Source organism: Zingiber officinale, chromosome 3A, assembly GCF_018446385.1.
Source record: "Zingiber officinale cultivar Zhangliang chromosome 3A, Zo_v1.1, whole genome shotgun sequence".
NCBI lineage: Eukaryota > Viridiplantae > Streptophyta > Magnoliopsida > Zingiberales > Zingiberaceae > Zingiber > Zingiber officinale.
In genome coordinates, this window is record NC_055990.1 from 157,986,953 (window position 1) to 158,271,992 (window position 285,040).

General features: G+C 40.9%; 20 protein-coding genes and 1 pseudogene across 38 annotated transcripts in view; 9 read left to right on the forward strand and 12 right to left on the reverse strand.

Annotated features, from left to right (window-relative positions):
• The first annotated feature begins 11,647 nt into the window (after positions 1-11,647).
• LOC122050818 lies at positions 11,648-12,413 on the forward strand. The gene is made up of 3 exons (XM_042611691.1): positions 11,648-11,831; positions 11,994-12,067; positions 12,135-12,413. Exons 1-3 carry the CDS (start codon positions 11,648-11,650, stop codon positions 12,411-12,413), a joined length of 537 nt encoding a protein of 178 aa, XP_042467625.1.
• A 54,061-nt stretch (positions 12,414-66,474) lies between these two features.
• Positions 66,475-67,990, forward strand: LOC122053006 (basic leucine zipper 23-like). Of its 6 annotated transcripts, none has more exons than XM_042614817.1 (4): positions 66,475-66,575; positions 66,675-66,731; positions 66,823-67,669; positions 67,756-67,990. In XM_042614817.1, exon 3 carries the CDS (start codon positions 67,017-67,019, stop codon positions 67,644-67,646), a length of 630 nt encoding a protein of 209 aa, XP_042470751.1. In that variant the 5' UTR covers positions 66,475-66,575; positions 66,675-66,731; positions 66,823-67,016; the 3' UTR covers positions 67,647-67,669; positions 67,756-67,990. The 6 variants fall into 6 exon arrangements, with proteins under 6 accessions (XP_042470751.1, XP_042470755.1, XP_042470753.1 ...); XM_042614821.1 differs by having other exon boundaries at positions 66,492-66,575; positions 66,972-67,669; XM_042614819.1 differs by having other exon boundaries at positions 66,506-66,603.
• LOC122053004 (protein ABA AND ROS SENSITIVE 1-like) lies at positions 67,887-73,974 on the reverse strand. 2 transcript variants are annotated; one of them, XR_006132140.1, is made up of 9 exons: positions 73,638-73,974; positions 72,714-72,813; positions 72,410-72,560; positions 71,277-71,835; positions 68,898-68,973; positions 68,737-68,783; positions 68,351-68,646; positions 68,137-68,229; positions 67,887-68,067 (listed from the first exon to the last, which is right to left on the reverse strand). XR_006132140.1 is itself a non-coding variant. In XM_042614807.1 (7 exons), exons 1-7 carry the CDS (start codon positions 73,718-73,720, stop codon positions 68,460-68,462), a joined length of 1,203 nt encoding a protein of 400 aa, XP_042470741.1. In that variant the 5' UTR covers positions 73,721-73,974; the 3' UTR covers positions 68,315-68,459. The 2 variants fall into 2 exon arrangements, 1 of the variants encoding a protein (XP_042470741.1); XM_042614807.1 differs by lacking the exons at positions 67,887-68,067; positions 68,137-68,229 and having other exon boundaries at positions 68,315-68,646.
• A 3,370-nt stretch (positions 73,975-77,344) lies between these two features.
• On the reverse strand, positions 77,345-82,393 carry LOC122053005 (KHG/KDPG aldolase-like). Of its 8 annotated transcripts, none has more exons than XM_042614810.1 (8): positions 82,159-82,393; positions 81,726-81,780; positions 81,601-81,636; positions 81,467-81,511; positions 78,824-78,907; positions 78,158-78,223; positions 77,894-77,932; positions 77,345-77,706 (listed from the first exon to the last, which is right to left on the reverse strand). In XM_042614810.1, exons 1-8 carry the CDS (start codon positions 82,317-82,319, stop codon positions 77,350-77,352), a joined length of 843 nt encoding a protein of 280 aa, XP_042470744.1. In that variant the 5' UTR covers positions 82,320-82,393; the 3' UTR covers positions 77,345-77,349. The 8 variants fall into 8 exon arrangements, with proteins under 8 accessions (XP_042470744.1, XP_042470742.1, XP_042470745.1 ...); XM_042614808.1 differs by having other exon boundaries at positions 81,580-81,636; XM_042614811.1 differs by having other exon boundaries at positions 77,345-77,728; positions 81,580-81,636.
• A 352-nt stretch (positions 82,394-82,745) lies between these two features.
• On the reverse strand, positions 82,746-86,479 carry LOC122053008 (proteasome subunit alpha type-4-like). Of its 2 annotated transcripts, none has more exons than XM_042614823.1 (2): positions 86,345-86,479; positions 82,746-83,696 (listed from the first exon to the last, which is right to left on the reverse strand). In XM_042614823.1, the coding sequence occupies exon 2, from the start codon at positions 83,685-83,687 to the stop codon at positions 82,935-82,937; it is 753 nt and encodes a 250-aa protein (XP_042470757.1). In that variant the 5' UTR covers positions 83,688-83,696; positions 86,345-86,479; the 3' UTR covers positions 82,746-82,934. The 2 variants fall into 2 exon arrangements, with proteins under 2 accessions (XP_042470757.1, XP_042470758.1); XM_042614824.1 differs by having other exon boundaries at positions 82,746-83,688; positions 86,345-86,462.
• Positions 86,480-86,839: 360 nt separating this feature from the next.
• On the reverse strand, positions 86,840-89,921 carry LOC122053009 (G2/mitotic-specific cyclin S13-7-like). The gene is made up of 10 exons (XM_042614825.1): positions 89,637-89,921; positions 89,030-89,141; positions 88,915-88,950; positions 88,767-88,821; positions 88,448-88,672; positions 88,241-88,366; positions 87,911-88,159; positions 87,680-87,838; positions 87,429-87,607; positions 86,840-87,350 (listed from the first exon to the last, which is right to left on the reverse strand). The coding sequence occupies exons 1-10, from the start codon at positions 89,677-89,679 to the stop codon at positions 87,185-87,187; spliced, it is 1,350 nt and encodes a 449-aa protein (XP_042470759.1). The 5' UTR covers positions 89,680-89,921; the 3' UTR covers positions 86,840-87,184.
• An 18,424-nt stretch (positions 89,922-108,345) lies between these two features.
• Positions 108,346-108,488, reverse strand: LOC122054283 (annotated as a pseudogene).
• A 1,212-nt stretch (positions 108,489-109,700) lies between these two features.
• On the forward strand, positions 109,701-114,516 carry LOC122053011 (dual specificity protein phosphatase 12-like). The gene is made up of 6 exons (XM_042614829.1): positions 109,701-110,213; positions 111,626-111,678; positions 111,835-111,899; positions 111,977-112,055; positions 113,595-113,888; positions 114,081-114,516. Exons 1-6 carry the CDS (start codon positions 109,807-109,809, stop codon positions 114,233-114,235), a joined length of 1,053 nt encoding a protein of 350 aa, XP_042470763.1. The 5' UTR covers positions 109,701-109,806; the 3' UTR covers positions 114,236-114,516.
• Positions 114,517-114,735: 219 nt separating this feature from the next.
• Positions 114,736-127,564, forward strand: LOC122053010 (dihydropyrimidinase-like). Of its 2 annotated transcripts, none has more exons than XM_042614826.1 (13): positions 114,736-114,897; positions 114,996-115,145; positions 120,076-120,127; positions 120,239-120,508; positions 120,644-120,855; positions 123,533-123,653; positions 125,378-125,465; positions 125,555-125,633; positions 126,378-126,465; positions 126,570-126,610; positions 126,696-126,748; positions 126,903-127,059; positions 127,210-127,564. In XM_042614826.1, the coding sequence occupies exons 1-13, from the start codon at positions 114,787-114,789 to the stop codon at positions 127,399-127,401; spliced, it is 1,614 nt and encodes a 537-aa protein (XP_042470760.1). In that variant the 5' UTR covers positions 114,736-114,786; the 3' UTR covers positions 127,402-127,564. The 2 variants fall into 2 exon arrangements, with proteins under 2 accessions (XP_042470760.1, XP_042470761.1); XM_042614827.1 differs by having other exon boundaries at positions 114,741-114,901.
• Positions 127,565-128,281: 717 nt separating this feature from the next.
• On the forward strand, positions 128,282-134,945 carry LOC122053012 (calmodulin-3-like). The gene is made up of 2 exons (XM_042614830.1): positions 128,282-128,489; positions 134,380-134,945. Exons 1-2 carry the CDS (start codon positions 128,414-128,416, stop codon positions 134,751-134,753), a joined length of 450 nt encoding a protein of 149 aa, XP_042470764.1. The 5' UTR covers positions 128,282-128,413; the 3' UTR covers positions 134,754-134,945.
• Positions 134,946-140,801: 5,856 nt separating this feature from the next.
• On the reverse strand, positions 140,802-146,163 carry LOC122053013 (protein FATTY ACID EXPORT 3, chloroplastic-like). The gene is made up of 3 exons (XM_042614831.1): positions 145,779-146,163; positions 144,884-145,274; positions 140,802-144,709 (listed from the first exon to the last, which is right to left on the reverse strand). The coding sequence occupies exons 1-3, from the start codon at positions 146,019-146,021 to the stop codon at positions 144,492-144,494; spliced, it is 852 nt and encodes a 283-aa protein (XP_042470765.1). The 5' UTR covers positions 146,022-146,163; the 3' UTR covers positions 140,802-144,491.
• Positions 146,164-147,291: 1,128 nt separating this feature from the next.
• Positions 147,292-149,385, reverse strand: LOC122053014 (RING-H2 finger protein ATL74-like). 2 transcript variants are annotated; one of them, XM_042614833.1, is made up of 2 exons: positions 148,284-149,385; positions 147,292-148,199 (listed from the first exon to the last, which is right to left on the reverse strand). In XM_042614833.1, the coding sequence occupies exon 2, from the start codon at positions 148,028-148,030 to the stop codon at positions 147,458-147,460; it is 573 nt and encodes a 190-aa protein (XP_042470767.1). In that variant the 5' UTR covers positions 148,031-148,199; positions 148,284-149,385; the 3' UTR covers positions 147,292-147,457. The 2 variants fall into 2 exon arrangements, with proteins under 2 accessions (XP_042470767.1, XP_042470766.1); XM_042614832.1 differs by having other exon boundaries at positions 147,292-148,230; positions 148,323-148,571.
• A 1,581-nt stretch (positions 149,386-150,966) lies between these two features.
• Positions 150,967-153,478, reverse strand: LOC122053015 (U-box domain-containing protein 16-like). Its single transcript, XM_042614834.1, has one exon. The coding sequence runs from the start codon at positions 153,330-153,332 to the stop codon at positions 151,218-151,220; it is 2,115 nt and encodes a 704-aa protein (XP_042470768.1). The 5' UTR covers positions 153,333-153,478; the 3' UTR covers positions 150,967-151,217.
• Positions 153,479-159,760: 6,282 nt separating this feature from the next.
• LOC122053016 (peroxidase 4-like) lies at positions 159,761-162,454 on the reverse strand. Its single transcript, XM_042614835.1, has 5 exons — positions 162,151-162,454; positions 161,880-162,071; positions 161,634-161,799; positions 160,214-161,361; positions 159,761-160,136 (listed from the first exon to the last, which is right to left on the reverse strand). Exons 1-4 carry the CDS (start codon positions 162,355-162,357, stop codon positions 160,970-160,972), a joined length of 957 nt encoding a protein of 318 aa, XP_042470769.1. The 5' UTR covers positions 162,358-162,454; the 3' UTR covers positions 159,761-160,136; positions 160,214-160,969.
• Positions 162,455-184,490: 22,036 nt separating this feature from the next.
• Positions 184,491-190,851, forward strand: LOC122053017 (RNA-directed DNA methylation 4-like). 2 transcript variants are annotated; one of them, XM_042614837.1, is made up of 10 exons: positions 184,491-184,673; positions 184,786-184,869; positions 186,036-186,124; positions 187,224-187,301; positions 188,536-188,577; positions 189,413-189,561; positions 189,638-189,747; positions 190,176-190,248; positions 190,328-190,398; positions 190,479-190,851. In XM_042614837.1, the coding sequence occupies exons 1-10, from the start codon at positions 184,502-184,504 to the stop codon at positions 190,640-190,642; spliced, it is 1,032 nt and encodes a 343-aa protein (XP_042470771.1). In that variant the 5' UTR covers positions 184,491-184,501; the 3' UTR covers positions 190,643-190,851. The 2 variants fall into 2 exon arrangements, with proteins under 2 accessions (XP_042470771.1, XP_042470772.1); XM_042614838.1 differs by having other exon boundaries at positions 187,227-187,301.
• A 26,693-nt stretch (positions 190,852-217,544) lies between these two features.
• On the forward strand, positions 217,545-218,267 carry LOC122054189 (heavy metal-associated isoprenylated plant protein 32). Its single transcript, XM_042615999.1, has 3 exons — positions 217,545-217,714; positions 217,795-217,870; positions 217,965-218,267. Exons 1-3 carry the CDS (start codon positions 217,709-217,711, stop codon positions 218,090-218,092), a joined length of 210 nt encoding a protein of 69 aa, XP_042471933.1. The 5' UTR covers positions 217,545-217,708; the 3' UTR covers positions 218,093-218,267.
• Positions 218,268-220,018: 1,751 nt separating this feature from the next.
• Positions 220,019-224,725, forward strand: LOC122053018 (F-box/LRR-repeat protein 3-like). Of its 2 annotated transcripts, XM_042614840.1 has the most exons (9): positions 220,019-220,918; positions 221,221-221,346; positions 221,616-221,720; positions 221,802-222,195; positions 222,271-222,400; positions 222,885-223,179; positions 223,263-223,514; positions 223,749-223,809; positions 224,341-224,725. In XM_042614840.1, the coding sequence occupies exons 1-8, from the start codon at positions 220,133-220,135 to the stop codon at positions 223,803-223,805; spliced, it is 2,145 nt and encodes a 714-aa protein (XP_042470774.1). In that variant the 5' UTR covers positions 220,019-220,132; the 3' UTR covers positions 223,806-223,809; positions 224,341-224,725. The 2 variants fall into 2 exon arrangements, with proteins under 2 accessions (XP_042470774.1, XP_042470773.1); XM_042614839.1 differs by lacking the exon at positions 224,341-224,725 and having other exon boundaries at positions 223,749-223,984.
• A 432-nt stretch (positions 224,726-225,157) lies between these two features.
• LOC122053019 (exocyst complex component EXO70B1-like) lies at positions 225,158-227,160 on the forward strand. Its single transcript, XM_042614841.1, has one exon. The coding sequence runs from the start codon at positions 225,158-225,160 to the stop codon at positions 227,084-227,086; it is 1,929 nt and encodes a 642-aa protein (XP_042470775.1). The 3' UTR covers positions 227,087-227,160.
• A 2,472-nt stretch (positions 227,161-229,632) lies between these two features.
• Positions 229,633-231,900, reverse strand: LOC122050819 (zinc finger MYM-type protein 1-like). Its single transcript, XM_042611693.1, has one exon. The coding sequence runs from the start codon at positions 231,898-231,900 to the stop codon at positions 229,633-229,635; it is 2,268 nt and encodes a 755-aa protein (XP_042467627.1).
• A 7,073-nt stretch (positions 231,901-238,973) lies between these two features.
• LOC122050820 lies at positions 238,974-246,163 on the reverse strand. The gene is made up of 6 exons (XM_042611694.1): positions 245,812-246,163; positions 240,850-240,986; positions 240,190-240,487; positions 239,570-239,896; positions 239,306-239,494; positions 238,974-239,230 (listed from the first exon to the last, which is right to left on the reverse strand). The coding sequence occupies exons 1-6, from the start codon at positions 246,161-246,163 to the stop codon at positions 238,974-238,976; spliced, it is 1,560 nt and encodes a 519-aa protein (XP_042467628.1).
• Positions 246,164-284,661: 38,498 nt separating this feature from the next.
• The window catches only part of LOC122054190 (protein G1-like7), a 1,797-nt gene continuing 1,418 nt past the window's right edge, over positions 284,662-285,040 (reverse strand). Inside the window, exon 2 of the mRNA XM_042616000.1 lies at positions 284,662-284,788. The gene's annotated coding sequence lies outside the window, so the exon portion shown is untranslated. The remainder of the gene's footprint in view (positions 284,789-285,040) is intronic.

Here is a 285,040-nt window from a genome sequence, read left to right on the forward strand (position 1 = left end):
GAAAGTTTGAAAGCTGGTCTTTACAGTTGATGAATCGGTACATGTCTTCTGGAAATTCACTGCATCTCTAATAAAATTGAAAATCAACCTCACTTATTTTGCTTGATATACCATTGAAAATATGATCTTAACAATGTTGATAACTGTTTGATAATTAGAATACAGAATCATTGGCGGCCACGAACATGACAGACTGATTGCTTCTTAGTCTGCAATCTTCATGTGTTGATTTATCTTGCAAATTATTTTAGATAAATACATTCTAATTGAATCATCAGAAATTTATTTGGTACTACAGTCAGTCATATGTTTTTGTAATTTGGATAATAGTGTGTTGATATTCATCTTGGAATGGCAACAAGGCAACACTTGTTGTGAAACGGCGCAATTATGAATTAGCTTATTATACACTTTTCAATCAATAGGATTATTGAAATGTAAGATTTAGAGGAACAAGCATGCAAGAATAGTATAGAAAAACTCATATGCCTAGGATTATGAATTAACTTATTTTAAACATCAATTTAAAAAAATAGAAAGTCATAAATACTCAAATAAGAACATCTGTAATTAAAAAACCAATCTCTCTAGTTATCTGGTGATGGGGAGGATCTACACCTATCTTCTTCCGCATGCGATGGAACTTGTTGTTGCATAATATTTGCAAACATAGATTTCCATCCGAAACACATTTTTTGAAATGTCACTGCATATTTTCAGACGTCTTGGATGACAATAATAACCATTGCAATCTTGGTTTTAACGGAAAATACCAAAAGACTTTGGCTAGAATTTTTACCTCGAGACGTTTTTTTTCCACCTTTATATGACCTCCTTGATGATTTCTGCAAATTTTTCCGTCTTGAAAGGTTACACACTTTGCAAACCTATTCATTCTCACTTCCCCCCCAATAAATCATGCAATCATTTGGACAAGCGTGTATTTTTTCATAATGAAGTCCTAAACTAGAAATTAATTTCTTTGCTTCAGAAAATGACTTAGACACTTGAGCTTCAGATGGAAGTACTCGACGAAGGAAATCCAACAATGCTGTAAATGACTTATCTCTCCATTTTCCATTCACTTTCAATTGAAATAACTCAACAAGGAACGACAGTTTAGAAAACTCTGTGCATCAGGTATATAGCTGTTGTTTCCCTTCCTCTATTAGTCGATAGAAAATTTTCATATTAGACTCCATTGGTGTATGACTCGTTGATGCTCCAATGTAATTTTCATTACTTGTAGATCCGTCATGCATTCCAAATGCATCATGCAACATTTCTTGTACCATGGGTTCATGGCTAGTTACTTCAGGAACTTGTTGCACCGAATCATGAAGTTCTTTGTTATCATGATCTTGTACAATTAGCTTTTTTTCTATGAAAATTCCAGATGCGATAATCTTGTAAGATAGCATTTATCATCAGATGTTCGTGTACTATCTCACGATCATAACTCAATGAGTTTATGCATTTGCAACAAGGACACGGTCTTGTGACATCTGGAGCCGCATCACCAAATGCATAACGTAAAAAATATAGGATTCCCACCCGATACTCAAGACTGCCATGTGGCATAGCCATCCATTGCTTCTGCATAATTTGATGATGTTCAATAATTTATAAAAGTTAACACATTGAAGATTTATCAAAATTAAAGAAACTTCGTAGATAAAATTTCAAAAATTCAACAAACATATATATAAATACAATTCCTAAATATAAAATTTTAAATATATAAACAGAAGGATTTCAAAAGAAAAAAAAACATATTTATATGCTAATGGTCTTATGAGAAATCTGTGATACTATTCAACTTAGAGAACAAAAATATGAAAATGAAGCTTAGCATCATAGACACGCTGTAAGCAAACTACAATAATAAACTTGAAAAATAATACGGATAACTTGTAGAAAAAAGACCAATTAAATTAAGGGATTCATTGGAAAATTTTACAAATCTATCGGCCAACACAAATTAAACCCTAATCGATTATAATTTTTATCACCATTAACATATAAAAATATTGTCATCATATGAAAACTAAACCAAGAAATTACCTTGAGAAACAAAATCAAAGGCGATTTATGATGTGGATGTCGAAGGATGATGCTAGGGTGCAATTAATCTGATGGGTCGCTAGAATAAAGAGGATCGCAGGAACATAGATGGTCGATAGAAAAGAGAAGGTCGCTGGAACAAAGAGGGTCGCCGAAATATAAAGGTTTGCTGGAATTGTGAAAATAATATGAGATGCGAGCATGTTTTTTTTATTAATCTCGTATATACCCTTTAGAAGCGGTCGTATGTAACCTTTAGAAGCGGTCCTCAAACCGCTTCTAAAAGACACTTATAGGAATGGTTCTTATAACCGGTTCTATATGTGTCCAATAGCAACGGTTTGCCAACCGCTTCAAAAAAACTCAATTGAAGCGGTTTTAAGAGCGGTTACACTTGACCAATTCTATTGGATCTATTTTTACAACCGCTTCATCAACCACTGCTAATTCTTCGGTCCTAATGTCTTATTTTTTATAGTGAAAGAAGGTTTCATGGCTAACAATACTTTTCTTGTTTGCTTGTTGCTAGTGTTCTTAGTGGCCACCACTCCAAGTGAGTCACTCTCTTAGTCCTGGTTTGTTGTTAATAAACACAAACATACTGATATTCATAGTAATATTTGATTTGTTGTTGAAGGTACTGTGAACTGCAAGGCTGATGATGCAGGTGGTGACCAAGTTTAGCAATTTGCAAGGGGAATTCAGATTGCAGGGTCAGCTATCCAAGATTGTGCAACGCCCCTTGTATCGGCGGGACTTGTTTTTTATCTACTAACTGCAGTTTATACGACCATCTGAAGTCTTGAAATAAAGTCTCTTTTCAGACATATATATATATATAGAGAGAGAGAGAGAGAAAGCAACCATGGGACAATAAATTCATGTCGATCGACACCTAAATTATGTTTAGTGTGTCTGTCTCTGAATGATATGGTTTTAGAACGTTGAGTGTTTCTCTAAAGTTAGTGTGGCACTATTAGGGGTGTAAATAAACCGAATCGAGTCGAATATGTAGAAAAATTTAAGGCTCGAATTTAATTCGAAATAGGTATATTCGAGTTCGAGCTCGATTCAAAGCTCGAAAAACACAAAAATTTGTTCAAGTTTGGTTCGAATTAGGGCTCGGGTTCGAGTTCGGCTCGAAAGATTCGAACATGTTCGCGAACTATTCGAATTATTGCTCGAAAATAGCTACTCGAAAGACTCAAAATTTATTTATTTAATATATATTTAACTGATATTATTAAAATATTAAGGCTCACGAGCGGCTCGTGAACATCCGAACAATATGATTTGGGCTCGAGTTCGGCTCGAAAAAATATTCGAGCATGTTCAAGTTCGGCTCGAATTCAATAAATCCGAATACGAATCAGATATTTTTTGATCCGGCTCAAAAAGCTAGCGAGCTGGCTCGATTCGTTTGTACCCCTAGGCACTACCATCGACTCTAACTCCCTTAATCTTGGACGAAGATGTCCATCGACTCTAACTCCCTTAGTCTTGGATACAAACACGTCCATCAACTCTAACTCCCTTAGTCTCGAACCAGGAAGTCCATCGACTCTAATTCTCTTGGTATCGGGCCAACGTGTCCATCAGCATTAATTTTAACTCTTTTGGTTTCGGACCACAACTTTCAACGGCCAATTGTTAGAAAATTGGTTTTGGTAACTCGAGTGAATGAGAAATTAATGTCAATGAAGGGTTGCTCTGATATGATCGGACGAAAATTTGATTCACATATGAGTTGGATTTATAGATGAACACTAACTCGAATATGTGGAACAATTGAAGGGTATGAAATTATAATTAATTTGGTTGATTAATTGATTGATTGATTGATTACAAGATTAATTATGATATTAATTAATTAATTAATTAATATTTATCATAGATTAAGTAAATAGTTAATAAAATTATTCAATTAAATTAATTGATCATAATGAAAAGGTTTAAATGAAAATGTTTAAGGGAAAAGATACATCTCATATCCTTTCACCTCTTGGAAGAAACCTTTCACCTCTTGTGAGTAACTCTTCATCCCTATAAAACAAACTTCATTCCTTTCACTCAACTCACTCAATTCTCAAGTTATGAATTCTTCTCTTGGATTCTCTTCTCTCTCTTGTCTCTTAAGAGTTTCAAGGCTTTGAAAGTTCGATAGGGCACTCCAATCAGACGATTGCAACTTTGGCTTGATAAGATTAGAAGACTAAGGGATGTATATTTCTTGAGTCAAATGTCTCTCACAGAGTAATACAATCCTGGTCAGCACTCCAATCAGACGACCAGAGTTTTGGCTCAATAAAATTAGAAGATTAAAGGATGTATACTTCTTGAGTCAAATGTCTCTCAAAGAGTAATACAATCTTGGTTATCACTCCAATCAGATGACCATAGCTTTGGCTCAATAATATTGGAAGACCAAAGGATGTATACTTCTTGAGTCGAGTGTCTCTCGAAAAGTAAATACAATTTTGGTCAACACTCCGATCAGATGACCACAAGTTTGGTTCGATGAGATTGGAAGACCAAAGGATGTATACCTCTTGAGTCAATCCTGGTCAACACTCTAATTAGACGATCATAGCCCTAGTTCAGTGAAATTGGAAGACCAAGTGATGCATACTTTCTAGATTGAGCACTTTTTGACAACAAATGTAATCGTGATCATCATCCTGATTAGACAACCGTAGTTTTAACTCAGTGAAATAAGAAGATTGGAGTTATGAAGACTTGCTTTTAAGAAAGATTGAGGCCCTTGAAGTATTTTATAAAACACTATAAATGTAGTTAGAAAATTCAACTAAGCAAGATCATCCATGATGATTGAGGGAGAGAATGTAGGACATTACTCAAGGAATGTTTCTTAAGGAAGAGCAACATTCAATAATCGACTATATCACATCCACCTCAGTTCGACAATGGTGGCTTAAATATTGAGAAGATGATAAAGCTATGTTGATAAGATTTGGATTTATCCTGAACATTGTGGGAGAAATTATCCTCTCGATAAACCACAAGCCTCAGTGAAATAGAAATGAAAAATCTCTATAAAGCATTGCAAGATCACGAGCCTTCTAATGAAGCCTATAAATGTAGTGGTTAACCAATGTGCCAATATATATGATACATTATGGTATCTAAGAAATTATGAGAAGAGTAATAGTGTAAAATGGTAAGTTTTGAAATGACTTAATATCATTAAAAGCAGTAGATCTCTAGTGGTAAAATCTCCATTGAATATAGAGAATTGTGCAAATCCGCTAGGCTTACTAAGAAATCAATTATACTACATGTCTAAAGAAATGAGTCTAAAACTCAACATTCAAATCGAGTAGTGGTAACCCAACCATGTTGACTGGAGATCCCAAGATCATGATTCAAAAGGGATAACTAAGCTACTAGATTCAAGGCACCTATGAGTAATCACTCCAGCTCATTCCTGAAGATAAAAGGTGCAACCTGTAAAATGAGTAAAGGATGAATAAAAGCTCTTAATGATTCCTGTATTATACCGTAAAGGGTATAATAGGGTATTGCAGGATACACTTAATAGGAGATCATCTAAATAAGTGTGAAGATGGACCGCTTCAATGAAATACTTATGGTTTTGGCCAAAATGGTCAAAACCAATGATTGAACAATTCAAGACATAGTTCATTGGGTATCTAAGTAAATCTGATCGTATTCCACTATGGAAGGTTCAAAGCCACAAGCTACCTCTCCTGATGCAATAGACTTCTGATGAAACTCTTATTTAAGACTTGAAACTTATTCATAATTTCCATTCATGTGGGAGATTGTTAGAAGATTAATTTTGGTGACCATTAGGGATAAGACAACTATTTCTTGAGTAGACCATCGTTAACCAATTTCTCGAGTGAATGAAAAATTAATGTCAATGAAGGGTTAGTCTGATATGATCGGACGAAAGTTTGACTCGCATACAAGTTGGATTCATGAATGAACGTTAACTCGAATATGTGAAACCATTGAGGGGTATGAAATTATAATTAATTTCGTTGATTAATTGATTGATTGATTAAAAGACTAATCACTGTGATATTAATTAATTAATATTTATAATAGATTAAGTAAATAGTTAATCAAATTAATCAATTAAATTAATTAATCATAATAAAAATATTCTTTAGGATATTTTTCCTCAAAGAAAATCTGGGTATGTTGACCTTCGGTGTCGAGATCCAACAGTTGGGTCTGGTTAGTCATCTCAACGATGAGTCAATGACTCTAACCAGTGGATCTCAGTATGACGGCGTGGACCTTGTCCCATTTATACTCTTAACATCCCCTTTCGATTATCGAAGTACCCCTTCGAGTAAGAGACATACCTTTCTTAGTATCGTCACTACCGACCTAATCTCGTCGGTCATCGAGTTATCCCTTCAAATATCGACACAACCCCTTTGGGTAAACTTATGTCTAAGGATAAGAGTATTAAGGTCGAAGTGAAGGTTAGACCTTTTTTCCTTTAGACAATATTGCCCCACCCAGGTGCTTACGGTTTATTGGCAATCCGTCTCCCAAAATACAACGACTTGTGTCTCGAAATAGGAGCACTCCAAATTTCGAGCCCTGCCAAACTTTCGAAGCTTTGAAACTCTTAAGAGAGGAGAGAGAGAATAGAACCCAAGAAAAGAATTCACAACTTCAGAATTGAGTGTGAATTGAGTGGTTTGAGTGGAAGGAATGAGGTTTATTTTATAGGAATGAAGGGTTACTCCCAAAAGGTGAAAGGTTTATTCCAAGAGGTGAAGGGATATGGGTTGTGTCGTTTTCCAACCATTTCACTTAAACCTTTTATTATGATTAATTTAATTGATTAATATGATTAACTATTTACTTAATCTATTGTAAATATTAATTAATCAATTAATTAATAGCACAATGATTAATCTTTTAATTAATCAATAAATTAATTAATAAAATTAATTATAATTTCATACCCCTAAATAGTTCCACATACTCGAGTTAGCGTTCATCCATGAATCCAACTCGTATGTGAATCAAATTTTCATCCGATCATACCGGAGCAACCCTTCATTAAGCATTAATTTATCATTCACTCAAGAAATTGGTTTACGACAATCTACTCGTGAAATAACTGTCTTATCCCTAATGATCACCAAACTAATTTTCCAATAATCCCCCCACATGAATGGAAATTATAGATAAGTTTTAAATCTCAAACAAGAGTTTCAAGGAAGACTATTGTATTAGGAAAGGTAGCTTGTGGCTTTGAACCTTCCGTAGTGAAATACGATCGAATTTACTTGGCTGCCCAATGAACTATGTCTTGAATTGTTAGGTCGTTGGTGTAAACCAAGATAATCATATCCACACAATAGCCCCTTAGGCTTTCTGTCCGTTTTAGCTATGGACAAAGCTTAGATGATCTCCTATTAATAGTATCTTGCAATACCCTATTATACCCTTTACGGTATAATATAGGAATCATTAAGAACTTTTGTTTATCCTTTACTCATTTCACAAGTTGCACCTTTTATCTCCAGGAATGAGTTGGAGTAATTACTCCTAGGTGCCTCAAATCTTGTAGCTTAGTTGTCCCTTTTGAACCATGATCTTGGGATCTCTAGTCAACATGGTTGGGTTACCACTATTTGATTTAAATGTTGAGTTTTAGACTCATTCCCCTAGACATGCAGTATAATTGATCTCTTGGTAGGCCAGCGGATCCACACAATTCTCTATATTCAATGGAGATTTTACCACTAGAGATCTACTGCTTTAATGGTATTAAGTTATTTCAAAACTTACCATTTTATACTAGTGCTCTTCTCATAATTTCTTAGATACCATAATGTATCATATATATTGGCATAGTGGTTAACCCCCACATTAGAAGGTTCGTGACCTTTCAATGCCTTATAGAGATTTTTCATTTCTATCTCACTAGGGTTTGTGGTTTACCAAGAGGACAATTTCTCCCATAATTTTATGATAAATCCAAAACTTATCAACATAGCTTTTATCATCTTCTCAATGTTTAAGCCACCATTATTAAATTGAGGTGAATGTGATATAGTCAATTATTGGAATGTTGCTATTCCTTGAGAAACATTCGTTGAGCAATATCCTACATTCTCTCCCTCAATCACCATGGATGATCTTGCTTAGTTGATTTTTCCAACCACATTTCTAGTGTTTATAAAACATTTCAAGGGCCTCAATCTTGCTTAAAAGCAAGTCTCCATAACTCCAATCTTCTGATTTCACCGAGTTAAAACTGTGGTTGTCTAATCAGGATGATGATTCACGATTACACTTGTTGTCAAAAAAGTGCTCAATCTAGAAAATATGCATCACTTGGCCTTCCAATTTCACTCAGTTAGAGCTATGATCATCTAATTGAAGTGTTGACCAGAATTATCCTACTCTTTGAGAGATACTCTACTCAAGAAATATACATCCCTTGGTCTTCCAATCTCATCGAGCCAAAGCTACGGTCGTCTGATTGGAGTGCTGGCCAGAATTGTACTACTCTTCGAGAGATACTTGACTCAAGAAGTATACATCCTTTGGTCTTCCAATCTCATAGAGCCAAAGTTGCAGTCTTCTGATTGGAGTGCTAACCAGGATTGTATTACTCTTTGAGAGATACTCGACTTAAGAAGTATACATCCCTTAGTTTTCCAATCTCATTGAGTCAAAGCTACAATAGTTTGATTGAAGTGTTGACCAAGATTGTATTACTTTTCGAGAGATACTCGACTCAAGAAGTACATATCCCTTGGTCTTCCAATCTTATCGAGTCAAAGCTGTGGTTGTCTGATTGGAGTGCTGACAAAGATTGTATTACTCTTCGAAAGATACTGACTGTAGAAGTATACATCCCTTGATCTTTCAATCTTATCGAGTCATAGCTGTAGTCGTTTAATTGGAGTGTTGACCATGATTGTATTTATTCTTTGTGAGACACTTGACTCAATTCTTAGTCATTTGCAACACATGTAATGCAATCCTTCTAACTCATCTATTTTAACCTCGACTTAGGTCTTATTGATTTAGACTCAAGTCTAGATTTTTACTAAGTGGGCTTGATCTTCTATCTAAAGACCTTCATTAGCTCTGTTTTTGGATAGTTTAAACACATTATCCTTAACTTTATGACTTTAGTCAAATGGCCCATACAAAGCCTTGACCATCATTATACCCATGGTATAATTTTGTTGTCCTTCCTTTTAAGGCATGGTTCTCACATAGGAAAATTCTATTCTTTCTTGCAAGTAATTCTCCCATCGCTTGAGGTTTACTTTTAGATGTGCTAGGACATCTTTTGATAGTAACTTTAAAAGATACATTTTCTTCAAGTAATACAGTGCCTTTTACTGTCATCGCTTGAAGACAATTATGGAGAATTTCTCTAATTTTTCTCTAGTAGGAGTAGGACCCACAGTCGCCATAATCGTCAATATCATCTTAAGATTGTAGGATATTTTTTCTCAAAGAAAATTTGGGTATGTTGACCTTCGGTGTTGAGATCTAACAGTTGGGCCCGGTTAGTTAGTCATCTCGATGATAAGTTAATGACTCTAACCGGTGGAGCTCGGTATGGTGATGTGGGCATTGTCCCATTTATACTCTCGACATCCCCTTTCGGTTATCGAAGTACCCCTTCGGGTAAGAGACATACCTTTCTTGGTATCGTCGCTACCGACCTAATCTTGTCGGTCGTCGAGTTATCCCTTCAGATATCAACACAACCCCTTTGGGTAAACTTATCCCTAAGGATAAGAGTATTAAGGTTGAGGTGAAGGCTAGGCCTTTTTTTCTTAAGACGATATTGTCCCGCCCAGGTGCTTACGGTTTATTGGCAATCGTCTCCCAAGATACAATGACTTGTGTCTCGAAATAGGAGCACTCCAAATTTCGAGCCCTATCAAACTTTCAAAGCCTTGAAACTCTTAAGAGAGGAGAGAGAGAATATAACCCAAGAGGAGAATTCACAACTTGAAAATTGAGTGTGAATTGAGTGATTTGAGTGGAAGGAATGAGGTTTGTTTTATAGGAATGAAGGGTTACTCCCAAGAGGTGAAAGGTTTCTTCCAAGAGGTGAAAAGATATGAGATGTGTCTTTTCCCTTAAACCTTTATACTTAAATATTTTTATTAAACCTTTTCATTATGATTAATTTAATTGATTAATATAATTAACTATTTACTTAATCTATTGTAAATATTAATTAATTAATATCACAATGATTAATCTTTTAATCAATTAATAAATTAATTAATGAAATTAATTATAATTTCATACCCCTCAATAGTTTCACATACTCGAGTTAGCGTTCATCCATGAATTCTCCTCTTAGATTCTCTTCTCTCTCCCCTCTCTTAAGAGTTTCAACGCTTCGAAAGTTCGGCAAGGCTCGAAATTTGGAGTGCTCCTATTTCAAGACGTAAGTCGTTGGATCTTGGGAGACAATTGCCAATAAACCGTAAACACCTAGGCGGGCTAATATCGTCTTAAGAAAAGAAGGCATAGCCTTCACTTCAACCTTAATACTCTTATCCTTAAGGATAAGTTTACCCAAAGGGGTTGCATTGATATCCGAAGGGATAACTCGACGACCGACGAGATTAGGTCAATAACGACGATACCAAGAAGGATATTCTCTTACCCGAAAGGGTACATCAATAATCGAAAGAGGATGTCGAGAGTATAAATGGGACAAGATCCATATGGCCATACCAAGCTCCATTAATCCATATACCCATACTTAAAAATATCTAAGAGCATCCACAATGGGAGCTCTTTTAGAGCTCCCACTGTGACGTGGCAGCAGCGAAAAACCTCCCTCGCATAATGGGAGCGAGGTTTTTCGCTTTACATGAAAAAGCGGCTCCATGGCTATGGAACCGCTTTTTTCATGTTTTTTATTTTTTTTTATATTATTTTATTTTAATAGTTATAAAAAAATGTTAACGGTTAAAATTTTTTATATATATTATGTCGTTGAACAACGACTATATTAGTCGTTGTTCAACGGTTAAATTTATTTTTTTAATTTATTTTTTTTATAAATACATGATCGATTTCATATTTTTTTCATCCATCTCGTTGTTATCTTCGCTTCCGATTTCTTTCCTCAACTCTCTATATTTTTCAACCATAAAAATATCTTGATTTATTTCAAATGACTCAAAATCCAGATTGATCTGTGCTCCATGAATTCTGGAGAAATGAATTGACGGAAGATGCGGAGGATATAGATGAACGAAGAATGCTCCAACTATATGGGCAGCGACAAACGGTCAAAGAACTCAAAGTTCTTCCAGTAGAACACAGAGGAGAAGGTATTTGAATCAGGATCGTGAAGTTGGGCATGCTCGTCTTTTCAATGATTACTTTTCTGATGATCCGGTATAACCTGATGACATATTTCGACGTCGATTTCGAATGCAAAAAGAGTTATTCCTTCATATAGTTGATGCCGTGAAAAATCATTCCGAATATTTTCAATGGAAGGTCGATGCAACGGGGAAAAAAGCTTTGTCACCACTTCAGAAATGCACAACGGCTATTCGTCAATTAGCGTATGGAGTCCCTGATGATCATTATGATGAGTATCTACGGATTGCTGAAACAACTGTCATCCAATGTTTATATCAACTTTTGTCGATGTGTAATTGAAGTGTTCGGGGCCCAATATTTAAGAAGACCTAATGCTGCTGATATCCAACACTTACTTGAAATGCATGAGCAGAGACATGGTTTCCCTGGTATGTTGGGCAGTCTTGATTGTATGCATTGGCAATGGAAAATTTGCCCCGTCACTTGGAAAGGCTAGTTTACTCAAGGAGATCATGGCGTCCCAACAATTGTGCTCGAAGTCGTTGCATCTTCGGACTTATGGATATGGCATGCCTTTTTTGGAATTGCAGGATCACGTAATGATATCAATGTGCTTAACGAATCGCCATTATTCAACGACGTCTTACAAGGGAATGCACCCAAGGTTAATTTTACGATTAATAATACACAATATACAAAAGGATATTATCTGACCGATGGGATCTATCCAGAATGGGCTACTTTCGTCAAGAGCTCTGCCCCAGGATCCCAAGAGAAAAATATTTAAGGAACGACAGGAGGTCGCGAGAAAGGATGTTGAGAGGGTATTTGGGGTGCTCCAATCACGATGGGCAATGATAAGAGGTCCAGGACGATTTTGGTACAAGGATAATTTGAAGGACATCATGTATACCTGTATTATTTTGCACAACATGATTATTGAGAATGAGGGAGATGCAGTAGTCAATTGGTCGGACGATGAAGGAGATCCTCAATCACAAATATTTTAAGGCTCCACTCAAGAATTCCAAGCATACATCCGCAGAAATTACGAGTTAAGTGGTAATCAACTTCGAGCAGAATTAGTTGAGTATATTTGGGCACTCTATAATTGTAATCAGTGAAAAAATAATTTATTAATTGCGATATATGTATTGTGATATTTATGTAATTTTTTAATTATGAAAGTTATTTTATGTTAGTAATTTATGAATTTAAATTTTATTAAAATGTAATTATATAAAATGTAAATATGAAGAAAGATAATAAAATATATATAATGAAAGGTGTGGGACCCATGAAGAAGTTGTTGAGAGATTTTTTGATAATGGAGAGGGGTATGAGGTTTTTAACTTTTGATGTGGCGTAGATGTGACAACGAAAGAGCTCTCAATGGGCTCTAACCACTGTGGATGCCCTAAAGAGAGGGGGAGTATAGGTTAACAGGGAGGATCGCATTATTATAGGAACACTGCAAAAAAAAAGTATATTGTGTGATTTGGGCACGCCGTTAAAAATTTATTATAGGGAGACCAAAAATATTTTAAGAGTGTGATTTGGAGCACAGTTAAAAATTTATTTTAAAAGATATATTTTTAATAGTGTACTTTTACGCGCCATTAATATTTAATTTTAACAGCACGCATTGTGTGCTGTCAAAAGTATATTTAACTGCATATTATTTTTGCACGCTGTTATTTGTAAAAATATAATATTATCTGCAGCACACTTAATTGGGTGTGCTGTAAAAACTATTATTAATGGCACGCCCTAATCATGCACTGTTAATGACGCGTTGCGGAAAGGCGTATTTGTTGTAGTGGTCACACACACTAAAAAAATTCTAAAAGACGTAAAATAAGTTAAAGAATAAGATTCTTAGATCAAGAGATAAATGTTTGGTTGAACCATACATAAGTCAAATATGGAAATATTTGTCGTAATGGAAGCACGAATGAGTTACATCTCTTATGGAAGAGTTGGACCAAATTTGGTTTAATCATGAATTAGTCATGAACCAACTTAGTTTAGTTGTAAACCAAACAAAGAGGTTAATGAGCTAATTTTTTGTTAAGGGATAATGGGTTAGATTTGGGCTTTCTAATCCAACTCATTAATGAGGGTTATATATTGATCTGGTTGAAAGAAGATTATATACATGAGATCATTAATTGGCTTGTAAGGTTTTTGAAAAATCTTAACCCAATTTATCTTCTCCTTTCCCTCTCCCCTCTCTCTTTGCCACCGCCAACAAGGGGAAGCCCTTCCCCTTGTTGCCATAACGACCACAAGGAAGAAATCTCTTCCTTGTGTACTTCTCTTCCTCTTCCTCTTAATCCCTCTTCTCCGCTCATCGCTAGTAACTTTCGAAGAAGAGACATGTACTCAAGGAGTTATTTTTTAGGAACTCTGCGTGGATACGAATAGAGGCAAGGTTCGACAATGTCGCTACTGTTGATGCCCTTTTCGTTACAGGTCATCCGTAAGGTACACCTAGTGTAAATTTACTTTCCGTAAAAAATTAATTATGCGATCATGTTTGGCATGTTGTATTCTTGTATGCGTGTGGTGCGTGTGATGTAATAATTTAAGAATTATTATTATTTTATTTTTTGCTGTGCATGTTTACGAAATATGTTTTAGCACACACCGCATCGAGCATATCCCAATAGATAGGACCCACTGTAGTTGACTTTTACTTAACCAAACTTGAATATTTAGGGTGAGTATACTAAGCAAGTTCAATCAAAACTGAGTCTCATCTAAACAGTGTTGGTGCAACCTTAGGTCAAGGTTGACCTAGTTGACCAGACTTGAGTTGACTTGACTCGAGTTGTGTTTTTGATGTTTGACGAGTTATGTTTGACAATGTTTGACGTGAACAGAAAAGTTGTATCTTGATGTTTTACAAGGATACAAGCTTGGGAGATTGTGGGTGCAACCCGTGGTCAAGGTTGACCTGGTTGACCCGAGGTGAGTTGACCTGACTCGGAAAAGTCCAAGCAGGGAGCTTGGCATGGGAAAAGTCCAAGCAGGGAGTTTGGCATGGTGAAAAGTCCAAGCAGGGAGCTTGGCACGGGAAAAGTCCAAGTATGGAGACTTGGCACGGAGAAGTCCAAGTATGGAAGCTTGGCACATGGGAAGTCGGAGAGGGCTCGGTAGCCTGCTCTCCTGACCGTATTGAGAGGGCTCGGAGCTCGCTCTGGACCGGATGGAAGTCGAGAGGGCTCTGAGCTCGCCCCGAACTGTGGTCGAGAGGGCTCTGAGCTCGCTCCTCGAACCGTGGTCGAGAGGGCTCGAGCTGCTCTCCGACCGGATGTTGAAAGTCCCGTGAGTGAAGCCAGGCGGTGGGAAAGTCCCGTGAGTGAAGCCAGGCCAGGAAAATCCTAGTGAGTGAAGCTAGGTGAAAGTCCCGTGAGTGAAGCTGGGAAAGTCCTAGTGAGTGAAGCCAGGCGGTGGGAAAGTCCCGGTGAGTGAAGCCATGTGAAAGTCTAGGTGGTTGAAATCCTGGTGAGTGAAGTAGGCGGTGAAAATCCTAGTGAGTGAAGCTAGGTGAAAGTCCCGTGAGTGAAGCCGAGAGGTGAAAGTCCCGTGAGTGAAGCCAAGCAGTGAAAAAAGTGAGGCGGTGAAAATCCTAGTGAGTGAAGCTATGTGAAAGTCCCGGTGAATGAACCAGGCAAGGAAAATCCAGATGGATCAAGGGTGATCGGACATCCGGTGTTGAGAAGGTCAAGTAGGTCAAGGGAGTGACCGGATACTTGACACGAAGAGAAAAGTCCAAGTGGGTCAAAGGGATTGACCGGACACTTGGTAGGGAGTCTTAGCAGTCAGGGAGTGACCGGATGCTAAGCATGAGATACCAATAGGTCAAGGTTGACCGGATATTGGTTTGAAGGCGTGGGACTTGGTTTGGGCAAAATAAGAGCCGGATCGATCGCTGGATCGATCCGGATACATCGGTTATCTGATCGGTCCGGTGACCGATCAAGAACCAAACAAGATGCTATCAGATAGTTATCCGATCGGCCCGCACCGATCGTAAGCGAACGAAGGCAAAGAGAAAGGAGGGATCGGCGTGGACCGATCCACACGCACCTAATCGGTCCACGCACCGATCGTGAGACGATCGAGAGTTGGGCGAGTTCTCTGTGAAGAGTGCTGTCGGGCTGGGGACCGATCAGCATAGGTCCCGATCGGTCCCCAAGACCGATCGAGGTTCTCTGGACCGATCGGTGGAGCCTGATCGGTCCAGATATAGCCGTTATGAGTGACAACGGCTATCTCCGGCTTTTATTTGTCTTCTTCTTCGCAAGTTATAAAAGGAGATCGAGGGCTTCTACAAGAACGTATCTTCTTCTTCCTCCTCTGAACCGAGCTGCTGTTCTGCTTGAGCTTTGCTGAGCTCCGAAGCTTCGTGTGAGCTTCTTCGACTGAGTTGCTTGTTGGCATTAGTCCGTGAAGTTGGTGCTTCATCCGGGACTTCAGTCGACGAGAAGGCAAGCGAGTATTTGTACATTCATTGTGTATTTTGTTCTTGCTCTTCTTTGTAATTTCCATATTGCTGTTGCAAACTATTGTGGCGAGGTTTCTCCACCCACAAGGAGTATTTATTAGCCGGTTCTCCGGGGACTCATCCACCGACGGATTGATAGGCTTCGTCCACCTTACGGACACGCCGAGGAGTAGGAGTTTATCTCCGAACCTCGTTACATCGCTGCGTGTTGAGGTTTGATCTTCTTGTCTTTGTTTCTTTGTTTTATTTTCCGCTGCACTAACGTCAACTTGTAGAAAGAAACGAAGATTTGGGGTCGGCTATTCACACCCCCCCTCTCTAGCCGCGACCATCGATCCTAACAAACAGAGTCTAATTTCATATGGGTTATATTTGACCCATTTTAACTTTGACTGACATATCAACTTGACTTTTGACTCCATGGGACATTTGGGGGTTGCAAAAAACTATCACATCACAAGCATCCCCTTCAAGTCTAGTCAAAAGAGGTGTAGTTTAACTGACTAACTATATTGAGTTGTCCTTTTGCCCCCAATGCTAATCTGTCATAAACGATGAGTATGAGTTGTCAGCATTCCTATGGGACCATTAGCCGAGTCTTGGTCACTGAAGAGTTAAAGCATCATATTTAATGAGCATGGTATGCGAGATCACATATCATGCTTATGATTGGTGCACTATACCACTGCATTAATGGGCGACATGAGGTATCCACCTCGAGCTACAGGAGCACCATACCGCCTTAACTACAAAGGCGTGCGGTGACATGTCTTCTCATGTAACCTAATCCAACAGTAATGGTGTGTTGGTGCCTATTTAACTTCTGCATATAATAGTTGCGCATTTGAATTACCTTGGAGATTGATGTGTTACTCCGTAACTTATCACTACCACGCTTTAATCGAGAGAGGTTTCCATTATTATGACCACCCGGTTGAGCAGTTGGACGATTGTGATGAGATCTCGCAACTACCTTTAACCATCCAACGACTAGGCGAGTTAATGTGACAACCCTATTGTGCTCCCACTGAGGTATATTAGGTCATCCGAAAGCGACATCGTCTTTATTCCATTTTGTTGCTTCTTGCCTTCATCTTCCTCCATTCTTCATCTGTCTCCACAGTAAGTTCGTCATCCTTCTCTCTTCATTTTCGATCCCTTCCTTCTACATTGTGCTTTTGTTTCTGGACCTCATGACCATTGCAAACTCTATTATGCATTGGTATGAGTCCCATAGGAATGTATATACGAGGGGTGTAGAGATGCATCTCCGGATATCTTATGGTATTCCCTTTGGTGACAAGATCCAATCTCGATGCCAGAGCACCAACCCCATGAGTCGCCCATAGGTTACATCGTCTGCTTTCAGGTTAGCTATCAAGCGGCTTAAGGTTTCGAATTCATCCCTTCATTGAAAATATTTCCACCTACTTCCGAATCCCTCTTCCTCATCTTGCCCCTAACTTTTACCGTTTAATTTGTGCAATTATCATCATTTTTCAGCTGTATCAAATCCCACTTAACTCTACCAACTTTCACTATCTCTTTTATCCCCAATAGGCAAGCCCAAAGTATTTTATTTCACGACTCAGTCGTGTAGTTTTCTTACAGAGGTGTCTTAGACATGGCGGAGGCGCCCTCACGCGAATAAACTTCAAGAATAGAAGTTCACTGAGGGAAGGTGCCTCAGAGACGATTGGTAGTGCCTCGGAGCGCATTAGAGCCGCCTCGGAGCTAATGGAGGTGCCTCGGAGTAGATAAGAGCCGAAGACTTCAGATCGGATAAGTGCTATTGGAGGCGCCCTGAACCATTAGTGGTCCCTCCAATGGTGTATAAAAAGAGGTCTTCGGCCAGCATTAAAGAATTACTTCTCTATGCTTATTCTTGACCATACAACTTCTAGAAGAACTATTCCAAAGAATTACTTCTCTATGCTTATTCTTGACCATACAACTTCTAGAAGAACTATTCCAATCGTTTTGCCACCTTATTAAACAAAACACCTTATTAAACTATTGTTGCAACTCTACTACGCCTGACTGCTACCGGCAAATTGACACCAACACACGAGCTCGATCAAATTCCATTCTTCTAAGTGTTGGTTAGATTTCATTTATTGTGTATTTTTTATACTTGCAAAATAAAAGTGTAGTGTGTTACACTTTCCTCATTTCTATACTTGACTGCTCCACCGAGAGTTTATCGACAAAGAGATTTAGTGATTACTCATCGGAAAGGTCCAAGGGACCCGAGTCTTAGAGTAGAAGTCGTTGAAGACTCCGAACTAAGTAAAAACTCTTACATTTTTTTATTTGTGTTTTTTGTTCGTTTATTCTGCTACGCACTTTGTTTTAAAAAGCCCAAAAAGATAAGTTTTAAAATACATGTGCATAGATCCTATAGTTCAATTGCTTAAATGATTTCCTATTTTCTACACAGGATAATATTGATTTGCAACAATCATTCTCTCTAGATTCGATCTTATCTTCATTGTGAAAGATGTTAGAATATATGAGTAAGATAAGGTACATATTAATTTAAATTTTGTGCTTGAATTATTTGTAGTTTTTCATATTGCACTTAAATTTAGGTCTCATATAGAAAATTACAAGTCATATTATTAAAGTTTATGCGAGTAGTACAACTTTAGACATATTCCCAATAACAGACGAATCATAATCACAAGGAAATCAAGAATTGGACAACGCAAGATCAATTCCATTTTCAACTTCCCTACAAGTACTCTGTGTTCATTGTTCAATAAGAGATTTAAAAACTTTATCGAGGGGGCTTCATTTTCTTATTATCCTCACTCAATATTATTTTGTAAAGAATTTAATAAATATTTATAAATTCATTGAAATAATTTATATTTAAAAAAAAAAAAAGAGAGAGAGAGAGAATTATAGGTAGTAATAGGATGATGGATAGGGTATGGATACTTAATTCTCCAATAAGTATGGGGATGAGGATGAAAGTTAAAATCTGATGGATTTGGGGATGAGTATGAGATGACTATAATAAATGGGGATTGATAAGGAGAATATGAAATGCAATACATTGTCATACCTAGTGTCGAGGTGGGTTTGGCTCCTGTCTAGGAATTGAGTTGACTTAGCATTGGCTCGTTTAGCCTCCTGCATCGTCGAGTCGAGTGTATCTGATGGGTGTGTGTTTGATAGAAGTAGGAGAAGTTATTTTGCTTTAGAGTCATTCATTTATGATCTAACTAACTTATTGAGCTAATTGTTGACACTCATCAGTGTCATGAGAATGCAATTGGTGGTAAGTGGAAAAACGAACTATTCCTTCTTGGATCGGCTGCTTGGCCCTGCTACAAATGTGGGGGTAGTGTTGATGACTTGTACTGCTCTCTCCTCTATTCAAAAGGTGTAGTTGAGGAGTTGGTAAAGAATTTTGTTCTTGGGCAGAGGTTAAAGGGGATTCTTATCCATCTGAGGGACTAGGATGGCTTTACCTTTCCGTGCCAGTTGAGCCATCGAGGGGTTTTTTGTCCTTTTGCTCGCTTTATTAGTTTCTTGTAGTTTAGTGAAGACTTTTCACCATAGATCTGAAAAAATCTTCATCTATTAAACCTTAGGAGAAGACGCTAGTTAGGATTTCTAAAGAAGTCAAGGGGGCATCCCAAACAACTCGGTTGAAATATTGAAGGTACTCTCAGAGTGATTCCCAAGACTTTTACTTCATGGTAAACAGATTAAGAGGTGTCTCATGATACCTTTCGTTACTAGCAAATTGATGTAAAAAAAAACAGCCTTAGAGCCTTCAAAATAGTTAATGGAGGAGACTTTAAGTATCCCGAGATAGTTTGATGTTGTCAATCGAGTTAAATTAGGTCATGTGTGTATTTGATCATTGTATCTAAATGTGCAGGAACTTAAGAATACAAGAAGTTGAGCGGAAGACATAGCTAGCGAAAAAGATGGCACTGGAAGGAAGTCGATTGGCTCGGTGCATCCAAAGGATGAGGTGATGGAAAGAGTACACCGGCGGATGAGAATGACGCACGCGATGATATGAGGGACGAGAAGTTGGGGAGGAAGGCTACTCGAAGAGAAGGTCAGAGTTGGGTTCGGGTGAGCTCAATTTCGGACGGCCGGAGCATCACCCAAGCGAGTGAAGTGAAAAATGGTCAACAAGGGAAGTTAACTATTTTCGGATAAACAGTGTCGAAGGCACCTTCAAAACATTTGAAGGCGCCTTTAATGAATAATACCGAAGGTGCCTTTCATGAACAGTATGGATCCGCCTTCAATGGCTTGTAAGGCGCTTTCAATGAACAATATCAGCCTCAAATGACTGTTTGTTGTCGTTGAGTTGTGGATAAAATTTTATCCACTTGAAAGCTCCTTGAACCCTTTTGAAGGCGCCTTCCACCCACGGATAGGATCTCCTAGGGGTTATAAAAAGACCCCTAGAGTTAGGAAATATTCAGCAACTAAACTACAACTTGTGTATTCACTTCCTAGCCGGGCTTTCAAAGAGTGTAAGAGGCTTCTCCGCCTTCAATGAAGGAGAATTTTAGTGCGCTTCTATTTGCTTTGGATTAACAACCACCTAGGTTGTAACTAAATAATTCCTGAGCCTCTTTTTCATTAATTGTTCAGTTTTATTATTCTATTTATTTTAGTTGTACTAGTCTAATCAAATCAAAAGAACGAGAAGGGGTTATTTTAATTTTTTAGGAAATTCACCTCCTCTTGTCGGCCCCCGCTATGCCAACAAGTGGTATCAGAGTCAAAACACCTCAAAAAGACTAACCACCGACTGAAGCACTGAAATGATGACCCAGTGAGCATTTATCCACCGAAGTTCAAGGGAGATTTCGCAACATGAAAAGAATACGTGCAGGTATTTTTTTAAAACAGATTTTGAATTACTCTTAATAATTAAATATGATTTTGTAGTCTCCAAAAACCAACAAGGAGTCGAAAAAGAAGAGTACCAATGGACCAAAAAAGATCAAGCCAACTTCGTAGCGAATGGATGAGCCGAGTTCCACCTATTAACTGTACTTCCACCCCAGGAAGTTAATCAGATCTGAGATTACGAATCAACCAAGGAACTCTGGAAGAAGTTCCTAGAGCTACATGAAGGAACGTCTGAAGCAAAGCTCGCAAGATGGGACTTGCTCCAGAACCAATTGACGAACCTCTAAATGGAAGAAGGCAAAACATTCGCACATCTACACTCGATGATTCAAGAACTAATCACCAGACTCACGAATCTCGAAGAAAAGGTAACAAATCGAGACTCATTAAGATACACAGTGAATGCATTTCTGAGAACTGCCGAATGGACGTTAATTATAGATGCCTTCTATATATCCAAGGACCTAGAGGTAAGTAGTTTATAAAATTTGTTTTCTACCTTTGAACTACATGAATCTAAATATGCAGAAATTAGAAAGAACAAGGAACCAAATAGCAATGTCGCACTGAACATGAAAAGGATCGAATCAGATACTGATACTTCTTTTGACGAAGACGAAAAGGCTTATGTGGTAAGAAAATTCTCAAAAAAAATTAAAACTAATAAATTCAATAAATCTTAGGCTAAGAAGTCTACACAAAATAAAAGACAAGTTCGATGCTATAACTACAATGAAGAAGGGCACATCAAGGATGATTGCCCAAAGCTGAAGGCAAAGGAGAAGAAAGAGCCAACCAAATCAAGGCACAACAACTTAAAGGCAACATAGGATGAGTCATCTTCGGAGTCTGAAGTTGAAGAGTATGTCGAACTAGCACTGATGACCAGTCACCAAGAGGAGAGCATCAATGAAAGAGAAGCCACATTAGAAGAAAGCACCAATGAATAGGGAGAGTCAAACTTCGAAGCTGACATAGTAAGTGAGGTATGCTTACTTCCTCCAAATCAACTTTATGAAAATATTAAATCCATGTCTAAATCACTATGCAAATTAAAATAAAAAATAATAATTTGAAAAAGAAAATTTTAGATTTCAAAGTAATTTTAGCACACTCATTTTCATTAGAAATGTATGAAAAATTAAATCATGAAAATAAAAAATTGAAGCACCAAATTAAAAAAATTTCTGCATGTGCTAATCCAAATAATTCAAGAAATTATGAAAGCCAAAATTGATACTTTAAATTTCATAAGGATCAAATTAAAAAAATATCTTAAAAATATATACCCAAAAAATTTCTTGTTAACTCCGTAGGTAAACAATTATTTTGGATCCTCAAACCTTACATAGTAAAAATAAATGATTATGCATGTATTTTAATTTTGCTTACAAAATTAATTTCGTATACTTAATTTTCATAATTTTTGCAAAAAAAAAATTTTGTATTGAAACAATACATAATCTGCTCATATAAATTTTTTCCCCAAATTTTTCATCAATTAAATAATTTCCTTTTAATTTTTGATTGAAAAATCATGATTTAAAATTTAAAATTTAAAATTTAAAATTTAAAACTTAAAATTTAAAACTTAAAATTTAAAATTTTTTCAGAGACCTATATTGAAAAACCTAATTTTTCGTATACTTAACATTACATTTTGAACATATAGAAACATTAGCCAGAATTTTAGGATAGAATTGAATATTTATTTTATAAATGTTATCTGTTTAAAATATTTTTCTACAAATTTACCTTAGAATTTTTTTATTCAAATTTTTTTAGTAATAAAACGTTGGTTCTCTGCCTAAAAAAAATATTCTTGAAATTTACTGATAAATAATAAAAAAAATGGATTATTTACAGATAAAATTATTTTTAATACAAAAATTTCTGGAAAACTTATTTTTTGAAAATTTAATTTTTCTTTAGTTATGCATTGTGTTGTCAATTCTTAAGAAAATTTGGGAGATTTATTCACACAAAGTTCTATTTTTAAAATTTATTTTACAAAAATAATGTTTCTGTATAAAATATTTTATTTCTGCTAAATTCCTTAAAATATTTTTTATGGAAATTTTTTTGCCTATTCATATACTACTTCAGAATTTTTAAGAAAACATTTTCAAAATTTTTTGAAGTAGTAAACTTATTTTTAAATTAAATTTGAACAAATATGATTATTAAATCATAAAAATCTTAACTTTTGAAAAAAAAAATGTTTTTTAAAAATACTTTTACTCTGAATTCTATTTCCTTAGCCCTTAGAAATACTTTCAAATTTTTATCTAACTATTAAGTTTTCTTTCCCCGACTTTATTTTGATGTGGTCAAAGACGGAGAATTTAGAGCTAAAGTTCAGGGGATGGATGCTTTTGTAATTAACTTTAAAATCTTAATTATTTTCAAATTTTGTTCAAAATCTTAATTATTTTTAAATTTTAATAAATTTTAAAATCATAATTAATTTTCAAATTTTAAATTTCAAAATCTTAAATATTTTTAAATTTTAAGTAATTTTTAAATTTTAAGTAATTTTCAAATTTTATTTATTTTTAAATATTAATTAATTTTCAAATCATAATTAATTTTCAAATTTCAGCCGCTTAATTAATTTTAAATGTTAATTAATTTTTAAAATTTTAAACTTCAAAATCTTAGTCATTTTTCAAATCTTAATTTTTAAATCTTAATTAATTTTAAAATTTTAACTTTTTCAAATCTTAATTAAAAGTTTTAAAATTTAAAACTTAAATATTTTTAAAATTTAAACTTCAATATTTTTCAATATTTAAACTTAAATACTTTTGAAATTCAAAATTAAATATTTTTCGATATTCAAATCAAATATTTTTAAATTAAAATTAAAGTTAAAATATTTTTCAAAGTCAAAGATGATATTCTCAACTTCAAAATTAACTTAACTTCATCTTATACAAACTCATATTTGATAACATAAAATGGGTGAGCTAGAAAATTAGAAAAATAAATATTGATTTCCATAATTTTAAATTTAAGTTTTTTTCATTCTTAGTGGCAAAAAGGCGAATACGCTCGCCCCCAGCGCCCCCGCCAACCCATCCCAGGGTCAATACGGAGGAGGTAAATCACGGGCGGCTACTAACCTTTGGAATAGTGGCTAACACATAAGGGAGGCATTTACCTCGACTTTGTCGAGATTCGAATCCCAGACCTCATGGTGGCAACACCTCATGCGCTAGCCACTAGACTCATCTGAGGGGACAAGTTTTTTTCATTCTTGGACTCTAGAGTCATAGTCATTAATCAAGACAATAATTATTTAAGCTCACTATCCCCTACAAATTACTTAAATTTTTTAAGAGAGAGAAAGAAATAGGATGTTAATTTTTTTTTAAAAGTTAAGTTTTCTTTTAGGGTGATATTCCAAAAGATTTATAAGTTAAGCTTTTTCAAAATCAATTACTTCAAATTTTTCAAAAAAATCATTTTCAAAAGCTAAGTATTTAGCTAATTTTTTTAAGAAAATCTTTTCAAACCTAAGCATTTAGCTAAATATTTTTCAAAGAAATCATTTTCAAAAGCTAAGTATTTAGATAAATTTTTTTTAAGAAAATCTTTTCAAAGCTAATTATTTTTCAAGACATCCTTTTTAAAGTTAGGTATTTAGCTAAGTTTTTTTTTCAAAAAAAATTTTGAAAGCTAAATACATTTTTCGAAAAGAAAGTTAAATGCTTAAAAGAAAAAAATTAAAAAGTTAACTTTTCAAATTTAAAGTTTTTTTATAACTTTTCTCTCTACTTAATAGTTTTTTATATACGTCAAATGGGGATAAAGGTATTAAGGTAAAGTAAAAAGTCTTATTTTGAAAAAAAAGTAATACTTAAGGGGGAGTAAGTGACATTTTTTTTTTTTTGCTTTGAAAAATATTTACTAGAAAATTTATTTGTTTTTCATGTCTTACTATGTTGTATGTTTTTTCCTTAACTTTTGAATTAGGTTGTCATAATAAAAAAGGAGGAGATTATTGATACAAAAAGTACCAGACTATCGAACTTTTGTTTTGATAATGACAAAGGGGTTCAAAGTTAAGCTATCTTGTTATCTAACAAGTTGAACTAAGTGTGCAGGAAAGTCCAAAGTGATCTTAGGCAAAGGAAAGTCCTAGGTACGATTAAGAAGGTGGAAAGTCCTAGCTGCAGTTAGACAAGTGGAAAGTCCTAGCTACGGTTAGGCAACGAAGTCCTGGTCCGGGAAAATGGGCGAAGTCTTGGCGGGTCGAGGACTTTGGACAAAATCCTAAAGTCAATAACTCTAGGTGAAAATCTTGCGGTTCATGGAGCGGACGTCCAATATAAAGTCCTGAAGTCTCGGATGCTAAGCAAAAGTCCAGACGGTTTGGTCTGGCAAAAGGTAATTTCTCCTGAGAGGAGTAGGTGAGGACGTGTTCCCCGAAGAGGAAACTGTAGGCGACTGTCTGACCTAGAGTTTTTGGAAAACTCAAAGTTAGAACCGGAGACAGTCTGAAGGCTGTCAAATCTTGTCATTCTTTACATATTATTTGCCTACACTAACCTTGTTTTGCAGAAAACCAACTTAGCAAAAATGGTGATCTGGGCATCCAGAGCTGGTCTAAGCGCCTGGACTAGCTTGAATGGCAAATAGCCCAAGCGAGGCACCTGGCCAGGCGCCCTGGCGGTCTGAGCGCCCGGAGCTATTCCAAGCGCCTAAACTAGAGCTGTCAGAAGGGCTAACCCGTGGCGAGGCGGGTCGGCCCGTGGCAGGCTAACCATTTGGCGGGGTGGGGCGGGCCAAGCCGCCAACTTGGCGGGTTGGGAAATTTCCAACCCAACCCATTCTAAGGCGGGTTGCGAGTTTGGCGGGCCAACCCGTGAGCCCATCAAAAATTTTTAAAAAAATTAAAAAATATTTCATATCTTCAACATTATACTTTGAAAAAATTTTCTACAATTAAATGTATACATAAACATGTATTTTAAATATAAATGAGCACAAACGAGTACTTATGTTGGATGAAAAGTACTATTTTTATTTCAAAATTATAACAAAGAAAGAAAATAAATTGGTCTAAAACGTAGCTTACATGTGTTTTTCAACCCGCGGGCCGACCCGCGCGGGTCGCGGGCCTAGGCGGGTCGGCCCACGGCGGACTTGGGTTGATAAAATTCCAACCCAACCCGCTTAAATTGTTTAGCGGGGTGGGCTAACCCAACAGGCCCAACCCAAATTGACGGCTCTAGCCTAAACGGAGTTGTTCCAGGTGCTTGGATGGCCAAATGTGATCTGTTTGTTGATCTAGAGCATGAGGGTTAATCAAACCTACGTCGCAGTCCGCCCGGAGGTGGATAACCTTTGTCGATCAACTTTCGATGAGAGCATGCCACGTCAACACGTTCCAAGCGCCCGGGATAGGATCTAGGCTCCCGAAATGGATTATGATCCTGTCCGAACCAGGAGTCAACGGACGCTGGGGATGTGGCGCTTCCTGCTGGATCCTCGAGTGCTCCGGCGAACCTGCAACAAAACCGAGCCGGGAGGGGTGTCCCGGCGACGGCCCTCTGACGCTCAAGTCAGGCGAGGAATAACAAAGAGGTGGCTTCAGAGATCCAGACCAGCGTACCTCCGGTGAAGAAATGGAGACCTTATATAGACCTCTCGAAGGAGCCTAGGCGTGCCAATCAAAGCAATCACCTGCTTTCGACCATGCCCAGGTATGGGTCTGTCAGAAGGGCATCCATAAGGCCATACCGCTACTGTATCAACCTCTCCATGATGTGACGGCAAGACCCTCTATCGTGAAATCTTGTGTACGGCATAATCATCAGACATGCCTTTACTGACATCCCATATCCTGAGCCGAACGAATAGGCCGCTCGGCTAACCTTTGTATCCTCGCCCTTATCCTGGCCGAACGGACCACCCGCTCAGCCCTTCGGTTCCAGCCGGGCAGACACCCGCCCATTCAGTCCTCCCGCCTTGGCAAACCCAAGCCCGGCCGGGTTATCTCGGCCCGCCGACCTTCTCAATCGCTGACGCGCCATTACCCGCTTAGTCGCCCTCCATCCGCTCTCGCCGACCTTCGTGAAGTGGGTCCCCATTCTACCGGATCACTTGCCTCCCTTCAAGTCTAGTCGAAGGAGGCGTGAGTCCGACTGACCAGACTAGGTGTCCGAGCGGGCGGTCGTCGCCTTACCGCCGCTTATAATATCCCTTGAGCCGCTCGGCCCTTATGCCGCTCGGCTCTTCGTTTTGGAGGTCTTGGCGCTCAACGTTGATGTTTGCTTGTCTAAATCTTCTCGAAAATCACACAAATCCTTTTCATTAAGTCGAAGCAGGCGCGGTATGGGCGCATTAATTGCGCCTGGTGACAGAGCGTCACGTGGCTCTTCTCGCGTGGCGGTGATGATCCGTACGATGGGACGCCGATTGTTTTGAAATGGACGGTTGATGACCTCGTCTCTCGTGACCTGCATCCGACGGACGAGGCCGACCAGCCTCGTTCGCATAAAGCCTTCGTCTTCGCCCTTACGCCGCATTCTCTGTCTCATTGCGCGTCCTCCGTCGAAGGTGCCCGCGGCTGCATCGTTCCGGCTGTCCTAGTTCTTGCCTCTTGGTGGTTTTCGGCTTTCTGGTGATCCTCTCCGTTCATCTTCCCTCAGTAAGCTTCTCCCTTCCTTTCGTTCGGCCTTTCCCTTTTGCGGGGAACTCCTTTCGTCCCCTTGCTTGCGAACTTTTATCTGTCCTCCGTTTCCGAGTTTCTTTCGGCTTCCTTCTTTCTTTTTCTTGGTACTTTAGTCATGGCGAGCACTTCCGTACCCGCTGTTGATGTTCATGGTCCCTGGTATATGACCATGGAGAGTAAATTTGACGAGGAGGGCGCTCGGCGTCTTGTTCGGACGTACGGGATCCCGGATGACTATGAAATAGTTGTAGCCGACCCGACCGACCGGCCCCATAACCCGCCGATCGGTACTATTTGTTTTTTTCTGGACCAATTTCAGGGCGGCCTTAGATTTCCTACCCATCCATTTATTTTGAAAGTTTGTAATTATTTCCGCATCCCGCTCGGCCAACTTGTGCCGAATTCCTTTAGGCTGCTGAGCGGGGTGGTCGTCCTCTTTAAGCTGCACAGTATCCCACTCGACCCCAAAATATTCCATTACTTCTTCTACCCCAAACAATCCGAGTTGGGTACTTTTATTTTCCAAAGTAGAATAGGCTTCAAATTTTTTGAGAATATGCCGACCTCCAACAAGCACTGGAAAGAGTTCTTCTTCTATATACGACTTCCGAGCGCCAAGATTCGTAACCAAATGGCATCACTGCCGACCCAAATGTGAGCTCGACAAATTCGTACAATCCAATTTACCTTCATGCGCAAACCTGTTGTCCGGCAGTACAAAATCGACCATTGCTTCTCAAGGGGTGTTGTACATTTTGGATTATCTCCCGTTCGGACCTTCCCTACCGCATGGGTAAGGACTCTTTACTCACTTCGCTTTTTTGTCTAACTGATTTCATTTTTTCTCTGCAGCTGAAGTCATGTGGCGCCCAAGGCCATGATCATCTGAAATTGAAAGTCGTGGAAATTGAGGCGGCTACCAAAAAGAACTCGCCAAGCGGGTCTTATCCCCAGCGGGGGACGCAGTCTGCCCCTGAAACAGAAGTTGCCCAATCCGCTTCAACGGAGGTTGAGGCGGATCCTGTTTCCTCTGCTCCAGCCGAGCTGGGAGTCCCCCAGGCCGGGGATTCACCACTGGAAGCTCGGCGGAAACGTCGAAGAGACTCCAGCCTTCCGCCGACCCAAGAGGGCGAACCACAGGCGCCGATCGAGATCGCTTCGCCAGATCGCACGCCGTCGCAGATCAGGACCCCCGGGGCCTCGCCCACCGCACAGCCCTCTGGCTCTCCTCCACGGACTCATCGTCGCTTACGACGGTTGGGCGAAACTTCAACCATAGGGGAGTCCTCGGGCCAGGCGACTGCGGCTGAGGAAGTGCCGGCCGGCCACCCGACCATCAAGACTACCCTTCGATTCCCATCGGAGGAATATTTATTGTCTGCCGATCGGCCATCAAGCCCCGTTCATGAAATAACCTTGACGGGTCCGCTCGCCAAACTTTTCGAGGACGCCCAGATTCGGGTGGCCCTCATGACGCCCAAGCAGCTCGGCGATAACCACATGCAGCAGGCCACTCAGGTAGGTTCATTTTTCTTCCTGCGCCATGCTACTGTTTGGTTTCTGATTTTATTACCACTTACAGCATTGGGCGGAGCAAATCGCCACTAGCCATCGGCTGGCCGAGCTGGAGGATCTCATGGAAAAACTCCAAGTCTCGGGGGGTCCATCGGCCGAGCGGGAGAAACAAGCCCGCGAGGCCGAACAGAAGAAGGCCGCCGACCTGGCTACAGAGGTGGCTCGACTTGAAGGATTGGTGAAGAAACGCGACGCAGACGTGAAGCGCGCCAGTAGCCGGAAGAAGCGGGCGATCGCTGATCTGGACAAGATGAAAGTTGAAGTCCGAGCCCTAGATCAGCAATCTAAGGATCTGGAAGCCCAATTAACTGCCGAACGGGATGGGCGCTCAGCTGAACGCACTAAAGCGGAGGTGGACCAAAAAGTTCTCCAAGATTCACTAATTGCCTCCCGAGCGGCGCTCAGAAAGTACAAGGAGGGAGAGCCGAGTCGCCTAGCAGCAAGAATACCTCCGCTCGGAGCGGTTCGGCGAAAAGTTCGGTGGCAACGTCTCCTCAACTTTCGCCGAGGCGGTCAAGGTCACCATGGCGTACTTGAAGAAGGGTGGCCACCTCCCGGCGGAAATGCACATTCCCGCCTCCGATCTGGCGACCATGATAGACGACATTCCGGACGGTTTCTTTAACTTCGAAGACCCGGAGTGAGGCGAGTTCTTCCAAGTACTTTCTGTATTTCATCCGCTTTGCGGATGTAAAATTTTTGTACGCGCCGTTCGGCATAGTTGTGTTCCTTTGCTTGTATTTTTGTTTGCCCTTCATTGCCCTTCTTTTGTCTGTTTGGTGCTTATCCGTAGAGTCAGTTAAGCTCCACGTGTTCCCCACTAGACGACCGATCAGGTTAATCAGTTGACTTGTTTTCCTCGAAATCGTTTAGCGCTTGGCTATGCTGTTTGCATTCAGTGAATGCGAAGTATTGGCAAACTGATGGCCGATCGGACTTAATCAATTTAGTACTTGCGAACGCTCGTTATTTGGCGTCCTTAGTTTCGTCCAGAAGCTCGCCGGTTCGACTCGATCTTTAACGACGGAGCTCGTCGGCGTGGATATTTATAGCCGGCTCTCGATCTTTAACGACGAGGCTCGTCGACGCGGATATTTATAGCCGGTTGGCGCGGCTCTCGATCTTTAACGACGGAGCTCGCTCCTCCTCGCCGGATTTATAGACGCCTCGTCTCCGGTTTCCGAGGGTTTATAAACGCGGACCGCCTCGATCTTTAACGCCGGAGCTCGACGCGCGGATATTTATAGCCGGTTGGCGCGGCTCTCGATCTTTAGAGCCGGCGGATATTTATAGCCGGTCGGCGCGGCTCTCGATCTTTAACGACGGAGCTCGTCGGCGCGGATATTTATAGCCGGTCGGCGCGGCTCTCGATCTTTAACGACGGAGCTCGTCGGTCTTCTGCTCGGGGATTTATAGACGCCGGCTCGTCTCCCGGTTTCCGTAGTTTATAGACGGCCGGACCGCCTCGATCTTTAACGCCGGAGCTCGACGGCGCGGATATTTATAGCCGGTCGCTCTCGATCTTTAACGACGAGGCTCGGGGCGGATATTTATAGCCGGTCGGCTCTCGATCTTTAACGACGGAGCTCGGGTCTCCTACCTGGGATTTATAGACGCCTTCTCCGGTTTCCGAGGGCTTATAGACCGGACCGCCTCGATCTTTAAAGCCTGAGCTCGGCGCGGATATTTATAGCCGGTCGCGGCTCTCGATCTTTAACGACGGAGCTCGTCGGTACGGATAGCCGGTCGGAGCGGCTCTCGATCTTTAACGACGGAGCTTGTCGGGATATTTATCGGCGCGGCTCTCGATCTTAACGACGGAGCTCGTCGGCGCGGATATTTATAGCCGGCTCGGCTCTCGATCTTTAACGACGAGCTCGTCGGCCTTTTAAGCCTAATTTGGACAACGTTTACCGGCACAGGGTCTTGAATCGAGCCTTTGGCTCATACAATATACCTCCGGCTTAGCAGCTCGGCGCTTTGCTCCGATAATTTACCTCCGACCGAACGACACGGGTCTTTGAATTGAGCCTTTGGCTCGTGATATACCTCCTACCGAGCAATGGGGCCTTCTCGGCGCTTTGCTCGATAATTTACCTCCAAGACGGGGTCTTCGGAATTGAGCCTTTGGCTCGTACAATATACCTCCGGCTGAGCAGCTCGGGGCCTTCGGAAAACTAACCGTTCGGCTATGAACACAAAATGCCTTGGGAATAATTTGTTTTCTGCGATAAAAGGAGTACAGCTATTTTGAATTTACACAAAATAGAGCAAAAGTGCACCTCTCACCCAGCTCTATATGGCTGAAGGTGATTTGCACTCCATGGCCGATCCAGCATCTGACCTTCCGCATCCTTGAGGTAATAAGCGCCCGAACGGAGCTTCTCGACCACTTCAAAGGGTCCTGCCCAGGGAGCTTCCAACTTGCCGACATCTCCGACTGGCTTGACTTTCTTCCAAACTAGGTCGCCTACTTGAAAGGCTCTGGGGATCACGCGCCGGTTGTAGTTCTGTTTCATACGTTGCCGGTACGCCATCAGCCGGACGGACGCTTTAGCTCTTTCCTCTTCGACGAAGTCTAGCTCCATGTTCCTCCGTTCGGCGTTATTTTCATCATAATTTTGTACCCGAACGGACTCCACCCCAACTTCAATCGGGATAACTGCTTCGCCTCCATATACCAAGTGAAATGGAGTGACGCCCGTTCCCTCCTTTGGTGTCGTGCGGAGAGCCCATAGGACGCCCGGCAGCTCGTCTACCCAGCTGCCTCCTTCATGGTCGAGCCGAGCCCGTAAAATTCTGAGAATCTCTCGGTTGGTTACTTCGGCTTGACCGTTACTTTGAGGGTATGCCACCGATGTGAAGTGCTGCTCGATGCCATAACTTTCGCACCACTTCCCGAGTAGCTTCCCAGTGAATTGACGTCCGTTGTCGGAGACGAGTCGTCTTGGGATGCCAAAGCGACAGATGATATTTTGCCATCTGAACTTTTTAACCATCTGCTCGGATATTTTTGCAAGTGGCTCAGCTTCTACCCATTTTGAGAAGTAGTCGACCGCCACCAATAAGAACTTCCGCTGCCCGGTAGCCATGGGGAAGGGTCCCACGATGTCCATCCCCCATTGGTCGAACGGGCAGGCCACAGTTGATGCTTTCATCTCCTCTGCCGGTCGGTGGGACATGCTGTGATACTTCTGACAGGATAGACAATTTGCAACGGTCCGGGCGGCATCCTTTTGAAGTGTTGGCCAAAAATACCCAGCTAGCAAAATCTTCCTGGTTAACGACCGTCCGCCTGGATGTCCACCGCACGAACCTTGGTGCACTTCTCGAAGGATGTACTCGGCATCTTCCCAGCTGACGCATTTTAGGAGCGGACGGGAGAAGGCCTTCTTGTAGAGTTGATCTCCTACGAGGGTGAACCGACTAGCCCTTCTCTTCAGCAAATGAGCTTCTTCCCGGTCGGAGGGGGTAGCTCCCGAGCGCAAAAACTCCACAATAGTTGTCCTCCAGTCGCTCGGGTATGTGATGTCCTCCATCCGATCGACATGTGCTACTAAAGATACTTGCTCGATCGGCTTCTGATAGCCGACCGGGGATAACGCGCTTGCCAGCTTGGCCAATTCATCCGCCACTTGATTCTCCGCCCGGGGGATCTTCTGAATAATCACTTCCCTAAAGTTGAGCTTAAGTTTTTCGATAGCCTCCACGTAGAGCTTGAGCCTTGTACTATTTATCTCGAAAATCCCCGAGATTTGCTGAGCATCCAACTGGGAATCTGAATAGAGGATGACCCGGACGGCTCCAACGTGCCGAGCGGCCTGCAATCCAGCAATAAGGGCTTCATATTCTGCTTCGTTGTTGGTCACTCGGTAATCTAGCCGGACGGAGAGCTGCATCCGCTCTCCTTGTGGGGACAGCAAAACTATGCCAATTCCGCTCCCGTGTCTAGTGGACGATCCATCCACGAACACTTTCCACACAGCTTCGGGTTCCGGGTCCTGCACCTCCATCACAAAATCGGCTAAGGCTTGTGCCTTGATAGCCGAGCGGGGCTGATATTGGATATCAAACTCGCTTAGCTCGGTTGTCCATTTGATGAGCCGTCCGGAAGCTTCTGGATTTAAAAGCACTCGTCCCAACGGGCTATTGGTCTTGACGATAATCGTGTGCGCCAGAAAATAAGGACGAAGTCTCCGAGCGTCTAGGATCAGAGCAAAGGCCAACTTCTCGAGTCCGGTGTAGCGGGTTTCAACATCTTTCAAGATATAACTAAGGAAATATACAGGTTGCTCCTCACTTCCCGACCGGACTAACGCTGATCCCACTGCCTGCTCGGTTGAGGATAAATAAATGTACAACGGTTCGCCGATAGCTGGCTTGGCCAGTACAGGTAGGGAATTTAAGTACGTCTTCAGTTCTTCAAAGGCCCGATCGCAGTCTTCATTCCATTGGAACTTTGAAGAACAGAAGGCTCCGGTCGGCAGTCTTGGAGATGAAGCGTGATAGCGCTGTAATCCGACCGGTCAGCCTCTGTACTTCCCTTGTGTTTCTGAGCGGTGGCATGTCTTGAAGAGCCTTCACCTTGCTAGGATTAGCTTCAATACCCCGTTCGGTCACAATATAGCCCAAAAAACGTCCTCCTTTGGCGCCGAACAAACACTTATGAGGATTTAGCTTGACCCCAAATTTTCTGAGTGTACGGAAGGTTTCTTCCATGTCTTTGCATAATGTGGCCGCTCGGAAGGATTTGATGAGGATGTCATCTACATAGACCTCCAGGTTATGTCCGACTTGCTCGCGGAAGACCTTATTCATCAATCTTTGATATGTTGCTCCGGCATTCTTCAGCCCGAACGGCATCACCGTATAGCAATACGTCCCGTCCGGTGTAACGAAGCTAACTTTTTCCTGATCCTCCGGGGCGAGCGGCACTTGATGATAGCCTTGGTAGGCGTCCAGCATACATATAAGCTCGCATCCGACTGTAGAATCTACGAGCTGGTCGATTCGGGGTAGAGGGTAGAAATCCTTCGGGCAAGCTTTGTTCAGATCTCTGAAGTCGATGCACACCCTCCATTTGTTGTCCGGCTTGGAGACGAGCACCACATTTGCTAACCAGCTTGGGAATTGAACCTCCCGTATGTGGCCGGCCTCTAAGAGTCTTTCTACCTCCGCTCGAATGATAATATTCTGCTCGGCGCTGAAATCTCTTCTCCTTTGTTTTACTGGCCGAGCGTCCGGCCGGACGTGAAGCTTATGTTGGGCTATGCTGGGGGAGACACCGGGCAGCTCATGCGTCGACCAGGCGAAGACGTCATGATTCATCCGGAGGCATTTGACCACTTCTTCTTTCTGTTCGTCCTCCAGGTCGGCGGCAATAAATGTTGTAGCCTCCGATCGGCTCGGATGGATCTGAACCTCCTCTTTTTCATCATAAATTAAAGCAGGAGGTTTCTCGGTTATGGCATGTACCTCGATCCGTGGAGCCTTTCGCGCTGCGCTGGATTCGGCTCGGACCATTTCCACATAGCATTTCCGAGCGGCCAACCGATCTCCTTGTCCTCGACCGGGAATTTGATCTTCTGGTAGAACGTCGACACAGCAGCTCGGAATTCGCTTAACGCCGGTCGCCCCAGTATTACGTTGTAGGATGAAGGGGAGTCGACCACCACAAAGTTTGTTGTCCTCGTTCTCCGGAGCGGTTCTTCCCCTAAGGAGATAGCCAGTCTTACCTGTTCGACCGAGAGAACCTCGTTGCCCGTAAACCCGTAGAGGGGGGTTGTCATGGGCAGCAGCTCGGCTTGATCAAAGGCCTTTCTGAAGATGATGTTGACCGAGCTGCCAGTATCAATGAAGATACGGTGGATGGTGTAGTTGGCTATCACCGCTTTGATGATAAGGGCATCATCATGCGGCACCTCAACTCCCTCAAGATCCTTGGGCCCGAAACTGATCTCGGGCCCGCTCGCCTTTTCTTGGCTGCAACCCACCTCATGGATTCTGAGCTGCCGGGCGCTTGCCTTTCTTGCCCTGTGTGAATCTCCTCCGGTCGGCCCACCCGCAATAATATTGATTTCTCCCCGGGAGGTGTTGTTTCTGTTCTCCTTGCCTAGGTCGCTCATTGGACCGAGAACGATCTTCATGCCTTAGAGGGAAGCGCTGTTCGGGAGATCTCCTATATGTTCGCCGACCGGACTCTTGATGCCGCTGCCGGCGGTCGGGCGAAGGCGGTCGACGCGGGCCACCCCGTCGTACGGGATGGGTGATTGAAGGCAGGCCCCGATAGTCGCGGGTGTTGTGGGAGTCAGTATTATGGAAAGAGCAAAACATTGGGGTCCATACCCTCTTTTTCTTCATCTTTAACCGCTCGGCCGCTACCTCTTGTACCACCGGGGACTTCGCATGATGTGCCCGGGATGCCTCAACTCTTGGTCCTCTTGGTGGCTGATGGGCAGCGGCCTGCTTCCGTTCGACATGGGCCGTACGTTCGGCATGAGTTCCCTTCCGTCGGGCAGCCTCCGCCTCTTCCACGTTTATATACTCATTCGCCCGGTGTAGCATGTGGTCGTAGTCTCTGGGCGGTTTGCGAATGAGCGCTCGGAAGAAGTCCCCTTCCACGAGGCCTTGCGTGAAGGCGTTTGCCATTGTCTCTGAGGTGGTTGTGGGGATGTCCACCGCTACCTGATTAAATCGCTGTATATACGCCCGGAGAGATTCTCTTGGTTCTTGTTTGATGGTGAACAGGCTGACGCTTGTCCTTTGATAACGTCGGCTGCTCGCAAAGTGATGGAGAAATGCCATTCGGAACTCCTGGAAACTAGTGATAGAGCCGTCCGGCAACCTCCGAAACCACCTATGTGCGGATTCCGATAGAGTGGTGAGAAATACTCGGCACTTTACGCCATCAGAGTACTGATGCAAGGTGGCGATGCTGTCGAACTTCCCCAAATGATCGTCGGGGTCGGTCGTCCCATTGTAAGCTCCGATCGGCGGTGGTGTATAGTATTTTGGTAATGGATCCCGATGTATGGCTTCAGAGAACTGTCGGTGAACCTGCTCGGGCGGTGCGTTCGCTCGGGGAGCTTTGCCCTTCCTATGATCCCGAACGGGAGGCTCATCAGATGAAGATCCTTGCTCCCCGTGAGCGAGCGCGATTTCTGAGGGAGTACGGAAGAGTGCCTGAGGGAACCCTCCTGTTGAAACATATTCCGGGCGGTCTGCTTGCGCCGCCCGGCCTGCTGAAGCCGAGGTTGTTTGCTGTTGCGCTCGCTCAGCCTGTGTTTTCTCCTTTTGCTGCGCCACTATCTTGGCTGCCCTCGCCTCGACTATAGCGTCAAACTCTTCTTGTGAGAGTGCCACGGTATGTAGTCTTCCAGCCTCGTCCATTGCCTCTGCTCGGATGCAGGTGCGTTCCCACAGACGGGCCCAAATTGATCCTGTCCGAACCAGGAGTCAGCGGACGCTGGGGATGTGGCGCTCCCTGCTGGATCCTCGAGTGCTCCGGCGAACCTGCAACAAAACCGAGCCGGGAGGGGTGTCTCGGTGACGGCCCTCCGACGCTCAAGTCAGGCGAGGAATAACAAAGAGGTGGCTTCAGAGATCCAGACCAGCGTACCTCCGGTGAAGAAATGGAGACCTTATATAGACCTCTCGAAGGAGCCTGGGCATGCCAATCAAAGCAATCACCTGCTTTCGACCATGCCCAGGTATGGGTCTGTCAGAAGGGCATCCATAAGGCCATACCGCTACTGTATCAACCTCTCCATGATGTGACGGCAAGACCCTCTATCGTGAAATCTTGTGTACGGCATAATCATCAGACATGCCTTTACTGACGTCCCATATCCTGAGCCGAACGAATAGGCCGCTCGGCTAACCTTTGTATCCTCGCCCTTATCCTGGCCGAACGGACCACCCGCTCGGCCATTCAGTCCTCCCGCCTTGGCGTCGGAAACCCAAGCCTGGCTGGGTTATCTCTGGCTCCGCTCGGACCTACTCAACTGCTTGACGCGGCCATTACCCGCTTAGTCAGTCCTCCATCCGTCCTCAGGCTGGGACCCTTCAGGAAGTGGGTCCCCCATTCTTACCGCCGGATCAGGTTATAAAAGAAGGCTTTGACCAGTGGCTCAACAACAACATTCTGAACAAGTTTCGCTTCTTCGTACTGCTCAGAAAATGCCTCCTCGACTCCCAAAAGTTGCTCCGACAATGACTACGCTGAAGGTCTAATCCTCCAAGTCATCGATATTATTTTATTCAAATTACTTTTGTTTAAATTGTAATCATCTATTGTAACTTTGTGATTGATTAGTATTTGCCCAATGAAAGCACTCTCAGGTGCGGACCTTGGAGTAAGAAATGTCATAGGCTCTGAACCAAGTAAATCTTAGATTTGTTAGCATTGACTTTTCGTCTCTTTATTTATTCTATTGTATTCTCTCCAAATTTTAAAAGAACATGAAAGTTACAAGCGCTATTCACACCCCCCCCCTCTAGTGCATCTCGATCCTACAATAAGAAGAACTAAATAATCATGCAATCAATGAGCAGAAATAATTGAGATAAAATGATGATAATAATTATGCAACGAATGAGCAGGAAGAATTAAGAGAAAATTATGATAATAATTTGAATGTAGATGTTGGTAATATAATTGAGAATGAAAATGAGTTAGAGTTGTTGGGACCGTTGGGCCTTCTAGAAGGGGGGTTGAATAATCCTGTACAAAATAAAAAAGAAAATACCCTTCTCAGACTTAAATGAACACTTGTATAAATAAAATTAGAATAAACAAAAAATAGAGGCTCAAGGGATTTACTTGGTTACAACTGGGGAGGTTGTTAATCCAAGGAAGGGAAGAGCACTAAATACTCCTTCAAGCAGAAAAGTCTCTTACAGCAGTGAAAGCATAAAAAGATGAAGCTAAACTAACAAAGGGAAGTGCACAAGTGTTGTAAATGAAATTGCTTGTTCGATGTTTAGCTTCTAGACCAAGGTTGTATTTATAGTCTTGGTCGGGGTGTCTGGAAGGAGATAAAACTTTATCCCTTTCGCAATGGATCGCGGTCAAACACGATCTGGATAATATCGCATTCCGAGCACCCGGACCCTTAAAGTCAACACCGTTGACTTTTTTCGATCCTGACCCTCTACTCCGGTGCTGCCCGCCTCGATCTGAGTCTTCCGCTCTAACTCCGCTCGCTTGGGTGATTTCGGCTAACCGAAATAAGACTCACCCGAACCCAATTTCAGCCTTCTCCTCGAGCAGGCTTCCGCTCCGGCTTCTCGTCCCTCGAACGTCGTGCATATTCTTCTCATCCACCGGTGTACTCTTTCGCGGTGCCTCGTCCCTCAGACGCACTGAGCCCGTTGGCTCTCTCCCGTGTCGTCCTTCTCGCTAGCCGCATCTTCTGCTCGACTTCATGTGCTCCTAAGCTCCTGCACACTTAGACACAAGAATCAAAAATCAACACAGGACCTAACTTAACTTGTTTGATCACATGAAAATAACCTTAGGGTTCCAACAATCTCCCCCTTTTTGATGTGAGCAACCCATGTTAAGTTAGGGTAAACAAACATAAAGTTAAAACAATAAATTCTATAATAAAGTAGAAAAATTTTAAAAATATCTAATTTGAAAATATACCTCCCCCTACACTTAATATTTTCCTTCTCCCCCTTTGATCACATAAAAATGGGGTACAAAGAAAAATCTAAGGGAAATAATTTTGGAAGGCTTTAGAAAAAATTTTGAAATTATTTTGATATATAAAAATTTTAGCACTAATTTTTAGAATATTTTAAGTGTTGCAGCAAAAATTTCTAAGTAAAAAAATTTTAAAAATGTGCACCTTAAAAATAAAGTTTGGTAAAGCAAAGTTTATAAAATAAGTAAAAAGAATTCCTAAGTTTTACCCATTTAAAAAAAAAATCCTAAGTTAAACAAATTTGCAAAAGAACAAAAAAAAATTAAAATTAAACAAATTTGAAAAAAAAAATTGAGTATTTTCCAAAAAGAATTTGAGTAACTATTTTTTTAAGAAATTTCCCAGTAAAAAAATGTTTGAAAATTTTTTTAAAGCATTATCTAATTTCAATTTAACACTTTATCAGCTAGTCAATTAAATATTTTATTTCAATATTTAGTTTCCAGGCTGTGGCGAGGCACTAGACATTCTTGGTTATTGGATCATCAACCACTTCTAAACAAAGCCTCATAAGGAAATTAAACATTCAATGTACTCTCTGAAAGCTCTAACTTTAATTTAGACAAGACTTTGGAACCCAATATAGGTTCCATCCAACTGGATTAATTAGAAATTTCTTAGGGACATATTTCTTTGAAATATTTCTAATTTGTCCTTTGTGATATCTAAAATACCAATTTAGGTTATTGAATTTTCTAAAACTTATGTTATATGAGCATGCATTATTTTTCAAGTTACTTATTTCTTTTTACAAAATATCATTTTCCAGTTTACTCTTGTTAAATTCTTCTAATTGGCAAGATTTTGCTAGAATTAATTTTTAATTTCTTTTTCAAGTTTGCAACAATCTTTGGTTAATAATTTCACAAACTTAAATAACTTGTCAGGTGGGAGAGATCATACCTAACTTACCTTGTCAACTTCGTTATCTGTATCTCCCCCTGAACTGTTGCTTTCTTCCAATGTAGCTCCCCCTTCATCGATGCTCTCGATGCTCATTTGGGATGAGCTTGCTTCATATTCATCTTCTTGATGACTTGCCATTAATGCAAGTCTGGAGAAAGTCTCGACTTCTGATTCGGACGACGTATTGTCCTACGTCGCCTTTAGTGTCTTGTACTTGTTCATTTGAACAGGCTTCTTTCCTTTGTCCTTGTCCTTGTTCCTTAGCTTGGGGCAGTTGTCTTTAACGCGCCCTTCTTCATTGCAGTGGTAGCATCTAATCGTTCTTTTCTTTCTACCCTGCAGATGGTTAGTTTTTATTGATTTACATAACTTTTTAAAACATCTTACCATCATCACCATTTCCTCGTCGTCGAGAGAAGATTCTGACTCATGTTCGTCTCTTATTACCTTGAGGGCGATGTTGTACTTCGGCTCCTTCATACCTGCACATCTCGATTCATACACTTCAAAAGTTGAAAAGAATTCTTCTAAGGTAATAGATTCTAAGTCCTTAGAGATATAGAAGGCATCTACTAATGATGCTCATTTGGTATTCCTAGAGAATGCATTAAGAGCGTACCTTAGCGAATCTCGGTTACTTATCTTTTCTCCGAGATTCAAAAGTCCAGTGATGAGTGATAACCATGATTTGGCTACATTATTTTGATTCATAATGCATGTTTTATTGGTTTATTCATAGTTTAAACTCATATTTACATTACATATTACAAATTGCATGTGATCTTGGACCTAATTGAAAATTAGCAAATTATCATGATATTTGATGCTAATATTCGATTATTATTTTGTAGGCATCAAAGGGGTCATGGACCCGATCAGATCAGACCGCACTTGAGATCAAATCTAGGGCTAGACAAGGCTATCAAGCTTTGGATCAATTTGGACCATCCATTGAAGATCGGAGAGATCTGAGCCATCCGTTGAGAATCTGGTACATCCTACCTAATGAGGAGCAAATCTCGTCCGTTGATGAGGATCCGAAACTTGTGATCTAGATCTGCAGACATCACATCCGTTAGATGAGATCAAATCATTCTGGACCATTGGATCAAATTTGAAAAGGGTATAAAACCTTTGAGAAGCTACAATGCAGAGTTGGGCTCGGCTTCGCGATTTCTTCTACAGTAGCTTCTTCTTCTTCGCAGCGACAGCCGAGTTCCCATTCCACCTTCATATTCGAGAGCTTACCTTCTTCATCAACGACGATCATTGAGCTGTCGGCGTTCATGGTCCGAGGTCAGATCGCGGCGGAGGGCGTTCCCCAGTCCGTGAGTTCGATTCTGATTCTCGTCCGCGATCCAGGCAAAGGGTGTTTCCCCAAGGTCTGCGATCTCCATTAGCCAACGGAGCTCGAAGGGCGTTTCCCAGAAGCATCTTATTTCAATCCGACTTCATTTCATCTACTACATTCGAACCAATCTAATCAGTTGAACGGATGAAACAATTTCCAAAATAGAGCTACTGATCTTCGTGCGATGTGAGTGCTAGTCGATTTGTGAGCCCGAAGGGCGATCCCAGAGGCTGTGATTGAAAGGTTGCACTAGTTGGAAGCTTGATTCTTCGCCAGTGGTCACCCGAAGGGCGTTCTCAGATGTGACTCTATTTTTCTGGAAGAATGAAGAAGATCTGATCCAGATTTGGTTTGTGGAATGTTTAGGGTTTAGTTTTCTTTATCTTTGTCTTTAATTTGCTTTTGAATCTGCTCAGATCTTCAGATCTGATTCTTTACATTGCAATTTCACTTTCGTTTGAGTTTCCTTATGTAATTCCATTTCTCATGTTCCAACTTGCAATCCTGAACTTGTGAAAATTTTGCAATCCGAATCTTGATTAACTACTGGATTAGTTTGTTAACCAGTTTGTGTTTTGAATTAGATGTTCTGATTAACCTTAGTTCGATTAGTTTAGGTTATTTAGTTAGCTAATCGTTGTTCTTTACATTGGATCTATTGTGCTGTTATTGAGTTTAATTTGTGAATGCTTAACTAAAGGTTTTTGTTTGTGTTCCTCTGTTGAAGGTTACTGTGATTGAGCAATTGAGTTTAATGGTTGAATTAAGTGTAATTGAGAATTGGATGATACTTTGGTTTTTACAAGATGTTTGAGATTTTGAGTTCACTTGTTGTTTGTTACCTTTGTTCTGTGAATTGGATTGTTATGGATGACATTTAGTTAAGTTGTGAAAGAATAACTTGAGCTTTTCATTGTTTACCTCTATTTCACATCGTTGAATGAAGTTGAGAATGGAAGAGCTTAATAGAACTTATTAATGTAAGAATTTGATTGGAACCAATTCTAGGATTTACACACATTCACTAGTCATCCTTGGAAAAATACGACTCGGGACTCCATACTACACGAGTTTTATTTAGTTAATTGAGTTCCAATCTTTAGCAATTTGGAGTATCTCGTGACATGAAAAATGGTCGTTATCAATGAGCTCCTTAGTCCTCGAGTGAAGATGTGTAATCATTTCATCTTCTTCAAGTCGTAGGTTCGTCAGCTGGTTGCAGAGTAAGACTCGTCTCGCGAGCTTGGCCTTGGGCATCCCTTCGTGTGGCTCAAGGAACTTCTCCTAAAGCTCCTTTGCTGAGTTGTAGGTGCTGATCCGATTAACTTCTTGTGACGGAAAGATGCTCAGCAGACAGAATTCTGCTTTGTCGTTTGCCACGTAGTCGGTCTGCTCTTTCTTCCTCCACTAGTATTCTTCCTTACCTTCGGGTGCTACAAAACCGAACTTCATTATTAAAAGTAATTCAAAGTCAGTTTTAAAGAATACCTACATTCGCTTTTTCCAGCTAGCGAACTTCCCCTCGAACTTCGACGAGTATATGCTTGGTCTGGTCATCGTCTTTGCTTTGATCGACAGTTAGTCCTCCTGAAGCGTCTTGCCTTTGATACCACTTGTTGGGACTATTGGGTCGGCTAGAAGGGGGTTGAATAACCCTGCACAAAATAAAATAGAAAATACTCTTCTCGGACTTAAATGAACACTTGCATAAATAAAATTAAAATAAACAAAAAATAGAGGTTCAAGGGATTTACTTGGTTATAATCGGGGAGGTTGTTAATCCAAGGAAGTGAAGCGCACTAAATACTCCTTCAGGCAGAGAAGCCTCTTACAGCAGTGAAAGCACAGAAAGATGAAGCTAAACTAACAAAGGGAAGCGCACAAGTGTTGTAAATGAAATTACTTGTTCGATGTTTAGCTTCTAGACCAAGGTTGTATTTATAGCCTTGGTCGGGGTGCCTAGAAGGGTTCTAGGTGCTTGGAAGGGGATAAAACTTTATCCCTTTCACAACAGATCGCGGTCAAACACGATCTGGATAATATCGCATTCCGAGCGCCCAGCCCCTTAAAGTCAACATCGTTGACTTTTTTTCGATCCTGACCCTCTGCTCCGGTGCTGCTAGCTCATCTTGGTCCGGGTCTTCCGCTCCGGCTCCGCTCGCTTGGGTGATTTCAGCTAATCAAAATAAGGCTCACCCGAACCTAATTTCGACCTTCTCCTCGAGCAGGCTTCCGCTTCGGCTTCTCATCCCTAGAACGTCACACACGTTCTTCTCGTCCACCAGTGTACTCTTCCGCGGCGTCTCGTCCCTCAGACGCACCGAGCTCGTCAGCTCTCTCCCGTGTCGTCCTTCTCGCTAGCCGCGTCTTCTGCTCGACTTCCTGTGCTTCTAAGCTCCTACACACTTAGACACATGGATTAAAAACTAACACAGGACCTAACTTAACTTGTTTGATCACATCAAAACAACCTTGGGGTTCCAACAAGAGTATGTTGGTGCAACATCCCTCAGGTCAAGGTTGACCTGGTTGACCAAGCTGAGTCTTGGTTTGGGTTTAGATGTTTGACAATAAGATGTTAATTGAAGAAGAGTCAAGTAGGTCAAGGTTGACCGGATACTTGACTGGGAAGTCCTAATGAGTGAAGCTAGGCAGGAGGAAAATCCTGGTGAGTGAAGCCAGGTGAAAGACCTAGTGAGTGAAGCTAGGCAATTGGGAAATCCTAGTGAGTGAAGCTAGGCAGGAAGAAAATCCTGGTGAGTGAAGCCAGGTGAAAGACCTAGTGAGTGAAGCTAGGCAATTGGAAAAGTCCTGGTGAGTGAAGCCAGGCAAGAGAAATCCAGATGGGTCAAGGTTGACCAGACATCTGGTGAGAGTCCAAGTAGGTCAAAGGGATTGACCGGATACTTGGCACGAGGAAGAAAAGTCCAAGTAGGTCTTAGGGAGTGACCGGATACTTGGCAAGAAGAGAAAAGCCCAAGTGGGTCAAAGGGATTGACCAGACACTTGGTGAGAGAGTCCTAGCTGGTCAAGGGTGACCGGATGCTAGGTCTTATGTACCAACAAGTCATGGTTGACTAGATGTTGGTTTAGGGGGCTTTGGGCTTGGTTTTGGGCAAAAACCAAGGTTTGGATTGATCCGTGGATTGATCCAGCAGGTTTGGATTGATCCGTGGATTGATCCAGCAGGTTTGGATTGATCCGTGGATTGATCCAGCAGGTTTGGATTGATCCGTGGATCGATCCAGCAGATCTGGATCGATCAGTGGATCGATCCAGAAGATTTGGATCGATCCGCCGATCGATCCGGTGAGTCCCCGCGAACAGAACCCCTCTGGATCGATCCGTGGATCGATCCGTGGATCGATTGGGACGCCGCTGCTTCGCGCGATAGCGCTGGATCGATCCGTGGATCGATCCGCCGATCGTTCAGAGCGCTCTGGATCGATCCGTGGATCGATCCAAAGCCTCCCCGATCGATTGGGAGCAATCCAATCGATTGGGATTCGACCGTTGGCGTCGTTTATAGCTGTTGGCGTGCGATTCCTTCAGCATCTCTTCACCGATTCATTTCAGATCTTCACCAGCTCCTCCACAACTCTTCTCAAGCTCGAGATCGCCAGTTCTTGAAGGTTCTTGGAGGCTCTTCCAAGTCAAGAGGCGGATCAAAGCAAGAAGAAGAAACTAGGGTTAGGGTTTGTGCACTCATTGTAAGCTTGTAAGCTTGTATTTCTTTACTACCCTTTCTTCTTCTTGTATTGAGTCTTGTAGGGCTTCTCCGCCCTTGGTAGTTACCATAAAGGAGAGTTTCATTAGTGGAGGGTGCGTGCGTTGTGTGGATCCTTGGATTAGTCACCTCCCTTGGAGGTGGATACCAAGTAAAATCCAAGTGTTAGCGTGTTTGTATTTGTTTCTTTGTATTTCCGCTGCGCATCCTTGAAGAAACAAGCAACGCCGAGCACCGAGCAAACGCGACGAGCTATTCACCCCCCCTCTAGCTACTTTTGGTCCTAACAAATGGTATCAGAGCAAGGCCGCTCTTCACCGGAATCATCGCCGGAAGGGTCAAGCATAACAAGAAAAGCTAGAGGGTGAAGAAGTTGGAGCAAATTCTTCAAGTTCAAGACTTTATCAAGCTCAACTTCAAGATGCAATTCCAAGATGGACTTGGATTTGACACAAGGGTGGCTCCACCATACACTTCTACGAGTTTCGATTCTTGGAAATCAAGAATCGAAAATTTTCTTATGATGGAGATAGAGCAATGGTTTGCTCTAATGGAAGGCTTCAAGGCTCCAAGAAACTCAAAGGGTAAAGTTCTCAAGAGGAGCAAGTGGAGCCAAGAGCAAGTCCAAAGGTGCGAGGCCAATGACAAAGTGACCAAGCTCTTGGTCAATTTATTGCCAAACACCATCCTTTGCAAAATTGGAGAATTTGAAGATGCAAAGGAATTATGGAGCAAATTGGCCAAGCTTCATGAAGAGATCCCCTCCACTGTACAAGAGCAAGAAGAATCCAGAGAGGGTGACTCTTTGGAGCAAGACCAAAAGGAGGACTCCGAGGTTGAGAGATACTCAACCTCCGAAGAAGAGGAAATCCAAGAAGTTTCATCCTCAAGGGAATGCAACGAATGGAACAAGGAGGGAGCATACTCCTTGTTTCATATTCAAGATGATGAAGCCTCCACCTCTAGGATTGAAGGGGAGCAATCCTTGGTGACGCCGGATCAAGAAGAAGGAGAAGCTTCTACATCCGGGTCGAGAGAAGAAGAGGAGGAAGAAGCCTCTACCTCCACAAGTCAAGAAAAATCAAATGGAGGAGAATCAAGGTCCGATCTAGAGGAAGCTTCTACCTCCGGATCCAAAGGAAAAGATGTCATCCCTACAAGCAAAGGTATAAATATTTCAATTAATAATAAAAATCATATTATATGCTTTGAATGTAGGGAACATGGGCACTACAAGAGCAAGTGCCCTAACTTGGCCAAGAAGAAGGGTCAAGTGACACAAAAGGGCAAGGAGAAGCCCAAGGAGACCACCCCCGGGACAAAGAAGAGCAAGGGGCACATTGTGTGCTTCTTGTGTCAACAAAAAGGGCATTACCGAAGTCAATGCCCCAAGGGGAAGAAGATGGTCAAGGCTCAAGGAGGCATTAGTCAAGGGGGAGCCTCCAAGGTAAAGAAGAAGGTAACATTTATTGAGCCTACCCCTTTACATTATGGTAAAAAGCATGATAGTTCTAACTTATATCATTTTAATGCTATTTACCATGAAAATAGAAAGCATGATAGCGTTAAAGAAAAACATATAGTTTTTCATGCTAAAACTACTACACCTAAGGCTAGGAATGTAGGTAAAAGTCTAGGCAAGAACTCTAAGGATTGTAGCTACAAGCCTAGAAACAAAATGCTCATGAACTTAATGGAAAACCAAAAACTAAGGACTTAGTGATGGAAAATCAAGTCTTGAGATCAAGACTTGATAAAATGGAAAAGACCCTAAAAAGGATGGAAAATATCCTATTAGGGCAAAATGAGCATAACCTAGGTTTAGGGGTACAAAAGTCATCCAATGGCCATAGAGGTTTGGGATACAAACCAAAGGCTAAGAAGGATGTGCCCTCTTACCATAGAGTTCCATATAGTTATGGAACAAACCCTAGGTCTATTGGTCAAGCCAAAAATACTAGGGAAGTCATCCCTAAGAGTATTTTTGCAATAAATGTGACTAAGGCTTCTAAGAAGTCTAAGAAAGTCACAAACAAGGTCACAAGGGAGGCTATCCCTAGAGTTGACCTAGAAAATGTGACCAAGGCTTCTAAGAAGCCCAACAAGGTCACTAGGAAGGTATCTAGGGAAGTTATCCCTAGTGAGTACCTAGAGTATCCAAGGAGCACCAATAGGTGTTGGGTTCCTAGGAGCATTTTCTCTACCCCATAGATGGGTTAGAGAGTGTCAACTACGATTAGAAGGGTAGTTAACCCAACTTTGAGGAAATTGACACTCAAGGAGCATTTTCAAAGTTTTTGTTAACCTTTGAAAATAAATTGGAATTATCGTTTACTCCTTGAAAGAGTAAAATGTGTCTAATGGTGGAAGAATTGATTTTAATCTTAAATGGCACATATTGGGAAATTCATAAGAACTACCAAGTTGGGATTTTGGTATGTTCTTCGGAAATTTAAGGCAATCCGGGCCTAAAGTTAAAAGTGCCACTCTTGTGGAAAAATGAAATATGCCAACATTTGAGGATATGCTTAATTTCGACTGGCAAAAATTAATCAAGAGAATTAGAAATGTCAATTTAGGCTTTGGCATTTTCTTGAAGCACTTTAGGGCAATCTAGGTTTAAGTTGTAAGTTTGGCTAAGGTTTTAAGGATACTTAGATAGTTAATCTAGGTATATTTTATTTATGCTAAATCTTGCCATGATTGTTTGCCCATCATATGCCATGACATCATGTCTATTTTTGCATTCATGTTTTATTATGAAAAATCCAAAAATACCATGTCATGTCATACATACATCATGTAGTTATAGGAATCTTTCTTTTGAAAGTTATTTTCTTTTGATGTATGCCATAACATTATCATGCATTAAGTTTAATTCCTTGTAATTAAGGACAAATGGCATTTAACAACACTTATTAACAAGTGACATCCTAGGTGGGTGTCTAATATCTCCAAAATGCCTAGATAGATATGCATGATCCCTAGATTAGGGCAAAACCAAAATCTACATCTCACAAAGACCTATAAGATGACTTGTATGTGTTTTTAGTACACATTAGATACAAGTGAGATGTTAGGATGATGAACAAAACTCAAGATGTTGATTTAGTGCATTCTTTTGAGTTTTAGGTTCATCAAAACACATAGTTATGTGTTTTCCCATCATTGGGAAAGCTAATGTACAAGTCATGTGCATTATGCCCAAGGAACATGATGGGATATTGGTTTTGAAAATGTTTTTAAAATACTTTTGGAAAACCTTGGTGAAGGCTATCTTTTGATAGTAATCACCATTGAATAGTTAGACACAAACTTGAAGAAAGCACTAAAGTTTTTGCAAGTTTTCAAGTTTGTGTCAATCTTTGAAAATATGAAGTATTTTCATAGAAAACTATTTTTCCATGATTAAGTATGCCCTAAATAATGTCTACACAAAATTTCATGATTTTTGGATTTTTGTAGAATTTTCTAGGGGTCTCTGAAGTTGACTGAAATGGAATTTCAGCAACTATCAGAACTTCGATCGATCCATGGATCGATTGGAGTGCCTGAATCGATCCGTGGATCGATTCAGAAGGCAAATCTCGCGAGCAGAAGCTCGCTGGATCGATCAGTGGATCGATCCACACATACTGAATCGATCAGTGGATCGATTCAGTTGGTTCAATCGATTGGATCCCAACTCCAATCGATCCAAGTTGCTGATTTTGGCTGGGAAGGCCTGATTTCAGCATCTTTGAACCTTGTTTAGTCAATGTAACCATTCCAAACCCCTCAAAATATATTTGTATACATAAAAAAGGGTGTTTTCGTGTTAAAAACAAGGATGGAATGGTTAAGGAAGACTTCATTGAAGTTTAGTTTGAGGTTTGTTTCAAATTTTGAATATTTGAACCTCAAAACTTCAAAGTTTGGGTTTCCTAAAGGTTTAGGGATTCCAAGTCATTGTTGGTGCAGTGACAGAAGTTACCACCATGTCTTTAGGGGGAGAGACTCTTTAAAGACATGAAAAATTATTTTCATGAACCTTGGAAGGAGGTTAACCTTCTGTTAAGAACTTGCTCAAGGTTGAGCATTTGAACTTGAAATGGGGAGTGGATATCCTCATTATTTCAAGTAGGAACTCAGATGGTTGACAATGCTCAAGGTTGGGTATGTGTCTACATTGAGGGAGAAGTGAAGGATAACTGAAGGGTATCGGACCTTCATTATCGTGTTGATCACAACGAGTGATGTTGTGAACAACGATGAGCAACTCTTCAGGGGGAGAGTTTTTCAACAATGGATTTGTTGAAGTATGCCCAAAATTGAGGCATGGGTTGATGTGTGCCTAAAGTTGGGTTGAGTGTGCCCTACAAGGGAGTTTGATGTGTGCCAATAGGGGGAGAATGAAAGGACTTGTAAAAGGGAGTAAGTTAGGCTTTCATTATCTAAGAGGGAGTTTGCCCTCTTAGGGGGAGAATGAAGAGCTTAACTTATGCTTTCATTACCTAGTGGCATGAAGAATGAGGCTATGGGATTAGCCTAACTTACATGTGGTATTGTAAGTGTTTATTGTGGTATTGTCAAACATCAAAAAGGGGGAGATTGTTGGTGCAACATCCCTCAGGTCAAGGTTGACCTGGTTGACCAAGCTGAGTCTTGGTTTGGGTTTAGATGTTTGACAATAAGATGTTAATTGAAGAAGAGTCAAGTAGGTCAAGGTTGACCGGATACTTGAATGGGAAGTCCTAATGAGTGAAGCTAGGCAGGAGGAAAATCCTGGTGAGTGAAGCCAGGTGAAAGACCTAGTGAGTGAAGCTAGGCAATTGGGAAGTCCTAGTGAGTGAAGCTAGGCAGGAAGAAAATCCTGGTGAGTGAAGCCAGGTGAAAGACCTAGTGAGTGAAGCTAGGCAATTGGAAAAGTCCTGGTGAGTGAAGCCAGGCAAGAGAAATCCAGATGGGTCAAGGTTGACCAGACATCTGGTGAGAGTCCAAGTAGGTCAAAGGGATTGACCGGATACTTGGCACGAGGAAGAAAAGTCCAAGTAGGTCTTAGGGAGTGACCGGATACTTGGCAAGAAGAGAAAAGCCCAAGTGGATCAAAGGGATTGACCAGACACTTGGTGAGAGAGTCCTAGCTGGTCAAGGGTGACCGGATGCTAGGTCTTATGTACCAACAAGTCATGGTTGACTAGATGTTGGTTTAGGGGCTTTGGGCTTGGTTTTGGGCAAAAACCAAGGTTTGGATTGATCCGTGGATTGATCCAGGTTTGGATTGATCCGTGGATTGATCCGGCAAGTTTGGATTGATCCGTGGATCGATCCAGAGATCTGGATCGATCGGTGGATCGATCCGAAGATGGATCGATCCGCCGATCGATCCGGTGAGTCCACGCGAAATCCTCGGATCGATCCGTGGATCGATCGGAGGTCCCAATCGATCGGTGGATCGATTGGGGGTCTTTGCGCGATAAGCGCTAGATCGATCCGTGGATCGATCCGCATGTTTCGAAAGCAGAGGCTCGGATCGATCCGTGGATCGATCCAAGCCTCCCGATCGATTGGGAGCAATCCAATCGATTGGGATTCGACCGTTGGCGTCGTTTATAGCTGTTGGCGTGCATCTCTTCACAGATTCATTTCAGATCTTCACCAGCTCCTCCACAACTCTTCTCAAGCTCGAGATCGCCAGTTCTTGAAGGTTCTTGGAGGTTCTTCCAAGTCAAGAGGCGGATCAAAGCAAGAAGAAGAAACTAGGGTTAGGGTTTGTGCACTCATTGTAAGCTTGTAAGCTTGTATTTCTTTACTACCCTTTCTTCTTCTTGTATTGAGTCTTGTAGGGCTTCTCCGCCCTTGGTAGTTACCATAAAGGAGAGTTTCATTAGTGGAGGGTGCGTGCGTTGTGTGGATCCTTGGATTAGTCACCTCCCTTAGAGGTGGATACCAAGTAAAATCCAAGTGTTAGCGTGTTTGTATTTGTTTCTTTGTATTTCCGCTGCGCATCCTTGAAGAAACAAGCAACGCCGAGCACCGAGCAAACGCGACGAGCTATTCACCCCCCCCCCCCCCCCCTCTAGCTACTTTTGGTCCTAACAGAGTAAACTGGTCATATTTTGAATATATATGATCCAAGATCTTGGGATAACATTGATAATAAAATAATAGATCTTTTGGTAGAGAAAGGTCCTATAAGAGAAGGTAATCTAAAGTTCTCTGTAGAAGAGCTTTCAAAACATTTTTCATATTCTTATTACACAAGACAATTACCAAATGGAGAGAATCAAGATAGAAAATGGCTTGTGCACTCGAAAGTTGCGAACAATGTATATTATTTTTGTTGCAAATTGTTTAAATCAGTGAACAATAAAAGTTTGCTAGCAAATGAATAGAGTTAGACAACATGAGAATGACATTGAGCGTATTACTAACATGAGAACTTAGATTGATTTGCAAATTAGATTGAAAAAGAATTAAACAATTGACAAAGAGATCCAAGTGAAAATTAAGAAAGAGAAATAACATTGGAAACTTATTTTAGTAAGGATTATTTCTGTTGTGAAATGTCTTACTAAGCATAATTTAGCTTTTCGTGGGGATAATGAAAAAAATTTACCAAGGCGTTAATGGTAACTTTTTAGGGCTACTTGAATTAATTGAAGAATTTGATTTGGTAGTGCAAGAGCATTTTAAATGCATTTAAAATAATAAGATGCATTATCATTACCTTAGTCATACGATTCAAAATGAGTTGATTTTTATATTAGACTCTAAAGTAAGAAGTACTATAATTGGAAAAATAAAAGAGGCAAAATTTTTTCTAGTGATACTTGATTGTACTTCAAATGCAAGTCACCATGAGCAACTGAGTTTTTGAAAGTGGATGATACATCTAGGTTAGGACATTTTAATGAATTACAATCTATTTTAGAAACCATTAGACTTGATATTGATAATGTGAGGGGGCAAAGTTATGATAATAATTAAAAGTAAAAAAATCAAGGTGTACAAAAGAGATTTCTTGAAATAAATCCACAAGCATTTTATATGTCATGTACTTGTCATTCTCTTAATTTAACAATTTGTGATATGACAAATTCTTATGTTAAGGCTATGTCATTTTTTGGAGTTGTGCAGTGCATGTATACTTTATTTGCTAATTCTACAAAAAGGTGGATGATTTTACAAGATCATGTTCAACAATTAACTCTAAAGTCATTGTCAATAACAAGATGGGAAAGTCATGTTAATAGTATCACAACCATAATAATGTTGGACCCCGTGGTAGTTTTGATGTAATCAACCAAGTTGGTTAGGTCCTGCGTTTTGTGTGAACCCTGTGTCTGAGTGTGCAGGAACTTAGGAGTGCAGGAAGTCGAGCGGAAGACGCAGCTAGCGAGAAGGACGGCACGGGAAGGGAGTCGACGGGCTCGGTGCGTCCGAAGGACGAGAGAGCTGCGGAAGAGTACTCCGGTGGAGCGAGAAGAACGTGCGTGGCGTTCAAGGAATGAGAAGCCGGACGGAAGCCTGCTCGAGGAGAAGGCCGGGAATTGGGCTCGGGTGAGCCCTATTCCGGTAGGCCGCAATCACCCATTGAGCCGAACCGAAGCAAATCAACAGGAAGTTGACTTGTCAACAGTTTGATCGACCGAACCCCTTGATCGGTCGACCGAACCCCTCTTTATCATAAACCAACTTCAGTAGACACGTCAGAGGCTGAACGTTGGTAGAGCTTATTGGTCGATCGAACATGCTGATCGGTCGACCAAAACCAAGTTTATCCAGAGACCAAGTCGAGCAGTTTGATCGGGCCAACTCAGCTGAAGACCGTTGGCCGATCGGTCGGCCGAACAAAAGGATCGGTCGGCCGAACAAAAGGATCAGTCGACCGAACCTAAGCTCAAACCACAGAGACTGTACCTGGACGGAAGAATAGGAAGATACAGCAGGTTCGGTCGACCGAACCTGGGGATCGGTCGACCGATCCCTCTCGAGTCAAACCTGATCCCGAAGGATCAAGTGATCTGATAAGCTCGAGAACCCCTATATAAAGAGGGTCTCGGGCAGCTTTAGAGAACAACGAATTGATATGAAAAAGCAACTCTGTAATTCCTGTTTAAGCAACCTCTGTGATCTCAAAGTGTAAAAGGTTTCTCCGCCTTCAGAGAAGGAGTTTTCTTACTGCGCTTTTCATCGCCCTGGATTAACAACCCTCTTGGTTGTAACCAGGTTAAAGTTCTGAGTTTTATTTCCTTTCTGTCTTTTTGTTTTGTTATTAAGTGTTGCTTTATTTTAAGAGTTAGAAAGCTTTGAGAAAGGTATAATTTTAGTTGCAGGCAATTCACCCCCCTCTTGCTGGTCCCCGCTGCACCAACAAGTGGTATCAGAGCCTAACAGCCTCAGAAGGACTAACCGCCTTCTGAAGTACTAAGATCAAGACAATGGCCGGCGCGAACATTCATCCCCCGAAGTTCGACGGAGATTTCACTACATGGAAGCGAAAAATGGAGGTATTCTTTAAAACAGACTTTGATATTTTAATTACTATGAAATATGGTTTTGCAGCTCCTAAAGACAAAGAAGAAAACACGTGGAGCAAGCCGATTTCGTCGCCAACGAAAAAGCTGAATTCCACCTCCTCAGCGATCTGCCACCTCAGGAGGTAAGTCGGATCGGAAGCTACGTCTCAGCGAAAGATGTCTGGGAGAAATTCCTGGAGCTTCACGAAGGTACCTCTGAAGCAAAGCTGGCGCGGCGCGACATCCTCCGGACACAACTAACAAACCTCCGGATGAACAACGGCGAGAAGGTAGCGCAACTCCAAGCGAGAATCAAGGAGCTGATAACGCAACTAACGAACCTTGGAGAAGAAGTAATCAACCGGGATTCCATCCGATACGCGCTCAATGCCTTCCCGAGGACTTCAGAATAGGCGTCCTTAGTAGATGCTTACTATATCTCTAAGGACTTTGAGGTAAGTAGTTTAGAAAACTTGTTTTCAACTTTCGAACTTCACGAGTCTCGACTTGCAGAAAAACCAGTAGAGAAGTCGAACCTCAACGTTGCCCTATGAGCTGAAAAGGACGATTCCGACTCCAAAGTGTCAATCGACGAAAATGAAGCTGTGTTAATGGTAAGACGTTTTAATAAGTTTTTTAAATCTAACAAGTTTAGATCGCAGTCAAATAAACGTCATCAAAAAGGAAGGACAGCCCGGTGCTACAATTGCAACGAAGAAGGGCACATCAAGGATGATTGCCCAAAATTGAAGAGCAAACAGAAAGATAAGGAAAGAAGCAAGAAGCCAGCTCGACCCAAGCACAAAAACCTAAAGGCGACATGGGACGACTCTTCATCCTCCGAGTCAGAAGTCGAAGAATTCTCAGGATTAGCTCCACTAGCTAACCATCAACCAGAAGAAGAGTCAAGCTCAGAGATGAGCATCGATGAAGGGGGAGGAATATCAGAAGAGGAAAGTTACAGTGAAGGGGGAGCCTCACCAAATCAGGTAAGTCAGGTACGCAATCTTACCCCTACTCAGTCCTTTCGCTTTATTAAAGCACTTTCTAAAGAGTTAGATAAATTTGAAAAGGAAAATGAAAATTTGAAATTAGAAAATGCAAAGTTAAAAAATGAAATTCAAGAACTGAGATCTGATGTATGTTTAAAAGTAAATATTTTTCCAAAATCAAAAATAAAGTTATATGAAAAATTAAACTGGTATGTCAAACATCATCAGGGTCAAATTAGGAAAATACCAAGAAACTATGTACCACCTAACTTTCTGATTAATTCAGTAGGAAGGAACCTCTATTGGGTTCCAAAATTTGTGCTAAACTAATCTCTTAAAATTAAAAGCTTTATAGAGAGAAAATTAAACATTTTCTTTATGAAGGCTTTGTTAAGGAAGTGGTTGTTGCTCCAATAACCAAGAAGGTCTAGTGCCTCGCCACGACCTGGAAGCTGAAATATTGAAACAAAAATGTTTAATTAACTTTCTGAAAAAGCATTAAAAGTAGGATTAAAATGCTTTGAAAGTGTACAAACATTTTTTTTTATTGGCTTTACTAAGTTTTGGATTTTTGGAAATTTTTAACTTAGAAAATATATTTTAACTTAGAAAAATTCTCATAACACTTGAATAATACTTTAAAAAATTATTCAAATAATGTTTCTTCATTTTTACTTAGAAATTCCTTTTGAAAATTCTAAGAAATTATTTTGCTTAGAAATTTTTTCTATCTTAAAAACTTGCTTCCCCGTTTTTGCTATGATCAAAGGGGGAGAGAAAAGTACAAGTTTAGGGGGAGTTAGGAAAATTAAAATATATCTGTTTTCTCTCTAAACTATGTTGCAATTTTATTTATTGCAAATTTAGGCTATACTTGTTAGTTTAGTAATTTTCTTAAAATTACGTTTGTCTATTTTTAACCCTAACTTAAACTTGGGTTGATGCACATCAAAAAGTGGGAGATTGTTGGACCCCGTGGTAGTTTTTATGTGATCAACCAAGTTGGTTAGGTCCTGCGTTTTGTCTGAACCCTGTGTCTGAGTGTGCAGGAACTTAGGAGTGCAAGAAGTCGAGCGGAAGACGCAACTAGCGAGAAGGACGGCACGGGAAGGGAGTCGACGGGCTCGGTGTGTCCGAAGGACGAGAGAGCTGCGGAAGAGTACTCCAGTGGAGCGAGAAGAACGTGCGCGGCGTTCGAGGACGAGAAGCCGGACGGAAGCCTGCTCGAGGAGAAGGCCGGGAATTGGGCTCGGGTGAGCCATATTCCGGTAGGCCGCAATCACCCATGGAGCCAAACCGAAGCAAGTCAACAGGAAGTTGACTTGTCAATAGTTCGATCGACCAAACCCCTTGATTGGTCGACCGAACCCCTCTTTATCAGAAACCAACTTCAGCAGACACGTCAGATGCCACGTCAGAGGCTGAACGTTGGTGGAGCTTATCGGTCGACCGAACATGCTGATCGGTCGACCGAAACCAAGTTTATCCAGAGACCAAGTCGAGCAGTTTGATCGGGCCAACTCAACTGAAGACCGTTGGCCAATTGGTCGGCCGAACAAAAGGATCGGTCGACCGAACCTAAGCTCAATCCACAGAGACTGTACCTGGACGGAAGAATAGGCAGATACAGCAGGTTCGGTCAACCGAACCTGGGGATCGGTCGACCGATCCCTCTCGAGTCAAACCTGATCCCGAAGGATTAAGTGATCTGATAAGCTCGAGAGCCCCTATATAAAGAGGGTCTCGGGCAGCTTTAGAGAACAACGAATTGATACGAAAAAGTAACTCTGTAATTCCTATTTAAGCAACCTCTGTGATCTCAAAGTGTAAAAGGCTTCTCCGCCTTCAGAGAAGGAGTTTTCTTACTGCGCTTTTCATCGCCCTGGATTAACAACTCTCTTGGTTGTAACCAGGTTAAAGTTCTGAGTTTTATTTCCTTTCTGTCTTTTTGTTTTGTTATTAAGTGTTGCTTTATTTTAAGAGTTGGAAAGCTTTGAGAAAGGTATAATTTTAGTTGCAGGCAATTCACCCCCTCTTGTCGGTCCCCGCTGCACCAACAAATAACTGGACCAAATAAGATAAGAAAAACTTTATATGAATTACCAAAAGTTAGTGAAGATGTTGAGACTAGGAGTGAGGCTGAATCTTTAGCAACACATGAACTTGAAATTTTTGAATTTTTATTGGGCATGACTATATGTCATAACATTTTGAAAAAAAAAATTGAATTGATTAGCAAAAAGTTGCAATCTAAAGATATGCAAATTGACATTGCAATAAAGATTTTGAGATGATTGATTTCTTATTTCAAAATATATAGGGAAGAAGGTTTTCAATCTGCTATGACATTAGTGAAAAAGATTGCATCTAAAATGGAAATTGATTTTATTTTTTCTCAAAAATGTACAATTCGTAGAAAGAAATAATTTGATAAAAATTATCATGAAGAGATTTTACAATTTGCTGAGGAATCTTTTAGGATTAATTTTTTTTGTTGTCATTGATATTGCTATTTCATCTTTAAAAAGTAGATTTGAACAATTGCAAATTTTTTAAAATATTTTTGATTTTATGTTCAATCCTAAAAAGTTACTTTCAATGGATGATAATAGATTGCATGAGTATTGTGATAATCTTCAAGTTGCTCTAAAATCGAATGACAAATCTGATATTGATGTCGATGATTTATTTTCTGAATTGCAAGTGCTACAAATATGTTTACCAACAGAAACAAAGTTCGCTTTTGATGTTCTTGAGTTCGTAAAAGTCTTATATTATTTTCCTAATATCTCCATTACTTATAGAGTTTTGTTAACTATACAAGTTACTATAGCATTTGTTGGTGTGCGTGGAGGCGATAAGAGGGGGGTGAATTGTCAAAAAAGAAAGATAACCCCTTTCTTGATCTTTAGACTTCATTAGTTATGCACAATTAATTAAATAAAATAAAACTGCATGAAATTAACAACTTTAAAGAGAATAGTAAGAAGGTTAGATTTACTTGGTTACAACCTAGGTGGTTGTTAATCTAAAATGTTGAAAAGGTTCACTAGAAATCTCCTTTGTTGAAGGCAAAGTAGCCTTTTACAGGCACTAACAGCTCATGAAAGATGATAGTAAGTGATTATAGAAGTTGTAGTTCAGTTGTTGGTGAATTCCTAGTTCCAGAGGACTTTCTAGCCTCTTGAAAAATGTTACCATTGCTTGAAGGGGCCTCCAAAGAGGTCAAAAGCCTTCAAGAGGATAAAGTTTTATCCTCTTCATAATGGTAGCCTAATGACTACTGGAGGCACCTCAATGGCTTGAGGGTGCCTCCCAAAAAGGTGTGAGGGAGCTTTAAAGGCTTGAGGGCGCTTTTGCTGCCTAACCTCAGCGAGGCGCCTAGACCCAGTCCAGGCACCTGGACAGGCAGCACTTCCACTGCTCCTTTCGCTTGAGTGATTTTAGTCATATGGAATTGGGCTCACTCCAAACCCATCTTCTGGCCTTTTTCTTAAATAATCTTCCGTTTCGGCTTCTCGTCCCTCGGAAACACTACGCGCTTCCTTCTCATATGCCAGCATACTCTTTCACAGCACCTCGTCCCTTGGACGTACTAAGCCCATCAACTACCTTCCCGTGCCATCATGTTGGAACCCCAAGGTGTTTTGATGTAATCAAACAAGCTAAGTTAGGTCCTGCGTTTGTTTAACCCTTGTGTCTAAGTGTGCAGGAGCTTAGGAACACAGGAAGTCGAGCGGAAGACGTGGCTAGCGAGAAGGACGGCACGGGAGAGAGCCGACGGGCTCGGTGCGTCCGAGGGACGAGGTGTCCGCGGAAGAGTACACCGGTGGACGAGAAGAGCGTGCGCGACGCTCGAGGGACGAGAAATCGGGAAGGAAGGCTGCTCGAGGAGAAGGCCGGAACATGAGTTCGGGTGAGCCCTATTCCGGAAGGCCGAGATCACCCAAACTACCGGAGCCAGAGTGAACAGACCCGGACCAAGACGAGCAGAACTGAGATGAGCTGAACCGGAGCAGAGAGCCTGGACCAGAGTCAACTTTGTTGACTTGACAGGTCCGGGCGCCCGGATCAATTCCGAGCGCCCGGAACCATTCCGGGCGCCCGGGGGTTCATATTTGACCAGATCGAAGCTGATCGCGAGCTAACCGTTGGGGGATAAAATTTATCCCCCTGGGGGCGCCCGGAACCCCTTCCAGGCGCCCGGACCAGTACTATAAATAAAGTACTTATCCGTACATTCAAGATTACTCACTTGTAATCAATTCCTTCTGTGCTTTCAATTCTGTTCTTTTCATTTGTGCTGTCAACGTTGTAAAGAGGCTACTCCGCCCAGAGGAGAACCAGATAGTGCGCTTACATTCCTTGGATTAGCAATCCCCTGATTGCAAACCAAGTAAAACTCTGGTGTCTGCTTTTCTTTACTTAGTCTCTTTTATTTATTTATTACAAGTGTTCATTATATAGTTGAAATCCGAGAAAGGTTCGAGTTTTATTTTGTAGGGCAATTCACCCCTCCCCTCTTGCCGGCCTCCAAAGGGACCAACAAGTGGTATCAGAGCTAGGTGCTTCAGGAGGACTAACCGCCGATCGAAGCAACAAAGATGGCCGGACCAAGCATTGTTCCACCAAAATTCGAGGAGAACTTCGCAGACTGGAAGCGTCGTATGGAGGTATTCCTAAAAACAGATTTTGAAATTCGGTTTATTATGAAATATGATTTTGTAGCTCCAATAGATAAAGATGGAAAAGAAAAAGAAGAGAGCGATTGGACAAAGAAGGAGCAGAATGAGTCGGTAGCAAACAGCCGTACGGAACATCACCTGCTGAGCGTGTTACCGCCTCAAGAGGTCAACCGCATCGGAAACTATTTATCTGCTAAAGAACTTTGGGAGAAGTTCTTGGAACTCCACGAAGGCACGTCCGAAGCGAAGCTCGCTAGAAGGGACATCCTCCGCAACAAACTGATGAACATCCGTCTGGAGAAAGGTGAGAAAGTAGCCGGTCAACATGCAAAGGTAAAAGAACTAGTTACTAGTCTCGAAAACCTTGGTGAAACGGTAACAAACCGGAACACTATACGCTACGCGCTCAACGCGTTTCCAAGAACTCCGGAGTGGACATCAATCGTCGATGCTTACTACATCTCAAAAGACCTGGAGGTAAGTACTTTAGAAGAGTTGTTTTCTACCCTTGAATTACACGAAACTAGATATGCAGAGATATCAAAGGACACAACCCAGACTATAGCGCTGAACGCAACCAACAAGGATGAACCTAAGTCAAACTCCGAAGACGATCAAGAAGCGTACATGGTAAGAAACTTCAAAAGTTTTTTAGATCTAATAAATTTAAAATACAGAATAAAAAGAATCAAAAAGGTAGAAGAAAGGTACGGTGCTATCAGTGTCAGAAGGAGGGACACCTAAGGGAAGACTGCCCAGAACTCAAGAAGGTCAAAATGAAGACACCCAAGAAACACAACCTAAAAGCAACTTGGGATGACACTTCTTCATCTAAATCAGAAGCTCAAGAATATGCGGGGATTGCACTGATGGCAAGCCACGAAGGACAAAGTACATCAGAACCCAGCATCGATGAAGGGGGAGCGACCTCAGATGGAAGTAGCGAAGCAGGGGGAGATTCAGGCTTCAAGTCTGATATGGTAAGTGAGGTATGCCTCTTACCCCCTGATGAACTTTACTTTGGTATCAAAGCTATGACTAAATCCATGTATAAATTAGAAAATAAAAATGCCAAATTAGAAAATGAAATTTTAGAAACAAAGAGAATTTTGGCAAAATCAGGTCTTATAGAGGATTTTGAAAAACTAAAAATTGAAAATGAAAAACTAAAAGAAGAAATAGAAAGATTGAAAAAATCTAATGGTTCAAATCTTTCTACTTTTAGATATTATAGAGGTTTAAATTGGTATTATAGATTTCATCAAAGTCAAATTAGAAATATATCTAAAATCTATATACCTAGGAAATACTTGGTTAATCCTGTAGGTAGGAACCTCTATTGGGTTCCAAAAACCTATTTAATCTAAAATTAAAATTAGACTTAGCATTTTCAGCAAGGAAATTAAACAACTAATTTCTTTATGAGGCTTTGTCTAAGGAAGTGGTTGTTGCTCCAATAACCAAGAAGGCCTAGTGCCTCGCCATGACCTGGAAGTCAAGTATCGAAATGAAAAGTTTAATTAACTAACTAAAAAAGCATTAATTCAAATTACTTAATGCTTTAAAAGAGTTATTCAATTTGTGTTAGAAAATATTTTTAATTTAATTTAGAAATTTTTTTTTTCTTAGAAATTTTTATGAAAATTGACTTAGATTTTTTTATATAAAAGTTAACTTAGAGTTTTTTTTTTATAATATTACCTTATCATTTTTTTTAAAAAAAAAATTTGACTTAATTTTTTTTCGAAAGAAAAATTCTGAAGAGTGTCTTTAAATTAAATTTTACTTAGACATTATTAAATATTTTACACTTAAAGTTTTTGTTTGAATTTACCTTAGACTTATTTATAATCCCAATTTTTATGTGATCAAAGGGGGAGAAGTATCTTAAGTCTAGGGGGAGGTACTATAATTTTTCAATTGAAAAATATTTGGACTTATTGGAATATAAATTATTTTTATTGCATATGGTTACCCTAACTTAACTTGGGTTGCTCACATCAAAGAGGGGGAGATTGTTGGAACCCCAAGGTGTTTTGATGTGATCAAACAAGCTAAGTTAAGTCCTGCGTTTGTTTAACCCTTGTGTCTAAGTGTGCAGGAGCTTAGGAACACAGGAAGTCGAGCGGAAGACGTGGCTAGCGAGAAGGACGGCACGGGAGAGAGTCGACGGGCTCGGTGCGTCCGAGGGACGAGGTGTCCGCGGAAGAGTACACCGGTGGACGAGAAGAGCGTGCGCGACGCTCGAGGGACGAGAAACTGGGAAGGAAGGCTACTCGAGGAGAAGATCGGAACATGGGTTCGGGTGAGCCCTATTCCGGAAGGCCGAGATCTCCCAAACTAGCGAAGCCGGAGCGAACAGACCCGGACCAAGATGAGCCGAACTGAGACGAGCTGAACCAGAGCAGAGAGCCTGGACCAGAGTCAACTTTGTTGACTTGACAGGTCCGGGCGCCCGGATCAATTCCGGGCGCCCGGGGGTTCATATTTGACCAGATCGAAGCTGATCGCGAGCTGGCCGTTGGGGGATAAAATTTATCCCCCCGGGGGCGCTCGGAACCCCTTCCAGGCGCCCGGACCAGTACTATAAATAAAGTACTGATCCGTACATTCAAGATAACTCACTTATAATCAATTCCTTCTATGCTTTCAATTCTGTTCTTTTCATTTGTGCTGTCAACGTTGTAAAGAGGCTACTCCGCCCAGAGGAGAATCAGATAGTGCGCTTACATTCCTTAGATTAGCAATCCCCTGATTGCAAACCAAGTAAAACTCTGGTGTCTGCTTTTCTTTACTTAGTCTCTTTTATTTATTTATTACAAATGTTCATTATATAGTTGAAATCCGAGAAAGGTTCGAGTTTTATTTTGTAGGGAAATTCACCCCTCCCCTCTTGCCGGCCTCCAAAGGGACCAACACATCATTCTCGCTAGTTGCGTCTTCCACTTGATTTCTTGTGTTCCTAAGCTCCTGCACACTTAGACACAAGAATTAAATCTAGCAAGACTTACCTTAATCCGGTTGACCACATCAAAACTAACCCAGGGTACTTACAATCTCCTCTTTTTTGATGTGTATCAACCCAAGTTAAGTTAGGGTTAAACCAACATAAAATCATTTGAGTAATTAAATGAAAATTGCAATTATGTAAGTACAAGGATAAATTTGTAATTATCCTACTTCCCCTTAATTCTATCTCTCCTTCTTTGATCACATCAAAAAATTGAAAAAAATATTAAAAAAATCGTTAGAAAAAAATATTAAAAAGTTTTCTAGGGGATAATGAACAGAATTAATAGTAATCTAACATTTTTCAAACATTATTTTTAAAAATATTCTAATTTTACTAATTAATTCTCTATTTTTGATAAAAAAATAATTTTTTAGAAATTATTTTCTATTTCAAAAAATCCTGAAAATTTTTTGTCAAAGTCAAACAGAAGAATCAGTTAAATCAATAAAAAAAAGTTTATGAAAAAATAATTTTTATTTTAACATAAATCAATCGTTTCATAATAGAACCCTATTTTTAGAAAAAAATATTAAAAATAGATTTTGATTTATAAAAATCTTGCTAATTTTCCTAAATATGTAAAACTGAATAAATATCTGCACAAAAATTAAATTTTTTAAAATTTAGTTTTTGAGAAATTTTAATATTAAAAATTAATTTTTTTGATAACTAATTCACAGAAAATTCATTATTAATCAAAAAATTCTGAAAAAAATAATTAATCTAACAGATGATATGCTGTTCTATCATTATAAAAATTTTGAATACAAAATTCTAAAGAGAATTTTGATATTTTTCTTAGTAAAGTAATTTATAACCTAGTAAATCAATTAAATGGAGGATTTAATCTAGACATGATTTTGGAACCTAATATAACCTACTAGATTTATCAGGAACTTTGGTGGAATGTAATTTATAGGAAATTTTTTAATTTGTTTCCTATGGTTCCTGATATACCAATTGAGTCCGTCATAATTACTAAAATTTGACTTTCACAAAACATTTTATTTTAAGCATGCATATTCATTTTTTAAAGATTCTATTTGTTCTTTCAATTTTTTGTTTTCAAATTTCAATTTATCAAACTCATTTAGTCAGCATGCATTTGCTAAGGTTAATTTTAACTTTATATGTTCTTTTTCTAATTTACACATATTTCTATGAAGTATTTTAATAAATTCATATGATTGTTCATGAGGTAGTAAATGTACCTCACTTACCTCGTGATATGATGCTTCTTCATTGTTGCTTCTGTCCGTTGACACTCCCTCTTCGTCGATGCTCATTTTTTAGATACTTTTTTTTGTAACTCTGATGGTTTGTCATTAGTGTTAGTTCGGCATATGCAAATTCATCCCACGTAGCTTTTAAATTTCTATGTTGCGTTCTTTTTGGCCATTTTTCTTTTTCTTTCTCCTTCTTTAGTTTAAGCAATCATCCTTGATATGCCCTTCTTCCTGGCAGTTATAGCATTGAATCTTCCTTTTGCTTCGATGGTATTTCTTTGCCTACGACTTGTGAAATTTGTTAGATTTAAGAAATTTACTAAAGTTTCTTACCATGAGGGATGCTTCGTCTTCGTCAATAAAAGCTTCAGAGTCTAGTTTATCCATTTTTGCCTTTAGGGCAATGTTCTGATTCGGCTCCTTTCTTAGTTCTGCACATCTAGATTTGTGAAGTTCTAAAGTATAGAATAAACTTTCTAATGAACTTACCTCTAGATCCTTAGAGATATAATAGGAGTCGATTATTGATGTCCACTCAGGTGTTCTTGGGAAAGCATTTAGTACATACTTTAGTGAATCTTAGTTTGTTACCATTGCTCCGAGATTTGTGAGTTCGATAATCAACTCCTTCAGTTTGGCTTGCAGTTGAATGACCAACTCTCCTTCTTTCATCCAAAGGTTCATCAGTTGATTCCAGAGCAGGTCCCATTTCACAAGTTTGGCTTCGGAAGTCCCTTTGTGCAGCTCTAGGAATTTCTCCCAGAGTTTTTTTGCTGATTCGTAGGTGCTAATTCTGTTGACTTCCTGTGACAGTAGGGCACTTAGGAGGTGGAATTCTACTAGTCCGTTTGTTACGAAGTCAACTTGTTCCTTCTTGGTCCACAGATATTCTTATTTTTCTTTTCCTTGTTGATCTTTAGGAGATACAAAACTGTATTTGATTATTAACAAAATTTCAAAATCGATTTTGAAGAAGACCTTCATTCGTTTTTTTTTCACAGCGTGAACTCCCCCTCAAACTTTGGTGGGTAGATGCTTGGTCAGGTCATGCTTCAGTCAATGGTTAGTCCTTTTGAGCTGGTTTGGCTGATACCAATTGTTGGTGCACGTGAAGCCGACAAGATGAGGGTGAATTTCTTGAAAAAGAAAGATAAACTCTCTCAATTTTTGGACTTGATTAGTTATACACAATTAATTAAATAAAATAAAAATGTATGAAATCAACAACTTTAAAGAGAATAGCAAGAAGACTAGATTTACATGGTTACAACCTAGGTGGTTGTTAATCAAATCATTAAAAAGTTCCACTAGAAATCTCCTTTGTTGAAGGCGGAGTCATATCTTACAGACATTGACAGCCGAAGAAAAATGCTATGAAGTGATTACAGAAGTTGTAGTTCAGCTGTTGGTGAATTTCTAGCTCTAGTGGGCTTTTTATAGCCTCCTGGAAAATGCTACCATTGCTTAAAGGTGCCTCCAAAGAGGTCCAGGGCGCCTCTAAGAGGATAAAGTTTTATCCTCTTCGTAACGATAGCCTAACGACTATTGGAGGTGCCTTAATGGCTTGAGGGCGCCTCCCAGAAAGGCACGAGAGCGCCTTTAAAGGCTTGAGGGCGCCTTTGCTGCCAAACCTGGGCAAGGAACCTGGACTGGTCCTTTCGCTTGAGTGATTTCAGTCATCCAGAATTGGGCTCATCCGAACTCATCTTCTGGTCTTTTTTCTCGAGTAATCTTCTACTTCGGCTTCTCATCCCTCGGAAACGTTGTGCTCTTACTTACTGTCCGCCAACGTACTCTTTCACAGCACCTCATCCCTCTGACACACCGAGCTCGTTGACTCACTTCCCGTGTAATCCTTCTCGCTAGCTGCTTCTTTCGCTTGACTTCTTGTGTTCCTAAGCTCTTGCATACTTAGACACAAGGATTAAACTCAACAGGACATAACCCTGTTGACCACATCAAAACTAACTCTAGGTACTTACATCATCAGTAGAAAAAAAATTTTCTAAACTAAAATTGATAAAATCGTACTTATGTTGAACTATGTCTCAAGAAAGATTAAACGACTTAGAAATTTTATGCATTAAAAATAAGGGGTTAGAAAAACTTAATTTTGAAGACATTATTTATGATTTTACTTCACAATATCTTAAAAGATCTAAACTTTTTAATGATTATTTAATACAACTTTTTGGAGATGTTTGAGAAATATAACAAAGTATTAATTAGTCATCAATTCGTAACAAAATGTATAATACTAACATGTTTTTAATTAATAAATAAATCTATTAATCATATATAATATATTTATTGTCTTAAAAAAATTTATTGAAAATAATCATTTCACCATTTTTTTACTTTTAAAAATATCTTTCAAATAGATAAATATTAGTAAAAAAAACTTTTAATAGAAAGTAATCCATAAAGAGCAATCAATTTGAACCATAAATATTTTTTCACCTTAATTTTTTGGGAAAAAAAAAAAAAACAATTTATTAATATTAACAAAAAGATATATTTAATTCATTTCAACATTTATTTAAGAAAGATAGATACTTTCCTCATTTTCCATATTCATTCTCTGCTCTATATAAACTCATGTAACCCCCTCTTAACCTTCTCAGGAAAACATCAAAGAAGGTTTCATGGCTAACAAGGCTTTTCTTGCATGCTTCTTGCTCATGTTCTTAGTCGCCACCACTCCAAGTGAGTCATACTCTCTTAGTCCTGATTTGTTGTAAATAAACACAAACATGGTAATATTTGATATTCATTAGTAATATTTGATTTTGTTGTTGAAGGTATTGTGATCTGCGAGGCTGATGACGCCGGTGGTGACCAAGTTTCAGCAAGTTGCCAAGAGGATTCAGATTGCAGGGCCCGTTGTGCAGCATGGTGCAGAGCCCCTTGTATCGGCGGGCGGTGTCTTTGTATCTGCTAACTGTAGTTTATATGACCATCTGAAGTCTTAAAATAAAGTCTGTTTGATATATATATATATATATCGAAAGCAACAATGTGACAACAGAGTGTGTCTGTCTCTGAATGATATGGTTTTAGGACCCTGTGTCTTTCTCTAAAGATATTGTGGCGCTAAACAAATGTTGTGAAGAAGAAAAAGCTTTAACTGGAGCAAAAGTGAGTTGTGTTGATGTTGGAACATCGCATCTGACCTCTGATCATATTTTTCTTAACATATCTTTTCTTCGTAGTTTTCTCATTTTCCACAAATATACGACAACTGTTGACTTTTTTTTGTCAAAAAAAAGAGACCAGCCGTATAATCTAAGTTAGATTTTGTTTTTAATCCTCTTGTTTATAAAATAGATTATCAATTGAGAAAAGGAAGGTCGACGACGACGATGATGGTAGAGAGAAGAGAGAGCTGAAAAGGAAAGGTGGGAAGGGAATCAGTGCGACGTAACGGTTTGTGTTTTCTGCGCACATCCAATCGAAACCTCAAACGATGACTTTCGTTCTCGCCCTCTCTTTCTCAGATTCTGCTCCTCAAAGGAGCCGAGCAGACGAGAGGAGAAAGGTCGAGGGGTTTCCAGGTCTCTTTACTTGATATCACCCTCCAGTTTTGATTGCTGTTTTTATCGACAAGGTTTCGTTTTGATGCTTCTCGCCGCTTCCTCGATCTAGTTTTAGTTCGATCGAGCGTCAAAGCTACAATCTTGCGTCCCTTGCTGCTGGGTTTGGGTCTTCCACGCAACTAGGGTTCTAAAAGTAACCTCTTTCCGCTGTTCTTTGAACTTTCTTGCCGTTTCCAATTGGTGCTTTTTCTTGGGTAGGAGAAAGGGCTCGTTGATCGAGGAATTGGATTCCGCGGTACAGGCATGGATGATGGAGAAGTGGATCTTTCGAACCACTATCTGTTGACAAATCCGGAGATGGCTCAGGGCTTCGATGAGTTCCTGAAGAACTCCAGAACATGCACCCACACCCACACCTGCAACCCCCCTGGCCGCGCGGCCGCCGCCCACACTCACACCTGCTACCACACACACACGCAGGTGTTCGCCGCCGGCGAGGAAGAGGATATTGGGGAAGACGAGATCAAGAAGTCGCGGAAACCGCTAGGGAACAGAGAAGCCGTGCGGAAGTACCGCGAGAAGAAGAAAGCCCACGCCGCCTTCCTGGAGGAGGAGGTCAAGAAGCTGCAAGTGCTGAACCAGCAGCTTCTCAGTAGGCTTCAGGGGCAGGCGGCGCTCGAGGCGGAGGTGGTCAGGCTGAGAAGCCTCCTGGTGGATCTCAGAGGAAAGATTGATGCTGAATTGGGCGGCTTCCCAATTCAGAAGCAGTGCAACCCTCCTGGTTTGCAGTGCGACAGCAATGGCCACTGCAATGTCGGAAACCCAGAGATGACCGATTGGGAAACGAGTTGTGTGCCCTCAACTAAGCGCATCACCATGAACTCCATGGATGCTCTTGGGAGCTTAGTTTCATCTGCTTCCCAAACAGGGTGAAATGCAAATGCCAAGAGGCAAAGGTCAGAATTTTGTATGTAAATGCATTTCTTGAGTCATATTATAGACTCCCTAGTGATTCATATCCAAGAATAATGTTTGATTGCAGCAAAAGTCGTACGTTGATCCTGGATCGTCCCACACGGCTCTGTTGAGAAGTAAATTAGAAAACTATAGTTGGTCAGCATGTGGGAGAATGTTATTCAAGATTTTTATCGAAATTCGACCATGCCCCAGCAATACTACCAAGAATAATGTTTGATTGATGTCACAGAAGATATAACCTGTGAAATTTTGAGTATGTAGACAATAAAGATACATATACTTTTTTTTTTACTCCTTTAGCTGCTTGTATTTTTTCTGTCACAATCTTGGGCAGTGCTGTATTGTTCTATCTGTTTCATCTGCATCCTCCTGGCATCTGGAAATCATAAATTTGAATCGTCAAATTATATACGAGTACAAAATGGACAAATACTAATGAACGTACCGTTTATTTTACTCCGATTGTGGACTTGCAACTTGAGCTTACTTCTATTTGCAATGGATTATGTGACCTATTACACTAGCTTCATACATTTGGCTGTAATTTTTCTAGCAGTTATAAGTTTTGAATAAAATACAGAAGCTAGAAATCAAACCAAATAAGAAGTATCAGGCATAGCAAGAGTTCAAAAACGGAGAGGACTTTTTACTTCGGTTACCTCAAGGTTGTGCAGAGAAGAATCAAGCATACAGCACAATCATTTTGGGTTCTATACGACCAAAGTTTAAGCATCTAACTGAGAACACAAATTCCAACTAGATGGTAGTTTATAAATGTTGTGCCCTCCAATTCACTGCAAAGTTGTCATCTTCGTCATCATCACCCTCATCGCTGGATGACTCATCGCTCGACTGCTTCCCCATGAAGGCTGGGCGTTGTTTTGCTTTTGCGAGGCGTTCAGTCCTCACCTCCACAAGTTTCTTCTTAATCTCATCCACTCTCTCCTTGTATGCCCTGTGATAATTCAGAAAAACAAAGAAAGGTAACTTCCAAAATCTTCACTGTACGGTGAATATAATCCAAAAGTTCAAGCAAATATCTAACTTTTGCTCCAGTGAACGAAATCCCTCCATCTCCTCGGCAGCATCAATCTGCAAAAGATTCATGTATGCATTTTAGCCTCTAATATAATTAAATCAATCATTTCTTTAAAGGAAAAATTGTTTTCTGGTTAAAACTGTTTTGGTGTGAGGAAGATAACTAACCTCCTCTTCTTCCAGCCGATCATCCACTACCTGCAAATTAACTTGGATTTCCTTCTCAAATTCTTTGTATGCATCACTGCAATGCATCAACCAAAATTGCATTGTCAAGCTCATGCAACTTTTTGTTCTCAAAATGAAGGCAATTAGATGCGCGTGAGGATTCTGACAACCAAGCCGGTATTTACAGAATAACTACACTCTAGTTTTGATAGTAAAAGATCATCTGTGTACACCCAGCAATAATTCTTATAGCATATTTATGAAGATAAACTGGAAAGAAAATTAAAGTGGAATGAAAATTTCTATTCCTAGTGTAGACAAAATTACCAACTAATGCCATAACAGGGATTGATCCATGTGTCATATATGCAACCAGTAAGAAAGTAACACGTGGCTCAGCCAAGGGGATCAATCTATGTCCATCAAAAGGACATAGGCTATTTCAGTTGGACACCATAGGCATGTGGAACTTTTACATTGGTTAGATCTCTAATACCTAAAAAGGGGGCCAAGGGTCCCATATAAAGGAACTTTTGAAAGCAAGACAAATCTCTGGGCAATTTCTAGTTAACTTATCACTATTGCCACCTCAGCATATTCTTGCTGCCTATATAATTCTAAGCCAACTTGGCATAATTAACCCATATTGTTCCACCATGCCCCCATTTGAGCCTTAACTGAACTTCCTAAAAACCTTTCAACCTTTAAGACACCCAAATCATCCCAAACCCATTCACCTCGGGAAAGCTGCTTGCACCATAACTAACCTCAATCTATTCCAACTGAACTCCTTGCAGTTCAGCCATACCAAGCCTACACCATATGCAAACTTGGACAAGCTCATTCTGACTCAGTCCCTAGCCAACTTCCCCGACCTAAGTCTGAGCTAGACCAAATGTCTAGCAGACTTCCATCATATGTAATGATTTTGCCTATAATAATTACCAATGTAGAATTGAAAAAATCTTGATAAATAGTTGCGAGGACAGTTATCTCAGAGAACAAAGATTATTTAGATGAAACTGTGTCAAAAAGGAGAAAAGATCAACCAATACTTATCACAGAGAGAAGAGATTATTTAGATGCAACTGTGTCAAAAAAGAGAGAAGATCAACCCAGTACATGGGGTTTGGAGCAATGCAGATTGCAAGATCTAGGAGACTGGCCATACAAAGCTAAGGTTACTTTTACAGCTTCAAATGCTATCACACAGTTTAGAATCAATCCTATTACAAATCCACAATATCAAAACTCACATATAGCATTACAAATAAACTTATGGAAACACATTATTATATAACAAATATCAAGATATGCTTTCTACCTAATGCTTCCATAAGGTAAATGTGTGCCCAGAGTAAAATACTAAAATTCTGTTGTCTTGAACAATAAAATTCTCTTCCAATCCAAAACACAAATAACAGTACGAAAAACAAAATCTTATGAATGATACAGGTGAATCTGTTCATCGCCAACATTGGAGGGGATACTTTTAAGGACAACTCAAATGTATGATTGACATCATCCCTAATGGCTTAACAGTCCCCCTCTGGCGACACCACATGTACCAATAAAGGGAACAGAAGCAAGGCTCTGAACAATGACCATTGATTAAAATTGGAGGATCTCAGTGTAATAGTATAAAATAAATTAACAATGCTTTATTCAAACCTTTCCAAGTGAACCAGATGAAGGCCATTAAAAATAAAAGACACGCTTGCTTTTTAATAATTCTGAAACTATTTATAGATTTCTTTCTTTCAATCCATCATGGTCATCTCCCTTCCATAGTTCCAGAACCCTCCCTCACGTTGCCAGTCAATTAGATGAGATCTAGCTGCCTATGCCTTTAAATAATCTTGTCAATCTCACTCCAGTACCCCCAATTGTTCCTTGTATTAGATTCATAGCTAAGCTCTAGTCAATGACAAAATAACAGGAAACCAACTAACATTATACTTCTCTTTTCCATGCTTCTCAGTCACATGTAAGATAACATGTTCTCCTTTCCCTGTATTGTTTTCTCTATTAAATTTAACAAATTATTCTCTATACCATGGCATATCTTGGTACAGTACTAAAAATGTCCTAAGAGGGGATGTACAATAGTTGATAGCAGCTAAGAGTTGATTCTTGGAACTGGTGCAATCAATACTTGTTGAACAGAAAACTACTGCTAACTGGTTCCTAGAATCAACAAAAGAAAAGTGCAAATCTCACCAAAAAGGTGCAACAGAGATGTACACTTTTGGTGACAATCCAACATGTCAAACTTTCTGAAATTCAGGACAATCCCCTAATTGGATTGAAAGGGGCAGTGAAGCAGTTAAGGAATGAATATTATATAATGCTGGCAGAAATGTTAGAGAAGAGGTTTACTTTATATCGACTTTAACAGGCTCAATCCCACGTGCACGGAGATCAGCATCCTTATTGTCAAAAAATCCTTCTGGTAATGCTCCTTTAGTTTGTTTGGCATCAGACCCATCAATCTTTTTTGATGCTCGACTGATATGGTTGAAGCTAGCTGAAATTGTATTAACCTGGTCGAGTGCTAAACCATCCTGATTTTCTACCTCTCGATTCAACTGTTTGGGGGTCTGATCATCAACTGTTCTTGTGTCATCAAAAAAGTTCGGGGGAAGAGCCCTAGTAACTTGTTCTGCATCTGTATCAAAAAAGTTAGGTGGAAGAGCCCCATTTTCTAGTTCTGCATCTGTGCCATCCACTATTTTGGATGGCTGAGCAAATTTGGTAAACTCTTTCTTCTCTTCGTTAGATTCCAAAACCTTGTGGCTTTTCTTTTTTGTAGAATGTGGTACATCAAAGGCCCGATTGATAGAAGGTGATGAATCTTTCTTCACATCTTGAATATATGAGGAACCAGAACCAACTAGTACCGGTGTGTCAATAGGCTTGGCCTTCCCTCCACCAGAATCTAGACATGATAATCAATGACTTAATAGAATCAATAGTTAAACTAAGCACTAGGTAAAAATTAAGAGAAACTAAATAGTACAGATTTGCTAGTTTCAACCACAAAGAAATAACATTAAAATAAGAGAACAGAGACTTAAAACAAAGTTAAAAGAATACACTCACAAAATCATCAATCCCTTTAAGCAGATTCCCAAGCATAAAGGTTTAGCTATAAGAACAACAATTATAATTTAATGAACAAGAAGTATACAGTTTGCATTATACGAGTACACCACTAGCTCAAGAAACAGAAATTACATCCATTACACCCTTACCAATTGCTGGAGCAGCAACTTGGTAACTAGCAGAACCCACTAAATACACTTTTCAGCATTTCGAGAAAATATCTTCCAAATTCATTAGGAATCAAACAATTTCAATAAACAAGAGGTCAAACTAAGCAACACAAAAGGTCAAATTTAGTTATCAATCATGACAATTGCCTCATCAATTTAATTGTTTCCTCACATTCAACTGCCCAATGTAAACAAAACAGCAATAATTAAGAAATTAGAGAGAAATTGTTATTTCACCAATCTTTTGTCTCTTTGAGTTTTGATCATCGAAGAAGCCAGCAGGCAATGTGGAAGACAATTTACTATTTTGTTGTTCTTTTGATACTTCAGTCCTTGGAACATTCTCCCGAGACAATCCAGTAGCAGAAGCTTTTAGATTCTCAATAGCCTGCTTGAGAAAGTGAAAGGGTACTTATAACCAACCATCAGGTCCATCACAGGTTTTCCTTGTGGACATCACATACGATTTGAATTAAAAATCTAACACCAAAAGGAAAATGGTTACTTATCCAAGAATAATTGAAGTGATACAGGACCTCACCTCATGATGCTTCCTAGAAATTTGGTGTGCAGGCCATTGTGATTCTGACTTTAGAACAACATTGCAAACTCTGCAAACTGGCTGATCATTCTCATTATACCTATACGAAAGAACAACCAATAACACATTGGATTAACATACATCTGCATAGAAATTCCCGTTGATGCCTTGACAGAGATCTTTTTTAGGTGACACATATGGAAGTAAGCCCCCATTTTGATAAAGATGGATTCATGGATATCAAACTAAAGATTTTGACAACATCTTCAAAGACCGTTACCACCATGGCTAGATGCCTTCATGCCTTGACAGAAATCAATTATGAACCTTTGCATCTACTACTTTTTAATATATAGTATGGATATCATGTGTTCCTATATTACAGTCATTGAAAAACACTTACACAGTCATATTTGTAAGGCTCAGAAATGGAGGATTATGCACGACAAAGCTAAAACCTAAGCACGTATCTAAGCTATGTGAAAAACAGAAGTTGAAGACATAGATTAAGTGTATCATGCAACTTAATCAATTTTTTTCTAATTATATAACAAGTAAGAATTTCAGAAATGCATAGTTTTTTCTTTCGGTATGGAGATGGGGGAAACGACTGATGACCAATGCGGCATTCAGAAGAAAACGTAGAGGTCCTAAAGTTCCCTCTGGGTATTTAGCAGTAGCAGTTCGCCAGAAGTAATTATTGCTCCAAAATAGAGATTACAGACGATCTAAAATAGGAGGCTTTAAGGATGTTTCAGCAATGTATAAAAGTAAAAAACTATACATGCAATCCAAATGATTAACAGCATACCTGCAACAACAACAACAAAAATCAAATACACATTGAAATTTAAACACCAATACGCCTCAAAGCCCCGAAGAGAAGTAGCTAAAAAGGCAGTAATTATACCGCAAATCCTTTACCTGACAAGTGGAGAATCGATGCGCTTCTCTCGTTTCTGCGCCTCTCTCACCTTCGAGCGAACCAACGCCCTCCTCTGATCCATTAGACAACAAATTCTTTCACCAGTCCAGCTTTTCCCAATTTCTTCTAGGTACCGTAAAACAACGCCTGTTATCTAATCAAAACTCTTAAGGAAACTGATCCGAAATAGGAGCTTCCGTAACCCTAATTTCGATGACGAGACAAGGACGAGGTGGGCGAGGCGGGGGTCTGTGGGGCTAATCGGACGGGCAGGGGTCGTTCGGGCAAGGGACTCTACCACTACCAGAGGATCCGCTCTCTGAAGGTTATACGCTCGTTTGTAGAAAAGGTAGCCACAGAGATATCAAAATATAAATATATATAATTCCATCATTAATAATCCGTCAACAATAAATAATAATAAAATTAGGACGATAAATTAATCAAACGTTAACCAACGAATTTAGTATTCTATTAGTACGAATTTATTTATATTCATTCGTATATTTATTTAACCAACGATCGGAGAGAATAAAAAAAATATTTTATTTATAAAGAAACTAAGTTGACAACACCATATCTACACGTCGCTCACACACAAAGCGTCGCCTATCATAAATAATGTTCTTGAACAATATTCGTGAACAATATTTATATATTCATTAATAAAACTCATGTCAACATGTTAAATAAATAAATAAAATAAAATAAAAAAATTTAAATTATCAAACTTAATAATCAATCAAACAAATAAAAATTTCAAACAATCAAGTCAAACTTAAATTAAAAGAGTAATAACATCCAAACGAACTAAATTCAAACCAAGCTTCAATCAAGCTTGAATTAAAACTCGTTAATATCTAAACGAATCAAGTTCAAGTCAAGTTTCAAACACGATCAAACTCATAAAAAATAAATCAAGTCAAGCTTGAACAATCAATTCAAAAACTAAAACTAGATTCATTAACTCGTCTCAATTTGATTACATTATCAAATAAATTTGAACACTTCAAAACTCAACTCGTTTACCACCCTAATGGAAGTAAAACAATAACAAAAAAAAATACAAAGACAATTTTAAAAACTATTAAAAGTTATTTTATCAAAATTTTTCCGTTACTTGGGCCTGTCCTTTCCTTTTTATCCTTCTGGATTCTCCTCCCATATGAATCAGACCTAGAGCCTGTTTATAATTCTTAAAAGTATAGAGGAGACTTCAACTTTAAGTAGTTTTTCCCTTGTTTACATGATAAAAAGTCAAGAGAGATAAAGTGAAATTGTTCTGTAGAGTGATTTTTGGTCACAATGAGGCACCAAGAAGTGTGAGGAATCGACATTAGAAATTGAGCATGCATAATGACAGGCATGCTTGAACTTAGAGTTCTCCAAAAGGAAACAAACGCTAACAGATTCAAGGGCAAAGATTGAATCAAATCAAACCCAACATACAAAAGCGGGATTACATCTGTAGCCGAAATAATCCAAACCAAAGGATCACACATTTCTTATTGATTCAAAAGACAACAATCATGCACATTAACCTAGTGTCTTTGAGCATAATCAGCAAATATGGATAGACAAAGTTGAAAGAGATGAATTTACAATTGCGGGGCACTGAATGCAGAGTTTTATGCATATGCTTTAGATCCAATTTCACTGCATTGCATATCACATCAAACAGCACAATCAAACCAAGGTTCCTAATTACTTGGAGGCAACTATAATGGTCTTATATCCTCATTGAACTTCATGTAAGACTGTATCATCATAATAGATCTTTATATTTCCCAGGTAGATTTCAAGTGTACCATGTAGCACTGTTGCAGAAAGGCAGCCCCATATTTAGCCATTTATCCTGACCTTAAGGGCAATGAAATGTTAACAGAAGAAATGTCGGCGTAAAGTACAGGTCAAAAGATACATGTTGGCTGGCTCTAACCTTTTTTGCAGTAAGTTAAAAGCACGAGCAAACTATCACATCCTACGAAACACAGACCCTCTTAACTAGCATCCTAGCCTTGAGCAGTTGGATTCAAAAAGTGGCCTATGTTTTTTTCCCCTTATTTTTGCTTAAATTTTTGCTGATTGGCCAACCTGAAGAGTTGCAAGACGAGCAAGTCGGCATATTTCTTTGAAATCTCTTCGTGCCATAGCTTCTTTCTCAAATATAGCATCTGAAAGTACAACAGCGGAGGCACCACATCCTATGTATCTTCCAATTGTCTCTGTATATTTGGTGGATGGTTTGATAATATTCAATTACCAAATTATTAGCAAGTACTCCAAACAGGACAAATGTTGATCAACAAGTTATTTTGAAAGCAAATAGCACCATGCAACTATTAGCCTCAATGCAGAAAGTGATAATTCATGCATAACCTAGTAGATAAAAGACATGATAGCATCACCCAAGAACTCAAGAACAATCCAAAAAACACCACCTAGTTGCGCATGTAACATATGGTTCATCAAAATAATTAAAACTTCAACTGACCACTAAAACAAGTTGGGGATGATCTGTTCTGCATAAGAAGCAATGTTAAATAATGACCAAAGTAGCAATCCGTACCTTGTTTTATTGTCATTTCTATAACAAAAATGGATGATCATAAGAACTATATATGGATTCATGGAGCATAAAATAGGACTTCTATAAGAAGATGTGAGAGCATATATCTTTGACAATTAACAAAAAAAGGCGGATAGCAGAGAGAGCCCATAAACCTTCAGATACCAACACCAATCACTTTGGAAGCAAAAGAAACCAGATGACTAAGTCAAATAATCTTGTTAGCGTCATTTTAGAATCTGATCACAAATTGGACTCATGATATATTGTCATATTCTCATGTCTTCTATATTATCACATATTAATGTCTACAAATTGTTGGAACCCCAAGGTGTTTTGATGTGATCAAACAAGCTAAGTTAGGTCTTGCGTTTGTTTAACCCTTGTGTCTAAGTGTGCAGGAGCTTAGGAACACAGGAAGTCGAGCGGAAGACGCGGCTAGCGAGAAGGACGGCACGGGAGAGAGCCGACGGGCTCAGTGCGTCTGAGGGACGAGGTGTCCGCGGAAGAGTACACCGGTGGACGAGAAGAGCGTGCGCGGCGCTCGAGGGACGAGAAACCGGGAAGGAAGGCTGCTCGAGGAGAAGGCAGGAACATGGGTTCGGGTGAGCCCTATTCCGGAAGGCCGAGATCACCCAAGCTAGCGGAGCCGGAGCGAACAGACCCGGACCGAGACTGGGACTTAACGGAGAAGTGATCCCGGATAAAAAGTCAACCGCAGTTGACTTTTTGCTCCGGGGCGCCCAGAACCATTCCGGGCGCCCGGAGCTGTCCGGGCGCCCGGAGCTGTCCGGGCGCCCGGAGCATGATTTTGACCAGAATCGCGATTTTCGCAATCTGACCGTTGGGGGATAAAGTTTATCCTCCCGGGGGCGCCCGGAACCACTTTCAGGCGCCCGGACCAGTACTATAAATAAAGTACTGATCCATACATTAAATGTAACTACTTGTAATCCAGTACTTTCATTTGTGTTATTTCTTTCTGTGCTTTCAACGCTGTAAGAGGCTACTCTGCCCAGAGGAGAATTAATTAGTGCGCCTTCTTTGCCTTGGATTAGCAATCCTCTGATTGCAAACCAAGTAATTCCTCTGTGTCTATTTTCTGTTTTAATTAGTCTCTGCTTTTTTAATTACAAGTTCTTTTAAGTTAGTTGAATATCCGAGAAGGGTTTTTCTTGTTTTATTTTGTAGGGCAATTCACCCCTCCCCTCTTGCCGGCCTCCAAAGGGACCAACACAAATAACAGAAATAAATTTATGTACCAATAAAGAACACACTATACATGAAATTGTTGAAATTCTATCCATTTGGAGACGATGAGCAAGGAATGAAAATCTAATCTTGCAGAAAAATATAATAAAAGGCGAAGAATTCAACGTTAAAAAGTAAGTGAAGAATTCTATGTGTTTGATGTAGACAACCTGTTGTGATGCCTTGCGAAGCAACCATTGGAATATGGGGAAATGGTTTCTTAAGTGCAGAAATATATCTTTCGCCACCTAAGATTGAGACTGGATAAATCTAAATGAGAGAGAAATATTATCAAAGCAAATACATTTCCTTTTCTGCATTGGTGAAAATTCATATCTTCATGCAAGAAGACAAAGTATGAGTCCATTGTTTATTGAACTATGATTTATCAATGCCTCCCATGTGCCAACATATCGAAGAAAGGATAAGACTCACCTTGACAATTCTAGCGCCAGTATTATGTGCAAATAATACCTGCACACAACAACAAATGAGAAGAGAAACTTAAAAGGCTAAATAAACAGTGAGGTTAAAGTATATATATGCTAGCAGAAGACCTTCATAAAATTACAATGATTAAAAAAAAAGAGAAAACAAATAAAAAACCAAATATAGTTGTCCAAATAAACAGAGAACAGACCAAAACTACATATCAATGTGTATCAGCTTAACATAGTTTGTTCTTGTAAGCATACTCACTTCTGTTGGCGTCATTGCTCCTGGAATATATAGCACATTACTATTGTGGTGATCAACTAATATTTCCTGAAACAAAAAGTGAAAGAAGCATTGCTCAAAGAGGATTCCTAAAGTAATAGTGAGAATTATTGGCATAGTTACCTCATTAACAAAAAAAAAACACTTATATGCTTTAACCAAAGAATCATATTGTGACCTTATTATATAAAGATGCTTTAACAAGAAACAGAACTGAATTTAAGAAAATATCTCGAAGGTATAGCCCATTGCATGAATTTTACCACTCAAATAGCCAAAATCACCAATATATATTTCAATAATCTTAACCATGAAAAAATATCTGAAACTATATATCAAAAGATGGGGCATCAATAAATGAGTTTCAGGGATCGGATCAACTAACTACAAGCAGACTTCTTTTCTTTTGTTGATCCTTATTCATCTCGGTTAATGGCGTCAACTCCTCTTTTAAAGCAAGTTTGTAAATCTATGAGAATACCAAGAGGGAAAATGCGCTAGTTTTTGAAGGTTATGAAAACTTCCATCTACTTGATAATGGAGTATTTAGAATAATGCAATTCGAATACAACAACAACCAAGCATTTATCCAATGCATTATAGAAATGAAACCTAATTCATTAACATGTGATGCCCATTAACTCATACCATTATTGTACCAGGACTCATCAGGAATCCAGCTCCAGCATTAACAGCTTTTCTTGCATCCTCAGCATTTAAGACAGTTCCGACCTACATAAAAAATGTAGAAATGGTTGCCTTAAGCAGAAGCAAACAGATGATTAATTGTAATTTTACTATTAACCAATCAATAATACATTTTAAATAATCATCAAAATAGAGCAACTTCATATATGATTTTTACATAATATGATAAAGAAAATCATGTGTACATGCCGTTTTTGTTCAATTGTTATCATTATTTGCAATTAATGGTAGATCTCATAATCCACCAAGATGAGAATCTGACTCATTAATTTTGCTCAGTCGAACTACTATTCCAAAATACTTTACACAGTTAATAGTAGCTACCCATCAAAGTTTATAAACTCCTTTTTTTGCTCACAGTTCACCATGTAAAATGAACCTAAGGAGTGACCCTCTCCTCAATTAAGGATTAATTTTTTTATGAAGGACAATTCCAACTCAACCCAAAATCATCCCTAATTGACAACATGAGATTCAAAGGTGGTTTTTTTTTCACACTAGCAACCCTTTTAGCATATCAAACTATCTAAGATTAGATTTCCCTTGACTTGACACTAATCATCACAACTCACAAACCCCTCAAAACAAGAGAACTATTCCAAAATGTTTAACCCAAGTTAATATTAACTTACCCATCTAAGCTTATAAAACCTCTTTATTATCCACAAGACTAAACTAGAGTGTCACAAACTCACAATCTCGTCTACTTAAGGTTTGACATCCTTAAAAAGAGTGAAAATCCATAGCCAAGAATCATCCCTAATTGATAACATATAAAGCGGTTTAGCCATCATGTTGGTAGTATTTTCAACACCTTACATTGTCTAGGACTAGGTCCTAATACCAATTGAGACAACCTAAGCAGATGAGAGAAGTTACCCAATAATTTTGTTGGGTTGAAGTACTGCTCCAAAATCCTTACCACAAAGTTAATAGTAGTTTACTCATCTAATCCTATAAAATAGCTTTATTAGTCGATAGCTCACCATGTGGGACTACACTAGGGTGCCACAATAAATAATTAACCATGTTCATCATAAATTTTATAGTTTAAAAAAATTATCTAGGAGTTGCATGCATAATATGCATCCAAGATGCAAAGTACTATACCTGTGTCATCTAATACAGTTTTGGTCTTTTGGGAACTATATTGTATATGATTTTTTTTTTTTTGGAAAAATGGAAATGTGAACAAAGATATGCACATTGAATTATATTGATAGTTTTCTTCTTTAAAAAAATTAAAAAATAGATGTTACAGGTCAGATAATCCCAGAATGACAATTGGCTATCTTAAGCTATAGCATTCAACAACAGTGTTGGAGCAATCTAGTGACCCTAGGTTTTGATATTTGGGCAAAGGTTTAAGTTAGGATTATTGTTGTAATTTGATATGCATTGTGAGTGTGCAGGATACAGGTACAACAAGGAAAGTCCAAGTGTGATCTTGGCAAAGGAGGAAAGTCCAAGGATGAGTCTTGGCGGTGTAAGTCCAAGCATGTAGTCTTGGCAACGTAAGTCCAAGTGTGACTTGGCAATGGACGAAGTTCTGGAGGTGCGACCTCTTGGCAAATGAAGACGCGACAACAATGACAAGCCCGATGGAAGCTCCAGAAGGTAAGATGTGAAGGATGGGGAGGCATCCGAGGGACGCAAGGCTGATGGAAGAGGCTAGAAGGCTAGGTCTAGGTTGGTTGGGCAAGAACGAGTGTTGAGTGAATGTACTCGGGTAAAATCCTGGAATTAGGGTTACAGTAGCAGTACTGTAGCGTTACTGTAGCAGTATTGTAGCAGCCGACTGGTGGTTTCATCAGTCGACTGGTGCAGTCAACAGAGGGCTGGTATCGAGCCGTTAGGCTGCAATGGTCGAATTTCCACGAAGGGCAGTCGACTGCATGTTTTGGTAGTCGACTGGTAGGCGGGGTTTTCAACCCGTGGCCTATATAACCAAGCCTTGGGAGCTTGATTATTGTTGACGAAATTAGTAGTGGTTAACCCTAATTAGAGTCTCCTAGTGCCCAAGTGATCTAGCGTGTTTGTACAAGATTGTGGCGAGGTTTCTCCACCCACAAGGAGCTACACGAGCTAGCCGGAGGTTTTCCGGGGAGTCATCTACCGACGGATCGGGATCGTCCACCTTACGGACAGCCGTGGAGTAGGAGTTTCATCTCCGAACCACGTTACACAACGTGTCATTGGGTTTGCTTCTTGTTTATTGTTTTCTAGGGCTAGCTTTCCTTTTGTTTGTTAGTATTTTTGTTTCCGCTGTGCACTAACAAGCGTAGGAAGCGACGATTTGGGTAAAACGCTATTCACCCCCACCCCCCCCCCCCCTCCAGCGGACGTCAAGGTCCCAACAAAAACCATCCTACAGAGACCCCATAAAAGAGACAACCCCTATTTTAACTACCAAGGTTGCTGATCAGAAATAACACCAAGAAATCATATGGAATGACTTGTTTACAAAGCATGCTCCTGTTCAAGAGCATTCTAGAAGATCCAAAAGTTCCAAATATAATCATGCAGTTCTCTCAAAATTGTATCTGATAGTATTCCATCATAAGACAATTCCTAACAACTTACCCCTATAACTGATGAAGGGTAATGGTTCAGAAGCTCTTTTACCACCTATACATAATAATCAAGATTGTAAGGCATACTTTAAATTAAATACAACAATGGAAAAAAATTCTCACATGATGGAACAAAAGAACAACCTCCAATACCCCTGGAGTAGACATCACAATCTCTAGCTACGCCATTCAAAAGAAATCCTATTAGAACATACTAACAGAAGCTAAGGTTTCTCAAAAGAGCAAAACAATTTCTGAACGTGACTTACAACAGATATGCCCCCGCTTAGAGCAGCACAGGCAGCTTCCATGGCTGTATCAGCACTAAAAATATAATTATATTGGCTTAATCCTTCTTTAAGTGTTTGCTAAAAAAAAGGTCTATAAATGTTTGATCAAAAATAACCGTCCTTGTCTGTTTGCTCAAATAAACAACCAATTTAAGTATTCGCACAAAAACATAACCGTGGCTCAAAAACTAACCAGTCCAATAGTTATCATATGTACAAGTACTATGTATAAAATCCACGAATACGCATTTTAGTGAATACGCATCATGTTCATTGTCTGGCTATCAGAATTCAAAATAACATACCAGATGTGCAAAAATCTCGAGCCAAGACACGAGGATCGAACAATAATAACAACAATTTAAAGTAGGAAGATTCTCCAAACGAGAAAGTTGACACGGGTAGAGATTACTCTTGGGCGCGGAGGCAAGCGATGATCCTCGAACTGAGAATCGCTTCTAGGGTTCCGGAGGAGGGAGGAGAAGTGGCGGTAGCCGCGGCAGCGGAATGTGCCCTAGTGCAGGCGCCGCGAGACGGAGGCGGTAGAGGAAAGAAGCAGCTAGCGAGCGCCATGGATCACTCACTGGGTTTTCGATAGAATGGATGGCGAGCTTAGTTTTGCTTTACTGATCTCCTTTACTCCTTATGATGATGGGATTTTTTTTTTGGAAACCCGCTCAGGTGTTCAAAAACTTTAAAATCACATTTTCATCATCACACGTGTAAATTGTCTATTGATCCATGTAAGTGCACGTATAATGCATTAATCAAAATTCATCAAAATCGAGATAAATATGTTTCTTATGTATTAATTATTATTTTAAAAAATAAAAATCATCTGTAATTTATCAGAATAATAAAATTAAAATCATCTGTAATTTATTTTCTCTGTATTAATTCTGAGACGGATTGATTAGGACGTTGAAAACGAACGTATTCATCTTTTATCAGCATTAGCCAAATTGCAACATAGGAAACTAAGATTTTTCTCTTAATCGATTAACATTAGAACCCATTTAGATTTCAGAATGCAGATTCAACATTCATTCTAAAAGCACAGAAATTCAGAATGTCCGTACATAAAGCAAATTCTCAACCCAGGCAAACCTCTTGTGTAACTTTCATTACACATTGCATTCCATACGATATCCGGCTTCCGTACCACAATTTCCTAAAGAAGTCTAAAACTCAAGTGGACTCGGTGGCAACCTGAGTCACTCCATGTTTCACCAGCAACTTCTCTAGCAACTCTCGCCTGCATACTTGATACTTCACAGCCCCGCTAGGCTCTAGAAAGATTTCAGCTAGTTCAAGTTTCTCGGATGTAAGACTCGTGCTATCCATCGTCCTGCTCAGCACCTTCAGAGCAAGTTGCACTGCTTCCTCCCGCGTTATCTCATCCTTATAGTCTTGTTTCAACATTGACTGTGCTGCCTGATTGTTGCCACCGATTGCTGCTGCCTTCCATCCACTGTAATTACCGCTAGGGTCGCTCATGTAGAGTTGGAAACCGTAATTCTTGTCCCATCCTGCAAAAAGGAAGGAAACACCAAAGGGGCGGAGGCCGCCGAACTGGGTGTAGCCCTGCTTAGTGTCACAAAGGGACTGAACCAATTGCTCTACAGGCATGGGCTCCTGGTAGGCAAGAGTGTAGCGCTGGGCCTGAACTTGAGCAGTGTTGAGGAGGATGTTTGCATCAGACATGATCCCAGCAACAGCACATGCAAGGTGGTCATCGATCTTGTACATCTTTTCAGTTGAATGGGATGTCTGGAGGAGTTTGGAGGTGACCTTCTTCTCACCAACTAAGACCACTCCATCTTGTGCTAGGATGCCAACAGCTGCTCCAGCATTGCTAATGGCCTCCATGGCATACTCAACTTGGTAGAGACGACCTTCAGGAGAGAAAATCGTCGTACGGCTATCGTAGCGGCGAGACATTCTTGTAAACTACTAAAGCATTAGAGAACGAAAATATGGCACCCAAAAAAACAGAGAACAAAAATAAAGTAGCTCTAGAGTTAGTTCCCGCAACAGGGAACAAAATATAAATAAATAATCAAGTGCATACAGTTCAGCATGACATATAACATCGAAAAATCTTCTATAAACACAATAAGATAATATAAAATTGGTCAAAACATGATGCTTCAATTATATGTCTATGACCACTAAAGATATATCATCACTGTGGATTAAGAAATGTACCATGACAGTGGCATGCTCATTTCAGCAATAGCAGACAGGTCAAGCCTAAGTTTTGCCAAGGATGAATGTTCTAGTTCAAAAAAGACTTAGCTTGTTTAGCATGAAATAAGTAAAGTCATAACACCATGAACATGCATATCTCTTAACCTCTGGATGAGCACTGTTTTTCAAGCATTTCATGTGACTGCATATCTCTGTGTATTTCTATGCATTATGCAATTCTTCACCATTAACACATGAATATGTAATGGCCTAGTTTCCAGTTCACTAACCTACCTCAAATTAGTTTTTTAGTACAACAGAAAGCAATATATTTAGGAAGAGTAGGCAAGAAAAAATTATCGATCTACTTTCCTCATAGCAATGGTAAAGTTGTTTTGTGACCTAAAGGTCATGGGTTCGAATCCTGGAAATAGTCTCTTGCAAAAAGCAGGATAAGGCTGCGTACAATGGATCCTTCCCCTGGACCCCGCATGGCGGGAACTTAGTGCACCGGGCTGTCCTTTTCTTTCTTTTTTTTTTTTATACTTTCCTCATAGCATTAAAGGGAAAAAAAAATGAGAAGATAACAGATTCATTGACACAAAAAACAAATGAAGGTTACAGGAAAAATTTTAACTAAAAAACAGATGCAATTGGTGAAGAAAATAACCATTTAAGAATTTAGTCAAACTGTGTAAGTAATATATGCTTTATAAATCGGTAACTATTACAAATCTGGGTTTTATTTATAAGTCAAAGCTTTAATTATAACCTTATGTTTTGATTAATCTCTTTCAAAATGCTTGAATTATATTTGATACGTAGAAGTAATTTTGTAGTAACCAACGCCCAACCCCATATCTGAATACACAACTTTTTGTAATTTTGAAGAAAACTTGTGGAGTTTGTCTGTGACAAGGCCAAATAATACATTACCTTTTAAAATGCATTATTAATAGATTCCACAAGATCTATAAGCTAATTAATATATGTTTATATGCTATTGACAGGATGTGCCCAGAAATAGAAAAGTTATGCAAAGTAGATGAATCTTCATCTAAAAATAAGACTATCAGATAGTATTTTATGTTTCTTTCTTACTATGTGAAGATATATACAGGAGGGTAATTTCTAATCCCTAATCACGTTCACTACAATTTCAGAATCACCACTATTGGATTTAACTAGAAACAACCAACCAAACACAAGCGACTTTCTTTCATCGTATTCTTTGGTTAGGTGATAGCTTAACATTGTAAGGCTATACATAGAGTGGGCGATGACCAAATTATCTCTAATGTGCTAAGCTCAAAACAGATATTTCTCATGCTTCGGTACCATCTTATTTGTGAGTTACCTCATGAAGATTAAGACTAATATAGATATCAGCAAGCTTTCTCTTTAAGTATCAAATCTCTCTCACAATATGATTTTGCAATAAAAGTAAAAATAAAATAAATAAACAAAGGTGCAGAGTATATGTTTTCAGCAGAGGGATCCAAACAAGTTTAGTGGCACACTTCTTTATGTTCATGAACGTATTGCTCCATCCACAACTCTGGAATATATTTTAATATCTTTTGCTTGAAAAAAGATATTAGGTCGGCATAGATACACATAGATTTGAAGAAAAGAGTTTTGGTTTGTGGTATATGTAATCATTTTTAAGTAACACTTTTTATTCATTAACCACCTATATCAATTAGCAATTAGCGTTATGTAAGGGGGAAGACTATGAAGCCAATGCAAAGATTCAGTTTTGGAATAAAAACATGGAAATTCAGAATTGAAACATAAATTTGTGACATATCAAACAAATATTGAATAAAATAGATCTATTGGGTAAGAAAATTGGGGAACATTAGAAACAAATAGTAAGAGGACAGCCACAAGAGTGATATTTGACATTGAAAAACATTAGAAATTCTACAATACTAACATAGTAATAAAGAAAAAAAAAACAAAGTAAGTCTATCATCTTTAGCGAACATTCAAATAGCTAAATCTACAGTTGCGATAGAAATTGAACAAACAATATCAAAAAGTAAACTCATCTACAAAATTAAAGGAAACTATTACAAACAGGACCAAAAAAAAACAAAAAGGGCATATACGCAACGCAGAAAGGCAAACATTAGGAAGAAGAACGACATAAAAGAATAACCACTACAGAAACATGCCAAGGCAAACAATATTTCAAGATGAAATGCACCCACCTAGATGATTAAATTGCAGAATCGACAAGCTTAACATTACAATAAAAGTACAGAGGAAAATCTGACAAGAAAATGATGAACAAATAGGAGCGAACATGGTTCCGAAGCCCTAATTATATGAGGAGAAAGGGAAAACGGATGAGAAAAGTGACATTAAGCAGGAAATAGTAGAAGTAAGATCAGAAATTTCACCTTAACAAAAGTCGGCTCTTTGCGATCTCCTGACTGGAAGAGGAGCAGATCGTGAAGCGGGAGAAAGAAGGACTAATACTGTCGAACCTGCTTGGACATCAAGAAAGGGTTATGGCTCGCTAATGGGTTCTTATCGGGTCTCGCCATTAAACATCCGAATCAGATCGAACCGGTGATGCGAACCGCAATGACATACCAAAACCCGAAAGCTTTATTAATTAATGGTTTACAAGATCAAACCGATTTATTCAAGTAAATATATATTTATATTTATAAAACATTTTAAAATATATAGAAGTTAAATATAAACCTTTTAAAAACTTGTACATATAAAAAAGTACACGTACATATAGAGAAATTCAAATATAAAAAATTTGCATTGCATATATAATAATTAATAAATTGGATAGCCCAAAGCACACTATATACATTAACAAATAACCACTAACATAGGCGGCATATTGGATTGTAACTTAGAACTATCTATCTTCAAATGAAGCGATCTACATATTGCCCTACAACTTTTGTAATATACAACACAATTAAAGGTTCTTGACCATGTAAGTCATGCTGCTGTACAAAAACTCTAAACACAAAAAAATTAGAGCCGTGGCCAAAACATGATCAAGTAGTTCAGGTCAATGCTGTTTGCCACATTACAATGTACGAGTAAACAACACCATGTCCTGAGTAAAGAAACTATATGAGGACCAACACAAAATATAACAGCCCCCAGCAGAAATCAGACTCTTTCATTAAGAACATGAAGCATATCATACTCACAAACCAAACAGATGAAAAACAAAAGAAGTTAAATAAAGTTAGTAATATCATTCAGCTTCAAGGCACTGTCTTTGATGTCGTCAACTCCTCCATCATTTCGGTAGCGGGGGGATACAACGCCACAGCTCCAAAATGTTCATGAGAATACTTCTTATATGCCACCTTGAGCTTCCCCTCAGCTGCAGCCGACGCATGCGAGTTGACTAAAATTTGGGTGCAGTCCCTGCAAGCATCAGCAGTACAATCGTTAATTCTTTGTCAAGTTAGCGTACTGCGATGTATCAACAATTATCACACATACAGCAATTGTTGCTCGGAGAAGCCTGTGTGGAACTTGAGTGTTTCTGTCCAAAGAGGGCTCTTCTTTAGAGTGCACCGAGCTGCAAATACAGATGCAGCAGCCACCATTGACGGGCAGTGGGTAACCAACGAGTATTGTACCAAAGCTAGCTCGGCAAAAAAGAACACCATGTTGTTCATCTGCGATTTAAATTTCATAGATTAGTGTCTGGATATGCACACTGTTCATGATTCACGGTGTCAAGCTCTCACCTCAGTGTCACATTCTGCAGCCTTCACAAACCTCACAAGAAACACATATGGCGTTGGGACAGTGAGGTTCCATTGAAGCTTATCCAGAATTCGCTTCTCCATTCTAAGGATCTGTTCTCTGGTGTAAGTTCTATCAGCTATGCAGATGAAATCACTGACCTGCAACCAACCAGTGCTGATTTAAGTTTAAAATTCCGTAAGAATGATTCATCCCTTTGCTAGTTTGCATACCTCCGGCGCCCAGAGTTCTTCGTATTTGCTAGCAATGAGCATGGCGGACACCCCGACAAGCTGCAGTTCGTTCCTCGGAGTCATCTCCGTCGAAAGATATAGGTCAATTATATACGATGTCAAGTAGAGAGTCTCCGGCATCAGCACAAACTTATCGTGCACTTCTATTAACCAATCAACAAGAATAGCTCGCATCTTTACGTTGATCTCCACTTGGGAATCCATGTAGTCGCAAGGCCTGAATGAATGCTGTATCAAGAGTATCAAGAAGGACTATCGAAGATCTATAAGAGTTCTAATAAATTTGAGAGTCACTGGACAATGGGGTACCTCGACGGATTTGTAGTACTTGTATATATCCTCTACATAATCAACAGCAGCCAACTGATTCTCTTTGTCAGATGCATCGATGTCAACAACCAATTCTTTCAGCTTGTCAGAGAGCTCACAAGCAACCTTCAGCAAGAGAAAACAATCTAACATAGATTGAAAACGTAGGATACATAGTGGGCATGCTTAATAATTTTGATCTTTTACCTTGCTTCGAGCCGTCAGCACAGAAGTAAGAGAAGTAGCTTTCTTTCTGGAAGACTTGCGGGTGATACCTACCATGCCAGCTTCATATTTCTTTTCCTCATTAGAGTCAGGGCTTATCACAATGATCTCCACGTTCTTTTTCTCCTTTCTTTTCGCTGCGACCTTCTTAGCTGGTTTTGCACAAACTTTAACATCTGCTTGATCAGACTGAGTGGTTACAGATTTCTGCAATTGCATTTTTTTTTTTTTTTTTTGCAGATTAGTTATCGGTACATATCTTGCTAAAAAGGAATGAACAGAGCAAAGATTTATTATACACCTTGTTTACAGCAGCAGCATTTTGTTCATTTGCAAGAAGCTGAGCCCCAAAACTTCTAAACGATATTTGATACAAAGCGATTAGCACAGGAAGTGAAGGGAACATATTAGTTAAGTTAGCAAAAAGAGTAAAGTTTTGATTGAACTACCGAGTAATGGGACGATTGACCTGGGTTTCTATCCTCCTGATGACATGAGAAATTCCCAATAATTTAGTAAGATGAAGTTTGAGTAGAAAGAAAGGGAAAGCACAGGTGATCCTACCCTTCAACAACTCTGGCATTAACTTGATTGCCGATGTCTTCTAGGGCTCGGCGATTCTTCGCATCTGCTGCCACAGCGACAACTTTCTGCTTCCCCATAGGTGGAATCCCACCTGAGATAATTGAATCCCAAAGAAGCTATTAATCTGTGAACCGTTGGTTGTGGGCAAATGCATTACAAAAATCAAAGACAAATAAAAAAAGAAACACTACGAACCTTGATTTGTGGGCAAATGCATAAGAAAATATCAAAAATCAACGACCAACATCAAGAAAATGAGAAGTGAGAAAGACTTATTATAAGAAAAACAGGAAATTTTGACACATTTCAGACATCATCTTGACCAGAAATTATACATAAAAAAACATGAAAACAAAATATCTATCCTAAATTTGGAAATGAAATGGCACCAATTTGTTGAGAGAAAGGTCGCAGATGACCAAATCAAATCCACAACGGTCTTGATTAAGATTAAGTTTAAATTCGCCGAAGAAGAGATCTTTACCATATAGTAGCGTGATCTACATAGTCCGCCCCCAAAAGAAGCATGATAACTGAGAAAAAGGGATTCATTAAACCCGAATCCCACATCTTTATGAAACAATACCTTTCTTCTGCGGCAACACCAACGCCTGACGCTTGGAAGCCATGAGATCCCCCTCTTCGGCGATGCCTTCTTCTCCTTCGTTTCTTTGTCGAAAGAGACTCGCGAAGACGGAGGAGAGAAACGAGTGGAGGCGAGCCGCCTTGGACTCCCCTACCCCTTCCGCTCTCGGATTATACGCCACAGTTGGACTCAGAGAGATGCCGGAGAAGGAGAAGAAACCAGATCCTCCCTCTTTCTCGCTTTCTCCAGTCTGCTCCTCGTCTGTGATTTCGAATCGACCTTACTACTGTTGATCGGCTTCCGCGAGAGTTTCAGTTTTAAAAGGATCGTGCTCCAACGGTCGACTCCTCTGTTTCGGATCTTTTTAATCCAACGGCTGACGACGCCCGGTGCCCAAAAGGATTAGCCGTTGGGCGACCCTTCAAAGTGGGGGAGTAATGGATTAAATCGCCTGAAAATTTCTTGCCTCGAAATTAAATTGCATATTGGTTTTTTGACAATTTACTTAATCGCAACTTGCTTAAATTCTCAAATTTCATGCCTAAATTTTATATTTATAAAAACATATACCTATTTATTATTATGCAGTATAATAAATTTTAATATTCTAATTTTAAATATCTCAATTTATGTATCGTTATATTCAGATAGTTGTGAAGAGGATTTTGAACTTGATTTAAATGTTTTTGAGATGTCTAAGATGAATTTTGATTGAATAATGCACTGATTAACCCATCTAATATAATTGGATTGATCTACCTCTAACTAGCTCTCTGATTGGCTCGATTAGTCTATCTGGACCTAGTTAATTTACTTTGTCAACTGATTTGAGATTTTTTGACTTGAAAATCAAAAAATTATATGGATTTGCAAAATCGAGACTAAAAACAATAATATTCTTTGACAAGTACGTAGACATCAGATCTCATTGGTGGCAAAAAGATGAATACATTCATCTTCAGTACCCCTGTCAATTCGTCTCAGGGTCAACACGGAGGAGATAAATCATGGGTGGCTACTAGCCTTTGGAATAGTGACTAGCACATAAGGAAGACATTTACCTCGGCTTTGTCGAGATTCAAACCCAGACTTCATTGGTGACAACACCTCATGTACTAACCACTAAATCCATCCGAAGGGACAGACATCAGATCTCACAGACTACAATGCGGTGATAAGAGATTCTTATGTGATGAGGGTTTAAATTTCATTTTAACAAAAAATAATAATAATAATTTTATTCTAACACCAAACAAATCATTTTTTAAACATTAAACTTAAAAATAATATTTATTTAAGTAAAAAAAACTGAAGGTTTAAAACAAACTTTTAATTTAAAAATATAGCTTGACTTAATTTAAAAATCATTCTTTCACTCCGTTGATTAATGTAAGCTAAAAATTATAAAAAAAAAAAATTAAGTCCTAGAGTTCTAGCATAAGTAACAAAAAAAATCTATTTTCAGATAAATGTATAACCTTTAGTTACTAGCTATTTATCATGAGATAATAATTTTCACTTGATTAGTCAAATCAAGTAAGTGTTCCAGTTAGTTTGACTAAGTATGGACAACTTAATTTGATTAATATGAATTTGACATTTAATGCTCGGACTTATATTGATATACAGACATAAGCATTCTGAAGTCCAGGCAGTACCCTATGCATCTCATACCATTCTAAGTGTACACAAGTAAAGTAATCTTAGTGTGCTTGTGAGATGCTCGGCTGAAACCTAGGGGTACAGACTTTCTAGGGGATAGATACCTACGTTAAGTCCAAATTTTGAAATACTAATAAAATTGGTATTTAAAAATATTTTTCCTAGAAGTTAAAAAAAAATTTGAAAGCATTTTTGAAAACTAAAAAATCCTAGTCTTATTAAGCATGTTCATCAAACAAATCAAAACAAACTATCTATAGATAACATGTCAATTATATACAATGCATAGGAATGTATATAGTCTGATCATCGTCAGTAGGTGATGGTAGTGGTCGCTCAGGATCCCGCAGAGTCTGAAGGATTTGCTCAAGTCTGGTAGTCATGTCATCCCGAAGAGCAGTCATCTCCCCCCAAAGTGCGCTGAAACCATCCGAGAAAGACCGTTGTAACTGCGCGGAGGACTCCTCGAGATGAGTGAATCGATCTTCGACAGGCAGTGAAGTCGAGGGTTGGGTCGAGGTCGAGGTTGTGTCGGAGAAGGAGGATGCCCAAAGATCTCTGAATCCGTAAGCTCTAACCACTCCTCTCCCTCGGTTGGGACATAAAACTCATCTCCCGCGGCTAGAGCGGCTCCCTCAACTGGAGCAGTGTCCTCAAGTGGAGCAAAAAACTCATCCTCGACTGGAGCGGCTAGCTGCGACCCACCTCTCCAGGCTAGGACCTCCTGAGCGGTAATGTCTATATGCACTAAAGCTAACTGACGCTGACCGAACTCGTCATACGGACTAAGGGAAGTAACCCTCCCCTGGGTCATGCCTATCTCTAAGGTCAAAAAAATATATGTTAAGATATGACAATAGGACATGTGGACTTTGAGTCTAATGATAAGACCGGATGCACGTATAATGTTATGAAACATATGCAATGCTATATCTATATCTAAATGCTGACGGAGGGTATACAAAAAGGAGTGAGAAGATCGCATTGTCGAAATGTTCCGAGACACGATCGGCAAAATGCAGGCAGTCAGGACCCGATACAAGATATAGTCCTGGACCCTAAGAGAAATTTGTTGGATCGTGTAATTCGATAAAGGGGGGTGAATATCGATCGGAAAGAATTATCGCAGAGTAAGTAGCGAAAAAATCGAGAACGAAAAAGTATAATGCTAACATGAACCTTTTTTATTTTTTACTTTGTTCGGAGCCTTGGTCGACTCCTACTCCAAGGTCCGCACTCGTTGAGTGCTTTCGTTGGGCAATCCACTAGCAATTCAAATAATTGTTTTACAAATAGAAAGTACAGTTGATTTAAAGAAAGAATACAGACAACTCGGGCATCCGAATCCCTTCCAGGAGCCTGAAGTGTGACGTATCCCATCCAACCAGAGCGCTTCAAGTTGCGACGTGCATTGGAGATAATTTTTGCACTCCGGGCGCCCGGATCCCTTCCGGGCACTTGGATCCCTTCCAGGTACCCAGACCACTTTTTCTCCAGGAAGTCATTCTCCTGCAAGAAATAGTTAGTCCGAGACAAAGTGCAATTTATATTACCCTGTAAAACAAAGTGTTAGAATAGTTATAATTAACAAGCAGAATATTAATTAGATGTCGTATCCTCGAGACCGGAATCTAGTCACGATCTCAACTTAGATTTTTGAAACGGATCTAAGTTGGATCGACGTCTAATGTTCCCTTCCCGGGAACGCGTCCTCATAGTCACTCCCCCCCAGTGACTTGCCTCAACTTACCTGCCAGACATCCGATCAGCCCTTCGACTCATCTGGACTTCGTGCCAGCTATCAGGTCAGCCCATCAACCTAGCTGGACTTCGTGTCAGATGTCCGGTCAGCCCATCGACCCGTCTGAGCTTTGTGCCAACTATCAGGTCAGCCCATCGACCTATATGGACTTCGTGCCAGACGTCAGATTAGCCTGTCGACCCGTCTGGGCTTCTCCTGTACACTTCGTAGAAGTGTTAGATCAATATGAAACTAACTTAACCTACTTTTCCATTCATCAAAACTTGAGTTAGATCGTTAGTGCTAACCACATCAACAAGAGTAACCTGAAGTCAGTCACTACAGGTGATCTGTCCTCCCCAAAAAGATACATATAGATAATATCTAAGATAATATGGGAGTAGGGTTCACCAAATGATAAATTCCTACTAGGATAACACAAAAATGAACATGTGGATGGCCTAAGTCTTAGACTAGTGCATAAGAGGGTGGGAGAAAATTGAAAATCCTTTCCATCAACTCTGGTGAAGTAAGTCAGATCATCTACTCTATCTAGGTTGTTATAAAACTGAGCACACAAGTCATGATTAACCGCATGGCTAAAGTAAACCATCTTATCTAGCTGGCAATGCTCAATCATCTAGGTAATAGGAGTACAATATTTATCAAAAAAGGATTTACTCAAATATCTACACTTTAATGGAGAAAATGTATGCCTAATGAACTCTAGCATATGTCGCTCGGTAGGGAATCTAGTATCGGTGGATGGGGTACTACTAGCAGCAGAGTCTATGTTCCATCTTTTCCTATTTTTATACATGCACACATAAAAAAAATGCACAAAAAATAAATACAGAAGCAGTATAATGAAATAAGGTATACTTAGGAGGCATCTCGAGGTGTTAATGGGGTTGAAGGGGAGAAGGTCGGGCTGAAAGGGTGCCTCGGCGTGACTAGAATCGTGAAAAAACGCGGATAGAAGAGTCTCTATTCGCTGGAAAAATCGGTGTTGAGGGCGCCCTCAATGCGTTATGGGAGGCACCTCCTATCGGTGGGAGGCGCCCTCCATAGCTTTTGACGAGAAAATTCCCGTCGCTCCCGAGGGTGCCTCCTTTCATTTAGAGGTACCTTCGGGAGGCGCCCTAAGATGTTTTTATTTTATTTATTTTATTTTATTTGTTTTTAATTAAGCTTAAGTTTGATTTTAAGTTAGATTTAATCTTTAAAGTAATTTTAAGTTAATTTTAAATAGGTTTAGTTGAGTTAAGTTATATTAATTTGAAATTAAATTAGTTAAGTTAAATTAATTAAGAAAATTAAGTAGGTTAAATTAAATTGAATTGATTTAAGTAAGTTAAATTTAAATTTAATTTGACTTGAATTGATTTGTTTTAATAAGAGTTATTAATTGTTTTGATTAATTGAATATTAGATTAATTTATTAATTATTTGATTACTAGATTAATTAATTAATTATTAATTTATTAGATTAATTAGATTTATTAGTTGACTAGGTTAATTAATTAAATTTATTAATTGATTAGGTTAATTGGGTTAATCAGATTAATTTAATCAGTTTTATTAATTAGATTAATTAGATTTATTAATTGATTAATCTAAAGTTTTACCTAAGTTCATCTCACCCTTTTCTAAATTATCAAACAGAGAACCTTATAGGTTTTTATGAAATGGTTAATTTTATTTTTGATTTAGGTTATTATATAAGGATTGAGTTATATTTGAGTTAAACTCAGGTTTTTTAATTAGTCAATTTAAATATTCATTTCAAAGATTGGCTTCCAAACTGTGGCGAGGCACTAGACCTTCTTGAGTATGAGATCATCCACCACTTCTAGACAAAGTCTTTCAAAGAAATTGGATATTTAATTTTTCTTTTTGAAACCCCTAGGTCTAATTAGTCAAATGTAAATCACGCCTAGGTTCTTAACTAGCCAAATATAAGCATGTATAATAAAGGCAATAAGACAAGCATCAAACAATTCTATTTATAAATAAAGATGGTTTTTCTATTGGCTCCCCCTAGATTATAGCCTTGATAAGGTCTATCAAGGTAATGGATTTGATCCTTGGGGACCCGATATTGTCCAAGTCCAACTTGATTAACCAAATTCGACTTGGGAACCCATGCTTGGATTACTTTTATATTTGTTCTATTTATAATTGATAAATAAGACTTGTATTTTCGTTTAGCATTAAATCTAAGTCCGGATCGGTTGTAGACGACTCTCTATTTTCCAAGAATCAGATCAAGATACTTGGAACCCAAAGTGAACCGTTCCAATGTGTCCTTTAGTTCCTTGACTTGATTTTTCAGGCTAGAATTCTCTTCCTCAAGTTTTTGGACTTGAGTTGAGGTTCCAGTCTGAACAAGGTCAGTCAAGGAGCTAGGGCTAGTCACTTCTTTAAGGGTTGTTATCTCCTTTTGAAGTGATTTGATTCGGACATTAGATTTAGATAACTTACGCATTAGATAATTAACTAAATTATGCAATGAACTTCTTACAATGGGGTTAGGGCATTCGGAAATGGATATGGATCCGTGGCTTTTCTCGGACTCGGCTTCTGATTCGCTCTTGGTTTTCAATTCATTGATTTGTTCCCGAGCCGTAAGTGCAAGGAAACTCGTCTGTTCAAGCTCTTCGTCGAAATCTTCTGAGGAAGACTCATCCCGCATTGCTTGCAGTGCTTTCTTCTTCCTTTGCTTCTTTGCTTCCTTTTGGTTTGGACAGTTAGCTTGGACGTGCCCCTTTTGGTTGCAGCCATAGCAGGTTACCTCGAACTTCACTTTCGGACTTGATTGTACCTTCTTGGACTGAATCACCCTTTTGATGTCCTTCTTTGTGAATCCCTTCTTCTTTTTGTAGAGTTTGCGTACTAGGTTGACGAGTTCGGCTACTATCTCGTCGTCGTCATCTTCTGAGTTCAGTTCATCTTCGGACTCGGGTTCAATCTAATGCTTCTTTCTAGCCTCCTTTGCCTTACTTGTACCTGCAATCAACACAATACCTTTCTTGGCCGGACGTGCATTAGTTTGTTCGTGCAATTCAAATTTGGAAAATAATTCATCTAATTTAATTAACCACAAATCCTTGGATACTTTGTAGGCGTCTACCATTGATGCCCACAACGTATTCCTCAGAAAAGTGTTTAGTGTGTACCTTATTACGTTTCGATTCTCCACCTTCTGTCCGATCGTGTGGAGGCCGTTGAGGAGGTATTGGATGTGTGCGTGCAATTGACTTGTCAATTCATCATCCTGCAATTTTATGTTATATAATTTATTTAAAATTAAATCGCGCTTACTTACTTTCGTATTGGAGGTCCCTTCGTGCAGCTTGATTAGCTTCTTCCATAGTTCTTTCACGCTTGAGAATGGGCCGACTCGGTTAAGTTCTTCTTTGGTTAGGTCGCATTGAAGAGTACATGTTGCTTTGGCGTTGGCCTCGACCTTCTTTATTATACTTGCATCCCAGTTCTCGCATGATATTGGTTTCCCGTGCCGTCGAGTGGGGGTGAGATGTCAGTTTTGATGATCATCCACATTTCGAATTAAGTTTGGAGATATAACTCCATTCGGCCCTTCCAGTAGCCGAAATCTGTTGGTTGTTATGCGGAATATCATACCGGTTCCCCTGTACAAAAATTTTGTACAAGTCCTGAACCTTTACTAACAACCTATTGTGTTCTTTAGAAATTAAATTAGGAATCGCAAACGGTACTTAACATTATTGATTCCAAATTTAACTTATCTGTTCTTAATGGTTTAGACTTGAATCGCAAACGATATTTAACATTATTAATCCAAATCCACCCATGTTATAAATTCAATTAAATATTAATTTCTAAAATTGGCTTCCAGGACTGCATGGCGAGATACTAGGCCTTCTTGAGTATGAGATCATTCACCACCGCCTAGACAAAGCCTTTTAAAGAAATCAAATATTTAATTTCCTTATATAACCCTAGGTTTAACCAAATAGAACAATCGAATCGCAAATTCGGAAAACAAAAAAAACATAAACTCGAATCACAAATTGGAAACCTAGAATCATATGTCTCTTGTGTTTGGTATTTCAAAAAGTATACAAAGAAAACTAGTATGATGCGAAATAGAATTACTAGTTATACATTTCTTTGTAAAAAACAACCTCTTGATCTTCTACCGTATTTCTCTTCTTATCTCGGACATTATGTGGGTGACGATCTACCGAGATGAGAACCACCCAAGCTACCTTCTTCTCCAAGCAAGTTTCGGCCACCACAAGAACTCCAAGCGAATATGAGGTTCGGCCACCACCAAGCTCCAAGGGATACTAAGAAACAAGACCTCTTATCTCTCCTTCTTCCTTAAGCAAGATCTGGCCACCAACCAAGCTCCTTGAGATGAAGATGCCGCCGGCCAAGGAAGAAGAATAGGAGAGGGAGAGGATGTGAAGGGCCGACCACCAACCAAGGAAATAGAAGAGAGGAAAACTAGAACATAGGTTATGAGGTGAGACACCTCTACCCTCTCTTTTATATTCCTTGATCTTGGCAAATAAGGAAAGTTTTATAAAAAAACTTCCTTATTCTCTTAGCCGATGAAAGGAAAGTTTAATAAAAAATTTCCCTTTCAAACTTAATGTGGCCGGCCACCTCTTGATCATCCAAGCAAAGAAAGTTTTAAACACAAAATTAAAACTTCCTAATTTGTGTCCGGAAATTTTTAAAATAAAAAATTTCTCTATTAATTTTCCCTTCATGGTGGTTCTAAAAGAAAATTTTATAAATTAAAATCTCTCTATTAAAACATGTGGATGATTTCAAAAAAGGAAAATTATCTTTAAAATTAAAATCTTCCTCTCAATCTACAAATAAGGAAAGATATCAAATCTTTTCTTAATCTTTTGTAGAAACTATAAAAAGAAAGATTTAATTTTAAAAATCTCTTTTAAATCATGAGGATGGTTAAAAAAAAAGAAAACTTTGATCAAAAATTAAAATCTTCCTTTCAACTACAAATAAGGAAAGATATCAAACCTTTCACTTAATCTTTTATAGAAAGCTATAAAAGGAAAGATTTAAATTTTAAACTTTCTTTTAAAACCATGGAATCCATATAAGAAAAATTTTTAAAAATAAAATCCTTTTAATTTTATTGTGGTCGACCACCTAAGCTTGGACTCAAGCTAGGGTCGGCCACACTTCAACCCATCCAAGCCATGTCTTGGGCGGCCCTTGCTTGGGCTCCAAGCTTGGCTTGGCTGGCCACATAAGGATGGGTAAGAAGGTGGGTATGAGTGAGTATAATACTTTATAAATAAGATGTTACTATAGGAACCGAGAGAAGGAATTGGTTTTGGTCTTTCGATGAAATTAAGCTTCCCGTGTTTGCCCCGAACACCCAACTTAATTTCATTAATAATAATTCATACCACTAAAGAATTATTATTGAACTACCGCACCAATCCCAAATTACATTTTGGGCTCCTTCTTATTATGAGTGTATTAGTCTTCCTGTGTTTAAGATATAAAATGTCCACTAATTAAATGAGTTACTGACAACTCACTTAATTAATATCTAGCTCCAAGAGTAGTACCGCTCAACTTCATTATCATGTCGGACTAAGTCCACCTGCAGGGTTTACATGACAATCCTTATGAGCTCCTCTTGGGGACATCATCAACCTAGATTATTAGGACACAGTTTCCTTCTATAATCAACAACACACTATAAATAATATCATTTCCCAATTTATCGGGTCTCTTGATTTATCGAACTAAATCTCACCCATTGATAAGTCAAAGAAATAAATACTAGATATATGTGTTTGTTATTATATCAGGATTAAGAGCACACACTTCCATAATAACAAAGGTCTTGTTCTTTTATTCAGTCAGTATAAAAAGAACTTACCTTAAATGGTCCAGCTCAATACACTAAGAGTGTACTAGTGTAATTTTATAGTTAAGATAAACTAATATCAAATTACACTACGACTACTCCAATGGTTTGTTCATTTCCATCTTAGTCGTGAGCTACTGTTTATAATTTATAAGGAATTGATAACATGATCTTCTGTGTGTGACATCACACACCATATTATCTACAATATAAATTAATTGAACAACTACATTTAACATATAAATGCAGACATTTGACCAGTGTAATTCTTATATGTTTATACAAAAAACTAGACTTTTAGTATACACTCTAACAAAGTCTTCGCTGGAAAAGAGAGGTGGGCGAGCTGTGCTATAACCTTCTTGATGGGACATTTAAGAGGAAACCTCATGCATACAAGAAAAAACAGCATAGATTCCAAGATTAGTCTTGGATTTAGTAGTGCAGGAGTAAGAATAATAAGAACTCGAGTGGTGGTTGTACCGACTTCGAGAAACAAAAAAAACTCGATCTATAAAACAAATCAAAAGGCATCAATTTTATCGATTTCGATTGACTCCGAAAAAATCTAAAATTACCATGAAAAAAATTACTTGAATTGTAATTTCACCAATTCGAAATGACCTCGCTCTGATACCAATTGTAGGATCGAAAGCACTAGAGGTTGGGAGGGGTGAATAGCGCTCGTGGCTTTTACTTCGTTTTTAGAACTATTGAGTAAATGCGCAGTGGAAATAAAAGAAACAATAGAAAACACAAACACCAAGATTTACTTGGTTCGGAGCCTGTGGCGACTCCTACTCCAAGACCCACGATCGTTGATTGCTTTCGGTGGACAACCACTATAAGTTCAAAAATTCTTTACAATATTTAAAGTAGTAATAAAAATTATACCGATAACAGAAAAACAGTAAACTTGAAGCTTCTGGTCGTCAGAGTCTTGTTACAGCTTTATCGGATCGTTCTTTGAGCAAAGCACGGAAGGAAGATTGTGATTTCGAGTTCTGTAGAAGCTGCTGCTCGAATCTGCCTTAAGTAGGTTGTTGAGGGCGCCTCCAAACGTATGGAGGACGCCCTCAAGCCTCGAGTCAATCGCGCGTGGATAAGCTCTGCACTGCCCGCTGCTTATCCGCCCGAGGGCGCCTCGAAGCATCATGGAGGGTGCCCTCCACCTAGCGTCGAGGGCGCCTCCAGCTCTGCTGTGCAGACTTTTCAAGCACCGCACCCGAGGCGCCTCCAAGCTCCATGGAGGGTGCATTGGGTACTGTTCATCCGAGGCTTTAAGGCTTTTTCACTCCTTACAAGATGTGTTAGTTCAAAATACAAACTATATCCTGCAAAAGAGTTTAGCACAATAATATATAAGAAATAATAAGTCATTTTGACAATCTCCGGACTGTCCGGTTCTGATTTTAATTCTTATCTAAAAATCATAGGTCGAACCGATGCCAACTGTTCCCTCATTGGGGAACGCGTCCTCACCTACTCCACTCAGGAGAGTTTACCTGTTGTCAGACCGGTCCTCCAGACCGACTGGACTTTTGCTCAGCGCCCGAGACTCCAGGACATTCAGCTGGACGTTCGCTCTACGACTCGTCCAGTCTTTTCACTTGGTACTCGACCACTAGGACTTTCCACCTAGAGTCCCCGACTCTAGGATTTTCGCCCGAAGTCCTCGACCCGCCAAGACTTTCCGCTTAGGGTTACCATCCCCTAGGACTTAAGGTTATCACCCTCTAGGATTTTCCACCTGCCTAACCGCAGCTAGGACTTTTGCCTAAATACACTTAGGACTTTCCTGAAAACTCATTCAAATACGTTAGACCACAAATAACCTTAACTTTGAACCCTTTGTCATTATCAAAACTTAGGTTCAATCGTCGGATGCTTCCTGCACCAATAATTTGAAGAGGCATTCTCTTATATTATGAAATTTATATCAATTCGTGTCATTTTAGTTATAGTAGCATATTTTGACTTGAAATTACATTAGATGAATGTAAAAATAGATTTTTCTTAATGGTAATCTTAATGAGGAAATCTATATGATACAACTAGAATGTTACATTGCTAAAGGCCAAGATATATAGACTTAAAAATTCTATAAATCGTCTAAAGCAAATGTCAAGACAATGAAATATAATATTTAATGAAGTCATTTTATTTTATAGTTTCAAAATGATCAATAAGGATCATTGTGTTTACATAAGAAAGAAAAAAAAGTTTGTCACCTTATCATTATATATTGATGATATGTTAATAGCTGTAAGTGACATAAAGTCTGTAATAGAAGTCAAAACATGACTTTCATCATAATTTGACATAATAGATATAGGAAAAACTGAGTGCATCTTAGAAGTAAAGATCATAAGAGATCGATCAAAAAAGCTCTTTGGTTTATCTCAAGAGGCTTATATTACTAAAATATTATAACACTTCAATATGTCAGATTGCAACATTGAACGAATACTTGTAGCGGAAAATACTATTTTGAGCAAAAATATGTGTCCCAAGACTCTTGAGGAAAGAGTCGATATGAAGAAAAAATCATATGGCAATGACATTAGTAGTTTAATATATATTATATTGTGTGCACGTTATGATATCAACTATGTTGTTGACTTAGTCATTTTTAGTTAAATCCAAAATCAAGACATTGGAAAGCGGTAAAGAAGATATTAAGATGTCTCAAAGGGACATTAGATTATTATATATGTTTTTAAGGACAAAGATGAGCCTGAAAAGTTACACAGATGTAGATTGGGCAAGGGACCTTGATGATAAAAAAATTTACATCTGCCTATAGATTTTGCTAAATGGCGCAATGTCAACTCATGGAACAACAAAAAATAAGCTTGTGTAGCGTTGTCGATAATGAAAGCTGAGTATGTGGCTTGTTCAGTAGTTGTATAAGAAGTTGTCTGGTTAAGAAGGTTCCTAAAATATTTGAAAATTATTGAGGACAGTGAGAGTCCTGTTAAGTGTACTGTGATAATCAATTTGCTATAACTTTTTCTTAGAATTTTAAATATCATAGCAACGACAAACACATAGTTATTGAGTATAGTTTTATAAGGGGTATTATTGATAAGAAATAGATAAATCTTGAGTATATCCCTATATGTGTTATGCTTGCCAATCATTTTACTAAGTCATTGACTAAAAAGTCAATTCAAAGTCATGTGAAGTTTTTGAGACTTTGAAGAATATAATATATTGTAAAGACAATAAGATATGTGAAATACCATGATGTATTCTATGTCATTGTTACCTTTTGGATAATGTCTTGGTGAGCATAGTGCAAATTAAGATTGGTTCACTCAAATGGACAATCATCTATAGTTGTTAAGTATAAATAGAAGCAAAACCATTACTTATATGACAACTAATGAAGCTCTAAATACAGACATATATGTAAGTTAGGGTCGTTTTGATAGTTATAGCAAGATGAGATCATTTATGAATTAAAAATGACATGAGTAAATGTACCCATCATTTATTGAACTTGATGGAGGCTAGATTAGAATTCATGAGTTAAATTCAGGATTAGGTGTTGGGAATGTTTATATCAAAATTTGTACATTGTTAAATTTACGAAAAAACATACTCTTTATTAGTAAAGAGAAAAATATTGTACCATCTGATTCATACCACATGTGCTATAGCGACAATGAGAGTAGTAGGAGAATGAATTTTCACTTCTCCATTATGTGAGATCTTTGAGATTATAAGTTAATATCAATTTTACCCTAACTGATTATTTAATTATCAACTTGAAATTTTAATCAAGGTATGCTACTTTAACATGTATCCTAATAAATATAAATAATTCATTCTAAAGAACATGACTAGGAAAATAACTAATTAAAATAAATGGACTCTAACTAAAAAGAAGATTAAAATAAATTTACATCTTTGATATTTATTCACTGATTGATTAATTATATTTTTATTGAGCACATAAAATATAATTATGAATAATTATATTGATTGAAAATATTGAATATATTTTAAATACAATCTTACTATTTTATTAAAAATCTCCCCCCTTTACTAACTGGTGAAGTCTAAAATGAATTTACGTTAATATTCTTTTTTCTATTCACACTAAAAATAATTCCAAGGTTTATTAGTAATTCCACAAGCGAAACAATTAGTAATCTAGAGTTCGAGACTTAGCTGCGGCATATTATTATGAATTTTTCTCATCATTATTTTTCTCTGGTTGTTTTATATAAAAAAAAATATAATTCTCTTTAGTCCTATATCTTAGAATTGACAACTATGATCAAAGAATCTTCTATAAATATTTTAGACCGACAATGTTAAAAAAATATACTTTTCTTAGTTGTTTTTTACTAAGATAAGTATAATATTAAATTAAATTAATTTTTTGCATAGGGAAGCCCGTTATAGTAGTTTGTTATTGGGATTCTCTAGCGTCCGAAATAATTTAGATTTTCAAAAGACAGGTACTTTACCCTAATGAATCTACTTTAATATTTTAATACTAAAATACTTTAATTAATATAATTTCATTATAAAGGGTAATGCTTTCGAGAGGAGTTTCTGAACAAACTACGAAAATTCTGGTAACAGATGGAAAGATAGAGCGTCGATTGAATATTGGATTTTTTTTTTAGTCGTTAGAGATGTTTACACGCAACGCGTGTGCACGATCACTAGTAATTATTATGAGAGATTAGTGGGCATGCATTGGTTGTGGGCACACGTTGCCTAGTAGTGGGCATATGTTGCCAAGTAGTGGGCACACGTTGTCTTCCCTTAGACCATCTCCAACCATAAAACCTATTTTGGTGCACTTTCAACACTAATTTGGTGTCATTTGAGCACCAAAACTTTTTCCAACTCCAATCAATGGACACCATTTCCTACACTAAAAAAAATATTCTTTAGAATATTCTATTTTTCCATCTTATAATTTATTATTCAACATATATATTAATTTGTTAAATATTTTTATTACGATAATAATTACTATTAATTTGTATGATATTATATTTTTAGTTACAAGAAAATTAAAATTAGTATTTTTGTAATTTTGTTAGAAATAATTTAATAAACATACTAATATTTAATATTTAAAAATAATACACAATCATAAACAATTTAGATAATTTTTTTAAAATATTTTCACCAGAATAATAACACCTAAAAATATTTTAAATATAACTTGCTTATTAAAATATAATATATTTTAAAAATTCATACTTGTACCAAATTAGTGCAAGTGAACAATGCAGTACTGTTCACCTGCACTAAAATGGTGCAGGTTTTGGGGTCTCCATTGGAGAAGACTTGGTGTCCTTTTTACATTAAAATAATGTAAAAGGGCATCAATTGGAGTTGGTCTTAGTTTCCTTTGTTATTGCCTTCAAATAGAGAAGATGGGGTGTCAGAACTCTTGATTTTTTGGTGTCATGATAAGATCCACCTACGGCTTTCTGAATTTACCTATTGGTCGATTTGTAAGACCAATCCGTCCACATCCAAAATTAATTGGACTGACGGCCTATATATATATCAGCCAGTGGACTACCCTAATCGCCCGACAAAACTCCCTCAAAACAAATTCGGAAGAGCCATCATTGCCGACTTGGAGATATATATATATATACCAATCGCCAAGTGCAAAGCTAAGGTCACGCTCACACTGCAAACTAGTAAGATTATGTAGGAAATGGAAACAAAAAGACATTCATCATCTCGCAATCAGTCACATAACACAATGGACAAATTGGCAAGTAGCAGCAGCCACACAACGACTCTCGTCTGTGGACCAGACAGACAGTCACGTTATCATCGCCGAATGGAGCAGCAGTGGCATTCCTTTCGCATCACGCTCGATGCCAAAAGCTCTATCTCCTCTTTTTCTTAACCACCACCATCCAATCAATTTTCTTGGGCGCTCGGTTCCATTGAAATTAGCTACGCACCGAAATCTGAGATAAGGATAAGGGCCAAAAGATAATCAGCTAGTTGCTAGAAAGTCCCAGGTAAAGAGAATCATTTGAGAATATACAACCACATTATTTGTCGATATGATATTGAAATTAGTGTGAGTTGTGTCGGCTTGGAATCTTAATTATTGACACGAAACAAAAAAGCGGTGTGGCGTTTTGTATATCCCGAGTTAGGACTTGCTCCAATTTGGCGATGGGCTGGAAAAGGCGTGTCGTCGCGTGTGATTGGAATCGAACGCGTCGAGTTTCAATGATAATATTATGTGATTATGGCTTAATCATCGTACCGTCCAAAGGAGAATGCTTTCAGGCTCATCAGTCACTGCTGTCTGATGAATTATTGAATCGAGCTGTTTATATTATTTCAATGTCGTTTTTGATTTTATTCAAGCGCGCAACTCATTTTATATTTTACTAGAAAGCGCACCCTTTTTTCCCGAATTGAAGAGAAAATGCTTTTTAATAAAGTAAAATTAACATTATGAGACTTTAACATTATCATTCCACATAATTTTGACCCTTTATTAAAGTGTTTTTGATTATTTTTTCAATCATAAAATTCATACGATAGGTCAGTAGGGATCCTCTGATCCATAAATTACGGATCAAAAGATGGATGACCATTGATTTGAATGGATCCCATCTATTTAAAATGGGGTCCATCCAAATCAAAAATCCTCTTGTAATGAATCATCCCCTGATCCATAATTTACGGATTAAAGGATCTACTCTCACGATAAATACACTGAATGAGTACTTGTAAACATCTATTATTATTATTATTATTATTATTACTTCAAAACGCCACATGAGGATTTAAGATTTATGTTAAAAGAAGTGAATAAAAAAAATAATACTTGTGTTCACGCAATATGTAGTATATTACTATTTTATTAAAAATTTATCCTTTTACTAATTAATTTTAATTTGGGTGAAGCCTGAAATCATTTTACGTGAATATTCTTTTTTTTTTCTTTTCTACTAAAAATAATTTTAAAATCTATTAAACGCATCAATCAGGGATATAGAGTTCAAGACTCTATATCCCCTCGGATGAGTTTAGTGGCTAACGCATAAGATGTTGTCATAATAAGATCTGAGGTTCGAAACTCGGCAAAGCTGAGATAAATAGCTCCCTTATGTGCTAGTCATTACTCCAAAGGCTAGTAGCCGCCCGTGATTTACCTCCTCCGTGTTACCCTAGGACGGATTGGCGAGGGCGCTAGAGGCGAACGTATTTGCCTTTTTTGCTTCAATGTAATAGATAAAAATCTCACGGATTGGTGGGAGTGTTGGGATGAACATATTCATTTTTGTCATCATGTAATAGATAAAAATCGCTCCTGAATTATGGTGCAGCGGTAGGATATTCAGATTATCATTTAGACACTCACGATTCGAGTCCCAGCTATAATGAATTTGTAAAAAAAATTTCTTCAAATTGAGTACGCAACTAAAGGACGCTAAACTCTTGGGCTATCCGTTACGAGCGATTCCCGATTTACCTAACCTGATTAATCATTTTTTTAATAGATATAAACAATGGCGAATCCAGAAATTCAAGCATGAGGGATAATTTTTACACGGAACAAAGGACGATATCCTTTATCTCCATCGATAGAATCTCATAATACTAAAGATTCCACCATAGACAAAAGAGGTGACTCTCCCAGATAAAAATGATAATATTTACTATGGACTAATGTTGACAATCAAATTATAACTCGGAACTATTATAATATGATATTGTGTCAATTAAAATTAAAATATTTATATTATATTAGCTATCATCTCAAAATAAAAAATATTCTGGATGAAATGAGAAATAATTTTGATAATAAATAAAAAAGAATATTCTTTTTGACAACTAAAAAAAACTCTTTTTATAAAAGTATGGAAAAGTTAAATGAAAAAAAATTAATAATAGTAAAATGGAATCTAATTAGCTAGCTCGTTCCTCTGCGACAGCCTTTATTAGCTAGCTCGATCGAAAGGTGAGGGTTTTGGACGAGCAAAAGGAAGAATTGGACCTTAAGCGAGGAGGGGGAGTAGGATCGTCTAGATTTTGTAAATATTTATTTTTGAAATAAAAGAATCATATTGGTCAATATCTATATTTATTTATTAAATGTAATTGTTTAATTAATTTATATAGTAAACAACATGATGTCACACACAGAAGATTATATTGTCAGTTCTTTATAAATTATAAACAGTCGCACACGACTATGATGAAAAAGAATAAATCAACGAAATAATTATGGTATAATTAAGTATTAGTTTTATCTTGATTAATAAATTATACTGGTATACTCTAAGTGTATTAAGTAGGATCATTTTAGATAATTTTTTTTATTAATTTAATAAAAGAATTAGATTTTTTTTTTTTTTTTTATAAAAAGATGATTACTGTTAATAGGTTTAGGATTAATTGATTCGTACAAAGATATTATTACTAATATATTTGGGATGAATTGTCAACTGATACGATCATATTATATTATAAAAGTTATGAATCATAATTATTACAACCTATATAATTTATTTCTGATAATAAATGAAAAGTGTCTTACACCATTTTAATTTTACTCATATAAAAATATCATATATTTAGAAAAATAATACTTTGATATATATATATATATATATATATATAAGAAATATAAATTATTATATTGTCGTCGATTTTTTAATCAAACGATTGGACTAGTTAAAGTATTGATTCGATCGTGATAGACAAGCCAATTCAGTTTTAAGACATTGATTTCTAGGAGTTACATCATTAATTTGTATTTAATAGATCAATAAAATTGTTTGGCATTTACTTGACTTGGATATGCTAACCGTGTTGGGCATCCGTGCACATTTAATGTAATTTTGTTATTTAAAATTTAGAATTTAAAATTTAGAACTTATGATTTAAAATTAAAGGTAGAGGTTTAGAAAGTGAAAAAAAATATATATATATATATATATATATATATATATATATATATATATATATATATATATATATATATGAATCATGATTCACGTGTATTATATGAGCTAGACTTTTTATATCAACTGGGACAATGTAAAGAAAGGTACGAAAGAAGAAGAATTGATATATAAAAAATAATTTTAATTTTTTTTTAGTATTATCCTTATTTTTATTTTTTCTAGAGTAAGACTCTAATATTTTTATAATTTTATACGTTTTTATCGGTATTTACAAAAATTGAGGTAAGGCAACAGATAATTGTTCCACCAAAACTATACATTGCACCGCCCTTATTATATGGGTAAAATAATATATGAATGCATGTGCATAACGAACTCTCCTTCATAAAAAATTAATTTAATTCTTTATATCAGAGATAAAAACAAATACTACGTTTAATCTCCATAGCAAGCTAAGGTGACACTTAAATTGGATAAGGGTGCGCCAAATCTATACAGTAATGTAATGCTAAGATGATCCTCGAGAATCCTTATAGCAAGCTACTGTAATAGACTCCCCCTTATAAATAATTAATTTAATATCATACTTAATTTTAGTTAAAAAGTCGAAAAAATATGATTTTTATCATCGTCGATCTAAGATATTTATATAGAAGCTTCTCTTCTCGCATGTGTGACTAAAAGGAACTCTAGATTTCTAATTGATTAATGAGAAAAATTTTCAATAATATGTCGCAACTGAATCTCAAACTTTAGATTCTTGATTGATTAACAAGAAAAATTCTGAATAATACACCGTAACAGAGTCTTGAACTCTAAATCACTTATTGATTAATTAGGAAAATTCTCAATAATCCAAAGAATCACATTGGTCAACACAACGTAGGACCTGTAATAGATAAAAATCGTCCCCTTGGATGGGTTTAGTGGCTAGCGCATGAGGTGTTGCCATAATAAGATTTGGGGTTCGAAGCTCGACAAAGCCGAGGTAAATACCTCCCTTATGTGCTAGTCACTATTCCAAAGACTAGTAGTCGCCCGTGATTTATCTCCTCCGTGTTGGCCCTGGGACGGGTTGGCAGGGGCGCTAGGGGCGAACGTATTCGCCTTTTTGCCACAATGTAATAGATAAAAATCTCACGGATTGATGGGAGTGTTGGGATGAACATATTCATCTTTGCCATCATGTAATAGATAAAAATCGCTCCTGAATTATGGTGCAACGATAGGATATTCAGATTATCATTTAGACACTCACGATTTAAGTCCCAGCTACGATGAATTTGTAGAAATTTTTTCTTCAAATTGAGCACACAACTAAAGGATGCTGAACTTCTGAGCTATCCGCTGCAAGCGCTTCCCGATTTACCCAATCTGATTAATCATTTTTTAATAGATAAAAACAGTGGCGGATCTAGGAGTTCAAGCATGAGGGATGATTTTTACACGGAACAAAGGACGATATCCTCTATCTCCATCAATGTAATCCCATAATACTAAGGATTCCACCATTGACAACAAAAGTTGACTCTCCCGGATAAAAATCATAATATTTACTATTGACTAATGTTGACAATCAAATTATAACTCGGAACTGTTATAATATGATATTGTGTCGATTAAAATTAAAATATTTATATTATATTAGTTATCATCTCAAAATAAAAAATATTCCGGAGAATGAGAAATAATTTTGATAATAAATAAAAAAGAATATTCTTTTTGACAACTAAAAAAACTCTTTTTATAAAAGTATGGAAAAGTTAAATGAAAAAAAAAATTAATAATAGTAAAATGGAATCTAATTAGCTAGCTCGTTCCTCTGCGACAGCCTTTATTTTTTATTTTTTGTCTCTCGATCGAAAGGTGAGGGTTTTGGACGAGCAAAAGGAAGAATACGACCTCAAGCGAGGAGGGGGAGCAGGATCGCCGACGATGCCTTACGTGGTCCGCAACCGCCTCTTGTTCGGCGACATCAAGGCCGCCGCCGAAGTGCTCCAGAAGGGGAGCGCCGAGGTCACTCACGTGCTCTCGCTCCTCAGCTCCGCCTCCATCTCCTTCTTCTCCGGCTGGCGACCCGACATCTCAATCCCCACTCAGAATATTAAGGAGGTGTACGCCGGCGCTGATGGATCCTGGAGGAAGTCTCTGACGCCGGGGAAGCTCCTGTATTCGCTCGAGCATGCCGGGCCGGAGCTGAAGCTGGTGAGGATGGGGGTGCCGTTGAGGGATACGGAGGACGAGGACCTGTTGGACTACCTAGACGTGTGCTTGGATTTTATCGACCAGGGGAGGAAGGAGGGGTCGGTTTTGGTGCATTGCTTCGCTGGCGTTTCGCGAAGGTATGCCTTTCCTTCTGGGATTGCTCGTCTGCCTAAGTTTTTCAAAGAACATGTGCTATCCATTTTGATAGGAATACACTATTGGACTTTAGATCTCTCCATTTTTTCTCTTTTAGATTTGTATTAACATACATTTTTTTCATTGTATGTCTTGTTTACCAGTTGTGTTGAATCAATAAATTGTGTACTGTTTGATGGGATTAAGGTGGAACGATACAATAGAATAAATATGTTCTGTTCTGTAAAAGATATGTTCTTGTTCAAAATTAGAACTCTAAAAATTGATGAAAAGAAGAAACAAAGGTTGAATCTTTTTGTCATTTTTTTTCTCTTGCAATGACTCTTTAGAACAATGATGTCAGTGTTCAAGATTACTATTGTTAAAGGCCTTGAATTTTCTGTTCAATGGATGCAAATGAATAGTGGTCAATTGTTATGGGGACCATAACTCTGGCAAGCAAAGGAAGAAAATAAAGCGAGATTATACTATTGTAACTTCGCAATGGTAGAGCAACGAGTGTCCATTGAAAAAATAGAATTGCAGAAAAACAATTGGCTGCTGTAATCTGTATAGTTAAATTCAATTATCCTCTTTGTTTATTCTTGTTAGTTATTGCTGCCTGTGCATGGATCAACTTCTACAATGTTGCAAAACATGCCATTTCGTCATCTTGCATATCATGTGAAATTCCTGATGCTTGGAAAATGATACTGTTCCTGTTAAGATGTATTAATTGACTCCTTGTTTTAAAAGAATGGCACAATCCAGTCTGAAATAATTACTCATCATATAGTGAAAACTAGTTACTACAAAGGAGAAGATAGCAGCAGTATAAGCAAAACAAATCACAGTAGAAATTCAAGGGATATTTAGGATCCTTTTAGGTTCATCTGAATTCACCACTTTTGAGCATAAATGTTCATGTATACAACTCATGTTGTCTTAAACATTCTAACAGTTAATGACATTTGAAGCCTTTAGATGTTCTAATAAATTCACCAAAGAGAACACACATCCATGTCAAACACTGACAAACCTTCATACAAGTTTAAGAGTTAAGAGGCAGCTTTGTGATGAGGAAGAGGTCAATTACATCAAATTTTCAAGCTAAAAAAGTGAGCATCTAGGTTACCATTTAATATCACATTCCCTAACATAGTGAATACTGTATTCTGATTCTGTATAACATCTAACATTAGGTTTAAACATAAAATTAAAAACCCTTATCAAGCAACTTGCTTCCTGAGCCACAGAAACAATTTTTAGCATTCTAAATCTTATTGTTGGTGAACTATCCATTCTAGAGTGTCATTTCTTATTATTTGTTGAAATAATGATTGTCAAATATAATTTTACTTATGGCAGGGCTTCCGATGGATTAAGTGCCAATTTGTTGTTTTTGTTTTTGCAGTGCTGCTGTAATAACTGCATATTTAATGAAAACAGAACAGAAATCATTGGAAGGTCTGCAACTTTGGATGACTTTTTGTTCTTTGTTTGTTTTATCATTAGATGTATACTTTTTCCATGCCAGCAACCATTCACACATGCTCTGGAGGTGACATCTTATGACCTTTATTCTCATGCATCTTTGCTAATATGATGCATGTCGTGTTACAGATGCACTTGAATCCTTGCGTGAAGTTTGTGACGTTGTTAGCCCAAATGATGGTTTTCTGGATCAGGTTAGATTAACTTTGGATGCTAGCCTGTCTCTGGTGTTAGAAAAGCCTTTGACTAAATCCCATGCAACTCTTTGCAGTTAAGTTTATTTGAAGAAATGGGGTTCAAAGTTGATACCGAAAGCCCCATTTATAAGCGCTTCCGCTTAAAAGTATTAGGTGGGTAATGAAGATCTCAAATAGTGCTTCCTTGCATGTTATATTGATTGACTACAGTAATAATCTGTATCCACCATTGCTCTTCTGAATCAATTTTCATTTAACTTGATTAGAGATGCAGGTGCTTTTTACTTTCAGTTTGTTTTTTGTATTCATTAATTTTAGCTATACGAATTAGATTGCTCTCATCCACTTTGGGGAAATTGTCCCTGCAAACTTGTTTCCTCAGGAAATAATTTTTATTTATTGTATTAAAAATTCCATCTGTGAATCTGGGAGTTGGCAGCTGCTACATGCTTTAATAATTGCTTCTATCATTCTTTTCTCACACATTGGAGACTTGGAACAACTTAGTGCACAAGGACCAATACTTTGCCTTTTTATCATGTCGAAATTGTATTTCTAATGAAACACCTATTATGGCTGTTGAATTACAGTACGGAGCATGATAATTGTGATATCATGTTCAAAGTAAAATTTTATGATTCCAAAATGAAATTCCAATGTATAGTTGGTTTTTAGAGATTCTCAAAGATTACATGGGGTGGGAACACACACACATAAATATATATGATCTTTTGCCTACCATGTGAGGCCTAGTTTGGTTGGTGCATGCATCACCATCTTACACAATTGAGGCTTGCATGCTTTATAGACAGCTGTAGAGACCAGCAGTCTGAAAAACAAAATGCTAAATATTAACTAGAGAGTTGCTCGGAAGATTTCATTGCCTACTCTTTCAATGATTCTTGGGGATGTTGTGGGACAAGCTTTCCAGGTAATGCAAAATAAATAACTAGCAGGGAAGATTTGGGATGAGCTTACTAGGCAATGCAAAATAAATAGCTAGTGTTTTTTCTCTTTTAATACCAGTTGCAGTATGGCTGTCTTTGCATATTTCATTTCACTCAGGAATTGATCAAAACTAATTTGTTTTAGGTTATGAGAAAATTGCTGATGCATATGCTATGTCTCGACCTTTTCAACATACACGGAGAAAATGAACGTACAAATAAAGAATTTTGTATTAATTACAAATGGAGACATAAACATTTTACCAGACCAATTTAACTAAAAGGAAATCTGATGAGATAGAAATGGAAATGAAGAGCTAATTGTTCCCAGAGCTATTTGTTCAGAAGAGGAGTATGTATTATGATTAATCAAATTTTTATTAGTTCACAGTCAATATTTATTGGAATGTCATTAAACAACGATACTGAAACTTATATTACAGCACGACAAAGGAAAGCTGATAGTACCAAATTACCAATGTTTCTTTGAACCTGAATCCAAGAGGGTTCGTTTTTACTGAGCATGGTGGTGATAGTTTTGATTAAAACCAATACTAACACATTGACATTCCTAGGTATGCACACAAGTAGTTCAAATTTTACTGCTATCATCTTTGTATTGGAATTGCTTTTTTGCTTACTTTTACTGCATTCATCTTTCAATTGGTATGCACACATCCGTTTGTCATCCAAGTATCTATCAGCTTTAGGTTTTCACCCTTTCTTCTATGAATGTTGCCTTCAGGTCATTCTTATAAACAAGGGGAGAAATTAGATAGTTCAGTATTTGGCGCAGATCCTGGTTTACCTGCAGATTCCATCCCCTCTGAGGGTATCAAAGGAGATCAACATACAGCTTACCGGTGCAAAAAATGCAGGAGAGTTGTTGCATTGCAAGAGAATGTTGTTAGTCATGTACCTGGTGAGGGTGAAACATGCTTTGATTGGCAAAAGAGGAAAAACAATAATCGAACAAATAGATTTCAGGACCAAGACTGTTCGTCTTTGTTTGTTGAACCCTTGAAGTGGATGACTTCAGGTAAACTTCTCCTGAAATGATTCTTAGAATCTCCTGCTTCATCAAAAATGTTAATAAGCTATCTGATAGCTACTTTTAGGCAATCTATAATACTCCAACAATATTGTTTTAGTGTTCCAATATCTGTTGTCTTCGACTTCCAACAACTCTGCGGTTTCAATTTCTAACGCTCAATTCCCTCACAATCTACAGTCGAAGAGGGTGCAATGGAAGGAAAACTCTCGTGCATCCATTGTGTTTCACGTCTAGGATACTTCAACTGGTCAGGCATCCAGTGCAGCTGTGGCAGCTGGATTACCCCTGCATTCCAGATTCATAAAAGCAAAATAGATATTAGTAGAGTGTAGTAATTCTGGAACAGATTGAAGCAAATCCCAAGGTCTCGTCTTGGTGGTACTCATGGGGAGGAAGTGCAAATTCGTATCAGATGACTTGCAGAATACATTTGGGGCATTGTTTTTCAGTGTGTACTATTTTATTTCTTGCAGTTCTTGTTTAATGTGAGCTAGTCTCTGTTGTTTAAAGAAAAAAACGCTTGTAAAAAAAATGAATATACACCGAACTCATTTGGGAACAAAGAATTGACTGATGCCTGAGATTAAAAGATTATGCTAATGCTTTTGTTCAAGTATATGTTCTTCCTCAGTTTGCCGTAGGCATTATCTTGAGATGCCCCTTTCTTCGTTTGGTTAAATGTTTACAATTCTATGAACTTATTTTAAAATTTAAACACCTAAAAAATATTTTTACCCTTATCACGTCATTTAGCTGTAAAATTTTTTTATATATATTTATATTTATATTTTTTAAATTCATGATTCAGATAAGTTCCATCCTTAGTCAATATTGGTAGCCGATATATTTGCGTCCTATTTACGGCTCGGGTGGCAGTATCTCGATGGTTCCAAAGATCAGCTGCTCGTCTCGCCGGCGGTTCTCCCGACTCGATGCCTTGCTCGTGCTTGTTCTTGTCTTTCTGTCTATCTATGAAGGGCATCCGATGGAAGGGGTCGGTCGGGCGTTTATCTTGTTTTTGGATCTCGTTCTTTCGTTGCTTTATTCTCCGGTTTTTGAATTCTGATCGGCAATGGATTTTAACTCTTTCAGTTCTGTGCAATCGGAGGCGAGTCAGGCTGTGCTTTGTCTTCTGAGAAGATCTTGATCAAGGGAGGAACTGTGGTAAACGCTCATCACAAGGAAATGTTAGATGTGTACATCGAGGACGGTATCATTGTCTCCGTGAAGCCCAACATTAGGGTAAGTAATTTTTGGTTGGAATGGTATTTCTGATTAACGTTTTTGGTTTTAAATGATATTTATTTACCTATTTTAATTATGAGAAGTAGATAATTGACCATGTAAAATTTACCGCTGCTGCGCGTACGGAAAATGACTTGTAATTAGCCAAGTCTTATTCTTCTTTTCAGCAAAAGGCAATCTTTTGGTAACCATTCAAATTTTATTGCAGTCACGTAAGCACTGCAGAGTTCGGCTTCGATCTTAGTTTAGGTCTTGGCGAGATATAAATAGGGTTTTGTACTTAATAATTTTATCTCAGCAGCTTCATTGTTCTATTAAAGAAACAAGCAAAAATGACAGCAGTGCCTTTTTCTTCTTTTTATTATTTTAAACAGAATTGAACGGTGCTACAAAACTGTTACCTTTTGGATCAACTTCAAATCAAATTAACTTTTGTATATATGTCGTCGGTCATGGCCGGTCCCAAGCCCAGATAAAGGAGGAGGGTTGCGTTAGATTGTCAGCCAGCGTCAAACTATGGCAAATATTCAATGAATGAATCCATTAAACTATTGTGCTAATACTAGGTTGTTCCCCGGAAGGAACGCGTTGCAGGATCCGACTGTAACGTCTCGGCAAGGACCGCTACATCTCCAGAACTCGGGTGTAGTGATAAATATGCAAGAGTTTGCGTTACAGGGTCCGACTGTAATGTCTCAGCAAGGACCGCTACATCTCTATGAGAACTTGGGTGTAGTGTTAAATAGGCAAGAGTTCTCACATCATAGGTTAGATAAGAACAAATATGATAGGAAAATTAATACTCTAAGATTTGGAACATGGAATATAGGAACTCTCACTGGTAAATCAATGGAGGTAGTAGATATGTTGATTAGGAGAAAAATTAGTATTTTGTGTGCACAAGAGACAAAATAGACAGGCGAGAAGGCAAAGATGATAGAGAACTCGGGTGTTAAGTTATGGTATACTAGAAAGAGTAAAACAAGAAATGGAGTGAGTATCATTGTAGATAGTTTGTTAAAGGATGAAGTTGTAGGAGTAGTTAGAAAAGGGGATAGAATTATAGCCCTTAAGATAATAATGGCGAAAGAAACTATGAACATAATTAGCGTATATGCACCACAAGTAGGATTAGATGAAGCTACCAAATCAAGATTTTGGGAGGACTTGGATGAAATATTACAAAATATTCCGCCAAATGAAATGATTTTAATAGGAGGTGATCTAAATGGGTATGTCGGAGTGAAAAATGAGGAATATGAGAGAGTACATGGGAGTTATGAATTTGGAACGAGGAATGAGGAAGGGAAAACTATATTAGATTTTGCGATAGCATTTGACTTTATATTAGCTAATACGTTTTTTAAGAAAGAGAAGAACACTTAGTCACATTCAAAAGTGGGAATAATAAATCGCAAATTGGCTTTCTTATGGTTAAGAAGAAGGATAGAAAGATTTGTAAAGATTGCAAAGTCATCTCTGGAGAAAGCTTAACTACCCAACATAGGGTAGTAGTGTTGGATATACGTCTCAAACATAGTATCAATAGAAAGAAAATATATATAATTCCTAGAATTAAGTAATGGAAGTTAAAGGATGAGAAACAAAATATATTTAAGGAGAAGGTAGAACTACAAGCATTAGGTGAAATATACGATGACTCTAATACAACATGGGATAAAATGGTATCAAAGTTGAAAATAGTAGCTAAGAGTATACTCGGTGAGTCAAAGGGACATGCACCACTAAGTAAAGAATCTTGCTGGTGGAATGAGAAAGTACAAGAGAAAGTGAAGGAAAAACGAATAGCTTATAAGGAATTATATATTTGTAAGAACGAGAAAAACTTAAAAAAATATACAATAGCTAAGAAAGAAGCTAAGAAAGTAGTGAGTGTAGCAAAAAATGAAATTTTTGAACGGTTATATCAAAAATTGGATACAAAAGAAGGGGAAAGAGACATTTATAGAATAGCTAAAGTGAAAGAAAGGAAAACCAGAGATCTTAGCCAAATAAAATGTATTAAAGATGAATGTAATAGGGTATTAGTAAATGATGAAGAAATAAAAGAGCGGTGGAAGAGGTATTTTCATCAACTTTTTAATGAAGGTTTAGGTGACCAACTTAACTTAGGTAATTTAATTAGGTCAAATGAGCATAGAAATTTTAATTTTTATTGTAGAATTTAAACTTCAGAAGTAAACAAACTTTAAATGAGATGCACAATGGAAAAGCTGTTGGACCAGATGATATTCCGATAGAGGTATGGAAGTGCTTATGGAAACAAGATATTGAATGACTTACAAAATTATTTAACATGATATTGAAAACGAAAAGAATGTCTGATCAATGGAGGATAAGTACTCTATTTCCCTTATATAAGAACAAGGGAGACATATAAAATTGTGTAAACTATAGGGGTATTAAACTAATGAGTCATACTATGAAACTTTGGGAAAAAGTAATAGAAAAAAGATTAAGGAAGGAGACCATAGTAACAGAAAATCAATTTGGGTTAATGCCTGGAAGATCGACAATAGAAGCTATATATCTTCTTAGACAATTAATTGAAAAATATCAGGAGCAAAAACAAGATCTACACATGGTATTCATTGACTTAGAAAAAACTTATGATAGAGTCTCAAGAGAAATTATATGGAGAATTTTAGAAAAGAGAGGTGTTAGCGTAACATATATTGAACTAATTAAGGATATGTATGAGGATGTAACGACCAGAGTAAAGACTTCAGGCGTAGTAATTGAAGCATTTCCAATAAAGATAGGGTTACATCAAGGATCAACCCTAAGTCCCTATCTTTTTATACTAATTATGGACGAACTCACTGCGCACATTCAAGGCATAGTACCGTGGTGCATGTTGTTTGCAGATGATATTATTTTGGTAGATGAGACACGTGAAGGAGTAAATGCTAAGCTAGAATCTTGGAGGGAAACACTAGAAGGGAAATGTTTTAAGCTTAATAGATTAAAGACAGAATATGTGGAATTTAAGTTTAGCAATATTAGAAGTAATGAAACAATTGTTAAGATAGGAGAGGACGAGTTGCCCGGAACCGAGAGATTTAAATATTTAGGATCATTTTTACAAAATGATGGAGGGATTGAGAGAGATGTCTTACATAGAATACAAGCAGGATGGGTGAAATGGAGGGGAGCGTCGGGTGTTTTATGTGACCGTAAAATACCTCTTAAATTTAAAGGTAAGTTCTATAAAACCGCAGTTAGACCTGCTATGTTATATGGAGCTGAATGTTGGGCTATGACTCGAGCACATGAGCATAAGATGAGAGTTGCAGAGATGAGGATGTTAAGGTGGATGTGTGGACATACGAAGATGGACAAAATAAGAAATGAGAGCATTAGAGAGAAAGTCGGAGTTGCATCTATTGAGGACAAACTCCGAGAGACACGTTTAAGATGGTACGGACATGTACTTAGACGACCAATAAATACTCTAGTTAGGCGATGTGAAACTATGATAAACATGCATATCAAACAAGGAAGAGGAAGACCAAAAAAGACTTGGTTAGTAACAATAAAATAAGATAAAATTTATTTAAATATAGATGATGATATAATAGGAGATAGAGCTCAATGGCGTAAAATGATTCATGACCCCACCTAGTGGGAAAAGGCTTGGTTGTTGTTGTTATTGTTGTTGTATATATGTCGTCGGTATTAGGAGAGTTGATGGTTGAAATCTGATTTAATTTGAAGTTGAAATTTAAAAATTAACAGTTTGCTTAAATTATTTTAGGTTCAAATTGTCGAACTGTTTATATGATTCAGGCCATATTTAAACTCGATAGACTTTTGTCGATAAGTTATTAATTAGTTTTTGGTTTTGTGAGTAGAAAAGTGAAGTCTGATTCAACTTGAAGTAAATTTCTCTAAAAATTAAATAGGTTTGCTAAAACTATTTTAGGGATTCAAATTAATTTCAAATCCAAAAAAACTATGTTTTTAGGTTGTGAGACAAACACTGAAATTTGTTTCTGTTTCTTAAATTGAGTTAGAGCCTACAAATAGTTTTTTTTAATAAAATTTTCTAATTATTTTAAAATAAAAATGTGTAAGGAACATTTTTGATATTTTTCCTAAGAGCCGGCAATTGTATTGATGATTGGGAAAGATGGGGCATTCTTGTTATTTTTGTCAAATACTATATCAAACTAGAGCTTTCTGAAAAAAAGAAACTATATTAATCCAGAACCACACTGATAAGGACATAAAATTCCAACCAAAATTTCATTGGTGACCCATTTATCCTATTTCTGCTCTTCAGTGTCATTATTACATTATGATCTTTTCCACATCGTATTTATTTTCTACACCAGGGATTTAATTGGTTTCATAAATGGCTTTATTGAGTATCCTCATCTTGTCATGTATTCGCCAAGATGTATGCCATTAGTGCTCCTGATTGTCACATGCTTATCCAATGAATCTTAAGTTTGTGTATGAGTAGAACACGAGGGAAATCTTTGGAGATGCAAGGTGTGAGTTGTATTCATGTGTTCTGAAAATACACAAAGATACATACTATTATTAGAAGTAGATGTATAGGATATGGTGTGTAAATGGATTTAATAAAATAGCTAATCCATCAAATCTATTGGAGTGTAGCTGTGTACAATGAACCATCAACCATGTCATTCTCTGAAGTTCCAGGCACAACATTAGTTATTTTTTCTCATCAAACATATAAAACAACCAACTCCCTTCAATTCAACTTCTCATGCGGACCTGATTAAGTCAAACACATTTATGGTTTTAAAACTATCCAGTTCCTATTTGGTCATTAAATGTGTGAGTCAATGGATCTGTCTTGTTTATATTACGCTGCAGGCAATTTCTTATTCTACCATTCATGTCTTTTCAATATTCACTTTTTTGTGAATTACAGATTGGCGATGATGTGAAAGTAATTGATGCAACTGGAAAGTATGTCATGCCAGGTGATAACTTAATTTTGTTGCAAAAGATGCATTATATATGTAATTGCTGATGAACCAATTATCCCCTTAATGTGTTAAATCTTATGATCATTATTTGGGGCACAACGGCAGGTGGAATTGATCCTCATACTCATCTTGATATGGAGTTTATGGGAACAGTTACCAAAGATGATTTCTTCACTGGCCAAGCTGCTGCTTTGGCAGGCGGAACCACCATGCATATTGACTTTGTTATGCCAGTTAAGGGGGATTTGACTGCAGGTTTTGATGCTTATGTAGAAAAAGCAAAAAGGTCAGCTATGGACTATGGTTTTCATATGGCCATCACAAAGTGGGATGCTGGTGTTTCTAGGGAAATGGAGCAGATGGTTAATGAGAAGGGTTAGTAAGGATGTAACATCACTGATGCCAATTTATATAATATTAATTCAATGCTCATTCAAGAGTAGTTATGACTGGTTGATCTTGTTGCCAATATCAATGGTATTTTCTAAGATATTATTGTATAATCATCAGGCATCAACTCTTTCAAGTTCTTTATGGCTTACAAAGGATCATTGATGGTCAGTGATGATCTTTTACTGCAAGGCTTGGAAAAATGCAAATCCCTAGGTGCAATAGCCATGGTTCATGCAGAGAATGGAGATGCTGTTGTTGAAGGACAGAAGAGAATGATAGAACTCGGGATAACAGGTCCAGAAGGACATGCTCTTTCACGGCCTCCTGCGGTAATTCTAAGATTCTGTCTTTCAAAAACTTCATTACCAGTTCTACCTTTTCAAATTACATTTGGTTTGTACATTTTTTGATGTTTTTCAATTTGATTCCTTTTTCTCAATTTGATTGCCCCTTAGCTACCTTATTTAGTAAGAAAGAGAAAAAAATTCACATGCACATGTAGTGAGATAACTTGTGTGTGCAAACTGATTAATAATATCTTGTTCACTGTGCATATTTAGGTAACAATAATTCATGATATTAGGATTCTTCATCTACCTTGGGCCCTTTGGCTACATGTAAAAGTTTTTAGAAAATGAGTTGTAGAACAGCTAGGTCTACTCTATTGGCCCAGGGAATGTAAATTATAACATTGTTCCTAAAGTATATGTGATAGTTGTAGAAGCCCAAGGATGCTCAATGCAACCTAAAATGCCTAGTTGCTTAGGTAGTGCCTATGAAACTTAGAATTTTGAAGAAGTCTCACTTAATCATGTGAAACTAAGAGAGGAGGTTGTTAAAACCGAAGGAATTTAGATATCTGCACAATGATATGATGTTGTCCACTTTGGACATAAGCTCTCATGATTTTATTTTTGGGCTTTATCCAAAATGCCTCATACGAATAGAGATATCTTTCCCTTATAAGCCCATGATCTTTCCCATATGTTTTTAACATGAGACTTTGTTTGCAACCTTATAACCGAAACAATCCCCCCGAAGGACCACATTGCCCCCCCCCCCCTTCTTTTGCGGAAAGCCTATCCGTTTGATGTCCGATCCTCGACCCACTAAGTCTTCTTGCTCCTTGGTCCAATAAGGTCTTTCTGCCCCTCGATCCAACAAACCTACTAGGTTTTTCTGTCCCTCGATCCACCCTACCTACTAGGAATTCCTTGTCCCTCAGTCCAACTGACCTACTAGGCCCTCCTTGCCTAACCGCAACTAGGGCTTATCTGCCTTACTGCCCACCAAGACTTCTTGCCTGGTGTCTGATCCTCTTGATCCAGATATGAGAGTCTCCACTTCCTTTGTTCGATGTCAATATTTTACTTACATGGCTCGATTAGATCATACCTCTTGTGCACAGTCGGCGGTTAGGCTCTCTGACAATTTAGGCTCTGATACCAATTGTTGAGACCGAAGGAATTTAGATATCTCCATAATGGTATGATATTGTTCACTTTGAGCCTAAGTCCTCATGGTTTTGTTTTTGGGCTTTACCTAAAATGCCTCATATCAATGGAGATATCTTTCCCTTATAAGCCTATGATATTTTCCATGGGCGACTTTGTTTGTAACTTTGCAACCCCAACAAAGGTAATTCTTATACCCTCTTACCACCTCATGCTATCCTGTCCCAACATGGTCATAGATGTGAGACCAACTTCAGTAACATAGAGAAACCCAAGGGGTGCCTAATCCAACCCAAAATGCCAAGGGATTAGGCATCTAGGTGGGATCCCCTTGATACCTATCATGCTCAAGTCGGTCTCACTTAACCATGTGAGACCAAAAAGAGGTGACTTAATACTCTCTCAGTAGTCGACATGAATCAATTTGTTATCAATCATACTGATGCATTGTGCTTTTCGGCTAGCACAACATTTGTTGACTATAAATAGCATGTTTTACCAAAACAGAATGACATGCAAACCTTAGTGTTGAGATCTTTTGAGAATACAGACCATCATAATTCATTTCAAACCCAATTTCGGAGTTAGTATTGCAGATTGTAATTGTTTAGTACGTATCCAACTATCATATAGAACAAGTGTTTAGTCTCAATTATCGAACTCCTATCTCGTCTTTATAGTTTTGTATATATTATACAATTCGTGAGATGGAAAGTGGAGAACTCCTATCTCGTCTTTATAGTTTTGTATATATTATACAATTCATGAGATGGAAAGTGGAGACAGCCACGCGTAATATAAAACCTGCAACAGTTTCAAAAACTCTGGTCCAAATGTCCAATGCATCTCTATTATACTCATTTTCCGTCATTTATCACTTTCCAGGATAAGTATTGATCATTTCAATTTGTCATATTCTGTACTAGATAATGGACAAGCATTCATAGAAACAAAATGATACTAGTGCTGGTTCCAATCTTTTAATGAGTTAATCTTATGGGTCCTACGGTGACAATTGTCTCTTTTGTACTAGATAACTGTGAACTTTTTTTTTGAAGAAAAAAGGTCAATACCTATACTTTCTATACAGGGAAATGTAAATAGGTTTATGTTATGGGTCTACTTATCTCTTGGAAACGCAAGAGACAAACAATGGTCTCAAGGTCAAATCCAAAGGCAAAATATATGACCATAAGGGTTGCAATATACTAGCTCATTTGGGTTAATCACTTAAAGACTGAGCTAGGATATCCCTCTTTAGAACAAATGAATATTTACTGTACAATCAAGCTGTAATACATATAGATTCAATCCAGCATTTCACAAGCGGATGAGAGGACAAACTGTCACTTTATTAGAGATAAAGTGCAATCTAATGAGATCATCACTTTTTTTTTTTTGCTGGCTATAATGATTACTTGGTAGATTTACACCAAATAGTAAAGAGAGCCTAAAGTTGAGTGTATTTGCAACAAGTTGGATTTCTACAATATATACGAACTAGCTGTATTTAGTTATTTGTTTTAGCTTTCTAATGCATTTTTTTATACAGTTAGAGGCAGAAGCAACTGCAAGAGCCATCCGCCTAGCTAATTTTGTCAATACACCCTTATATGTTGTTCATGTAATGAGCATTGATGCTATGGAAGAGATTGCAAAGGCCAGGAAAGCAGGTTATACAATTAATCATTTCCTTCAATTTTATACTTTATGACTTGGATATTTGTCTTCTGCACTAGTTCACTAAATTTGAATTGCTCTTATTTAGAGGCTTCCATCTGCAAGCAATTCAATGTTTTAGAATCCACATACATGGGGACTGTGGATTTCTGGGGTCAAAGGTCCTCACAGGCATGCACTTTATATGTGCACAGGATAACCATTCTCCTAGGTCAAGGCATGTGAAGCTCTGTTTGATAGTAACAAGTCAAAATAACAGAAATCTCCAATCTGACAGTAATTTAGAATTTTGGTACTGATGAGGATCTCTATCATCCCGGATGCTACCATCTTGGAGTTGAGACATGCTGACACATAGGACAAATAAGCATCATTTGCCCCATGCCAGCATGGTTTTTGGCTATCCTACTCTTTTGATTTCCCCATACTTGGTTTGTTTATATTTAAAGACAAGAATATTACATTTTCACAGTAATTGAACTAAAATTTCTTAGAACAACTTTAAAAAGTATAACAAATCGACTTACAACATACCTCACTAGTAAGACTATATTTGCTAATATGTTTTAGTAAAAGTCTTTACTAGCATCACAATGAATTTTTTGCATTGGATGAGAACATCAATTTTGAAACATCCTAGTCAGATCAATACTATAGTTTCCCATTACCCAGATTAAATACTGCTCCCAAGATCATTTGTATTTGAATTGTTTAGCCAACTTATATATCAAGTGGTTGACCAATGGTAGTTGGGCGAACATATGTAATTGATGCTCATGCCAATTGATTTCAATTTCAGGGCACAGGGATAACCATACATATCATCTGTCTGATTTGCATGTGATGCAATTTTTAACTGTGCCTAAAAGCATGCATGAGTACCAACAAAAATGGAAAAATTCTAGCATAGGGATCTCAGCCATAGAGCAATTTTGCCTTTAGAATTCAAGATTACTACTTTTGCTCCGTATCTTAGTCATAGTGCTATTTCTTTTAGGACATCAAGACTGCTATTTTGCTTCATATCCTAAAAGATGTTATCTCGTCAATCACATAGATGTTGCTTTTAAAGGATAGAAAGCCAAAATTCTATAAGAAAGTTCCTTCGTTAAGCTTTTATACTTCAAAAATTGCGACCAGACCTCTCAGAAATAATAAATCAAGCTCATACAGTATGTAAGTGATTCATGATTGACTAACAGAGATGTAAGGAAGAAAAATATCTATTACTCATTCAGTATTTGTAGTTTATCCCCACCATTTCAACAATCATTGAGGCCTGCCTATCAGGTATTCTAGTAATAAATTTGACTAGATTGGCTTCTAATAGTCCAACTCAGCTCTTTTTTTAGCATGGTGGCTGACAGTGAATTAAATTGATAAGTCACTAGAGCACATTACAGGTCTCACCTTTCAACAGAAGGTTCTGTGCAATATTTCATCAAGATGGTTTGGTGCTTACATGGATAATTTTGTTGTAAAAAAGCTTAGATTGTGAATATTTCCTTCAAGAAAATCCACAATACTGTTACCTTTTAAGAATGATGACATCATGACATTATTTCCTTTGTACAAAATTCTGTCTTCTTCTTATTTTAGCAAGTCACCCAGTCTTAGCTTGTTAGTATTTTGATCTAGTAGAAAATGAATATATTTAATGCACCAGTTGAGTTTCTAACTTGTTCTTAATCTAATTCATTATCATTATGAATTATAGGGCAAAGGGTCATTGGTGAACCGGTTGTCTCTGGCTTAACCCTGGATGATTCTTGGCTTTGGCATCCTGACTTCACTACTGCTGCAAAGTAGACCCTAATTAAAACCTTTCCTGTTTTGTACATTTTCTCATTAACATCCATGCTTGATAGGCATGAAGATCAGTTTTATTTTCTAGATATGTAATGAGTCCACCAATAAGGAAATCAGGACATGATAAGGCTCTACAAGCTGCCCTTTCAACTAATGTCTTACAGGTTAGGTTTTGTTATATACTGTTCTATCTTGAATATCCAAAATATAAATGGAAACGTTTCCTTATATCTTAATTGTTAAGAGTAGGGAAGGGGGTTCTTTTGTAAGGGTCTTGCCATTGTAAATAATTGTAAAAATTCACCCCCATTCATGTTGAGTCTATAGGTTGAGCATGGGTTCAGCTAGACTAGTCTACTTTCTTATACACAAGGCAGTCTTGTATTATATGATTGATCTGTTCATTAAAAGTGTAAGTTTTTAGGATAAACGGTCATCTAATCCTACTTGCGATGTGGTCATCTAATCCTACTTGCGATGTTCTAATGGTAGCCCCTCCATAATAAGCACCGCCGCCAGCCATTGTTGTTGCTGCTGCTACCATCTACCACCTCTGACTTTGCCATCATTGCTATTTTATTCTACTGTCATATGGCACTATATTAATGGTATCACAACAATTCAACTGTTGACTTCTTCACTCTACCACCATTGTTCCCACCATTCATCAAAATCATCACTTTTTATTTCCAAAACCACTGTTGCTACTTGCCATCACCTGCAACCGCCAACTCTGTATTGCCTTGTTAACTAGCACCACAACAATCACACCACTTGTAAATATTACTTGCAGTTCTTTTGTGAAGCATATAGATATCTATTCTTGTAGGTGTCTTATTTTTTATTTCAGTCATAAAGTCAAAGTAGATGGTAACGAATAAATTTGCGTTATTTTTCCTGTCATGCAGCTTGTAGCAACTGATCATTGCACATTTAACTCTACTCAAAAAGCTTTTGGCTCTGAGGACTTCAGAAAAATCCCAAATGGTGTCAATGGTCTGCTCTATTTCCCATAATTCCCATTGTTCTGCTGCATTTAGATATTTATTATCAGCTGGAAGATTTCACAAATATCTAAAAACTATTACTATGAATCCCAGGTATAGAGGAAAGGATGCATCTTGTTTGGGATAGGATGGTGGTAAGATGAAAAACCGAGACGATTAATATCTCTTTACCCAGAATTTTTATCCAAAGATTGTTTGAAAAAATTGACTTTCTTTCAGGAGTCCGGACAAATGTCTATTACTGATTTTGTGCGTGTAACAAGCACTGAATGGTATGATGTTCTAGCTCAGCATTGGACATTCTAAGTTAATGAATACATTTATCTAAATGTCCTTCTGAAAATTTCCATGTCTAAGTAAATCATTCATACAGAGATATATCTATGAAGATTTGGTTATGTTTCACATCATACTACTTATTTGCAGTGCGAAAATATTCAATATTTACCCACGAAAAGGTGCTGTACTGGAAGGCTCTGATGCTGATGTTATCGTATTGAACCCTAACGCAACCTATACGATATCCGCTGCTTCTCATCATTCAAAAACTGATACCAATGTTTACGAAGGGATGATAGGAAAGGTATTGAGAATGTTTAGCATGATTCAAACATGATCTTTTTATACTCATTTTTCTTTTTGCTGAATATTGGTACGCTCCATTTATGAGTTTTAAGTTCTACAACATGACGGTTTAATGTTTTACCTAATTGTCGTTGGCTTGTCGACGCAGGGAAAAGTCGAAGTCACTATTTCACAGGGGAGGGTGGTTTGGGAAGATGATGAACTAAAGGTCACACCAGGATCGGGTAGGTACATCAAGATGCCACCTTTTGGTTATCTTTTCGATGGCATACAGAAGGTTGATGCTTCATATCTTGCCTCTCTTAATGCTCCGGTTCAACGCAGTAAAGCTACGTCATGATCTTTAACGAGTTAATCTGTTTATGCCAAAATAAATGATGGATTATTCAACTGGGATGTAACAGACACACATAATGCATGTAAATTATCGAAGATTTAGGCTGTTTTTTTTTTTTTTTGAACTGCCTGAATAAAATATATTTTGAAGGAAATCCTTAGAGGAATTTTATTTTGTGCACTGTGAGTTTCGGTCGGTTCAGATGGACCAGTGAGCTTGATGCTGTGCTGGACAATTCTTGTTGCCTATGTTGTTTTGTAAGGCTTATTCATATTTAGTCAATTGCTCAATGGATTTAGCTGATAACAACACATAGGGCAAGCGCATAGTATTCTGTCTCAATCAGATAAGAGTTTGATTTCCAGGGGTTTCACCTTAAATTTCCCTCTGATGTGGGGCCGTGGCCGTTTCACATATTTTTTTGTTGGATAGATTTTTTTTTTTGAAATGTACAAAAACAGAATGCACCTATTCACAATTTTTTTTAGTTGTTTCATTAGGAATTCTAAAAAACTAAGTGCTTTAAATAAAATACTGAACTTTGAATTTCATGGTCCGCCATGTGTGTTCCTCAGACAACTCACTTGTTGAAATCGAACCAATCAATTAGGCGTGACAGCTTGTGGATCTCCCGGCAAAATCGGCTTTAAGGTGGTCCAATTTCAGTTGGAAATATTTTATCAGTTAGTTATTGAAAAAAAAGTATTTTTTTTCCGAACAGCTAAAAATTGATGTCCATATTTTTTTTTCAAAAATATAAACTATTAAAACATATAAAATTATATTCACATGATATTTCTGCAATTAGATTTTTGAAGGATATGAACGTAATTTTGTTCGTTTATGGATGGTTGATTGCCAAACCATTTCTTTCTATCGACCCGGCCGCCTTGAGCCCTTGACTCGTTTTCTAGTTCCTTCTTTCCTCCTATATAATCAAGTTCGCATCTCTTTCAGTTTCAGATCTATAGTCAAACCTCTTCTTCTCTGCTCCTGCTCAAAGCAAACGTCTTCCATGGCGGAACAATTGACGGATGACCAGATCGCCGAGTTCAAGGAGGCCTTCAGCCTCTTCGATAAGGACGGGGACGGTTAGATCCCTCTCTCTTCTCCCTTTTTCTTGTTCGTTCTCGGATCTTCTTCCTTTGTTTGACGGATCTCGTTATTGATGGCTTTATTCCTCGATCTATTTCGTGGTCTCGGTGGACTGAGGGCTTTTGATTGATCTGTTGTGTTCGGATCCGTACTAGCTGTGGTCTTTTGTAGATTAGGGTTTTCTGTTCTGCTCGATGGGACCAGGTTATACTCCTATACGGATTTGTTGTGATGATGTTCTGCTTGGTTTAGGTAGGCGGCATGTTTTGTTGTTCTGGTCTATTGATCTGTGTTGTACTTGTTGGTTTTAATAGCGTTGACGGGTTGGTCGTTCTTGCTGTGTTAGTTTCCCATTGTAACTTATCTGTTGATGTCGACTTATTGATCTTTGCTCGTATCCATTTTTTTCCCACTTTGTAATATTTCCTTTTTTTTTTACCATTATTGATTCATGTGTTAGTGTTCCTTTGTGCTGCTTGATTGCGTCAATGAGCATTAACCAATGATCAACGTGCCAAATTAGTAAAAACGCTGCATGTAAACACCCTTAACATGAGGGATAACTTATAATCTGAATAATTAGGATGTGATGATATGAGTTGGAGCTCCACTCTGGAACCATGTTCAGTTGACAGTAAGGTGTCACGTTAAATGTTGTCAGCTTCCTGGTTTTGTGTAGTGAAAGGTTAAAAACTAGATTTAATCTACTCTTGTTGGGTTTAAAAACTAGATTTATCTACTCTTGTCCTGTTTTCGTTCTTATTCTCATTGTTCCATATTCTGTTGACTTTACTGAGAATATCTTCTTCTGATTGTTTTAGGATTGCATTTGTTCACGTGGATCATAGTTAGCTTTGTTCTAGCTTCATGTTTTGCAAATACATTGAATTGAATTTATTGCATCAAGCCACAGGGTTACTGAAAGCTAGGGCCTCTTTTATCATATCCAAACTACCAGAGGAAAGGCAAGTGGAAATAAAAGTAGTATATTCGAAGAGGTCGATTGATATGATCAGCGGGCAGGGTCCCATTTTTTGCACAGTTTTGACTTGAAGTAGTTTGTATTGGATGGGTGGCCTAGTCTGATTCTGTTAAAACTGACTTTATATTAAAACATAATAATAAACAGGGAGTTAGATTTAGAATATCAATTTCATTCTTCGTTAGTATAATTGTTCATTACCATTTGCATAATTCATTGGACTTAAATTCAACCGTATTATTTAGATAAGATTGAAAATCAAGTCATAATATCAATTAAATATCAAACAATAATATATGTTTAGATGATAAGATAAACATAAGATTGAATAGTGCATCTTGTTGTTTGATAGGCATATGATGGGACTTAAATTGGTAACACATTAAAGAGTGCTATAATACTATGAACAATTTTTATCAGAATTCTAAACAAGTAAGAAAATGATATTAAAAATTGAACATAATTATTACAATACTATAAAAAAATTAACACCATGTTATTCAATGCACATTCTAAACCATAAAGTAACATACTATGGAGGATGGATATTGAAGATAATTGCATCTATAGAAAATTTAAAATGGCAAGTTGTATGTACTAATGGATTATATGGATTTATCTTGTCATTGAGTTCTACACAACATAGAGTTGTAATTGTCATTGAGCTCTGCACAATATAATGTTGGTGCAGCGGGAGCAGTTTAGATAGCTAGGAGGAGGGGTGAATAACGACCTGCAAATTAGAATTTGAATTTCTCTTGCTAACAACTTAGCAAGGACACACACATTAATTAATCAAAAGCATAAATGTAAGACTTGAATTTACTTGGTTTGCAACTAGGAAGTTGATACTCTTAAGACTATGAAGAACACTACTAAGATCTCCTTCTTCGAACATGAGTCGGAGGCGGAGAACCTCCTTAATTGAGCATAAGACTAAGATAGAGCTGAATGCATGTGAGCTAAACAAGTGTGTTGTACCTAACTACGAGCCTCAGTCCTCCTTTTGATAGCCTTCATCATCGATCTGACCGTTTGCTGATGTGACATCTTCTGGGTGCCTTGAAGTCGTCTGAGTGCCTAGACTGATTGAAGTTGATCCACTTTGGCAATGGTCCGCTAACGACTCTCAATGACTTCTCGTATTTCGAGAGTCTCGACGTGATCTGGGCGCTTGGAAGTGATCTGGGTGCTTGGAGTCTGTTGATGTGGATGTCGTCTTGACCCGTTTCAACAATTGTTACTATTGACATGGCCTCAGCTTCCGGGAGGCTGGATTTGTTTTGGGTGCAAGGAGTCCTAGCATCTAGAATGGTCAACTTGTGAAGTTGACCATTTTCTTATCTAGTTGTGTGGGTGAGAATTGAGCTCACCCTAACTCAATTCTGTTTTCCTCAAGCAGTCTTCATTTCTGCTTATCATCCCTCGAATGCATCCCATACATCCTTCTCGCTCCATCGGAGCACTCTTCTACGACTTCTCGTCTTTTGGATGCACAAAACTATCGGCTCCTCTTATGCAATCCTTCATGATTGCTTGCGTCTTCCGTCTCAGATGCTTGTGTGTTTCCCTAACTGCCTGTACATTTAGAAACACAAGTTAAATCCACAAGGTCTAACTTAATATGTGCTAAACTCACATCTGAACTGTGACTCAACCACTTGAGGTACTTACAAAATGTCTTTTTTTTTTTATTTATGTAAATCAACACAGATTAAGTTAGAGATAAAATAAAAAGAATGTAATAAATATTTTAAAGTAGCAAAGCAATAAATTTTAAAAAAATTACATTATTTCCTTCTAACTTTTTTTTATATCTCTTCCTCTGATCACATCAAAAATAAATTTCAAAAAATTATTTAATTGAAAAAAAATCTAAAATATTTACGAGTGATAGCCCACAATATTTTCTATCACAAAAAATTCATTTTAATTATTTTTTTATTTTCACTTAACAATATTTTCTTTGAACAATTATTAAGAAATACTAACAAGTCAAAAAATTCTGAAATTTTAGATAATGATAGGAAACATGTCATTTTCACAGAAAATGATTTTCATAAAAATTTTGTACACGAAATAAAATTTGATTTTGATCATGCATATTGAGAAAAAAAATTCTTTTCCTTGGTTCAAATTTTTCTAAATGATTAAAATAGATTTTGACACTTAAAATAAATTCATGCCTACTGGATTTATCAAATATTTTTGAGGGATAAAATATTTTGATACTTTTCTAATTGAGCCCCCTAGAATCTGAAAATTATATTTTGGTCCTTCTCTTCCAACTTTTATTCTTTGGTTCTTTAATAAATTCAAATTATATGAACCAATTGAAAATTTTTCTAGACTTAATTTTAATGAATATATCTGGTCCCTTTATCTTAAGTTTTCATTTGATAATCTCTCATATTCTTCTTTTGATCATGACTTGTCTAATTTATTTTCTAAGTCTAATTTAACTTTCTTCAATTGTATGTGCTTAACTCTTATTTACACAATGAACTAGAAAACATTTTAATCGCTCATAAAACTGATATGAGGGTTGAAGTCTTACCTCACTTACCATGTCTGATTCGTCGATTGAGGCTCCCCCTACATTGTTACTTTTTGCGGTTGATGAGTAGTCTTCTTCCTGATGAGTCACCATCATTGCAAGCCCTGCCATTTGTTCCGACTCTGAATCTTTTGAGGAGTTATTCCAAGTTGCTTTTAGATTCTTGTATTTGTCTTGTGTAGGCTTCTTGTCCTTGCCCTTTTCTTTTTCTTTTTCTTGAGCTTGAGTCAATTGTCCTTGTTGTGACCTTCCTAATCACAATTGAAGCACCTTACTTTCCTTTTCTCCTTTCTTCTTAGTAGTCTTGAGGTCTTACCAGATAAGCTTCTTTATCTCCATCCAAAGATGTGTCCGATTTCGACTTGCTCTTCTTTGCTTTTAGAGCGATGTTGTGGTTCATCGTTCTTGTTTCTTTCATACTTTCACATCTAGATTCGTAGTGGAAAAAATTTACACTACTTATCTCGAGAATTTTTTAAAAGAATTTCTCTAAACTACTTATCTTGAGATTTTTGAAATATAAGTCTACTATCGATACCCATTCTTGATTCTTGGAAATGCATTGAGCGTAGATCTGAGCATGTCTCCGTTTCTTGGAAATACATTGAGTGTAGATCCTTAGTCTAAATTGATTTGGGGTCAGCTGTATAGTATACAAGGGTTTGATATGATATATGATAAGTTAATTCCAAAGTTGTAAATGAAGTTAACAAATATCAAAGTATGTTGACTATATTGATTTTAGTGTTCTTTTTTTTTAATGCGCGAAAAGGTCCTTACCAATTTGAATCCTAATATTAGAGTGTATAAACCACCAAACGAATAATTTGGTCATTTTTTAAAATTCATTGCATCTCGAATTTCAATAAATATTATGATTTTTACAATTAGCCAAAAGTCACTAGGGGTTAAAATTGTTATTGAAGGAATGAAGTCCCACAAAACAAGGGTTGTAAATGAACCAAGCGTTCGTGAACAAGCATGGTGTTCGGTTTGGTAAGAGCTTGTTTATGTTCGTTCAATATACAAAAAATTAATTAAACAAACAAGCTTGAACAGCTCGTTAAGTTAAACAAACAAGCTTGAACACATATGTGTTTAACTCGTTAACGTTCGTGAACAATGTTCATAAACAACGTTCGTGAACAATGTTCATGAACAACATTCGCGAACCATATTTATTAATAAAATTCTTTTCAATATGCTAAATAAATAATAATATAAATTAAAAAAATAAATTTAAATTATCAATCTTAATAACCAATCAAACAATTAAAAGTTTTAAACAATCAAACAAACTTGAATTGTGTGCTTGATAACATCTAAACGAGCCAAGCTCAAACCAAGCTCAAGCCAAGCTTGAATTGAGAGCTTGATAATATCTAAATGAACCAAGTTCAAGCCAAGCTTCAAACAAGCTCAAGCTCATAAAAAATAAACCAAGCCAAGCTTGAACACTCATTTAAAAAGTTTGGTTCATTTTAAGCTCGGCTTGGCTCGGCTCAGTTATCTTATCAAACAAGCTTGAACATCCCAAAGCTCGGCTCGGCTCGGCTTGTTTACAGCCCTACACAAGACATATCACAGTATTCTGGAGAGTGCTGATGTCTCTGGAACTTAGAATGTTTGAATTGTTTGTTTTTTTTTCCTACTGTTTGACAATGTTTACATAATTTTTCCTGAAATAGTTATGCACTTTGTTATGCTAAGTTGCTCAAATGGGTCCTAGGTGAAACGGGTGACATTTTCTTTAATATAATTATCCATATTTTTCACTTGATGGTAGGGCAGGACAACTTCAACCCTCTATAAACCTCACATTTAAAGCAATCATGTGTACTGAGTTATTCTTAGTTTAAGTTGATTTTCCTAGAATTTTGTTTTCCTTGTTTCAATCATGTAGATTGAAATTATTGCCTACAATCAATCTTAACTGTTCTTATAATAATATGTTGAAACTAATTTTCTCTAGATTGGCATCACCACCATGCCATGCCTAAATGTGTCTTTTTCATAATTGTTCGCTGCAAATATGTTGTTTGTATCTGTGTTGAGTATTCATTTCCAGAGAAACTTCATATAGGCACCAGTTTTTTTTTTTTAAAAATTTTTTTTTAGTAATGTGGTTATTTTAGAAGAGAACTCCGACAGAATTTTGGGAAATCATAATTATTGTAGACAATGTGTAACTAATTTAGTTTTGGTATTTTCGTGAATATGTTCTTGGGTCAATGTTTTTTCTTCAGACATTTTTTATTGATTGTTGTTCAATTTAATCATTGACTAAAATAATAATTTTTTTGTCATTATTGTTTACACGGTTTGATTTTTTTAAAAAACTAAACAGGTTGCATTACGACTAAAGAGCTTGGAACTGTGATGCGATCGTTGGGCCAGAATCCTACAGAAGCAGAGCTGCAGGACATGATCAATGAGGTCGACGCGGATGGCAACGGAACTATAGACTTTCCAGAGTTTCTTAATCTGATGGCTCGTAAAATGAAGGATACAGACTCAGAAGAGGAGCTTAGGGAGGCCTTCAGAGTGTTCGACAAGGATCAGAATGGTTTCATTTCTGCTGCTGAGCTTCGTCATGTCATGACCAATCTTGGAGAGAAGTTGACTGACGAGGAGGTCGATGAAATGATCCGTGAAGCCGATGTGGATGGTGATGGTCAAATCAACTATGATGAGTTTGTTAAAGTCATGATGGCCAAGTGAGTGATTTCCAAAAATGACTTCCTTATAAAAATACAAAGACTATCATTTCAGATATGTATCGTTTGGCTTATCTTAGTTTTCAGAGTAGGCAACTCTTATTTTCTTCGCTCTTTGATGACTGGGACTATTTGTGAATTTGTAATTCTGGTTCTCGTTTGTGCTTGAAATTTTATGTTATGTTTATTTTAGTTATATTTTTCGCAGCTCTTATATATGTTCTTGCTTTACTGAATTTCGTTCTTGTAGTTTGCTTTTCGGCAATTTAGAGAGTAGGCAATGCTGTTTGGGAACCCTTTCTAGCCTCTTTAGAACAAAAATGATACGAACCTAGCAGGCATTAAATCCAAGATATCATTATTTTCATATTATTAATTATAGAATATATCACATTAACTACTTCCACCTAATCTATTGAATGATTTCTCATTTACAAATCAAGTTATCTGAAACGAAGAATGCGGCAATAAATTTTGGCATGTAATTAGAGATAGCCGGACCAAGTCTTCTCCGGAACTTGGATATAGGACAAATAAATATGGCTGACAGGTTACATCAACCATGAAGAATGTTGGAGTCTGCACCGTTAATTTTCATTGAATTCAGTGGCACTTAATTGACCATTTCAATCAATGCCACTTCCAATTGCTCAAAATAAGCCCCTCACCTTCACTAAATGCAGGGGAAATAATATAAAAACAATAATTAGTAGTACCTCTGTCGTGGTCTATAAATCATGATATCGCATGTTAAAATATTGCTTTCCCTTTTTTATTCAAAAATAGAGAAAGGGAAAGATGAGAAGGCCTTCTTTTTACGGACAGCTTTGACTATATCCTTTTGTCGACATGACAGTGTTCGTTTTTTTTTTGGTACAACAATCGTGGGTCTGAGTTAGGGTCACCCTGAGCGCCCGGACGTCGGATGTAACTAATTTTCTACTATAAACGCCACAGACTAACAACACCAATCGTGTACCAGCTAATGTAATTGGAGAAGAATGTGGGTCATATACATCCCGATTCCAGATATGCAAGTACTTGTGACTCGGGTGTGGGAACGTATTCGGACTCGTGACCAACCAATTCAGGTCCCACAGTTAAAGTTCAATTAGAAGACAGGTACGAGTTGAGTAGCAGCATTATTATTTTTTAAAAAAGTTATAGAATTAATCAGAAGTAAACAAAAACAACGACGAGCCAAGGAGCTATAGAGAGAGACAGAGAGAGAGAGAGTTGGAGGAGGAGGAGGAGGAGGAGGAGAGCGTGGCTTCTTAGAAGAAGAGGAAGAACAACTGCTACTTGACTGTTGCTTTGGTGGTGAGGACAACGAGGGATGCTCTCCTTCTCCTCCTCCATTCTGCTGCAGATGAAGCCCTAGTCGCCACACCTTTTCTGATAAGTATTACTCTTAAATGGAAGGTTAGAGAACGATTTTAGTTCAGTTCTTGTATTTACAGCTCAGCAAATCGTAGGTTTTGTTAGATCCACATGCTTCTACGGCACTTGTAGATGAAAATTTGTAGATTACGCGACTGAATCGGGGATTAAATTGAATAGTGTGGGCAGTTTTTCCAGGGATCAGTAGTTAACGGGTTTTTTCACTCTAATTTTACATTTTTTTGTGCCACATCAAAGTAACTTCCTTTTCTTTCTTCCTAATTCGCGCATACACTATGCTTATGATAATTCTAGCCATTCCAAGCCTACATAGGTGGGTGGCACCCTTTTCGTGAAGAAGTTACTGGTGAATAACGATAATCCCGTCTAGCCAACAAGACTTAAAGTTAGTCTTTAGTAATGACCAAAAATCACAAGATAATAACATAAATAGGAAGAAGAATGAAATGGGTGTTGAAATTATCTACCGTAGGTTTTATTTAATTGCCTGAAATTGGCCACAAAATTTAATTTCAAGGCTTGATTAACACTGTTTTTAGAATAATAATAATAATATGGTGTGTGATACATTAATAGAATTAAGAAGAATATATATGAGTTCTTTCTCAACAACAAACTGGATAAAAAGCATGAACCGTAGGGGCTTGTACAGAATTGAAGTGGGCTTTATCAGAGATTTGGAAATTGGGGAGCTTTGGGGAGTAATGTATAAATATAAGTAGCTTGATCTATAGTAAACATGAGAACAAAGTTGGATTGATAAATTTGTATTTCTATTTTTCTATCTCCAGAAAGCTACATTGTTAGGTGTGTAGGATTTGTTAGGACCAAAAGTAGCTAGAGGGGGGGGGTGAATAGCTCGTCGCGTGCTCGTTGCTCGGTGTTGCTTGTTTCTTCAAGAATGCGCAGCGGAAAATACAGAAACAAATACAACAACGCTAACACGGTTGGTTTACTTGGTATCCACCTCACAAGAGGTGACTAGTCCAAGGATCCACACCACGCACGCACCCTCCACTATGAAAACACTCCTTTTCGGTAACTACCGAGGGCGGAGAAGCCCTACAAGACTCTCAGTACAAGAAGAAAGGAAAGGGAAACAAAATACAAGCTTACAAGCTTACAATGAGTACAAAACCCTAACCCTAGCTTCTCTTCTTGCCTTTGATCCGCCTCTTGACTTGGAAAGTTTCAAGATCCTTCAAGGCGGACGGTCGCGAGCCGTTCCCTACGGCCGAGGCGATGTTCGCGAGCCTGGAGCGTGGCGAATAAACGCGCGCGGCATCCCCGCGCCTGTAGATACGCCAAAGCATTCACCAAGGATTGGGACCGGCTCGATCGCTCGGGCCGATACGATATGCGTCAGCTCAAGTCGGTGATCGATCCACGGATCGATCCGGCGCTATCGCGCGGGCTTCCGCGAATCGATCCATCGCAACGATCGATTCGATCCACGGATCGATCCGAAGCTTCTGTCGTTGGGACAGTCGGATCGATCCACCGACGATCAGGGTTGGATCGATCCGACGATCGATCCAAAGCTGTTTTGTGCAATCCCAAACATCCCAAACCAACATTCGGTCAACCTCGACTTGTTGGTATGCCATGCCTAGCATCTAGTCACTCCCTCGACCGCTAGACTCCCTTACCAAGTGTCCGGTCAACCTTTGACCCACTGACTTTTCTCCTCGTCGCCAATCCCTTTGACCTACTTGGACTTTTCTTTCACGCCAAGTCCACCAATCCTTCGACCTACTTGGATTTCCCAACACCGACGTCCGATCATCCTCGATCCATCCGGATTTTCCTCGCTGACTTCACTCACCGTGACTTTTACCTAGCTTCACTCACTGGTTTCACCTGCCTCACTCACTAGGACTTTCCTAGCTTAACTCACTAGACTTTCACGGCTCACTCACGTGACTTTCACCGGCTTCACTCACCAGATTTCCATCCGCCTAGCTTCACTCACCTGTGACTTTACCTAGCTTCACTCACGTGACTTTCACCGGCCTTACTCACCAGATTTCCATCCGCCTAGCTCACTCACTGGACTTTCACCGGCTTCACTCACCAGATTTCCATCGCCTAGCTTCACTCACTAGGACTTTCACCGGCTTCACTCACCAGACTCCTCCGCCTAGCTTCACCACTAGACTTCCTTCCGTCCTGCTTTTCTTCTTGCCTTCACCACTAGACTTTCATTTCCTAACATCCCGTCATCTTACCATCAAGTATCCATCAACCTTGCCTACACCTTCTTATCTCTATCTTATCAAACATCTAAACCCAAACCAAGACTCACTTGGTTACCGTCAACCTCGACCCGGGGATATCGCACCAACAATCTCCCCTTTTTGTGTGATACCACAATAACACTTACAATCCCATACGTAGTTAGGCTAATCCCATAGCCTCCTTCTTCACGCCACTAGGTAATGAAAGCATAAATTAAGCTCTTCATTCTCCCCAGAGGGCAAACTCCTCTAGGTAATGAAAGCCTAACTTACTCCTTTCACGAGTCCTTTCATTCTCCACCTTCCCCTAGGTAATGAAGGACTAAGCTTAACCATACATTCTCCCTATCGCACACATCAACCCATCGTTGGACACACATCAACCCATGCTCCACGCACACTTCAACAAATCCATTTGTCAAGACTCTCCCGAAGAGTTGCTCATCGTTGTTCACAACATCACTTGTTGTGATCAACACGATAATGAAGGTCCCATACCCTTCATTTATCCTTAACTTCTCCCTCAATGTAGACAACTACCCAACCTTGAGCATTATCTACTACTTGAGTGTCCACTTGAAATAATGAGGATATCCACCCCATTTCTCCCCATTTCAAGTTTAAATGCTCAACCTCGAGCAAATTTACAAGAAGGTTAACCACCTTCCAAGGTTCATGAAAATAATTTTCATGTCTTTAAAGAGTCCCTCCCCTAAAGACATGGTGGTAACTTCCGTCATTGCACCAACAATGACTTGGAATCCCTAAAACATTAGGAAACCCAAATTTGAAGTTTTGAGGTTCAAATATTCAAAATTTGAAACAACCTCAACCTAAACTTCTACTTAGTCTTCGTTAACCAATCCATCCTTGTTTTCAACATGAAAACACCCTTGTATGTATACAAATGTATTTAAGGGGTTTGGAATGGTTACCTAGACTCAAAGAGGTTCAAAGATGCTGAAATCAGCCTTCCCAGCAAAATCAGCAACTGGATCGATTGAGTTGAGTTCCAATCGATTGAAACCTTCTGAATCGATCCACGGATCGATTCGAACTCTCGATCGTTTGATCGATCCAAATGACTTCGCTTGCAAGCCGTTGAATCGATCCATGGATCGATTCTGGAACTCAATCGATCCATGGATCGATCGGAGCTCGATAGTTGCTGAAATTCCATTTCAGTCAACTAAACACCTAGAAAATTCTACAAAAATTATGAAATTCATTGTAGACATTATTTAGGGCATACTTAATCATGGAAAATAGTTTTCTATTAAAATACATCATATTTTCAAAGATTGACACAAACTTGAAAACTTGCAAAAACTTTAGTGTTTTTCTTCGTTTGTGTCTAACTATTCAATAGTGATTACTATCAAAAGATAGCCTTCACCAAGGTTTTCAAAACATTTTAAAACATTTTCAAAGCCAATATCCCATCATGTTCCTTGGGCATAATGCACATGACTTAGCTTTCCCAATGATGGGAAAACACATAACTATGTGTTTTGATGAATTTAAAACTCAAAGGAATGCACTAAATCAACATCTTGAGCTTTGTTCATCATCCTAACATCTCACTTGTATATAATATGCACTAAAACACATACAAGTCACCTTAGGTTAGATGTTGGTTCACTTGTTAATCAAATGCCACTTTTTAGAGATATTCCACTTGTTGTAAACAAATGCCACTTGTTGAACTAATGCCATTTGTCCTTAATTTACAAGGAATTAAACTTAATGCATGATTATGATATGGCATACATCAAAATGAAATAATTTTCAAAAGAAAATATCCTATTGCTACATGATGTATGAATGTCATGACATGGTATTTTTTGGATTTTTCATAATAAAACATGAATGTAAAAATAGACATGATGTCATGGCATATGATGGGCAAACAATCATGGCAAGATTTAGCATAACTAAATTATACCTAGATTAACTATCTAAGTATCCTTAAAGTCTTAGCTCAACTTACACCTTAAACCTAGATTGCCCTAAAGTGCTTCAAGAAAATGCCAAAGCCTAAGTTTGCATTTCTTATTCCCTTGATTAATTTATGCCGATTAAAATAAACATGTCCTCAAATGTTGGCGTAACCATTTTCCTCAAGAGTAGCACTTTTAAATTAAGGCCCGGATTGCCTTAAATGCCTAAGAACATACCAAAATCCAACTTGATAGTTCTATGAATTTCCCAATATGTGCCATTTAAGATTAAATCAATTCTTCCACCATTAGGCACATTTTACTTTTCAAGAGTAATCATAGGTCCGTTTCATTTCGAAGGTTAACTAAACCTCGAAATGCTCCTTAGTCGATTTCCTCGAAAGTTAGATTAACTACCCTTCTGACCGAGGTTGACCTCTCTGGCTATCCCATGGGGTGAAAGATGCTTAAGCATTCTCTTCTCTTTTCTTTCCGATTTGAATTGTAGCTTGCTATTTTTTATGTCTTGTGGTTGTATTTCCTTCTCTATGGAGTGGTCCTCTAAATTCTAGGATGTAGAGAGTACCTAAGATGTGATATTAATGTATGAACTATGTATTTGGTCATTTCCCTATTCTATGATATGCTTATGCCTTGTTCTTGTTTGATTGAATGTGTGTGATGTGTGTACAATTGGATGTGGAGATTTGGTCACTATGAAAGGGAAATGCTTTAGATTGTATGACCGTTGGTCCTCACGTGGGCCAACCTTTTAAGCGGACTTTTTAGAGTCATTACTTTGAAGAGGAGCTAATTCTTCGCAAGGGATAGCTAACTATTGATAAATGGTTTTTCTCCAACTTAGTGTTAGGAAGTGGATTGAGTAATCTAGATTGCATGACCGTTGGTCCTCACGTGATAAGGGTAACCTTTTAAGCGTCTATTTACTTAATAGTATTGAAATTGGGGTAAACACTCCGATACTACCTTCATGGGATCATATCGGTAATTTGGTTAAAATCCCTACAAGTATGTAAACATGGGGGTAGGAAAGTGGCCGATACTTAGGAACATCAACTATAGTGAAACCGAAGTCCTAGAATCGATCCCCACAATTCCAACTTCTCCCTTTGACCACTTGCCTTCTCTTGACTCCTGCTCTAGGCCTTCTCTCAAACCTTCCTCTCTCTCTCTCTCTCTCTCTCTCGTGACCACACATAACCTGATCGTCTAGATAACTTGCTTTACGAACTTAACTAATGCTTAATCAACAATACTTGTGGATCGATATTTTATTACTTGCTGACAGAATCATGCACTTGCGATTTCCCAAATCACCAAACAAGAGAATGACTCATTCCACTTATCTTAGTTTCATTCCCCCTCCTATCAGTCTATGTCCTCAGCATGAGAACTTTTTTGTATAAGGCTATGTTTACTTGAAAGGAGGGAGATGGAAGAGAAAGAAGGGAGGATGGACTAAATGTTGTTTACTTGAATAATGAGGAAGAAATGGAAGGAGTGTAAAATACCATTTATACTCCTCTTTAACCACCCATCCACCTCATTAATTTATATATAAAATGAAACTGGAAAGAGTGCTTTTCACAATACATTTGCTGAGGATATGAATTGTTTTAAAGTGAATTACTAATTGGCAGCTTGAAGGGGAGCCTTGGCACAACGGTAAAGTTGTTGTCATGTGACCAAAAGGTCACGGGTTCGAATCCTGGAAATAGCCTCTTGCAAAAAGCAGGTAAGGCTGCGTACAATGGATCCTTCCCCGGGACCCCGCATGGCGGGAGCTTCGTGCACCGGGCTGCCCTTTTTACTAATTGGCAGCTTCAAAGCTTAAACGAATAGACTGCAACTAAAGTAAACTTTGTCACACAACCAACTTCTCTGCCCTGCAGGCATATCTGAAGGCAGAGGCTGAATGGTCCAATCTGAGCCATAAAATGAAGGAAAGTAGATTCCATCAACAGCGTTATAAGCTAATCCCTGCACAAGTACTTTAGCCCTCCATCCCAATTGACTTGCATGCTAAAAACTTGCTGAAATAATATCCTTGAGTTTAAAAACAAAAAAAAAAAACTTCAAAATCACAGCACCATGACCACAACATCAATCTCAACCTCCTCTGTATCATTCTCAATTGATCTCAACCCTCCTCCTTGTCCCATGTGAGTCCTACTTTGAAAGAATGGGTAGTTGTTGGTGTGTTGTCTGGCCAATGAGGATGCCATTGCACATCAAAGCAACAATGGCAATATTGAGTGGTTCGACCATGGATATGCCACCAGCCAAGATGTTGGTCACCAACATGAAGCAGCTGATGGCGATGTGATCAATGACTGCCCAAATTACCCTTCAGTCCTTTCCTCTTACCCATCATCTTTCCTTCCACAACTACCACCCAAGCGTTTGATGGTGTTCTGTCTCCCTAGTGAGTTTGACCAGTCTCAACTTCCCTTCAATGTACACAGCAAAGGTAGACATTTTATACATGCTTTTCCCTCCCTCATTTCACTAAAGCTAGTCCCTTCCAGGTAAACATAATCGAAGTGATGACCACCTAGTAGTTTACATATCAATATAAACAAGGAATCAATTGACATTGTTGCATGGATATGACATCGTGAGTGACAAATTAGGTAAAACTCAGTGCTCTAGTACAATAGAGATTTCATGGCATAGATAATATATGGCAATGCATTAATTAGGACATGCTGCAGAAGTGCAATATAAGAATGATTCAGGACTTGATATGGATGTACTATCTGTCAGTTACCAAGCTCTAGGCCAAATTTCTTGCGAATCAAATGTCAATATACATTAGGGAATCTGAATAATTCTAGAAAAATCAAATTGAGTTCACACGTCTCATCTATCACAATATGTCATGTGGACACTTGTGCCGCATTTTGCCATTTGCTGGCTTCCATCAGTTTGTAATCATGACAAGCCTCTACTTCAAATTAATTACTTATTCAATTAACAGAATCTTACCTACACTACCCATTACTTAATGTCTCAATTGTGCAAATGTTTTTGTTTTCGTCACCACCTTATGTAAATCTTCTGAACCTAAATCCCAGAAAATTCTAAAAACATGTGACAAAACTTATCATGTGTAGTAGTAATGCTAAACATATCAACTAACTGGATTGCTTTAATTACAAGGTCTTGAAATTGATTCCAAACATACATATGGAGCAGCAAACAGTAGAATTATGAACTTTTAACCCAACTAAGAGCAAATGCATGAAATCAAATGAAATTTTGGCAATCACAAGGATGCTAGATGAATGAACAATATATCCCTATAAATTGAAATTTAAAAATAGCTATGATCTTTTATTCCATAGCTAGACATTTTATGAAGATATTGTTCATAGAGTTTGGTGATTAAACAACATAACAAAAAAACAGCAATGCCACACTACATAGATCAGATGGTTGCTTGGTCTGAAGACAACATAAAAAAGTTGAAAACATAAAGAAAAGAATGTTGAGGTGTGAACTGTGATTATGAGAGTAGATAATACAATGTCCGAACAACCAGAAGTAGCTACCATATGAAACAAATTAAGATATTACTACAATACATGAATATTTGAAATATGGGATCTATACAAGTTATATAGAAGATGTTTAATTTAATTATACTTGTAGGTGCAAAAAGACTTAGGATTCTAGATGATATGCTCGCCTGTCCCTGTAAAGGAACTCAAGTTGATACAATACAATGTTGTTTAAAGGAGAGACTAAGTGGTTTAGGCTCTTGCATTGGAGTCTTCTATCATGTGAGGAGAGGTAGGAGAGTACTAAGATGACCAACTTCATCATAGAAACTAGAAATCATTTTGTTTATGGTTTAAACATGATTCATAGTGGAAGAGATTTGTCAACTTCAAGTGCCAATTGATGAGTCAAAAGTATAGTGGAAGGAATTTGTCAACTTCAAGTACCAATTGATGAGTCAAAAGGAAACATAAATGATGACAACTTACAAATGTCGGCGATACTACTACAAAGACCAACTAATAATGCATTAGCCTTTGCTAATAAAAAAGAGAGCAGCAATCAGAAAAAAAACGTGCTAATAAAAGTTGAAAAGGGATGAATTGTTGCTGCAAGAGCCAGTCATAACAACATTGCAATTTAAAATAATGAGAAAGAATGAGAAGAGGATGATGACAAAAAAGACCGACCAGTTTGCCCAACCAAAAGAAGGGGGGTTTCTTTTCCATTCTTCCATGCCCTCAAGCTTGACACACTTAGAGCCAAGTTTGCAGTGCCAAGAATGATGCCAAATCGGATGGCAGGAATGCTTCCAGTAAGCATGAAATGTAGGAAGCCACCAACAGCAAGAAAGCAACCTGCATACAATTTTTTCCTTTTTTTTAAAAAAAGAAATAATAGCAAAGGTGGTTGTAAAACAAGGCATAACTAACTGATATCACCGTAACAAACGAGGATATCCCAACTAAATGAGAAAGCATAAGAATATCTTGAAGCCAATTCAATATATGAATACTAGTCCTCCTGCATACCATAAGGAATTCCAAGATAGAAATCTCTGACAGAGGAAATATTGCTCGATTCCTCCACTGAAGCATAAACTTCCAATATTTCCCTAACCGAATCAGGATAATTCTTTGCTGCTTCAGATAGATACTCCTGTCCTTCATTCGAGATTTCCTGAGCTATTACACTTAGATCTTTTTGTGCTTTATCAGCTTGAATTTTGAGCTTCTCAGATGTGTCCATCAACATTTCTATAGCTTTCTTCGAGTAAACCTCATATGCTTCTTCTGATACAGCTTTAACCTTTAAGGCTTCAACCTTGAAGCGTTCAAGTGACTCCTTCCATGCTTCTTTTGATCCTCCATCGTTTACATTTGCATCATTATTATCCTTCTCCACTTCAATATCCGAATTTCTCTACATTTAGAGTTAAGACATACTTTAGCATCTTGATACCAATAGCATGTGAATCAATACAAATAATGTGTGATATGTATAATGACCCCTTATTGCTGAAAGTCTGCACAAACAAGCATTTTTTTATTTGAGTTGTGAACCAAAACCATTCACATTTTGGGGCTTAAACGTTATGCAGTGGTCATATAAACTCATGAGATCAATTCTGCTTGCTATGCGTATAAAGAAAAAGCCACAATGTTAAAGTTCTAGCAGATACAATTTAGTAACCAAACAACACGCCCTTGAAACTCCCATCTTAGGTATAGGCCGTTCAAATTCTCAAGAAAAAAAACACAGTGACCCCAACAACAACAAAATGGAAAGACAAAATTCAATATGTCTGCTCTGTGATCAATTTAGCACAAAAAATAACACATTAGGACATTAAAATCATGAACCGATCAATACTAGAGATAAAATAGGAGAGATATAAACAGCAAAAGATATCTTAGTTCAGCTCACCGATTCCTCATGAGAAGTCGCTAAAGCAACAAAGCCTTTTGGCTTCCATTTTGCCGGAACCGGAAGAGATCCCAGACCTTTTCTGGTCAGCAGGGCGCAGGCCGGAACCAACCCGCGAGGGGCGGGAGCCAAAGGAAAGGATATCGCGGAAGAAGGCGAGGCGGCGGCGGCAACGACTCGGATGCCATAGAGATTAGGGTTAGTGTTCCGAAGGATAACGGATCCATGGAGAGAGGCAGCCATTGGAGACTGCAGAAGTGCGAGAAGGGTGGAGCGATAGCCGGAAGACTCGAAGTCGGAAGAAAATTAGAAACGACGGAGAGACCAAGAAAGAAGGATCTGAAATAATGGAAGGTATTTGGGCAAAAACTAAAAGACAAGGTCCGTGCTCAGTCCTCCATTTTATTTATCATTAATTATTCTATCATATAAACAACAAATCTTCTATTTTGATGAAAAAATATTGTTTCAATTATATATATAAATTTTAATAAAAAAATGATAATCTCAATTAGATTCATTGATTATCTCTGGGTGATCAGTCCAATTTCAAAAAAAAATTCCATCGATCGTCAGAATAAATCGAGAAGTGCATGCGACGACCAATCCAGAAATCCAATATCTTTTGGTTACGACCTTCATTAGGAAAAAAAATTTAAAATTCCTACAAATACGTCGTAGTTGGGGTTCGAACTGCGAATGCCTGGAGGGGTGGAATTAGAAAATTTTTTTAAGGAGGGATTGAATCCACACTGTGCAAGCTATCTGTCACTGTCGCCGCTGATCGCATGCACTAACGCGCTTCAACGTATTCTTTTGGGTGGGAAGAAGGACGGGGAGGAGACAGAAGGTGGAAGGCCTGGAACTCAGGTTGCTCAATTTCTCCACCAACACTATCCGCTTCATCACCTCCTGCATAAAAATTTATCGGAGAAGAAGATTGGGGGGTTGCTTTGGTGGTTTCGACGAATTGGGGGAGAGGGGCTAAAGCCCCCCTTTATCCCCCTTGTCGGTCCTCTCCTGAGTAGTTGGATGATAATCTGAATGTCCTACTCTGATATTATGATCCCGAGGACATAAACTTTAATAAAGAAGTAACATTGACTGTTTAAATAACTTATTATATGCATATCATATTTAATGTGGATCGGTGAGGCCGGGCCGTATCGAGCTCAATTTCTTCTTTCCTTATGGGCCAACTCGGCTGACCCGTCTTGATAATAGCAAATTATTATAGACTATCAGTTGAAAAGTCAAGGGAGCCTTGGTTTGTTTGGTTTTTTATTTCATTTTTAAGAAAAATATTTTTTTTAGAAAATATTTTTTTATTTTTCATTTCTATTTTTTAGAAAATAAAAATAGATAACAACGTAAAAAAATTTTTAACGCACCCTAATTATTTCAAGTATTTCTTTCTTTTTTCCCAAAATGAAAGGAAGAAATTAATTACTTTAGTAGTTCATGCTTTGCCCAAAAACAACTCAGAATGAAAAAACAAAAAGAAAGAAAGAAATGAGAAGAAAAAAGTATTTCGTTACCTTTTTTTTCCTTTCTCTGTTTTTCTCTGCACTACAAAATTTCCAATGATAAATATTCTTCGAAAAACATTACGAATTCTCCGGTATATACATGTTTCTGCCATTCGAAACCAGGCACAATCCCACAGATTACTACTTGTACTAGGGAAGCGCAAGCTGGCCGTACTCGCCGGCGTCTCCGCCGCTCCGCCACACATCCTGGCCTACCGCCTCCGCCCCTTCCCCGGCGCCTTGTTCCAGCAGCGAGCGCCGGCACGTGGGGCACGAGGAGTGCGACGCGAGCCACTTGTCGATGCACCGGACGTGGAACCCGTGGTGGCACTTGGGGAGCACCCGGACCTTCTCCCCGTCCGCGAACTCGCCGAGGCATATGGGGCACTCGGTCGCCGGCGGGATGTCTGCTCCCTCGCCGTACACAGCCACCGGGATCCGGCGGAGCGCCTGCCGCTTGAGCCCCGTCGCCGCCAGCCGCGTGGACGCCTCCTCGGGGGTCTCGAACGCCAGCCGCCGCCCGCACCGGAGCGCGCACCGCACGATCGAGTTGAGCCCCAGCGCGAATATAAGCGCGCACAGCAGCGCCGCCAGGATGATGACCATGTTGGTGTCGAAGTTGGCGTTGCTACCCCCGGCGGCGACGTACGGCGGCCCTGTCCTGTTGGCCCCCGGCGGCGCCTCCGAGAAGCCTCCCAGGTGCCTGCCCCTTAGTACCCTCATGCGATCGTCTACAAGGTGTTCGACGAAATGGGGCAGAAAGGAAAACAATCAAATAGGCTGCAAGTGTTAAGTGTAAGAAAGACTTGTGTGCCTTTTGCCTCTATCTTGCTTTAGATTCCTGCCAATCTCTCTAAGAATACTCTTTTGGGGCAATCATCCAGCAAAGAATCTGAAGACGGTGGAGATATTGGAACTGGCATCTGCTCGTCAACAAAAGGAAAATATATGATAAATTAAGGAGGTTCTCACAAACCTATGAATTCCTATTTGGAAATTTTTGCAGCTCAGGAACCTTTCAACAGCCGAGGTGTTGCCTTCACGAACCGAGGTAAAGATCCTTGCTTTCCCCAATAACACTGAAGACATGCATGGATTTAGGTAGTTTGCAGTTGCTAATGCTAGATTGAGATGGGTGGAGTCACCGACATGAGAAGAGGTAGGGGAATCTGCACAGCCCAAGAAATAAAAAAGATTGACATGAAAGGATATTCACTGTGGTTGTGTAGGAAAAAATTTTAAGACAAGGAAATCATGATTATAGCGACAGTTTAATAGCATCATAATCACAATACTGATATAATTACCAATGAATTATTAGTCTTTCATAAGATAATGCGTCACATCAGTGAAATTTTTTGTTCCCTGCATCACAAAGACTGAAGGTGCTCTGAGTTCACCGCTGGTGTCCTTTTCCTTTGCTACATGGTCGGACCTACTAGGAAACTATATTGATGGTTTTCTAGATATTTTGCTACTGCTCCCCTGTGTCTTTGTCATGCTTATCTTGCAGAGGTACAGATATTTTCTAGTGTAGCCACTTGTTACTGACCGCGGTAGTAATATCAAGAGAAGGCATGTGAGGGAGGAAAATGACTGATATGATCATGTGTCTGCCTAGAATAATGTGGTCCAGATTGTATTTGTTCTATAAGTTGAAAGGGGCATCTAGCTAAATTTTCCCTCTTTTACCTAGTTGTCTAATGTTAAGACGAAATTAAGCAACTAATGACTCCACTCCATTGAAAGCATGATCCTTGCATTTCTTGAAAAGTATTGTGGATTGGGTAGGAGTCACTGTGGCCAATCAAGTCATTGTTTCTTTGACAATACATTTTCCTACTTCAAAAGCATAACGTTGATAGCGCAGCCACAGTTGAATGATCATGTTTTTTTATTCCAAAATTAGTAGCTTCATCCACTTCAGAAAGGCCAACAAGAAACATTGTAGGCCAATATGTGCCTGGCAGAGGTTGGGATGTCTTTTCTGTTTTTTTTTCTTTTCCCCTCTGTTAGTTGTCTGATAAAGGAAGACAATTAATAAGGATATCTACTCTCTAGTAGATTGAGAGTGTAGTGTTATTGTAATGATCAGCTCTTAATTTATAAAGAACAAGTGTTGTTTCATGTATAAAATATAAAACCTTTGGTAAGTAGTTTAGAAGCATCCAGTGATTTAGAAACTCTTAAAGAACAGTGTTGAGTGCAGGCTCGCAGTCCTTATGACCCATTTGTGTTAGGATCAAATACAAACTTAGAGGTAGATTTATGAACAGAATTGCAAATCTCATGTATTTACAATCTAGATTTCAAGCTGGGACTTCAGTCTCTGTCATGGACAAAATGTCTTACCAGTTGGCCGAGTGAAACTCTCCATGAAGGTCCAAGTTTCTCATGCATCTGATGTTTTTGTCAGACAATAGTACTGACAAGCTTGTAAAATAACAGAGCTTCATCAAGATTAACTAAATAATAACCAGCTTTCGCTCAAACTCAATAATTGTTCCTTACAAAATCTATCATTTTCTTTACAATTGATGTTTCATATCACAATATATTCGTATTTAGAGGTTAACCATTTTATAAGGAACTAACTCCTGGGTGGTGAGAATAGTTTAGTAATTTTAGGGAGTAAAATAAAATTTGGATTTAAATGCAGGTTTGGATCGAATACGAATTGGAACTGCATCCATTAAGGGTCTTAAATGGGCCTTGATTTGGGCTTGTGCCTAATAAGACAAACCCTGATCCTTTAAGAGTTTTAGGTTAATGGGAATTTAAGGCTTGTATCTTCAAGCATTTAAGTTTTCCTAATGGTGCCAGGCTTTGTTACAGTTTTGATGGTTAAATCGTGGCGCACTGCATGAATGATTTACTTCGACAGACCTAAGAACGTTGGTCGTTGGATGCCAGACCACTATCCAACGACCACTAGTGCTTATGATTTATCTTGATAGCTGACAGAAAATTTTTATTGGTTCAGACCGGATTACCAAACCTAGCTAAGTTTGATTAATGACATGTAGTTGGTATGGTGCTGCATGAGCAAACTAACTAGTTAAAACTATACATATGTAATGTTAATATAATGAAACAATCTAATCTCATAATAATACAAGTTTATTAGTTGATTAGAATGTTAGAAAATTAAAGTTTGATCTGATCGAAAGTCTCATGTACAAGGTAGATTTATCACTTTATGTTTTTTTTTATAAAAAAAAAAATTGAAGTAGACTTCTTTTTGCTATGAGGAGTTAGGTAGCTACTGCAGTTTGATGGAGAGAGCTTGATCACTATAAAGCTTGTTAAAGGAGATAGATCTAGCTGTTTCCACCTAGCCTTAGATTCTCAAGGTTTTCTTTCACAATTATCAGTCTTTTAAAATTGTTCTTACATAAAATTAAAAGAAAGTTTTAGGGTTCCCTACAAGCTATATATAATAGTAAAGATTGAAGACGATAAGAAATGTTGCCGTGCAAGTAAGGTTTAGGAGAAACCAAACAGCCCTTAATCGGCACGAAACAGTTTTTAGCGAAATTACGGATTGTTAATATATTTACCAGATCAATATATTTCATCTGTCTGTTCTTAATGACGTATTTGAACGCCAATAAATGTTCTGTCTGCGAAGTTAATTTGTCCGCATCAGCCTGAACAACTTAAATAACACATTTTGTTCGAAATTGACATCTTAAGTCTGAAGAACAATTTCATTTGTAATTCCCGAAATTACGAGGAATTCAATTTTGCAGTAAAATTTAAATTAAAAGAAAAAAGAACGAAAGAAAGAATCCACTCGTCTATGCACAACTCACGAGAAAGAATCGTGTCCGTCCAATTTGCTGTTGGGGAATATCTAATCTGATGGCTGTCTGACAGCGATGTGCTGTGTTGACCTTTCAACAAACTTCTATGCGACCGTCGTAGGTGGCGTGACGTTGATGGCGGAGTATCTTGACATCCGTTCGGCCTCCACCGTTGCCACCCACCGCCGGCAGATCCGACCCAGCGAGGCGGCCTTTCGCCTTGCCCGCTCCGTCCCAGCCCCCATCAATTCCCATATTACCCACTCGATCCCCGGCATTGCCGCCAGTTCAGCGACGACGGTAGCCCCTGACCACCGGCACACCGCCACTAGCGCCGCGGCAGCGCTCTCCTTTGCCCAGTCGGAGCCGCGGCGGAGAACCCCGACGAGCCGCGGCACTGCACCGTTCGCCTCGGCTACCGCCTCCACCCCACCCCTCCTCGCGATAGCCGCCAGCACCGCGGTCGCCTCCTCCGCGACCTCGGGTTCAGCGGCGACTTCGAGGGCTACTGCAACTACGCCGCCCTCGATCAGACGAGCAGTGTTTTCCCGGTCTCCAGCGAGGCTCAGCACAGCGGCCATGGATTCTTTCTTCGAGCTGGTGGGGCCATCGCGCGCCATCTGCACTAAGCTCTCGACCACGCGGGGGTGTCGCGCGAGGCGCCGCCGGTAGGAGTGGATGGTGGAGAGGCTTAGCAAGGTGGCGGCGGCGTTCTCCTTCGCCTGCCACGAGACGCCATCTGCGAGAACGTGGACGATGCCGTCGACGGCGCCGTCCGTGTGCATGATGCGCCGCTTGTTGGCTTCCAAAATCGATAGGTTGAGCAACGCGGTCACGGCGTTGACCTGAAGCCCGGCATCTGCCGATTCGATAAGCGGGAGGAGCAGCGGAATTGCGCCGGCCTCCGCCACGAAGGCACGGTTGTCGGAGCCGTGCTTCGCCAGAAGCCGGAGCTCATGGACGATCCGGTGCGCAGCATCTGTCGACGATGCCGCAGCGAGCTCATCCACGAGGAACGACGCCGTCAACCTCGCCGCCTCGAGGGCCGCTTTGTTAGTCTCGGCGTGGGCGGAACCGTTGTCAGCCGAAACAGTCATCTTGTTGTTGGTGCTGTTGTTACTGGTGGTGTCGGATCCATCGAAGGGAATATTGTTGTCTCGGCACCATCGGGCGATAAGGTTCTTGAGGGCCAGATTAGGGACGAGCTCGAGGTGTGTGAGTACCTGACGAGAATTAGGGCACGTAGCATGGCCGGAGGTGATCCACCGGGCAATGGAATCCCGATCATATGTCTGCCCGGTGGCCACAACCACCGGATCGCGCATCAGCTCCAGCGATATAGAGCATCTGAAATCATCCGGCACCACAAGGTCCTCTGTGGCCGAAAAGGGCGACTTGCTGTCTCTGGAAGACGAACCCGATCGCGGAGTCGAGGCGCCAAAGAGAACGCAGCTGCCATACCGAAGGATCGAGGCGAGTGCCACCATGACTACCGCCCACCTCTCATCCACTGCACCGTCGGCTACGTCGCATTCCATCCGTTCGATCTCCATTCGACAGCTCCTGGAGTCCGCAAGGCCTAGCCGGCGGAATATACCCTGCATCCCGCTCCGATCAGGCACGGCGCCGCCTTCAACACTCGCGATGAGCTCGAGGACGTCTCTGCGGAGGGCGAGAGACGGCGGATCGACGGCGGGCGACGATCTGCGGATCTGCCGGCGGAGGAGGCGGACGAGATCCCTAACATCCTCGGAGATTCTAAGCTCACCCAGCGGGAGGATCTCGAGGAAGGTGACCAGATCGACGACCTGCCCGTGGATCTCATCGGCGAGGCGCTCGGCGCGGAAGAGGAAGGCAACGCGGCTGCGGGCGGATCGGTCGTGCAGGAGAATCTTGAGGCGGTGGAAGACGAGAAGGATCTCGCGGAAGCACAGGGAGGCAGAGCGGGGCAACAGGCGGCTGTCGTCGTACTCACGGAGGAGCTCCTCGAAGAGGAGGGCGAGCTGCCTGGCGTTGCGGGGGACGGAGGAAAAGTTGGGATTGACGCGGAGGTGGGACGGAGAAGAAGCCGACGCGTGTTGCTGTTGGTGGGCGTAGGCGGCGAGGTCATGTGAGAAGAGGAGGAGGAGGCGGAGGAGGTCGGCGTCCGAGGAGGGATCCGGGGGAGGGAAGGAGGAGGAGGAGGTGCTGGTGGCCATGGCGGCGTGAGTCGTGAGCATACCGCGTTAGATCAAATGCGGGGGGAAGGGAGAAGGGATTATTAAAGAGGAAAAGAAGGAAGAAGAAGGCAGGTGAACTGAGATGGATTGGATTTGGGGAAAATGGGAGTCCGCTGGACGCCGCCTACTTTTTGGGGTTTTGTTTTTATAGATGGCGAGCGTAGCGATAAGAAGAGGAGAAGGAGGAGGAGGGCATGACTGATATGAGACGCGTGCCACCTATTAACATAATTAATTCCGACCAGAATTGAATGGCTTGAGAGGTAAACGTGTTGGAAGGGTCTAGTAGGCCCATGCTGCTTCTCGTTCTCTTCCTCGGCCTCCTCCTACTCTTCTCCACTTTTTTAATAATTCAAATCTCATAATTCATTTGTGTATTTTAATTTATTTTTATTCATAAAAAAATTTATAGAATCGAATTAATTTATCTTTAAAATTAATCAAATCATAAAAATTAATTACCTACATTATAAAAAAAACATAAAGCAAAACAAAAATACATATGAAAATTTTAGGACTTTGAAAGTTGAAATTACCATCTCCAAGATTAATTGGATCTGTAAAGATCCGATACCTAAATTCTTAAAAAAATAATAAAAAAAAAAGTAAGAATACATAAATTTACATGAAAAATCTTAAAATTGTATAAAAACGAGTTAATGTGAAAAGAGAATTATAGCTAAAAAATTGTGCTTTTAAAATTTAAATTTCAAATATTTTTAACAGAGAAAAATATTCAAGTTTTTAGTTTATCTTGTCCTAGGATTAGTTTTAGTTTTTTTAGGCATTCAAGCTTATTTTTTCTTGGATGTTTAGTATGAAAATATCAATCCTATTTTCATACTATTTGAATTAATCAAATTTGTCGAGAAACAAATAGACCGAAATTGTCAAATAAAGCGATTCTTAGAAAAAAAAAAAAAAAAGCACGTCGACAGTTTATTTAGTTGACCGTGTAGTTGTCAAAATGAGTGGTCGGCGTAGTTTATTTGATTTATTTTTCACAGCTCAAATTTATGGAGCTCAAAATCGAACACCGCTGACCATGGAACGCGTGGGCGGTCAACATGCAACGTGTGCTGCATCAGGGATTAACACGTAGACAGTTAATTTGATTGAAATAAACTTTGTCAAATGTTTCATTTGATTTCGCTGATTTCGTTTTTTTTTTTTTTGTTTTTTTAATTTTCACCTTCTCGAAATACCACTTTGAATAGGTTGAATGAGCTCAGTCGTTTGCGAAACATGACATGGGAGCATTTGAGCAAATCAATGGAGTAAGTTGAGTAGGTGGTTACCACAGTCCTAGCTAGCAAATTAGACCATTTTAAACAATTGAATAGGATGAAAAAGGTGAAGTGGTTAACTAAATCCCTTTGATTATCAAGTTAGATGAATCGAACATTCTAGATACGAAAGGAAGGTGGATTCATGGTCTACGAACAATTAAGCTCAGGACTGACTGCAGTCACACAAAAATCTACACCTCACGCTGCATGATGCCACGTCACGTACAAAATTGACGCACATTTGACTTTTCCGAAAACTCTTATGAAGGTTACGTGAGCGTGTTGCATGGCTTTCGGCACGTGTTGCATGGCGAGGCCGCCCACGTAAATTACGTGGCTAACTGGTTCGGTTCCCGTCCACATCATCTCGACCTTTCGGCGTTCACACGCATTTTTTCCCGTTACAATTTTAAAGATTTTTTTTCCATTTTAATCTCAATTTGCTCTTCATTATTAATTCTTTATTTGCAAAAATATGTATTTCTAAATTATTAATAATGAATTATTGATTTGATTAATATTTCCTCCGTGACTTGCGAAGCAATCATGTCGGTCGTCATGTGTAACCTTCCAAGGTAAGACAATGAATTGGTAAACTGGTTCCATTAATTTGTTTGATTAAATGTATCATTCAACAAAAGCACCAAAAAAGGAAAAAGAGAAAATTATTGAAAGGAGCAAAAAGAATCTCAAAAGGCTATGGAATACAACTAAAGTTCATGTGATAATTAGAGCCATGCTGAATTATTAATTATATCATAATTTAAAAGACAAATTCAATATATAATTTAGCATTCTATCCACCCAACCAACCTCCACTGCTTTATGGTTTGCTTTGCGAATTTCATTTGACGAATCGATACACTTAGCCACCTAAACTTTTTGAGTTCATCTTACTTAAGAGTTAAGACCCACTAGGACACGGACGAGATTCGTAATCTCTATCATTATATTGGTTTAGTTAGGGATATTCTTATCTATGAAGTGACAAAAGTTAAGTTGCTCAAGATTAATATGAGACTGTGTGGTTCCAACTTGATTTGTCTCCGCCAACTTGCACTTTGATGGTCCCAACACTTTGCATCCATGAGCTCAACTTGGCACCAGATAATTAAGATAAGGTGATCAATCTTTCAAATTCGCTTGATTAATTCTAAAAATAGACATTGGTGAATACGCTCGCTTTTAGCGTCCCTGTCAATTCATCTCAGGATCAACACAAGGAGATAAATCATGGACGGCTATTAAATTTTGGAATAGTGACTAGCACATAAAGAAAATATTTATTTCGACTTTACTAAAATTCACAATATTTCATACACTAACTATTATACCATTACAATTTATACATACTCAGATGCCTAATATTGCATCCCTATTTGTTGCATTATTTTCGTTATCTCAATGAAAATAATTAATGCAAACAAATAGTTACAGAAAATAACAAGGGAAGGTCATGTTGATTAAAGTGGATTGGGTCCAACTTGGTGTATGCACTAAGTGTGTGTGTGATCCCGGGCCCATTTGAGCTAGGCTGTGTGATCGAGTGGTTCACATATCGTCATTCTCTCAAGTTGGTGTACATCCATCACTCACGCTAGCTGCTTGATTTGATTGTTCGATAAATGAGTATTTTGGTTGAAGAAATTGTGAGGGCTCTGAGCTGAATGTTGCTATGAATCATAAAGAAGCCAACTCTGATGATACGGTATGTGGGATCCTCGAAGTTGAGTCAAAGTTTAGAAGGAAAGTTGTGTTGGATTGAGAAACACTAGAGGGAGGGTGAATAGTATTCGTGGCTATTTCGTTTCTCGAATTGAAAAATTATCAGAGTAATTAAAACGCAGCGGAATAAAATAAACACAAAGACACAAAGGGATTTACTTCGTTCGGAGCCTAAGGCGACTCCTACTCGAAGGCCCGCGATCCTTGATCGCTTCCGGTGGGCAATAACTATAAGTTCGATAAGAATTACAAATTACAATGAAAGTATTAAAATAACTTTGTACCGACAACTTAAAGAAGAAGAAAACAGAGCTCCGGGTCGATCGTCGGAATGTTGCAGCAGCACTTCAGAATGATTTTGTTAGCAGCACGTTGAAGAAAGAAAGCCTGGAACTTGATATTTTGAAGTGCTGGTTGAAACCCCCTTATAAAGGGTGTTCAAGGCGCCTCCATGCTGCCGAGTCCTCTGCGTGGATCAAGCTTGAACTGGTCGAACTTCATCTGCTTAAGGCGCCTTAAACCTTACTCAAGGCGCCTTCCAAGGCGCCTTATACTCCCTTCAAGGCGCCTCCATTGATGCTTCGCAGCCAGGTCAGCTTTTGCACCCCGAGGCGCCTCTAAGCTCCATGAAGACGCCTCAGACACTGTTCATCCGAGGGAAAACTTCATTATTTTGTACCTGTAAGACATGTTAGTCTAAACAACTATCCTGCAACACAAAGTTAGCATAACCGGCAGCATGAATATGATAACAAATATTATGACAGTCTCCGGACTATCCGGGTCTGACTTCGGATTTTCGACCGGAAACCCTAGGTCGACCCGACGCCTACTGTTCCCTCTACGGGGAACGCGTCCTCACCTACTCCACTCAGGAGATTTACCTGTTGCCAGTGCGATCCTCCAGATCGACTGGACTTTTGCTCAGCACTCGACGCTTCCGGACTTTCTGCTGGGCATCCACTTCCCGGCTAGTCCAGGACTTTCCACCTAGGGTTACCACCCCCTAGGACTTTTGCCTGAAGTCATCGACCTGCCAAGACTTTCCACATAGGGTTACCACCCCCTATAATCTAGGGTTACCACCCCTTAGGGTTTTCCTCTACCTAGGGTTACCACCCCCTAGGGTTTTCCATTTGCCTAACCGCAGCTAGGACTTATGCCTAAGTACCACTTAGGACTTTCCTGCAAACTTGTTCAACATATTAAAAACCAAAACACCTTAACTTTGAACCCTTTGACATAATCAAAACATAGGTTCGATCGTCGGATGCTTCCCGCACCAACAAGTTGGTATGGTGGTCATCAAAGTTAAAGAGGGATCAACACTCGAGGTCAGGACGATCAATTATCTCAATCGAGTGGTCATCCGATCGGACCCTTGGTCCGGTCAAATTCACGAGTCCCTCAGTATTGGTGAAACCCTGAGCTGATCGAGTGAATATCATTCAGAGTCAAGTTCTCCTCGCCCCTCATAATAATACAATTGGATGGTCTAGCCAATCAGACCTATCATTCGATCAGACAAGTTGGACACTTGGTCCGACCGAATTCTTTGGCACAAGTGGGAAGGTCGAGCGAAAGCCGAGTCCCTGATAACATTCCTTAAATCCGACCTAGCCACTCCTGCAAGTGATATCCGATCAAACTACAGAAAGGATTCAGTCTATTTGCTAGCCAAGCATATTAAGGGTCCCTTAACCTAATGGTTTAACATTCCTCCTTATCGTTTTGTGCGACAACTGTCAATGAATCAAAGGAATATTACTTATGCAAGTCATACACTAGGAGTTTTTACTTTGCAAAACTCAGATATTGTGAGTCCATTTTGGGAAAGGTGTCAACATTATTATGATTTGTCTTTTTTTAACAATGTATCAAGATTCGTGCAGAGAGGAGAATTTACACTATAAAAGGGAATCTCCACTTATAAGCATGTGTACGCTTACTTTACAAAAATGCTACGCATCCACTGCTCATTTATTACTGTTCACTACCTTCTACTTGATCATTCATTGACTTGAACGTCAGAGTGCTTGCGTCGGAATTCATCCCTAGCCCGGTTGCTAATGTTCTTTTTGACATGCAGCACCACTCAGAGTTATTGTTTGCCAACTCAGAGTCTTCACACGGTTAACATCAGAGTCACCTGTCTAGTATGTTATCTTCTCCGTTTTCAGACATAATTATTTGATATCCATTTTTAAATCATATTTTGGTTGTTCAATGTCATGATGAGATTAATGGGAGAAATGAGTGACTAGGGCTAAAAATTAACCAAGCGTTCGTGAACAAGCTTGATGTTCGACTTGATAAGAGTTTGTTTATGTTCGTTCAATATATACAAGATTAATTAAACAAATAAGCTTGAATATCTCATTAAGCTAAACAAACAAATTTGAACACATATGTGTTCAACTCGTTAATGTTCGTAAATAACGTTCGTGAACAATGTTCATGAACCATATTCATTAATAATATTTTTTTCAATATGTTAAATAAATAATAAAATAAAATAAATAAATTTAAATTATCAAGCTCAATAACCAATCAAACAATTAAAAGTTTCAAACAATACAATAGACTTAAATTGAGAGTTCGATATATAAAATCTAAATGAACCAAACTCGAACCAAGCTTAAGTCAAGCTTAAATTAAGAGTTTGATAACATCTAAACGAACCAAGCTCAAGTCAAACTTCGAACAAACTCAAGTTCATAAAAAATAAATCAAGCCAAGTTTGAATACTTATTTCAAAAGTTTGATTCATTTTAAGTCCGGCTCGGCTCGATTACCTTATCAAATAAGCTTGAACATCTTAGCTCGGCTCGACTTGTTTACAGCCCTATAAGTGACTATATGCATCAGTGATTTTGATGATTTCTCCGACAATAAGCAATTAAAGAGATATCCTTGGCTCTTTAATGATCAATTATTGTTTGTCGCTTAAGAAGATAGTTTCTAGCCTAAAATTTTGTAGTCTACGAGTGGATGTTTGCATTTTGTAATAGAGATGCTCACTTGGAGAAACTTAAAGCGATAATGTTCATCCCTATTAGGTCTAATATTGTCGGCCCCCAATTAAATATAAGTAAATTATGGGGGCATTTTGCCTTACCACAATGGCTATTTGCATCAAAAGGTTAGACACCTATTTTGTAGGTGTTGAGAATTGATTCTAAAATCTATTGAAGCAACAATCCATGCACATATTAGAGGTGCTCAATTGCTTGGCTGTAGTGTTGTAAAGATCCTACTATATATGAAGCTTCTCAATATGAAGTTTTGAGTTAAGGCAAGGTTTACATCTCCTTAAAACGGTCCAAGTTATCGTCACAGAGGGATCTTCCAGATGATCAAATCCTTTCAAAACTGGGGCCATTAATTAGAACTATATGAGAGATTTATAAGACGAGTCATTGAATGAATGTCTCATTAAATTATATCACAGCTTCCTACGTAACTTCCGGACCTTCCGGTTGTAGCAGAGACAGTTAAGGATCATTCAGATTAATATGACGAACAACATAATAATAAGCGTATATAATCACAAATCATCAGCTGCAGTTTGTTGCATTTTGGATAATCGCCGTATGGAAAACCACCCTATACCGATCTTTTCGTTTCCTAACAGAGAGGGGGAAAGAACAACAACCTCACCCCACGTAGACGATGACGATCAAGCTTTCTTCACCTCGGCGGCGGCAGCAGGCGCCATTATCCTCCACAGGTACCTCCCACTCGCCATGTCGACGCACGTCCAGAAGCCCGAGCTGATCGTCCGACGGACCTGTTTCGCCCAAAATCATTGTCAAAAAGGAATTTTGGCAACTAAAAATGTGATCTTTCTTCCAAAGAAAAGGTCACCTTGTCGGGCTTCTCCTTTTGGGATTCCTCTTCCTCGTTGAGGCCCGGCTGGGTCTTGAGGTTTCTGAGGAGGAAGAAACCAGCCACAGTGGCTGAGAAGAAGATCAAGAGCACTCTCAGGGGGCACATTCCTCTCGTCGCTAGCTTCAGACCTCCCCACGCAGCTGCGTGGTGAGCACGGATCGAGAAACCGAGGAGCTCCAATTCGTGGAGGAGTCGCTTGGAGGTGGATTAGAGGGAGAAGAGAAGGAAAGGTGAAGTTGGCCGTCTCCCAAAAATACCTCTCCTCCCGCTGTTGACTCCTCTGAATAGACAAATTCACAGGCTAATTTTACCTCCGACTGCTTCTCTGGCTCTGTTTATACGATCGATGGATGAGGTAAAGCAGAAACCGTACGTGGTAGATTTTAAGGAAAAATAGTCAAATAGATCGATTTAAATGGTAGATTATCGTAGGTAAAAATAAAAATCTGGTTATTCAAAAGTGATAAAGAGGACTTGTTCAATCATCTTGTCTATTTCAAATTATTAGAGCAATTTGTCCTGTTCAACGATGGCAAATGATCATTTAATTGAATCTCTGTATTAAATTTGGTATTCGATCGACACCCCTGCCATTGACTTTTCAAGTTCAACACGAGGTGTTCGACTTTGATTCAATCAGCAAAATGACAGACAAGGTCAAAACCCCAAATGCTTGCACTCAAAGCTTGGAGCTTAACATTATTGAAGCAGAAATAAGAAGGCACGCCCTGGTTAATTAACCCTCCTGCAGTTCTTCCTGATCTCACCATCGGAGCCCGTGAGGGGACTGATGTCTCCCATCCTGATCATGGCGGCGGTGAAGTCGGAGAAGAAAGAGCTCTGGCTGCTGCTGTAGGAACTCACCTGCGAGTCGGTCGAGCCGCCATTGTAGAGCTCTTGATCCGTGTGCAGTAGACCCTTCTGGCTGACGAGGTTCGCGTAGTAGTCGTTGTCGAACGCTGTGGGAGTCTGCAGGTCCAGCGGTGCCAAGCCGTTGTCTCCGGACCCCGACGTTCTCGGGCAATTCGACTGCCTTGTTTGCGCGAAGGAGCTATCGATATTGGTGTCGTTGTAAATGCGTGACCTGAAAGAGGTGCACCTTGCTTGCCCAATTGTGTGGGCACCTGCAAGCCAAGATTTCAGAGGCTTAGGTCAACAAATACTTAGTCAAGCTAGAGGCAATCCAATCATGCCATATGACAATGAAATGGTTTGAACTTTGAAATCCTGGTTAGCTCCAAAACTGCCTTACAGCTGGTAGTATGGATAAGAGTCAGAAATGTCAGCAAAATCTAGGGAGATTCTACTTAACTTGATGGTTACTTTCTAACTGCTTAAGTGAACAAGGAAGAACTCTCATCTTATCTAATTATCAGTTTAATGACTACTTACTTACCGGACAGTGCCACCAAGTCCCTGGTCGAGAGGCCCTGGTTTGCGAAGGAGGATGTGAGGTTGCTAAGTGAAGAAGTTGGTGGGGGGATGTTTCTGTTAGCAGTAGACAAGCTTGCCGTCCTCGAGTCTCTCCTCCCTAGTTTCACATCCCAACTAGGCCCTCCAAGCTATATGCAATTATATGACCATCAAGTTCTTGAAAGTGGAAGAAAGAACTTGGAAACTCTCTCTCTCTATATATACTCACTATCACCACCGAGTCTCTTGCAGTGATCGCCAATATGTCCGCGCACGATACAACACCCGAGCACGCGTTCTCCACTGCAGTCTTGATGCTGTCAACGACGTCGAACCCCCTCACCGAGTTATTGTTAGGGTTGGCAGTTTTCTCCCCCATAAAGCTCGACGTGTCATCCAACAATATCGAGCCATCGCACCCCTGTCACGATCGATGTGTTATGCTCGGTTGCCATGCTACAGAAGCTTAATTAAGCTGCAGGGCAAGAAGATTTACGTACGTTCACGAAGCAATCGTGGAAGAAGAGGCGAAGAAGAGATGCGCCCATCCGTCTCTCATTGTCAATGGCTGATTGTACCGCGCTTTTAACCGTGCTAAGGAGGCTGGGGCAGGAGGAGGCGTAGAAGTTGGTCGACAGTTGAGCAGAGGAGGTTCCGAGGAGGAGGACAAGTGCAAGAACAGCAAAGATACTGGGAGAAGAAGTCATTCTTTTAACTATACTTGAGATAAAACATGCCTAAGACTATGCCCGTATATATAGCGCGCCATCGCCATGGAATCTTCATTTCATTGCAAGAGATGCTTAGCTACTAGGTTGGATTTGTGTGGAAGAAAAGCTTTTCAAAGATGAGATCACAAATTTGTATTTTTTAATAGATCGTATAGCCAATCCCAATCTTGTAGTGGGAGTGGGTGCATGTGAATCAGTAGAATGGTCAAAATGACAAGTCTTATTTATTGTGCTACAGTAATATATAATTTTCAAAGCTTAACTGTTTACAAATAACTTGAATGGGCACAGTTTGAATGATCAGGTCGCATCTGAGAACTTTCCCCTCAACTAATCAATCAGAGAAAGCTGTAATTGAGTGAGCTTTTGAGCTTAGATAATTGCATTAATACATATTAACCACACAATAATTGAGAAGGACAATATGTGCTTAAGATGCTGATTCAGACATATAATGATTTTCTTCTATCGATTGTGCTTGCCAGCTTCATTGACTTGTTTAATTGGTAGAAATAAATCGTAGACTTTAAAAGGAATTAGCAAGGTCATATCAGAATTCAATTCGTGTCTGCCTAACATATGGTTTTTTTTTCCCTGAGAATAAAAACTTGTCTAAAAAAAAGTTCAGTTTTGATTTAATCGATTCAATTGGTTTGATTTTTAAACGATTGATCAATACTAGTTATAGCTAGCTTCTACTCTTTATTTTGAGTATATGAGCATATACAAGTGGCTTGACCTTAGCAAATAATTTTAAAGGAAAGGAAATCTATTTGCAAGTTTACATGCAGCTGGAATGCTTAATATTGAAGCAAAAGAACTGCAAATATGAATTGTATAGTCATAGATTCAATTTATTAGATGAATGAGTCAAATTTTTTTTGCTTAAAGTCAATGAAAGTGTGAAGTCTTGGTTTTTTTTTTTTAATATAAATAAGATTTTCATTTGAATGTTAGTTCAGAGTTAGGCATAGCACAGATAGGAGGGAATGGAAAAACAAGTTCATTGTTATATAAAAAAAAACTTGAGAGGAATTGATTGGATATGTGCAGTCAAGTTTTGTTGGAAACATAGATAATGAAATAATATTGAAAGCTTTAAGAAATCACTTCCAATCAAATGTCTTTTGCAAATTATATGCTTCTTGTTAAATCTGATTATTACTACTGTGAATACATACTGTGTACTCAAATTTATAGGTTGAATAAAATGTATTACAGATTATCATCTGTCAAACTAGACTCATTCTCCATGAAACTTCATCCGTGAGCCATCAGTTTAGCACATATAATGATTGATTTGATGCGAGTTCCACGCTGAAGTAATCTAAGTGATGATGCAAGATGCTAAACTGATGATCAGTCAAAATCTCTCATTGCTTGTGCAAAATAACAAAAGTTAAAGTGGCCACTAAAATATGCAAAATCTAAGTCAAATATAGAGTCCTTCATGTTTGACAACTTAGTATGATTCAATCTTAAAGGCACAAGTTTCTCAATAACTTTGAAAAAGTAATGGTATAATGAATCAGCCTTGATCACTTTCTCCTTTGCATCCTAATCAATCATGGATTATATGGAAGAATAGTTTGAATGAAACTGAACCAAACATCCCACCCAGACATCCCACCTAGATACCCTGATTGATCATGCCTAAAAGTGATAGAGATAACATGCTGGACAAGTGTTGTCGTTGACTGGGAGAAGACTCTGAGTTAGAGAAAAGATGATACATGATATTCCTTCCTGTGCATACCGTAAAAAGAATAAAGGAGAGCGTTAGAGCAAGAACCAGGGAGGGAGTCCCTGATGCAGACACTCCGACGCTCAATTCAGTACAGTAGTCGAGCTAAAAATGGAGATGAATAATAGAGTAGATGCATGCATGTTTTTTAGAGTGGAGAATGCACCTAGACAATGGAGAGAACTCCTTTTTATACTACCCCTTAGAACCTATATAATTATAAGGTGTCAGAGAATTTCTGGTGTTAAAATATGTCAAATAATGAAATATGTACGACCACCCTTTGAGGAAGGTTCGTTTAATGCACCTGAACAGTCTTTTGTAGCTCTCGTATTAGTGAGACGACTGAGAAGGTTTGATATCAAACTATGTCAAGTAACGCTAGACAATGGAATTTATACAACCATTCTCGGAGGAATGTCCTGTTTCCTGTATATGCTTTGGTGACAGAATATTCCCTGTCAAGTGGCTATTATTCTCTGATAGGTTGCTATGATTCCCTGACAATTTTGTCTCTTAGAGGCAGTCCGACCGGCCTAGTAGTCGATTGACTGTATGCTAGAAGGCTTGTATATGAGAAGTGGGGAACTGAACCCCGAAGGGTCGACCGACCCTATGTAGAGTGTCTTGGCGTTGAAAAATTGAGAGCTATGCCCCATAAGTCAGATCAACTCTTGTGCAGACCGACTATATACTGAAAGTTGTATTGTAAAAATGGAGAACTGAGTCTCATATGCCCGACTAGCATTGAAGTCAATCAGGTTTATTTTGTATATCTTGGTATTGTTGAATGGAGTGCTAAGTCCCTTAAGTCAAATCAGCTCTGGGGTCGGCGGGTATATACTAAGAAGCCTATTTGTAAGAAATGCTGAGGCGTAGGGACCTAAGTCCCATATATCCGGCTGGCTCTTAGTCCGCCTAAGTTAATGCCAGGAGTTCTCGTATAAAGAGCGAAGAGTGCTGAGTGGGACGCTGAGTCATGTATGTCCGGCCGTCTCTTGGTCTACCCGGGTTTTTGTTGGGAGTTATGCTCATAAGATATAAGGAATGCGTCCCATGGGCCTAGTCAGGTTCAAGTCCGCCTAGGTTTATACTGGGCATCTCGCACATTAGAGGTGGTTCATTCGAATACAATCACCTTTACTTTGATCGTCACCTCACCTTGACTTTAACTACCGTATCATCTTGACTATCGATTTCACATTATCTCTGAGTCCACTCATAACATACAGTATTACTGACCGACCCAAATAACTCAACCGACTCGATTAAAAAAGATTTTCTTAAATTATTTTTCTTATAATGTTTTATTTTTATTTCAATCCTTCATCATTATCATATTAACCTTCTATTATTATGTATATAAATTATCTTAATTTTTAAAATAAAATTTAATTTAACAAAAAACCCTAAACCTTAATATGGATCAATCCAAATCCAATCTAATCCTAACAAAATCCAAAAACTCTCAATTTGAATCCGAAAAAAATATTGATGTTGCACATGAAATAGAGAAATGTTGCGGTTGCATGCGGTTGGTAAGAAGGGTAGAGCGTCCTTTAGTAATTACTAAAGTATAATATACTTTTTGGTTAATTTAGAAAGTTCGGTGCACCCTTGATAAATTATCAATTATTTATTGTTAGTAAATTGAACGTAGATCCATATTTGAATTAACTATTTCTTTACTCGTACACAAATAGAGTAATAAAAATGAGTTCTCAATTTATAAAATTTAGACTATAATAAACATTAAATAGTAAATGATAAAAAAATATTGAATAATATAAATCGTTCAAAAAACATATATAAAAAAACCTACCAACAGCCGAAACTAATGTCCAACCTAAAAAAAAATAATTTTTTACCAAACCAGATAAGTTTTTAAAATATCTAAATCATATATATAATTTTAAAATTATCAAATTATATATTCATTTTTTATTTTATCCTCATCCTTAAATCCATTCGGTTGGAAAAAAATCAATTGACTGATTTTTTTCAGTCGAATTGATTTCTTTCTATGTATTTAAAAAAATTCATCAATTAATTTTAGCCAAAAGCAGTTAATAGATCTAGAGACCTCGAAATAATATAAAACCATTTTTTATGTGTTCATCTAGTTCTCCTGATTGTAAAAATACTATCAAACATTAATTTGACCTAATATATTGAGAGTAATGATTTTTTAAATATTAATATGTCTGAAAAATTAATTCGTATTCAAAAAATCACTACTCTCAATATATTAGGTCAAATTGATATTGAGGGCATAAATATAATCATAAGAACTATAAGAACTCATAGGATCTAGTTTCACTTCATTCCAAGTTGTTTAAGTCCATGAACTAATTTTGGCCAAATGAACCTGCATTAATTTTATTTAGGTTTATTCGGCCATAATTTCAAAAAAATTACCGCTCTCAATATGTTACGTCAAATTGATATTTGACAGTATTTTTACAATCAGGAGAATTATACGAACGCATAGAAACTAGTTTTATATCATTTAAAGGTCTCTAAGTCCATCAGCCAATTTCGGCCGAAATCGGCTGATGGACCTAAAGACCTGAGCATGGTATAAAATTAGTTCCTATGTGTTCGTCTAGTTCTACTTATTATTAAAATGTTATCAAACATCAATTTGACTTAATATATTAAAAGTAGTGATTTTTTGAATATGAATGTATCAAAAAAACTAATTTATTTTTAAAAAAATCACTGCTCTCAGTATATTGAGTCAAATTGATGTTTGATAGTATTTTTATAATAAGGAGAACTAGACGAATATATAAGAACTGATTTCATATTATTTTGATGTCTTTAGATCTGATGCGATGATAATGGGGGAAGGCCCCACCCCGTTGCTATAGTGGAGGTCAGTGCCATGGTGGGGGTCAGTCAAGGTGGTCAAACGCCCCTAGGCTATGGCCGATCGGGTAGCACACTCGCCCGATCGGGATAAGGAAGACCCGATCTGAAATCATAACAGCTCTGCAAGGTTCCGAGCTTCCAACGCTCAGAAAGAATGCTAGGTATCTGCAAGAGCACGCAGAGCGGCTTCCCCGCTCAGCCTTATATAGAGCTACAAGAACAGAGCGGATTTACGACCGAGCAATGCAGAAATAGAAGGGCGGCCGAGCGGCTTTCTCAAGACAGCGGAAGCGCCGGTCAAGCGGCCTCCTCGCTCGGTCAGATAACACACTCATCCGAGCCGAGCGGCTATCCCTCTTGGCCGAGTAAAAGACACTACTAACTGGATATTATCTTTTTGGGAGCATGTGCTGTTAACAGGCAGCATGGTCGCCGGCTGGCTCAGACAGAAGATTGTACGGGAGAAATTTCCACTGTCACTTCGGAGATATGCTCGACTCATTAAGGTACTGTGTTAGAAACACTTTACTGATACATTTTTCAGAAAAAGCTTCGAGAAGCGTGCATATCTTGGGAGGTGTTCACGCACGCTATAGGAGCTCTATATAAAGGGGGGGGGGGGTCCAAGCTTCAGCGGAGGTATGCGATAATCTATTGTTGCTGCTATTATTCGCTACTTTGCTCTACTTCCACACATCACCGGTGACTGACTTGAGCGTCGGAGGGCCTTCACCAGGGACCTCTTCCCTGACTCGACACTGATGCAGCTGTGGTTGCAGGGTCTCGAGGAGTCGACAAACGGTCAACCGGAGCACCACGTCCCCAGCTTCCGTCACCTCAACTATCAGACAAGATCAAATTTGACGCCGTCTGTGGGAACACAACCTGCATTCGAGCCGAGAGGATGGAAGACGCTGGACGACTCCACATAGTGACGCTCATCTAAGAAGAACTCGACCTGCTCGTGCAAGTCCGAGCGTATAAAATAGTCGAGCAGCAATAACAGAAGGCTCTAGCCGATCGGCAAGCGTAGCAAGTAACGTCTGCAGCAGGAGGCCGAGCAGCATAGGAGGACCGCCCACAACAACTCTCTATCTGGGGGCAGAATAGGTTGTTGATCGGCACGCATAGCGAGGCACCACCTACACCCATTCCTTTTCATCGGGCACTGTTCCAAATACCCTCAGAGATAGCTCAAGCCAACCAAGAGCGGGGATCTTCTTCGGACGAAGCGCCCGTTCGAGACGCAAGAAAGGGCAAGGCGCCTCGGGGCAACACTTCTCCCTAGCAGATCAACTGCCAGTTCTCCGAGGGCATATTGTGAGATCCTCTCCCTGAGCACTACACCCCACTAGCGATCGGGTCCTACGACAGTTTAACCGATCCAGATGATCATCTTGATAGGTTCGATAACAAGGCCACACTCCACCAGTACACGGATAGAGTGAAATGTCGATTCTTCCTCACTAGACTTTCCGGTTCGACGTAACGCTGATTCAGAAGGCTGCCGGACGAATCCATACGAAGTTTCAAAGATTTTTGAATGACCTTCTTACACCATTTCGTGAGCAGCAGACGCTATCAAAAGACAGCATAGTTTTTGAAGACGCTCTTCGAATGTCTTGTCGTACTCCTCATCCCATTGAAATTTTGTCGTCCAGCATAGTTTTTGAAGAATGGCAAGCTCCAAGGCGGCTCAATCCCGAGGCGTGTGTTTAGGAGGACAAATTTTGTACTCTTTGAACTCTTCGAATGCCTTGTCGTACTCCTCAATCCTGAGGCGTATTCTTTGAGCTCTTCGGATGCCTTGTCGTACTCCTTATCCCATTGAAATTTTATCGTCCGCCAAGGACCAACAGTCCCTTGGGGAGAGTACTTCTTAATCCCGGGATGTTCGGACGGTTGATCAAATGGATAACGGAGCTCAGCGAGTTCGACATCCAATATCAACCCCGAACTACCATTAAAGCACAGTCCTTGGCGGATTTCGTCACCGAGGTACAGAGCCCGTAGCCAGAAGTCATATGAAGGATATATGTGGATGGTTCGTCCACTCAACAGGGGAGCGACATCGGCATACTACTCATCTCCCCGCAAGAAGGTCGAATGCAGTTGGCCGTTCGGCTAGACTAAAGGGCCATCAACAACGAAGCGGAGTAAAACCACTAATAGCCGACATACAAGCCGCTCGGCACGTTGGGGCAGTTAAAGTCTTGATCCATTCGGATTCTCAGTTGGCCGCTCAGCAACTGTCCGAAGCGTTCGAGATAAGCAGTGTCTGACTCAGGCTCTACGCAGAAGCCTTTGAAAAACTGAAGTCCAACTTTCAAGAGATTGTCGTACAAAAGATCCCCCGGTCCGAAAATCAGGCTGCAGATGAGTTGACCAAGTTAACTTGTGAAGATTGGCCTTTCTGCCCTCCTCGATATGCCCTCGTCTGACTAGACTGTCCCCTCTGACCCAATCCTCCGGAAGCCGTGTGCTGAGCCTTCAACTGACAATCTTGGCTCTGGTGCCCAGGCAGTTTGCAATAAAAGCAAACTGGCTGTCCCAGAGAGCAGGCTGAGGTGAGGTAATCTCTGGACCCACATCGGAAACAGTGAGTATCGCTGGAAGGTGGTTGTCGGTTCTGCTGAGAAAACCGGGAACATCCTGAAGAAGATCGCCCTGACTTCTGAGGCCTACACAAGACCTCAGAAGTACCCTGACCTGGCCGACTGCGACCACTCTGATATTGTCCTGTCGCCTGTGTCTGCTGGATCTGCCCGGATGCCTGACCCGTATGCTTCCTCTTCCTGTCCGGAAATGCTCTCTGCTGAGCTAACTCTATCATCAAGGCTTGATCCAGTGCATCTGAGTAAGATGCGATCCCTAAATCGGCAAGCCTTAATTGCAGATGACCGTCCAGTCCCTGAATAAACTGCATCATGCGGGATCTGTCCTCCGCAACTAACTCTGGACAAAACCTAGCCAACCTGTTGAATTCAGTATTATATTCTGTCACCGAGCGATTGTTCTGCCGCAGACTCATGAAATCCTACCGGCGAGCCATCTGGTATGCTAGTGGAAAGAAACGGCTCTCAAAAGCCTCTCTAAACCTTGCCCAAGTAATGCTCCACTTGCCGATGATGGAACGCTGAGTAATCCACCAGGCGTTAGCCTCATCCCGTAAATGAAAAGCAGCCAGCTCTGCTTTCTCCCACTCAGAGCAAGCCATATAGAAGAAGGTCTGCTCCATAGTCTCTATCCATGACAGGGCCATACTCGGATCAAGGTCTCCTCGGAAGAGTGTGAATCGACTCTTCATCGACTCTGCTAATACTGGAATCCTATCTCGTGCCGCGGCAATGTCAGTGAGGTGTGTCGGGACGGCTGCAGGAACTGTCGGAATCACTGGAGCTGGTACTACAGGTGGTACCGCTGAATAGACCGGAGGAATTACTCCCGGTGTTGCTGTATAAACTGGAGCATAAGCCGTCGATGGCACTGTAGGGTGAACATAGGTGGCAGCGACTGGAGGTATAGTAGGTAGTGATACCGGAGGTGGAGTAGCCGGTATCGCTGGTGCAGGTGCTGCTGGATATACTGTAGGTACTGGGGGCACAGGTGCTACTGGTGTCGGATACACTGTAGGTCTAGGTGGCGGTGGTGCCGAGTACGCCGTAGACTGGGCCAGAGCAGGTACGGGGTATGTCGGTAGTACCCCTGGTGGTACCGTAAATACGGTAGGGGTGGATACAGTCGGTGCAGCCGGGGTAGGTACCTCTAAAGGAGTCATCGGAATCTGAGAGCCCGATGCGCCCGCAGCATCCTGAGTCTGTCCCTGACTGACAGGCTCAGCACTAGTAGACATCTCTGGCAAGTCCAGAGATCCCACGGTCCTCGTACGTGGCCGTCCAGCACCACGTCTCGCAGCAATACGTGTAGACCTCCTCATATCTGTTAAGTTATATCACAGATATCATTACCAGTATAACAATCATAAAAATAACATCATACCTATATGTCGTCTGGAGATGTTCCGTCGCTGTCCAGTCCCCAATTTGACCTCAAAATTCCGAACGAGAAAATCACCGGAAATCCATATAAATCCAAAACGGAAGTCTGAAACATAACCATAACGGAAATCCGTACAAACCGAAATAGATACCCAGTTTGACTCGCAAACTTGGGCTAACCCACAAATATCTAGAACACCAAAAGCAGGTATCATAACCCGCTCTGATACCAATAAATTGGTATCAGACAAATCGCGAAAATCCAACACACGGAAATCAAACAAGTATCGCCAACCTTGTCGCTCTGATACCAAATAAATTGGTATCAGGTTATCCCAAATATCCAAAATACGAAAACAAAGGATCGTAAAACTGCTCTCCTTCCGGTCCAGAATCCGTACCGGAATCTCCTCATAAGTGACGTCAGGCTGAACTGGAACTGAGATATCTATCAGCATATGTGTTGGGTCATGTACGTATCTCCTCAGCATCGATACGTGGAATACATCGTGAACGCCTGACAGGGACGGTGGTAGTGCCAGTCGGTAAGCTACCGCTCCGATCCTCTCCAAGATCTCGAAAGGGCCAATGTACCGCGGAGCTAGCTTACCTCTGAGGCCAAATCTCTTCACCCCTTTCGTGGGTGAAACTCGCAGAAATACATGGTCGCCAACAGAGAACTCCAAAGGTCTGCATCTCCAATCTGCATAACTCTTCTGGCGGTCCTGCGCCTCTGACATCCTCCGTCTGATAATGCGGACCAACTCTGCCTCCTGCTGAGCTCTATGAGGTCCCAACAGCTGGGCCTCTCCAACCCCATTCCAGAGGGTGGGTGTCCGACAAGGCCTACCATACAACGCCTCAAACGGTGTCATCTGGATAGCCGAATGAACGCTGTTGTTGTAGGTGAACTCTACCAATGGCAAGTGGTTCTGCCAACTGCCTCGGAAGTATATAATACCCTCCTCGTCTCGTGTAAACTCGGATAAAAAATGGCACGGTTCACTGTGAGGAGAGCTCGGCTCTGATGAAAGGAGATCGGAGGATTAGGGCATGATGTGGAGGTGGCCGGCGAAGAGAGGGAGTCGGCGGATATGCTAGGCTCGGCGCTTCTCGGCGTCGGAAGAAGAAGAGAAAGTAGCGTCGGCAAAAAAAAATGAAGAGAAGGGAAGAAGTAGAAGGAGGAGAATGTAAAATACTGGAAAATAGAGAATAATAATAAGGGAATTTTTCAGAATTTTTGAAAATTTTTCGGGAATTTTTCAGAGCTCGTATGGACTGATTCAAAGAGGAACGTATGTTTTGTTGTTCTTTAGGTAGAAGTCGACAGATAGCTCGATATCCTCATCTTTTCACTTGATGTATGTGATTTAATTTACCGTTCAGCATTTATACTCTTCACCTGTTGTTAGTACTTGCTGATGGTAGATGACGAAATTTGGGGACCAAATTTTTATTAGTGGGGGAGAATGTAAAATACCGAAAAATAGAGAATAATAATAAGGGAATTTTTCAGAATTTTTGGAAATTTTTCGGGAATTTTTCGGAGCTCGTATGGACTGATTGTTTCAGATTGTCCGCCATACAGGGGAGATGCTGTCGAAATTTCTTCGGACAGGGACTCATCCGGGGCGTGACATAACTAGCTCGTTAACACCGATCGTCATAGGCCATCCGATCGAGCAAGTCTCTTTGGCGGCACACATCGATCGAATGGAAGGACTCACTTTCCCGAACGACTAGAGGATCGCACTGATAGAATTCTTGCGGTTAGGAATGACATCGTCCGATCGGGAGGAAGCTCGATTATTGAAAAAAAGGTCTGGGCGATTCACTATAATCAAAGACTAGTTGCACAAGAAAGCCTTCCCCCGACCCCTACTCAAATGCGTCGGACCAGAAGACGTCGATTACATTCTGAAGGAGATACACCAAGGCGCTTGCGGGGGTCACCCAGGCATCCATACGTTGGCCCAGAAAATACTGCTGGCCGACCCTCCAGGAGGACGCCGCTCGGACCGTGGCTACCTGTTTATCTTGCCAGAAATACCACCACATGCCACACTGACCAACTGAGGAAATGAAAGCATCTACGGTAGCGTGTCTGTTCGATCAATGGGGCATGTATATCATGGGGCCTTTCCCTATGGCAACCAGTTACTGGAAGTTCCTGCTCGTCGCGGTGGACTACTTCTCCAAATGAGTAGAAGTCGAGCCCCTATCCAAGATAACCGAGCAGATGGTCATGAAGTTCGTATGGCAGAACATCATCTGCCGGTTCGACATTCCTTTCAAGGTCGTGGAAAAGCTCCGCTAGGGTGCTTATTATCTCGAGGACGAGACGGGTAGGTGACTCGAACGACCATGGAGTGCAAGCCATCTCCAACTCTATCGGGTTGGATGAGAGGTGTGCAAGTGTAGAAGTGTATTTATACATTTTTATACGTCCTATTGAGCTGCGACCTTAAATCCTAGTCTCCACCAACGGTCGAGCAGCGACCTTAAACCCAAGTCCTCACCAAATCGTCGAGCGGCGATGTTAAACGCGTGTCTCCACCAATGGTCGAGTGACGACCTTAAACCCAAGTCCTCACTAAATCGTCGAGCGGCGACGTTAAATGCGTGTCTCCACCAACGGTCAAGCGACGACCTTAAACCCTAGTCTCCACCAACGGTCGAGCGGCGACCTTAAACCCAAATCCTCACCAAATCGTCGAGTGGCAACATTAAACGCATGTCTCCACCAATGGTTGAGCGGAGACCTTAAACCCTAGTCTCCACCAACAGTCGAGCGGCGACCTTAAACCTTAGTCTCCACCAACGGTCGAGCGACGACCTTAAACCCTCATCTCCATCAACGGTCGAGCAGCGACCTTAAATGCGAGTCTCCATCAACGGTCGAGCGACAACCTTAAACGCGAGTCTCCATCAACGGTCGAGCGGCGACCTTAAATCCGAGTCTTCACTGCAACCTTAAATTCGAGTCTTCACTGCGACCTTAAACGCGAGTCTCCATCAACGGTCGAGCGGCGATCTTAAATCTGAGTCTTCACTGCGACCTTAAACACGAATCTTCACCAAATCGTCGAGCGGCGACATTAAACTCGAGTCCCTAACAAATCGCCGAGCGACAATGATTAAACACGGGCCAACTAGACAAGCGGCGATGACAGACCCAACACTACACAGTCTGTCGAACGATTGTAGATAAGGGTTGCCCGAAAACTCCCAAAAGGGCAAATGAAGGACCCGTTTGAGAGAATGCCGCAAAACACTTCAGGGCCAGTGACGGGAAAAGAAAGGCGAATCAAGTGGGGCGCGTATAAAAATCACGACCAGACGGAGGAGATATGAGATCACAAGGCGGCTAAAAGAAGACTAAAATGCGAAAACAATAAGAAGAAAAAGTCATGCCGACCGGCAGATCATGCATTTATACTTGCAAAAGCTTACAAAAGGATTACAGAATTCAAGCACTCAGCCTCACTCTAGGTAATCGAACACGTCATCAGGCAGAGTGGTTGTAAGCTTGTCTCGACTTATGACTTTGCCCGTCACAGCGGCCGACAAGTGGCCCCCCTCATGAAGCTGGCCGACCGTCCCTTCGATCGCTAGATCAAAAAGGAGGAGGGCCTAATGAGCGAATCTATTCAGAACGCATCCGAGCGAAGGTAGGCCTGCTTCATGACTTCAAACCTGCTCCCTTCGGCGTCCTGGTAGGTGCGGAGGGCCGCCCGGGAGCCCTCCAGCTCGCCCTTAGCAGTGGCTACTTGGTCCCGAAGGAATTTTTCTTCAGTCAAGCGACTGTTCCACTCGGTCACCATGAAATCTTTGGCCTCCTTGAGCTTCTGGGCGAGCTTCCTATCCTCCTGGTTCTTTAGCTCAAGGTCGTTGATGGCCCGCTGCTTCCGGGCGGTGGGCGGCTCGATCTTCTTATCGAAGGTGGCGACTTGTTTCTTGTATTGGGTCAGCATCACCTCCTAGTAGGCAGACTTTTTCTGCTCAGCCTCCAAAAGCTTGTTACTCTTCTCCAGGTCGGCCTTGAGTCTCTCAACCTCGGAGAGAGGTGGTCCTTGGGAGGAAGAGGCGCCGCTCGAGACCTTGAGCTTCCGAAACTCATCCTCTAAGTAAGATAGTCTGTGGCACATGACCAGACTCTCCACCCAGTACTGTAGGTAAACAAAAAAAGATTAGGGTTCGAGCGAAGGTGAACCATGAATTTACAATAAAGAGCTTACCCCGGTAGCCATTTGGGTATGGCTGTTGGCCAAGGCGCCTGGAGGGAGCATCATTGATTGGGCTCGGGCGTCCTGCCAAACTTCGGCGAGCTACCCCCGAATAAGGATCTAGTGCTCAGGGGTCCGAGACTGGGCACTTGGCTCGCTGTAATCCTTCGTTGACAGGCGGAGGATCGCCGTGATAGAGTGTCGGCCGCCCGGAGCCGAGTGTGAGGAGGCCACTATGCCAGAAGTCGGTAGGATCCTGGACCGTTGGACTGCTACAGGCTTTGGTGGTGGAGGTTGGTAACTAAAACTAATGTCGTAAATGTTTTAGTTTTCAAATAATACCTCAGAATCTCTCTTAAACTAAGTTGGTAGAGTAGACCCTAGAATCGATTCTCAAGGACTTCATGATGCCATTAAATTCATGAATTTGATTGGCTGCATTAATCAGTAGGAATTTGTCGTATTTTATAATTACAATCCAATGAAATCAATTATTGGAAACTTCCCTTATGACTAGAAATATCACTAATTGAATTTAACTACGAGGTAGAAAAATAGATCTACAGATTACGAACCAAAGGACTAAGAATTTATCTAACAAAACTTTAAAAAGTAATAACGTAACTCAACTAAAATGAATCAAGACTTGGAATCTTAAATCTACAGTCAAATGTAATACTCTTCAAAATCAGGAACAAGAAAAAAGAAACACATTCATCATATTAATGAACATGCAAAGTCTCTAAGAATTTCAGCAGAGAAAGAAAACTTCAATTAAAGAAACAACAATAGTTTGAAAGAGGAAGAAAAGAAAAGAACCCTAGTAAGTTGGGAACCCCCAAGCACTCACCAGAGTTGACAGAATGCCACTAAAATCCAAACAAGAAAAGAACTAAATCCAGATCTAGGATCTAATCTATTTGCCGATTAATGCCACAAAATGATGAATGATAAAGAAGGAATCAACTAAAACCAATTCCCGGATCCAGTGTTCGAAGAGAGGAGTCACCGAAGTTGACAACAAGCCTCAGATCTACTCGTTATCGTCCTTCCCTTTCCTTGCTCCTCGTCTTTTTCCACCGAAGAACCAGCCACCCCAAACTCTTGTTTCCTCCTCCTTTTTATTCCGTCCTCAGATTTCAAATATCAGTTGTACGGTTTAGATCCCTCCGATCCATATTCAATGGTCTAGGTTTGCCACAAGTTGCAAATCTTGACCAGCACTTCATCCATGGCTCATATTAAATCCAAATACTAATGTAGAGCTCTGATTATTCTTCCTTATAAACCTTCAAAAATACATCAACAATTGGTTAACAAATATTCCATATTTGCTAATTAATCATCAAAGTCCAGTGAGCGATTAAAATCATTTATCATAGATAAAAGCACAATTAAAGTTTGATAAGAAACTGAAAATCTGGAAAATAAAACTAAAATATTGAAGTGAAATGACAAGTATCAGCGGTATGAAGGCCACGGGCGATGCGGCCACGGTACCTGAGGGCAACTCAGCCAAGGAAGGTGCCCAGACGGACGAGGAAGCCTCCACAATTTCAACGAGCGTGACCAGAGTCGAGGTTTCAACCCTCTCGACTGGTTGCGCCCCCGAGGCAGCAGAACGTGGAGAAGGCTCCACTCGACGCCTCTTACGCCTGGTCAAAGGCACGTCGGAGCAGGTCGATGTTGGACCCCGTGGGTGTTTTGATGTGATCAACCAAATTAGGTTAGGTCTTGTTTGTTATTTGATCCCTGTGTCTAAGTGTGCAGGAATTTAGGAGCGCAGGAAGTTGAGCGAAAGACGCAGCTAGCGAGAAGGACAGCACGGGAAGGGAGCCGACGGGCTCGGTGTGTCCGAAGGACGAAAGAGCTGCGGAAGAGTACACCAGTGGGTGAGAAGAACGTGCGCGACATTTGAAGGACGAGAAGTAGGGTCAGAAACCTACTCGAGGAGAAGGCCAAAAATTGAGTTCGGGTGAGCCCTATTTCAGTTGGCCGCAATCACCCAAGCAATCAGAGCTTCGGAAAGAGTAAACAAGTCAAAAGGAGTTGGAAAAGCTAGTTGGAGGCGCCTTCAATGAAGTACTGAAGGCACCTGCGCTGCTTGTAGGCTTGGAAGTGCCTCCATTAACTTGAAGGCGCCTTAGACTTGTCCGAGGCGCCTTCAAGAGCATTGGAGGAGCCTTCAAGGGCATTGGAGGCGCCTCAAACCCAGTCTAGTGACTGTTTGCGAAGCGGATAAAACTTTATCCGGTCAAACTCAATGGAGGCGCCTTCGACACTTGAGATAGACTTTCCAAGAGCTATATAAAGGCCCCTAGAGTTAGGAATTAATCAATTAACCCAGTATTCAATTCCTAGCAATAGTTTAGAGCTTTTAGTGTGTAAAAGGCTTCTCCACCTTCAGAGAAGGAGATCTTTCTGAGTTTTGTCATCGCATTGGATTAATAACCCCCTTGGTTGTAACCAAGTTAAATTCTCCGTCTCATCTTTATTTCTGTTAGTTTATTTTTGTATTATTATTGCATTTTTTGAGTTGAAAGAAACGAGGAGGGTATTTTTATTGTGCAGGCAATTCACCCCCCTCTTGGCGGCCCCGCTGCACCAACAAGTGGTATCAGAGCCCGACAGCCTCAAAAGGACTAACCGCTGACTGAAGCACGAAGATCAAGACAATGGCCGAAACAAACATTCATCCTCCGGAATTTGATAGAGACTTCGCTACATGGAAGCGAAGAATGGAGGTATTTTTTAAGACTAAGTTTGATATTCTTCTTATTATGAAATATGGTTTTGTAGCCCCCAAAGACTAAGAAGAATACAACTGGACGAAGAAGGAGCAAGCCGATTACGTGGCCAACGGAAAGGTGGAGTTCCACCTGCTCAACATCTTGCCATCCCAGGAGGTAAGTCGGATCGGAAGCTACGACTCCGCTAAAGACCTCTGGGAAAAATTCCTGGAGCTCCATAAAGGCACCTCAGAAGCAAAGTTAGCAAGGCGCGACATCCTCCGGACTCAGCTGACGAATCTCTGGATGAACAATGGCGAGAAGGTAGAGCAACTCCAGGTGAGAATTAAGGAGTTGATAACTCAACTAACCAATCTCGGAGAACCGGTAACGAACCGAGATTCTATCCGGTATGCGCTCAACGCCTTCCCAAGAACTCCAGAGTGGGCTTCCTTAGTAGATGCTTACTACATCTCTAAGGACTTTGAAGTAAGTACTTTAGAAAGTTTATTCTCTACATTTGAACTTCACGAATCAAGAATTGCAGAACCTAAAGAGAAGTCAAGTCTCAATGTTGCCCTACAAGCCAAGATGGACGATCCCGACTTTGAAGCATCAATTGACGAAACTGAAGTGGTATTATTGGTAAGGAAGTTGAATAAATTTGTTAAAACTAATAAATTTAGATCGCAGTCGAAGAAGCATCAACGCAACAAAAGGACAACCCGATGCTACAACTGCAATAAGAAGGGCACATCAAGGATGACTGCCTCAAATTAAAGAAAAGGGACAAGGAGAAGTCTCGAAGACCAACGTCCTCCAAACACAAGAGTCTGAAGGCTACATGGGATGAATCTTCATCCTCGGAATATGAAGTCGAAGCCTTCTCGGGATTAGCACTGATGGCTAACTATCTTTTTGAAGAAACCAGTTCGGAGATGAGCATAGATGAAGGGGGAGGATCATCAGAAGAAGAAAGCTACGATGAAGGGGGAGCATAACCAAGTGAGGTAAGTAAGGTACGTGCTCTAACCTCTACTCAGTCCTTTCAATTTATCAAAGTGCTTACGAAAGATCTAGCAAAATTAGGAAAAAAATGCTGAATTAAAATTAAACTTAGCAAAAGCATGCCCTCTAGAAATGTATGATAATTTGAAATTAGAATATGAAAAATTGAAAAATGATCATGCATGCCTAAATAAATTTCCAAAATCAAAAATTAAAATTTATGGAAAATTGAATTGGTATATTAGAAAACACTAGGGTCAACTTAGAAAAGTTCCCAAAAGTTATGTACCCCCTAAGTTTTTAAAAAATCCAGTAGGAGGGAGCCTATACTGGGTTCCAAAATCTTTGCTAGTTTAATTTCTTTTTTTAAGTTAGAGCGTATAACGAGAAAATTAAACGTTAAAATTTCTTTATGAGGCTTTGTCTAAGGAAGTGATTGTTGCTCCAATAACCAAGAAGGCCTAGTGCCTTGCCACGACCTGGAAGCCAAAATATCGAAATAAAATATTTAATTAACTTTATGGTAAAAACATTAAAATTAGAATTAAATAATGTTTTAAAAAGTTTTTCAAACATCTTTTTTAAAATTCTTCAAAAATATTTTTTTTCTCTTAAGAAAAATATTTGTTACTTAAAAAAAAAATCTCAAATAACATTTTTTTAAAGTTAAAATTTCTTCTGAAGTTAGAAAAATGTGTATTTATCTTTTTCTCAAAAAATTATCTTACCTAAGTTTTACTTATAATTTTTTTTAAAAAAAAAGATTTTTTCCTTAGAAATCATTTTGAAAATGCTGTACTTGGATTTTAAAAATCATTTTTTTACTTGATAATTATTACCCTATTCATTTTGCCGTGATCAAAGAGGGTGAAAGATAGGTACAAGATTAGGGGGAATTTTTAATATTTTTTTACTTAAAATTTATTTTTAACTTGTGTTGCAAATTCTATTGCAATCCTTATGCTTGAACTGTTAGTTTAGTAATTTCTATAAATTACTGTTTGTCTATTTTATTTCCCTAACTTGAACTTGGGTTGATGCACATCAAAAAGGGGGAGATCGTTGGACCCCGTGGGTGTTTTGATGTGATCAACCAAGTTAGGTTAGGTCCTGCTTGTTTTTTGATCCCTGTGTCTAAGTGTGCAGGAACTTAGGAGTGCAGGAAGTCGAGCGGAAGACGCAGCTAGCGAGAAGGACGGCATGAGAAGGGAGCCGACGGGCTCGGTGCGTCCGAAGGACGAAAGAGCTGCAGAAGAGCACACCAGTGGACGAGAAGAACGTGCGCGGCGTTCGAGGGACGAGAAGCCGGGTCGGAAGCCTGCTTGAGGAGAAGGCTGAAAATTAGGTTCGGGTGAGCCTTATTTCGGTTGTCCGCAATCACCCAAGTAATCGGAGCTTCGGAAGGAGTAAACAAGTCAAAAGGAACTAGAAAAGCTAGCTGGAGGCGCCTTCAACGAAGTGTTGAAGGTGCCTGCGCTGCCTGCAGGCTTGGAGGCGCCTCCATTAACTTGAAGGCGTCTCAAACCTGTCTGAGGCGCCTTCAAGGGCATTGGAGGCCCCTTAGACCCAATCTAGTGACCGTTTGCGAAGTGGATAAAGCTTTATCCGGTCAAACTCAATGAAGGCACCCTCAACCCTCTTGTAGGCGCATTCGACACTCGAGATAGACTTTTCAGGAGCTATATAAAGGCCCCTGGAGCTAGGAATTAATCAATTAACTCAATATTCAATTCCTAGCAATAGTTTAGAGCTTTCAGTGTGTAAAAGGCTTCCCCGCCTTCAGAGAAGGAGATCTTTCTGAGATTTTTCATCGCCTTGGATTAATAATCTCCTGGGTTGTAACCAAGTTAAATTCTCTGTCTCATCTTTATTTCTATTAGTTTATTTCTGTATTATTATTGCATTTTTTGAGTTGAAAGAAACGATGAGGGTATTTTTATTGTGCAAGCAATTCACTCTCCCCTTGCCGACCCCGCTGCACCAACAGCCGACCCTGAAGGTTCTTCAACAAAGATTGCAGGTCGTCGCTCCATCTGGAGCTGTGAGCTTGGAGCATCTCCTTCGCTCAGCGCATGGTTGGCCACACCTTCGCCTACTTCTGCAGGCGTCTCCCCGCTTAGCCTGAGCGGGTCTTCATGAGAGTCGACTGGTAGCTGGCCTCGGCTTGCCAGCTCTTCAGTGGCCACCACCTCGATCACAACATCCGAAAGCCTAGCTTTGCGGGACACCCGAGCTCACATCATGACTTCGGCTTCAGAAGAAAAAGAAAAATCAATTAGCATCAAAAGGAAAAGATAAAGTGGTGGTATACCTAGGCTGGTTGGCAGCCGTGTGCGGATCGGGCTGAGTCGAAAGATATAGAGAACACCCTCAAGCAGCAACTTGTGGATGTGGCACTTTTGATCAGCCAACATAGAAGCCACGTGGAGATAATTCGATTGGCTCTTATATCGCTTTAGGTCGGGCTGTGGCGCCACTTCAAGTTGTCAACGGGTCGCAAACTTTGGCCGCTCGGGGAGACGTATGAAAAAAAAAAATTCTTTCCAGTGTTTATTAGAGGTCGACATTTTGTCAAAGAAAACTAAGCCGACCCGAAACTGGAAAAGGAAGGTCCTCGACTCCGATTGCTTGGGTTAATAGAAGTAATGGAAGACCCGAGGAGTGAGGGGGATGTCGTGCAGCCGGAACAAGATAGCGATGCCACACAGCAGACGGAAGGAGTTCGGTACGAGTTAGGAGAGAGAGATGTGGAAGTATTTACAAACAGAGATAATAAAAGGATGGATGGGGAATTGCAGACCGACAACAAAATGGTCTCTGAACAGACAAATGGTGTCGGTCGGAGGATTATTGGGCTGATCGGATGGAGAAGGTAGAACGATCTCGTACTCGGGAGGGAGCTCAAAAGTATTTCTCGAAGCCTCAGCATCGTCCACATCAAATCGGGACTCCATGGTGGTGTATCAGAGTCCGGGAATGACGACCGATGGCTGCAAGGAGCTCGCCATTGCGATAGAAAGCAAAAACAACGGAGGAAATGCGAACGAAGAAGCAAAAAGATCACTGGAAAGACACCAGGAACAAGGAGAGGTTGGAAACCGAAAGTGAATAAGAGAAGGAAGCTTACGAGACGAGGATCGTCGGAGCATAAAAGGAGAAGTGGTCAACAACGCGCAGAAGGTCGCCGGAGAGCATGCACAGAATCACCGGAGAGCACAAGCGCAAGAGCACGAAGGTGAAGAAGGCGGTGAGGCGGTGAGCTCTATACCCAGGGCTTGGCCGACTGGAGCCGTCCGATCTAGGTCGCGAAAACCTATGCAAAGTTCCAACCGTTAAATTTATACCGCCAAACGTCGCCATCAATGCCTGTCACATCAAGAGTGGGACGGCTGCGAGTCTCACACGTGGTGCGCTATCACTGGGCAGCAATTAAGAGCGGCATGGAACCCCGCTCTGCATTAATGAAAAAGGATTTGCATGAATTCCAAGATATTCGGGTGACGTCAGCCGAGCTCCCGCTCGCCTAAGACAGCCAGAGGGAAAATTCTACAAGGGTAAACCTTTGTTCTTCCGATCGGATCAAAGAAGCATGATGCTCAGCTGAGTGACTACTTTTAGAAGGCCGATCGATGATGATCAAGTACAGCCTGACCAGAGTCTATACAATGATGAAGGTCGATCGGGAAGAAATCGGCGCACACTGATCCAGCCAGTCGGACTACAACCTTCTTCGACTAGATTTGAAGGGGAGGCTTGTGATGCGATGATAAGGGAGGAAGGCCCCACCACGTTACCATGGTGGAGGTCAGTGCCATGGTGGGGGTCAGTCAAGGCGGTCAAACACCCCTAGACTACCGGCCAATCGGGTAGCACGCTCGCTCGATCGGGATAAGGAAGACCCGATCCGAAATCATAACAGTTCGGCGAGGTTCCGAGCTTCCGACGCTCAGAAAGAATGCAAGGTATCTACAAGAGCACGCCGAGTGGCTTCCCCGCTCGGCCTTATATAGAGCTACAAGAATAGAGCGAATTTATGACCGAGTTATCCAAAAATAGAAGGGCAGTCGAGCGGCTTTCTCAAGATAGCGGAAGCGCCGGTCGAGCGACCTCCCTGCTCGGCCAGATAATACGCTCATCCGAGCGAGCGACTATCCCGCTCGACCCAATAAAAGACACTGCTAGCTAGATATTATCTTTTTGGAAGCATGTGCCGCTGACAGACAGCATGGTCGGTGGCTGGTTCAGATAGAAGATCGTACGGGAGAAGCTTCCACTATCACTTCAGAGATATGCTCGGCTCGTTAAGGTATTGTGTCAGGGATACTTTACTGATACATCTTTTCAGGAAAAGCTTCGAGAAGCATGCACACCTTGGGAGGCGTGCACACGTGCTACAGAAGCCCTATACAAAGGGGGGATCCAAGCTTCAGCGGAGGTATGTAATAATCTATTGTTGCTGCTACTATTCGTTACTTTGCTATGTTTCCACATATCACCGGTGACTGACTTGAGCGTCGGAAGGCCATCGTCGGGGACCCCTTCCCTGGCTCGGCACTGACGCAGCTGTGGTTGTAGGGTCTCGAGGAGTCGACACATGGTCAACCGGAGCGCTACGTCCCTAACTTTCATCACCTCGACTATCGGACAGGATTAAGATCTATCAATCGATTTTAGTTGAAATCGGCTGATGAATTTTTCAAACAGAATAAAATCGATTCGACTGGAAAAAAATCAACCAACTAATTTATTTTTTTAATCGAATTAATTTAAAGAGGGTAAAATAAAAAGTTGAATACATGATCTAGTAATTTTAAAATTATAATATGTGATTTAAATATTTTAAAAACTTATCAAGATTCGATAGATGTAGGGGTGAGCATTTAATCCGTCAAACCGACTAACCCGCTTATATCGATCCGAACTAAACCGAAAAAAAATCTGCCGGATATAGGGCCAGATGTATGGTCCTGATATTACATTATCCGATCTAGTAGGGTCGGATAATTTTTTATCCCAATAATCGAACCAACCCGATCCGCGACTCCTACTTGTAGCAACTACTGTCGATAAGTTGTTACACGTTGTAGTAGCTACTGTAGATAAATTGCTACAGGTTCTAGTAGCTATTGACGATTAACTATTACAACGTGTAATGAGTAATGTCTATTATCATTTTAAAATATTTTATTTTTTATTGTTTTATATTTATATTTTATATTTCATTGGATATAGGGTCGGATATCCATATAACTGACAATCCGTCGGATATCTGATATATAATAATCATCGGATATAGAACCGGATGTAGATCATGATATTGTATTATCTGATCTAGTAGGGTTGAATTATTTTTTATCCTAATAATCGAATTAATCCGATCTACGATCATCCCTAAATAGATGTTTTAAAAAAAAAACAACAGTTCAAACCGCTACGGCTCATTGACCGGCTCGACTCGGTTTCGGATCCTGACCGGATCCGATTCGTTGGGTCCTATAAATAACCACCGCCGAATCGCTTTCGCGAACCCTCTCCTAAACCATGTCCGGTGCTTCTCCAGCCTCAACCTCCATGGCTCCTCCGCCGACCTCAAACTCCATGACTCCTCCGCCGACCTCAACTCCAATGACTCCTCCGCCGAATTCGGTTGTCGTAAAGCCGGTGATTGTCAGGGTTAAGAGGAAGGCTTCCCAAGCTAGAATTGACGGCTTCTGTGAGTTATTCTTTCTTCCTCTGTCTTTTGTATTTTGGTTTGGATATAGTGTGGAGGGGAAGGGACAGTATGAGATAATATAGTTGTTTTTTTGGTGTTTTTGCACTAATAGGGTTGGAGATTAATGAAAAACCGCTTAAGAAACCATTCTTGGATCTTGAAAGTCTCTCTATATCTGATTCCGACACAAAAAAAGGTATGCTTGGCCCTTTCTTATGTTATTTTATCTACTGTTTTTCAATGGGATTATCATAGAGAAATTCGAAAAATGAATTCTACCTACATAAACTGTGTGTTCTTTAGTTATTAGGGATTCTGAAAGAATGAATCAAACTGAAATGGGCTAACATTTACCTCATCTGTTATTAGCTTATATCAATTTATAAATGCTGTTGAATATGAGTATGGTTTTTGTAACCATGACGCCAACAAAACAAGTTTTCAATGATTCATTGTGATGCTGCATAGCCTTTGATTTAGTATCTCTTACATACATCTGAAATTATCCTGTCTCCATGTCTTGTTCAACCACAAGAATTTCTGTTCTGGCTATGGCTAGTGTGCCCTAGTCCTACAAGAGCAGGCAGTTTGTAAATTCATCTCGGTCTTTTGTATTTTTAATATGTTCAATTTGGAAATATCTGATTCCATAGATTCATATGTTGTACTTACTTTTCCATTCCTCATTCATGAAGCAGTTTGTGCGTACAAGTGCAGACTGAAGGAAAGTGCATTTCATGAGAATTAGGCCTCGTTTCCTGTAAGAGACTAATTAGATAAAGAAAAAAGAGTAAGGAAAAAGATTCATAGAAAAAGCACTGGAAAATATTTCTCCAGTCTTCATTTTCTTAAATGGAAGAAAAAGAAGCATGGTTCCCTTTGTATCTGATGTATTGGAAGATTTTTAAACATTAGATAAAATGGAAGAGACTTGATTCTGACAGGATAATTAGAATGGTTGTGAATATTTTGTTCATCGGGTTAACAATGATGACCTACCTTGTAGTAGTTTCAACAATGGTGTTCGTATTAGGATCATTTAGGGTCCGTTTTGGCTTTGCTCTCCTTGTAAGTTGTAATTCCTGGATCATATTGGTTGAGTTTTTTATATTTTTGTGAAACAGAAGGGTAAACTTTTCTAAAATGCACAAAATGATGTAAATTTGCAAATGTAAAAGGCTATTGGAGAAACTTGAGGATTTCCTTATAAGTTTGTAACTGAATAAGTCTTACAAGTGATAGCCTTCATTTTCTGTGTTTTGATTTGTAATTCTCTGATAAGTTGCTTTGATTCACTTCCTATTTTGTGAACATAATGACTGAACATTTCTCATTAATGAGTCTTCTAAAATGCATTTTCAGAGGTGCTTGCAACTAAAAAAATGTTGGTTCACCATCTTGAGACAGTTGGACAGTCCCAGTCTATTAAAGATGCGTTGCATTCTGTTCTGGTCAGCACCTAAATACCTAACATTTGTTTCTCCATTAACACCTGTTGTCATATGGTTTGAGAAATGCTTAGATTTTAATATGGTTCCTTTTTCTTCCGCTTGTTTACATTAAGACAGTAAAGGATGCTCAAGTATTTACTGCAAATTGAGTGGCCTGATAAATTTTTTCAACATATCACTTCCTTTCTTTCTTGGAGATATGAATGCACTTTTGCCTTCTGAAATGATGTTTATCAAGATAAAGTGGTCGAACAAAGCAATGCCAAATTTTTAAGGCTTGCCTATTTCTGTCTCTGTCCTACATTTATTCTTTGTTTTTTTCGTAAAAAGGTTCTTTCATGCTTATAACTAAATATTTCCTATGGACACTTGCTGGTCCTGTCCACGTACAGAATTCTTAATTTCTTATACATCTCTTGCCTTTTATTTTTATTGATTAAAAGTTTCTTTATTGTCTTACATATTTAATTCATGTTCTGAAAGTGATGTTTTGTTTTCTCTTTTCTTAGTCCGAGTACTTCCCGAGCAAATGTTATTCACTCAATACCAATTTTCATTGAATAATAAAATATTTTATGTTTGTGAAATATGGAAGTAGGGAAAGGAACTAAAGTTCAACTTATTTAATGAAGCAAAGGTGATTTCGCTTACCTCGAGCACCCCTCATCGCCGGCCCCACAGTGAGATGAAAGGAGGTAAATTATGGTACCGAGCGGTCTCCTAGGTGGGAGGGCATTTAATCCTCAGGGGAATTAATCTCCACGGGAATCGACCCTTGCCCAATGAAGCAACTTTGTCACCTGAGTACCAACTCGGCTACACTAATGGGGGCAAAGTTTAGTTTATTTAAGCTATTATATGTGATGTATTTAACTTCTAGGAAAATTGTGAGGTTGTACTTCAACCGAGTTAGATGAATTTGGTTGAGATTTGGAACATTTTGTAATCGCCTGCATTAACTAAGAGACTATTTTTATTTATATCTCATTTATTGGCAGTTGAAAGAGCCTGCTCTTGAAGTTAAACTGCATATTTGACCCAGTAGCAACCTTCCAATAATCTGTTAGTAATCTTCTTTTCTCCTTTTTTTCCCACCCAGCAGCAATCTTCGAATAATACACAAGAGGAGTTTAAGAGGAGATCTAAGGAGCGTAGAAGTTTGCTTAAAGCTGATAAGGTAATACTGTCAATTCAATTGCTTGCATTACGCCATCAAGGAGATATCTTTCCCTTAACCTGATTTTGCTGAAATGTTCACGATTTAACTGCTACATTTGCCTTTGATTTATGGCCTCTATTATCAGCATTGCTAAACTGGCACACAATTATATGCACTTTCTTCAATGTATTCTCACACGGTTTCTACCTTAATCATAAAACTGCCAAAAGTATGTATTTTCCACAATGCAGTTCTCACTTGGAATTGATTTTTAATTATTTATATATTATATATATTTTCTATGCAGTAAAAGATGGACGATTAGGTTGCTTGAGGATTGGCACAGATTTGTACTTTGCTTTAACTGATGCATAGTCGATGCATTAATAGCTGGATTTGTTTAGATATTAGTAGCTAAAAATGAAAGTGATCATATATTGGAGGGTTTGCTTCAATACATTAATAGCTGGATTTGTTTAGATATTAGTAGCTAAAAATGAAAGTGATCGTATATTGGAGGGTTTGCTTCAATATCTAGCTAATAGCATTTAATTTCTTTCTGAGTAAGGTTAAAGCTATCTCTTTTACTACTAATATCAAGCTCATAATTTTATTACCCAAGGTTGGAACAAGTTAGTCGATAGCATTTTTTTATATGGCAAAATTGTCTCTGTCTATCTAAAATATGCTGTTTTGCAAATGCTCTAGCCTCAAATAAGACATTTTGTTGAGAGTAGGGGGGGAAATAGTGAAGAATTGCTTAGATCCTGTTCTTATTTTCTCTTATATGCTTAAACAAAATTTTCATTTAATGGTTCATTTCGGGCATGCCTTGTAAAAGACAAGTAGGCCTATATTCTCTAATTTGTGACACACCAAAGTTAGCATTTGATCAATTTGATATATTATATTGAAACTAATTAATTAAATGAGATACTTGAAAATGAGACATTGGATAAAATCCTTTCAGCCTTCTAAAATCAATAAGAAGAATTAGAGCCTACAGCCAATTAGCAGTCAACTACTCTAACACTGAGCTAACGAGGATCATTGGAAGGTTCAACCTCTTACAATACCTTTTCTCTATTGAAGCTGCAAAAGTGATTCTGGTTCTTCCCAAAATCACTTGCAAAAATAAATTATTGGTCTCTCTTTTTTTTTTACTAATGTTCCTGCCTTTGTAATTTTTTTTTGGAAAATGTACTGCTGTTTTTCTTCAAATAATAGATTAAATTGTTGTCACTTTGTGCAGAAACATGATCAATTGCTGTCTGTGGCTAGGAAAGAGCATGAGGTAGATCATTTACTTTATCATGTTACTGAATGCTTATCGCAACTTCTCCAGTTTAGATGCTTCTAAAGTGTATCTTCCATTGTTATCAATTGGAAGCAATGCACACTTGACTTTCTTGATTTTGTGTTGGATGTCTTATAATGTAACCTTTATTTTACTATTTTTGAATTAGCTTTTATTCTCTTACACATTTAGGTTCAACTATTTTGTTGGAATCATGCAACCTTAGAATTTTATAAGCGGATACACCAATTTTACATAGGACAAACAAGATCATTGATATGTGATAAGATGATTTTTCATTCTTATGATGAGTGAGAAAATGGAAGGATAGTTTTATTTTTATATACTCTTCACAAGATCATTGAAGGGGAGCCTTGGCGCAACGGTAAAGTTGTTGCTTTGTGACCAAAAGGTCACGGGTTCGAATTCTGGAAACAACCTCTTGCAAAAAAAAAGCAGGGTAAGGCTGCATACAATGGATCCTTCCCCGGGATCCCGCATAGTGGGAGCTTCGTGCACCGGGCTGTCCTTTTTTTTCACATTTGATTATCATATGTCTAGTTGTTATCTGAAAGTTAGTTGATTAATTTCCTCCCAGCCAAACCAAACCAATTGCTCTATTAGTGTCTTATAAATTCTAATCTTTTTGGTGTGGGACCGACTTGAATATCGCAAGATCATTAGAATGATTTTGACTATCAGTTGTTGTCAGTTTGCATACTTGTGTGGCTTTATCATGAGATGCTTCATCTCCAATTCATGATAATGCAATATCAGATTTTGATGATTTTATTCCCAAAATAATGTAGTTAAGTTGTATTAAATCTTATAGGATCTTGCTAGAAGTGCCCGATTTGAACAAATATGGAAGAGAAGGCGAAGCATAGATGTAGAAGAAAGCTCTTTGCGTGAAGTATATCAACTATATGATGTTGTTCAAGTTGATGCTGGGGATGAAACTCACCGAAAGCAAAAGCCCATGTAGATATAGTATTCAGTGTTTCTACTGCTGCTTTTTATCATCTCTCTGGTTTATTGTAGAGGTTTTTGAATGCAGACATGCTCCTGACGGTGATGTTGCAGTTTTGCACAACTATTTGCCACTTATAAGAGAATTCCTTCCAGAAGCTGCTGAAGAGATTGAGCATGAAATAGATACTACCGAAGGTTCCATCTTCCAATCGTCCTTATCTTCCAGTAGCAAATTGATGTTATACTTTTTTAATCTCCTTTATTGGCGAATTATCACATTATATTCTTTTGTTTTAATATGATACATTTTATTTTCTTTATTGGCTAAACAAAATCAGTATATGCACAAGAAGCGAAATATTGATATTGTTTGTTATCAGTGTAGTAATTTGATTCTTTCTTACTAGGGTAACTTAGCATCTGTTTAGAAAATTGTAACTTGCTAGTCTAACTTTAGATGCTTACAAACAAGAAGCCCAATTTACATATAGTCAAAAATCTTCCATGAGGTTTTTTATGATCTTCTTAACTTTATTTATATTCATAATATTATATATAGTTCAACTTGATTTGGTAATCTGATTCACTGCTAATTTGTTTTTCCTTTCCCCCCCCCCTAACAGACAACTTTGTTTATGACTTGTACACTGTCGGCTACAATATGGGCACAGACACGGATACATCGGAGTATCCACTGTATGAATATGGACATTTGATTACTCATAGCTTGCTGATGTATTTGAATTTTGGTATTCACTATGTATGGTTGCTGCAGTGTGCAGGTTGATGATGATGACTGTTACGATGACCCACTACAATCAGATTATGAGAGTGACGATTCAAATGGTATGTGCATATTTTCTTTTCCTTTACTCACGTCTGTCTCATGATAATGTCGCTGATTATTAATACTTGCTTATTTACAGCCGAGGACAATCCAAGGAATGATTATCCTGATGAAGAGTCATCGGAAGATGTTGAGAATGAAGACCCTTTCATTGACTTGGAAGATTCCAATTCAGATTATGAACAAGAAGAAATTTATCGTGAAGAGGAAGATGGAGAGAACTGGAGATGGGGATATCGTTGATTTGTTTACTATGCATGTGTGAAACTGAAGCAAGTTGGCCGTCTTTGGTCGGTTTGACGGTGAATGTAATAGAATACTGTCTTCATCGCTATAGAAACTAGTGTAGATGAGCCAAGTTTGAGAAAAATTCAATTTCCATACTTGCAATGCCGAAGCTGATAAGCTACTGTATTGTCTACCATGTCACATATAGATTACAATCTCTTTTAGTTCAGCTAGTTGGATGTTAATAGTGAAGGAATTTTTCGTGAACACACAAGCTTAATTTCTCCAGAACTCATAGGCTTTGTCAATTTAAGTTTTCTTTAGAGTTGAGTTCTTTCTCCTCCTAGTCGCCTATTGCCTACTCGGGCTCTTCTCCACTTGCCTTCGTGATGGAAACTTTGATCGTCCTCTGGTGTGCTCTTTCGAGAGTCAAGTCAGTGTTGGGCTATGAAATGAAATTCACAAAAACATGAGTGAGACGAAATGTTCGAGAGAGATTGTTGGTGGAGAAGAGTCGTCTCTGCGTGCACTTCCATCGGTCCTTATATAGCAGACAAAATGAGAATGGAATCTCCATGTGGATTGTCACACGAGCAAGATGGTGGTTGCAGGCTGGTCGCATGAAGGTAGAGCACTAGGGATGACAACCGTTGGATGGTACCTTTTGATATTGTTGGGTTGTTGGCCAGGTGCACGAGTTGTCAGAGGGTGAGGCTGAGTAGTCAGTTGTTGTCAATAATCGACTAGCTTCCGAGTCTGGGTGGGATGCCGTGGGATGAAGGTTGAGTGCTCGAGAGGAGCACAATGGCGCTTGCAGGCTAGTCACACGAAGGTAGGGCACCAGGGGTGACAACCATTGGACGGTACCTTTTGACACCGTCGGGCCGTTGGCCAAGTGCATGAGTTGTCAGAGATTGAGGCTAAGTAGTCAGTTGTCGTCAATAGCCGACTAGCTTCCGAGTCCGAGTGTGATGCCGTGGGACGAAGGTTGAGTGCTCGAGAGTGCAGACTAATTTGTTTGGGAGTGAAGCTAAGTGCTCGAGATGTGACTCAAGAATGAGACATGGAAGGATGAAGGCCCTCATAATAACTCTGGATATCATCACTGATCTTGTCTAAAATCGGTAGAAATGATGTGCTAGGTAGATGGTGTTGGTGTATTTGACACAAATGATCATACCTGAGTTTTGATGAATGATAAACGGATTAAAGTTAGATGTGTTGTTGATCCAACTTTGTTACCGAGTATGCAAAGTTGACTAACTTGATAGGTTAAGAAAACCCGACACCAGACAGGAAGTCCAATCAAGATGTGCGATTCCCGATTAACGAAGTCTAGATGTGAGATTTTGTAGGAGGTCAGAATGTTCGATTCTCGACGGAAGGAAGTCCGGATGTCCGATTCCGATAGGAACACTTGGTGGGTCAGATTGGACATCGAGGAGATAACTTGACACTTGGTAAGTGAAGGTAAGTCATTGGAGGAGTGATTCAGTGAGGACGTATCCCGATTGAAGGGACAATAAGCGTCGATCCAATTTAGGTCTATTTCGAAAATCTAAATTGAGACCTTGACTAGATCTTGATTTGGAGGACAGAGTCTAAGTCATAAATTAATCATATTATTATTGTACTAACCTTGTTTTGCATATTAAATATTTTTATGTTGGACTAACACATTTTGCAGGGCAAAAGAGTATAAAAAGCCTTGGGTGGAGAGTATCCGAGGCGCCTTTCAGGCGACGGAAGGCACCTTGAGTACTGTTCATGGAAGACGGCTTCGAAGGCTTGGAAGACATCTTCTATCGGATAAAATTAGATTTCATTGACGATAGGGAGTAGGATTTTTCAAGATAGACTTTTACTTATGGAAGGCACTTTTAGGGCTATGGAAGGTGCCTTCCACACTCTATAAAAGAGTATCTCGACCAAGGTTCCAAAATCATCAATTCTACAAGCTTCTATGCATCCTTTTGGCATTCCGATTACTCCAGCTTCCTGCTGTTGCCTTGCTGCGACTTTGCTACACTCGACTGCCACTGAGAAGCCATCCAACATCGAACGCGATCTGATCATCCTCATAAGTATTGGGTAACAAAGTTCAATTCTGTACTTAATTCTTGAAAAAGGAAAAGTAGTATGTTACACTTGTTCCTACTCTTTTTGTATTCGATCCCCTCTTCCGGCGGTTTCGGAAGAGGTTATTAGTAGATTACTCATCGATAGGTCCGTGGAACGTAGGTCTTGGAGTAGGAGTCGCCGAAGGTTTCGAACCAAGTAAAATCGAATGTGTGTTTTTCTTTTTCTTGTTTTCTCGTTAATTCACTGCATTCATACTTAGTTTTAAAAAGAAATAGAATTTTTTTTGAAAACCATGTGATTAACCCCCCCCCAATGCGTCTTGATCCAACAAGTGGTATTAGAGCAAAGTTCTACTCTGAATTGGTGCAACCACCAATCAAGCTAGAGGAACTATTTTATTTTCAAATTTCAATTTTTCGCAATTTATTTGACTTGGTAAAATTTACCTCTTCAAATAACTTTTTATTGTTCGATTTTTACTCGAAGTTGGTGCAATACTACTCGAATTGTCAATATTTCTTTTTCTTAAAACTCTGCTAATCCAAGACCTAGTATTGAGATATTTCTCTTCATTTCTTTTTCAAAGAGGAATCAAACTTAGAAGACAACAATGAAATTACCACCAAGCTCGTGAAACTGATATAAAAACTGTAAAAGAAGAAGAAGGGCTTTACTAAATAAGAAATTAAGAAGGTGACTCAATCGAACATGAAGGCTAAGTCCGGAATTACCTACTACGGCTACAACAAGAAGGGACACTACAAGCCTGAATGTCCAAACCAGAAGCAAGGAAGAAGGAAGGCGTTGAAAGCAACATGGTTCGAGTCGTTGGAAGAGTCGGACGAAGAAGAACAAACTCAAGCAAACTTCCTTGCTCCACTCGTACAAGGCCATGTTGCCGAAACTAAATCTGAGTCCAAGATAGAAGATATGAAAAACTTAACCTAAAAGGATAAAGAGATTACATTTTTTCTCTTAAAATAGATTTCATTTTTTCTCTTAACATCATTTCTTTTATATATATATATGTTTTTACATATTTTCTTTCTAACTTTAACCTAAATTGTCATTACATCAAAAAGGAAAAAATTATTGATGCATTTGACATAAATGATCAAACCTGAGTTTTGATGAATGAAAAATGGATTAAAGTTAGATATGTTGTTGATCTAAACTTGTTACTGAGTGTATAGGGTTGACTAACTTGATGAATCAAGAGGACCTGACACCAAGCAGGAAGTCCAGTCAGGATGTGTAATTCTTGATTGGCGAAGTCCATATGCGGGATTCTAATAAGAGGTCGGGATGTTCGATTTCCGATAGGAGGAAGTCTAGATGTACGATTTCGGTAGAAGACTTGGTGGGTCAAATTAGATGTTAAGGAGATAACTTGACACTTGGTAAGTGAAGATAAGTCACTGGAGAAGAGTGACTCAATGAGAACACATCCTGGTTGAAGGTGTTGGGAATCGGTGGCCGGCTTGAAGGGAGGTTGGATAGATGACACCTCCAAATCGATTGCTTCCTACACTATTGTTAGCTTACGCAGCGGAATACAAACAAAAACAAACAAGCTAAACTAAAAGCAAGATAAAGAAAGGAAATGCAAACCGCTAACACGTTCGTTTAACGTGGTTCGGAGATTAGGGCTCCTACTCCACGGTTGTCCGTAAGGTGGACGATCCCTATCCGTCGGTGGATTAGCCCCCGGTGAACTCCGGCTCTCTCAAGTCGCTCCTTGTGGGTGGAGAAACCTCACCACAACACCAACCAAGACTCTTGAGACTAGTAGACTACTAATTAGGGTTTACCACCACTAATTTCGTCAGGGATAACCAAGCTTCCAAACCTTGGTTATATAGGCCGCGGGTTGAAAACCCTGCCTACCAGTCGACTGCCAAAACATGCAGTCGATTGCCCTCTGTGAAAATTCGACCGTTACATCCCAACGGCTCGATACCAGTCGACTGCTAAAACTTACAGTCGACTGCTAAAACTTGCAGTCGACTGCTAAAACATGCAGTCGACTGATCCACACTGACCGAACGAACAGAACCATTCTGTTTGCACCCATTCGACTGCGCGGTCGACTGTTACAGTACTGCTACAGTAACGCTACAGTAAAACCCTAAAATTAAGATTTTACTCCGAGTACAATCTCTCGTGCACTCGTAGCCTCACCCTTATGACTCATTTGACGCTTCTTTTGCAGCTTTAACCTCTTGCCTTCAAGTCTACTTCCTTTGGCTCTCATCCCTCGGATGCATTCAAGCCCGCGGCTCGTCGCCAATGCCATCCTTCGCGTATGCCTCAAAGTCGCTTCCCACGGCCCTTGTCCTCGCTGCCTTGTCCATGGTCCCTCGGATGCTTCATCCTTCACCGGACCCGAAGCCATCAACCTGAGTCGCATATGTATTCTGCAAACCTGCACAACTCAAATACACATATCAAATACAAGATGAACCTTGTTGGTGCAATCGACCTAGGTTTTGATGTGTGTGTCAAAGAGTTTAAGTTAGGCTTTCATATGTATTTGATATGTGTTTGAGTCTTGCAGGACTTGGTGGAACACATGAGAACTTGGTGCGGCCAAGTATGGGAAACTCATCCAAGGGCTCGGATCCTTGAGTCGGTGAAGGATGGTATGGAAGACATCCGAGGGACCGCCGGACGAGGAGCAATGGAGTGGAGCCGAGGGAAGTGGACTTCAAGGCAGCGTGAAGGATGGCACGGAGAGGAGCCGCGGGCTCGGGTGCATCTGAGGGACGAAGGCCGAGGAAGAGGACTTCAAAGGCAACTCCGGAAAGGATGAGAGGAGTGAATGTACTAGGACCAGTCGACTGGTAATTGGACCAGTCGACTGATCCAGCTTCACAGAATGTACAGAAGCATTCTGTGCTTGTCGGCTATGGGGACCAGTCGACTGGTACATAGCCGTTGGCAGAATTTGGGGTTCTGCAAAGAGCCGTTGGCTGAGTCCAACGGCACACCAGTCGACTGGTGCTTGGACCAGTCGACTGGTGTCGGGGTTTGAGTTGATTTGTGATCAACTCTCTCCTCTTATTTAAGGGGAGCTTTGGGGCATTGAGGAGGTTACTGATGCTTATAGTTTAACTCCTATTCTGTGCCCAAAGCTCCCAAGTCAATTCTCTTCCTCCTAATTCTAACTCCATCTTGTAAAGAGGAAGAGTGCACCTTGTGAGAGGTTTGCTCCACCGAGAAGGAGAAGCTCTAGCCGGAGATTGTCGGGGACTGATCCACCGAAGGATCAAGGGATCGTCCACCTCAAGGACACGCCGTGGAGTAGGAGCATCATCTCCGAACCACGTTACATCGAGCTTGTTAGCGTTTGCATTCTTGTTTGTTTTTCATAGTATTAGTTTTAGTATATTCCGCTGTGCACTAACCCTTTTATAGAGAAGAAATCGATTTGGGGTGGCCTAGCTATCCAACCCCCCTTCAAGCGGCCATCGATCCTCCAACAAACCTAACTTAAACCCTTTGCCCAAACACCAAAATACATGGTCGCTCGGACTATTGGGATTGCTCCAACAGAAGGGACAGTAGACGTCGGTCTAATTTAGGTCTATTTTAAAAATCTAAATTGAGACCCTGACTAGATCCTGGTTTGGAGAACAGAGTCTAAGGAATAAATTAATCATATTATTATTGTATTAACCTTGTTTAGTAGGTTAAATATTTTTATGTTGGACTAACACATTTTGTAGGGCAAATGAGCACAAAAGGTCTTGGGTGAATAATACCCAAGGTGCCTTCCAGGTGACGGAAGGTGCCTTGAGTACTCTTCATGGAAGGCGACTTCGAAGGCTTGGAAGGCATCTTCCATCGGATAAAATCAGATTTCGTCGATGATAAGGAGCAAGATTTTTCGGGATAGATTTTTACCTATTGAAGACAACTTCAGGGCTATGGAAGACGCTTTTAACACTCTACAAAAGAGCATCTCGACCAAGGTTTCAAAATCATCAATTCTACAAGCTTCTATGCGTCCTTTTGGTATTTCGACTACTTCGAATTTTTGCTACTGCCTTGCTATGGCTCTACTACACTCGACTACCGCTGAGAAGCCATCCAACATCGAATGCGATCCAATCATCTTTATAAGTGTTGTGTAACATAGTTCAATTCTGTACTTAATTTTTGAAAAAGGAAAAGTATAGCGTGTTTGATGTACTACCATATTCTTGCTCATCTTCTACTCTCCACCATGATCATGAATACAAATCACACTATGAATGTTTATCATAGAGGATAACAAGAAAGAATCAATTGCAATTCAAGCATTAGTTAGATTGAATAGGAAGAAAAAGTTTGCAATAAATTCTAGTGGAAGATATGGATACCAAAGAATGCTATACAATAAATTCCAGCCATTATCCCCTACTTCTCTCCTTCTTACTCACTTCCAATTGCATTTTCAATAGTCCCATGTTTCAGTTTTCAGAATAATTCAGTAAACATTTCATTGACTCTCAGTTAAAGTATGCTTCCTTCATTTCAATTCAATTCTCAATCTTTACAAGACTTGGCATAGAATCTGCACTGCACAGGATTGACACTATACTGCTTGGACTGCTTCCACTAATTTCAGTTCCAGAACTTAACCTCCAAGTTCTTTTCCAATTGTTTCTCTCAATGTATAACTCATGAACCTATTCCTTTTTGAGTTTCTTAACTTCTCTTTTCTCAAAATCACCATTTTTGAAACTTGCAACATAGTTTCAATTTCTCCTCATGTTGGGACTCTCAATCTTACTCTGAAATGACAGTTTATGTAATTTTATTCCTTACTGGTCTCCTTTCAAAATTAAGCTATATCCCACAACATATAATTCTGAATTCTTTATTCCAACATTCTAGTCCATTTCGAGTGATACATTGTTCCTCAATTCCCAGTTTTGCATTTCAGTAGATTCAACACTTAAAAACATATCCATCTAATATGTAAACTCATGGAAATCAAGGTACAACACATCTAATACAATTAGTTTGCCTTTCAATTCCTTCTAATCGAAAAGAGCATTACACATTCTATCAACATTCCTGCACATGACTTTGCAAAATTTAGGATCAATCTGATCATGTTTCCAAATTTATAACTTCACTTACTTTCATTCAAAAACTCTCATCACATTCCTTTACTCAGAACTTGATGCCCATTGAAGAAATGGTACAATTTTTAGTGCAAAAAATAGTTTTCCAATTTTTGCACAGCATTGGTAGATTTCATCAATTTTAGTTTTGAGTATTTCTATTTTTGTACCAGATTACTGCCCCTTGTTTCCAATTTTCCTTTTTAAATCTTAGATTTTGCTCCGGAGTCCTTCTTGAATGGAGTAGTACTCCACCATTTTAGTTACCTATCATTTCTACATCTAAGCTATCATCAACCTTCATCCAATTTTCAGCCAACCCACTATTTTGGAGTTATTGCATTTTAGTTTCTAGAGTTTGAAAAGGTCATGGAAAGGCTGAAGTTTTATTTGTTTCCGCATCTTATAAGACTTCACTTGAGCTTCTCAATCGTTTAAATGTTACTTTTGATTTTTGATACACCTTTATACCAAATTTCAACACTTCTCATGTTATGTAGATTTCCTGATTCTGCACTCCACTTTGTTCAATTATTTACCCAGTAAACTCCAGTAACCTTATTAGTATTCCATAATTTCTTAATAACATATGTCACTAGCACTTCAAATGCTCAAATAACTTTTGAATTTATTGCTCAACAGCAGTGTTCAGATTCTACATTTCTTCATTTACTGTATTTCTTGCACCTTCAATCAATAATACTTCACTTCCTTTTACTTACTGATATAGAATTCCATTCTCAACTCTCTGCTTCAAATTGAGTTCTTGAACCAGCTAAACTTTAATTCCAAAACCCTATAACGTTACCAAGTTTTAGAATTTGTTAGCATTAGCATTCCACATTTTCAGCATTCAGATTCAATTCTGTTGTATACAGAATTCAACAACCTGATAAGTATCAATTCCTGAATTTCTAAACAATTTCAAATTACTTCAATAAGGATACAACTTAGGAATTAGATACAATTTCAACACAGTTTAAATCCTTGGCACAAGAAACTGATATGCAGAAACAGAACATTCTCGTTGCTTCAATTCCTGTTGTGTAGAAACAGAATTCCAACACAATTTTGAATTACTTCTTAAAGGATAAAACTCAAGTATTGATTCCATTAAGCACTTCAGTGTCCAAAACTATTTAAGCTTGCTCTATTCATGATTAAACTCAAGGAATGATTAAGTTCATCATATCACCTTAAGAGCCACCCATTCACAATATTCCTGCTCAGAAATCAAATGTATCAATTTTGGGCACAAGCCAAACAACCACTTTAATCCCAATGCACTTCCATTAATCCACCAAAACACTCAATAAGAGACTACACACCTCCCCCACACTTAATCCTTTGTTCGTCTCGACCAAATAATTCATCATATAACATCCAATGTATCTATATCCAAAATGTGTAGAAGATCAAAAGATAAAGAATTGAGATAAGATAAAAAGATATGATGATTAACAAAAAGTATTGCAAGATATTGTGTGGAAGAAAATTAAACAAGTTCATTCACTTTCACAACATGATTCAATCCATTGAATTGTGATTTTGAAAGAGTCAAAGCAAGTTCTAGAGTAACAATAACAATCAAGTATAAATGTATCATCTCAATTTACCAATCAAGTGTCCACCATTAAGTAATAACCTTAAGAAAATTAAAATTCCATTTATGACATTAAGCCCAAAATAAGATACTCAAATCTAGCTCACATTCTCTACTTCTAACATATCATAGGAAAATGTTAAGGGGTGACATTCTCTTATTCAAAATCAAAACTAAATGCAATAAGAAAACTTCCTACAATAAAGAATTAATTTCTCAAAACCAAAATCAACATTTGCACACAATGAATTTATTGAAGAAAAGACTAAATACAAAGCATGAATTAAAATGTAAAAGAAAATCAAATTGGAACCAACTGTCCTTTATTCTCGGTGGTTGAAGAAGATTTAGTAAGAGAAGTTACGCCGATAGTGGAGTAATTGTGGTTACAATCAAATCCTTTTCATCCATCATTTTTCCTTTAAAAATTCTTTCTGGAGGTCGGAGGCGGTTCAGATTAAGTACTCATTTTAAACATCTGTTATGTCCTGCAAAAGTAAATAAAAACAACTCCTCCCGAACACTTTCATGATAAGAGAATAGTGAAACACAATTAATCTTTATACTAAATATATCAAAATGAGCATCACATTCTATAAATTAAAAAACCAGTACTGATACGGTGCATGATGGTGGGGTCAGTAAGATGATGTGGTTAGGGGTCAAGACCACAGGAAGGTCAGGAGTCAAGCTTACGTGCAGGTCAGAAGTCAAGCTTACATGGAGGTCATAAGTCCAACCCCCTTGGAGGTCAGAAGTCAAGCTTACGTGGAGGTCAGAAGTCTAGCCTACGCGGAGGTCAGAAGTCAAGCTTACGTAGAGGTCAGAAGTCTAGCCTCCATGGAGGTCAGAAGTCAAGCTTGCGTGGCTGTGGTCATAGTCCCAGTTGACGGGGCAGTCAAAGGATAGGATTCCAAGTTGGACCGGATCCAGCCTCGATAACAGTCAAGAACAAGGCTCACAGGTCAGGTACAGTTGAGGACCGGATCCACAGGCCAAATACAGCTAAGGAGAAGGCCCACAGGCCAGGTAAGGGCGCAGAAGGAAAGGCCTCGGGCGAAACACAGAAGGCTAGGATACAAACTTGGCTTATAGGTCGGGAAGTATAAATCAGGGATAACAACAGACAGAAGCGGGTCGGGATACAGACCTGCGTACAGATCGGGACGTACAAGCCATGGATAACAACAGATAGAAGCAGGTCGGTATACAGACCTGACGTACAGGTCGAGACATATAAGCCATGGATAGCAGCGGATAGAAGCAGGTCGGTATACAGACCTGGCATATAGGTCGGAATGTACAGGCCATGGATAGCAGCGGATAGAAGCAGGTCGGTATACAGACCTGGTGTACAGGTTGGGACGTACAAGTCATGGATAGTAGCAGATAGAAGCAGATCGGTATACAGACCTGACGTATAGATCGGGACGTACAAGCCATAGATGACAGTGGACATAAGCAGGTCGGGATACAGGTCTGGCGTATAGGTCGGAACGTATGAGCCATGGATAATAGTGGATAGAAGCAGGTCGAAATACAGACCTGGCGTACAGGTCGGGACGTACAAGCTATGGATAGCAGCGGATAGAAGCAGGTCGGTATATAGACCTGACGTACAGGTCGGGACATACAAGCCATGGATAGCAGCGGATAGAAGCAGGTCGGTATACAGACCTGACATACATGTCGGGACGTACAAGCCATGGATAACAGCGAATAGAAGCAGGTCGATATACAGACCTGGCGTACAGGTTGGAACGTACAGACCATGGATAATAGCGAACAGATGCAGGTCGGAATACAGACCTGGCGGGCAGGTCGGGACGTACAAGCCATGGATAACAGTAAACAGATGCGGGTCGGAATACAGACCTGGCGTGCAGGGCGGGACGTAGAAGCCATGGATAATAGTAAATAGATGCAGGTTGGAATACAGATCTGGCGTGCAGGTCGGAACGTACAAGCCATGGATAGCAGCGAACAGATGCGGGTCGGAATACAGACCTGGTGGGCAGGTCGGGACGTACAAGCCATGGATAACAGTAAATAGATGCTGGTCAGAATACATACCTGGCGTGCAAGTCGGGACGTAGAAGCCATGGATAACAGTAAACAGATGCGGGTCGGAATACAGACCTGGCGTGCAGGTCGGAACGTACAAGCCATGAATAACAATGGACAGAAACAGGTCGGGATACAGGCCTGGCGTACAGGTCGGAACGTACGAGCCATGGATAATAGTGGACAGAAGCAGGTCGAGATACAGGCCTGGCGTATAGGTCGTAACGTGCAAGTCATGAATAATGGAGAATAGTGGGTCGGAATACAAACCTGACGTGCAGGTCGGGATGTGTTAGTCAAGGATGCAGGTCGGGACAAACGAAGTCAGACAGCTTGGAAGCTAGGATAAACAGAATCGAACTAAGGTCTGGATGCGATGTCAGATCAGGATTAGCAAGATATCAAAACGAGGTTAGCAAGTGTAAAGGTCTAGCGTGGCAATCACGAGCGGAGGACGCCAGACACTACAGGACAAGCAAGCAAGGGAATCGTAACTGCCTGTCAGAGAATAATCAGTGTGATCCGGCGGTAAAAATGGGGGACCCACAGATGGGGTCCCGCCCGAGCGGAACCAGAGATTACCGAGCCAAAGGTTTGAGGTTCCAACGCCAAAGCAGAACCGGAGTCGAGTGACCAAGCGGAGGTGCCCGCTCGGCTGAGGACAGAATGGCCGAGCGGAGGTGTCTGCTCGGCCGGAGTCGTGGCGAGGGAACAGTGGTTAGCCGAGCGGCCTATATGCTCGGCTCGGGATATGGTATGTCAGCAAAGGCATGATGATTAGACTGTACGCAAGATGACACTATTAAAGGCCCCGCCATCACGTCACGGAGAGGTTGATACAGTAGCAGTATGGTCTTATGGATGCCCTTCTGACAGGCCCACACCTAGGTATGGTCGAAAGCAGGTGATGGCTTCGATTGGTGTGCCCAGGCTCCTTCGAGAGGTCTATATAAGGCCTCCACTTCTTCAACCGGAGGTACGCAAGTCTCGCATATTCAGAGCCACATACTTTCTTATTCCTTCGCCTGACTTGAGCGTCGGAGGGCCGTCGCCGGGGAACCCTCTCCGGCTCGGTTTTGTTGCAGGTTCGCCGGAGCATTCAAGGATCCAGCAGGGAGCGCCACATCCCCAGCGTCCGTTGACTCCTGGTTCGGATAGGATCAATTTGGCGCCGTCTGTGGGAACGCACCTGCATCCGAGCAGAGGCAATGGACGAGGCTGGAAGATTACATACTGTGGTACTCTCACAAGAAGAGTTGGACGCTATAGTCGAGGCGAGGGCAGCCAAGATAGTGGCGTAGCAAAAGGAGAAAGCACAAGCTGAGCGAGCGCAACAGCAAACAACCTCGACTTCAACAGGCCGGGCGGCGTAAGCAGACCGCCCGGAATATGTTTCAACAGGAGGGTTCCCTCAGGCACTCTTCCGTACTCCCCCAGAAATCGCGCCCGCTCACGGGGAGCAAGGATCTTCATCTGATGAGCCTCCCGTTCGGGATCATAGGAAGGGCAAAGCTCCCCGAGTGAACGCACCGCCCGAGCAGGTTCACCGACAGTTCTCTGAAGTCATACATCGGGATCCGTTACCAAAATACTATACACCACCGCCGATCGGAGCTTACAATGGGACGACCGACCCCGACGATCATTTGGGGAAGTTCGACAGCATCGCCACCTTACATCAGTACTCCGATGGCGTAAAGTGCCGGGTATTTCTCACCACTCTATCGGAATCTGCACATAGGTGGTTTCGGAGGTTGCCGGACGGCTCTATCACTAGTTTCCAGGAGTTCCGAACGGCATTTCTTCATCACTTTGCGAGCAGTCGACGTTATCAAAGGACAAGCATCAGCCTGTTCACCATCAAACAAGAACCAAGAGAATCTCTCCGGGCGTATATACAGCGATTTAATCAGGTAGCGGTGGACATCCCCACAGCCACCTCGGAGACAATGGTAAACGCCTTCACGCAAGGCCTCGTGGAAGGGGACTTCTTCCGCGCGCTCATTCGCAAACCGCCCAGAGACTACGACCACATGCTATACCGGGCGAATGAGTATATAAACGTGGAAGAGGCGGAGGCTGCCCGACGGAAGGGAACTCATGCCGAACGTCCGGCCCATGCCGAACAGAAGCAGCCCGCTGCCCATTAGCCACCAAGAGGACCAAGAGTTGAGGCATCCCGGGCACATCATGCGAAGTCCCCGGTGGTCCAAGAGGTAGCGGCCGAGTGGTCAAAGATGAAGAAAAAGAGGGTATGGACCCCAATGTTTTGCTCTTTCCATAATACTGACTCCTACAACACCCGCGACTGTCGGGGCCTGCCTTCAATCACCCATCCCGTACGACGGGGTGGCCCGCGTCGACCGCCTTCGCCCGACCGCCGGCAGCGGCATCAAGAGTCCGGTCGGCGAACATACAGGAGATCTCCCGAGCAGCGCTTCCCTCCAAGGCATGAAGATCGTTCTCGGTCCAATGAGCGACCTAGGCAGTCCGCTCGGGAAGAGGAGAACAGAAACAACACCTCCCGGGGAGAAATCAATATTATTGCGGGTGGGCCGACCGGAGGAGATTCACACAGGGCAAGAAAGGCAAGCGCCCGCCAGCTCAGAATCCATGAGGTGGGTTGCAGCCAAGAAAAGGCGAGCGGGCCCGAGATCAGTTTCGGGCCCAAGGATCTTGAGGGAGTTGAAGTGCCGTATGGTGATGCCCTTATCATCAAAGCGGTGATAGCCAACTACACCATCCACCGTATCTTCATTGATACTGGCAGCTCGGTCAACATCATCTTCAGAAAGGCCTTTGATCAACTACAAATCGATTGGAACTGCTGCCCATGACAACCCCTCTACGGGTTTACGGCAACGAGGTTCTCCGGTCGGACAGGTAAGACTGGCTATCTCCTTAGGGAAGAACCTCCGGAGAACGAGGACAACAAACTTTGTGGTGGTTGACTCCTTCATCCTACAACGTGATATCTTGGGCGGCCGGCGTTTAAATTGTCAGTCGACGCGTTCTACCGAAGATCAAATTCCCGAGGACAAAATCTGAAGTACGAGGACATCAGTTGGCCGCTCGGAAATGCTATGTGGAAATGGTCCGAGCCGAATCCAGCGCCGCGCGAAAGGCTCCACGGATCGAGGTACACGCCATAACCGAGAAACCTCCTGCTTTAATTTATGATGAAAAGGAGGAGGTTCAGATCCATCCGAGCCGATCGGAGGCTACAACCTTTATTGCCGCCGACCTGGAGGACGGACAGAAAGAAGAAGTGGTCAAATGCCTCCAGATGAATCATGACGTCTTCGCTTGGTCGACGCATGAGCTGCCCGGTGTCTCCCCCAGCATAGCCCAACATAAGCTTCACGTCCGGCCGGACGCTCGGCCAGTAAAACAAAGGAGAAGAGATTTCAGCGCCGAGCAGAATATTATCATTCGAGCGGAGGTAGAAAGACTCTTAGAGGCCGGCCACATACGGGAGGTTCAATTCCCAAGCTGGTTAGCAAATGTGGTGCTCGTCTCCAAGCCGGGCAACAAATGGAGGGTGTGCATCGACTTCAGAGATCTGAACAAAGCTTGCCCGAAGGATTTCTACCCTCTGCCCCGAATCGACCAGCTCGTAGATTCTACTGTCGGGTGTGAGCTTATATGTATGCTGGACGCCTACCAAGGCTATCATCAAGTGCCGCTCGCCCCGGAGGATCAAGAAAAAGTTAGCTTCGTTACACCGGACGGGACGTATTGCTATACGGTGATGTCGTTCGGGCTGAAGAATGCCGGAGCAACATATCAAAGATTGATGAATAAGGTCTTCCGCGAGCAAATCGGACACAACCTGGAGGTCTATGCAGATGACATCCTCATCAAATCCTTCCGAGCGGCCACTTTATGCAAAGATATGGAAGAAACCTTCCGTACACTTAGAAAATATGGGGTCAAGCTAAATCCTCATAAGTGTTTGTTCGGCGCCAAAGGAGGACGTTTTTTGGGCTATATTGTGACCGAACGGGGTATTGAAGCTAATCCTAGCAAGGTGAAGGCTCTTCAGGACATGCTACCGCCCAGAAACCTAAGGGAAGTACAGAGGCTGACCGGTCGGATTACAGCGCTATCACGCTTCATCTCTAAGACTGCCGACCGGAGCCTTCCGTTCTTCAAAATCCTCCGCAAAGCTACAAAGTTCCAATGGAATGAAGACTGCGATCGGGCTTTCGAAGAATTGAAGACGTACTTAAACTCCCTACCTGTGCTGGCCAAGCCAGCTGTCGGCGAACCGTTGTACATTTATTTATCCTCAACCGAGCAGGCAGTGGAATCAGCGTTAGTCCGGTCGGGAAGTGAGGAGCAACTTGTATATTTCCTTAGTCATATCTTGAAAGATGTTGAAACCCGCTACATCGGACTCGAGAAGTTGGCCTTTGCTCTAATCCTAGCCGCTCGGAGACTTCGTCCTTATTTTCTGGCGCACACGATTATCGTCAAGACCAATAGCCCGTTGGGACGAGTGCTTTTAAATCCAGAAGCTTCCGGACGGCTCATCAAATGGACAACCGAGCTAAGCAAATTTGATATCCAATATCAGCCCCGCTCGGCTATCAAGGCACAAGCCTTAGCCGATTTTGTGACGGAGGTGCAGGACCCGGAACCCGAAGCTGTGTGGAAAGTGTTCGTGGATGGATCGTCCACTAGACACGGGAGCGGAATTGGCATAGTTTTGCTGTCCTCACAAGGAGAGCGGATGCAGCTCTCCGTCCGGCTAGATTACCGAGCGACCAACAACGAAGCAGAATATGAAGCCCTTATTGCTGGATTGCAGGCCGCTCGGCACGTTGGAGCCGTCCGGGTCATCCTCTATTCAGATTCCCAGTTGGCTGCTCAGCAAATCTCGGGGATTTTCGAGATAAATAGTACAAGGCTCAAGCTCTACGTGGAGGCTATTGAAAAACTTAAGCTCAACTTTAGGGAGGTGATTATTCAGAAGATCCCCCGGGCGGAGAATCAAGTGGCGGATGAATTGGCCAAGCTGGCAAGCGCGTTATCCCCGGTCGGCTATCAGAAGCCGATCGAGCAAGTATCTTTAGTAGCACATGTCGATCGGATGGAGGGCATCACATACCCGAGCGACTGGAGGACAACTATTGTGGAGTTTTTGCGCTCGGGAGCTACCCCCTCCGACCGGGAAGAAGCTCATTTGCTGAAGAGAAGGGCTAGTCGGTTCACCCTCGTAGGAGATCAACTCTACAAGAAGGCCTTCTCCCGTCCGCTCCTAAAATGCGTCAGCTGGGAAGATGCCGAGTACATCCTTCGAGAAGTGCACCAAGGTTCGTGCGGTGGACATCCAGGCGGACGGTCGTTAACCAGGAAGATTTTGCTAGCTGGGTATTTTTGGCCAACACTTCAAAAGGATGCCGCCCGGACCGTTGCAAATTGTCTATCCTGTCAGAAGTATCACAGCATGTCCCACCGACCGGCAGAGGAGATGAAAGCATCAACTGTGGCCTGCCCGTTTGACCAATGGGGGATGGACATCGTGGGACCCTTCCCCATGGCTACCGGGCAGCGGAAGTTCTTATTGGTGGCGGTCGACTACTTCTCAAAATGGGTAGAAGCTGAGCCACTTGCAAAAATATCCGAGCAGATGGTTAAAAAGTTCATATGGCAAAATATCATCTGCCACTTTGGCATCCCAAGACGACTCGTCTCCGACAACGGACGTCAATTCACTGGGAAGCTACTCGGGAAGTGGTGCGAAAGTTATGGCATCGAGCAGCACTTCACATCGGTGGCATACCCTCAAAGTAATGGTCAAGCCGAAGTAACCAACCGAGAGATTCTCAGAATTTTACGGGCTCGGCTCGACCATGAAGGAGGCAGCTGGGTAGACGAGCTGCCGGGTGTCCTATGGGCTCTCCGCACGACACCAAAGGAGGGAACGGGCGTCACTCCATTTCACTTGGTATATGGAGGCGAAGCAGTTATCCCGATTGAAGTTGGGGTGGAGTCCGTTCGGGTACAAAATTATGATGAAAATAACGCCGAATGGAGGAACATGGAGCTAGACTTCGTCGAAGAGGAAAGAGCTAAAGCGTCCGTCCGGCTGATGGCGTACCGGCAATGTATGAAACAGAACTACAACCAGCGCGTGATCCCCAGAGCCTTTCAAGTAGGCAACCTAGTTTGGAAGAAAGTCAAGCCAGTCGGAGATGTCGGCAAGTTGGAAGCTCCCTGGGCAGGACCCTTTGAAGTGGTGGAGAAGCTCCGTTCGGGCACTTATTACCTCAAGGATGCGGAAGGTCGGATGCTGGATCGGCCATGGAGTGCAAATCACCTTCAGCCATATAGAGCTGGGTGAGAGGTGCACTTTTGCTCTATTTTGTGTAAATTCAAAATAGCTGTACTCCTTTTATCGCAGGAAACAAATTATTCCCAAGGCATTCTGTGTTCATAGCCGAACGGTTAGTTCTCCGAAGGCCCCGTGCCGCTCGGCCGGAGGTAAATTATCGGAGCCAAGCGCTCGACGACGAAGGCCCCGAGCTGCTCAGCCGGAGGTATATTGTACGAGCCAAAGGCTCAATTCCGAAGGCCCCGTGCCGCTCGGCCGGAGGTAAATTATCGGAGCCAAGCGCTCGACGACGAAGGCCCCGAGCTGCTCAGCCGGAGGTATATTGTACGAGCCAAAGACTCAATTCCGAAGGCCCCGTGCCGCTCGGCCGGAGGTAAATTATCGGAGCCAAGTGCTCGACGATGAAGGTCCCGAGCTGCTCAGCCGGAGGTATATTGTACGAGCCAAAGGCTCAATTCCGAAGACCCTGTGCCGTTCGGCCAGGTAAACGTTGTCCAAATTAGGCTTAAAAGCCCGACGAGCTCCGTCGTTAAAGATCGAGAGCCGCGCCGACCGGCTATAAATATCCGCGCCGACGAGCTCCGTCGTTAAAGATCGAGAGCCGCGCCGACCGGCTATAAATATCCACGCCGACGAGCTCCGTCGTTAAAGATCGAGAGCCGCGCCGACCGGCTATAAATATCCGCGCCGACGAGCTCCGTCGTTAAAGATCGAGAGCCGCGCCGACCGGCTATAAATATCCGCGCCGACGAGCTCAGACGTTAAACTGTAGAGACGAGCCGGCGTCTATAAAGACCGAGCGGAAAACCGACGATCACCATCATTAAAAATCGAGTCGGTCCGGCGACTATAAATACCCCGGGCGGAAACCACAAGTATTAAAACATTTAGGCCCGCTCGGGCGTTGGTCTTTCGATACTTGGCGTTTGTTGACTTCACACAGGCTAGATACATGCAGACCGAGTAGGCCCTCCCGCTCGGACTTTGATTAATGGGTTAAGCCGATCGGCCGTGTAACGGAGAACATTTGGAACATGACTGACTCTGAGCATAAACGTTAAGCAAACAGAAGAATATTATGGATAAGGATCATAAAGACGCAAGCAAAGACATAATTGCATTAAAGGGAAAGCATGCCGTACGACAAGTACAAAATGTTACGCTGGGCGTAAGAAACGCAAAAACAAGATAGAGATGAGGAACACTCTTCACCCGGGGTCTTCGAAGTTGAAGAAACCGTCTGGAATGTCGTCTATCATGGCCGCCAGATCGGAGGCGGGAATGTGCATTCCTGCCGGGAGGTGGCCACCCTTCTTCAAGTACGCCATGGTGACCTTGACCGCCTCGGCGAAAGTTGAGGAGACGTTGCCACCGAACTTTTCGCCGAACCGCTCCGAGCGGAGGTATTCTTGGCGCGCTACTGCTAGGCGACTCGGCTCTCCCTCCTTATATTTTCTGAGCGCCGCCCGGGAGGCAATTAGTGAATCTTGGAGAACTTTCTGGTCCACCTCCGCTTTAGTGCGTTCAGCTGAGCGCCCATCCCGTTCGGCAGTTAATTGGGCTTCCAGGTCCTTAGATTGCTGATCTAGGGCTCGGACTTCAACTTTCATCTTGTCCAGATCAGCGATCGCCCGCCACTTCCGGCTACTGGCGCGCTTCACGTCTACGTCGCGTTTCTTCACCAAGCCTTCAAATCGAGCCACCTCTGTAGCCAGGTCGGCGGCCTTCTTCTGTTCGGCCTCGCGGGCTTATTTCTCCCGCTCGGCCGATGGACCCCCCGAGACTTGGAGTTTTTCCATGAGACTCTCCAGCTCGGCCAGCCGATGGCTAGTGGCGATTTGCTCCGCCCAATGCTGTAAGTAAAATAATAAAATCAGGAACCAAACAGTAGCATGGCGCAGGAAGAAAAATGAACCTACCTGAGTGGCCTGCTGCATGTGGTTATCGCCGAGCTGCTTGGGCGTCATGAGGGCCACTCGAATCTGTGCGTCCTCGAAAAGTTTGGCGAGCGGACCCGTCAAGGTTATTTCATGAACGGGGCTTGATGGCCGATCGGCAGACAATAAATATTCCTCCGATGGGAATCGAAGGGTAGTCTTGATGGTCGGGTGGCCGGCCGGCACTTCCTCAGCCGCAGTCGCCTGGCCCGAGGACTCCCCTATGGTTGAAGTTTCGCCCAACCGTCGTAAGCGACGACGAGTCCGTGGAGGAGAGCCAGAGGGCTGGGTGGTGGACGAGGCCACGGGGGTCCTGATCTGCGACGGCGTGCGATCTGGAGAAGCGATCTCGATCGGCGCCTGTGGTTCGCCCTCTGGGGTCGGCGGAAGGCTGGAGTCCCTTCGACGTTTCCGCCGAACTTCCAGTAGTGAATCCCCGGCCTGGGGGACTCCCAGCTCGGCTGGAGCAGAGGAAACAGGATCCGCCTCAACCTCTGTTGAAGCGGATTGGGTAACTTCTGTTTCAGGGGCAGACTGCGTCCCCCCCTCGCCTGCATCTGCCGGGCGGCTGGGGATAAGACCCCGCTCGGCGAGTTCTTTTTTGGTGGCCGCCTCAATTTCCACGGCCTTCAATTTCAGATGATCGGTAGCCTTGGAGCGCCACATGACTTCAGCTGCAGTGGAAGAAATTAAAATCAGTTAGACAAAAAAGGCGAAGGGAGTAAAGAGTCCTTACCCATGCGGTAGGGGAGATTGGCCCGAACGGGAGATAATCCAAAAATGTACAACACCCCCTTGAGGAGCAACTGGTCGATTTTGTACTGCTGACCGGACAAGCGGTTTGCCGCATGAAGGTAGGCCGGATTGCTTCTGAATTTGCCGAGCTCCGGCTGGGTCGGCACAGCGGTCTACCATTTGGTTCGGAATGCGGGCCGCTCGGGAAGACGATATAGAAGAAGAACTCCTTCCAGTGCTTGTTGGAGGTCGGCATGTTCTCAAAAAATTTGAAGCCTATTCTACTTTGGAAAATAAAAGTACCCAACTCGGATTGTTTGGGGTAGAAGAAGTAGTGGAATATTTTGGGGTCAAGTGGGATACTGTGCAGCCTAAAGAGGACGACCATCCCGCTCAGTAGCCTAAAGGAATTTGGCACAAGTTGGCCGAGCGGGATGCGCAAATAATTACAAACTTCCAAAATAAATGGATGGGTAGGAAATCTAAGGCCGTCCTGAAATTGGTCCAGAAAAAAACAAATAGTACCGATCGGCGGGTTATGGGGCCGATCGGTTGGGCCGGCTACAACTATTTCATGGTCGTTCGGATCCCATAGGTCCTAACAACGTGCCGGGCGCGCTCCTCATCGAACCTACTCTCCATATTCATATACCACGGACCGTGAACCTCGGTAGCGGGTGCAGAAGTGCTCGCCATGACTAAAGAAGGGAAGGAAGCCTAGCAATACTCGGAAACAAGGGGACGAGAGAAGAGAAGAAGCTTACTGAGGGAAGATCAAAGGAAAGAATCCCCAGGAACTCGAAAACCGCCGGAAAGCAAGCACTGGGAGTCGCCGGAGTAAGCCGGCAGCAGGCAGCTTCGACAGAGGACGCGCGATGAGACGGAGAGTGCGGCGTAAAGGCCAGGACGAGGGCTTTATACGAACGAGACCGCTCAGCCTCGTCCGTCGGATGCAGGGCGCAAGAGACGAGGTCATCATCTAGCCGTCCATTTCAAAACAAAGGGCGTCCTATCGTACGGAGCGTCACCGCCACTAGAGACGAGCCACGTGGCGCTCTGTCACCAAGCGCAATTAATGCGCCCATACCGCGCATGCTTCGGCTTAATGAAAAAGACTTGCGCGATTTTCAAGAGGATTTAGACAAGCAAACATCCACATTGGGCGCCAAAGCATACCAAGCGAAGAGCCGAGCGGCTAAATTTGGTATGAGGGCCGAACGGCTCAAGGGATATCAGCAGCAGCGGTAAGGCGACTAGTCCAGTCAGTCGGACTCACTACCTCCTTCGACTAGACTTGAAGGGGAGGCAAGTGATCCGGCGGTAAGAATGGGGGACCCACAGATGGGGTCCCGCCCGAGCGGAACCAGAGATTACCCAGCCAAAGGTTTGGGTTTCCGACGCCAAAGCAGAACCGGAGTCGAGTGACTGAGCGGAGGTGCCCGCTCGGTCGAGGACAGAATGGCCGAGCGGAGGTGTCCGCTCGGCCGGAGTCGTGGCGAGGGAACAGTGGTTAGCCGAGCGGCCTATTCGCTCGGCTCGGGATATGGTATGTCAGCAAAGGCATGATGATTAGACTGTACGCAAGATGGCACTATTAAAGGCCCCACCATCACGTCACGGAGAGGTTGATACAGTAGCAGTATGGTCTTATGGATGCCCTTCTGACAGGCCCACACCTAGGTATGGTCGAAAGCAGGTGATGGCTTCGATTGGTGTGCCCAGGCTCCTTCGAGAGGTCTATATAAGGCCTCCACTTCTTCAACCGGAGGTACGCAAGTCTCGCATATTCAGAGCCACATACTTTCTTATTCCTTCGCCTGACTTGAGCGTCGGAGGGCCGTCGCCGGGGAACCCTCTCCGGCTCGGTTTTGTTGCAGGTTCGCCGGAGCATTCAAGGATCCAGCAGGGAGCGCCACATCCCCAGCGTCCGTTGACTCCTGGTTCGGACAGGATCACAGTGTGTCAGGGAATATGCTAATAGTCGGGGTTCATTATCCCTTTGGTTATGTCGCCAGCCTATGAGGAGGTGCCGCGTGTCATTCACCGCCAGACAAAGCTTGACAGTCGACATTCCCTGACACCCGCCAAACGTAAGAAACATCCATTGCAATATAAAAAGGGATGCTTTGTCCCTTATGCAGGGACGCTCACTCGTCATTTCTCACTAGTCTTTACTTTTGGTCCTTTCTCTGTGTTTTCTGGGAAAAAAGTACCTGACTTGAGCGTCGGAGGGCTTGACCCGGGGACTTTTTCCTTGATTTCTGGTCTCTAACGACTCGTGTACTCGTCTGAGTGTGCGCAGAGCCGCAACGTCATCATCCCGATCATCACCCTTCGTTATCCGCCCATGTGAGCCCTTCCGGAGGGTGCTAGGTAGATTGGACGGGATCAAGTACCTTAAAGAAATTTTCTGAAAAATCACAAGAAACACTAACCTTGTCATGCTGAAAGGTACTTGTGGGTTCTAAAATGACGATTGTGACCTCCTCCTCATCAAATAATGGTTCAAACTCTGATTCAGGTGATTCTTAATGTATTGCTTCCAATGTGCAATCCCCTACACTTATATCATCAACATCTAGTTTAGGTGATTCTTGGGGTATTACTTCCAATATACAATCCCTTACACTTCCCTCATCTTCAAGTAAGTGTTTAGTACCTGCATCATTCACAATGTCTTCAGAAACAATATCAGTAGAATCAGAAATCTGTATAACTATATCATCATCATAAAAAATACTAGAAAAATCTTGTGAAATAATGGAAGTAGGGTCAGGCCTAACACAATCTCTACTTTCCATCTCCTCATTGGAGTTTTGTGTTTGTAGTTGGTTGATAGATGATGTAATTTGATCTAATTGAATCTGTATATTCTGTATCCTTGTAAATTATTGCTCTTGATGCTCTCTCATTTGCTGCATAATCTCATTAGTTTTCCATGTTGGCACTTCAAATTGAGGATCGTTTTGTTGAAAAGAATGTGGCTAAATAAATACTGAAACCTCTTGAAACCCATATGAATTTTAGTAGGCTGGATCTAGCTCAGTAAATGTTCCTTGTGCATTTTCATATCTAAAATGTGAATGATCCCCCAAATTAGCATTATAAGTATTAGAAAATGATTCATACATATTTTGTTGATCCATGGTTGGATAAAATTGATGCTCAAGCTGAAAATACTGACTATCCATTCCACCTCCAAAATGCTGAAAATATGGATTCATGCTAAAAGAAATATCCTGTTCTTACACTACAACACTAACAATCAATATTAGAAGACTCAGGAGCATATAGTTTCACACACATGGATATATGAACATTAAAGAACTTGACAATTCAAGAATAAGTCAACATGAAAATACAAAAAGATAAGCAATTAAATCAATAGAGATGCTAAACAAAGAAAACCAACCAATGCACAATCTAAAATAAATACACACTACTAGTTATTTTCCCCGACAACGACGCCAAAATTTTAATGTTGGCCATTTTACATGTCACGTGACACTTCAAAATTAATAAAGATTGGAAACTCATTAAACTCAAAAGAAGAGTTGTAGTAAGGAGTCCAAGTCATATTTTTTTTCCAAGGTTAACTAGTAAGTGTGCGGGTATTCTAGATTCAAAGCTGTTTTTGGGTTTTCTAATGACAATGTGTGTTTTGGTTTTAATCTATCTAAAAGAAAGCAACCGAAAGTTAGACAAACAATGCATTTCTGATCATGCTAGCTCAATTAAAGAATAGAAATGTTCTTCAATTCAAATTAATCAACTTAAATCACTCTCAATAGATTGCATAAATTGACAAATAAATTCAGATTTGAACTTAACATGATCACTTATTGGACTAAAAACCTAACTATAGTTTGATTACACAATCCAAATTGCAACGAACCAAAGGTGAAATCAAGGGATTTTAAATACAGTAAAATAACGGAGAAAATGCAACAATCAAATTGAAGAGATTCTAAATTGAAATGAAATTACATATGCAAGTAATCAGATCATTAGATCTGAGCAAATGAATGGAACAATCAAAGATAAAGTAAACGCCCCCTCAATTCAAATCATGGATCGAGCTTCTTCTTGCTACTGTCAAACAGAAACACTCCTAGGAATCGCCCTTCAAGCAATCGACAAAGAAGATTCAAGCTCCCAGTTAGTGCAGACGATGCGCATAACTCCTGGGGTACCTCCCTTCAAGCTTGCGAACGACTGATAATCTTAACGCTCGAAGAACAGAGGATTGACTTCTAGAATCGTGAGCTCTGATCGATTCAAGACTCACGGATGTATGGAGAGATGGAATGGATACAGAAGCTTTAGGAAAACTTCGCCGAAACCTCTGATAGCTGGTGGAAACCATGGATCGGGAAAACACCCTTGATCTGTGATGAGGCAGAGAAATGCAGATAGTAATGTCATGACATGGGAAACTCCTCGTCGTCGCTCTCTCCTCCCTTCGGACGCTGGTTGTTGGTAGCTCGAAGTTCGCTGTCTTTGAAGAAAACTGAATCTGAGATCTGGATGGGGAACGGGAGCATCGGGTGTTGGAGGAAGATGAAGATGAACAGTAAAAAAAATCACGAGAAGAGAAACACCGAGCCCGCAGATCACTGTAGCTTCTCGCGCCATTTAAATAAACTTCCAATCTGATAGGACGGTCCAGAATTCTTCCATCTTGATCAATGGTTCAAACATCTCATATTTGGATCAAAAGCTCTGGATGTTCATCAATGGTTGTGATCTACTTTTGCATGGATCAGATGGAGTATATCTTCGATGTAAAGGTCATATCTCTCTTGGTCTTGGATGGACGGTCCAAATTACTCCAAAGTTTGATCATCTTGCTTAAACTCCAATTTGAGCACAATTTTGGTTCAAATTAATCCAAGTCCAAGATCCTTTAATGCATACAAAATAATAATTAAATATTAGAATCAAATAATGCATTAATAAGATAATTTACAATTAAGTCTAAGAATAAATGCAATGCATGAAATATAGTGTAAATATGAGTTTCAACTATGACAAAGATATCAAATCATGCATGTATGAATCAAAATAGTGTAACAAAATCATGGTTATCAGTGTTACACTTGTTCCTACTCTTTTTGTATTCGATCTCCTCTTCTGGTGGTTCTGAAAGAGGTTATTATTAGATTATCTATCAATAGGTCCGTGTGACCTAAGTCTTGGAGCAGGAGTCGCCGAAGGCTTCGAACCAAGTAAAACCAAATGTGTGTTTTTATTTTTTTTTTGTTTTCTCGTTATTTCGCTGCATTCATACTTAGTTTTAAAAAGAAATAGAAAAGTTTTTGAAAATCACATAATTCATCCCCCCTCACGCGCGTCTCGATCTAACAGGTGGCTTTAAGGTTGAATGGGCGAGGACCCTAGACTAGAGAAGAGTGAGCTTCTTCTTTCTCTCTGTGTGCACCAAAGACAGAGTAAAGGGAATGTTATAGCGAGAACCAGGGAGGAGGTTCTTGGTGCAGGCACTCCGACACTCAAGTCAGTATGGTGGTCGTGTGGAAAAATGAAGAAGATGAAAAGTAGTTGTAGCAAATATATATGTATACATTTGAGAGCGTACCAGAGCGTACCTAACCAACGAAGATGACATCTCTTTATATACCACCTCTCATAACCTTCTTAATCATGAAGTGACAGACAATGTCGAGGGTTAGAAGTTGTCGAGCAAGGGAAGACATACAGCTGGTGAGATGTATAGTTACCATCTGAGGAATCTTCCGTTATCTGTATGTGTACTGCTTTTGTAACTTACGCTATTAATGAGGTGGTTAAGGGAATATGCTGTCACAATGTGTCTGATGGTGTAAGATGTAAAATCACCTTTGAAGGAGGTTCTATTGAATGTATATGTTATAAAAGAAGAATATTTTTTGACGAATGATTGCTACTCTCTGATAGGTTGTTGTAATTCTCTAACAATGTTGTCTCCTGCAGATATCTCGACCGGATCTTTAACATACCGACTGTATATTATATTGGCAAATTGATATATAAAAAGCGGGATACTAAGTCCCGTAAGGTTGTCCAACCACTAGGCCACTCAGTTATATATTATGTGATGTTGGGGATATGATGTTGAAATAACATGGAGCCAAGTCTTATAGGTTCGGCTGGTTATAGGATACTTGCCTTTGAAGGATAGGGAACTAAGTCTCGAGAGATTCGACTGGTACTTTGAGCCGATCGTTCATATGAGGAGACCTGCCCCTATAGTGATAACTTGAGATCTGGGAGTCCGATCGGATCTCTATCGAGCTAGGGTAGTTGGGTACCATAGATACGACTGACACATTATGATTGACCAGTTTCATAATGAGAATTACCTTATGTTTCTATACATATAGAAGACATGAATGCTGAGTTGTATAAATCCGCCCGACATTATGACTGACTAGCTATTTATTGAGAATCACACTATAATAGTGGAGGATTGTATCTCGTACACTTGACTGATGCGTTAAAGCCGATTGAACTTGCTTTGTGTACCTTGGCAATGAGTGGAGCTATAAGTCTTTGTAATTTGACCAACTGTAGGGTCAACCAACCATATGTTGAGAGTTGTGCTCTAAGAATGGAAAGCTAGGTCCCTTGATTCCGGCGGCCGAATATAAGTCTGATCGGGTTTATGACAGAGCGACCATCTATTAAACCCGATCGATTAATGACTGACCGAATATATAGTAGATGTCTTAGCACGAGTGAATCATTAGATCCCTCAAGTTCGATCGATGCTTTGGCTGATCATCCTTATATTGAAGGCTTTAGTACTAGATGAAAAACGAAGTTCTGTTAAAAATGACACGCTAGCTGTTATCTCTTCTTAACTTTAACTGCCATCTTATTTTAACTTTAATTACCACGACATATATCCACTCACATCCCGTGTCAATCACTTTTCCTAAAGAGCAACCTTTCGAAGACGTACGAAAATTGAATAGAACTGCACCAATATCTTTAGCAAAAAGAACGGCAGAGGCTCAACCACAAGCAGATTCCTTCTCTCGATCACATCTCTAGTGGCCTCACCAAGCAGTGTGAAATCTCTGACGTCAATCGAACAGCAAAGCGGTGTTCCCTTGGCTTCACAGCAAGGAATCTAACTGGAAGCAATATAATTAAGTCCCAAAGCTGGAGTTCAACCGCCGTCCCTTCCTCTCTCAATCATCTCCAATGGCAGTAAGCATTCATTTAAAGTTTAGAACAAATTTTCTGGTTCCTTGAGTTATTCAAGTTTGATACAAATCTCTCCAATACAGTTGGTGGAGTTGAAGGTAGGGATGCACTGCGACGAGTGCATCAAAGCCATCAAGAAGGCCATCAAAAAGATCGAAGGTACTCTTTTTTTTTTTTTTTTTAAGATTTGCAGTGGAATTGGATTTTGAAAGATCAATGATCTTAACTATATCTTTTTTCTGAGTCTGTGCAGAGGTTGAGACCTACAGAGTTGACACAGAGCTCAGCAAGATCACTGTGACTGGAAATGTGACATCAGAAGAGGTGATGAGGGCGCTGCAAAAGATTGGAAAGAATGCTACTCTGTGGACTGAAGACTGAGAAGGCGGCTGCTGCTTCTGCTTCTGCTTCTGCTTCTGCTTCTCGATTATAAATAAAATGCGCTTCTAAGTATTAAGAGCATCCATATCAATTACCCTAAATTTAATTTTTATCTTAAATTTTACATTTTGCATTAAAAAAATATCCACATCAGATACCCTACCCATTCCCTAAATATACATTTCATGAATAGTAGTTCTTTAAATTTAGGGAATGAATTCTATTCCCTAAACATTAAAATATTATTTCTCTCTCCTCCCTTTAATAATAAAAAATTTCTCTCTCCTTCATCTCTCCTCCATCTAATAATAAAGAATATGGAGGAAAGAGAAAAAATAATAAAAAAATAAATATATGGTAAATTATAGGGAAGCTGATATATTATGTAGTAAAAAATGAATATCTAAATTTAATAAAGTAGTTCTTTTACCTTAAATTTTAGATTTTGTATGAGGATACTGATGTAGATGCTCTAATGCTCATGGAGGTGTATCTATATATTTTTGCAAATACTAATATATAATAGAAAAACCTCCTCCCGGAAATAGAAAAAGATTATTATTTTTAATCAATAATAGTTAATTGAACAAAAAGAATATGTGCTTAGATCTCCACTTCCCCAAGGTTTTACTCATTGTCTGGCTCATGTTTTAATAATACGATTATTAATATTAATCGCGAAGAGCATACAGAGGACACGGTTCGAGGCACATATTCATGTTCTAGATGTGCCCTTGATGAAGTTTGCAGTTTTAAAGATCATGAAATCTTTTTTAAAACGATAAAAGAGTAAAGAATAAAGGTTGGCATATATTAACACTATTTAAAATTTTAAAATAAATCAATTACATTAAATTAAGTTGAAATTTCGAAAAGGGGACATTGCACGCTGAAATTAATAATTATTTTTAAATGTATATTCCTGTGAGAAAATGATCCAACTATCCGTTCGCCCACTTTTAAAAAATACTACGAATAATTATTTATCTGCCACGCTATATTTTTTTTAAAAATAAATTAACCAATACTATTTAAATGTGATTAAAATTTATTAAAAAAGAATTTTCAATATTTAATGCATAAAAAATGAATGTTTTCTGATTTGGGTTGAGTCGATGGAGAGTTGGGAGGGGGGCCCAGGCATGTTCCAGAAACGTTGTCACCGGATGGTCCAGATCTGGGCCTTCCAGTCTCAGGTACCACCTCCCCCCGTCCTCAACGAATCCCCGTCGCCTAACGCCTCCGCCTCCCCGTTAACTGAGGCACACGAAATTCGTCTATACCCGCGGTCGCCCTGCCACTTGCACGGCCTCGTGAGGCGGGCCTCACAAATTTAGTCACGGGTGCACTGCGTGACGTGGAAGGGAAATAAAAAGATAAACAGTGGCAGCCTCCCCGAGATGCAACCTCGTTGAGTACTCCGGAAGAAGTCCTTTCTGGTACGGCAGACGTCAGCGGCGCTTTCGCTTTCCTTAACCTTGCTCCGCCGCTTTTCCGCTTACGCTCACCTCCCTCGCCTCTTCCTTCCTGGGGAGGTGATCGCACCTGGAGGATGCCCATACACCGAAGACCTACCGTCCCCAAATTAGTTCTTTTTTTTATATCGCTTTATTCCGCTACGCGTGATCTCGCGTTCGTACTCGTCCGCACTGTCCTTCCCCACATCGACCCTCTCCCACATGGTACGCTCCGCTTAATTTCTGCGAATTTACTTTTATATCCCTGCTGGTCGTCCTCACCGTACGGAATTTTTTCCGGCCGCGGTTCCATTTGTGCTCTCGCTTCTTGACCACCGTACGACTCTGTTAGCACCTAGGCACATGCTTGTGCTTTTCCACGTTCTCCGGGTCCTCCTGTTGTGAGGGCTTTTCGGTAATTTCAGCACCTTCTTCATCATAAACGCCCACCGTTTTTCTGTTAGCAGCTGCGTCTCTCTCTCTCTCCACTGCTTCTCACGCTTTATCTTGCTGTTCACGATTGTAGTCGAAGATCAAACCTTGAGCGGCGTAGGTTGGTGGAGGAGGGCGATTGCTTTCTCCCATGGCCGAGACCGTTGGCAATCTTTGCCGGAAGATGCACGGCGGCGAAGGGTTTGACACCCTAACCCTCGATCTCTTCTCCAGGGCCCCGAGTCCTGCTCCCTGCTCCTACTCCAAGCCGGCGAAGCGACCTCGAGTCGACGGTGCTGTCACTATGGGGAAGGACGAGGATCGACAGAATCCCTTCGATTTTCTGTCCGAGGAAATTCTTTTCCTGATCTTGGACCGCTTGGAATCCGAACCGCTGAGCAAGAAATCGTTCTCGCTCGTATGCAGATCTTTCTACACCGCCGAATCTTGCCACCGTCGGGAACTCACGCCGCTCCGCTCTGGTCTCCTTCCGGCTGCCCTCGCTCGCTACCCCTCTGTCGAAAAGGTGGACCTCTCACTCTGCCCTACTGTTACCGACACCGTTCTCTTCTCTGTTGGGAACTGCCTACGGTCGTCGCTGCGCTCGATTGATCTTTCGCGGTCCAAGGGTTTTTCGCATGCTGGGATCGAGAGCGTGGTGGAGAATTGTGCGAATCTGGTAGAGATGAATCTGTCAAACGCCACGGATCTGAGCGATGCGGCCGCTGCCGCGATTGGGCGAGCGAGGAATCTCGAGAGGCTGTGGTTGGCAAGGTGTAAATTGGTCACGGATATGGGGATTGGATGCATCGCCGTTGGCTGCCAGAAGCTGAAGCTACTCTGCTTGAAATGGTGCTTAGGGATTTCAGATTTGGGGGTTGCGTTGGTGGCTGTGAAGTGTAAACAACTACGCAATTTAAATCTTTCCTTCACGCTGGTATTCTCTTGTTCTTGATTGGATACCATTTTTTTCATATATTTTCTGCTAAAGATAGTTGAAAAGATTAGCAAATTTATGTTCGTTAGGTCTCCATGGACCTATTTCTGTATCTTCGAAACAAATAACTTATAGGCTTTTTTTAATTGAGAAAGAGAAAACAAAAGGAGAAAAGCTGGCTTGACTTTAAGTCGATATGATCTGATTTGTTTAATTTAGGCTTTCTATCAATTCTCTGTTCGGATTCAAAAAGACCTAAGTAAATCTTTCTTAAGAATCAATTCTTTTTTCTTGTTCTGCAGGTAACAGGGGCAGGGCTTGAAGTAGTCCTGCAATTACCATATCTTGAAGATTTGGCTTTAGTTGGATGCCTCTGTATAGATGATGGCAGCCTCCTATCTTTGAAGCACGAGTGCAAGTCGCTACAAGTATATTTATGATCCCTTTTCAATTCATTATGCAGAATCAATTATCTGTATCTTAAAATAAAAGTTTTTCTTTGTTGACGAAACCTTTGAAAAAAATGTTGTCAACCAAGCATTTTTTTTCAGTGATGCAAATTATCTTCTAGTAAGAGTGATATAAATGAGAGCCAAAAATCTATTGTCATGTTGTTGTATTTGTTCTTCAATTATATTTTTTCTATTATGAAATCTTGCTAGCGATTACTTATCAGCTCAAATTTTATTGAATGTAGGTGCTAAATTTGTCAAACTCTCAACCTATTAATCATGCTGGATTGTCTTCCTTGTTAAATATCACTGTAGGTTTACGCCAACTAAACATGGCATACTGTTGCATGGTAAGATTCATACATTATGATTAAGTTTCCTCTTAATTACAAGCTTTTCTGACCCTCTTTATGAATTTGTGTTTTGTGCAGGTAACCCATTCACTTACCAGTAGCTTTCGAAAGCTCGCCAAATTGCAGTCTGTCAAGTTAGATGGTTGTGAAGTCACAACAGCTGGATTAAAAACAATTGCAAACGCCTGTGTATCTTTGACTGAACTTAGCCTGAGAAAGTGTTCAGGAGTTACAGATGATGGTCTTTCTTCTATCGTCATGAAAAATAAGGGGTTGACTAATTTGGATATTACATGCTGTGGCAACATAACTGATCTCTCCCTTGCTAACATTACTAGTTCATGCACTTCCCTCATCACCCTTCAGATGGAATCATGCACTCTAGTATCTAAGGAGGGTTTCCGTCTGATTGGTCAGCATTGTCACCTCCTGGAGCATCTTGATCTCACAGATAACGAATTGGATGATGAAGGTTCTAATATTGTTGAAACTAAATGAATTTTCTAGTTTTCACTGTTGAATTTTCTCATTATTGTTTTACATGCAGGACTAAAAGCATTCTCAGGATGTCACAAGCTGTCAATCTTAAAAATTGGCATATGCTTGAAAATTAGTGATGAAGGTCTTATTCACATTGCAAAAAATTGTCCAAAGCTCCGAGAGCTTGATTTGTACAGGTTAGTCAGGTTCTTTTGTCCGTCTTTCCATCTTTTTAGTTTTTGATCACTGGTTCGCACACCATATTGGATGTGAGATAATCCCTGTTTGTGGTGGGAGTGACAAGGTTAAACGCCTTCCAATAGAGATTTTATACAGTTATACTAATTTGAATTCCTGATACTAATTTGAATTCCTGACCTTTGGTCGAAAGCCCTCAAGATCTAACTCGCCTACTACTAAATTAAGTAATTGTTGATTCTCTTTCCGTCTTGATGTCAACATAGAATGTACTAGATATAGGATGACAGTTCATACAATATAATGAAATCAGCTTGAATGTCATATGGGTAATCTCTAAATATAACTCAATTTAAGATATCTAAGAAAATAGACTTCCATTTAGAAGTTGTCTGTTGCAGGTATCTATAGTAACTTTGTTCTCCAAGGTTTGCGTATCTTTATGTTGATTCTATTTAACTAATTTGAGTTTTAATGCTTCAGATCTGCAGGAGTAAAGGATGCAGGTATTAGGGCAATAGCTCATGGCTGCCCACAATTGCAGATCACCAATCTAGCATATTGTACATGGATAACAGATGCTTCACTAAGAGCCTTATCAAAGTGCTCAGATTTGAACACACTGGAAATTCGAGGCTGTCCTCAAGTTTCCTCTGCAGGTGTTATAGCTATTGCTGTGGGCTGCCCTAAACTTACAAAGCTTGACATCAAGAAATGCTATTATGTGAATGATGCTGCAATGCTTATTCTTGCACGCTTTTCTCGGAATCTTCACCAGGTATTTAAGTGCTGTATTTCTTTAACATTGTGCTCTCGGTTTCTAGAGTTCGCCCTAACTCTTCATGACATGTCATTTGCCAGATAAACTTGTCTTACTGTTCGATAACCAATGTGGGACTTTTAGCACTTGCAAGTGTTGGCTGCCTCCAGAACATGACAATTTTACATTTAAAGGGGCTAACACCAAATGGTTTGGCAGCTGCTTTGTTGGCATGTGGAGGTCTAACAAAAGTGAAACTCAACTCCTCTTTTAAACCGTTAATTCCAAGGCCTCTGCTTGAACATGTAGAGGAACGGGGGTGTGTGTTTCAGTGGATAGACAAGCCTTTTCAGGTACCTTTTTCATCTCTTGTCCAAGAAACCTGTACTTAAAACTATAAATGCCAATAGTTGTTCAATAGATGCTTATATGATGGGTCCTTGTCTTGTTGAGTTGTTCTAATAGATTAGGTTAAAAAAATAAAATAAAAAGTAGATACAGAATTATTTAATACCTTCTTTAACGGGATCATTTATTCATTTTGCATCTACATATGGTCTTGATTATTGAAGATTTTTCCTTGCTAGGTTGAACTGGAATCGAGCGAAATCTGGGCGAAGCAATTGGAGGAAATGCGTGCTTGAAGAAGTAAACTTCTGATCAATCATTTGTCCACTCTTCTCGTCATAACAACAAGATAGCAGTACTATCAAATGCTAGGAGATATCTGATACATACATATCAACATAAAATCGTTATACCAAATCCACTATTGTGCCTGACAGTTTAGATAGGGATTTGACCGTGCAGACAAAAAATCACACGTCTTTTGTTGTTGTGTTTTTGCTGAAGTTCTAGCTCTAGTTAGTCATGAATTAGGTTGGTAGACGAAAATTATCCACAAGAGTGAGTTCTGCTATCTTGGATTTCTCCAGCCAGTCACCAAGGAGCCTGACTGTGTTACTATCTGCCGTCCGTAGAAAATCTCATCCGAACTGTTGCTATCTGACCAGCAGCAAAACTTTCTTCTACGCTTCTGATAATTCCACTCAGCAAATAGTTGGAATTCAGTCTTCAGAGTGTTAAAGAAATATGAATTTTGTAGCATTTTTACTAATCTCATTCTTGTATGATGCTTTCACTGGTTTACTTGATGACGGCTGCCTTTGCATTCTGCAGTGAGCTTTCGTCTTCGAGAATCCATATGCGGAAGGATTTTGTTTACTACAGAAAGAAAATGATCCGAGTGGGATGCAGATTCCAAATCTGAATCTTTTGGGGTTGCTGACTAGTAGTCCTGTCGACCAAAGTGGTCTAGGACCCAAACCTAATGGTCTCCCAATCTGGTTCCCATAGATTCCATAGATATTTTATGTTAGGCCATGTTGGAGCTTATGTCCTTTAGCGACTATCTGGTATGGCCCAGGTTCACTATGCGGATCTTGCTGGATAATACTCTTCAGATTTATAGCACAATGGTTGAGCCATATAGAGTTACTGAAGCAAGACTTTCGAATTCAAAGGGGAATATATATTCAGATATAAATGTAGGAGAATTCTAAGATATGATTTTATTTAGCCTAATTATATATTGATGATACTAATTATCATCCAAAGTCCGCAGCAACTTCAAACGCAGTTTGAAGAGTCAAACTAAAGAGCGCGGTGCGGGATCAAGTTCGAGCAATGTTGGTCTTATTTAGAAAATGAGGAAAATTGACAACTCCGTTTCGTTGGGACCAATAACACCTAGTTACGCCGCGCTTTCACGTCTCCCGACGTTATCACGAGATTGAGTGCGACATGTCCTCTTTCTGCGTACCTTCCCTCTTCTTTATGCGACCCAACAACTACTCCCCCTCCCGTTTCCACCCAAACAAACCCTAATCCACTCCCTCGACTTCCAACTTCGAACTCCTTGCAATTTGCCCGTGATCACCACTCGGCGCCAGTAGCTCGCGAAACACGCAGAAAAAAGTTAGGAGTCTACGCGAATATGGAAGAGAACGGCGAGGAGAAGCTGATTGCCGCCGTCCGCCACATCGCCAAGACGCTGGGCCGGACTGAGACTATGGCCGATGACATCCTCCAAGTCTTTTCCTCTTTCGACGGCCGATTCTCCCTCGACAAGCTCTCCTCCGACCGTCCTCTCCCTCACCGTCGTCCTCCCGCGGATTCTCCCCCTTCTGCTGCCGTAGCCCCCGCGGTTACTGGCGGTGGACGAGAGGCAGACGACCATCGACCACTCTCCCTGGAGCGCACCATTCGCACCCTCGACCGTCAGATCTCCCGCTTCGTTTCCTCCGACAGCCTCATCTGGTCTGACGCTGCGGATGCTGCTGCTTTCCTTGAGGCGGTTGATGACCTACTCGCTACCATCCACGACCTTGACTCTCCCTCCGTCCCGACCGATAAGCCCCTTCTTGACCGCGCCGATGATCTGCTCCAGCGTTGCATGCTCCGTCTTGAGGAAGAGTTTCGCGCCATCCTTGACCGATCAGATGGTGCCGTAATTTCCACGCCACCATCTCATGACTCGGACTCTGATGGTGCTGACGCGGACGATGACCGCATCCCCGTCGCTGCCCCCGTTGACGACTATAATCTCGTCATCGATGCCCTTCCGCCAGGCTCTGTCGCTGATCTCCACGCCATCGCCCGCCGGATGGTCGCGGCTGGGTTCGGCCGCGAATGTGCGGAAGCCTACGGAGTTTCCCGCCGAGGATTCGTCGACGAATCTATCGCCCGGCTAGGCCTTCGCCCCCGCCCTGCTGATGAGGTTCAGGCCACCCCCTGGCCTGAGCTTGAGGACGATATCGCCCGCTGGGTCAAGGGTGCGAAAATGGCATTCCTAATTCTCGTCCCCAGTGAGCGCCGCCTCTGCGAACGCGTTTTTGCCTCCTTACCTCCCTTCGCGGACCTTACTTTCGCCGCCGCCTGCCGCCCGGCAGCCGCCAGCCTCCTCTCCTTCGCAGATGCTGTTGCGGCCGGCCCACGTGAGCCCGAGCGCATTTTCCGCCTTGTGGACATGTACGAGACGCTCCGCGACCTGCTCCCCGAACTCGACCACCTCCTCTCCGAACAGTACTCTGTCACTCTCCGCGCGGAGGTTGCCGCGGCTCACAGGGCGCTGGGAGCAGCGATCCGGGGAATATTCATCGAGCTCGAGAACCTTATTCGTCGTGACCCAGCCAAGGCCGCCGTGCCTGGGGGCGGTCTCCACCCGATCACTCGCTACGTAATGAACTACCTCCGAGCAGCGTGCGCCTCCCGGCGGACCCTCGAAGAAGTTATGGACGAGGACGCTGCTGGTGCTGGCGTTCCGCCCGATCGCCACCCGCCCTCGTCCTCCTTGTCTCTTCAGGTAGCGTGGATCATGGACGTGCTCCAGTCCAACGTCGAGGCCAAGTCGAAGGTATACCCGGAGCCACCCCTCAGCTACATCTTCCTGATGAACAACACTCGTTACATGACCCAGAAGGCTAGTGACTGCGAGCTGGGGGCGCTTTTGGGCGACGACTGGATCCGACGACAGATAGGAATGGTGCGTCGGTGGGGCCACGACTACCAGCGGACGACGTGGACCAAGGTGGTCGCGGTGCTGCGGATGGACGGCGTCAGCGCTGCGGCCACCTCCTCTTCGGCCGCGGCCGTGAAGGCGTTGCGGGAGCGTCTACGCGTGTTCAACAACTACCTGGAGGATATATGGAGGGTGCAAAGCGAGTGGGTAGTGACGCACGACCAACTCCGGACGGAGCTGAGGGTGGCTGTGGCGGCGCTGGTGCTGCCAGCCTATCGCAACTTCATCGGCCGGCTGCGTGCCACTGCAGATTCCGGAAAGCTGGCCGACCGCTACATTAAGTACAGCGTAGAGGACGTCGAGGCTAGGATCAACGAGCTGTTTGAAGGCGTTCGTCGGCTGTGATAGCTACTTTCACCATTGTCGTCGTTATATTTATGAAACATACATAATACATGGTGTTGCATGTTTAATTTGTAGTATCGGAGCCCTCAGCACTTCCTGCAAGTAATTCAAGGGTGAGTTCAACGATATCCTAATGTTAAAATTGCAGGTCTTTCCTTGATTACTTGCTGTGCAGCTTCGGTTGCAAAAGCCTCCAGTTTTGGAAGATCAATTTCAGAGTTGTGGAAATTCTCTGTTTCGGAGTTCTGAGCTGCTCCTGACCTCCGAAATTGGATCAAACAGTCGGCGAAAATCGTCTGATGCATTAGAAAGAGCTGCCTCGTCTTCCACTGAGCTGTTGCCGTTACGTTCGCTAGTCGCTCCGGTGCCGGTGTGCGCCTCTGTCTCACCAGCCCAGTCAGTTACAGCATCAAAGCGCAGCAACCCTCCCTCCCTTTGCTTCTCTTAATTCACAGAGGTAACGTTCTGTGCTTCGAATTGAACTAATATACCACTGGAGTTTTGATCTATTGATTTCTTTTATTTCTCTTAAACTGATTGATGAGCACAACTTTCAGGTTCCCTGTTCTTTCATTGTGTTTGAGGTTTTCTTGTCACTGACCTAGTGGTGATGTTTTTAGCTCATCGATTTTTCTGGACGGGCTTCTGTTTTCTTCCGATCATGGAAGCTTGCTGAATTATGTTCTTGTTTTTATTTGCTTGCTCTTTGCCTTTTTCCTGTTCGAAGAGAGGCCCACTTTCACCAAACCATTCAATCTTAAATCTGGTTTTACTGTTAAATTCGTAATCTTAAATGAGCATCAGTATGTAGCCTGACATAACGTTCACGCTTGTTTGTCTGTTTGTTTATGTATGATTCTGTTCATGATTTGTTTTCCTCTGATTGTTGAACTCAGCGTGTTCGATGAAATGTTTGTTAGGACACCACTGGAAGTAAAAGCAATCACAAAAGAGTGACTGCCTCTATCTAAATCTACCGAAATTTAAAGATATTGGATGATCTAGAAGCAGGAGCAAACTAGTTTGGCGATTCATTTGATCAGAAAAATTCCTATCAGAAAGATGGGTCGTTTTATCAGTTAAAGGTTCTTGCCATTTCCCTATCAGACATTTGGCAACTGCACAGCTAAAGCCCAGTTAAGTTGAGAGCTGGTTACGTATATATATAAATGAATTATACGGATATTATAACAAAATTTTGGTATATTAAAATTTTAATATAGATATAAATTTTATATCTTTAAAATGGTATATTGAATATTGAATTATTAGATTATACATCCTTTTTTGTACGATGTATATCAAAATTGTTGATATGTTTTTTATCCTGCCGGTGTTTCTTCGGGCAAATTGTACGCAGAGGGAACGATACGCAGAGGAGGCGGCCCCTCGCCGCCAATTGCTGATTTCCTTGTCGGAGACTGAGTTGACAGCGAATGCTAGAATAGTACAATTGAAAGGGGATAATTAAAAATAATATGGTGGATATTTTTATAAATTCTTTCTCCAAGATACCATTTACAAGAATTTTGCAAAGAGAGCACTAATTTATTAAAGTTATTTTTTTATTATTTTTAAAAAATTATATAGATGAGGATTATATTTGATCCGGTAATAAGATGGGTCCATCCGGTAGGAGGTCAAAGTGGTCAATGTCCTAGGCATAAGGTCGATCAGGCGAGCTATCTTCCTAGTCAACATGAAGAATAACCGACTCGACATTTCGACAGCTCAGTCAGATACCGAACTTTCGACGCTTATAAAGCTAAAGCAGGGAGGGACAAAGGTTGAGCGGCTGTCTCGCTCGACTAAACAGTGGCTAAACAGTGGATGCAGTCTCGACCCGGTAGGCAGAGCTTCCTTGCTCAGCATGGCGGAGCTGGGTAGCAGATCATTGGCCGAGCGGACGCTTGGCCCGGCCATTGTATCACCCAGACGACAAATCGACCGAGCGATTCCCTCGCTCGGTCCAATAACAGACAAAAGGGGCAGTTGGCAATATCTTCCTAGGGACCAGTGTCACCGACGGGCTGCATGGTTGGCGGCATGATCGGGTAGAGAATCATACGGTGGAAGCTTCCATTGTCACGTCAGGGCTGGATATGCTCGGCCTGTTTAGATATGACGTCAGATATGTTTTTCTGACACGTCCTTTCCATAATGCTTTGAGAAGCGTGCACGTCTTGGGAAGGGTGCACGCGTCTATATAAGGATCTCCAGATTTCGATGGAGGTATGTTCATTATTGTAACTACAGTTACACTGCTCCTTTCTCTACTTCATTTGCTTGCCGTCGGTAATTGACTTGAGCGTCGGACGGTCAGTGCCGGACCTGAGATTTTGGGGCCTGAGGCGAGCACAAAAAAATGGTGCCCTCAAAGTTTGGCATTCATATATTTCCAATCAATGTAAATATAACAATATTTTTAATTCTAGAAATAAAAGATAAAAAAAAATATCATCCAAAACAATATGTCATAAGCAAATATTAATATAATCAAAATGATCCAAACAAAATATAAAATTCATCTTCCGGACCAATATATGTCACTTGAATATTGCTCGCCTCGCAGTTTTAGAAGCAAAAGTATTGATTAAGTTAGCATAATCAACTTTCTCAACCACTTTTTTCTCGATAGATAACATAGTCAAGCCATTTAGTCTTTCTTGCGACATAGTTGATCGGAGATAAGTTTTGATCAATTTCAACTTGGAAAAACTCCTTTCAGCAGATGCAACTGTAACTTGTATAGTCAGCAAAATTCGATAAGCAATATAAACATTTGGATAACAACTATCCATTTTCTTCAAATAATTCAGCACATCAATCGCTCTTTTTGATTCTCTTGGTAATGAGTGTCTTAACAACTTTAGTTCTAAATATAAATCTGATCCATCAACATCAGAGTGTCCATCATGTGTTAAAGACTCTTGAAGATTGACACATGAGTGTAAGAGACTATCATCATTAATATACTTCAATCTCTCCAAACTAAATAAAAATCCAAATGTTTCTTCATATTTTTGAAATTGTTCAAACCGAGTTTGAAGTGAAGAAAGAGCTTGATCAATTATAAATAGGAAGTAATTAACTCGAAAAGATTCTTTAGGAGACTGGGTTACCTCTTCACTATTGATCTCATCAAATTGTCTCTTTCTTCGGATGATGCGTTTTTCTCGAAAAATAGGTTCAATTCCCATTTCACTTGCAATATGTTCAGCTTCAATTAATGCTTGATCAAATCCAGATTCTCTAAACTCTTGGAGAGAAGAAATAAGTCCTTTTAATTGTCTAATAGCAATATCAATATCCATATTTTCTGCTTGGAGAAACTTACTAACAATGTTAATCTCATATAACAACTTATACCAAATTACCATTCCAAACACGAACTCAAAATTCTCAAGTTCAAATGATGCCAAACCCTCAGCTTCACTCTTTATTTTTGAGTCATCAGAAATGTTTGCCAAATCAATTAAAGCATCTCGTATTTTTGAAGTTTGATCTTTTATGGGCTTCACGCTGTCAACATGGCTTTCCCATCGTGTCTGTGATAGTGGCTTGACTGTAAGACCTTGCACATGATCTTTGAAGATTTGCCACCGCTTGGTAGAAGAAGAAAATAATGAATATATGCGTTGTATTACACTGAAAAAGGACATTGCTTTAGGACAACATTTCACCATATCACATAATGTGAGATTAAGACTGTGACATCCACATGGAGTGTAGAAAGCTCTAGGATTAATTTCAAGTAATCTACTCTGTACACCCTTATGTTTTCCTTTCATATTAGATCCATTGTCATATCCTTGACCTCTTATATTATCAATATCAAGTTCGAGATTGTTCAAAATATTTTTAAGCTCTGTAAAAAGCCCAAGTCCTGAAGTTTCATTAACTTTCAAAAATCCAATCCAAAATTCTTCAACCACTATTGCATTTTCTGAATCATCCACACATCTAATTACAAGGGACATCTGCTCCTCGTGACTTGCATCTGGAGTGCAATCAAGTATGACAGTGAAATACTTTGCATGTTTAATTTTTGCAACAATTGAACTTCTTACTTCAGCCGCCAACATCTGTATCAATTCATTTTGGATTTTGGGTCCAAGATAAGTGTAATGAATTTGTCTTTCTTGAACACGCCGAAGGTGCTCCTCCATTATTGGATCAAATTCAACAATCATTTCAATTAGCTGCAAAAAGATTCCATTATTCTCAACATAAAGCTTCTCATTATCTCCCCGAAGTGGCAAGTTATTCTTCGCAATTCTTTGCACAACTGCAATTATTCTCTTCAATACTTGTTTCCAATGTTCTCTCTCCTTGTTAATTGCTACTTGTATATTTTCATCAATTGTCTTTTTCTTTCGAAGTCTTCTTTCTAATTCAATCCAACTAGTCATGCAATCAATATGATCTTTACTAGTTTCATGAAGACTGAGACATCGACTGATATTCTTCCAATCTTTGTATCCTTCGTCAGCTAGATGACCAAGTTTCATTGTGGTTCTTTGAGTCTTGAATAACTTACAACAGAAACAAAAGATCCTGTCCATAGAAATAGAATACACTAGCCATATTCTGTCACTTTTCTCACCATTTGGCAATTGTCTCTTATATTGTGATGGATTGAAGTGTCTGCCGGTGTTATCAAGAGGAAACAAAATATCATCATCTTTTCTAGGACCTCTTTCAACTAGAAAATCCCTAATATTTTGCATTTTGTCCCAATTTCCTGGATCATCAACATTTAAAGGAAACACGATTTCTTGATTTATATCTTCATCACTGTTATTTTCAGGCATATTGACTTCAACTTTATCATTTCCATATTATTTTTGGTCTTCATTTTGAAGTTCATTCAATTCACTATGTTTCTGATCATGCAACATATTATCAATGTCATCCTGATTCAGTTGTTCAGCTACTTCTGTTTGCTCTGCTTTTTGGCTGTTAGTGAAGTACTTATTAAGACTTCCTACTTGGCTTTGAATTAAAGCTTCTTCCTTTTGTTTTTTCTTCCTTTTTTCTGCTCCAGACAATTGTTTTCTTATAGGAAACATGTTTGCTAAAAGCCTAAATATTAATCTGCAACAATAGTTCATAGATTAAAATAGTTCCAACATTTAAATGCATAAAAAATTCACCAAATCATAATATGTATAAGTATCATCCTGCTAAATCATACTCAAATTTTTATCTAATATTAAAAACTATGATGGACTAATCATATTCTTCGAGCACCCCTATTCAACCAGTAAAGAAGCAAAATAAAAAGAAGAATTGATAGTAGATTCAGAGAACTAGAGAAGTAAAGTGTCATCTCAAGAGAACATAAATAGAACATACTATTGTATCTTCCTCTTTCCTTTCCATTGTCTTTAAAATTTGCACATACTCTCTAATCTCAAGCCCTAATTTATAAAAGTCATGGTAAAAGAGACATTGAAGAGAAAAATTGGATGCACAATGTATCAGAACCACTAGAGTCGAGATGCAAGATTTCGCATATATTATTATTTGTTAAGTTGGAAACGTAGAAAAATAAGCAAGATGCCACTGAAAGTTGAAAGTTGAAAGTTCGATGCCTATATATTGATTATGAAAATTGTTAATTTAAGTCATGAAGATAGTAATTTTCATCAAATAACTTGCAAATCAAATCATTCATGAATAATATTTATATTTGCCATTTTTCTTACTTTTTGGCAGCCAGCAGCCTGTCTTCCTTTTCCAATAGCAGCACCAAAAAGGAAAATTAAAAAGAAACCTTGAAATGAACAAAACGAAAAATTTTAGGGCTATGAGAAATTTACTTCCAAGCATAGTACAAGATTCAGCAAGGACACAAGTCACACAACTCACCGATCTTAAGAAGCAGGAGAAGAGATGATCAAGAACAGTGCGAGCGATTAAGTAACTGCAACTCAGATCACACCACTGGAATCTTTAAATTTGATTGGCGCAAACTGCGGGGGAGGACAAGCCGTCAAGGTGAGCGGAAGATGAATCAGCCGTCGTTGAGTCGCCGATGGAAACAGGAACAGTGACGTAAGCCGCAAAGGTAGAGCTGATGGCAAAATGACGGAGGCGGCTTGCAGCACTTCTGCCGTTTGGCCAAGGGGCGAACTGATATGCGAAGAGGAGAAGCAACAGCCGACAGCGTTTAGGGCAAGCCGGCAAGGAAAAATAAAATTAAATTAAAACAAACCGGCAAGGAAATTAAAAATAAAAATAAAATAAAATAATTACAGGACGTTTTTTTTTTAAATTCGTAGACTAGTGTTGATATGCTGCGCATATCAGATTATTTTTATTTTTATTTTTAAATTTGAATTAAAAAAATTAATACTTCTTTAGATAAATCCATAATACATAAATATATCCCCTAAACATATTACAATACTCCATAAATATTTAAATTTATTTTATTTTCAATTTTTCTTTTTACTAAATACTATAATCCAACTAGAAAGTCTAAACTCTAGAGATAAAATCTTAAAAAAAAAACAGCTTAAAAATTATAACCCAATTGAGAAACATCACCCTTAAAATAAAATTTTAAAAGAATATTTTAATTAATTTTTTTAATTCAATTTTTTTAAAAAAAATAATAACAGACAAAATCTACTATTTTTGTAGACTTTGAATTAAAAAAAAAAACCAATATTTTCTTTTATATATCCCTAAGTCATGAATATATCCCCTAAACACATTACAATACTCCGTAAATACTTAAATTTATTTTTTTTTTAATTTTTTTTTTACAAAATACTATAGCTCAACTGGAAAGTCTGAATCCTAAAATTAAAATCTTAAAAATAAAAATAGCTTACAAATTATAACCCAATAGAAAAGCCTCAACCCTAAAATAAAATCTTAAAAAAATATTTTAATTTTTTTTTTAATTCAAAATTTTAAAAAATAATTAAAAAGAAAAAAATTTAAAGCTAATATCCTGCGCGACGTGCACAGTGGCGCACTGTGCACGTCGCGCATGATATATCATATATATTCCTCGAGAGATATATATATATTATATATATTTATTTTTTTTTCTAAATTTTGGTGCCCCTGAAATTTGGGGGCCCGAGGCACTTGCCTCACAATTTCTATTAAAGGTCCGGGCCTGCGGAGGGTCATCGTCGGGGAACCCCTCCCTGGCTCGACGCTAATGACTTGTGGTTGCAGGCTCAGCTCGTTGGAGGTTCACGTTATTTTCAGTCGACATCTAGTCAACATGAGCACCATCTCTCCAGTGCCTGTCAACTTATTCTCGACAGGCTCAGCTCTTTACCTTGTTTCCACACAATGGGGGCTTCTTGGAAGCTTTCAGTGTGATATGGATGCAACGAGCTCTCCCACGGTAGGAGAGGGCTCCTTCGTTTATGAGGGCTCCTTCGTTTATGAAGCCGGTTTTTTCATTCTTGGTTTTCTATTAAATATTTTTTTTATTTATGCTTAAAGAAATAAGAATAATAAAATATTAAAAACAAAAAAAAAAGAGAAATATGAAGGAGAGAATATTATAAAAATTTTATAAAAATTTAATTATATATAATGTAAAATAGGAAGAAGATATGAGAAATATATAATAAAAATTATGGGATCCATAAATAAATTGTTGAGAGATTTTTTTTTTTTTGTTGATAGCTGAGAGATGTGTAAAATTTTTTATTTTTAATGTGATGTGGATGTGATTGATAACGAAGAAATTCATAGATAGATTTATGACTAGGACCCCTATGGGTCATTTAGTTTTATCTGGCTAGGCATTTTAACATAAAAGTTGTAACTGTAAAGGTGTACAAGTCTTCGAGCTAATAATATATTATTCCTCACTATTAGAGAGAAGGTTGAAGATAATTGTAGTACTTCCTGTTCTTCTTTCTCACTGAGGATGAAATAATTTTTCAAGTTATCACCCTACTGTTTCAATGCAAGTGATACTCAATATTGATCATCATGGCGAGATCGGTTTATGGAAATCACCATAAGTATCAATTGGCACGTTAAATAGGAAGGTCCATTGTGATCTCATGTAAACTAATTTAAAGTCGGTCAAATTAGGGGAGGGAAAAGGTTACACATGTGATGCGTCTCGCATTCCTTGCCATGGCACATATACCCGGGTGGATTTAACATTTAAGTATGCTCGCCAAAGAAGTGACTAGACCAAACTGTACAACTTGGGAATATCTCCAAAAGCGACCGAATAGTCAGATTGCTCAAATGAAAAAGAAGTTGCGGTCCACCGATCTTGGTTAGACTAGCATGGGAGCAGTCTTGGTTAAACAACATTAGAACACTCACATAAGGTACATTCCTAGAAAGACTATGACTTCCCCAACCTCAGATGTTACAGTATGGAACAACTCAATGTGATGCATCCCTGGAGAGACCAAGGCTCCCTCATCCTCGTATATTGCAGCATGGGAACAATCCCATGGGATACATCCATGGGAAGACCAAGACTCCCCAAACCTCGGCTAGTGCAGAATGAGAGCAACTCTATAGGATACATCTCCAGAAAGACCAAGGCTCTCCTAGCCTCAGATGTTATAGCATGGGAATAACCCCATAGGGTACATCCATAGTTAACCTACACATCATCGAAACACCCTTGTTAGGGAATGCCTTCATTCTATATGCTAGGTGTGATAGTCTTGGAGCCGTCAATTTGAGTTAGGCTGGCTTACCCCACCAAATAATTTAAACTGATTTAGTTGAAATTTTATCAACTCATTTTAAAACAGATTTAGGTGAGCCAACCCACTTGGGCTCATGACCCGCACGGGTCGCTTGACGGTGGGTTTGGGTTGGTCTACGGGTTGAGAAAAAAGTATTTTCTAGTAATCAAAACTTAAAATTTTTAATATTATATATATATATAATTTTTTTTTAGTGAGAGCTGTTAGACGTTGCATCAGTTGCAACGTCAGGAAGATGAAGGGGTGCCCATTCATCTTCATCTTCCTCCATTGAAAGCCAGCCATTAAAGCATCGGTTGGTAATTGATGTTTTGCTTGCTATATATGATGGCATCCAAGAACAATTAGGGGCAAGCGAGAAGAGCATAAGGTGAAGAGAGGCGACGGTGATCAGTGTCCGTCGAGCAAAGAAGAACATCCGAGAGGTTGGGGATTTGACTCGTGAACCTTGAAGCACTTTTCGGTTACTCGTGATCGTGTTTCCGATAGCAGCGACGCCCAATGGTTCTTCTTCGATTTCATCGGGAGATCACTACGAGTGGTTACCGTTTTATTTTGTGTTTTTCCATGCTGTCAAAAAGAAACCAATAATGGTATTAGAGCACTATTTTTGAAAGCATGGAGAAATCGTGACGTTGCGATTTCAGCGATCTATGCAAGAATCACGATTTCCATTCGGCTGCATGGAAATCGTGTAGTCCTCGACGGCATAGAGTCGTGGTAGAGGAGCGTCGGCGACCGTGTTTAAATACCGGTGAAAGTCGGTCGTGGGAAGAATCGTGTTTGTCGCGAAATAGAAGATGAACAGTGCACATTTTTTTTTGTTTTAATCGATTACTCAATCGATTCATGCATTTGAATCGATTGGGAAGGAAATTGAATCGGTTAAGTTCACGACATAGTGACTTAATCGATTCATCAGTCGATTGAATGCAGTTTTAATCGATTGATGAATCAATTGAAAAAAAACTCGAGATGCACAGTGCGATTGAAGAAAGAAAAAAAACAAGATGAATAGAAGGTTTTGACGAAGCACCGTGCATGTTTTTTTTTCTTTGTTCACGTATATAAACCAGTGCATGTTTAAAGTTTAATTAAATATATTAATTAATTAAATACATATAGAAATGTATTATTAATTAATTTATAGTTCAATCAACTGAAAATTGAACCAGACCAACTTATCCAATTAAACCTAGGATTGGTTTAAATTATTAGTTAATTTAAGCAGACCAGTTTGATTTAATGATACCTAAATCTGGTTCAAATTATTTGTTGATTTAACTCGTTCAATTTATTATTGAATTAATTGGGGTGATCTTGATTACATAAGTTGGGCTGATCAAATATGATCGGATTAGTTCTGTTGTGTTAGATTTGATCAAAAAGATTAGATTTGTTCTAATGGGTCAGACTTAATCTAATGGGCATTGGATAAATCAAACGGACCTAAGTTTAATCAATAAGTCTGAGAATGACTTAAATGAGCTTAAACAAAAACAGAACATAAGTTTAAAATCTATGTCCAATTAGATTAGTTCTATTGAGGACGATAGACTAAGCTTAAGATTCGGACTCCTGATCGATCGGTCCAATCGGCCAATCGACTTAAACTCCTAAAAATCAAGAAGATTTGTTTTTCTTGATTTATAATGATGGTTGTATATATGTATAAATTGAATTAAACTAGTTTTGTACTGATTAGTCAGTTTTGTACTAACTTATTTAAATTCCATTTTTCAGATGGCTCGGACGATTATCACATTGACTCGTCGTGAAGTGCGGCGAAACCAGCTCCGGGAGGAGATTCAGGAGATAGATATAAGTCTGTTTATGGAGTCGACGGACATGTTAGAAGGCTTGATAGACTATTCTGGAAACTTGAGCAAGAAGAGTTTCCAGTCCTGGGCAGTTATAGGATCTGGGCATTGATGCATTCATTGCCAGAGTATCCTAGGGTGATAGCAGATTATGTTTGGGGACGTCATGAAGGACGCGTCACATATTCAGAACAGTGTGAGGAACTACTTCACTATATGGGTGAAGAAGAGCTTGAAGAGTTTGAAGAGGACCAGGAAATGTTCGAGGAAGATCCAGAAATAGATCTGATAAAGAATCCTGAAGTTGGCCGATCTTAGATTATCCCAAATGAGTCCAGGTTAATAGGGATAATGTTGGCCGCTACACTAGTATTTGTCCTAATGGGAGCAGTATTGGCCTATCGAGTTTACTAGTGTTCTGTTTACTGTCGTTATGTACGAACAGTGTTAGCTCATTTAGTGTTTGAGTCATGTAATAATTTCTGTTGTTATGTACAAAAAGAGTTATGATAAATAAACAGTTATGTTATGTGTTAACTAACTTACTCATGATTAGTTCATGTGAATATGATTAGTTCATATATCCATATGATTAGTTCATATGAAAAATGATTAGTTCATTTTAATAATGATTCGTTCATTAGATGGGATGTGTGTAATATGATTGATCAATGTTGATTAGATTAGAACATACAAATGATGAGTGGAAACAATGTTATCACTTGATTTTGTAAACTAACTTTAATTTACACCGAGTCAATAAATAATTGCACTTATATGAATTACATTGAAATAATAAATAATGTGTTTATTTATGTAGATCTTGACAACTAAAAATATTATGGCTAAACTCAATAAGGGAGAGAAATTATGATGGTGTTCAAGAACAATCGGGGGCAAGCGAGAAGAGCATAAGGTGAAGAGAGGCGACGGTGATCAGTGCCCATCGAGCAAAGAAGAACATCCGAGAGGTTGGGGATCAGGGGCATAGCCAGCAAAATTTTTTCTAGTGGGCGCTGGGCAAAGTGTTTTTACATATTAATTTGAACTTCACATAATAGAAATAAAAGAAACTAAGTAAACATACCGAATTCTTATTTAAGCTGTATTTTACGATTTTTTCAATACATCAAACTTGTTTATGATAAATTCTGTATCAATACCTAAAGCAATATCCCTCTCTATATAAACAACCATGGTATTGGCCATAAGGTCATTTTCCATTTTATTACGAAGTGGCATCTTAATGAGTTTCATCCCTGAAAAGACTCGTTCTATAGTTGCTGTAGAAATTGGAAGTGTCAAAACCAATCGAACCAACCTATCAATCAAAGGATAGATAACTAACTATGTCGTTCTGGCCACTGTTTGACACAAATGATGCAAAGAATTAAGATTCTGAAACTGCGCATGACGCGGTACATCAAATTTATAATGATCTAATTCTCTCTCCAAATCTCCTCTTTCTTCTAGATTGAAATCATAGTAGTAAAAAGAAAATGATTTGAATCCATCAACGGAACTCAAAACATTACTGAGAGTAAGAAGTTCTATTGTGCCCTCTGGAAATCTCTCATTCAATTCCATCAACTGAAAATCGATTACTGCATTAAATATTTCAAAATGATAGTGATCATGGACTGTTATATTGTTTTTCTGCTAGCAAGAACGTTTTGTACCTCGTGTATAGCAATCATCAAAGTTTGGCACCTCAACATCATTGCTTTCATAAAACTTCAACAGACTCCAAAGAAATCCTTCCCATCTATCATCTCGGATCTGTTGAAGATTTAATCTAGTAGTAGAAACCAAATTCATAGCATTCAAAATATCTATGTCATTCTTCTGTAATGTCTGACACAACTTATCTGATATTCCCAAAACTTCATGCATCAAAAACAATACAAATACAAAGTCAAATGATTTTATATCCAAGTACAAACCTTTAGCCTCTCCTCGAATGTTACTATTGAGACCTTTGTTGACAAGATCTTGAAGAAGTATACTCACTGAACCAAACAAACCAATGAATCTCTTAACATAGTTGAAATGTGAACTCCAACGAGTAGCTCCAGCTCGTACCAAAGAACAATCTTGATTAGATTCAGTACCAGTGTCAATTTCTCCCAATTTTATCAAATCATTAATTTCAGCTTTTCGGATAGATTTCAATTGAAAATGACGTTTAGCAGATGAACCAACAAAATTAATAGCCAAAGTTAATGTTGAAAAGAAGCGCCACACATCATGCACCTTTTTAGAAACTGCAACTAAAGCAAGTTGTAATCTATGAGCAAAACAATGAATATAATAAGCATGTGGAGAATCTTTAAGAAATAAAGCTTGGAGTCTATTCCATTCCCCACACATATTACTTGTGCCATCATAGCCTTGCCCCCTTAGATTTTCAGTTAACAGATTGTATTGGTTAAATACATTGCATATCTCTTTTTTCAAAGTTAATGCACTTGTATTTTCAATGTGAACAACTTCAAAAAATTATTCTCTAATGAACCCATCCAGATATCAACATATCTTAAAATGATAGTCATTTGTTCTTTACTTGACTCATCAATTGCTTCATCAATGAGGATACAAAACTTGGCTTCTCCAATTTCTGCACGAATTTTATCCCTCACAATATCAGCAATAGTTTTCAAAATTTCTCTTTGAATTTTTGGTGATGTGTACTTTGCATTTTTAGATGCTTTTTCTAAAGTACTACCAATTTCTGGATTCATTCTTCCCAACAAAGTTACCAATTCTAGATAATTTCCACGATTTTTAGAGACAACTGATTCATCATGAACCCTAAAAGCACAACCTTGCATTGCAAGAAACTTCACACTTTCTATGGACACCTTTAAGAGCAACCGATTTTGCTCAATTTGCTTAGAAGATTATTTTTCTAATCTTCTATCAATATGCCGATCAAGTCTCTTGAATTCCCATCTCCTTCATGTCTCTTGAATGGACAATTTTTATAATTAACTCTTTTCCAATTTTTAAATCTCGTGACAGTGAATGTGTCAAATTGTGTTGAGTTAGTGTCAAAGACATAGCAAGGGAAACAAAATGCACTTTGTTTCTCAATAGAAAATTCAAGCCAAAGATATTTTTGAAACAAAGAAGATTGGAATCTACGCTTTTGATCTTCACATTCAGTAAAAGGATAATCATATATAGGTTGAATTGGCCCTTTAGCAATATATGCTCTTCTTACCTCATCTTGAAGTTCAATGGGATGTTGTAAAATTGGGATGCGAATTTCAGGATCAGAAACATATTGCAAATTGTTACTCGGAAGTGGTTCATCAAGAGTCTCATTTCCAAGTCTTGGTCTTTTAGTAGACGCTGGTTCTGAAATATAAGGAGATATGTTATTTGACCCATTTAAATCATTTGTTGATTCATCATTCTTCTTTTTGAAGAAATCAAAGATTTTTTTATTCTTCATTGTAATATTTCATCTGTAATCAAAATAAATTTTGTAAGTCTAAGTTATTTAAGCTAATTCAATTCAAATTGTAAATTCTTTTCTTTTTTTTAACCTATAATATAAGTTCAATTAAAAAAAATCACCACAATTATAAATATAAAATAACAAGTAAAATCATTTTTCAAAAACAATTTTTTAAAAAATACACTTCAGACATGTGGGAAGCTAACAAATGAAACAAATTTGTCTACATTTTCAAATATGAAAAAAAAAAATTTCAACCCTACATTTTCAAATTTCAACCCTAAAAATTTTCAAAAATTTATCTTCTTTGAACAAATATAAACTAGATACTAAGTTCAATGTTTACATTTTCAATCCTAAATTTTAGAAATCTTAAAATCCCCAATGTTCAATTTCAACCCTAGAAAATAAAAATCTTAGGGTGCGTTTGGTTTGCCCCATTTTCATTTTCATTTTCTGAAAAACGTGCATTTTTCATTTTTTAGAAAATGACTTTTCCGCGTTTTTCGTTTTCTTAGAAAACGCTCTCTCATTTTCTTAAAAATGAACGTGGAAAACGCAAACCAAACGCGTTTTCCATTTTCTCAGAAAATGAAAACAGAAAACAGCGTGGAAAACACAAACCAAACGCCTCCTTAATATATTCACATAATATTAAAAAAAACGTAATCTATATACTATGTAATTGATTATACTATTATATATAAATAAAATCAAAACACAAACCTAGGAGAATTTTCATTTCTGCAAACTTTTCCAAGCCGCCACTTCTTTGTCCGTGTGCTAAGCCGCCACTTCTTTATGAATGATTTAGGGTTTAGTCGGTGACTTTAACGCTTTATCAAATAATGATTTAATAATCTAATCGAGCTATTAATAACCTAGGCCTTGAATTGGGCTTTAAAAATGAATTGGATTCGATTTAATAATTACCTCTAAATGAACTCGGCTTAAAATTTTTAAATTTTTGCCGGGCTTGTGCCCAGCTTTGCCCATATTATTCTCCGTCCCTGTTGGGGATTTGGCTCGTGAATCTTGAAGCACTTTTTGGTTACTCGTGATCGTGTTTCCGACAGCAATGACGTCCGACGATTCTTCTTCGATTTCATCGGGAGATCACTGTAAGTGGTTACCGCTTTATTTTGTGTTTTTCCATGCTGTCAAAAAGAAACCAACAAGAGCGTGGATTGGCCCGTCTAGCCCGCAACATGTCTTGAGTTAGGGAAATTTTAGATGCAGTTTTTTCAAATAAGTCTTAAGTTTTTTTTTAGCTCAGAGCACTTAGGTGTTGTAATTGTATACTCTGTAATTTTGTTGAAGTAGAGCTGCAATGATGAGTAATAAAAATCAACTACATGGAAAATTTCTCATAGAAGCTAATGAACTTAGGCAGCAAAACCAAGAAAATTCATGAAGGGACTATTGATTAATAGGCAGTTTGAGATCAACATGAAGTCCATCATAAAAGTAATGCATCAAATCTTAAGCCCTAATTGCTAACTGATTATGCAACAAAGAAAAATGTTGGATGAAAGACTTGTTAGCTGAATTTAAAAAAAAACACTAAACCTAATGAGCAATTTCACTTTCCAAGAACAAATATAAACATATAAGCAACTTACATAAGCAACCTAATTTTGTAGTTTGATCTTTTCCTTCTTCGAATCTATCATTGAAGGAAGAGCATGCTGTGGCGCTGCCTTATATGAGCAGAGGTTGTATCATGCAAGCAAATGCGAGGAGGTGTGCGAGGTAGCCGTGCATAGATTGCGACTGCAATCGATTGCACGAGGCGTCTGGTCGCACAGCCACCTCGCGCGACTATGTGAGGAGTTTACTCATGTAGCAGCCTCGCGCGACCGCAAGAGGGAGGCCGCCTCGCATGGGCCTAAGTAGCGGGTTTTTCCTTGTGCAGCCGCGAGAAGGCGGCTGACTCGTGAGGCTGCGAGCAGCCACCCTAGGTGGCCATGATGCCGCTTGCAGCCGTGCCACCATTGGTGCACGACGAAGAAGAAGGGAGAAGAAATTTGGTAGAGTTTTGGTAGAAAGAAGTTTGGCGAGACGGTTTTGACATTTGGCATAGGGGTTTTGTAGGGTGAGATTGCGGACGGTTTAAAAATTCTAAAATTTGTAAAGATTATTGATCCTGTCTGAAAGTCGGGGAAGTGGATGCTCGGGACGTGGAGCTCCTGCTGACCTCCGATGAACTTCGCGCTTGCCTACAACACAAGCAGCGTCAGTGCCAAGCCAGGGAAGAGATCCCGGCGATGGCTCTCTGACGCTCAAGTCAGCCTCTGGTAAAGCAAGAAGCAACGAAAACTGTAGCGCAACTGTAGAGATCGCGAGAAAAGTATACCTCCGCCGATGCCTAGACTCCCCTTTATATAGGGCTCCGGTAGTGTGTGTGCACGCTTCTTAAAGTGAGCACGTCATCCCAAGCTTTTCGTGAATAGTCATGTCAGTAAAGTGTCACTGACACAATACCTTAACGAGCCGAGCATATCTCTGAAATGACAGTGGAAGCTTCCGCCGTACGATCTTTTGCTTGACCATGCCGCCCGTCGGCGACACTAACTCCCAAAAGGATGTCGAAGGATATCCCTTGGTTTCTGTTGCTCAGCTGAACAGGATGGTCGCTCGGCTGGAGTCTTCATTGTTTGGTTGATGAATCTTACTACTTGGCCGAGCGAGTTATCCGCTCAGCCGATACTTCCACCGTCTGATTGCTGCACGTGTCTGGAACGAGCGGGAGAGCCGTTCGACTGTAGTAGCGTTGTCCGCGTGTGGTTCACTTGGCCATGCCTCCGTTGATCTGGTTATTAATGTAGAGCCGAGTGGAGTGGCCGCTCGGCATACTTCCGCAAACACTTTACACTTATTCCTGTCTTGAGCATCTCAGCTCAGCCGATGGCCGAGCTAGTGATGATGTCGGATTGGACCTTTCACATCTTGGCCGGGCGAATCACTCGCCCACCCGGCCTATGATAAGGGCATTAACCACCTTGACTTTGACCTCCATCGTGACAAAGACCTTTCCTAAGGTGGGCCCCTCCTTATCACCGCATCACAATATGCCTCCCTTCAAGTCTAGTCGAAGGAGGTCGTGGTCCGACTGACTGGACTATTGCGTGAGTAGATTCTGTCCCGATCGACCTTCCTTTCCGTACGGTCTGATCAGGCTAAGCCTGACCCTTGTCGATCGACCTTTTGAAGGTGGTCGCTCAGTCATGAGTATGCTCCTTTGATCCGGTCGGATAATCAAAAGGCTACACTTGGAGTCTTTTTCGTCCGTTTGTCCCGGGCGAACGTCGGCTAACCTGACGTCACCCTAATTTCTTGAGAAGCGTGCAAATCCTTTTTCATTAAGGTGGAGCAGGTTCCCATGTTAGCCTTAATTGTTGACCCATGGTAGCACACCACGTGTCATGCCCGTAGCCACTGCACGCCTGATGCGACATGCATTGATGGCGACGTTTGGCGGTTTAAATTCAACGGTCGGATCTTCGCATAGGTTTTCATGACCTAGATCGGACGGCTCCAGTCGGCCGAGCCCGGGGTATATGAGCTCGCCGCCTCACCGCCTTCTCCACCTTCGTGCTCCTGCGCTTGTGCTCTCCGACGATTCTGCACGTGTTCTTCGGCGACATTTTGTGCGTGTTCTCCGACGACCTTCTGCGCATTGTTGACCATTTCTCCTTTTCTGCTCCGACGATCCTCGTCCCGTAAGATTCTTTCTCTTATTCGCTTTTGGTTTCCGACCTCTCCTTGTTCCTGAAGTCCTCCCCATGGTCTTTTCGCTCCTTCGTTCGCATTTCCTTCGCTGTTTTTGCTTTCTATCACAATGGCGAGTTCTTCGCAACCATTGGTCGTCGTTCCGGTACTCTGGTATACCACTATGGAGTCCTGGTTCGATGCGGGCGATGCGGAGGCTTTGAGAAATGCCTTTGAACTCTCTCCTGAGTATGAGATTTTTTTACCCTCTCCATCCGATCGACCCAATAATCCTCCGACCGACACAATTTTCCTGTTCAGAGACCACTTTGTTGCCGGTCTGCGATTCTCCATCCATCCTTTTATTATCTTTATTTGTAAATACTTCCGCATTCCCCCGCCCAAAACTCGTATCGAACTCTTTTCATCTGCAGTGCGGCGTCACTGTCTTGTTCCGGCTACACGACATCCCCCTCACTGCTCAGGTCTTCCACTACTTCCATTATCCCAAGCAATCTGAGTTGGGGATCTTCGTTTTCTAGTCTCAGGTCGGCCTAGTTTTCTTTAACAAAATGCTGACATCTAATAAACACTAGAAAGAATACTTCTTTTTCCTGCATCTTCCTGAGCGGTCAGAGTTCGCGACCCGTTGGTAACTTGAAGTGGCCTCTCAACCTGACCTGAAGCGATATAAGAGCCGCTCGGATTATCTACACATGGCTTCCATGTTGGCCGGCCAAAAATACCACATTCACAAGCTGTTGCTTGAGGGTATTCTCTATATCTTCGGACTCAGCCTGATCCGCACCTGGCTGCTGATTAGCCTAGGTATGTCATCACTTTATCCTTTCCCTTTGATGCTAACTGATTTTTCTTTTTCTTCTATAGTCAAAGTCATGATGCGAGCTCGGGTGTCCGACAAAGCGAAGCTTTCGGATGCCATGATCGAGGCGGTGGCCACCGAAGAGTTGGCGAGCCAGGGTTAGCCACCATTCGACTCCCATGAAGAACCTCTCGGGCTAAGCGGGGAGATGCCCACAGAAGTAGGCGAACGTGCGGCCAACCATACGTCGAGCGGAGGAGATGCTCCGAGCTCATAGCTCCAGATGGAGCGACGACCTGCAATCCCTGTTGAAGAACCTTCGGGGTAGCCCTCCTTCGACGTACCTTTGACCAGGCGCAAGAGGTGTCGACCGGAGCCATCTCCGCGTTTTGCTGCCTCGGGGGTGCAACCAGTCGAGAGGGTCGAAACCTCAACTCCGGCCACGCTCATTGAAATTGTGGAGGCTTCCTCGTCTGACCGGACGCCTTCCTTGGCTGAGCTGCCATCAGGTGCAGTGGCCACATCGCCTGTGGCCTTCATACCGCCACCACCTAAGCCGTAGTAGTCCAACGGTCCAAGACCCTACCGACTTCCGGCACAGCGGCCTCCTCACATTCGGCTCCGGGCGGCCGACGCTCTATCACGACGGTTCTCCACCTGCCAACGAAGGATTACAGCGAGTTGAGTGCCTAGTCCCGGACCCCTCAGCACCAGATCCTTATTCGGGGGCAGCTCGCTGAAGTCTGGCAAGACACCTGAGCTCGGGCGATGATGCTTCCTCTGGGCGCATTGGCCAACAGCCATACCCAAATGACTACCGGGGTATGCTCTTTACTGTAAACTCATGGTTCGCCTCTGCTCGACCTTAACCTTTTTTTTTGTTTACCTACAGTACTGGGTGGAGAGCCTGGCATTGTGTCACAGGTTGCTTATTTGGAGGATGAGTTCAGGAAGCTCAACATCTCGGGCGGCGCCTCTTCCTCCCAAGGGCCATCCTTGAGAAGCTGAAGGCCGATCTGGAGAAAAATAACAAGCTCGTAGAGGTCGAGCGAAAAAGGTCTGCCGACCAGGAGGGGATGCTGGCCCAATACAAAAAACAAGTTGCCACCTTCGATAAGAAGATAGAGTCAGCTACCGCTCGGAAGCAACGGACCATCAATGACCTTGAGTTGAAGAACCAGGAGGCCAGGAAGCTCGCCCAGAAGCTCAAGGAGGCTGAAGACTTCCTGGTGACCGAGCGGAGCAACCGCTTGGCCAAAGAGAAATCCCTTCGGGACCAATTAGCCGCCGCCAAGGATGAGTTGGAGGGCTCCCGGGTGGCCCTACACATCTACCAGGGCGCCAAGGGGAGCAGGTTTGAAACCATGAAGCAAGGCTACTTCCGTTTGGACGCGTTCTACGACAGATTCTCCGATCGTCCCTTCACCTTTTTGACTTGGCCATCGAAGGGATGATCGGCAAACTTCACGAGGGGGGCCACCTACCGACCGCTGTGATGGGCAAAGTCATAAGTCGGGTGATCCTGTCTGAATGCCGAATCAACGGATGCTGGGCACGTGGCGCTTCCGGCTGCTGGCGTGGATCTTCGACTGGCGGCACAAAGCTCCGGCGAACCTGCACAGAAGTCGGACCGGGAAGGGATTCCCGGCGGCGACCCTCCGACGCTCAAGTCAGGCGAAGCTCAAGAAAGAAATAGTGGCTTTAAAACTCGTAGACTACGTACCTCCGGCGAAGAATGAGGGCCTTTATATAGGGCAGCGAAGAAGGGAGTGTACACTTACCGAGGTGTACACGTGTCCATGGCCCATACTCTAGTAAGGACTTGTCAGTGAGCTTCCCTAACCCATACTGCTACAGTCTTGGCATGTCCTCGATGGGACAGCGGAATCTCCTGTCACAAGATTTGGAGCATGACCCACACGTGAAACATACCTGCTAACAGAAAAAGACGTTCCTTGTCCTTTTCCCCTTTGCTCCAAATCTGGCTTCCGGGCGGATAGCTCCCTCAACATCCGGCCGGACATATGCGGTGGTTTACTTGGGGAGATCCTCCATCACGTGCTTTACGGGGACTATTAGCAGTGTTACCTTATGGCTTTGGCCGAGCGTGAGGTCCGCTCGGCCCAGCGACCTTGAAACCCTGATTTCGACAGGGCGCCTTTAACCATCAGCCGAATATCGTCCGGTCGGCCAGCCGATCGGACCCATCCCTCTCCGGGCGTTCGATTCCCTCGGCCGGCCGGCCGTCCGGTCGGACCCGGCCCTCTCCGGTCGTCCGGTCGGACCCGGCTCTCTCCGGTCGTCCGGTCGGACCCGGCCCTCTCCGGATGGACAACTGCCACTGTGGCTTCCACGTGACGTTGACTTCACAGGGCGGGGTCCCCTGTTCTTACTACCGGATCACTTGCCTCCCCTTCAAGTCTAGTCGAAGGAGGCGAATAGTCCGACTGACTGGACTAAGAATCCGGCCGAGCGGTTCCTCCGTGCTTGTATCATCCGCTCGGCCAACCATAGAGGTAGCCTTAAGCGAATCAATAATGGCATTCACCAGATCTCCTCGTGTTCTGCGCCAATCTTCGACATTAAGGTTGAGCATGCTTTCATTAAATGCTCCGAATGATTGAATGCCACGTGTAGCACTGCCATCGGCGTACGACGGCGGTGGCGTGGTGTTTTGATGTGATCGAAGCGATTCAAAATGGACGGCTCGATGCATGCTTTGATTCCCGTGACCTGGATCCAACGGTGGAGGCCGCCCGACCTTCACCCTATAAATTCTTCGTTTCCTTCTCTTCCTCACCTGCCTCCGCGATTTCGACCATTGCCTCCTGCGCTTCGGAGCTCCGACGATCCTGTTTCTGCTCTCCGACGCTCTCCGGCGCCTTTTCCTTGATCCCTTTCCCCGCAGCAAGGTTTTATATCTTTCCTTCCTCCTTTCCGATGTTTCCTCCGCATTTCTTTCTCAGTTTCGATCCTTGAAACTTCCTTTCGTTTGCTGTTGTTTTGCTCCTGCCTTTTTGCCTTTTGACTCCTCCCGATCGGCCCATGGATAGCTCTTCCAATCCTGAAGATCAGTCGCTTGGCCCATGGTACACCACCATGCAATCCCGATTCGAACAGCGAGACTTCGATATTTTGGCCGACAATTTTGAAATCCCAAAGGATTTCAAAATTCGCTTAGCTGGTCCTTCTGCTCGGCCTCACAGGCCGCCGCGCGGAGCTTTCTGTGTCTTCCGAGACCAGTTTACCGTCGGTCTTCGTTTTCCTGTACACCCGTTCATCATAGATGGTTGTAACTTTTTCGGTGTGCCGCTCGACAGTTTAGTACCCAATACCTTCCGTCTCCTCTGCGGTGTTGTCGTTTTGTTTAAGATTCACAACATCCCCCTCCGACCGGAGGTCTTCTTTTATTTCTATTACCCCAAGCAAGCCGAGCTGGGCACCTTCATGTTCCAAGCTCGGCCCGGCTTGGTCTTTTTCAACAAACTTCCTACTTCCAATAAACATTGGAAGGATTATTTTTTCTACATCCGTATGCCCAATCAGGCAAACTTCCCGACCCAGTGGCAGGTCAGTCTGCCCCCCACTCCCGAGTTGAAGAAGTTCAAGACCTGACCGGACTACCTCCACGCTGCAAATATACTAGCCAGTCTGCGACTTGACATCAACAAACTTCTCCACGAGGGAGTGATGTACATCTTCGGGTTGAGTCCTATACGGACCCCTCTTTCGGCCGGCTTCGGTAAGAACTTTGGTTGGGCATTTGCTTTGATTGCTAACTGATTTCTTTTCCTTTCTTTGCAGCGGACATCGTTATGGATTCGGTCATGGCCGGTGTTTTGAAGAGGAAGGCGGCTGCTCTGGAAGCGGCCAGAGAAATGGAAGCTTTGGGTATCCGGCCGATCGGATCCACGAAGGAGAGGCGGAACTCGGTGAGTCGACCGCTCCGCTTCTCGGCAAAAGCGTGGCGGTGAGCCACTCCTCTGGAGAACCAAGCGCCCGAGGAAGGTTCGCTCGGGAGGAGGAGCAGCCCTTACAAAAGAGGTGTCGAGTGGAGACTCCCTGCGGTCGGCAACCTCCATGGTCCAACCATCCAAGCGGGTCACTTTCGGGGCAAGGCGCCGAGCCGAAACCATCTCGTCCGGGACGCCGGATGGGGACAGGCAATTGCTCGTGGAGGCTATTCAATAAGCACCCTTCGCTTGCTCGCCATTCAGTCCGATGCTCGACCATTCATTCCGGTTTTACGGCCGATCCCTTGACCACCGGTTGAGCGACCCGGTCATGGCACGATTGGTCACTCTTCATCTTCCGATGAAGAGCTGATTGGCCCGACCGCACTCGAGCACACCATCACCTTGAAAGGGCCCCTAGCTGAGATGTGGGCCAATGCTCGGGCCCGCACTGCGCTGATACCCCTCGAAAATTTGGCTAACAGCCATATGCAGCAGGCCACAGGGGTAAGTTTGTAATCTACCAACTTTGGTGTTCATTCTTTCCGATCGGCCGCTAATAACTATAATTTTCTTTTGCCAGAGATGGGTGGAGAAAATTGCGGTTTCCAACCGCTTGGCCTTGGTGGATGAAGTGCTACGGCAACTGAAGGCCGCAGTTGGTCCGTCCGGCCTTCAGGGCCCTTCCTATTCTGAGCTGCAAAAGGAGCTGAAGAAAGCTCAAACTCTGCTGACGGTCGAACAGAAGAAGACAGCCGACCAGGCCCATGCCTTGGCCGAGTCCGAGCGACAGGTCAAGTCGCTTGACACGAAAATAGCTCTGACCACCACTCGGAAGAATACAGCTATCTCCGATCTGGAGAAGAAGAACGTTGAGGCTCGGGGCCTGGAGCTGAAGATAAAAGAGTTGACAGAGCAGCTCGACAGGGAGAAGGCGGGCCACTCGGCCGACGCGGAAAAGCTTAAGAATCTGAACGAGGCCCTCACAAGCTCCCAGGCGGCTTTCAAAGAATATCAGGATGCCGAGCCGAGCCGAGTCGCCGCTCTACGACAGAGCTACATCCGATCGCCCGAATTCTCGGAGAAAATCTGCGAGCGGATGTACACTGCCTTCGACTTGGCCATGACTGCCACTATGACCTATCTGAAGTCGAAGGGCCTTCTTCCAGAGTCCACCAATATTCCGGCCGGCGATCAGGTGGCGCTCCTAGATAACATCCCCAAGACCCTCTACGATTATATCGAGTAATTTTTGTAATTTGGCCACTCGGCTAAATATGATCCCTTTTGTACTTAGGCCGCCCGGCCTGAGATTTTATTTTTAATGCAATGCTTTCCTTTCGCGCACTCTATCTTTTTGCACTTTGTCCTTTTGCTAATTAATATGTGTGTTACCCGCTTGCCTATTATCACACCTCTGGCATTCGAAAGACATTTTTGCGAAGTACTTGGTAATGCCCTGCCACTCGGGCAAATATTCCGGACGCGTAACATTCCGCTTTGCTAGCAAGGATCGCTCACTATAAGCCGGCAAGAACCTTTGGGCCTTGAGCCGAGCGGAACGTAGAGTCGGTCGAACGATATTGGCGGCGAACTTCTCAGACACTTGCAGTCTTTTTTTTTTTCCCGCTCGGAATATTTATAGACGCCGGGTCGTCTCTCGATATTTAACGTCGGAGCTCGACGGTCTTCCGCTCGGACGTTTATAGACGCCGGCTCGTCTCTCGATATTTAACGTCGGAGCTCGACGGTCTTCCGCTCGGACGTTTATAGACGCCGGCTCGTCTCTCGATATTTAACGTCGGAGCTCGACGGTCTTCCGCTCGGACGTTTATAGGCGCCGGCCCGGCCCTCGATGTTTAACGTCGGAGGTCGGCGGGCTTCCGCTCGGACGTTTATAGACGCCGGCTCGTCTCGATCTTTAACGTCGGAGCTCGGCGGTCTTCCGCTCGGAGGGTTTATAGGCCGGCTCGTCTCGATATTTAACGTCGAGCTCGACGGTCTTCCGCTCGGAGGGTTTATAGACGTCGGCTCGTCTCTCGATATTTAACGTCGGAGCTCGACCGTCTTCCGCTCGGACGTTTATAGACACCGGCTTGTCTCTCGATATTTAACGTCGAGCTCGACGGTCTTCCGCTCGGACGTTTATAGACGCCGGCTCGTCTCTCGATATTTAACGTCGGAGCTCGACGGTCTTCCGCTCGGAGGGTTTATAGACGCCGGCTCGTCTCTCGATCTTTAATGTCGGAGCTCGACGGTCTTCCGCTCGGATGTTTATAGACGTCGACTTGTCTCTCGATATTGAACGTCGGAGCTCGACGGTCTTCCGCTCGGACGTTTATAGATGCCGGCTCGTCTCTCGATATTTAACGTCGGAGCTCGACGGTCTTCCGCTCGGACGTTTATAGACGCCGGCTCGTCTCTCGATATTTAACGTCGGAGCTCGACGGTCTTCCGCTCGGAGGGTTTATAGACGCCGGCTCGTCTCTCGATATTTAACGTCGGAGCTCGACGGCCTTTACGGCTAACTTCAACACTTCCGATCGACAGAACCCTTGGCAATCCTTTGAATTAATTTTGCTTCCTGCATTACAAGGACACGGGCGACTAACATATATAAAAATGATTTACATTCGTGCACCTTTCACCCCGCTCGATAAGGCTGGAGATGATTCGCACTCCACGGTCGATCCAACTGCCGCCCGTCTTCATCCTCCAAATAATAGGCTCCCGAGCGGAGCTTTTCAATAACCTTGAAGGGGCCTGCCCACGGTGCCTCCAGTTTGCCGACGTCGCCGACCGGCTTGACTTTCTTCCAGACAAGATCACCGACCTGGAATGATCTGGGGATTACACGGCGGTTGTAATTTTGCTTCATCCGCTGCCGGTACGCCATCAGCCGAACGGACGCCTTGGCTCGCTCCTCGTCGACCAAATCCAGCTCCATGTTCCTCCGTTCGGCGTTGTCATCATCATAGCTCTGGATTCGGACGGACTCGACGCCGACTTCAACCGGAATAACCGCCTCGCCGCCTGATTAAGGCCAATTTTGTCGTGAATTGGGCATCAAACAATGAAATACCAAACCCCTCCTACACTAATGTAGCATAGGAATGACTCGGGTCGTCCGCCAACGAAAGTAACGATAGGATGGTAAACTTAGGATCGTATATTATTTTTATTTTTTGAGGTTTTCAATATAAAATTGGGGTTTTGGATTTTAATTCTAAATCCTACGAATGAAAAGCAGAACAAGAAAGAAACTACTCTAATGCGGAATGAAATATAACTAAGTGCCAACAATTAATCCACAACGCATTGTCACTCTACGCTATGGATTAACTATCAACACAATTAAACTAAGAAATAGAATAACGAAGCATTAAATGAAACCTAGTCTAGTAAATGAAAGACAAAGCAAGTAAAGAAAACTATGTCTACCCTAACTAACCATTGAAGATTTTCCTACATCGCATTGTCACACTACAATACAAGATTATCTATCAATGGGCATAACATAAAGTAAAGCATTAACGAAACTAAGAATGCAATGAAACCTAAAGCATGTAACAAAACCTAAAACATTAAAGAAACCCTAAGCTAATCTATCCTAATTGCATTCAATCAAAACTAGAACCTAACGAAATTTAAAGAACAAGACAAAACAAGAATTAAACAAACTAAAATGCATCAAATTAAACCTAACTCTTGGTTGAAGCAATTCATCGAACACGTTGTAGGCGTGAAACTAATTAAACGTAATTAATGCAATTTAAACATGAAAGATCAAATTAGCTACAAGCATTCAACAATAAGCATCAACACAAGCAAATTGACAATAAACATAAGAGAAACTAAGCTAATCCAACCACAATCCACACTTCAATTCTCAAATACCAACGACTATCTCCGCCGTCACACGGAGACCCGACTCGGAACCCCCAAAGCCAGTGAACAGAAGCTCACTGCTGGAATGCTGCTAACTTCGCCAATGACAATGGATGACTACGAATCTTCCAACGAAGAACCCCTTCGCTGGAAATGGCTGGAAATGGTGGATGGACTACTGCCGGCTGCCTCCTTGCTGCACCGCCTGAACCCCAGATGAAGAGCTGTCAGAAGGCTGCCGGAGTGTGGAGGTCTCACCGGAGAACCCCTCCGGTGAGGTGGAGTTGGTCGGAAATCGCTGCCGAAACCTGCTGCTCCCGCCACTGTGCTGCTGCCGCTCGCCGCTGGAAATCAAGAAGAAGGGTGGCTGTGGATGGCCGGCCGGCGGCGGGGAAGAGAGGAAGAGAGGCCGCCGGCCGGAGGAAGAAGGAAGAAATGCGGTGTGGGAGGAGTCCGCGTGCCCTAGCTCGTGGGGAAGAAAACGCGAACAGAATTGGGGTTCCTGTGCCGTGCGTGAGGTAAGGGAAGTTTCTTAGTGGATCGGGTTTGGGAAGGAATGGGATTTTGGGTTTGAATTAATGAGAAGATCTGGATCCAATAAGATAAGTGGAATTGGGCTTTTAAAAGTGGGCTTTAAGATTGGGTTTGAATTGAAGCTTTTGGATTGGGTTTGATTGGATTTGGCTCTTCCTGATTCAACTTGGGATAACATGAGTCCTTGGATTATTTGATCCCGATCAACGTCCCAAATTACTCCCCTGCAAAACAAGATGTATCTTTTAGATAAAATACCAAAAAATATAGGAAAAATTAGATCAATGCTCCAAATAAATCTCAACTCATAAAACATGATATAAATGCGGAATTAAGTATACGAGAGAGTAAAAATGCTAAGTATAAGAGCCAAAATAATGCATCAAAATACTAGTTATCACCGCCATACACCAAATGGAACGGTGTGACGCCCGTCCCTTCCTTCGGAGTCATTCGGATGGCCCATAAGACGTCCGACACTTCATCCGGCCAATTTCCTCCCAAATGGTCGAGCCGAGCGCGCAGAATACGAAGAATTTCGCGATTGGCTACTTCGGCTTGACCGTTGCTTTGGGGATAAGACACGGACGTGAAGTGTTGCTCGATGCCGTAGCTTTTGCACCAATCCTCTAGCACCTTCCCTGTGAATTGCCGCCCATTGTCGGAAATCAATAGGCGAGGGATGCCGAACCGACAGATGATGTGTTGCCAGATGAATTTTTTGACCATTTGCTCGGTGATCTTTGCCAGCGGCTCGGCCTCCACCCACTTGGAAAAATAATCCACCGCCACTAGCAAAAATTTCCTCTGCCCGGTCGCCATCGGAAATGGTCCGACAATATCCATTCCCCATTGATCGAACGGACATGAAACGGTTGATGTCTTCATTTCCTCGGCCGGTCGGTGGGAGAAGTTATGGTACTTCTGGCACGAAAGGCACGTAGATACTGTACGAGCGGCGTCTTCTTGTAAGGTCGGCCAAAAGTATCCGGCTAGCAGGATCTTCTTAGCTAGTGATCGTCCGCCCGGATGTCCTCTGCACGATCCTTGATGTACATCTTGGAGGATGTAAGCCGAGTCTTCCGAGCTCACGCATTTCAACAGCGGGCGAGAGAAAGCCTTCTTATAAAGCTGATCGCCGATGAGTGTGAACCGACCGGCCCTCCTTCTTAACAGCTGGGTTTCGTTCCGGTCGGAAGGTGTGGCTCCCGAACAGAGGAACTCTATGATGGGTGTCCGCTAGTCGCTTGGAAATGTGAGGCCTTCCATCCGGTCGACGTGCGCCACCAACAATACTTTTTCAATTGATTGCTGAATGGCGACCGGCGTTATTGAGCTCGCGAGTTTGGCTAACTCGTCGGCTGCTTGATTTTCTGCTCTGGGTATCTTCTGGACGATAACTTCTCTAAAATCAGCTTTGAGCTTCTCGAAGGCTTCAGCGTAGAGCTTGAGCCGAGCACTATTGATTTCGAAGGTACCAGAGAGCTGCTGAGCGGCCAACTGCGAATCCGAGTGAAGCGTTTTGCAAGCCGGCTATGAGGGCCTCATACTCTGCTTCATTGTTGGTAGCTTTATAATCCAGCCGGACAGATAAGTGCATCTTCTCTTCTTGAGGGGAGAGTAACAATATTCCAATCCCGCTTCCGAGCCGAGTGGACGACCCATCCACATATATTCTCCACATAGCTTCCGGCTCTGGCCTTTGCACCTCAGTCACAAAATCGGCCAAGGATTGCGCTTTGATCGCCGAGCGGGGCTGGTATTGGATATCAAATTCACTTAACTCCGTCGTCCATTTGATGAGTCGTCTGGATGCCTCTGGATTTAGTAATACGCGCCCGAGCGAACTATTGGTTTTGACAATGATGGTATGCGCCAGGAAATATGGACGAAGGCGCCTTCTCGAGCCCAGTGTAGCGAGATTCAGCATCTTTTAAAATGTGACTAAGGAAATACACAGGCTCTTCTCCGCTCGACCTCACTAAAGCTGAGCCGATTGCATGCTCGGTTGAAGACAAGTACATATGAAGTGGCTCACCCGCAGTCAGCTTGGCTAATACCGGGAGAGAGTTCAAATATGCCTTCAAATCTTCGAACGCCCGGTCGCATTCTTCGTCCCAGTGAAATTTTGTAGCTTTGCGTAAGATCTTGAAAAAAGGAAGGCTCCGGTCGGCGGTTTTGGAGATGAACCTGGACAGAGCGGTTATCCGACCGGTCAAACGCTGCACTTCCCTTGTATTTCTTGGAGGCGGCATATCTTGTAGAGCTTTCATCTTGCTAGGATTTGCTTCGATTCCCCGCTCGGTCACTATGTACCCGAGAAAGCGCCCTCCTTTTGCTCCGAACAGGCACTTCTGGGGATTTAGCTTGACTCCATATTTGCGCAGCGTTCGGAAGGTTTCCTCCATGTCTTTGAAGAGATCGGCCTTAATGAGAATGTCGTCCACATAAACTTCTAGATTCCGCCCGATCTATTCTCTGAATACTTTATTCATCAAGCGCTGATATGTGGCCCCCGCATTCTTCAATCCGAACGGCATCACATTATAGCAATAAGTGCCGTCGGCCGTCACGAAGCTGACTTTTTCTTGATCTTCACGGGCGAGCGACACTTGGTGATAGCCCTGGTAGGTGTCGAGCATACAGATTAATTCGCAGCCGGCCGTAGAGTCCACCAGCTGATCTATCCGGGGCAGAGGATAAAAATCTTTCGGGCAAGCTTTGTTGAGATCCCGAAAATCTATGCACACTCTCCACTTGTTGCTTGGCTTGGAGACTAATACTACGTTAGCCAACCAGCTCGGGAACTGCACCTCGTGTATATGGCCTGCCTCCAGAAGTTTTTCCACCTCCGCTCGGATGAGGGAATTCTGCTCGGCGCTAAAGTCCCTTTTTCTTTGCTTTACTGGCCGTGCGTCCGGTCGGACATGTAGCTCGTGCTGCGCTATGCTCGGCAAAATTTCGGGTAGCTCATGTGTCGACCAGACGAAGACATCATGATTTCTTCGGAGGCATTGGATCAGTTCTTCTTTCTGCTTCTCCTCCAGATCGGACGCTATAAAGGTTGTGGCCTCCGATCGGGTTGGGTGAATCTGCACTTCCTCTTTTTCTTCATAAATTAAAGAGGGTGGCTTTTCGGTGATGGCGTTTACCTCGATCCGGGGCGTCTTCCGAGCGGAATTGGCCTCTGCTCGGACCATTTCGATGTAGCATCGCCGAGCTGCTAGTTGATCTCCCCGTACTTCTCCCACTTTGTCCTCCACGGGGAACTTGATCTTCTGGTGGAAGGTTGAGACGACCGCTCGGAATTCGCTGAGCGCCGGTCGTCCCAAAATGACGTTGTAGGACGAGGAAGAGTCGACCACCACGAAGTTTGTTGTCCTTGTCCTCCTGAGCGGCTCTTCTCCCAGCGAGGTAGCCAGCCGGATCTGTCCGACCGGCTGAATTTCGTTACCCGTAAACCCGTAGAGTGGAGTTGTCATGGGCAACAGCTCGGCTTGATCAATTTGCAGCTGATCGAACGCCTTCTTGAATATGATGTTGATTGAGCTCCCTGTGTCAACAAATACGCGGTGAATAGTGTAATTTGCTATTACCGCTTTGATGAGCAGAGCATCGTTGTGGGGTACTTCAACTCCTTCCAACTCCTTGGGCCCGAAACTAATTTCGGGTCCTTCTGCTCATTCTCGGCTACAGTCGACCGCATGAATCTGGAGCTGCCGGACGCTCGCCTTTCTGGCTCGATTGGAGTCTCCTCCGGTCAGCCTGCCAGCAATAACGTTGATCTCGCCTCGGGAAGTATTGCTTCTATTTTCCTCTTCCCGAGCGGACGGTCGAGACCGTTCTCTGGACGCCCGGCGATTCCCCTGCCTTGGAGAACGATGCCGATCGGGAGTTTGTGGCTGTCGCCTATCAGCTCGCGTCCGATCGGCTTCATTAGTTCTCTGTCGCCTGTCGACTGAGGGAGACCGTCGTCCGGCATTCCGGGGCACGGGATGAGTCACGAAGGGAAGGCTTCGACAATCCCTTGTGTTATGCGTATCCGTCCGGTGGAAGGAGCAGAACATCGGGGTCCATTTCTTCTTTGGCTTGGGCCGGGCGGCGGCTACCTCTTGCACGTGGGGCCTGGCATGGGGGGATCGGATTGCTTCGGCCCTTGGTCCTCTGGGCGGCTGATGTGTGGCGTGTGGTTTTCGCTCGGCCGGAGGAGCCCTCTCGGTTGGAGTTTCTTTTTTCCTAGCCGCTTGTGCCTCTTCCACGTTGATGTATTCGTTCGCCCGGTGTAGCATGTGATCATAGTCTCGGGGCGACTTTCGGATGAGCGATCGGAAGAAATCCCCATCCACTAGGCCTTGTGTGAAGGCATTCATCATGGTTTCCGAGGTGGCCGTAGGAATGTCCATCGCCACTTGGTTGAACCGCTGGATGTAAGCTCGAAGTGATTCACGAGCTTCTTACTTGATGGCGAACAGGCTCACGCTCGTTTTTTGATAGCGCCGACTGCTTACAAAATGATGGAGGAAGGCCGTTCGGAAGTCCTTGAAGCTTGTGATGGATCCGTCCGCCAGCCTCCGGAACCACCGTTGAGCCGATCTCGAGAGAGTGGTAAGAAAAACTCGGCACTTTACTCCATCTGTGTATTGATGGAGAGTGGCTGTGTTATCGAACTTACTCAGATGATCATCCGGGTCGGTTGTCCCATTGTACTCGCCGATCGTCGGAGGCACGTAGTGCTTGGGTAGAGGGTCTTGTAGAATAGCCTCCGAAAATTGGCGATTGATCCGCTCGGGAGATGCGTCCGCTCGGGGGGCTTTCCCTTTTCTGTTGTCTCGTCTTGGTATTTCATCCGAAGATGATCCCTGCTCTCGATTAGTTGCTGCGGCTTCAGGAGTGCGGAAGAGAGCCCGATGGAATGACACTGTCGCTGGTGGTGCTTCCGCTCGGCCACCTGATGCTGACGTGGCTTGCTGCTCTGGCCGCTCGGCCGTGGCTTTCTGTTTTTGCTCCACAAGCTTGGCGGCTCTTATCTCGATCAGAGCGTCGAGTTCCTCGTTCGAAAGCGTCACCATGTGTTGTCGTCCAGCTTCGTCCATTGTTTCCGCTCGGATATAGGAACGTTCCACAGACGGCGCCAATTTGATCCTGTCCGAATGCCGAATCAACGGACGCTGGGCACGTGGCGCTTCCGACTGCTGGCGTGGATCTTCGACTGGCGGCACAAAGCTCCGGCGAACCTGCACAGAAGTCGGACCGGGAAGGGATTCCCGGCGGCGACCCTCCGACGCTCAAGTCAGGCGAAGCTCAAGAAAGAAATAGTGGCTTTAAAACTCGTAGACTGCGTACCTCCGGCGAAGAATGAGGGCCTTTATATAGGGCAGCGAAGAAGGAGTGTACACTTACCGAGGTGTACACGTGTCCATGGCCCATACTCCATTAAGGACTTGTCAGTGAGCTTCCCTAACCCATACTGCTACAGTCTTGGCATGTCCTCGATGGGACAGCGGAATCCCCTGTCACAAGATTTGGAGCATGGCCCACACGTGAAACATACCTGCTGTCAGAAAAAGACGTTCCTTGTCCTTTTCCCCTTTCCTCCAAATCTGGCTTCCGGGCGGACAGCTCCCTCAACATCCAGATGCGGTGGTTTACTTGGGGAGATCCTCCATCACGTGCTTTACGGGGACTATTAGCAGTGTTACCTTATGGCTTTGGCCGAACGTGAGGTCCGCTCGGCCCAGCGACCTTTTCCACTGAGCGCCGGAACCCTGATTTCGACAGGGCGCCTTTAACCATCAGCCGAATATCGTCCGATTGGCCAGCCGATCGGACCCATCCCTCTCCGGGCGTTCGATTCCCTCGGCCGGCCGGCCGGTCGGACCCGGCCCTCTCCGGTCGGACCCGGCCCTCTCCGGTCGTCCGGTCAGACCCGACCCTCTCCGGATGGACAACTGCCACTGTGGCTTCCACGTGGCGTTGACTTCACAGGGCGGGGTCCCCTGTTCTTACTACCGGATCATCGGGATAAACTCATAGACACTCTACCCGACGACGTGCTGGACTACTTAGAGTGAGGCTAAGAGCTTGATCTTTGTAATTCTTCTTTTGTAAGCTTTTCCAAGTATCAATGCATGCTCCGCCGTTCGACGTGACTTTTTCTTATTGTTTTCGCATTCCATTTTTTCCTCTAACCACGTTGTAACTTCATAATTCTTCCATTCGGTCGTGATTTGCATGCGCACCCCCTCGACGCATCTTCCTGTTCAAGTCATTGGGCCCGAAGTATTCTAGGGCGCTCTCCTGAGCAAGCGCTTCATTTGCCCTTTTGGGGGGCCTTTGGGAAACCCTTATCTGTAGTCATCCGTTCGATCGCCTGCGTAGTGTTGGGTCCGTCATCGCCGCTTGTCTAGTTGACTTGTGTTTAACGTCACCGCTCGACGATTCGATGAAGACCTGCGTTTAACGTCACCGCTCGATGATTTGGCGAAGACTAAGTAAATTGCCACCTTTCGATCTGTTTTATCGAGCGAGTTCTTTCATTTCTCGAAGTTAGTGCAAACACCACTCGAGTTTTTATTATATTCTCTTGTTTCCGCACTACTAATCCAAGACCAAGTCTTGGCACCTTTGTTCTCTTTTTTTTTCTTGTGTGCGAGATTCTATTTCAATGGCCCATCAAGAAGGCTATAGCACAGAGTGCTTGCCCCTCTTCTCCAGCTAAGACTTCGGCTACTGGAAGAGACGAATGGAGTACCACCTCCAAACACAAGTCGAGATGTGGATGATCGTCAAAATCGGCTTCTCACTCCCACTCGACGGCGCAGGAAAATCAATATCATGTGAGAACTAGGACACAAGTCTGATGAAGAAGATTGAGGCCAATGCCAAAGCGGCATGCATTCTCCAATGTGGATTAACAAAGGAGGAACTAAACTGAGTTGCCCCATTCTCAAGAGCCAAAGACTTGTGGGAGAAGCTAATTGAGCGGCATGAGGGGACCTCTGATACTAAGGTAAGTAAAAGAGATCTAATTCTGAATAAATTATATAACATAAAAATACAGGAAGGCGAAACGGCTAGCCAACTTCACGTGCAGATTCAGGACCTTCTGAATGACCTTCATGCAATTGGATATAAAGTGGAGAACTGCGACGTCATAAGGTATGCATTAAATGTATTTTCAAGGAACACCTTGTGAGCATCTATGGTAGATACTTATAAAGTGTCTAAGGATTTGTCATTAATCAAATTAGATGAATTATTTTCTAAATTCGAGTTTCATGAACAAACTAATACTACTCCGACTGAGAAAGGTATTGCTTTGATTGCAGGAACGAGCATAACGTGGGAATTAAAAGTAAAGCACAGAACCGAACCCGAGTCCGAAGATGAACCAAACTCAGAAGATGACGACGACGAGATAGCAGTCGAACCCGTCAACCTTGTACGAAGACTTTACAAAAAGAAGAAAGGGTTCACCAAGAAAGACATCAAGAAAGTGATTCAGTCCAAGATGGTGCAATCAAGTCCTAAAGTGAAGTCCAAATTAACCTACTACGGCTGCAACAAAAAAGGGCCACATCAAAGCCAACTGTCCGAACCAAAAGGAAACAAAGAAGAAAAGAAAGAAGAAAGCACTGCAGGAGACATGGGATGAGTCTTCTTCAGAAGATTCTGACGAAGAACTCAAACAGACGAGCTTTCTCGCGCTTACGACCAGGGAACAAATCGACGAATCTGAAACCGAGAGCGAGTCAGAAACTGAATCCGAGAGAAGCCACGAATCCATATCCATTTCCGAAGGGCCTAACCCCATTGTAAGAATTTCTCAGATAGATAAATTATTTAATTTATTTAATTATCTTATGCGTAAGTTAGCTAAATCTAACCTCTGAGTCAAGTCACTCTAAAAGGAGGTAACAATCCTTAAGGAGGAGACTAACCCAAGTTCTTTGACTAAGCCAATTCAATATGGAAGTTCAACTCAAGTCCAACAACTTGAGGAAGAAAACTCCAATTTGAAAACTCAAATTAAAGAACTTAAGCACACGTTGGAATGGTTCAACTTGGGTTCCAAGAATCTTGATCTGATTCTTGGAAAACAAAGAGCCATTTACAACCGATCCAAAATTGGATTTAAGGCTAAACAAAAATACAAATCTTATTTATCACTTATAAATAGAACAAATAGAAAGTTAGTCCAAGCATGGACCCCCAAGTCAAACTTGATTAATCAAGTTAGACTTGGTCAATATTGGGTCTCCAAGGATCAAATCCATTACCTTGATAAACCCTATCGAGGCTATGATCCAGGGGGAGCCAATAGAAAAACTATTTTTATCAATAAATAGATTTGTTTGATGCTTGCCTTACTGCTTTCATTATACATGCTTAGACTAGGCTAGATAAGGACTTAGGCTTGGTTTACACTTGACCATTTAGACCTAGGGGGTTCAGAAAGAAAATTAAATATCTAATTTCTTTGAAAGACTTTGTCTAGAAGTGGTGGATGATCTCATACCCAAGAAGGCCTAGTCCTCACCACAGCCTGGAAGCTAATCATTAAAATAAATATTTAATTTACTAACTATAAAACCTTAGTCTAACTTAATTGTAAATCAATCTTTAGATGATAATCTAAATTAAAGATAAAATTAACCATCTTACAAAAGCTATAAGGTTCCCTGATTGATAATTTAGAAAAGGGTGAGATGAACTTAAGTAAAATTTAGAATAAATCCTAAATTAAATTAATCAATTAAAATATCTTAATCAAAATTGATCAATCAAATAAATTAATCAATTAATAAATCTTAATTAAATTAATCAATTAAAATATCTTAATCAAAATGAATCAATCTTAATTAAATGAATCAATTAAAATATATTAATCAAAATTAATCAATTAAAATATCTTAATCAAAATTAATCAATCTTAATTAATTTAATCAATCTTAATTAAATTAATCAATTAAAATATCTTAATCAAAACTAATCAATTTTAATCAAATAAATCAATTAATAAATCTCAATTAATAAATTAATCAATTAAATTAAACTTAAAACTCAATCAACCATCTCATAGTCACCCATAGGAAAAACATGATTGAAAACCTAGATTGGGTGAGATGGAAAATAAGGGGTTGAACCTAATCCAATCTATCTTATAATCCTTTAAAATTGGATCCAAATCAATACTTTATGTGTAGGAACATAATGATTTGGACCAATGGATGTTGGATAGTGGATGTTCCAGACACATGACTGGAGACTGATTGAAGTTCTCCAACTTAAAATTCAAAAATCTAGGATCTGTTGCATTCGACAATGATGGAACACTTAAGGTAATCGAAACAGGTAATATCAAACTGAGTTCCGATTTTTATATTCGAAAAATTTTATTGGTTGATCAATTGAATTTTAACTTACTTAGCATTAGTCAATTCTGTGACTCTGGGTACTTAGTCACATTTTCAAATTTTGAGTGTTTAATTAAAAATGTTAAAAACCCTAAAATTACACTTAAGGAAATTAGGAAAAAGAACATCTATACAATTGACCTACCAACCTCCTCACTAAAGTGTCTCCTGACATGACAAGAGGAAACTAAGTTGTGACACAGAAGACTATGCCACATTCATATCAGACTCATTTAAAAAATGAGTCAAAATGGTCTAGTTAAAGTTTTACCCAAGTTAAAAAATTTAGAAAATACAATCTGTAATGCTTGTCAATAGGATAAACAAACCAAGTCAACCCACAAGTTAACCAACCTAAATAGAACTAATTCAATACTTGAACTCCTACATTTAGACCTATTTGATTCACATGGAGCCAAGTCACAAAGCAAAAACCAATATTGCTTAGTTATAATTACTCAAGATTTACTTGGATAAAATTTTTGAAAACAAAAGATGAAACTTACAAAATCTTTGAATCTTTTTACAAGTTAATAGAAAATGAAAAAAATACTAAAATTAAAAGAATTAGAAGTGACCACGGAGGAGAATTTGACAATCATAGGTTTAATGAATTTTGCCAATCAAATGGCTACAATCATGAATTTTCATGTCCTAGAACCTCCCAACAAAATGGTCTAGTAGAATAAAAAAATAGAACACTACAAGAAGTCGCTAGAACCATGTTAAATGAATACAACCTAAATAATCATTTCTGGGTCGAAGCGATAAATACAGTATGTTACATTAAAAATAGAATACTAATCAATAAATTTCAAAATAAAACTCCATATGAAATATATTATAATAAAATCCCTAACTTAAATTATTTAAAGGTGTTTGGTTGTAAAGTCCATATTCTAAAAACTAAAGACTACTTAGGAAAATTTATATCAAAATCAACAATAGAAATTTTTTTAGGGTACTCCACAACTAGTAGGGCTTATAGTGTGTATAACAAAGATACCCTAAAAGTTGAAGAAACAACTAATGTGATTTTTGATGAAGAAAATAACTTACCTAATCCAACAATTGAAAATATCAATCAAAATACAGAAAATATTAATACAAGAAACATAAAAGATGATGAAGAAATTCAAATTAAACCTAGAAATTCACAAGAACCAGTTGTTGATCCTAACATAAGACATTCAAAAATAAGTTCCAACCACTCATCTGACCAAATTTTGGGTGACCCAAGCTTAGGAGTCTGAATTAGATCATCCTATAGAAACCTGAGTCAGATAGTCCTTATTTCTAAAATTGAACCAAAGACTATAGAAGAAGTCTTACCTGACCCAGACTGGATCTTAGTAATGCAAGAGGAGTTAGACCAATTTGAAAGAAACCAAGTCTGGGAACTTGTACCTAAACTCATAAGTAAAACCATAGTTGACACTAAATGGGTATTTAGAAATAAATTGGATGATAAGGGTGAAATAGTAAGAAATAAAGCTAGACTAGTAGCAAAAGGGTTCAACCAAGTAGAAGGGTTAGACTACGATGAAACCTATGCACCCGTAGCCAGACTAGAATCCATAAGGATGCTGCTAGCCTATGCAGCACATAAAGGATTCAAGTTATACCAAATGGATGTAAAATCTGTATTATTAAATGAGTTCATCAAGGAAGAAGTGTATATAAGTCAACCCCTAGGATTTGAGGATTTAGACCACCCAAATCATGTCTTTAAGTTAAAGAAAACCCTATACATATGGACTAAAACAAGCACCTAGGGCTTGGTATGAACGTCTATCAACTTATCTAATATCCAAAGGGTTTAGCTAAGGTCAAATAGATCAAATTTTATTTGTAAAAACCTTAGAAAAAGACATCTTTATATCCCAAATTTACGTAGATGAAATAATTTTTGGTTCAACCAACACTAAGTTTTTAAAAGACTTTACTAAATTAATGAAAAGAGAATCTGAAATGAGCTTAGTAGGAGAACTTAACTTTTTTTTAGGCTTACAAATTAAACCAACCAAAGAAGGAATATATATTTTTCAAACAAAATATGCTAAGGAATGAATTAAAACGTTTGGCATAGAAAATTTTAAAAATATAAATACCCCAATGACAACTAATGTTAAAATTGATTCTGATTTAGAAGAAAAATCAGTAGACTTAAAATATTATCGAAGTGCAATAGGGAGTCTACTATACCTAACTATAAGTCGACATGATATTCTGTTTGCAGTAGGTATGTGTGCTAGGTACCAATCTTGTGCAAAAGAATCACACTTAACAAATGTTAAAAGAATAGTTAGATACATTAAGGGAACCTTAAATGTAGGACTTTGGTACCCTACGACTAACATCTTTGACCTAGTTGACTATTCTGACTCAGATTATGTCGGGTGTAAACTAGAATAAAAAAGTACAAGTTGAAGTTGTCAATTTCTAGGTCAGTGCCTAGTAAGTTGGTCAAGCAGAAAGCAACACTATGTTACTTTATACACTACTGAAGCAGAATACATAGCAATGGGGGAATGTGCATCTCAACTATTATGGATGATGCATACCTTACAGGGCTATCAATTAGAATATAAAAATATAAAAATTTCAATTGATAATATAAGTTCAATTAACTTAATCAAAAATCCAATCTAGCACTCAAGGACTAAACACATAGAAGTGAAACATCACTTTGTAAGGGATCATGTAGCTAAGGGTGACATTGTACTTAACTATGTTAAGTCCAAGTCAAATCTGACTGACATTTTCACAAAACCCTTACCTGAACTTGAGTTCAGTACACTTAGAAGACAAATAGGGATGTGTTTAGTAGAATAGAGTTTACTTTCAAAATATTCCTCTTTACTATTTCAAAAGTTATATTTTTTTTATTCTTGATTTTAAAATTCTAGGAAAAATATTTTCAAAAATTCAATTTTATTAGATTTTAAAAAAATTGGACTTAGCCTAGGTATTTACTCCCTAGAAAGCATGCTCCCCTAGGTCTCAGCCAGAGCATCTCACAAGCACATTAGGTTTACCTTGCTTGTGTATGAAAAATACTTAGAATGGTGTGAGATGCATAACCTGGACTTTAGAGTGCTCATGTCTGTGCATCAACATAAGTCTGGGTAATAAATACCACGTCGAATTAATCAAGTTAGGTTATCCATGCTTAGTCAAACTAACTTGATCATCTACTTAATTTGACTAACCAAGTGAAAGCTATTACCTAATGGTAAACAACTAGTATCTAAAGGTTAGACATTTTGTTAAAAAAGATATTTATATTGTTTTTTTTAACGCTCATGCTTGGACTCTAGGACTCTAAAACTTAAAAAGTTTTTGGCATAAATTAAGGGGGAGTGAAAGGAGCCAAGTTAAATATCTTTGAAAGTTAAATTGTTCTTTTTTAAAATTTCAAAGATATATTTTTCATTAAAAGTTAAAAGTATTTTTGAAAAAGAAAAGTTCAGTTTTTATGTTTTTAAGGGATATTTTTTTTAAGCAAAATTATTTTTAAGCTAAGTGTTTAAACAAAATTATCTTAAAGCTACGTGTTTATCAAATCGTTCTAAACCTAAGTGTTTTCAAAACTTAAATTTTAACTAAGTTTTTTTTGAACAAGCTAAGTATTTTCAAAGTATTTCTAATTTAGCTAGGTGTTTCTCAAAGTAATTATTTTCAAAACTAAGTTTATTTTTTTAAAGCTAAGTACTTAAGCTACATTTGTTTAAAACTAAATTTTTAACTATGAGTTTTCTCAAATTTTTATCTGGTTTAGATTATTTCAACTATTTTTGATATATGACAAAGGGGGAGAGAAAAGTGAAAGTTAAGTGATTAAGAGGGAGCTATAATTTAAGTGATTAAGGGGTAACTATAACAAGCTGTTCTAAATATTGCATCTTTTTAAATGCACTTGATATTACATCTTTTTATGATATTGCATCTTTTTAACTTGTGTGCATTTATGTTCTACAAATTGCCTTTCTTTTTATAATCGAGTTATGTTTTACTTAACTTTGAATCTTGTTACCATAATAAAAAAGGGGAAAATTGTTGGTGCAGGAAGCATCAGACAATCAAACCTGAATTTTGATAATGGAAAAGGGTTCAAAGTTAACGTTATTTGTGGTCTAACGAGTTTGAATGAGATTGCAGGAAAGTCCTAAGTGTTCTGAGGCAAAAGTCCTAACTGCGGTTAAGCAGGTGGAAAACCCTAGGGGGTGATAACCCTAGGTCCTAGGGGGTGGTAACCCTGGGCAAAAATTCTTGGCGGGTCGAAGGCTTGGGGAAAAAATTCTAGAGTCGGGGACTCTAGGTTGAAATCCTGGTATCACGAACCGGGTGGAAGTCTGGGCGGTCGTGGAGCGGATGTCTAGCATGAAGACTGGAAGCTTCGGATGCTGAGCAAAAGTCCAGTTGGTCTGGAGGATCAATTTGGCAGCAGATAAACTCTCTTGAGAGGAGTAGGTGAGGACGCATTCCCCGATGAGGGAACATTAGGCATCGGTTCGACCTAGGATTTTTGAGAAACTCAAAGTCAGAACCGGATAGTCTGAAGATTGTCAAATGCTTTATTATTCATGTCTATATTGTGCTAACTTTGTTTTGAAGGGTATGATTGGTTTCTTGGACTAACGTATGTTGCAGGAAGTGAATTGGGCATTTTTGTCTCGAATGAACAGTGCTCAAGGCGCCTCCATGAGGTTGGAAGGCGCCTCCATGGGGTTGGAAGGCGCCTTGAGCACGATGGTCGAAGGATCCGTGCGGCAGTGAGCGAAGGCGCCTTGGATAGCTGATGGAAGGTGCCTTCCATGGAGCTTGAAGGCGACATCGGGTGGATAATCAGTGACCGCAGCGGAGCTTATCGATGACCAAGATTTAGAGGATAAGAATTCGCTGAAGGCGCCTTCCAAAGATCTTGAAGGCACCTTTGAAGGAGCTTGAAGGTGCCATTAATGACCTTATATAAGCAGGTCACGAATTGATACATACAACACTTCGAATTATGATCTTTCTACTATCCACAGCTTTACAAGACAAACTTGCTACTCAGTAACTTGACTCTGGCAACTAGGCAACGTGACTCCGACGATCGAGCGACGCGACTTCAGCTACTGAGCCACGCGACTCCGATGAATAAAAGTACGGCCATCCATATCTGAAAAGTCGTTGGTATATTTTTATTGTTGCACTTAAAATATAAACCATTATACTTGTAATTCTGCGAATTCATAGTGATTGCCCATCGAAAGTACTCTTACGTGCGGGCCTTGGAGTAGGAGTTGTCACAGGCTCCGAACCAAGTAATTTCTTGATGTTTGTGATTGAGTTCTGTTTATTCCGCTGCGTGTTTACTCGAAAAACAAATTAGCCACGAGTGCTATTCACTCCTCCTCTAGTGCTTATCAATCCTACATAGAGAGGATTCTGAATTCAATGTATCAATTGTGTGCCAAGTTCCTATTGCAGTTCTTAGACCAGTTTCTTTCCTTTTGGGTTCTTCATGATTCAAAATACTAGACTTCCCTATAGTCTGAATTCTAGAAAGTCTGATTTCTTTGAATTGGTTGCTGAATCAGAGTTTTGAAATTAAACCATGGAAGCTGATTCTGTAATGCAGAACTTCTAGTAATATGAGCTGTTGATAGAAATTGAAATATATGAGCCGTTGAGAGAAACTGTAATATATGAGCTGTTGAGAGAAATTGCATGGGAATGGTCAATAAACTCATCAAAGAAGAGAGGAAAATCTAAAATTGGTTTCTTAAAAAAAAAAATCCTAGGAGCTGACATTTGAATTCCTGAGAAAAAATTGAGAATCTGATGTGATATTTGTTTAAGTTTAGTTACTAAACTTGATGTTGTGCCAACTCCTCATGTTGTCTCTGAATGACAATATTTAAAATTCAAGCTCTTATCAATTTAATGCTAAATGATAACTTTTAGTGAGACTAGTTCTACATGACTTAAGCTAAAAGGTTCTAGGATTCTAATTTCTAAAACTGAGGCAGTAAGTGTAGAAATTTAGGGGGCGTTTGGTACGCGCGTTTTCCATTTTCATTTTCTGGAAAACGCGCGTTTTCTGGAAAATGGTGTTTGGTTTGCGTTTTCCGCGCGCGTTTTCTAAAAAATTGGCTATCGTTTTCTAGAAAAACAGAAAATGACAAAAAGTCGTTTTCTGTTTTCTAAAAAATGCGCGTTTTCCAGAAAATGAAAATGAAAACGGTGCAAACCAAACGCACCCTTAGTAACTCTGTAATTTGGTAGCTAGCCCTTGTTTACTGCAACTTGGCTGTCTTTGACCAGTAACCAGTCTGAATTTACTTTTCCATAACCTCAGTGTCAAATGATGCTTTCTTGCCGGCTAACTTCTCTATTACCAAAGCCAAAATTACTTTAAATTCCAAGTTCTGAAACTCAAGTCTGAAAAAAATTGGAATTCAGAAATCAGTTGCATTGTTGAGATTCTTTGTAATGAATTCTAAATTGGGTTTTTGAATTTCTAAGATGTATTATTTTTTTGTTTGATGTTATGCACTTTCTTATAGTAGTGTTGATTTGGGATATGTGTGAAATATACAAATTTTACTTTTTATCACTTGGAGCAAATGCAATGACACAATTTGAAAGATGATTTACTCATGGACGATGTCGAGCTATCAGATTAAAGTGCAATAGTTTGGGTAACTTAAGATAGATTCCTTTTGATGTTTTTTGGTGGAGAAGATTTGTTATTAAAGGTTGTATATGTTTTAGGGATTGAAGAAAGTTGTATTGGTGATATATTGTGGAGTAAAGTGAGATATATCAATATTTTGGAATGAAATATGAATATTATGTGTTAATTTAGTAATGTAATTGATCCGGCGGTTAGAACAGGGGACCCCCATCCTGAGGGGTTCATGTCATGCTGGAGTCAAAAGGCCAAGTGGCCGACCGGATAGGCAGACCGACCGGCCTAGGCAGACCGACCAGTGAATAGCTGAGGCAATAGGCGCCCCGACTAAAGTTGGGGTTCCGACGCTCAATGGAACAGTAATAAAGAGCCGAGCGGAAGGCCTAAGAGAAGGTGATGTACTGCTAACAGTTCTTACATAGCACCCTACCGAAATTCTCCCCAGCATATCGCTGCAAACGGCAGTCCGGACGTGAGGAGAGTGCCGCCCGGACTGCGCATGAGATGAGATCCGTCCGGCCGGCGCGTGAACTCCCCGTTCAGCCGGACGGACAGACGTCCCGACCGGCGGTGGGTAAAGGAGAACAGGAACATCTTCTGACAGCCGTCAAATCCTATGGCTAGGCCATACTCCAAGCCTGACAACGAGGTATTCTGCTGTCCCATCGAAGACGTGATTGAACTGTAGCAGTATGGCGTCAGGTAAGCGTTCTGACAGACACATACCGAAGTATGGGCTACGGGCATGTATGTGCCTCGGTGGACGCACAGGAACCTTTTCACCATCCTATATAACGAGCCTCATACTTCGCCGGAGGTACGCGTTCTACAAGCTTTGGAGCTACTTTTTCGACCACTTGCTTACCTGACTTGAGCGTCGGAGGGTCGCCGCCGGGAACCCCTTCCCGGCCGACTTCTGTGCAAGTTCGCCGGAGCTTCGTGCCACCAGTCGAAGAGCCACGACAGCAGTCGAAGAGCGCCCCGTGCCCAGTGTCCGCTGATTCAGCGTTCGGACAGGATCCCCTCTTGATACTCTTTGAGCTCGGCGTGGGCAGCGTCGCTGGCAGCTTGGAGATCCTTCAAATCTCCATCAAATCTTTGAAGATCGGCCGAGTGGCTCTCCTTCTCGGTGGCCAGAAGAGCATCCAGATCCTTGATGCGTTGCTCCAGCCCTCTGATCTCCACCTTCATTCGGTCCATGTCATCGATGGCCTGTCGCTTCCGAGTGGTCGCTGTCTTGATCTCCTTATCTCGTTGTTTGACCATCGCTTCAAGCCGAACGACCTTGCTCGCCAGATCGGAAGCCCGTTTCCGTTCGGCTTCCAGTAATTTTTTGGCCTGCTCCAAAGCGGCCGTCGACTGTCGGCTGTCTCCCGCTGCCTTGAGTTTTTTCAATTCATCCTCCAGCTCGGCCAACCGATTGCTAACGGCAATTTGCTCCACCCAGTTCTACGAGCAAAAGTGAACAGGTTAAAAACTTAATTCAAATACACGAACAAAGAAAAAGAGCATACCCCGGTGGCCTGTTGAAGGTTCTGTCGTCGAGCTGCCCGGGAGTCATCGCTTTTATTCGGCGCCGAGCGTCCTCCCAAGCTTTTGCAAGAGGGCCCGTCAAGGTGATCTGCTGCTCGGGGAACACTGGCCGATCAGCAACAGCCATGTATTCCTCTGAGGGGAGGCGCAGGACGGTTTTAATTAAGTTCTGGCCGCTCGGCTCGCCCTGAGAAGCATCGGCCTTACCGGATGGCCCACCGGTGGACGAGGAAGGAAGCTCGCCCAAACGCCTGATGCGTCGCAAAGTTCTTGAAGGGCTGGACGGCGGCACCTCAGAGCTTGCCCTCGGAGAGCCATGTGGGGTCGGGGGTACTCTCTAGGGAAACCGTCCCGGACAACACCGGAGCATCCGCGCCCCGCTCGGGCTGTGGCTCATCAAGTGGAATTAAGGCAGACGCAGATTCCGGTCGTCGGCGCTTCCGAGTGAGTAGCGGAACATCATCGGCCGAATGGCCCTCCACCTCGGCTTGGGTAGAAGGTTTTGTGCCGCCCGCTGCCTCGTCGTGAGAGGTAGTAGCTGCTAAGGCTTCAGGGGCATCCTGGGTCCCCTCGCCTAGTTTGCCGGACGGATCGGCTGGATCAAGGCCCCGCTCGGCGACCTCCTTGTTCGTCACCGCCTCAATCTGAGCGGCTTTCAATTTGAGCTTCTCGGTCGCCTTAGCACGCCACATAACTTCAGCTGCAGAAACAAAGATTAAATCAATTAGAACAAAAGAAAAAGGAGGGATGAGAATCGCTTACTCATGCTGCAAGGCAGATCGGCTGGGGTGGAAGACAGGCCGAATATATACATTACTCCTGGGAGGAGCAGCTTGTCAATGTGATAACGCTGACCCACCAACCGCTCGGTCGCATGAAGGTAGGCCGCATCACCTCTAAATTTGCCGAGCTCCGGTTGCGCCGGCATCGCCGTCTGCCACTTGGTACGAAAAGTTGGCAGCTCGGGAAAACGCACATAGAAAAAGTGCTCCTTCCAATGTTTGTTGGAGCTTGGCATATTATCAAAAAGGACGAAACCTATCCTAGATTGGAAAATAAAGGTACCCCACTCGGCTTGCTTGGGATAAAAAAAGTAGTGAAAATAATGGTACCGACGTTAAATATCGAGAGACGAGCCGACGTCTATAAACGTCCGAGCGGAAGACCGTCGAGCTCCGACGTTAAATATCGAGAGACGAGCCGGCGTCTATAAACGTCCGAGCGGAAGACCGTCGAGCTCCGACGTTAAATATCGAGAGACGAGCCGGCGTCTATAAACGTCCGAGCGGAAGACCGTCGAGCTCCGACGTTAAATATCGAGAGACGAGCCGGCGTCTATAAACGTCCGAGCGGAAGACCGTCGAGCCCCGACGTTAAATATCGAGAGTCGAGCCGGCGTCTATAAACGTCCGAGCGGAAGACCGTCGAGCTCCGACGTTAAATATCGAGAGACGAGCCGGCGTCTATAAACGTCCGAGCGGAAGACCGTCGAGCTCCGGACGTTAAATATCGAGACGAGCGGCGTCTATAAATGTCGGCGGAAGACCGTCGAGCTCCGGCGTTAAATATCGAGGGACGGCGTCTATAAACGTCCGAGCGGAAGACCGTCGAGCTCCGACGTTAAATATCGAGAGACGAGCCGGCGTCTATAAACGTCCGAGCGGAAGGCCGTCGAGCTCCGACGTTAAATATCGAGAGACGAGCCGGCGTCTATAAACGTCCGAGCGGAAGACCGTCGAGCTCCGACGTTAAATATCGAGAGACGAGCCGGCGCCTATAAACGTCCGAGCGGCTCGCATTGTGAAAATCTAGCGAAAACCCCTTTGAGGTAAGGCGCGAAGCAAAAGATGGTTAATCGGAATTAAAAATGCGAGCAAGTGAACGAGTGACGTTAGCGCGCCGAGCGACTGCTTAATTGCGCGGCGAAAGACGTTATTGAAGGCAGGCGGCTTGGGTCCATGTTAGAGCGTAAAGCCGAGCGGAGGAGTTTTAAAGAACACTTCACATATGACGAGAGAAAAATTTCTTGCCAAAACAAAAGTTGAAGGAAAGGAAAAGATTATCTATTAAGCACAGGGATAACCAAAAAAGTTACAGCAAAAATAAGTTTGGCCGAACGGCGGGGATACAAAAAAGTTCATAAGAAACACTCCTCATGCGTCGAAATCAAAAAGAGTATCAGGGATGGCGCCCATCACGGTCGCTAGGTCCTCGGGAGGGATGGTCAGCTCGGCGGGCAGGTGGCCTTTGGCCTTTAAGTGATCCACAGTCGCTTTGATCGCCTCTTCAAAGGTGAGGGAGATCTTGTCAGTAAATTTCTCCCCAAAGGCATCCGAGCGGACGAATGCCTTCCTCACCTCGTCGGAGCGAGCCGACTCCTCCTCTTGATACTCTTTGAGCTCGGCGTGGGCAGCGTCGCTGGCAGCTTGGAGATCCTTCAAATCTCCATCAAATCTTTGAAGATCGGCCGAGCGGCTCTCCTTCTCGGTGGCCAGAAGAGCATCCAGAATATATACATTACTCCTGGGAGGAGCAGCTTGTCAATGTGATAATGCTGACCCACCAACCGCTCGGCCGCATGAAGGTAGGCCGCATCACCTCTAAATTTGCCGAGCTCCGGTTGCGCCGGCATCGCCGTCTGCCACTTGGTACGAAAAGTTGGTAGCTCGGGAAAACGCACATAGAAAAAGTGCTCCTTCCAATGTTTGTTGGAGCTTGGCATATTATCAAAAAGGACGAAACCTATCCTAGATTGGAAAATAAAGGTACCCCACTCGGCTTGCTTGGGATAAAAAAAGTAGTGAAAAATCTTAGGGTCTAGGGGGATGTTGTTCAGTTTAAAAAGGACTATCACTCCGCTCAACAGCCTAATGGAGTTAGGGACTACCTGGCCGAGCGGAATGCGAAAATAATTGCAGATTTGTAAGAAGAACTTATGGGGTGGAAAACGTAGCCCGGCCAAAAATTGGTCTCGGAAGAATAGAACGGTGCCGGGCGGCGGTTCATGAGGCCGATCGGCCGGTGTGGCTAACACTATTTGGTGGTCGGTCGACAGATCATAGGTTCGAGTGAGGCGCAAGGCGTCCTCCTCGTCGAACCGGCTTTCCATGGTCGAATACTAAAGACCCGGAGCACCGCCGGTCGGCTATGAGGTATTGGTCATGGTATAAGGCCAGGGATGTACGCGCGATGGAAGGAGGGAGAAATAAAAACAGGGAAAGAATGCGGGATGATGAAAGAAATAGCTAATAGAGAGAAAAAAGGAGAGGCAGCAAGGGAAAGGAATCCTTACGGGCAAAGAAGATGATCGAAGGGGGCTGTAGAGTCGTCGGAGAGCTGAAACGCAAGGTCGCCGGAAAAAAGGAACAGAGGGATGGCTGGAGACGATAAGGTTGAAATGCGGCGAAGAGCTGGAGTCGGGAGCTTTATAAGGGCGGCCGCGATCAATTTACACCGTCCGATCCAGGTCGTCGATAACGAGGTCATCATCCAGCCGTTCATTTCAAACAGCGGATATCCCATCGGAAGTGACGTCACCGCCATACTCTGTCAAACGCACGATCGCCACGTGTCAGCAGAAGACTGATCGCATTTAATGAGCGCCCCTTACTGTGCGCAGCACACTTGATGGGCAGTAGGAGAGAGCATTGGTCATGGAGTCCAGAAGAATACAAGGCACGGACAAGATATAGCCGAACGGATGAGCACTCCTAAACCTGGCCGAGCGGACTAATGTAGCGGTCGTTACTCAATCAGATCGGCAGTCCAGTCAATCGGACTTCGCCTCCTTCGACTAGACTTGAGGGGGAGGCAAGTGATCGGGCGGTTAGTGTTGGTGCAACCTTAGGTCAAGGTTGACCTGGTTGACCCGACTCGAAATGACTTGACTCGAGTTGTATTTTGATGTTTGACTTGGAAGATTGTCGGTGCAACCTTAGGTCAAGGTTGACCTAGTTGAGTTGCATGTCGATGTTTGACGAGAAGAGAGTTGTATTCTTGATGTTTGACAAGAATAGGTGTTTAGGAGATTGTAGGTGCAATCTTAGGTCAAGGTTGACCTGGTTGACCTGATTCGCGAAAAGTCCGAGTATGGAGACTTGGCACTGGAAAAGTCCAAGTACGGAGACTTGGCACGGGGAAAAGTCCAAGCAGGTAGCTTGGCACGCGGAAAGTCTTGGTGAGTGAAGCTAGGCAGTGGGAAAGTCCTAACAGGGATGTTAGGCAGTTGGAAAGTCCTGGTGAGTGAAGCCAGGCAGTGAGAAAGTCCTAACTGGGATGTTAGGCAGTGTGGAAAGTCCTGGTGAGTGAAGCCAGGCAGTGGGAAAGTCCTAACTGGGATGTTAGGCAGTTGGAAAGTCCTGGTGAGTGAAGCCAGGCAGTGAGAAAGTCCTAACTGGGATGTTAGGCAGTGTGGAAGTCCTGGTGAGTGAAGCCGGGCAAGGGAAAATCCAGATGGATCAGGGATGATCGGACTTCTGGTGTTGGAAAGTCCAAGTAGGTCAAGGGAGTGATCGGATACTTGGCACGAAGAGGAAAATCCAGATGGATCAGGGATGATCGGACATCTGGTGTGGAAAAGTCTAAGTGGGTCAAAGGGATTGACCGGACACTTAGCGGGGAGTGCTAGCAGGTCAAGGGAGTGACCGGATGCTAGGCATGATGTACGAACAGGTCAAGGTTGACCGGATGTTGGTGTGGAAGCCTTAGGTTTAGGGCTGAGAAGTTTGGATCGGGTTGCAGACCGATCCAATGATACATGGGTCATCTGATCGGTTTGGTGACCGATCAGTGACCGATCAGTATGCTACTGATGGTTATCTGATCGGTCTGGAGACCGATCAGAAGGATATCAGTGGCAAACTAGCATAGAAGAGAAGCCTGATCGGTCTACGGACCGATCAGAAGGTTCCCTGATCGGTCTGTGGACCGATCAGGATGTTTCCTGATCGGTCCATGGACCGATCAGGGACGGAACAGAAGCGAAGGCTTCTTCCCTGATCGGTCTGCAGACCGATCAGGGTTCTAGCCGTTGTGACGCAACGGCTAGTTTCTTCGCTGTTTCTTCTTCGCAGGTATAAGAAGACGAGGGCATCTTCTGTGCAAAATCTCTCTTTCTTTTTTCCTGCTAGAACTTCTGTTCTTCTGCTGCTGAAGCTTCTGCTTCAACTGAGCTTTGATTGAGCTCGCCTCCGAAGCTTCGCGTGAGCTTCCAGTCGTCGACCAGCTGCTGCGTTTGGGTTGTGAAGTTGCTGCTTCACCTCCAGTCGACAAGAAAGAAAGCAATTGGTAGAGTGCTATTGTATTCATATTGTATTGCTTTTCTTACTGTTCTTGTACTCTTTGTTTGCTGTTGCAAACGTTTGTGGCGAGGTTTCTCCACCCACAAGGAGTATATTGTATTAGCCGGTTCTCCGGGGGCTCATCCACCGACGGATTGACTGGACTCGTCCACCTTACGGACACGCCGAGGAGTAGGAGCCCTAATCTCCGAACCTCGTTACATCCTTGTGTTAAGGTTTGGTTTTCTTCTCTTTCGTTTCTTTGTATTTTCCGCTGCGCTAACACGTTTTGTAGAAAGAAACGATGATTTGGGGTCGGCTATTCACACCCCCCTCTCTAGCCTCCGTACGAAGGATCCTAACAAGTGGTATCAGAGCGAGGCCGCTCTTCGACGGATTCACACCCGTGGGAGCACAAGCTAGAGATGGATCAATTTGGAAAAGGCTCTTAAGAACTTGGAGAAGTCATCTCTAGGGTTTAAGGGTCAAAAACCAATGTCCAAGGACAAGAAAGGTTTGGGTCACAAACCTAAGTCCCAAGTGGTCAAGCCCACTTATCATAATGTTCCATTCGATTATGGAACAAAATCTAGGGCTAGGAAGACCATCACCAAGGTCACAAGGGGAGTCACCCCTAGAGTTGATCTTGATGAGTCCCAAATGACCAAGGCTTTAAAGCCTAAGAGGGTCATTAGGAGGGTTGCTAGGGAAGTTATCCCTAGTGAATATTTAGTGAACCCAATGAGCTTTAATAGGTATTGGGTTCCTAGGAGCATCTTCTCTACCTCATAAATGGGTTAGAGAGTGTCAACTCCGATTAGAAGGGTAGTTAACCCAACTTTGAGGAAATTGACACTCAAGGAGCATTTTCAAGGTTTTGAGAACTTTTGAAAATGAAATGGAATTATCATTTACTCCTTTGAAGAGTTAAATGTGCCTAAAGATTGGAAATTTCATTTTTAATATCAATTGGCACAATTTGGGAAAATCTAGAGAACTCTCGAGGAAAAATGAAACATGCCAAGTTTTGAGGATAAATTTGATCTTTAAGTGGCATGAATTAATCTAGAGTTCAAGAAGTGTCAAAATTAGGATTTTGGCATTTTGGGGCAATCTAGGATTAAATTTGAAGTTAGCCAAGTGGTTAAGGATACTTAGATAGGTAATCTAGGTATATTTATTTATGCTAAATCTTGCCATGATTGTTTGCCCCCACATGTCATGACATCATGTTTAGTTTCATTATCATTTGAAATGTCATGATAATGCTTAGGCTAGTTTTTATGTCATGTTTATTTAAGTTTCAAACTTTATGCCATGACATCATGACATTGGCACATGTTTTCATTTATGATACCATTTTATGCCATGTCATCATCTCTTGCATTAATAATCAATTGAATTGATTTAAGGATGAAAAACACATCTTGATATTGAGATCAAATTTATGTTTTGAAAATGCATGAGACCTTAGTCTAAGATACCTAAACCCATATCTCACATCAAAATTGCCATGGATGTGTTTGATACACTTTAGATGTGTGTGAGATATTAGGATCATGAATTAGGATCAAGGTGCATAGTTCTTGTACCTAGATGAGCCTAATTCAAGAAATGGAGGATCATAGGGAAAGCTTGTGTACAAGTCATGTACATTTAGCCCTAAGATTATGGTCCTAAATTCAAATGGTTTTAAAAGCATTTTAAAATTGATTTGGAAAACCTTGATGAAGCCATCTTAGTGATTGCATTCATCATTGAACATTGTGATACAAAGTTGAGTTAAACTTGAACTATTTCAAAGTTTTTGAACTTTGTATCAAGATTGAAAAATAGAATTTATTTTCATAGAAAATTATTTTTTCATGATAGTATATGTTATGAGGAATGTATCCTCAAAATTTTATAATTTTTGAAATTTTCTGGAATTTTTAAAGGGTTTCTGAATTTCGGAAGGAAAATCGAATTCTGTTTAGGGAGCTTGGATCGGTCACTGGACCGATCCAGGGAAGCATGGATCGGTCACTGGACCGATCCAGGGAAGTGTGGATCGGTCCGGAGACCGATCCAGTAAGAGGCAGTGAGGCAGTCCGATCCCAGTGAATGTGGATCGGTCTGGGGACCGATCCAATGTGATCCTGTTGGTCTGAAAGTTCAGCTAGAAGTTGGGTTCTGTGGATTTCTAAAGGTTTGGAACTCACAAAGACATTGTTGGTGCAATGGTCAAGGGGGAGTTGACCTTTAGGGGGAGTTTTACCTAATTGTCAAGGGGGAGTTGACTTTTAGGGGGAGTTTTTACTCCTTAAGACTTTTGAGGATTAGTGATATGGGATTATCACTAAATTGATTGTTGAGTATCAAGGGGGAAATTAAGAGTTTCAATGAAAGGTATGGGACTTTCATTAGGAAGAAACTCTTGACCTTGATACTCTCCTTTTTCTTTTTGATGTGTGTCAAAAAGGGGAGAGTGTTCATTGGAGAATTATTGGAGAACTCAAGTTAGGTTATCGGGTTAACCTAAGCTAGGGGAAGAATGTCAAGGAATGTTCGAGGAAGAACATTGGAATTCTTTTTGATGTGTGTCAAAAAGGGGGAGAATTATTGGAGAACCCAAGTTAGGTTATCGGGTTAACCTAAGGAGAGAATGTCCAGAGAATGTTCAAGGAAAGAACATTGGACATTGGAAGATGGTTGGAAAACCTAAGTTAGGTTATCGGGTTAACCTAACTTGATTATGGGTTTTTGTCAAACATCAAAAAGGGGGAGATTGTTGGTGCAACCTTAGGTCAAGGTTGACCTGGTTGACCCGACTCGAGATGACTTGACTCGAGTTGTATTTTGATGTTTGACTTGGAAGATTGTCGGTGCAACCTTAGGTCAAGGTTGACCTAGTTGAGTTGCATGTCGATGTTTGACGAGAAGAGAGTTGTATTCTTGATGTTTGACAAGAATAGGTGTTTAGGAGATTGTAGGTGCAATCTTAGGTCAAGGTTGACCTGGTTGACCTGATTCGCGAAAAGTCCGAGTATGGAGACTTGGCACTGGAAAAGTCCAAGTACGGAGACTTGGCACGGGGAAAAGTCCAAGCAGGTAGCTTGGCACGCGGAAAGTCTTGGTGAGTGAAGCCAGGCAGTGGGAAAGTCCTAACGAGGATGTTAGGCGGTTGGAAGAATCCGGTGAGTGAAGCCGAGCGATGAAAAGTCTAAGCGGGATGTTAGGCGGTGTGGAAAGTCCGGTGAGTGAAGCCGAGGCGGTGGGAAAGTCCTAACTGGGATGTTAGGCGGTTGGAAAGTCTGGTGAGTGAAGCAGGCGGTGAGAAAGTCCTTGGGATGTTAGGCGGTGTGAGAAAGTCCGGTGAGTGAAGCCGGGCAGGAAAAACCAGATGGATCGGGGATGATCGGACTTACGGTGTTGGAAAGTCAAGTAGGTCAAGGGTGATCGGATACTTGGCACGAAGAGGAAAATCCGGATGGATCGGGGATGATCGGACATCGGTGTGGAAAAGTCTAAGTGGGTCAAAGGATTGACCGGACACTTAGCGGGAGTGCTAGCGGTCAAGGGAGTGGCCGGATGCTAGGCATGATGTCTGAACAGTCAAGGTTGACCGGATGTTGGTGTGGAAGCCTTAGGTTTAGGGTGAGAAGTTTGGATCGGTGTGGGCCGATCAATGATCATGGGTCATCGATCGGTGCGGTGATCGATCGGTGACCGATCGATATCTCTTGATGGTTATCGATCGATGCAGAGCCGATCGGAAGGATATCGATGGCAAACTAGCGAAGAAGAAGCTGATCGGTCTCGGACCGATCGGAAGTCCCTGATCGGTCCCGGACCGATCAGGATGTTCCTGATCGGTCCATGGACCGATCGAGACGAAACAGCGAAGGTTCTTCGATCGATCTGCGGACCGATCGGGATGTTACTGATCGGTCCACGGCCGATCGGGGTTCTAACGTTGTGGCCTAGCGGCTGGTTTGTTCATTGTTTCTTCTTGGCGGTATAAGAAGGCGAGGGCATCTTCGTGCAAAATCTCTCTTTCTTTTTTCCTGCTAGAACTTCTGTTCTTCTGCTGCTGAAGCTTCTGCTTCAACTGAGCTTTGATTGAGCTCGCCTCCGAAGCTTCGCGTGAGCTTCCAGTCGTCGACCAGCTGCTGCGTTTGGGTTGTGAAGTTGCTGCTTCACCTCCAGTCGACAAGAAAGAAAGCAATTGGTAGAGTGCTATTGTATTCATATTGTATTGCTTTTCTTACTGTTCTTGTACTCTTTGTTTGCTGTTGCAAACGTTTGTGGCGAGGTTTCTCCACCCACAAGGAGTATATTGTATTAGCCGGTTCTCCGGGGGCTCATCCACCGACGGATTGACTGGACTCGTCCACCTTACGGACACGCCGAGGAGTAGGAGCCCTAATATCCGAACCTCGTTACATCCTTGTGTTAAGGTTTGGTTTTCTTCTCTTTCGTTTCTTTGTATTTTCCGCTGCGCTAACACGTTTTGTAGAAAGAAACGACGATTTGGGGTCGGCTATTCACACCCCCCTCTCTAGCCTCCGTACGAAGGATCCTAACAGTTAGAACAGGGGACCCCCATCCTGAGGGGTCCATGCCATGCTGGAGTCAAAAGGCCAAGTGGCCGACCGGATAGGTAGACCGACCGGCCTAGGCAGACCGACCGGTGAATAGCTGAGGCAATAGGCGCCCCGACTAAAGTTGGGGTTCCGACGCTCAATGGAACAGTAACAAAGAGCCGAGCGGAAGGCCTAAGAGAAGGTGATGTACTGCTAACAGTTCTTACATAGCACCCTACCGAAATTCTCCCCAGCATATCGCTGCAAACGGCAGTCCGGACGTGAGGAGAGTGCCGCCCGGACTGCGCATGAGATGAGATCCGTCCGGCCGGCGCGTGAACTCCCCGTTCAGCCGAACGGACAGACGTCCCGACCGGCGATGGGTAAAGGAGAACAGGAACATCTTCTGACAGCCGTCAAATCCTATGGCTAGGCCATACTCCAAGCCTGACAACGAGGTGTTCTGCTGTCCCATCGAAGACGTGATTGGACTGTAGCAGTATGGCGTCAGGTAAGCATTCTGACAGACACATACCGAAGTATGGGCTACGGGCATGTATGTGCCTCGATGGACGCACAGGAACCTTTTCACCATCCTATATAACGAGCCTCATACTTCGCCGGAGGTACGCGTTCTACAAGCTTTGGAGCTACTTTTTCAACCACTTGCTTACCTGACTTGAGCGTCGAAGGGTCACCGTCGGGAACCCCTTCCCGGCCCGACTTCTGTGCAAGTTCGTCGGAGCTTCGTGCCACCAGTCGAAGAGCCACGACAGCAGTCGAAGAGCGCCCCGTGCCCAGCGTCCGCTGATTCAGCGTTCGGACAGGATCAGTAATAAATTAGTTTTGTGAGTGATATGAAAATTGATTTGAGCATTTGGTTTTAAAAATCTTATAAATGTACCAGTACAATATGATATAAGATCATTTTTAAATCGGTCCAAATTTGATATTAGGAGTGGTGTTTAACCGCTTCTACAACCTGACTTCTCAATCGGTTAAGGACCGCTTCTACAACTTGTCTTTCTAAATTGGTTATTAACAACTGCTAAAGGTATGCAACATAAGTGGTTGATAGTTTTAAGCACTGGTTAGTTTTACTGCTTCGGTTGCCCTTAGAACCGACATCTGCAATGGTTGGAAAATCAGTGCAGTAGATTTAGCAATGGTTGGTAAATGTTGCTATATGTCTTTCATAACTACTTCTAAATTTTTTTTTTTATGGTGCCACTGTTGGGTCAAGCCTGACAAGGTAGTCAAGAAGACTTGACACTTAACACTATCCACATATTGGTGCAGTAGAGAAGCGTTCACGAAGCGGCATAGATGATCTTCCAAGTTTGACAACCCTGTGTATACGCCCACTTCCCTCATTGGAGGTAGACGCCTTTCCTTTGAAGTCGCGAGGGGGTGTCTCCCAAAGGAGGGAGCATGCCTGCTAAGGGTGGAGGGCCTTCCACTAGTGGCGGTTGTAGGAGTGGGTGTTTCGTAGTATTTCTCATGCCGCCTTGGAGACTAGTTGATTGATGTCTTCTTATGTCAAGGCCACTACTTCGCCGTGGCTTCTTTCTCCGATGGAGTCACAGTTATCAATAATTCTTCTAGTGTTAACCATTGCAACGTCTTAGCTCAAAGATCCCACAAATGATGCCAATTTATTTCGGCCAAATACTGTGGATGGTCAAGTCACCAATCAACGAACAGGCTAACACGTGCACTCTTCGAAAATAATAGATGAGGAGGGTGGACTTGAAAAGCAGTACTCCAAAATAGGGTTAGAATGACATCGAGGAGAGATCCTGACAGGCTACTTTGACGCTTAAGTTAGGATTTCCTTGAGGTATGAAGCTTAGAGGAGGAAGCAGGAGAAGAAAATGAGAGCCTAGTGGAGACAAAGAGAGTCCAAAATCCTTTGCACTTACTTCCTTTAAGGTTTATATAGCTGTCAAAAGAGCATCTTCACGTCTGAAGTTGCATTGCATTCTTTTTCATCATCCTCGTATGAGCTAGTGAAGGGATTAAATAAAATAGTCGTTAGCTGCCTCCCTATTAACTAAATGCCACATGTTTGAAGGAGGGCATCTAAGAGACCAGATTTGATAACCCTTTAACCACTTCTCCATTCATCTGATGCCACATATTCTAGAATATTCATGAAGAAACAGTCTCATTGAGGAGGCTATTACACTGCCTCCTTATCCACATGCCCCTCACATGCTTTCAGCAGGCCACGTAGGGTATGTGCTCGATCCAAGGACAAATGAGGGAATGAGGCTGATGCAGAGTGGCCTTGAGAATAGACAAAATCGAGGTTGAAGTAGGGAAGATGTCGGGGTCGAGTCAGGGGAGATGTTTGGATCTGAGGTTGAGCCAGGGGAGAAGTCAAGATTCGAAGTTGAGGCATGGATAACGTCGATGATTAAGACCGAGGCATGAATGATGTCGGGATTTGAGGCTGAGATGTGGACGATGTCGGTGGCAATGGCTGAGTCAAAGGAGATGTCTAGATTTAAGGTTGGGCCAGGGTGATATTGAGATTTGAGGATGGGGTAGGGATGACGTCGATGACTAAGACCGAGACATGAATAATGCTGGGATCTGAGACTGAGACATAGAGGATATCGGCGACTAAGGCCGAGTTAGGAGGAGATGTCTAGATCTGATGTTGAGATAGGATGATGCCGGTAGCTGAGGCCGAGGCGTAATAGTCGTACTTCTCCTTGATTAAATTCGAATATTTGAAATGAGTGTATTTGGCTGGTTCAATTAGACTTGAATTTCATCTGGGCTGGGTCTGAATTCATTTGTGTCGTGTTTGACTCACCGTGACTTTAATTAACTGCTCAATACGATTTTTGATCATATGGACCACATGGGGCTGCAGGATTCTGCCTCATCAGTATGCTAAACTTCAATGAACTACCCGTGATTCGACCTTAATAATACAACACGTTTGTTTAAAAGGATCATGTAGCTTATTTAACTCATTTGATCAAACACATCAAATTAATTTACGTTCATACAACATTTGTGTTTAAATTTTTTGGCTCATTTATTAGATGAAACAGACTCGGACTATACGGTACATTAAACATGTTACTAATCAATATGGCATGTTCTATTGTTCCGAACTACCATCCAACTTTCGTATACGATCACACGATATATAGGTCTAGTCATCTCCAAACAATCTAGTCCGACAAGATGATAGACACCGTAGCTCTTTCTGTTTCTTCTTCTTGCAAATTTAATTTGAATGAGTCCTTTTCCTCTTGAGCTTACAGCAAATGTTAGGCATCATGTAGGTATCCAACCCTACACCACAAGAATGTAATCTAGTACGACTCTAAAGAAAAATAACAAAGAAAAGGGATTTAATTATCTTGTAATTTTAGCTCAAAATATGATATCTCAAGATCAAGATAAAAGAAAAATACCACCACTAGTGTATACCTACTATATTCTTAATGCATTCACGTCGTACGAGTTAGCTTATAATTATCGATCTGTTTCCTGACTTACAATACAAAATTCCTCTCACAATCTTTCTTTCCTACCCCACAAAGA

What these genes read in the sequence shown, in the direction of transcription:
- LOC122050818 (XM_042611691.1), top strand. Translation starts at nt 11,648, where the DNA reads ATGGAGTCCCTGATGATCATTATGATGAGTATCTACGGATTGCTGAAA. An exon ending in GCAGAGACATGGTTTCCCTG is followed by an intron (nt 11,832 to 11,993) that starts GTATGTTGGGCA and finishes TTGGAATTGCAG; the next exon opens with GATCACGTAATGATATCAAT. An exon ending in TACAAGGGAATGCACCCAAG is followed by an intron (nt 12,068 to 12,134) that starts GTTAATTTTACG and finishes GGATCTATCCAG; the next exon opens with AATGGGCTACTTTCGTCAAG.
- LOC122053006 (XM_042614817.1), top strand. Translation starts at nt 67,017, where the DNA reads ATGGATGATGGAGAAGTGGATCTTTCGAACCACTATCTGTTGACAAAT.
- LOC122053004 (XM_042614807.1), bottom strand. Translation starts at nt 73,720, where the DNA reads ATGGATCAGAGGAGGGCGTTGGTTCGCTCGAAGGTGAGAGAGGCGCAG. An exon ending in TTTCTAGGAAGCATCATGAG is followed by an intron (nt 72,561 to 72,713) that starts GTGAGGTCCTGT and finishes TTTCTCAAGCAG; the next exon opens with GCTATTGAGAATCTAAAAGC. An exon ending in TTTCGTTCACTGGAGCAAAA is followed by an intron (nt 68,647 to 68,736) that starts GTTAGATATTTG and finishes GAATTATCACAG; the next exon opens with GGCATACAAGGAGAGAGTGG.
- LOC122053005 (XM_042614808.1), bottom strand. Translation starts at nt 82,319, where the DNA reads ATGGCGCTCGCTAGCTGCTTCTTTCCTCTACCGCCTCCGTCTCGCGGC. An exon ending in GCTTGCCTCCGCGCCCAAGA is followed by an intron (nt 81,781 to 82,158) that starts GTAATCTCTACC and finishes TTATATTTTTAG; the next exon opens with TGCTGATACAGCCATGGAAG. An exon ending in TAAGCGGGGGCATATCTGTT is followed by an intron (nt 81,637 to 81,725) that starts GTAAGTCACGTT and finishes TGAATGGCGTAG; the next exon opens with CTAGAGATTGTGATGTCTAC.
- LOC122053008 (XM_042614823.1), bottom strand. Translation starts at nt 83,687, where the DNA reads ATGTCTCGCCGCTACGATAGCCGTACGACGATTTTCTCTCCTGAAGGT.
- LOC122053009 (XM_042614825.1), bottom strand. Translation starts at nt 89,679, where the DNA reads ATGGCTTCCAAGCGTCAGGCGTTGGTGTTGCCGCAGAAGAAAG. An exon ending in GTCAATCGTCCCATTACTCG is followed by an intron (nt 88,822 to 88,914) that starts GTAGTTCAATCA and finishes AATATCGTTTAG; the next exon opens with AAGTTTTGGGGCTCAGCTTC. An exon ending in TGCTGACGGCTCGAAGCAAG is followed by an intron (nt 88,367 to 88,447) that starts GTAAAAGATCAA and finishes CTCTTGCTGAAG; the next exon opens with GTTGCTTGTGAGCTCTCTGA.
- LOC122053011 (XM_042614829.1), top strand. Translation starts at nt 109,807, where the DNA reads ATGCCTTACGTGGTCCGCAACCGCCTCTTGTTCGGCGACATCAAGGCC. An exon ending in TTCGCTGGCGTTTCGCGAAG is followed by an intron (nt 110,214 to 111,625) that starts GTATGCCTTTCC and finishes TTGTTTTTGCAG; the next exon opens with TGCTGCTGTAATAACTGCAT. An exon ending in ATGATGGTTTTCTGGATCAG is followed by an intron (nt 111,900 to 111,976) that starts GTTAGATTAACT and finishes AACTCTTTGCAG; the next exon opens with TTAAGTTTATTTGAAGAAAT.
- LOC122053010 (XM_042614826.1), top strand. Translation starts at nt 114,787, where the DNA reads ATGGTTCCAAAGATCAGCTGCTCGTCTCGCCGGCGGTTCTCCCGACTC. An exon ending in GACTTCACTACTGCTGCAAA is followed by an intron (nt 125,466 to 125,554) that starts GTAGACCCTAAT and finishes TTTATTTTCTAG; the next exon opens with ATATGTAATGAGTCCACCAA. An exon ending in TTGTTTGGGATAGGATGGTG is followed by an intron (nt 126,611 to 126,695) that starts GTAAGATGAAAA and finishes ACTTTCTTTCAG; the next exon opens with GAGTCCGGACAAATGTCTAT.
- LOC122053012 (XM_042614830.1), top strand. Translation starts at nt 128,414, where the DNA reads ATGGCGGAACAATTGACGGATGACCAGATCGCCGAGTTCAAGGAGGCC. An exon ending in CTTCGATAAGGACGGGGACG is followed by an intron (nt 128,490 to 134,379) that starts GTTAGATCCCTC and finishes AAAACTAAACAG; the next exon opens with GTTGCATTACGACTAAAGAG.
- LOC122053013 (XM_042614831.1), bottom strand. Translation starts at nt 146,021, where the DNA reads ATGGCTGCCTCTCTCCATGGATCCGTTATCCTTCGGAACACTAACCCT. An exon ending in CGACTTCTCATGAGGAATCG is followed by an intron (nt 145,275 to 145,778) that starts GTGAGCTGAACT and finishes CTCTAAATGTAG; the next exon opens with AGAAATTCGGATATTGAAGT. An exon ending in CTATCTTGGAATTCCTTATG is followed by an intron (nt 144,710 to 144,883) that starts GTATGCAGGAGG and finishes AATTGTATGCAG; the next exon opens with GTTGCTTTCTTGCTGTTGGT.
- LOC122053014 (XM_042614833.1), bottom strand. Translation starts at nt 148,030, where the DNA reads ATGAGGGTACTAAGGGGCAGGCACCTGGGAGGCTTCTCGGAGGCGCCG.
- LOC122053015 (XM_042614834.1), bottom strand. Translation starts at nt 153,332, where the DNA reads ATGCTCACGACTCACGCCGCCATGGCCACCAGCACCTCCTCCTCCTCC.
- LOC122053016 (XM_042614835.1), bottom strand. Translation starts at nt 162,357, where the DNA reads ATGACTTCTTCTCCCAGTATCTTTGCTGTTCTTGCACTTGTCCTCCTC. An exon ending in CAAGAGACTCGGTGGTGATA is followed by an intron (nt 161,800 to 161,879) that starts GTGAGTATATAT and finishes AATTGCATATAG; the next exon opens with CTTGGAGGGCCTAGTTGGGA. An exon ending in GGACTTGGTGGCACTGTCCG is followed by an intron (nt 161,362 to 161,633) that starts GTAAGTAAGTAG and finishes CTTGGCTTGCAG; the next exon opens with GTGCCCACACAATTGGGCAA.
- LOC122053017 (XM_042614837.1), top strand. Translation starts at nt 184,502, where the DNA reads ATGTCCGGTGCTTCTCCAGCCTCAACCTCCATGGCTCCTCCGCCGACC. An exon ending in CACCGAAAGCAAAAGCCCAT is followed by an intron (nt 189,562 to 189,637) that starts GTAGATATAGTA and finishes TTTTGAATGCAG; the next exon opens with ACATGCTCCTGACGGTGATG. An exon ending in TGAAATAGATACTACCGAAG is followed by an intron (nt 189,748 to 190,175) that starts GTTCCATCTTCC and finishes CCCCCCTAACAG; the next exon opens with ACAACTTTGTTTATGACTTG.
- LOC122054189 (XM_042615999.1), top strand. An exon ending in GGCCATCAAAAAGATCGAAG is followed by an intron (nt 217,871 to 217,964) that starts GTACTCTTTTTT and finishes GAGTCTGTGCAG; the next exon opens with AGGTTGAGACCTACAGAGTT.
- LOC122053018 (XM_042614840.1), top strand. Translation starts at nt 220,133, where the DNA reads ATGGCCGAGACCGTTGGCAATCTTTGCCGGAAGATGCACGGCGGCGAA. An exon ending in ACGAGTGCAAGTCGCTACAA is followed by an intron (nt 221,347 to 221,615) that starts GTATATTTATGA and finishes TATTGAATGTAG; the next exon opens with GTGCTAAATTTGTCAAACTC. An exon ending in TAACGAATTGGATGATGAAG is followed by an intron (nt 222,196 to 222,270) that starts GTTCTAATATTG and finishes TTTTACATGCAG; the next exon opens with GACTAAAAGCATTCTCAGGA.
- LOC122053019 (XM_042614841.1), top strand. Translation starts at nt 225,158, where the DNA reads ATGGAAGAGAACGGCGAGGAGAAGCTGATTGCCGCCGTCCGCCACATC.
- LOC122050819 (XM_042611693.1), bottom strand. Translation starts at nt 231,900, where the DNA reads ATGCCTGAAAATAACAGTGATGAAGATATAAATCAAGAAATCGTGTTT.
- LOC122050820 (XM_042611694.1), bottom strand. Translation starts at nt 246,163, where the DNA reads ATGAAGGCCACAGGCGATGTGGCCACTGCACCTGATGGCAGCTCAGCC. An exon ending in CTCCCCGCTTAGCCCGAGAG is followed by an intron (nt 240,987 to 245,811) that starts GTTCTTCATGGG and finishes CTTATATTTCAG; the next exon opens with AACCAGCGTCTACTAAAAGA. An exon ending in CATTCGAGGAGAGGCTAAAG is followed by an intron (nt 239,495 to 239,569) that starts GTTTGTACTTGG and finishes TGGGAATATCAG; the next exon opens with ATAAGTTGTGTCAGACATTA.